The 239,400-nt window shown below is 41.9% G+C and overlaps 4 protein-coding genes across 16 annotated transcripts; 1 reads left to right on the top strand and 3 right to left on the bottom strand.

The window, feature by feature from the left end:
• Positions 1-488: 488 nt before the first annotated feature.
• On the bottom strand, positions 489-197,605 carry LOC139630231 (dedicator of cytokinesis protein 3-like). 7 transcript variants are annotated; one of them, XM_071493464.1, is made up of 55 exons: positions 195,782-197,605; positions 193,076-193,183; positions 120,606-120,689; positions 113,315-113,355; positions 93,387-93,442; positions 88,343-88,439; positions 62,417-62,565; positions 59,323-59,407; positions 56,297-56,338; positions 55,018-55,172; positions 47,384-47,465; positions 45,727-45,787; positions 45,278-45,425; positions 43,889-43,977; positions 42,705-42,830; positions 41,047-41,171; positions 30,509-30,671; positions 30,020-30,126; positions 29,153-29,324; positions 28,376-28,473; positions 27,844-27,927; positions 27,633-27,733; positions 26,571-26,652; positions 25,774-25,944; positions 23,420-23,612; positions 23,116-23,243; positions 22,628-22,774; positions 21,928-22,026; positions 21,517-21,611; positions 21,337-21,412; positions 20,663-20,763; positions 19,398-19,456; positions 19,066-19,214; positions 18,797-18,882; positions 18,625-18,651; positions 18,038-18,133; positions 17,034-17,094; positions 16,843-16,936; positions 16,596-16,744; positions 15,602-15,688; positions 15,179-15,283; positions 14,844-14,985; positions 14,453-14,619; positions 14,191-14,277; positions 13,891-14,070; positions 13,518-13,601; positions 12,443-12,559; positions 12,166-12,296; positions 11,483-11,564; positions 10,949-11,030; positions 10,051-10,169; positions 8,975-9,062; positions 8,504-8,623; positions 7,425-7,510; positions 489-6,110 (listed from the first exon to the last, which is right to left on the bottom strand). In XM_071493464.1, exons 2-55 carry the CDS (start codon positions 193,110-193,112, stop codon positions 5,430-5,432), a joined length of 6,273 nt encoding a protein of 2,090 aa, XP_071349565.1. In that variant the 5' UTR covers positions 193,113-193,183; positions 195,782-197,605; the 3' UTR covers positions 489-5,429. The 7 variants fall into 7 exon arrangements, with proteins under 7 accessions (XP_071349565.1, XP_071349564.1, XP_071349563.1 ...); XM_071493463.1 differs by having other exon boundaries at positions 195,894-197,605; XM_071493462.1 differs by having other exon boundaries at positions 193,076-197,605.
• LOC139630237 (butyrophilin-like protein 10) lies at positions 32,830-38,937 on the top strand. 2 transcript variants are annotated; one of them, XM_071493481.1, is made up of 6 exons: positions 32,830-32,988; positions 33,973-34,305; positions 35,227-35,277; positions 36,202-36,474; positions 36,970-37,119; positions 38,386-38,937. In XM_071493481.1, the coding sequence occupies exons 1-6, from the start codon at positions 32,922-32,924 to the stop codon at positions 38,463-38,465; spliced, it is 954 nt and encodes a 317-aa protein (XP_071349582.1). In that variant the 5' UTR covers positions 32,830-32,921; the 3' UTR covers positions 38,466-38,937. The 2 variants fall into 2 exon arrangements, with proteins under 2 accessions (XP_071349582.1, XP_071349583.1); XM_071493482.1 differs by lacking the exon at positions 35,227-35,277.
• Positions 197,606-206,408: 8,803 nt separating the features above from the next.
• pxk (PX domain containing serine/threonine kinase) lies at positions 206,409-234,221 on the bottom strand. Of its 2 annotated transcripts, XM_071495546.1 has the most exons (19): positions 233,869-234,220; positions 230,559-230,609; positions 229,862-229,909; positions 226,055-226,241; positions 225,062-225,139; positions 224,348-224,421; positions 223,367-223,441; positions 222,592-222,696; positions 222,044-222,145; positions 221,797-221,958; positions 221,032-221,149; positions 220,823-220,901; positions 220,250-220,298; positions 220,061-220,138; positions 218,356-218,442; positions 218,134-218,197; positions 217,877-217,936; positions 216,318-216,346; positions 211,900-211,959 (listed from the first exon to the last, which is right to left on the bottom strand). In XM_071495546.1, the coding sequence occupies exons 1-18, from the start codon at positions 233,968-233,970 to the stop codon at positions 216,330-216,332; spliced, it is 1,536 nt and encodes a 511-aa protein (XP_071351647.1). In that variant the 5' UTR covers positions 233,971-234,220; the 3' UTR covers positions 211,900-211,959; positions 216,318-216,329. The 2 variants fall into 2 exon arrangements, with proteins under 2 accessions (XP_071351646.1, XP_071351647.1); XM_071495545.1 differs by lacking the exon at positions 216,318-216,346 and having other exon boundaries at positions 206,409-211,959; positions 233,869-234,221.
• Positions 234,222-234,826: 605 nt separating this feature from the next.
• rpp14 (ribonuclease P/MRP 14 subunit) lies at positions 234,827-238,955 on the bottom strand. 5 transcript variants are annotated; one of them, XM_071495551.1, is made up of 6 exons: positions 238,804-238,955; positions 237,998-238,157; positions 237,098-237,182; positions 236,592-236,668; positions 236,292-236,370; positions 234,827-236,137 (listed from the first exon to the last, which is right to left on the bottom strand). In XM_071495551.1, the coding sequence occupies exons 2-6, from the start codon at positions 238,087-238,089 to the stop codon at positions 236,081-236,083; spliced, it is 390 nt and encodes a 129-aa protein (XP_071351652.1). In that variant the 5' UTR covers positions 238,090-238,157; positions 238,804-238,955; the 3' UTR covers positions 234,827-236,080. The 5 variants fall into 5 exon arrangements, with proteins under 5 accessions (XP_071351652.1, XP_071351650.1, XP_071351649.1 ...); XM_071495552.1 differs by having other exon boundaries at positions 236,103-236,137; positions 236,268-236,370; XM_071495549.1 differs by lacking the exons at positions 236,292-236,370; positions 238,804-238,955 and having other exon boundaries at positions 236,501-236,668; positions 237,988-238,128.
• Positions 238,956-239,400: the final 445 nt, after the last annotated feature.

Here is a 239,400-nt window from a genome sequence, read left to right as displayed (position 1 = left end):
CGCACTGGAGTTGTGGGTTTCCTAGATGCTTGTTGAACAGGTGTTGTACTTGTTATTGTTCTCTCAGAGACTAAAGTACAGTAACGGGTAGCGTCAACTTGAGTAATACTCAGATTGCACTTGCTAAGACGGAGGAAGTTCTTTTGTCTCTCCCATTGTTTCCTGTCAACCCACCAACATTATTGAAGCCACTGCATAGAAAATAAGCCATTTGCATCATGTTAAAGCTTTTGTATCCAAACTTAAATAAAGCAAATTCTTCTTTGTGTCACTGTCCCGGATGTTTTTGTCTTATAGGAGAAGAAATGGAAGTGATGATACTGTATCGGCCTAATGTAACACCTGTGTTTGACCTGAAGTCAAACACAGACCTGAAGCACGATTTAGGCAAAGGATGTAAATACCTGTTCCAACGCGCCTCGCAGTTACCCTCTGCAGTCTCTGTGTTTGCAGTTGAAACGTGAAATGAAGTGAGGCTGAATCGAAACTGAGTCAATAAAACATTATTGTTTAATGTTTGTCATTAATCATGAATCCACAACACAGCAGTTTGTTTAGTGAGTAGGAAAAGAAACGTGAGTATTTACATCTACTGTCAGACACGTCACAGTTTATACCCATGCTAACACAATAAAGACTTTTATATACAAGAAATACTTATTAGCATCATCGTACAAAGGAATACCGTCATAGTAACTCAACATCTGGATCTGATGCAAAATACACAAAAGAATGATAATAACCCTCCCCTCAGCTGCCCTGAAATAATGGGAATCATTAGACAAAGGAACTTGTGTTTGCTGTCGTCTATGTTTAAAAACAGTTTTACATCAGAAGGTACAAGGCAAGACAATCACAGTCTACATGTATACAAGGTTTGCCCTTTATGATGGGTGTAGATACCCTCTCCTTGTTTATGTACACAGAAACAACCCGTGTCCTCTGTGCCCTGGACACCGGCTCTCCCCCCTCGCTCCTCTGTATCAACTGCAGCGTTTACACCGAACATCAAAACAGAAACTGCTGAGAGGTTTTAATTTCACACCACGCTCGCCGACACAGGCTGCGATTCATTACCACACAGTGCTTTGATCACTTTCATAATGTGCCAACCTTTAGCAAATATCCCTGCTCTCAACCACTAATGTTATATGATTATTTTAAACAAAACAACTCAGTAAAACTTAAAGTACTTAAAGAAACCAAATGATTCAAACTTGACATCATATTAAAAAACATCTGATCCTTTGGGGCTTTGCATAGTTTATCCTCAACTGACAAGCTATGACTCTCAAAAAGATTTAATGTTTGTTTGTGTGAAGCTGTGTTTACTCTGGGCTTGTACATTTAATACACTGAACACTGTCTAACAATGTGTGGAGTGGCTGGAGCTGTACATCACCCCCCCCCGTTAAACCTGATATGATAAAAATCATTAATCAAGTGGACTGAACGGCTTTAACAAGCAGTGGTGGAAGTGACTAAGTACATTTACTCAAGTATTGTACTAACGTTTGCTGGACTGATTCAAAATATACAGTAATATATAAATATATAGTAATCAACAAATAAATTATGTTTTATTATATGTTAAGATTGAACTTTATTGATCAAGGGGATGTTCACAAGCTTCACAGCAGTTTATAAAATTACTTTAAATGATCCTCATCATTAAAGTTAATTACTTTAAGTACTTTATGTGTATTCTGATGCTAAATCATTTGTACTTTTACTTTTTTTTCATGCTGTGGTATTAATGCTGTGGAAGGTCAGAGTCTTTGTTCCATGATACAAACCAAGAGACAGGAAACAGAAGATGTGTTTGCAGCCACAGAGTAAAAGGTGAAGAAAGAAGATGAACCAAACTGTCCTGATAAACATGTTGAATCAAACCTGCCACTCATTTTAAGTGTCTGATGGGATTTGCCCTTCATGAGAACAGGAAACATGCACCAAGTGATTTTTAAACGTCGTTCTCTGTATGAACCGTGTGTCACTGATTTAAAGGCAGCAAACACAAGAAAAGCTTCATTTAGATCCATCAGTGCCGCTTAAAACAGAGGTAAACTAAAATAATCCATCACAGCATCTGCTGTCACCGAGACAAAGGAATTTCCCCTCAGAGAGTTTGTTAAACTACAGTAACAAACACACTGCATTTACATATTGATAAGAATAACCTACATTCAATAAATACAGAATCAGCATCACACTTCACCCCAAAGCCAATGATCACGAGTCCGTCCTGCAAGAACCTTCAAACCACCATAAACTTCACAAAGCTTCACTCAGCACATGGATGGAAAACTGAAGCTGCACCCACACAAACAAGAAGACAAACCTATATATCAGAGTCTGAAAACCACAGATGCAAAGCTTCAGTTTTGCTGATGGAAACTTAAATACAGAATTAACTGTCGAGTTTATCGTGCACTGAATGAATGCAGAATGCAGAAACAGAAAACGCTGCAGATGAAAACAAGGCCACAAAGTGAATGATCTTAAAGCCTCACAGCAGTAACCCCCCCCCCCCCCCCCAGCAGGTTTTACTTCTGCAGAACACAAACTGAGGCAGGAAAATCAAGAGGAAGCGAAATGTCTCTGTGACCAAGTCGATCCACCACCGCCTCATGAACGGACCAGAGTCCAGCAGAGACACTCACCTGCACAAACCACAGGTGGGACTGATGACGCGATAATTATGGCTGCGTCCAGCTCAGCGCCTCAGTGAGTCAGGGGCCTCGGGGGCCTCAGGGGCCAGCACACCATCTTTAATGTCCCCAACCACACCTGCGGGAACCGGAAGTAAAAATAATGTCCGAGTAAACGAACACAGCTAAAGAGGACTACAACAACCAGTACTACCGCAGCACCGCAGGGGCCCCGTCCCGGTGCAGGGGCCGCAGAGGGCTACGGAAGCCGAGTTGAGAATTTTCGCTTTGTTTTTCCCCTTTTTGAACCGAGCCTCGATCGTTTTCAGGCCCTCGGTTTTAACAGGAGCACCTTTAGCCTTTAGCACCTTTACCTGAGCAGAAGCCACAGATTTATTAAGATGGACTCTCTCTGGGTCTGAAAAGTGAAGCCAATGCTGAAGAGCCTTAAACCTTCATTCTATCTAAAGACCATCAGGGGGCGACGCCACTGGCTGAGAGAAGAAGTCGGATCGTATTGAAGTCTATGGGAAAATGGCCGAACTTCTCACTTGATTCATTTCCTCCCAGTGAGTTTATGGCCTAGTTTCAAGTCTTCTTCAATGCAACATGATGTTCATTTTTTAATTATGGTCCCATTTAGAGGAAAATAGACGATAAAGCAGGGTACGCATCAGGGCGGGGCTTCCGTGTGATTGACAGACAACCTGCGTGACAATCAGGAGAGTACAGAGCAAGATGGCGACGGCCAAATGTCGCGGTGGGTTACCACTTCGTCAGGCTCTCTGTGGGTGTTGCGTGCCGCCATGTTATTTTATTTCCAGCGTGCAATGAATGTTGAGATAAGCTGAGCCACGAAGGAGCCCGGGAGAAGAAGGAGCCTTGAAATGGGACTAGTTCTGATCTAGTTAGGCCTCAATGCAGCCTCTGAAGGACGCGGCTCCTGCACTGGGACACAGATTACGTGGGTCTGAGTGCCAACAGGATATTACCAACCTTCTCCTTTAACTTTCCATTAGTTCATACAAATTCAGGATTTTGAGTTTCCTGTAGGTCACAGTCTGCACACTGAGATATGACTCCACTCAAATGCTCTTCTGACAAAGGTTACGGTTCATCGTGTAAAGTCTGGTCCCGTCTTATCTGGTTATAGTGAGAATGTGATCCAGCATCAGGTGAAACTGTGACAGAACCAAGGAGTGGTTAAACCAGACGAGCAACAGCTGATCACAGTTCAGGCAAAAAGGAGAGGAGGTGGATTAAAGCATGACAGTGTGTGTGTGCAGTCTGAGCTGGTGGCTACAAGTACAACGTTTTACATATTTAAAATAAAACAAACAAAGTATTATCTTTCACAGTACTGTTACTTGTATCACAGAGATGAAATCTTGTCGATTTAACATCCTGGGTGATTTAAGTCTCCTAAACTACAAAGACATCAGTGCACAGCATTCCTCCAGTGCTTCCTGTGATCCACCTGTGTGCACCACTCTCAGTCTGTTTCAGGACTCGTTGAATAAACATGCATACAAAACAGGACCCTGATTAAAAATGTACAGTCATTACATTTCATTACTTTCATAAAAAATGGCAAAAAGTGTATATTTATTATAGTTAATATTCTCTATAAATCCATCTGTGTTTCACACAATTTCTTGTTCTTCCCTCAAACATCCTCAGCCAAAAAAAAAACAAAACAAAACCTCAGTCGGTTTCAAAATCTCAACCTTAATAAAATCATTTCTTTAACCCTCACGTTGCTGGATGCAACATTTTCAGCAGCTGCAACGTTAGAAGCTGCTGTTGTTTACGTCGTCACGTCGTCCTTCTCAACAAGTGCACATCATGTCTCATCAGGCAGCTACTGATGGCTCCCGAGCCACCGGACTTGCATATTTCTACATAGGTTTCACCTTCGATCAAAAGTATAAGGATTAAATATAAATTATATTTATACACATCTGTATACTGTATTACATTTATCTACACACTTTGATATAAAGACTTTCCAGCTCTGTCTGACTGTCGTCGGTTGTTAATATGAGGAAAGAGTGAGTGATGACGCGCTGTCACTGTTGTTCAGGTGGAAGAACTGAACGTACGTCTCATTTCTTCATTGTTACGATTTCTTTATGTTTTGGTCTTTTGTTTTCAGTCATTTTACCTTTGTGCATCTTGTAAATAATCCCAAGCCTCAGCTCAGCCCTCAGTACCCGTCTCTGCTTTGATCTCTCTGCATTTATAAAAACTATTACTCTTAATAATTCTGTGCTGCGGTGCCCTGTTGCTTGGTTAAAGTGCTGCTTGTCTTCACATCATCAGAGCGAGGTATCAACAGGACACAACCCCCGTGTTAAACATCTCTTCCCTTCATGAATGATACTGTTTGATTAATGTCATCAATGAAAATAAAATCAATACCTAACATGAGATCTGTGCAATTTCAGTAGAATTTAGAAACATGATGGGTTGACTGATTAATTAGTATTTCTTGATTTAAGCAGGCAGATTGAGCTCATACGCAGCTGACATGAGGTCATGTGGTTAAAGGACACAGAGCTGAGCTGAGATCAGATCATCTGAACCTTTAACTTTACAGCTTTTACCTTTAGTGTTTAGTTTGGTTGTCGGACTAAGACCGCGGGGGAATCTGACGGTTCCTCTCAACATCGCTGCAGGACTCAGTTTTCGTTTGGCTCTTGCTCTCACTTCCTTCTCTTTCTTTCTCTCTCCTCTGGAAAGAGTTTGTTCAAATCCTTCGAGTCGTCGTTCGTGGTCTTACTCCTCGCTGATGCCGTGCTCCCACGCCACTTTAGCTTGCTCATCCTTGGTTGCTGCGATGATGGGCTGGGAGATCTTGCGTGGCATGGGCCGGGGCGCAGGAGGAGGTGCGGGCTGGGGGTTGAGGGGGTCTTCTTCAGGGATACACCCCTCTCTGAGGTAGGGTTTGGGGGGCAGGGCTGGGGGGGGCTCGTGGAAGTGGTAAAGAGGCGGGTGGTGGGGGATGTAGTGTGGGTGGAAATGGTGGTGATAGTAATGGTGTTGAGGGTGCGGCAGCCCGTCCTGCTGCTGAGGTTGTGGAGCTCCGGCGGAGGTTGAACCCTGGGGCTGGATTTGGCCCCCTGTCTGGGCCGGGGTGACACCTCCCGGGGCAGACTGGCTGCGGCAGGGTGGGGGTTTCGCTCCGTCCAGGACTTCAGGCTCAGAGACGCTGTACCTGACGGGCTGGTAAGGCGAGTCGAGGTCTTCTTGGTCGGTGGTCCAGGCCTGGCTGCTGGGGACGGACTCCAGGGTGTCTGTGCGGCTGGCGGGGGGGTCGGAGGAGGAGGCTGGGCCGCCAAAGTTGCTCTCACTGAGGGAGGAGACTCCAGAACTGGCGCTGCCCGACAAGGTGGAGTTACTGCCATCCAGGATGGACTGTGGACTGGTGGGCGAGGCAGGTATAGGGTGCAGGGGAGACTGGGGAGAGAGAGGGGTCGGTGTTGGGTGGGGGGGTCAGCAGATGCAGGATTAGATTTATACACACATACACAGGATGTGATGCAGACACATCACAGGTCAGTTTAAATCACTGAAATAAAGAATAAACTCTGGACAGAATTATTATTATGAATACTTTGCCTATCACTAGTAAGACAGCGTTAACAGGCAAATCTGTTTTTTTTCTTTTTTGAGAAATAAAAAAAAACATGCTCCAGCTACGTCCACACTAAAACACAGGTCTAAAGAGAAAACGATCTCCGTGCAGTCGACCGTTTAAGAATCAGATCATTCATCTACACTGGGCATGTGCGAGCCGGTGTAAACAGGAAGCAGATTGTCTACTCTGCAGCTGATTAGTTGTAGAAAATCCTCTGAAGGAGGAACAGCGGGGTTAAAATACAGAATTGAACTGAACGGCAGCTGCTGCACGTTGCTTTCACCACTGGTAGTCGAGGCTGATGTCATCTCCCTTTCTGCAGACTCCAGAGTTTTCAAACTAAAACAGATCCAGCAGCATTTCTGAAAGTCTCTGTTTTAGACGCTCCACAGTTCTGCAGAGTGAACGTAACGTAGTGTGGATGCAGCCTCAGACGCAGACAAATCAAAGAAAGACTCCGAAATCTCAACACTGTGTTTGTAACAAACCATAAAAACAAACCCTCATTATTTCATGCCATGTTTCTGTAACAGTGTTTATACAAAGGTGAACAGAGAAAGGACAGTAAGAAGTGAACAGGTCAAATACTTTCGCTGTGTTTCGGAATCAAACTGTCCACAGGGAGATCAGGAAAAAGACACGAAGGTCAAACAGAACTGGAGATGGACAGACAGCAGGACAACACACGGAAAAGCAGAGGAGTGTGTCAGTGGACACAACAGAGAGATCTGATTGGCTGATTGTCGATGTATTTATCTTTAATCATTGTGCTGCCTGCTGTTGTTTCACTGACACACGACTCCCTGAAATCTCACAATTTCATCTCAACTGGACCCTGACATTTTAAAACTCAGCTGTGAACTGATAAAAACATCCAAAGTCAGCTGGGGATGAATTTTCAAGTCGTTCTCTGGATGGTTTTTTCTTCCGTCCACTGCTCACTCAGATTTTCATCCAGAGGTGACGACAACCACTGAGCGTGTGCAGTGAAGTGTCAAATAAACAAAAATGTACACAAAGAAATGCACACAGACAGACATGTGCTTTCCTTGGGGGGCGCAGACAGACAGACAGAAAGACAGACAAGCATCCAGACCGACAGCAGGAGTGAGGAAGAGGAGGAGGAAGGGTACCTTTCTTAAGGAGCGCGCGGGGAGAGCTGGAGGGAGGTCGCTGACCTGGTGGTGGAAAGCGTCAAAGTGCATCGACAGGTGTTGCCCTACGGGGGGGACACAGCAGGACTGACTGAGAGAGAGGCACACTCACACACCTCAGACCAGAGAAGAAGAAGATGAAGATGAGGAGGAGGAGGAGGAGGAGGTGGGAGAGGGAGGGTGGGGAGGAAAAAGAGAAAGAGGATGGAGAGAGTGGAGAAGAAAGAGAGAGGAAGGAAAGTAGAAGGATGCAGCAGGAGGACAAAGGCAGAGAGTTGGAGCAGAGAGGAGGAGGAGGAGGAGTGAGGGGGGGTTGAAGAGGTCTCTGAAATCCTTTAAATTCCTGTTCTCAGAGTCTTTTGTTTTGATTCTATACGTACAGTTTTCATCTTATTTGAAAAGAGAGTAGTTTGTACTGAGAAACAGGTTCAATAATCTCACACTCAGAAAACCCCTCTGAACCGTCGGTGGAGTCGAGCTGCACAGACAGTGTGGATTTCATGTGCTGACGTCTGGAGAGAACCTGGTGCAGAGTACATGTGTAGGTGAGATACTCAGAGACGGTGACATGACGGAGGAACCCCTGGCTGTCGGTGGTTCACTGCAGTTCAAGGAGGAAACACTCAGTCATGGTGTCGACTGATTATTTCACTCAGCATCTTCTTCATTATATAAAAACATCAGCATCAACAGAGACTGTCAGTTTTTCAAGACTTCACAAACCCCCCCCCCCTTCAGGGTTTCTGTGTTATACAAGTAACACACATGAATTATCTGTAAACCACAGCTCAGACTGAAGTAAACACCAACAAACATTTCTGAAGATAGACACAACAACAACATCTCGCACCTACAACAACACAACAGAACAAAGCATCACACACTGTAGCAAAAAAACACAAAGACACTTCTGAAGGCAAAGGCTGGGCCACACACATAAACACCATGCACACACACACACACACACAAACAAGAGCACAGCACAATTGGCCCGACAAGAGAAAGACTAACACACAGACACCTGCACAAAAGACACACACTCAGCAGCTGAGTCATACCATGAGGAAGGTTACGTGGGGGAACAGGAGGCGCCATGACGCCGCCAACGTGGGCAGAGAGGAAGGGGAGGGCTTCTCTGGTACCACTGTCCAAGCTCCAACTACTGGGGGTGGTGAGGACTGGAGGAGAGGAGGAGAGGAGGAGAGGAGAGAGAGAGAGATAGGGGAGGAGAGAGAGAGAGGAGGAAGAAAGAAAAGAGAGGAGGGGATGAGTGACTGTATATTGTTACATAATCTGTCACACTGTGTGTTTCTGTGTGTGTCTGTGTGAGTCTGTGTTTCTGTGTGAGTCTGTGTTTCTGTGTGTTTCTGTGTGAGTCTGTGTTTCTGTGTGAGTCTGTGTGTGTCTGTGTTTCTGTGTGTGTCTGTGTGAGTCTGTGTGAGTCTGTGTGTGTCTGTGTGTGTCTGTGTGAGTCTGTGTGTGTCTGTGTGTGTCTGTGTGAGTGTGTGTGAGTGAGGGCGCTCGTCTACCTTTCTCGGCTACAGACAGGTTGGGGTCACTGCTTGGTTTACATGGACCAATCACCTGGTGGAACAGCGCTCGCTGGAAGTTCACCGGCTGAGGAGGAAGAGGAAACGCATCATAATCACAGGTATGAGCCGTGTGATGTCATGAAGCACTAACTCAGACTGGATCCTGCTGAACAGTTAGAGAGAAAAACATTTCCACCTGAACAACCTGCAGCTGACTTTAATCATCAGTGCATCGTGGTCGTTTCCATAGTGAATGAAGCTGATCAGCTCCAGATCGATCAATGGATCAAAGTGTAAACGTTAACCCTGCAACAGAAAGTGTCTTCTCTGTGTAAACTGATGGTTTCAGTCAGAGTCAACAGCACTACAGTTGGATAGTTTTTTTTTTTATCTTCCAGTTTAACCTGGATCACATGAAGTCCTGAGCTACAGACACCTTCAGTTCAAAGGTCAAATCAGAATTTCTGTGATCGCCACAGTCAGCAGAGATACGAACAAATACAAGTCAAAAACCGGAAACTGGACTGACAACACCCACACACCCACACACCCACACACCCACACAACCACAGCTTCTCCACTGCTGACAGGAAGAGACTGAACAATAATTCCAGCTCTGCTCTGCGATGCCACCTTGCCCCAGTGGGGGGTGGGGGGTGGGGTGGGGGTGGGGGGGGTGGGGGGCGGCGACGGGAGGATCGTCCCTATCGGAGAACGTCTCCCACCTCATGCAGGACACTCACAGCACTGAGCAGCTCCGACAGCAGCTCTTTCCTTCCTGCTGCTGTCAGACTGTACAACACACACACACACATACACAGACACACACACACACATCCACACACACACACAACTGACAACTCACCATCAGCAATAATAACACACCATCTGTGCAATATTCCTCATTTGCTGCTATTTATTGTCACATTTTAACATATTTTTAATATCTGTAAATAATTTATTGCTGTACTATATTATTTATAGTAAAATTTTTAGGATTTGATATTTTCACTTTGCATTTCCTTTGTTCTGTTAGGACTAATGAAGGATCATCTGCTCTCATCGCTCTGTACCTGTCCGTTCTCCGTGATGTTGGTGTACATCGCGCTGCTCGGCCTCTCTCTGTGCGGCGGCAGCAGCATCAGCATCTCTCTGTTGTGTCTGTATTTGTCTGGTAGAGAAGGAGAGCCGACTGCAGAGCGACAGAGGGGAGAGAAAAGTTTGCACTTGTTACTTAATCAGCGATGATGTGATGATGATGAAGAAAACTCAGCTGACACCGTCTTGCTTGTATATAAGGTTTATTACAAAGAAGTCCAGCATCAAATCAAGCACCATGGATTGACTGAGAGAGGAGTCGAAGCCAATATGAATCTCCTCTGAATAACTGCTCTAACTCTCCTCCTATATATGTTGGTTGTTTTCATGAACCTAAGACAAAACATATGGTCCATAAATAAAAAAGGCTTCATTACATAAGATGAGGGAGTCACCCATCTCCCAATGACACCTAGACCTTTTTGACCTAGAACCTCTTAGCTAAGGCCCTTAAATCTTTTTGCCCTTGAGCCTTCTGGCTAAGGCTCTTAAATCTTTTTGACCAGGGGACTCCTAACTAAACATACCAAACCCATAAAGTCACATAAAATATAGAACTTCAGATACTACACTGTAAAACACACGTCTGAAAAAAGGTGAATGTCGATTAAAGCGAATCTGAAAAAGAAATTCTCTGCTCTGGGTTCAACCTGTCGGCCTCTGTGGAGTTTACATGTTCTGCCTGCGAGTTTCCTCCCACAGTCCAAGCCTCTAAATTGCCTGTAGGCGTGAATGTGAGTGTGAATGGTTTGTCTGTGTGTCGGCTCTGTGAGAGACTGGAGACCTGCCCAGTAAAGTGCCTCTGCCAGCTGGGATCCTCTCCACAGGTCCATGCATAGCTAGTGGGTGGATGTTGATATCTGATCTGCTCACCTCTGATGGTTGAGGGGGTGGAGTTCATCATCTGAGAGGGCGCAGAGTGGGTGGAGCTAAGGCTGGAGGAGGAGGGGCTTGCCTGCAAAGAGAAAATGTGAATGTGGTGAAAATCAGTCAGAAAATGGATTAAAATAAAGTTGCAGTTGTGAGAGAAAAATCTTCTTTTCAAACAGAGACGTCAGAGAGCAACCTGAAAAACTGAAGCCTCAGCAAGTCCTGATGAGAGCTCATCAACATTTGTCTTTGAGACAGTAATACTTTATAAACTCTGTCCTGTGTGTAACTACTGTCACTGGTGTCACTGTGGATTCTCCTTGTTGCAACCTGTGTGATTTCTGTTCATCTCAGTGCAGATTTACTCTGTTCTTCTTCTTTATTATGTCACAGTAAAAACTAACGTACATCTTTATTGTAATTCCATCCAAACATAATTAATAATTTTTGAGGTGGTTCCTGCAGTAATTTTTTAAGGACTTGGCTCCTGCAGGTTGACTTTCTTCCTCAGGCCTGACAGGGTGGAGATCCACTGACCTGCATGCGGTAGAAGTCCTCGGCGTGCTCCACCAACATGCCGTCAGCCAGGATCAGCAGATTGCCAACATTCCCCATCTCACTGGAGTTGTGAGAGGAGAGAGAGGAGGAAGAGTTTCGCACTGGAGTCAAAACAGCTATGGGACTGGGAGGAGGGAACGATAGTGGGGTAAAAGAAGGGAGGTGTGGAAGAAGAAAGGAAGAAGGGGAAAGTGGAGAGAGAGGGGGGTGGAGGCACGGGGAGAAGAGGAGAGGAGGGAGGGAAAAAAAAAGGGCCAAGCGAGGAGCCATGCAGAGTACATCCCAACATCGGAGGGAGGAATAAAATAAAAACCAAAACATGCATGAAGTGATTTGGTGGGAATGAGAGTGATGCAGGAGTTTACAGCCAGGAGCCAGAGAGAGAGAGAGAGAGAGAGAGAGAGAGAGAGAGAGAGAGAGAATGGTAGAATTTCAGAAGCATGATGTGTGCAGTTGACAGCAGAGGACACAGAGACGCAGCAGGAAATTAGCATCATCAGTGAGAGACACAGCAGACGGAACCAGTGACCAGCAGAGAAGAAGAAGAGGTGGAGAAGTGAGTGTGAGTATGAACTGATGAGTGCGTCGTTCAATGAGGACAGAACATTCTCACTCGGGGTTAAGTCTGTGTGTGTGTGTGTGTGTGTGTGTGTGTTGCTGACCTGTGCCGGTGCATGAGTTTGAAGCTCTCGGGGCTCATGGGGCTGTGAGAGGCCAGGATCCCTCTGGGGGTGTTGGCTCCTGAACCGGTCTTGTCGAGACCAGGCAGACCCTGTAAGGCCACATAGAAACACTGCTCTGAATGTTCACGCTGCCCTCGGACATGTGTGAGTGTTAATGTGCACGAATCGAGAGTCACAGTTTAAAAACCAAGGTGCCCTGCAGTGGAACATGTAACAGAGTGAAGAGCTGTGGGTGCGACAGCTGCTCTGCACTCACGTGGCAGAGGCTGCTCCTCATCATCTGGAACTGATCGATCAGCTTTTTGTGCAGCGGCCGCATTTCTGGGTGCACCAGCTTCTCGTGCACGGCCAGGCCGACTCCCAGGATGTGAACCTGTGGGAAACCAACACAACGTCAGTCAGTGTTTGGAGTGGATGAAGGGAGTGGACGTTACTGAGCTTCCTGGAAAATATCTTTATTTTTTTTCTGTGTCTGTAGGTGAACGTCACTGTAGAGGTTCTTGGTCCTCACAGAATTAGCAGGAAGACGTGTAGAACGGTTTTCCTGAAGCCAGTGTTTTTTTTACTGTTACTTACTGCCAGCAAACCCTGCAGGAGACAGATATCATCTTCACTAAACATAACAGGAACAGAGGTATGTGAACGTTCTACTGATTAAAAGATGATTGTTGCTACGTCCGTCCAGTGAGACTGGATAGAGGGACAAGTCCAGATGACACAGTCCCTCCAGCAGCACAGCTGAGAGCCAGTTTGTTTAGATCTCTGTTTAAGAGAGATATTTATTCTATTGGGATAAAACGTAATTTTACTGACTTTCCTTGAGCAAAACCCTCAGTGTAAAATGTTATAACATGATTTTTCCTTTTAGCTTCAAACCTGGTAAAACTGTAAAATACTTCATTTGTTAGTAGGTTAGTATCACACCAACACAGATGACCAACAACATGATGTAGATGTGAAGAATAGACGACATTACAACAGTGCATCTACAAAAACTACAAAAACTCTGAAAGGCCAAAGAATAAAATCACATATTCAGAGTTTTAAAAGACAAACATGTCTCATCTGATGGTTTAAAGTTATTTCATAATGTAATGTAAAAATATTTTACTTTTAACTGAGACCATCAGTATTACAATAACTCAATAAATGGAATATCAATGAAATCCTTAACAGTTTAAGTAATCTTGTAAATCTCAATAAAGTGAAGTTTTACTTTATATCTTCAGAGAGGTCTTTACAAACACTGACATTTAGAAGTTACCCCTCTGTGAGTCTTCAACTCAAGCTGTACATTAAGTACATGTGCAGTACACAGAGCAAAGTCTCACCTGCTCCTGCATCAGGTCTTTGAGCTGCGTGATCTTCTCTGTGTCCTCGGGGTGGCTGGTGATGTACTCCTTATCAAAGAAAGCCTGTGGCCACACAGAAAAAGACAAACACACATGTTACATGACTCTGTAAGATCATCATCAAATTACCAAGTAACTAATTGTGTTTACAATATTATTAATATTGAGGTAAAACTACTAATGGATATAATTATCATGTTTAATTATTAGACTTGACCAGTTATGACAGCTGAGCTTTAACGAGCTGCAGGTAAACTGAGTCTGTGAGTCTGTGGGTTCGTCTTTAACTGTGACTCAGACTCGTATGAACCTCATTAACATTTAACACTTTCGGTTTCACTTCGTGTTCGACCTCCTGGTATCTGGCGATGCCTCCGTTGACGGCGGCGTCGATGACTCCGTTCAGGGTCATGCTGAGCAGGTTGATGTTGCCGTGCAGCTGCTTGTGTTGGTACTGGCTGATCAGAGTCCGCAGTTCCTGGTTCTTGTTCTCCACCACAGAGATGGCGTTTTCCAGCGGACTCACCTCCACCTGACGGAGAGAGTTAATACTCAGCACACAGGGAAACAAAACTGTGTTCGTCATCTCCTGAACGCTGCAGCTGATCTTTAAGTAAAGATCCAGATAGTTGACATTTTTCATTTCGCTCACCAGCTCTCTCTTCTCCACCTCAAACCAGCGGGAAATCCCAGGCAGAGGGTGAGTGAGGATCAGGGTGGTCCTCTCAATCCACAGACTCTGAAACACACAACAAGCAGTGAGACACACGGTCCTGAATCCACAAGCTGACATGTTTGATATGATATTTACAATATAAGAGTTGATCTTTAATAGAAAAAAAAACATTGATTTTAAAATCTTAAAATGAGCAGAAACTGGTACCAGCTCCAAAGAAGAATCGTTTCCAGCTCACCTTGAACTCATTGTCTCTGTCTTTGGGGCCTTTGTGGAAGGGCCGGTCATAACGGAAACGTCGAACGTTGTTGACGCGGTAGAAGCTCTTGATGCGGTCGGGTACTCGTTCCATCTGCAGCACGCTGACGCTGTCTGGTACCGGCGTCACGGCGTAGATCTGGAGGTCTGAGCCGCGGAGGTCAAAGAGCCGACTTTTAATCATGACACTAAAAACCAATTTAAATCAAAGCTGCTCACAGAGTATAAAACATTTGTTTCTGATTCTTTCTTATAAATGTTTATGATGAATTAATATTCAGATTAATCTGTGAACACACACACACGCACGCACGCGCACGCACGCACGCACGCACGCACGCACGCACGCACACTCTTTTCCTGAAGGATACACTGAGCATCACACTGAAGAATGGCCTCATCTGGCTGATTGGGGTGCTGCATTGCAATGGCTTGTGGGAATTCTCCCAGCATCCTTTGCTGGAAGGCCTCTAACCTTTCGTAGTCGTGGCCACGACAGACAAACTCTTTGTTCTGGAGAAGACAAAGACAAGAGACAAAACAAAGCGGTTTTTTACGGGGACGTTCACACTGTTCACGCACTGATGCTACGTCTCTTTACAGCCTGACACTTCAGCTCTTTAATCACTTCATTACTAACTTTACAGCAGAGACGACTGTGAGCAACTTAAAAGAGCTGATTCAGCTTCAATTCAGTTCAACTCACTCTGAGGAAGAAGGGAAACTTCCTGCCGTAAAACCCGACCCTGAAGAACTCAGGCTCCAGACGCTGCTGCTCCATAATGTTGTCATAATATGCTGCCTCCATTTTCTACACACACACACACACACACACACACACACACACACACACACACACACAGCAGTCATCGGTGATGAGGAGGAGGAAGTCATATACACACTGTCTTTCCTCACTATATTTGTAATCGACAAAATGAATTGAGGTTAACAGTTGTTTCAGTGTCAGAAATAAACAGAACATGAGACTATGCAGTTGTTGCAAGATGGTGCTGTTATATGTTTTTTTTTTAGGTCATGATTTTGATCATATGTGGGGATTTCTTTCATATTCCACTGACATGGAGGCGGGAAAACAAAGAGAAAGTAGAGAGGAATCTGTGCCGCTCACCCGTATCCAGCTCAGGCTCTGGTAGTCATACAGAGACTCATACTGGAAGGCCAGCTCCCTGCAAAGAGGTACACCATACTCCCAACACTGGAGCAGGCCCACACACACACACACACACACACACACACACACACACACACACACACACACACACACACACACACACACACACACACACACACACACACACACTTCCTCAGCATGTTTTTGAGCGGTGGTCACATTGTTCACTTTCCCCTCCTCCATTGTTCCGTCATTTCATTAAGTTGTGAGTCACCAAATCTGAGTTGATATAATCTGTTCCCAGTTGCCTACAGTGAGCACTTATCGCCCTGGAGGGGTGTTTATCTATAACACAGTGAGGAATACAGGAAACCACTCCACATCCGTCCATCTGTGTTTCGATCGACATCATCACAGGATGGAAGGAGTAAATACACCACGAGTTCCACAGAGAACAAACAAGTACAACTTGGACCACAGCTTCTCCTTCTGGATATAGCAGACAATACACACTCATTTCTCATTTACTTAACGAAGATCACTGAGGTTTCCCTCATTTGCAATGATGTCAAGATACATAGAAACACACACAGTTAAGATTTAAAAGAGGAGAATACTCAGGTCAGGTGGTTTGAGATCATCGTCTTAAACTCTCTTGTGTTAGTGTCGACCTTGAGAGTGTGTTGTAGATTTTCCAACTCATCCCACTGGAGTGAGACAGTTAGTAGAGCAAGTTTGGTCGGGTCCTGTGCTCCAGTCCAGCATGGACGTCACATAATAATAATTATAATAATAACTTTATTTATACAGCACTTTTCAAAGCCAGGTTACAAAGTGCTTTACAATAAGAATACAATAAACAAAGAGGGCGTCCCTATGTAGAGAATAATGTGACAGACGTGTTTGGACTCTTCAGCCAACATGTCTTTTACTCATCCTCATCATCATCCTAGTGTTGTGTGTGTGTGTGTGTGTGTGTGTGTGTCCCTACCTTCCCCTTGTTGAAGTAGTGGATGACCTTGCGGCAGAGCCCCTCCTTGCGATGCCACTCGGTCTGAGCAGGATAGTGCAGGAACTCTTTCAGAGGCCGCTCGTCCCAGTGCAGCAGCTCCCAGTACAACAGCAGAGTGAACGCAGCCTCTGTGGACAAACAACACAGGTACACAACAGTCAGGAGCGTTTTATACAACGTGCATGAGTGTGTGAGCGTCCGGTGTGTGTTTCTGTGAGTGTTGTACCGGTGTAGTTCTCCGCCTGTAGATGCATATCACACAGTTTGTGGATGTAGCGGATGTACATCTCCTCCTTGTTGATCTCTGACTTGTAGAAGTTCTGAAAAGACACAACACAGACACACAATGCAGTTTCTGTTCAGACATGAAGTTGATTTCTGAGTCTGAGTCTGACATCGACACAACATAAATCTTACCAGGAGGTTCACGGTGCAGCCGATCTTCTTGTTCTCCGTCTCATCTCCCTTCATACAGTCTCTGAAGAAAAGTTAATAAACAACAACTTTACAAGGAAATACTTTAGCCCTGCCCCCTCTCGCCTCTACTCAGAGTGTTTTTCATTTCTCAACATTTCTCTCAGGTTTTCTGTCCATACTGCAAACTAAACTGGTTTCTGATGCACAACTGGACGATCTGTCGAGTCTGACCCTCGTTCCACCGCTTTGCTTTCCAGTGGCGTGTCGTCAAAGCATCATGTAATTCACTGCTCTCTTGTGGCGGCAGCAGGCTATTGTCTCTGAAAGCTAGTTTGACTTCCAGCTGTTGTACCTACAGTTAAAGTCATTTTTGTGTGTGGGGCCGTGTCCCGTTGACAAAGGCTAGAGTTTGTCAAGCAGAGAGGAGAACATAATTTTTTTTATCTTTGTGCACTGAGGATAATCCTGAGATGTTTAACAGGTAACAAGCTACAGCCAAAGTGTGCTTGTCAAGCTGTCCTTAACTCAGCTTCTACTGTTCTGAGATCAGTTATGATGTTGCAGCATTATACACATTCAGTTCTATGTATAAGTCACCACATGTCACTGCTGTACATCGTACCATGGCCTGAGATGAACAAATACAACTTTGAACTGTTGTTTAGTTGCAGCGTCGCTTATACATTAAACATCAAATACAACAATACAATTTTATTATAAAAAATCCAATGATACTGTATATTGTGATATTTAGGCTGAACTGTGTCGAGATATTAAATGTTAGATATCGTCTCAGCCTATTGGACAGAAGAGTTTTAGTGATATCCCATGAGTCATAGTCTCTGTCGCTCTGTCAGAGCATCATGGGAGCTGTAGTTCTTCAATGTTACCTAGTAACATAATAATTCTTTCAAGTAACAGGTAAACATGTTCATGTTTACACTGTATATGCTGAGTGCGCATGTGTGTGTGTGTGTAAAGAAGGCAGATGTCTTGTGTGTTACCTGTAGTCCAGCAGTCGCTCCATCAGCCGTGTGACCGAGGTAACAAAGGAAATCCCCGTCTCCCTCCACGTTTCCTGCTCAATCTTCTCCAACAGACTTCAGAGGAAACAGAGAGAAATCAGACGTTAGTCCTGTGACTCTGCTGCTGCTGTTGTTGAAGAACAGACCTCCTTACTTCATTAAAACAGATTCACATTTTCACCCCATGACTGTGCAGCCCTACATTTTCATGATCACTTAACTTGGCCTTTAAGAGAAACTGTGTTTTTCTCAGACAGCAGTTCATGTTAAAGCAGCTCCAGAAAAAGCTGGTTAGTAAGTAGCTGGTTAGAGCTCAGCAGGTAGCAAGGTTAAACCTGAAAATACCCTGTTAACTAAAATAAGCAAAAAGGTGTTTTACCAAGACGGAAACTGGTGTATGTGTGTGTGTACGTCTTTTGTGTGCTTGGAAAAAATCTTAGATATTTTATTTAAACACCTGAAAGAATTAAGATATAGAATAAGAATAAGAATAACCCTGAACTGATAAATGATAAACAATGACAGAGGCAAATATTATGTCTCCCTGTGTATTGGTGATGTCATACCTGGGGTAGGGCCCAAACAGCTGGGTTCTAGTCCCGCAGCACAGAGCGAAGCAAACACACAAGAGCAGTGTTAGAGCAGAAGAAGTGAGAGTTAATCTGTCGCCAAAGAGAAGCAGAACAGACGGATTCAGACGCAGAGAGAAGGACTGTGGAGAACAGTCTGTGTTCTTACAGCAGACCGAAGAGCTCTCGGTAGTTCTCGTCTCCTTTCCCTTCAGAAACCAAACTGTCCAGCTTGTCAATCAGCTCGGCCTCCACCTGCACACACACACACACACACACACACACACACACACACACACACACACACACACACACATACACACACACAAAGAAATAAAACACTCTCTTTCTCTGTTGTTGTACACAGGTGATCAGGGCTGCTTTTAAGTTACAGTTGTCTGTAAATGTGTGTGTGTGTGTGTGTGTGTGTGTGTGTACCTGTTTGAAGTTTCCGTTCTTGCGCTGCTCCCAGTCCATCATGTCATGGAAGATGGGGATCATGATGTTTCGCACCTCCACCTGAGGGACCAGCGTCACTCCCAGGAACGGGCCGATCATCCCGGGGATGAAGTGGATCTTATTCTCACCTGCAGCCAGATCACGTGCATCAACTCGTCTTTAATCGATCAACCAATAAATCTAATCTGTTTGCAATTTAACCAAATCAGCAGAGACATGTTATTGATGCACAGGGTGTTAATGTGGAGAGAGACATTAACAATTATAGTTTAGTGAAGTAAACTCTCTGAGAGGTGCACAGAAAGTCTTACCCAGGTTCTGCCACATGCTGAACAGTTCATAGGTCATCATCACCCTCATGTCACCATACCTGCAGAGGGACAAACAGGAAGTAATAAACTACTGATGCTCTGTCAGAAGACCGACTGCAGAGTCCAGACTTCTGGTGTCACCGGTGTGACCGAGGAGTCTTTGGAGGGAAGAGGTTATTACAGGTCAAACTACTGTTTCATTTCATGATAAAGAAAAACTGACCTGGGAGTTTGATATTTAAATGTAGTTCATGTGTCCACTTGGCTAAAACAAGGAAGGAAGAGAGAGACTAGGTGAGCCACCTGGGGGTCGGGACCCCCTGTGGGGTCACGTGATTATTTTCAGGGGTCGCAGGATGGTCTCCAAAATGAATAAATGATTAATAAAGAATAAAGAAATTCATAGATATTTTTGAAAATTATTTTTAAGAATAAAAGTAACGTTAAAAAAAGCTCGGAAAGGTTGAGAACCACTGAGCTAGAAGGTTATTTTTTCCCTCTTTATTTCAATGTGATCACATATTAAAGAAATAATCAGAAAATAATTCACTTCCACACTACTTTAGAAACAGGTGCACTGTCCCGTGTTTCGTGTCCTATTATTGTCTATAATTATTAGTTTTATTGTTATTATTTTACATCTTTATGTGGAACCAGCAGTAAGCTATGTTCTCCCCTCTCTCTCTCTCTCTCTCTCCTTCACACAGTCTGGTTCTCCTCGAGGTTTCTACCTGTAAAAAGGGATTTTTTTCTCACTACTGCCACCACCTGGTGGGGAATGTCCCGTCTGTGAAGTGTGGACCTGCTCTATATGAAAAGTGACCTGAGATAACTTCTGTTAGGATTTAGCTCTGTATACATAAAATTGAGCTGAATAGAAATTAAATTGCTTTTCATTTTTCTTTCCATTCAAACATCACAATCTCTCAACTGAGTGCTGCGTTATTGTAAGTGTGTCTCAGCCCAGGCTGTCACTTAATGATCTGTACTCGTCTTATTTTCCAGATTTTCACAATTCTCAGAAACTCAGTGGAAGCTGTGGGAACTTGTTGCCTGAGGAATTTTGCAGTTTTGTGGAGAAAGTAATAAAGAGGAAAACAAGGTTTGCTGGAGTAAAGTTTGCTGCACTTCAAAGAGGAAAAAAAGACTCTCAGCACTTTAGCTGCAGATGAAACATAACTCTGAGGACAACAGAGCTGGCAGCCAAGTCTGTATGAGTGTGAGTGTGTGTTGCCACATCCTGTATGTGTGTGCGCAGATCTTACTTGTCCAAAACCTTCTTCCTCTTTGCAGGACTCAGGTTCTCCAGCTGTAAACTGGGCTGGTTGATGTACAGTACCGCCAAACTGAAGTAGGAGTTCCACACCTGCTCACACACACACACACACACACACACACACACACACACACACACACACACACACACACACACACAGACATTAGAGCATATCCATATGTAATACTTCATTTTCTTTCTTTACACACTGATCTCCACACATAAATGAACATAAAAGTTAAACTGAACAGAGCCTCCAGCTATCAGACTCCTCTCCTGTGGAACCACTGTGGGTTTGGGATCAGACCCTCTCTACCTTAAAACTGTCCTCTTCGATAAAGCTTATAGTATATAAGCTATAATATATAGGGGTTTGCTCGGGTACGTCCTGAACCATCCCTTAGTTATGCTGCTCTACAGCTAGACTGCTGGGTGTTCCCATGATGCGTTGGTCTGTCTGTCTGTGTCTCTGTGTGTGTCTGTCTTGTTTGTCCTCTCTCTCTCTCTCTCTCTGTGTGTGTCTGTCTGTCTTGTTTTTTGATAACACCATTACCTACCTTTTAGCTGAGCGTTATGTGCTTCAGGTTTTTGTCAGTGAAAGACAAAGACATATTCAGCGTTACATTCATGGATGACCCGTGGATCTCTGTTAAAGACACATACCTTGAAGTCAAATTCTGCCTCTGTGAAGTTCTTGTGCAGAGCAGGAGACAGATACTGAGCCGTGGTCAGGATGATGCTGTTGGTCGGCAAAGTTGTGGGTTATTTCAATCCGGCCTGAGTCAGTGACACATGCAAACACTGTCAGATGTGTGTCCACGCTGTCAGGTTTTAATGTCTTACTTGCTGGTGAGAAGTCTCATGATGTTCCAGTCACGGGGGAAAATACTGAGCTTCATCAGATTTCTAAACACACACAGGATCTTCAACAGGAACTCCTGGAGACGGACAATGCGAGGAGAAGAAGAGGGAGGAGTTTGAGTTTGAATTTCTCTCAAACAATGTTCAAAACAGTCATTAGGACTTTTGACCACAGGGTCTTGAGAACGACAACACTTTACTCTCACTACTGCACCATTAGATCTTTCTTTCTTTCTTTCTTTCAGGACTTGACCATATCTCAGCTCTTTCCTTGAACCACCAAAGTTTACACTTCCATATTTCACTCCTCAGGGATCTAATTAGTCAGGCTGCACAGTGACATGATGGTAATAATGTGTTTCTAGCTGCATGCAGGACGTCAGCTTCCTGTACCTTCAGCTCCTCCTTGCTCTGAAAGTTTTCCATCAGGTGTTGGAAGTGGATATCCGTCATCTGGCGGAGGAGGGACAGGAGGCAGGACACATACTCTCCCTGCCAAACGGAGGAGCGGGACAGACATGTGAGCCAATCACATGGAGGCAGACAGCAGTGCATGAACAGACAGCGGTGAAACAGCAGGATGATCAACCTGATCCCTGTCCTCTGGCCTGTGAGTCTCTAAATTAAGCCATGTAAGTCAAAAACTGCCGAATACACCAAGAGAACCAAGTCTACCTGACTCAGAAATCATACAAGTACTGATAACAATTACAGAATGAAGGAAGAGCAAAATACAACTTTTAATAGTAATTATTAAGTCATGCAAGGCAGCATGCAAAAAGAGAAGAGGATGAGGAGAGGGAGGAGGATGAAGACTGAGTGTGTGTGGAGATCTGCTTTAAAACGCTTTTCTATCGTTTTGCTGGACGTTTGTTTTCATCTACTTTGAATCTCACTGTGACATATTTTATTAAAATCTAATTTTCTGTTGTCGTTAAGAAGTGAGAACAGTAAATGACAATTGTATGATAACGCAAAGGGAAAATTAACAACAACTATATGTGGCTCTGGATGGACACACAGGGAGACAGACACAGGACGGATGAGGGTGGCGGGAGGTGAAGTAGTAGTAGTCGTATTGTTAGTTACTAACAGTGATCTCCGCGGTGCACTGCGGACAGCGTTGACCCCTTACCGCCTCCTGCGATTGGCTCTTGCTCATGATGGACAGCAGGGTCTGCAGGAGGACGTCCAATAGAGACTCCACCATCATCTCCACCTCCTCCTGCACCGATGTGTCCTGGAGGGAGAGACGAGAAGAAAAGGTGAAGGAAAGGTTTGTAGAGACATGGAAAGGAGAAAGCAGAGAGCAGCGACGGGAGGAGGGAGTGAGGAGAAGGAGAAGGAAAAAGAGGAAATGAGAGTCTTTTCTAGAAGTCTTTTTAGTAAGTGTGTCTGTTTACAGCTGGGAGGTTACATGAACATCAGTTTACTGGGAAGTAACAAACGTTCCACTTCTAAATGTCACATTTGATGCTTCTTGAGCTTCTGGGTTAATGACACAATAATGTATCATAGACAAAAAAGAAGGTTTACATCGACTGGTGGTTGATGGTGTGTGTGTGTGTGTGTGTGTGTTACCAGTGAGCTGGTCTTGATAATAGAGAATATGGAGCTGAGTATCCCAGAGCAGATGAGCAGCTCTTTCTGCTGCCTCAGATGGAGATGGATGTGATGCAGGACCACAGGAAGCAGGATCCTGCGAGACTCTGAGAGCACAAACACACAAACACACAAAAACACACAAAAACATTCATTTGCATACATTTTTTGTGGTAGTTCTGCCAGAACAGGCTCTCTGTGGCTGAAAACTCCTCTTTCACATCACTGAGGATGAATCAGAGAAAAACAATAAATGTGTTTGTGTGTTTACTGAAAGCTTCACCTGGGAAAGAGAAGAGCCTGCTGTCCACAGTGCGGGCGATGGACTGCAGTTTGACCACATCCATCGACTGCCCTATGTGCACCGTGGACGGCATGCTGCCCAGAGTGCCCCGCACAAACTCTGCCACTTCTTGCACCGTGAACATCTGCAGCAGCTCATCAAAGATCGCAGGGAACGAGTTCAGAAGAGCGGCCTGAGGAAGAGGAGGGAGAGAGGAGGGTGAGTGACATGGTGGGAGGAAGATTTGCAGAGGGAGGTTTAAGAGAGGAAGAAGAAGAGGGAGGCTAGGTGGTGTTATTAATCAGCTTCACAAATGTGACCTGACTTCACTCTGTAGCACAGCAGAGCCGGGTCACATGACAGTTTCAGCTCATACAGTGGGGTCCGAGCTGGTCTCAGACTTTTGGACCCCACTGTTTAGGTGTGTGCTTCATGGAGGTTTGCTCAGACCCCTGAACAACATCAGCTGGAGCAGTTTATTATGAGGCTTCAGCCAGTCAACTGCTATTAAATGTAGACTTTATGTTTTCAAATTTATTTAACATATATTTTACTGGACAGCTGTTCACCAGTTGAGACATTTGAAAAAGGCACAGGAGGGGGAACGAGGGAAAACTCATTAGTAGATTAGAAAATCACAGCGAGATTAAAAGGGAGCGACTGAGAAAAAGAGAAGAGGGTGAAGAAGACAAAGCATCAAAAGCAGCAGAGAAAAGTGAGAGATATTCATCCACACACATCATTAGAAACACACAGCACGGCTGCAGGTTTTAGTAACAGCACAATAAAGACGCTGCGGCAGAAAAGACTTCAAAATTTTAGTACTTGGACAAAATAGTTTGAGTTTCGTGTCGGTGGGAGGTGCACTCAGGGCTCTGGGCAGAGAGATGATGGTTGTGACTGGACACAGGTGAGTGGTCTGACAGGAAGCCAACACTCAACCCTGCATTCACTGAAAGACAACGTGCTTCTTCTTGCATCATTTCCAGGTTCACGTATCATATTGATCCTGAACTAATTCACTATCAATGACTCGAATCATCGCTTTCACTTCGTCTGTAATGTGAGAAAACAGTTTCCTGCAGCCCAGTGAGAGGTCATGAATTATTTGCTTTGTCCAGATGGAACCAGATAATGTTTGACATTTTTTGATTAAACAATAGCTTCAATGATTGATTGATTATTAAAATAGATTTAGATTATTTCTGTTGATTAATTAATTGACTCATCATTTCAGCTCTGGATTAGGGTAAACTGTTTGGAAATCACAATTCTAAAGACAAATATAAAATAATTATCTGCACGTCAGGTTGACAGAGGCTTTAATCTCTCATCTTCACCTGTGATTGAGCAGCCATTCATTTGTCTGTGAGCTGAAAGGTGTGACTCTGTGCAACCTGATGGAGGTGACAGGGACACTTGCTCCGATTCAGGTGTGTTGCAGTTACAGGACTGTGATATGTGGCAGGTTTGTAGGACAGCGGGGGTGTGGCTTAGCGGTCAGTGCAGGTCATGTGAGGAATGTGTGTCTGTGTGTGTGAAGGGTGTCAGGGCGTGGATGTGCAGGATCACAGGTGTGACTGTGTGTGTGTGTGAGGTTAGGCTCACAAACAGCTGAACAGGTGAATGAGGACTCTGGGCTTCACACAAGGAGCGGGGGGGTGGGGTTTTCATCCAGAGGTCTACTTACTGACAGTGGTGATGGCCGCAGAGCGTTGGAGCTCCAGGCCTGAGTGCAGCTGGCTTGCCCACTGCCAGGAGCCTGTCCTGGGGCAGGGGGCTGGGCTTGGCCCAGGACAGGGGCTAGTGCTAAGGGAGCAGCAGGCCCAATGCCAGGGCCTGGGGCTTGATTTGTGCCTGGACAAGGCTGGGAGCCCTGCGGTGCATGGGCGTGGAGGAAAGGCCCAGGAGGAATAATAGGGACCCGATGGATGGAGCAAAGAAGAGTGGGAGATCGAAAGAGAAGGTGAGGGAAGGAAGGAAGCAAGGAGAAGTCCGAGGTACAAGTAAAAAGAGATAAATTCAGGAGATAAGAGTCAGATTAAAGCAACTAACAGAGGATGGGAAAGAAGCTCAGGAACAACTAAATTATAAACAAATATAATTCAATTTTCATGGGATTAGACTAAAGCTACTGAGAGTCTCACAAACTACAAAGACACAAGTTGTAGTTACATTTCAGCTGTGAAAAAGGTGATAAACAGAGAAGCACAACAAAAATCTGTTCTTTTCTTCTTTTTAAAAAAGAACAATTAAAGAAAACACCTGCTAACAAAACACATTGAAGAATCAGTTGAACTTGTGTTGTTATTGTGTGTGTGTGTGCGTGTGTGTGTGTGTGCATGTTCCCCTACCTGTGTGAAGATGAGGGTCTCTGAGTTGCGGCTGTCCAGGCTGAGGACGAAGCGGATCGACTGAAAGAGTTCCTGGATGCTGGTGCGAAACTGCTCCTCCTCCATGCCACACGTGGCCCGAGAGTAAAGGATCCGAGACTGGACAATAAACTTAAACAGGTACTCCAGGGCCTGCGAGGAAGAAGAAACATTAATACATACATACATACATACATGAGTAATAGTTTGTGCACGAATAAGACAGTTAGTTACAGGCTGAAGCTCAGCACACACACAAACACACACACACACACACACACAGACTTGTTAAAGATAAATTTAAAAAAACTCAGGCGTGAACCTACAGCTGCAGCCTGTGTTAAAACTATGTTCAATAATTCACACCGAATATCTGAGCAGCGTTTGTCTGCTAAATGTGGTTCATTCTTCTCATCTGCTTCAGTCAGTCTGTTCTGAGCTCTGCCTACAATGTGATGCAACGTTGAATATATGCAGTCAGCTTTCTGTCGCATCCAGCCAGAAACAATGTCTTCTTTTCTCTTTACATGTCCCATAAAAACTAAACAAAGATGGAAGCTCCATATCTGCAAAGAAATTATTTATCCTTATAAAACGGAAATGAATAAAAAGTAGGACACAAATATAAAAACATTAGCTCGAAACAGCTCCTGTTGCTCTGCTCAGAGTTAAAATATTTGACTTCTTCTGAGTCATGAAGACAAGTGAAAACAAGTTCATCAGGGAAGAAAAACTCATCAGCTGAACTCATTCAGGAAGCTCCACTCAGCAGCTCTTACCCTCATGGCTTCCTGTATGTGGTCCTGCCTGATGACCTCTGCAGAGCGGTCCATGTACCACTTCAGGCAGCGGATCAGTTCTCTGACACACAACAAACAAAGCATCTGAACATCTCAGACTTAAATCCTGCAGTAACTGATTTTTTCTGGGCAGAGGAACCAAGCTGTGAACACGACATGGACATATCATTGACTGTGAAGCTCAGTGTTTGGTCTCCACCAGCTCCTGAGGGAAATATCTAAATGCTCCACCATGTTCACCTGACCGTGTCTGTCCGCTGCTTGCTGCTGAGCAGGTGGAGGACAGAGGCCTTTTACAGCTGTGCCTCTGAAAACAGAGGCTGAGACGAACCAGGACAGGGAAGTTGTGTCTGAACAGATGAACTCTGAGCTGGAACTCACTGTGAAGCTCTGTAAAGCTTGTGTTGTCTCTGAACACTGCGAGTGGTTGCACTTTCATAGTGTTATTATAAAAATACTGGTTGTAGTTGCTTTAAATAAATAATTCAAACACAGCCAGGACCTGTGATGCTGCGATCAGCTCGGTTACTGACTGGTACTTAGAGAAGCATCTGATCTCATCAAAACTTAAAAAATATTATTATGCAACAGGTGAGCACGACTTTCTGACTCACACTGACGTGGTCATAAATTCATTCACAGTTCAAAGCATAAATAACTTTAATTTCTCTAATATTATTTGTATTTTATCACTGTTTTCTGTTAGTTGGCAGGTATCAAGTTGGGTAAAAGCAAACCATGTCGAGACAATTGAACCTTTGTCTAAATATTATAAAATAACATAAGTTATTTATGTGCATGTAAATGTATTTGAGAGAATGAAGACAACTCTGACGTCAGTGGTGTTGGCAGAATTAGGAAACTCAAACTGAGGGATGATGATGATGGTAAAAACCATTTTGAGAAGAATACTCTGTATATGATCATAAAATTCGGAATAGAAACATGTCTCAACATATGTCTTTTAATCAGAGTGTATTAGAACTTTTCAGTGTATTGATCAGTGATCAGAGTATTAGTTAGTTTGAGGAAAACACTCACTTGTAGGCCAATGCACCAGCAAAGTGTTTCTGGATGTACGTGTCCATCACCGGCCTGAAGTGGTAATATTTACTGTCCCTGAGCAGGTTTATGATGAACACCTGAGAGAGAGATGATGATATTAGAATAAACACTGAAACCGACAGAGAGTCACTTCTGTTATAGAAATCTCTGCTCAGCCTCATCAGTCATTTTCTGCTTTCACTCTTACCAGTGACTGAAACACCAGGGGCCCATATTTGTCTGTGTTGTCATCCAAGATGGAGAATAAGGTGTCCAGAATGTCTTGGAGAAACTGTCACACACACACACACACACACACACACACACACACACACACACACACACAGACAGAGTCAGTTACACTTACATCTGCTCTGTTTTCATGGTAATATGTAGGCCAGTCAAATGAAGGAAATTAACCTGTGACTCACTGTGACCTGTGACCACTCTGTCCCTGCATATCTTAACTGTAACAAATTGCACACTGAAACTCGAAATTTGACAGAATCAGAAACCACAGAGAAAAGCTGCCACACGGGGACATCTTCTTCTCCTGGCAGCACTGAGTGTGTGACGTTATGACATGGTGCCTGTACTACTGAGTGAGTTGTGCTGACACAGCAGTTACACAGTGTCCCTGATTGACCGTGACTGTGACTCTTGTCTTCCTGTCTTTTCAATAAACCATATCGCACCAGGGCAACATGTGGATTAAAGGCTTTTGTCTGACTAGACCTCACCTTCACTATCTCCTCTCCACTGACATGTCGTAGCCGGCCGAGAATGTCCATGACCCGGTCCGGATGGGCCTTCCACTTGAGCAGGGCCAGGAGGTCCACTGAAAGACAATTATCAGAATCAGGAAAGGAAAGCAGTGGTCAGGCCCGCTGTAGTTTATTCACAACACCAGGGTCCAGTATCCACACACCACTAGAATCACTGCCTCCTGGTTATACGCCTCCACCAACGAGCCAAGCTGCAGGAAATATGGTCAAAATCTCTCATTACCAAGTTACAGGATTGAATAATGGCCACAAGTGACCTTGACCTTTGACCTTTTGGATATCAAATGTCATCACTTCATCATTTTATCCTATTAGACTGTTAAATTGTGTTATAATTAGTGTATGAATTTACGAGTCATGGCCAAAAACGTTTTTTGTGAGGTCACAGTGACCTTGACCTTTGACCTTTGTCCACCAAATTCTAATTAGTAATATCCTTAAGTCCAAGTAAAGGCTTGTAACAAATATGAGGAAATTCCTTCCAGGCGTTACTGAGATATTACATTCAGGAAAATGGGATGGACAGACGGACAAGGCATAAAACAGTGGATGAATAAATACATGGAGACACAATCAGAAACTTTTACCAGAGCTAACAGCAAAGCTTTTCATGCACAAACAATCCCAACATATGAGAGGGCTTTCCCCTGTTCTACAGGCAGGTCCCACTCATGAATGACAGGGCTTTAAGATCCCGAACACTTTAAAAACGACGCCGGATCAGCTGAGTACCGTTCTGAGTGAGCTTGGTGGAGGAGAGCTGTGTGGAGATCCAGAAGGTCTCCTTGGTGCTGCGCTGGAAGATGAGGCTGGAGGGGATGCTGGGGCAGCTGTTGAAGTCTTCTTTGCAGCAGGGCAGGCCCAGGTAGAGGGCGTGGTTACTGAAGGTCGTGTTCTCATCACACTGAGGCCAACGGGAGCCGGGAGTGAGACGGAGACACACATCGGTTAATGACTTCAAACACCTGGAACGTCACAAATCTCAAACTAACACAACTGGTAATAATAAAGTAAATTATTGTGTAGAAGCACATTTTGTGGGTTCATATCTTTGGTGGGTTGTTTTCTTCGATACACTGTGGTTGCCAGTAATTTATTTTTTAATGACAGTTCAACAGTATTTACATTGAACTAGATGATTTTTCATTTCACTTCACAACCACCTCCACGCCAGAATAATTCTGACTGGAAACTGATCAAATTACAGCTCTACGATGAAATCAAACACACATTGTTTTTGCAGTGGACTCACACTGTGGTGTGACTTGTGGAGTGTGGGAAGCCCACTGATGAAAAGGCCAATGTTTCATTAATGGATATGGGAAGATTGTAAAGAAACAGTGACTTAGAAAATCTAACCTCACAGTATGTACAAAAACATATGACATATAATAATAGAAACACGGCTGAATACTGCACTAAAACACAAAATAGACATGAGGATTTAGGCTCTTGACATGGCTGACATTTGTGACAAATACCCACTGGATGTCACTCTGGTAGGTCTGTCTCTGCAGGGTCTGTTGTCAGGACAGGAACAAACAGACATAAAGACAGAAGGGCAGATGGCACAGCAGTAACACAACAATTATGTCTGACCTTGTAGACGTAGAGTTCGTGGCTCTCGTCTGAAAGAGTGGTTCCGTCCTCCCTCATCAGAGGAGTGAAAGCGAAACCGAACAGCTTCTTCTCTCCTTTGTCCTTTGCTGTGGAGACGTGAGAGAGACACAATGATATAAAGCAAAGCGAGGCAGAGGGAGTTTAGAGTGAAGCAAATCTTTGCTTTAAATGCTTGATTTGGTAAATAATGTCTGAAATTAGTACAAGAAAATGACATGAACACAGACAGATGATAATCTCCACTCTCACATCAGCTGCTCTGGGCATCGTTTGACTCTTTTACTACAATGCAGTCAACAAATTGTGTCAAACAACTTCAGCAACATATTCTTTCTGTTAATTTCACACTGCCTACCCTCTGTCACTGACTGAATTAATGTAATCTCTACAATTAAAATTAGCATTTGGAGTCATGTCAAAAATATGAAAATGTACCAAAACCTCTTCTAGTGACACTGAGTTACTCACTGGAGCAGTGTCTGAACTCGAAGCGTAGGTGGGACCCTCGGAAACGGTCGATGGGAATCGGCAGTTTAATCACTTCGCTCCATCGAGGGCTGTTGTTGTGGTACAGCACGAAGGAGTGGTGCTCCGGCATGTTGGGCTCCCCTGAACCCAGACTGATGCAGTCCTGCACAGGGAGAGGGACAGACAGATTGATATACAGCCAAACAGAAAACTTTAGGCCTACCCTTATTTAATCGTCTCTCTCTAAGTAAGGTGTACAAGTTAACCCTATGTTTGCCACTGGATCATTTTGCAGACGCTTTTGTCCAAAGTAAAGCTTCAGTGCAGTGGGAAACCTTGGTATAAGTGTTAAGTACTACTTTTATTTAATAAGTGCAAGGAGACTGTATAAAGAAGTGCACCAAAAGTGCATAGTAAGTGCCAGTTTTCCATGTTAGATTTTAGGAAAAGAGGTGCTCCTTGAGAGGGTAGACCCTTTCCTGTTACAATTCTGTGACTTGTTCCACCATCTGGACTGACGATGCATTGTATGGAGAGCTGGCAACGTCAGACCACATTCCCTGGTAATGAAGTGGTAATTTCACCAGTGACTTTTCCCAACATGGCCTTTTTAAAAAATGCTGCTGTAACGTTTCAGAAGACTTATTTCAGTGTTGTAGAAGTGGGTTTGTGTGGGTGCCCTAATAGCTTTAGCAGGCATGTTGCGGGTTCCACTCCCAGCCGGGCCGGCTCTTTCCTGCATGTCATTCCCCCTGTCTCTGTACCTTTCCTGTGATCTGTCTTATCACATACAGTACATCTGGAAAGTATTCACAGTGCTTCACTTTTTCCACATTTTGTTATGTTACAGCCTTATTCCAAAATGGATTAAATTCATTTTTTACCTCAAAATTCTACACACAATACCACATAGTGACAAAGTGAAAAAAGTTTGCTTGAAATTTTTGCAAATATATAAAAAAAATCACATGTACATAAGTATTCACAGCCTTTGCCATGACACTCAAAACTGAGCTCAGGTGCTTCTTGTTTCCACTGAAGCCTTTAAAATCCCTGCAAGCACTCTCTAGATCAGGGGTTTTCAAAGTGTGGGATAGTGAGCCTCCCCTAAGAGAACTCAAAAGCATGCCGCCCCCCCTTCACCCCCCCTAATTATTATTACTATTATTACTGTTATTGTTGTTACTTTGTATGTTCCACACAGGCTTAAAAAAGGTTTTAAACAATAAATGTTATACACATCTTTATTTTTGTAAACATCTTAATCTTAATCATCTTTATCTGTGTATGTGCTTAAATATCTTTTTTTTTTTAAACACAGTATAACATCTGTATGTTTTTAACATCTTTTTTAAACACACATTTTAACATCTGTATGTTTTTAACATCTTTTTTAAACACAGTATAACATCTGTATGTTTTTAACATCTTTTTTAAACACAGTATAACATCTGTATGTTTTTAACATCTTTTTTTCACATTTTAACAGTTTTTTTTTGTTTGTTTGTTTGTTTTGTTTTTTTACATCTTTTTGAATACATTCATTTTAAGGCCTCTGTGCAGTTCCTCTAATCAAATAATAACCAGATCGACCTCAGAGATGTTTAGCATCAACCATGTACAGCTGCCTTTCATGTCGCGGTCTCAACATCATGCTACATCCTCGTGTTGGGGGGTTTCCCGCCTTCGCGATGCGTAACGCGGTCTGACGCTTCGGTTGCCTTGGTGTTCACGGCGCCAAACGACTCCATGACTTTCTCCTGTGACCGCGATTCATTAAGTTTCCGATCAAAACCTCCCGCGGCTTGGTCGTTAAACTCTGGTGCTCGGAGTTTACCTGGTCGCATGCTGTCGTCAGCTGGCGCCTCTTTGCAGATGTCCCCTGGGGGGCGCCAGAGGGCTTCAGGGGGGGCGCGGCAAGAGAAAAACAAACAAACCTGAAAGGAAAGAAGAGTGCACACGTCTGGCGAGGGGCGGATGGGTCGTTTTTAGTGTCTAAAGAGAAAGAGAGAGGGCACAGGGTCTGGGGTGAGCAGAGGACGGAGGAAGTATGACCCTGATTATTTACAGTTTAGCTTTTCGTGTGTTGGTCCTGATGATGCTCCTCCCCAGGGGAGGCGCGCCCCCCAGTTCACACTGTGAAAACCGCTGCTGTAGATAAGACAACTAGTTGCAAATAGTGAATTTACCACAGTGGACTCCAATCGAGTTGTAGAAATCTGAAGGATGATCAGTCTTATAGTACATCCATGGGGTGGCCCAGCAATAAAGTTGTGGGTCGGTCGGTCGGCGGCGGGGCGGCGGGATATATGAAGGTACTACACGGCTTCTGACAGGGAAGCGACACCGGCCGTATGTCGGAGCTCCGGCCTCAGGCGTCCCATCGATAGTTATGTCTGTAGTTTAAGCCATAATGGAGCTCGGACCGATGTTGTTCTTGCTCCTGTTTGTGACTGCGAAGGCGGTTGTTGAAGGACAAGGTGAGAAACATCGGCCGATAACTTGTCTAAATGTTCTAAGTTAAAGCAGCGTTAGCTAACGGCAGCTAACGCTAGCTCGTCAGTCTCTCAGTTTAGCTTTAGGTGCGTTTTAACGATGCTATCGGGAGATTCAGAGCTCAGTGCGGCTGTTATTGATAGTTTATCAGTGACATTATCACCGCAGACATCCGCAGCTGGGAACCACCATTCAGCAGCAACTGTAACTGAGTGAAGATGGTGTCAGGGATAATGAAAAGGGATCGATCTTAGCTTTATCAGCGTTTAATACGGGTCTGTTTTCGGTCATTGAGTTTCTAATATGCAACATTTTCATCCCACATGAGGATGAATCAGTGATCAGTGGTTATCTGTGTGGGTTATTATATTGTCATGATTTAATGTCACAGCTTTCTAAGTGTATTAATTGGATGCTTGATTATTAGACGTATTAGCTGGACAATAAAGAGCTTTTAAATAATACCCAGCAAGTAACACGGACTATGGTAACTACTCCAGTTTAGCTCCATCTTTATTAGTATTATTATTATTTTATGTTGCAGCCTCCTGCCAAAATAAAAACTAAAATCTACACTCAGTAACACATGACCACAAAGCCAAAACTGAAATTCAGAAGTGAAATATCACATTGACTTGACTATTCAGACACTTTGCTATTACACCTGAAATTTAACTCTGGTTCCTCTCGGATCTCTTGATCATATTTGAAGTGTTTCTACACCTTGATCAGAGTCCACCTGTGGTCAGTTCAGCTGACTGGATATGGTTTGGAAAGACACACACCTGAGCAGATTGGTGATGATTTGTTTTTTCAAATTTAGCATAAGGCTGTATTCTAACACAGTGGGGAAAAATCGAAGGAGTCTGAAGACTTTATGTCAACTTGATCTAATTTTCTGCTTCAACTTGATTTTTTTGCACATAAATGTCTTAAATAATATTTATACGTTTCTCTTCCTGGGCCAGGTGTCACCAAAGTGACCGTGGAAGAAGGAAGCGACGCCACTCTGCCCTGTTTCCTCATCACCAAGGAGAACATTGAATCAAAGTTGTTTGACTGGAAGAAGGATGGTCAGAAAGAGGTGTTCCTGTATGATGGAGGCATCAATTACAATAACGGCCGCACAGGTCAAGATGAACAGTTCAAAGGTCGCGTCTCACACTTTGAAGAAGAACTGAAGAATGGCAACGCCTCCATACTGATCACAAATACGAAACTGGCTGACAGTGGAAACTACTCCTGTGGTTTTCCACGTCTTAAGCCACAGGGACAAATATTCTACATTGAACTTGCTGTTGGTGAGTGTGAAAAAATCAATTCACATTAGAATCACAATTTATCTCTGCCGATTCAAATGCGATTCATAAATTCCAAAGTCAGTCGTGCATTGAGTTACGCACAAGAAAACATTCCACCTTAAAGGTTGAAGGTAGCTCCTCAGTGAATTAAATGGTTAATTAGTAAAAACATCCTTTCATTCATCATTTACTCATCAGGCATGTTTGTTTATCTGAAGCACTCACACTGAAACATGATAAAATCAGCCTGTTACACTTGGACAGTTTGTGCTGCATCCACAGAGCTGCAGAATTAAAGTTAGCTTAGCTACGTTTTCATAGCCGAGCCTGTTAACTTAGCTTGACCTCTGCCTGCCTGTATGCATGCAAGCACATCATAGGTGTGCTCTGGTACACCTATTTAAAAAATAAAAAATAAATAAAATAAAAATTTTTTTTATATATATATATATATATATATATATATATATATATATATATATATATATATATATATATATTAAAAAATATAAAACCTGTGTTTTAACCTGTGATTGTTCTGTCTTTTTCTCCTGGGCTTCATCCTGTGCTGAGCTGGCCCTGACTAACTTGTCCTGCTGCAGAGGCGTCTGCTTGGTTTTAATTTTCAGCTTTTATCTGTAAATCAGGTGACTAACAAAACTGCTTCTTCCGCATGCTCTAACCTCTCCCATTACATTATCCATATTTCAGTCGCTGGACGATAACATGAATTTAAGATGAGCTGCCCATGTTAACAAATTACTCGGTTACAAAATCTGGTGTATATCGCCTGCTGGAGTCCATTTTTAACAAACCCATACCTTTGTGAGATGGATTCTTCAGAACCAAAGATGCCCAACTTAATGTTTTACCTCTCGACTTTAGATGAATCAAAATTTAATGCTCTGATATGCCTTTTAGATCGTGACCCACAGCGCCCTACTTTAAAAGACCAATCAGGAGAAATTAGTGGTGAGTGACGGTTATGATACTGATCTCTACATCTGTAGCATGTATGCTATAACTTTGTCTCCCAAGGTTCAGCTGTCTTCAAGCACCTTGATGTAGACTTTTGTTCTCACACAATTATGTGATTATGGAGACCCCTTATTTTTGTATAATACATTTTTGCAAAGAAATGATGAACTTAATGATCTGAAACTCATGCAGTATTTTCCACTATAATACACCTACTATAATAAAAAAATCTGTCAACATTATTTCCTTCAAATCTAACCTCAAATGTTAAACACAATGTCTAATACACTCCCTGTGTCATTAAGACGTAATTATCTTCACTCAAATATTTGTTTAAAATTTCAGGTCTCATTCTGCTCAGATGTCACATTAGGACAGGCACATCACATTATACAAAGAAAAAGATCTAACAGATCATTTTGAGATCAAATATCTATATCTGACCAATATTTGTCAGATCTTCATCACTCCACCTTAAAAGACAGATCTGAAAAAGTAAGAAGTGATGTCTGAAAATACTTCATATTGATTTTTATCTCTGATCTCTTCATCAACACGTGTCCTCAGATGTTTTATTTTAACAATTTTTAAATTTGATATCTAAGTTGATCGAGGCAGAGGATAATAGAACAGACAGCAGAACAATTTGATATATTATCATTGATAAAGTTGATATGACAAAGGTGTCAAACTGTATTTACGCACATGAAGCAGACACAGAAAAATTTGAATGTATTTGAAGTTGTATTTGCTTCCACTTGATATATGTTAAGTTCAAGTTCAGTCATCTAATTATCTACTGTTATTTAATACAGCTACTCTGCTCTGTTTTTCTGTTGTCTGCTGATTTCTGACAGAAATGACAGTTCCAGACAATGCGCTGTCCTTCATCAGCTCCTCTTTGTATTATGTTCACAGGTGCGGCTCCAAAGCCATACATTACGATTATTAATATGACGGAGGACGGGACCCTGCTGATGTGTGAGGTTCTTAGGGCTTTTCCAAGGCCAACACTCGAGTGGCAGGACAGTGATGGAAATGTCCTTCCTGCTGACCAGCAACAGGTCTCAGAAAGCAGAGGCCACTACTGTGTTCCCCTCCTCACCACTGTGACCAAACGCCTCCGCTGCGTTGCCAAGCAAGAGGGCATCGGCCATATGACTGCTGCTGAGATCTATGCACCTTCCTGTGGTGAGATTTCCTCTGAGTGGAGTTTAAGTCTGCAAATCGTTCTAAGATTTTAGGAGCATGCACAGCTTTACAGATAAAGGATTTTTCAAGATTTTAATGTTGAAAAATCCTACATTTGATGTGTAAAGCACGTGAATTTAAAGTGAGATTTATTTGTGTGTTCAACAGTGACAGCATAGTAATGAAAGTTACGCTTATAAAATTACTGAAATTGCTCAGCTGCAATGAATATGGTTTATCTGTTTGTTTTGTTTCCTGTTTTAACTGAAATGCACCAAATATTTCTTTTTTTAAAAAATCTGAAGGTAAAGAACCAGCCAGATGAGATATGAGTCATGAGATCGGCAGGTTGCCATTAATGAGTTAATTAGAGAAATTGTTTTTCAAGCTTAAAAGGTAAAGCCAAGGGAGGAGTAGTACGCCAACCTCAATAAAACCGAGTTTAGTTACAAATTCACAATTGTGAGATTGATGTTATCTTTTTATGTGTTTCAGAGAGGACTGTCGTCGTCAACAAATGGAAGCTTGAACCTTTTGGAGTCGTTATTGGAGTGGTTATTGGAGTGGTTATTGGGGTAGTTCTAACTTTTGTGGCTCTGGCTGTATGTGGTGCTCCAAAATGTATCACAAAACGTCTTATCTCAGGTAGGTTTAATATATGTATCTCAGACAAACCGTTAGGGTCAGTTGTCAGTTTATTAGTCTGGTGTTTCTATTATTAAGACTGATATAAATGGGGACCTGTTGGGAAAATGAAATTCTGCAGAGATGTAAATACAGTGGCTTCAACAAACTATTCAGACCCTTTCACTTGTTGCAAATTTTGTGATGTATATTTCCTTTTAAATTGATGAAACTGACATTTTTCCCACCAGTCTACACTCAGTGGCCCACGATGACAAAGTGAAAACTGATTTTTGGAAATGTATGTATTAAAAATATAAAAATGAAAAGTCTAATTCACAAAAGTATTCAGACTCTTAATTCAGTACTTTGTAGACACTTTGGCAGCAGTTACAGCTTCAAGTCTCCTTGGGTGAGCTTTCCACACCTGGATTCGGGCAGTTTATCACGTTCTTCCTGGCAGATCCTCTCTGGCTCTGTCAGATTGGATGGGAAATGTCTGTGAGCTTCAGGTCCCTCCAGATGCTCTATGGGGTTCAAGTCTTCTTTGGTGGGTCAACTCAAGGAAAGTCAGAAACTTTTCCTGAAGCCAGTCCACTCCTCTTTAAGGACCTCTGTATTTGGCTGCATTCATCCTGCAGGTCTGAAAGGCAATTATTCCCTATTCCATTGCCATCAAAAGCCAGATCTTAAAGGGTCTTATTGGGTTTTTTTGACCAATGAAAAAGGGGCTTTAGAGTGACTGTTGGGTTCTTGGTCACCTTCCTGACCAAGGTCCTTTTTTGCCTGGTTACTCAATCCGGTCGGACAGTCAACTCTAGGAAGAGTCCTTGTTCCAGACTTCTTCTGTTTCAGTCATTGAGGCCACTGTGCTCCTGCTCCTCGCCACAATTGTAGTGTAATAATGCCACAGTATATGTCTCTGTTTCCCGCCTCCACTAGCACCAAGCACAATGACAATGGCGGACGAAGTGTTTTACTTCGATTTCACGCCCATACCAGCTCTGGTTGTTGTTGTTGTTGCTCCTCCTCTTCTTCGGATCAGGCAGACTACTATTTACTAAATTCTAAAAACATCTTTTTATTTCATTATTATGGGTAATTGATTGTAGATTGATGGGTAAAAATGGCAATTTGATCCATTTAAAAATAAATCTATAACACAATAAAGTGAAGGGGTCTGAATGCCTTGTGAAGCCACTGTTTATTATTATCTCACCATTACTTTCATTTAAGGCTGTATTAATTGATTTTTTTTTTTTTTTTTTTTTTTTAAATCACTTGCAGGTTCTGGTCAACAGGAAACTGGCCCCCCCCACGAAAACGGTTCTCCACAAGAGCTACTTCCTCAGCAGACAACTTGCTAGTTCTCTGGTACAATATGAGGCTGTAAATACATTTGTAAATAAAAGAATATATTTTTTATCAATTTCTATTTAAAAAGAGAGTTAAAATGATTTATTAAACTAAGATTAATTTATCAAAAGTGAATTGGAAGTGAATTCATAACAGAAACATTAAAGCCAACCAACCTTTTCAAACAAGCTGCAGATTTGTGGTTTAATAAACACTGAGAGCTTTAGCCGATCATAATAACGTCACATGTTCATATCTGCTTGTTGCAGTTTCCACAAAACCTGGATCTGTAACTGTAGTTTCATACAACTTCAGCATAACAGGACCTCAGACACGTATCTGCCAAACAATACTAATGTTTATGTATAAGGGACAAGAGTCCCTCGACATATGAGACATCTAGAGATGCTTTACACTTCTCCACCTTCTGTTCTCCAGAGGATGTGAAAGCTTCTGTGTACACCGCTTGTATTGCACCATTTATCATTTTGTTGGGATCTCAAGTCATGAGGTCTGAAAAGAACAATAGAGAGGCCTGCATGCTTTTCCTGAAGCCTGACTCGAGCCATGCCTCGTGGGGAGAACAAAGGAGCGAACCACATTTCCCTCCAGGCTGTGGGCCAAAACCACCCCCACAATTCACACCTATGTGTAAAATCGGAGTTTGAAAGAAAACTCCGCAACGGCATTGGCTGAGGCCGGGCATTCCCAGCAGGGATTCCCGGTGAGGTCACTCAGGTGATAAAAGCAGCGCGGTGACTCTCCTCCTCGCTCTTTACCGTGCGTCGAAGTTGCTGCAACAGCTGCAACTCCGATCGCTGAAAGGAAGCACCACACAAACGTTTGGAGATACTTTTCTTTTACCATAGGCCTTTAGTCTTCAACTCGCTGGACGAGTCAACAGACTGCTCACATTCGCTGAATGTACCGGATCCGAAGGAGATAGCCGCATCACGCCCGCTGATCTTTAACTTTGCCTGCAGAAGGACGGAGGATTTTCCCGTCGGAGGAAGCGGACACGTTTTCCCTCCATCGAGTCGACTCTGCTGTTTCTTCCATCGCCCCGTTATTCCTCACGGAACGAGGTAACGGCCCCGCCAGCCTTCAGGACCGCGCTGAAGCCGCAACGGCGGATTTATACACATCCACTCCAAGTAAGAGGCTTGTGTCTGGGCAGATCGTTAGAAGGTGCAAAGTTTATTATCATTGATCGAACTCTCTGATATAAATTGAATCAGGACCGCTGAGTCCCATGCTGTTGCTTTGTAATTAATATTACTTGTTTGTTCTTATGGTTTACTGTTGTTTTATTGTTGATGAACATTAACCACTAGTACCGGAACAGTCCGTGCCGTCCTGCTGAAGTAGGACGTGCTATTGTGCTTTGTTTATCTTGGGTGATCGGAGCGAAGCTGCCGCATCTGTACACTTCGGTGTCGCTGCACAGCCTCGCTACCGCGAGTGAGCCAGTGGACTCCCTCTGAACCGGTTAAAGGACCAGTATCAGGCCAGACGAGTGTTAGCTCGATGCCCTGTTACTGCGTGGTGAAGAAAGAGTTTACTGGACCTCTCGACGACTCACAGAACCCTGAGACACCGGTTCTGTATCTTTCTCTCTCTTCCCCCCCTCTTTTTTTGTCCCCAATTAACACGTACACGTACACACACACACACACACACACACACACACACGCCTACACCCATACAAGTGAAGCCTTTGTGCTCGGATCGCGTGACACCACGCGGAGGAGGTCCACGCCACCTCTCCACTGAAAGCACGTGGGAGGTCACACCTGGACTCTTGTGTTCCTCAGCCTTGGCTTGAATCCGGCGCCATCTTAGACTCCACCCACGTGGTCTTGGCCGCCATCTTCTTACACGCATAGACACTCCCACACACACAGACACTCCCACACACATAGACACACCTATACATGCACACACACACGAACAGACATACAAGCTTCCACATCATATGCCTATTATTTGCCTTGGTTGTTAGATATAGTATTAGTAGTTTAGCGTAACTGTAATGAGAGTTTGTTGATGAAAAGTAGCATTGAGTGCCATTGATGTTGCAATTGTTAATAAACTTCTCTTTACTTTAAGCGGTCGTTGCCTGTGATTATTGGTGCATGTGTACAGTGATAACAGCTGGTTGGGATGGTCAGTGCTCGAAATTCAACCTTCATCGGTTAACTTATAAGTGCTAATATGTCCAATATTGACACTTATCAGTAAGTGCCTTTGAGACTGAAAACCATAGTTTGACTGTCAGTCCCTGGTTACAGGGTGGTGCCCCGATATTATTACATAATAATAATAATTTAATTTAATATTAATAATTACCTCGGTAATTATTAATAATTAACTGACAACCAAACATTTGCTCCTACGATTCCCAACAATTTCTAACAGGACAGACAGTATCGTATGTGCATCATGGCACTCCACCTGTACTCCTTTCCATGTTAGAAGTAAAAAAACTAATGTGACCAAATAATTCCTTTATACTTGAAATCAAAACTCAAAATATATAGTTTCTGGTATAAAGCTGCACTTGCGGGGTGTGTAGCCGGACCACATCCCTACCTTAAGGATCTCTCCATCAGCGTAAAGCACATAGATGGTGACTTCAATGTTCTTCTGGACACTCTTCCCTCCTCTCTCAAAATCCCCTCGCTCCAGGGTCAGGTACAGGTCATTACGGATGTCACCTGGGACCAGATCAGACACGTTAACAGAGAAACATACACACAAAACCTTACAGTACACATTTCACCTGAGAATGGTTATGACATTAAATATTAATACAAGTCTGTGCATCTGTGACTTTTAATTTTTCAACATTCTTCGTGACCTTTCATGTATTTGTCAAACACCATGATTCAAGCTTTTTACACTTAACACAGGCCTGAATATTCAATGTATAAACAGATTGAGGCCCATGTAGTTTCTCACACACTTAAAGATACCTCTGACACACACATGACTAATGACCTGTGTTAACGTGTGTGGATCCATTTCAGCTCGTCCTTACAGAGGAGGTGTCACCCTTAATATATCAAGATGGGAGTTTAATTCTTGCTCACCTGTCTGAGGGGAGGAACGTGCCACATGTATGTTGGTGAGGTTTGAAGGACACTTCTGTATATGTTATGTGTGTAGGTGCGACTGTATGGAAATCTGCTGGGTGACTATTTTCACCCAGGTGGACCCTGAAAAACTGAAAATCTGACAAATTAAAGCACAGCCCTCCTCCTTATTGACCTTTTTCTAAATCTGTTTCTAAAGAAAACACAGAACAGGGAAAACTCCTGTTTGTGTGTAACAGCTCTTTTTTACTGAGCAGCTATTGGAACAGCTGCTCTGCTGAGCTGCTGAAGTGAAAGGAGCTGCATGTGCTCAGTGGACACTGACTCTAACCTGAGTGATGCTCTGCATATAGATCCAGCCAGTGCTTCAGTATGATATATGGTCTCATTCCCCAGACACACACACACACACATACACACACAGACAAGACACACACACTTATATCTGCTTTTATTGTAGAAGAAAATCTTCAGTGTCTTAGTGTGGTTGCAGCTAATGAATGTTAATCTGACTTCGGTTCCAAATAGGAAACAATTTTCTCTCGAACATGAACAAATAATTGTAATAAATGTAACGTGTTGCTGCTCTGGTTAAGTACTGCGTTTAGTGTGTGTACATTCACTGGTGTTTTTATTTTATTTATATTTAGTTCATGGTGAAGCCGAATCGTCTTTAAGGCTTCTCATTATTTGCTTTTTAATCTATAAATATCTTTTATCACCAAATGATAACACTGGAGGGAAAACTGATTTATTGAGCTTTTCCCAGGACGTGTCAAAGGAGGAAGAGCTCATGTCACACTGTCATGTCTGAACTACCCTGAAAACTGCATCAAACCAGAGTCTTTCATTTCTCTTGGAGATTTTAAAGCTTTATTATTTGATGTAGTTTGAAACTATTGTAAATGTTTTTGTTTATTCTTAGTTTCTTAGTTTCTCTTGAAAAAAGAGATTTTAATCTCAATGAGACTGATTAAATAAAGATTCATTAAAATAAAGAAAAACATTAAAGTTATTAGTAACACTTGTCGTTCTATTACTGTCCATACAAAGTCAATAGAAAGATACAAACTGATGCAAACAGACATGGATTCGGTTGCATGTTGCATCTTGTCGTGCCTAGATGGGCTATATGTGGCTGAACATGTGACTCACCTGGCATGATCACATCTGGAAATCCCAGTTTGCGTGTGATGGCCACCCCCCTGCTGAAAATGAGTGGGTTCTCCCTACGGACCTGCTCCATGTCGCCTCTCAGCAGCTGCAGGGAGATGATCAGACCTGCGCAGACGGAGGAGGGAGGAAGAGAAACAGTTATTCTCATACAAACGCCACCGTATCTGTCACTGTATTTATATTAATATGTAACATATAACATAATAAGAAACTTCTGACTTGATACACTGACCCAAACTCTTAAGCTGCCTGAGCTCTGCAGCTGCAAAGCACAGCACAACTTAATTTTTCATTAGCAGAGTCACTTGGCTCTAACAGATTTACATTCATCCCTTCAGCTGAAAACAAAAAATAAAGAAAAACTCCTGCTGCACTCCTTTCAGTACGACCCTGAACTACAGCTACATGTCTAAAAGACTAAGTTCTGGGACCACAGGAGCTCACAGGCTTTAACATGAGGGCACTAGAGGCTGCGAGTCCCCTTCAGTGACACCAATTAAGATGATTTTCCAGCTGATGTCGAGTGCTGACATGCACATGTCAGTCAGATGGCGTGCTGCGCTGCAAACCGGACGAGTCGCTCCTGGATGTGTTTGTTTTGTAACTGACATTATGAGTTCTGTGTTTGTGTGTCTAACTTAACTCATTCGTGTGTGTGTAGGTTTTGTGTGTGTGTGTGTTTGCGCGCGACTGACTCTGTCCTCACTAATTATTAATGCTGCTGGACTCTGTTTCTAAAATCAACAGATCTCTGAGTCGTCTGCTCTGACAGGAGGTGACTTCTACTGCAGCTAAATACAGACGAGACGGAGCAAACACACGGGATCCAGCAGAGGGAAAGGCTGCGTGTGGTACCTGCTAACTGATGTTGTGTTACCAAGCTTTTTATGTCTTGGGTAATTTTACAGTAAGACTAGAGCTGATAGAAATTGGAGGAATTAATTTGGTCATTTAAAAAGAAAAAAAAGATTGAACTGGTTCGTTCTAATTATCTAATAATAATAATTTCTAATAATCATTTTAACATAAACTTATTTGATCGATTTTGAATAACCAGTGTGCTTTAGTTTTTATAAATGCATTTGATCTGCAGACTTACTAATGAATCATATGCTGACACACGCACACACACACACACACACACACACACACTGTTGTCGTACCATAGTTGGTGCTGGGTGCGGTGTATTTGGTGCTGGACTTGCGGATGATGTTCTCATGGATCTGGTACCACTCATTCTCATTGTTGCACCTGCAGAACAACAATCGAGCAGGAAACAACTAAAAAAATTGAACGTGGCACAGATGAACTCATGCATGAGAAAGTTTCAGGTGATCCCACAGTTTGGTTTGATGTGAACCACTAACATAAATGTAACAGTCTCACACACACACACACACACACACACACAGAGTTGCATCATGTTGTGACTGACACTGCAGAGTGCTGATGGCATTATGACCACAGACACTAGCTGTAGCTTGCTCTTTTACATAATACAATATCAGAGAGAAGGTGAAGTGTTACATGAGGTTAAGATTTAAGAAACAAAGAGAAGAAACAAAGGAAAAGGTCAGAGGTTAAGGAGACAAAAGAAGGGAAGTAAAGACATGAGAAGCCTACTTTTTTCCTTCTCTTTTCCTTCTCTGACTTTTTTCTGTCACATTCATTTTTAAAACATCTTGCTCCAAACTTGCCTGAAATATTCAGTTTAAGACGTTAAGCGTAAAAATGTCACCACAGACAGTTTTGTGCATGAACGAGATAAATGAGGGCTCGTTTTTTAGTGAATGGTGAACTGAACATATCTGTTTATGAACATGAACATGTGCGACCTGGTGTAGTGGCTGTATGTAGTAAACTAATTCACCAGTAGAGAACTGCTTGATTTATTCTGGTGCGATGACTCAGTTCAGCTTCAGCCTGAGAGACTGAACCAAACAGGTTCAGAAGTAAAGTTTTCCAGAAGCCAAAAGTTCAGCTACTTTTGTAGCTTGAACAATGAGTTAGTTATTGTCCACGCTGTTAAAGGTCCCATATTGAATAAAGTAAGATTTCCTTGTCTTCTTAATTTATATTGATAAAAGATATATTTGTAGTTTTAAGACCCAAAAACCATCTCAGTGTAGTTTTACATCTCCTCTCTCAGGCTTCTCTCTGGAGCTCTGGTAACAACAGGCCAGTGAGCCAATCAGAAGAGAGGATCTGGTCCTCTCAACACATGGACATCTACCTTTAGACTGAGAGCCCGAAATAATTCTGTAAATCTATGTGAGATGAAAGGAGGTGGTTGTTGTCGGGCTGTCATGAAGTGAAGTGAAATCAGCTGTTAAGTGTTGAATCAAGGATTAATTGAAATGTCTCCACTCTGGTTAATTTGGTAGAACTATAAAGTATGGGACCTCTAATACCCATAAAAAACAAGTAAAACAGTCAAGAAAACAAACAAACATAAATTTTGTTGTTTAGAGGAGGGATTGTGTAATTGTGCTTCTTTCTTGTGTAGCACCACATGTGCCACCATCTGTGTTTGTGCGTCGCAGCTACTCACGTGTAGACTTTAAGCACAAAGTCCTTCTCCTCCTTGAGTTCAGAGATGGTCTGCAGCACGTCGCTCATGGCCAGGACAGCACAGCCGTACGGCCGGCGATACTGAACATGTGGAGGGCCCTTCTTACTGTCATTCAGCAGCATACGACCTGCAGCAGGAAGTGTGTGTGTTTGTTGTCACGTAGAGAGAAACACAGGACATGCACAAGCTTCTCTTGATACAGACATTCAGCTTCAGCAGATCCTGTTTGACTTGACTTCTTCTTTTTGTAAATAATTCATCACAGTCTGATGTAGCAGCTCTAAAAACACCAGCCTCAGAAACAACCAGTGGACTCTGACAGTCCCAACAGAAACTGAACATTATAACCTCTTTTATTACAGATACACTGCACTGGATGGTGTTTCTCCTGCATGTTATACTGTACATGTCAGTGACTACAGTCTCACCTGTTCTGATCACTTGTGAAATGATGTACAGATCTCTCTTCATGTCTTTGTTGCTCAGGTCCTGCAGAGTCCAAGAGAAAGAAAAAACACTCAGTTACTGAAAATGCAAGTTTAAAGACAGAGCTGATGTTTTCCTCTGTTAAACAAACTGAAACCCAGCACAGGAAGAGAAGAAAAGGCAGAGAGAAGATCCACAGCAAGTTTCAAATGTCCAAACCTACAGGAGGACTGGAGATCCCGCTGGATTTCCCTCTGCAGTACTTTTTAAATATTTGCTTCAAACACAGACACAGCAAAGCTTCATTCAAATGAACTGGTTTTCTCATGAGTGTCCCAGCATCCACTGACGCTTTTTTAAAAAAAAGGACTCGTGTTTTATTTGCTTCTTTAAAAATACATTTTGGGTATTTATGCCTCTGTTAAATACAGTAGAGAGATGACAGGGAATGAGAGAGAAATGCAACAAAGGTCCCTGAACTGGCAACACTATGGTTCACAGTTGGTACCTTGGGTGGGGGATTTCCCAACTGACTTGTGTTCAAACTGTGCTTTGCTAGGTTGTGGTCCCTTTAAGTTGCCTCCTGTGTTGCTGTGTCCAGGCTTCTGACTGGTTCCAGAGGGAGGAACCACTTTCACACCTCTTCAGTTGTTTCCCCTTCACTTTTGAATTGATTTGAAGGTTTTCCTGTTTGTTTCTGAAGCCATAAATGAATTACCCCCCCACTCACTCCACCTCCACGTATCTCAGACCTGCTGAGCCTCTGCATCCAGGTCTCACACAGACCTCCGGACTGCCCCTCACTCTCATCTTAAACTCGGGTGTGACGTTTCACTTTCGCAGTCACGGCATCGACACCGTGGAGTAGCCTGAACATGTCAATCAGATCTGCCCCATCTATTCAAGTCTCGGCTCAAACATATTTATTTACGTTAGCGTTCATCACGTCCTGGCCTGACAGGCTGCTTGTAGCCTGGCAGGGGCAGACTGAAACAATAACTCAGGCCAGGAATTTGTCTCCATCCCAGGCCACACTCAGTCAATCTCTCCCTCTAAACGAAAAGGCAAAAATAAAACCACTTGAGTGCTCATCAACAATAGATAATTATTATTATGGATGACCATGACAGGTCGACAGGAAATGACCCAGTGCTCCAGACGGGCTGCCCGCCACTGGTGTCTGGTGTCTAATGTTTCTTTACTGTCTTTGTTGATGTTTGTGATGATTTTATTTATTGATCTTTTCTGTTGCTTCATAAATAAATTTGATTTGTTATCTTTCTACTGAACCTTGTGAATCATCACTGCACATGCTCAGTGTTCGTCTTGTGTTTAAGGTGCTGTGTTCCTTGGACGTGGTTTCCATAACTGCCGATGCATTCAGTAACACTCTGTGAGCAAACTGGAGGAGGCTTTGTCCAAAAAAACTCATCATATGGCAACAAAAATGTTTGTCATGGCCACTCCCTCGTGCTCTTCTGCTGAGGCAGATGATGTGACTGAAGCTGAGTCGTCTCCAGGCTGATTCTCTGACGGAGCGATAGGGGGCAATGCATCCTCACTTTTATAGTCTTCCTCACAAGTGTGTTCCGCTTAAACCAGTTCACCCATCTGCATTTCAAGCATGTGTTTTTCATTTTCTGTGAGAGTGTGTTTTACCGTGAAGAGGGCACACAGCCTGTCCACCTTCTCTGGATTCTTGGGTCCCCCGTTCTTGTTCAGTCTCACCATGAACTTCTCACTGGAAAACACAATCAGAACAAATGTCTTATACTTTAGCACACGGGTTTAAGCCCCCATGTCCTTGAGAAAGACTTTGGATTCCTACCAGGTGCTGCTCTGTAGTTGACCTTTGACCTTTGACCTCTGATTAAAAAAACACAGCACCCAGACCAACTCCAGGGTTTAGAAACTCTGTTATAACCACTTGCAATTTACCACTGGTGCCCTCGCTGAGTCTCCTCGGGGGGATTTCTGGAGGAGATAAAATTCCTTCAGATTCCTCCTCATGCCTGCTCTCTGCTCCCCCCGGGCTCCCGGCTGTGAGCAGCATGTCTCAGACTTTTTCAGTTCAGGGAAAAACAAAGTGTCGGCTGCTGGTGTCAGCGACTGTTCTTTAACCCATATTTATCCAGAGGAATCTAAACCGACTTGCTTTTATTCAACAATGGTAAAGCTTGATATTCAAACAGTATAAAGGTAGATGTCCATGTCTCTTTTGATTACAAAGCAGGTCTAGGTTCTATATTAATACTGTAAAAGTATTAAAGTGCTCAGTCCAGAGAGAAATGCACACAGACCTGAAGATTAGTTATACAGCAATTTACATTTATATTCATCATTTAATGCTTTTATGCAAAGCGACTTACAACTGAGGGACATCTCTAAAGCTTCAGTGCTGTAGGAGACCTTGGTCTGAGTACTAAGCACTACATATATTCAATAAGTGTAAGGAGATCAGGTAAAGAAGTGAACTGAAAGTGCACAGTGAGTGATGGTTAGACATGTTAGGGTGTTAGAGGTGCTCTCAGAAGAGATGAGTCTTCAACAGATTCTTGAAGGTAGAGCTGGACGCCCCTGCTCTGATAGAGGTCATTAGCTTGTTCCACCATCAGGAGACAACAGACGAGTGTGCAGGGATGGCAACGCCAGACGATGGAGGAACACATTGGAAGAGAAGAACCATAAGGCTGTATGATCACCCTGACGGCAGCATTAGTGACTGGAATTTGATTCAGGTGACCGTGGGTAGCCAGAGGTCGATGAGGGGGGCCCGTTTAGACTGATGGACCATGGTCAGAGAAGGAGAGCTGGTCATCAAACAGGACACCAGATTTCTAGTGACCTTGATATTGATATCATAATGGAGAGACTGATTGGCCAATCGTATTGTATACTGTTGCTGTGACAGGGTAGGTGGTGTGCACTTTGTAAAGTGACTTTAGACACATCCATTCCTGGTGCTGCTCTACTGCCCCCCACCCACCTGAATTCCCTCATTCAGGTTTATGCGTCTTCTTGATCACCACTCTGGAGATGATGAAGGACAACTAGTGCAGCCATCACTGCCAGGCAGGACATTTCAATCCCAGCTCCTCCTCCTCCCCCTGTGGAGGAACATGTTGCCAAACTCAGCTCACTCAGCAGGATCCCTGCCTCATCTCCTCTGAGTCCTTACCTGATACGCTCTTTCTCTGAGTGTCACTGTGCTTCACAATTTCTCTCTAAAATTTAACAATAATGATCAATATAATTATGTATCACAGCTGCACAATTCATCAAAATATTTCAGTATGACTGAGTGCAGTATGCAAATCGTGGAAGCTACAATTAAAAAAAATAATTGTATATTGTGATATTTGAGCTGGACTGTACTGAGATATTACATGAATGAATTTTGTATATCGCCAGACGTCATCCAGTCCTCATTGTTCAGTTTCAGTTTATACTCTCAGACAATAAAAACCAACTCTCAGGTTACTGCTAAGGTTTGCACCATCTCCCACAAATCCCCACAACACACAACAAGTCCGAGTCTTTAAACTACTAATCCCCTGGAGACACTGGGACCAAACAAATACAACAATACACAGTAAATATGTATTTCTCCCAAAACAGTAGGAGAGTGTGACTTAGCATGTGTGGGTGGATGGTGGTGTGTGTGTGTGTGTGTGCGTGTGTGCGTGTGTGTGTGTGTGTGTGTGTGTGTGTGTGTGTTGGGGGAGGGGGTTGTGGAGTCTGTGGTCCTGTTTTTGTTGTTGGTTGTTGTTTTCTTGTATTAAAGAGTGATTCAGAGAGAGGGAGAGCACACACATTAACACACAAACACAGACACAAACACACAACACACACGCACACATGCTAACCAAAGTAAGTTGTAACAATCCCTGAGGTGGTAGCAGGCGCAGATGTACAAAACACACACATGCACGCACATCATAATACACACACATGCAGACACAGGAGTGAATCTGTGAAGGGACACACACACACACACACACACACACACACACACACACACACACACACACACACACACACACGCATTAAGAACACTATTATGCCTTCATCAATATGAAAGAGGCAACACAAACAATGCAGATGTAAACAGAAAATGTCCTGCTTGATACTAATGTGTTCAAACACACATGCCTGGTGTACATGAATACACACGTGCACATGTCGGGACAACAATGTTCTGCAGATAGATGTATGCATGGATGCACTCAGTCACATGCACAAACGGGGTACACACACAGATGCACCAACAGACACACACACTTTTATGGAAATGCATAGGAACCAATCATTTCCACTCCATTGCCATTCGTCCTCTCGATGCAGCACATCTGCAGCAGAGCAACGGCTGAGGAGAAACAGCAGTCAGCAGCGTGACCAGGCGCTTCTCAACATTATTTACCCAGAAGGCCCGGTCCAAACACACACATTATATTACAATTTACACATGGGAACTGTCCAGACCTACAACATCTGTCCGCTTTCAGCCACAGAGTCATGGAGCGCTGGCAAAGGAGCAAAGACTCTCCACATCATCAGGGGATTCAAACCAGCAACCTTGCTGCCTACCCTGATGTTGTCTGTCACTAATCATAATGCATGAACCCGAAATGTGCAAAAAACATAAACACACTGACTTTGAAATGGAAATCATTTACATAAAGTATTAACAGAACCCTGAATACTACTACTGTATCATTTCTAAATAACAGCATTTGAGACACAGAATGTGATAACAGATACTCTGACTTGCTTCATGACACAGGTGCATTAAATTCTGTGAGTTCTAAATTCACCAGACTGAAGCCATTTCAATTAAATTGACTTGATTCAACACTTAACAGCTGATTTCTCTTCATTACAGCCAAAGATGCTGAAAAACCACTTCCTTTCATCTGGCATAGATTTACAGTATCATTTTGGGCTTTCAGTCAACTCTCTTAAAGGCCCCTTATAGTCTAAAGGTAGATGTCCATGTGTTTTCTGATTATAAAGCAGGTCTAGGTTCTATATTAATACTGTGAAAGTATCAAAGCCTCAGTCCACAGAGAAATGCACACAGCCTGTATTCAGAAACTGAGCCTTAAAACCAGCCGTCAGGACTTCTGGAACTTTGTGATGTCACAACAAAGCAGTCACCACTCTCAGCAATGCCCCAGACCCCGCCCATCTCGAAACCACCATCCAACTGTGCAGGTTTTAGTTTCTCTAAGTGTTTACCTGAAATCTGCTGAAATCTGTATTTTTATTGGATCACACATACCCCTTTTCCACCAAACTGGTTCCAGGGCTGGTGCTAGTGCTGGTGCTAGAGCTGGTTCGTGGTTGGTTCAACTACGAACCGGTTTGCTTTTCCACAGGCGGGTGCCAGCCAGAGAGCCACGTCATCACGTCAATGTATACGTACACGTCACGTCATTTCACCACAACAAAGATGGAGGACTACGTTGCGGTTCAAGTGTTGCTGTTGGCTTTTCGAGCCTTTCTTGGGGAGCAAAATTTGGCGATCCAGCAAGTACTCCTTCTTTAGCTTCTTTAGCTTGTTCACGATCTGGTCAATGCTGCGCTCGTAGCCTCCTGCCGCCATTTCTCACTGGATCTGTTCAAAGACCGGTTTGGTCCTTGTAGCTCCCTCTAGTTTTCTCTGGATCTCCGAGGAGGACCACACTGCCAGGAGACAGGTTATCTCCTCCACTGACCACTGCTGTTTTGTTTTAACATCCATTGTTTAATTTAAGTTCTTCTTTTTCTGTTGGTCTCGTCTCGTCTTATCCCAAAATTGTCTTTTTAAAAATGGCGCTCTAAACTCTGCTTTGGTTGGTCAATAATCCCGCCCCCACTCGCTGACGTAAGCCCGAAGCCCCCAACGTAACGTGGTTCTTTCTACTGGCCCAGCAAGGAGTTGGTGCTTGCCTAGCACCGGTTTTGAGAGCCAGGAACCGGTGCTTTGTCTGTGGAAAACCAAAGAACTGGTGCTAAGTCTGGCTCTAGCTCCGAACCAGCCTTGGAACCAGTTTGGTGGAAAAGGGGTATCAGAAAACATTCAGCCAATCAGAAGAAAGGATCAGAGGCTCTCTTCTGATTGGCTGACTGACCTGTTGTTACTAGAGCTCCAGAGAGAAGCCTGAGAGAGGAGATGTAAACACTGAGATAGTTTTTGGTTCTTAAAACCACAAATATATCTTTTGATGATATCAAAACTTCAGATAAAACACAGGAAAATGTAAAATATGGGACCTTTAACCAAAGTGAGTCAGAATGAAAATCAGAGAGTTTCCACGACTGCCCTGACATTATTACTGCTGTGATCAGTGTGAAATCATTTAAGAAAGATGCTGCTAGGGAGGAAGAAAAATGAACGCTAAAGAGAAGGTTTGTGTTTCTCTGATGAGAACAAAATCTTGGTGAAAAGAAGATGAGAGGGTGATGATTCAGTGGAACAGGCTCCTGTGAGTCACACCTCGTAGAGATGAGCTTTTAAAGGCAGTGACAGAACAAGGTGAGTCCTCTGCTGTCATGACTGAGGTGGAAAGGTTTGAGAAAAGTGCGTAGGAAAGGGAGTGTCGACTGTATACGTCATGTAAACTCTTACTTGCAATTCTTTCTTATAATGTGTAAAATCTAACTTTGCACTAGTGAGTTTCACTGTTGTGTCCCTCTTGTAGGTTTATTATCACACAGATTCGACTTTGATAATCGACTGCTTGCCTCTGGTTTTAGCCCTGATGATAACATGTGAAAGACGTTCACACAACAAAACAGACAAAACTTCCACTTTTAAAATGAATTCAAACAAGCAACATGCAAACTCTAAATCAAAAAGTCTATCATGGTGTTAAACTACACGACCTAAAGAGAACCCTTTGCTGCCTCCAGTCTGCCTGTGGTGACAGAGCAGAGACCAGAAGTTTCAGCTTCCTCTAAACTTTCCCAGAGACACACTGAGGCCTTTGCTGAGTGAGACCAAAGAAAAGACAGAAATCATCAGAAACATCTCAAAACTCTGCCTCAGCCTCTCACTCCTCAGGGATCACAGCAGTTACTGGACACACGGTGCCGGGGCTCCGTCACAGGGCAGAGCTGCTCCCAGGGCAAAGCATGGACGAGTCAAATCTAAATACCTGGAGGATTATACCCCTCTCCTCTTCTCCTCTTCTCCTCTTCTCCTCTTCTCCTCCTCTCTCCTCTCCTCTCCTCTTTCTCTTCTCCTCCTCTCCTCTCGTCCTCTCTCCTCCTCTCCTCTCCTCTCCTCTAGCAGGTCTTGTCATTAGACTCTAATGCTGAGTCAGATTAGACATTGAAAACAGGCTGCCAAGGTCAAATGTATTTGTGGCCATGTTGTGTGTGTGTTTGTGTGTGTGTGTGTCTGTGCGTGTGTGTTATGCCATGAAGAGTCAGAGTCGAGCCTCTGTTTCCTGTAAGGAGCCATTTCCTCTCTCTGTGACACACACACAAACACACACACACACACACACACACACACACACACACACACACACACACACACACACACACACACACACAGCTTACATAGACAAACTACCTACGTTTTCCTTTCTGCTAAACATCAAGATTTGTGTATAATATACTCATTGATCCCACACAGAACTGCCCTATGCTACATATTAATAACCCCAAAACACACACACACACACACACACACACACACACACACACACACACACACACACACACATACTTGTACTTCTATCTTTGTGAGGACACTCATTGACATAATGCATTCCCTAGCCTTAACCATCACACCTGAGAGCCTAACCATAACCCTAACCTTAACCATCACACCTGAGAGCCTAACCCTAACCCTGACCCTAACCTTAACCTAAACCTAATTCTAACCATAACTCTAAAACCAAGTTCTAACCCTCAACATGTGATTTGAAGGTGTCTCAAAAGGTGAGGACCAGCCAAAATGTCCTCACTTTCCCAAAATGTCCTCACTCTGTTAGTAAAATACTTTTTTGGTCCTTACTATGTAGCAAGCACAAGCACACACACACACACACACACACACACACACCATCATCATCATCATCATCATCATCATGCCATCACAGTGCGCCTACATCAGCCTCATTACTGATATTAGCAATTCCTTAACTGTTAGCATTGTGATCGCTCCACTAATGCATAATTGATGGGCATTCATCATGGTGGGGAGAGGAGGGGGGGGGTCATGTTTTATTCACAGCAGCTCTATGTGGCCACTTGCCAGTATTTGTTCCTCATTATGAAGCTAATATGTCATGTAAGAGAGAGAGAGAGAGAGAGAGAGAGAGAGAGAGAGAGAGAGAGAGAGAGAGAGAGGATCTGTGCTCAGCTATGCTCACGTCAATAAAGCAGATCTGAATTTCAGATTCAGGAGATATTCAAAGAGACTGAAATCTCTTTAACAAACACTGAGTACTTGTTTAAATGCAATACACAAGTTGTCATAGCAACCAAGGGTGTAAAGACATGATGGACTGGTTGTGGGAGTAAACAGTCATAATACTGGAGCCCCTCAGGGTCACACGGCTCACAGGCCCCCCTGGATAGATGCTGTATATAAACTAAACTAAACAGCGCGGTGAACAAGAGCCCACTCTGCCCTCTGACTGACTCAGCAATCGAACTGTACAACAACAAAACGGTTGCAAAAGTCTGATCTTTTTATAAAAACAGCATCGAGCACCGCAGGGTGACGTATTTTTATCGGCCAACCCGGACGCTAGAATCACCCTGGTTCCCTCCACAAACAGCCAGTGGGATTTTCACATTGTCTTTTGGATGATTACAGAAAATCAGAAACAGTTTCTGATGGATTTTATGTCATAGAATTAAAAGGTGTGAATATCTTGAGCTTGTGTTAAACACAGACTTTATTTCAGTCATCAACCAAAAACCCAGAGACATTAGGACGAGGGAACAGGAAGTGCTAAAATACAACTAATTTCCTGGTTTTAGGACTCATTCCTGCGGCGCTCTATTAAATCGAAAGACGAGTAATTAGCTCGACTTCAAATTTTCAGTAAAAGTCATAATTTCACAGTTGGATTTGATTTAGAGTTGATCCGTCTTGATCACAGAGGGGCAGAGCGAGACTCATGATCACTAAACCAGATCTATGACCTGAGATTCATGAGCCTCCAAATGATTTCTGTGTCATTAAAGCAGCTGAGAGAAACCAGCAGGTAAAAACTGATGGACGAGTGTGTCAGCATCACCTGTGTGAGTCTGTGTGTGTGTGTGTGTGTGCGTGTGTGTGTGTCGCCCACCTGATCGTCTTCCCCTCCCTCAGGTCGTACAGAGAGAAGAATATGTCCGTGTCCTCTCCGATGCTGTTGTAGGTGAAGCTCTTCAGGTTGACCAGCAGGTGGTGCGGCACTGGAACTCGACATGGCTCCCCGTGTCGCTGCCGCGTACCGTCGCCCTGGAAACCAACAACAGCAGCGACAGATCTAATGGGAACACTGGTGACTGGTCTCTTTAAACAGTGATTCAAATATTAGTGTTGTTACTGTGATTTTCTGGATTGTTTTCTTTTTAAAATCCTACTTTTTTTCTGGTTATTTAATTCGTTTCTACTTTTTATTTCTGGATTTACTCATCTCCAGACTTCTCTCTTTTATCATTTATCATTTGTCTTCACTATTTTATCTTCATTTTGTCTGGTTTTTAATATCCTACCTTTTTTTTCTGGTTTCACTCACTTCAATACATCAAATTTGTGTGTAAATGGGTGTGTGTGTTTGTGTGTGTGTGTGTATGCTGGGGGGGGGGCCCTATGCAAATAAAGTCTGACTGATTGACTGAAACAAACCTTGGGCAAAACTTCTCCCACTGTGACTAAAATTAATTTATGGGATTGTTTTTATTATTATTATTATTATTTCACTTCTAACAGTCACAGGTTGTTGTTGTCTCAATCATGACATCATCTCTGGACATGAATAATAAATATAAATCATCATGTTAGATTCTAACAGATCCATGAGAGTCTGTGATGTAACAGCTGAGAGAATAAAGCAGATGAACAGTTTGTTCATCACTGACAGGACGTTGAAGCTGAAGTTAAAGCTCACAGTAGCGACACCACTGAGCAAGGCACTCCTGAGTGCTTCATTATCCAACAGGTGAACATTTAATGGAATTGATCATTGATCATTTTGATCACCATTTTTCAGTTTTGTGTTGCTGTGGAGATGACCTCAGTTGTGCAGAGTTTGTAAATATAACATAACCTTTAAATTCTTTTCATGAATTTTTCTATGTGTTCTGAATAGTAAAAAAAAAAGATTTACTGATGTATAAAAGATGGATGGAAAAACTTTTCAAAGATTCTGTTTGTGCTGAATGGCCCAATTTTTTCTGTAAAATATTGTGAGACATACTCAGACTCAGCACAGTAAAAATACAAACTGACTCCTTTAAAGCTGAATGATTGAAGTATTATGTGCTAATCAGTCTCTTTCAGATGACATCACTCCTACAAATACCTGCTGTGTGGTTTTACTGTGTTTCAGTGTCTGATAGGAAGAGTTCACATCTCATTACCTGTGTGGTGCTCTGCTGCACACTGTGTCTGCTGGAGAGATGCTGTGGAGGAGAGAAGGACACAAAACACATCTGGGGTTAATAATCAGGTTCTCTCCTCTATTCACATCTCCTCTCCTTGTTTCCTTTCCTGTCCTCTCCTCTTCTCTCCTTGATCCCTCTCCTTGTTTTCTCTCCTCTCCTTGTTCGCTCTCCTTATTTCCTGTCCTTTCTTCTTTCCACTCTTTGTCTCCTCTCGTCTCCTCTCCTCTCCTCCTCCTCTGTTCTCTTCATGATGAAAATGCTGTAATGCCCCAGAGACTCATTACCCCGACTTGTCTCTCTAAATCTCTTGAGTGGCTGTATGAGAAGAGAGCGAGCGAGTGGTGGAAACCTGTTTGATGAATTGAAGTAATGACTGTCAAATGAAAACCATCTGCAAATATTCCAACCTGAGCAGAAAGTAACACCAGCCTGCAGCTACTTCCTCCTCTTAATTTCTACCAGGTAACCAATCAGAAATGTTTCTCTGCTTCACTGTGAAAGAAGAATTTCCTTCATCAGGAACAACACACATCATTATCTGAGGGATTCTCCAGTTATATGTTAATGGTCATTGAACATTACACTATTTTATTACCTATGCTGATAAAGACACAGAAGCATTTTTACATTTATATTTTGGTTACACTTCTAATAAATAATCTGGGTCTGCAGCTGATAATTATTTTCACTGTTATGGTATAGAATTTTAATGGCCTTTTATCTTAACCGTGCAAACATAAAAAGAAAAACATCATCAACAACAAAAAAGAACAACACAAAAACAAAAGTGTCTCCACGTGTGTCTCCAGTGATCAGATCAGATCAGATTTAAAATAAACAGGTGTGTGTTGTTGTTTCCAGTCAGTCCACAGGTCCATGTGCTTGTCTGTGTTTGTGTGTGTGTGTGTCAGGGTGTGTAATAATAATCATTGTGTTATAAGGTTTTATCAATTTGAAACAGTAAAATGTTTCGGGCTCATTATGAAACTGTGTTGGGACCAATCAGACCGTGTCAGAGGATGTCGGTAGAGGGGGCGTCCCTCAGCGTGGCCCAGGACACATTCACGTTCACTCTGCTAAAAGAATGTGGAATGTGGCCCCGACCACCTCCGAATGTGGTCTGAGTGATGGATCTCCAATGTGTCCTGAATGCATCTTCACACCTGTCCACTTGTGAGCAGATCACCTGAGACAGGTATTAATATCAGGTCAGGACGGGGCCTTAACGTTCACACTGGAGAAACTGGAACCAGCAAGTGTTTGATATTTCTGCTCCAAAAATGAGCAGATGACTAGTTGATTATCAAAACAGTTGCCTCGATATTTTGTGTTGATTGACTCATCAATTAACTAACTAATTGCTGCAGCTCTAAAATGACTCACACTCTGATGATTATCTCTCCCACATACTGTTATGTCGTCAGCAGCTGGTTTATATTCACTGTCAGTGTCTTACTGTTGTGTAAGTTTGAAAAGTTTCTTTGTGTTCACTTTGTATTCTTGCTGTGTTTTTACTCTGAGTCTTATTCTGCTGCTGCTGCTGAAAGGTAAATCCACCAAAGGGATCAATAAAGTTTAATTTTGTCTTACCTCATGTTTTCTTCTTGACCTTTTCTTGGTCAAATTTAACGACTGAGACTTGTACACACACCATCACCATCTCCAGACAGTTTATCAGAATTATAATTTCACATTTGTCTCTCGTCTGTGCAACTTTCTTTTGCTTGGATTTGTTCTTGTTATTTGCATCAGTATCTGGTTCTCTGCTCCCCAACTTCCAACCTACCATCTATAAACTTTACCTCTTTATCCCTCTGTCTCTCTCTTCCTCTTTCTCTGTCTCTAGGCAACAGAACAAAAGGGGGAATCGCCACGACCACAGTGTTTTAACTGGTACAGCTCAGCTATTTAAAGCAGGGCTGATGTAAGACACAGAACATCAAGTATTTCTAAAACACCATGAACAACTGAGAATACTCCTCACATTGCATCAGCTCACACCTACTTCAAGGAGCTCCAGGTTTTTTCTTAAAAAATCAGTGGAAATCTGATGCAAACTGACCCACAGATCATCCATCAGATTAACACATGTAGAACTAAGTATTAATAGAGATTCACCAGGTTTCTGTAGTCAAAAAAATCATATCTCACATGATGTTTACCATCAGACGTGATACATCTCAGGAAGTTATAGACGAAAGAAAAAACTGAACATTTACCATTTTTTAAATCATTCACATGCTCATTGAAATGCAGTGTAACAATTTAAATGTGAGCCACTGTTATGCAGATACACCTGTACACTCAGTTGTCAGTTTATTAGGAACACCTCACTAAAACTAATGCAGTTTAATGCATTATGCAGTCGTTGCAGGGGGTGTAGTGGTGAATGTGAATAGAGTGGCATGCACTCTGTAGTAAAGTGGTATTCTCCATGTACAGTGGCTTCACAAAGTATCAGGACTATTAACCTTTTGTTTTTGTGTTAACTTTTTCTTTACTGTTTTGTGGATTTTCATAAAAATGACATGACATCTAAACCCAATGACCCAAGTGTTTTGAGAAATGCCAATATTTTACACTTTTCCAGTGTTTTATTTGAAGTTTATTTGTGGTTTTAAGAACCATAAACCATCTCGATGTCGTTTTACATCTCCTCTCTCAGGCTTCTCTCTGAGCCAATCAGAAGTGAGGATCTGAGCCTCAGGACGTCAGTGAACATTAGGTCAGATTTTTACTGCACAGTTTAAAATGATGCTACTGTAAAATATCTGAAGAAAGGTGATGAGAATGTGGATGTGTCCCAGCGAACTGAACCAACTGCAATCACAAATCCAGCCCTTTATCACAGAGGAGCGACCAGCAGCTGAGTGTTAGATCCAGAAAACCCAGGATTACTGTGTTTCAGGTTGGTTCACATATTCACACCCCCACACTCCGTCTTTATCTGTGTGTGAAGAGATGAGACTTCCTGGAAATAAACTAATTACTTCATTATTTACCATTTTATAAAGATCTGAGACGCTTATCTGCTCCTCATCCACCATCTCAAACTCTTTTCTTGGCACCAAGTCCAGACCCAGGTGTCTGAGAGAGAGAGAGAGAGAGAGAGAGAGAGAGAGAGAGAGAGAGAGAGAGAGAGAGAGAGAGAGAGAGAGAGAGAGAGAAGTGGAGAGAACAACATCAGTGTCTTTATATAACCTTCACACAAATTATGTTTCTGATATGGATACAGGTATAGAAAACTTTACACCAACCTGTGTATTTACCCCCCCCAACACACACACACACACACACACACACACACACACACATACGCTGAGACACACACAGTGTATCAAAGTCATTTTAGCTGTGGCCTGCAGGGATGTTGTTCCTGAGGATTACTTTCTGTTCAATCTCAGCAAACACATCCTTCACCTTGGTCTTAAAGACACGGTGCAGAATATTCTCAGAAACAGTAAAATGGTCTTAAACTGTGAATGAGACAATAAATGTCTATTATTGTGTTAGTGTGAGCAGGACGGCCGGTAAATTTAGTTTAACCACGGATCCAGAAGCAGAACCTCATTCTCTGGCTGATAAAGTTTACTGAGGGCTCAGGGTTTTATCCATTATGTCTTAGTTGTGCCAACAGAGACTGTCCCCCTGCACAAAACGAGGTCACAGGTCGTCTCTCAGCAGGTTGTTATCACCCACAGTTAGGTTTTGTTGCTAGGCGACACCTAGTGGTCGTAGTAATGATGACAGGAGCAAAGGGAAAAGTGCGGTGACGTAGGTTATAGAGCGACAAAGTCCACGTCAGGAGGAGGTTGGGGTGGATGGATGGGTCATGACTGTTATTATAGTAACCATGACAACCAAGGTCTGGCACACATTGCTGACGTAAGGGTGGTGCTTTAGGAGAAATTCTCGATCAGAGGGTTGAGAAAATCGACCTGTGTGGCTGTTTTACATCAGAATTCTGCTTCTTACTGATGAAAACAAGTGAGGTAACTAACTATTATTGTCATTATTATTATTATTATATTGATTATTTTCTTGATTAATCAATTGATGGTTTTGTCTAAACACTTTTTAAAAAATAATGAAAAATGCCCATCACAATGTCTCAGAACCAAAAGCAGCATATTCAAAATCAACTCTGCAAAACTCAAAGATATAGAAGAGGACATGTTAAAGCAGTAAATCCTCATACTGAAGAAACAGAAACTAATAAATGTTTGATATTTGTGCTTGAAACATTAAACCATGAATGGATTATCATTCATTCACTCCATTAAGTGACTAGTAATGAGCTCTACAGTAATAAGAACTGTTCCCTCTGACCATCAGATGTTTTGTGTATTTCCAGCATCTGGTTCTACTGTTTTTCTCCAGCACCTCTCAGAGGAAGCAGCGGAGCTTGTTTTCCCATCATGCAACCTTTCAGCATGAATTAGCTCTCAGGTAACAGATGCTGCTGCTCAGCCTCCTGCTCTTTTTTTGCCTGACACATCACTTCTCTCACCAGCTGCGTGAACTGAATTAGGAGTCATCGACTAGATAAGATGAGTGTAGCACCTACTTAGCTTGTTTTTGAGACGTATTGTTGCTTAAAATGTTTGTGTTCACTCGGTTAGTTCTCAGTCTGGAAGAGCTTTATTTTACATTAATGCACTAATATCACTGTGAGCAGGTAATTCCCACTCCTGAACTCATTCTTTAATAGCTGCAGAAGCAACAGTCAAGACTAATATACCGGCCTATGTATGTATTGTTATTTCTAGGTCCCACTGAAAACTGGAAGAAACACCCCACAGTACCCCAAATACTACACTACAATAATAATAATAATATCAATAAAAATAACAATAACATCATCATCATCCTCCTCCTCTAGATGACCTCACAGTTTGTTTCACCCCCCCCCGGCCCATGGAGCGGAGCTTTAAATAACCCGTGTTTCGGTCCTTGCCCACCTTTCATTTCTCCAGTATTAATAACTCACTCCCGACTCAGCCGACAATTTCTCACTGTTTCATCTGTTTTCTTTCAGCCTTTCAACAACCTCCCATGAGTCTTTTCAACTACTGGTGTACGGCTTGATTCACCTGCCTCCAATCATGCTTTTATTTGCCCTGTGTAGGTGTCTGGGGAGCACAGTGATCTGCGGTCTGCAGCACTGATTTAGAGGCAACATGCACAAACCAATGTGGAGGATTTCTGTGTTATTTTTCCAGAAGAACAGGCTTCAAGTCAATAAAATGATTCACATACATCAAGCTTTTTAGATCTAAACCCGTCATAAGCTATTTTGAGAAGCATTGTGCTAATACATACAGACTTAGTGAAAGTATTTTTCTTTTAAAGAGTGAATCCAAGTGCAGAAGAAGATTCCTGGAAACCAGTGATTCCCAGCGGTCCTTGTATCCCATGGGACATCTCTGCAGTTGTCAGGGTGAATGTGGACAGATTGTTATGATTTGATCAAAAATACAGTGTGGTGCAAGTAGACTTGGGTGATATCCAAAACTGAATAACTCAATATATGATATTGAGATATTTGGGGGATTTTTCAGGGGGCAGGCGTATTTTTTTAATAATATAATTATATTGTTGAATTTTATGTTTCAGTTGTTTCTTTTTATCAATACATGATTATGTTTTTGTATTTTATGTTCCAGGTATAAATGATGTCATGTGTCAAGGGGCAATGTACAGTAAAGAGTTGAGATGAGGGTCGGACTCTCCAGCAAACTGCAATACCCTTTTTTCAGCCACTGGGATGAATCCTGGATATTAGTTGCATTTTAGCACTTCCTGTTCCCTGGTCCCGAAGTCTCTGGGGTTTATGAAAAGGTTTTTGGTTGATGACTGAAATAAGGTCTGTGGTTAACACAAGCTTAAGACATTTTCATGTTTATACTGTGACATAAAACACATCTACACCAGCCTGCACCAAAGGCTCGGCTCCTCACACGCCCCGCCTCTGGTGGAGTCGGCACGGAGGCTACGTCCATCTTTATTTGTAATCTGTGGAACTGACATTTCTTCATGTCAGTGTGTAACCGTGTGTATAAATACTGTATGTGTGTGAGTGTGTGTGTGACTCACTCATTGCCCCAGTCCAGTCTGACGGTGATGTGTCTTTTGACGTCTCGGCTCTGGTCCTGCGTCAGGTGACCAGACAGGAGCTGCCTTCTCAGGTCGATCAGCTCCATCATCACGTGGCGAACCTTGTAGAAGAGATCCACCTTGTGTTTCTAATGGAGAGACAGAGAGGGGGGGGGGTGGGGGGTTGGTGTTACATTCATCTGTTGTTGAACACCCTCACACCGCAAGGCCGTGGTGTTTCTTCTGTGGCGCTCTGACAACAGCTCTCACTGTAATTCAGCTGAAGGTGAACGAGCTCATTGTTTTGCCAGATTACTCCTATTAAACCTCGCAGACAGAGCTGGAGCCAGCAGCGTGTACTGTCTGAGAGGAAGAGAGACACTGTGAACAGATCACAGTTCATCACAAAGCTTATATCAACAAACACAATCACTGAGTCCAATCCACCTGTTAGTCAGTGAGAACGCCAAGCACAGAGGGTTTGGTCGGGGAATCGAACCGTCAACCCTCTTGCTGCCAGCTACACTGTGTTCTTTGCTGGTGTAAAGACAGACAGGAGGGTCTGGGACAGAGAGGACATGAACATGGAGACGTAATAAAACATAACAAAGAGTGAAGAACTAAATTCTGTAGATTACAGTTTATTTTTAAGCAAAAAGCATCATGGTCAGATTTTAATGAACATAAAAATCAACCGTGTTTGATATAATTGTTATTGGACCAACAGTCGAAAGGTGAGAGTTGAGAGCTGTTTAGTCGACAGGAATTTAATCTGCAACTGTGTGAGTTAAAGAAGCTCCATCTATAGAAGAAGCACTGAATGAATGTGCGTGAAAGGGTGAATGTGACCTGTGGTGGAAAGAGCTTTGAGTGGTTGTCAGGACAAGAGACGCCCAAAATAAATACAGACCATTTACTACAGCAACAACTCCTCCAACCTGAACAACCACACAGCTCATTTTTAAACCCTCTGATACAACCCATAGCAGTGTCTCCTGAAATAGCCCCTGTACAGCGGCAGGTGTACCTGACCTCGGCTGTCATGCTCACAATAATAAACACGCGGACTGTAGTGAGAGCGGTGTACCTACTTCACCATGGTAACTATAATAATGGTCATGGCTTAGTTAGGTTTAGGAAAAGATTGTGATTTAGGTTAAAATAGTACTTCCTCAACTCTGTTGTTATGGTTACAATAATAACAACGTGGTTAACTTTGTTGAACCATCTTGGATAATAGAAACAACATAAACTGCTACTTTCACATGGGAATCGAACACTGACGTGGACTTTGTTGCTCTATAAACTACGTCACAGCACTTTTCCCTTTGCTCCTGTCATCATTACTTCAACCACTAGATGTCGCCTAGCAACAAAACCTATGGGTGATAACAACCTGCTGACAGACGACCTCCTTACAGGAGGACAGTCTTTTGATAATCATTTCCTGTTAAAGCACTGGACACAGACACAGAAATAAAAGCACAGACACTGATCGACCTGTGGATTAATAAGATTATTATTGACCAATAAGGGAAAAGGGCAAGTAAAATCATTCCCTGTCCCAACAACACAGAGTCAAGCTGAACCTTTTTATAGAACAAAGAACAAGGGACAATCAAATGGACACAGATTGGTTGATTATATATCAGCTTATGATTACAACGAATGACGAACATCCACGAGATGTACATACACGTTTCTGCTCCATGTTCATATGAAAACACGTGCAGGTCTTGAACAGGAGGAGAACAGTGGGCTTCTTCATCCAATGACAAGAGCACACTGAAATCTTATAACACAATCAATATCGTAAGAGAAACTCATGACTGAATAAGTGGTCAACCAATAGTTTATGTCCACATCTTGGTATTAAAATGATAAACCAACCATTTAAAGGTCACATATTGTATAAAGGTAGATGTCTGTGTTTGTGATTATAAAGCAGGTCTAGGTTCTATATTAATACTGTGAAAGTATCAAAGCCTCAGTCCACAGAGAAATGCACACAGCCTGTATTCAGAAACTGAGCCTTAAAACCAGCCGTCAGGACTTCTGGAACTTTGTGATGTCACAACAAAGCAGTCACTGCCCTCAGCCATGTCTCAAGCCCCGCCCACCTGGACCCACCATCCAACCTTGCAGGATTTGGTTTCTCTAAGTGTTTACCTGAAATCCGCTGCATTTTTATTGGATCACTCAGAAAACAGTCAGCCAATCAGAAGAGATGTAAAGTGAATATCTTTGGGTCTGAGACTCTTGGTTGGACATAATAAACAATTAGATGATGACATCATGAGCTCTGGGAACTTGTGATGGCATTTGTAGCTTTTTTCTGAGATTAAATTAATTTAACAAAGTAGAAAATTTATCAACACTGAAAATAATCATCAGTTGCAGCCAACAGTTATCAATAGTAATAAACTAATAAATACTGATACTAATATTCAGGATTTTTAACCACAGTTTAATATTCCACTGAATCCTCTCTGGTCTCTAGGTCTGAAAGCTTCTCTAAAACAGAGGCAGCAGATTAGACTCTACAACAGCTCTGTAGCTTGGTGTTTCCACTGAGACAGGAGAGCAACTGCATTAATGCATAAACACATAAACACACACACACACACAGACACACACAGACACACACATGAACCAGAACATACTTCCCGCTATAGCTTGTTCTATTATTAGCGCTCTAATTCACCCCCCAGGCTTTCAACAGCAGGAGCTGGGGTTGAATGTCGACTCAGATCTTGGCAGGACAGCTTCATGGGCAGAAACGACTTCACAAAGAGGCAGGTGCTGCGGACACACACATACACACACACACACATACACACATACACGTACTCTGTCCTCTGAGATTGTAAGTGTGTAAGGTCAACGCCAAAAAATCCACTCCCACACATTCATCCAAACAATACATGTGACTCTATTGAGATATGATTACACTGGTATTAAAACATATTAGCAGACTGCCTACACACACACACACACACACACACATGTATGTGTAACTGCAAACACATGCAGAGGCCTGGGAGCCTGTAAACCTGGCTGAAGAGGAGAGCAGGGAACCATCTCACCGGCTCATTGTGCTGTGTGGAAACTTTCAGCCCGTCTCTGTGTGCTGCGTATCTTTAATATACAGAAGACCCCTTTGCATCAGAACCATTATATAACTCTGGGCTGCAGTGGAGGTGGAGCTGTTTTTGGGAACCTCAGCTCAATAACAGCATCATGAACGTCTGGTGAACATAGTTGCAGCAGCTCTGATATCGACCGGTAACCTGGCCCGCTGTTCTCCCAGTGCACCCTGGGACAGACTTAAGTCCCGACCCAGAGTAAGAGGTACTGAGATTAGATGGATGAACAGATCGTTCCACTGCAGCAGTAGAGACTCTAGCTAAAAGTAGGTAGCATGGACCAGCCTGGGTTTGACTCTGCCTATGAACTTTGTTTTTCCTCATGTTACCTGAGGCTTCACCGTCCACCTCTACTTTCTATCAACTGTCTAATAACGTCTGGCAAAAGATGACTAAACACTTTTAGCACGTCTCTCACAAATCAGTTTTTAGTTGCTTTTGTCCACTTGCTACTGTCCTATCATGTCTACAGGTTGTATCTATTACACTCACACAAGAAGGCTCAGGCTTCTCTCTGGAGCTCTAGTAACAACAGGTCAGTCAGCCAATCAGAAGAGAGGCTCTGAGTCTCTCTTCTGATTGGCTGAAACCGGTGACTGTTTCATTGTGACATCACAAAGTTCCAAAAGTCCTGATGGCAGGCTGTGTGCATTCCTCTGTGGACTGAGGCTTTGATACTTAATATAGAACCTAGACCTGTTTTATAATCTGAAAAAAAGACATGGACACTTCATACAATATAGGACCTTTAAAAGATTGTTCCTTGTTGTAAGAGGTGTTTTATAAATTATAATACAACTTTGAGGCAATGTGACCTCAGGGAAGCTCCTTTTCACAGCACTGGGATCTATATCTCAGTCGCTCCTGTTGGGAACCCTGCTGCACCATCCCGATCGTGCTGACTGTTTAGTGTGTTTTCAGCACGGTGAGTGAACAAGGTTAAAAATACAACTTTTAGCCAAAGAGTGCCAAATGGATTTCCAGTAGTTGCTTAGCAACAACAAGAGTCATGCACAGCAGTTCCCCTCAGCATCTGTTTAGTGTTTGTTTTTAAGGAGATGCCCAGTGGACACAGGAGCTAATGCACTTTGATACACACTCTGCAAGAGTCCACATTAAAATTCAGCTTGAAACGTGTAACTATTAATGATGTAGGAAGATGTTTCAGAGTAAAAGCTCTTACACATTATCTTAATGGGCAAAGTGAAGCACTCTTTCGTTATTTTCATTAATATTACAAACATTGGATCTATTTTGTTACTAATTAAATCTTTCATCTAATAAAAGGTGGAAAACAAAAATATTACTAAGAGTTACTAAGAGTTCATCTGATATAAAACAGAGGAGAGTAAGAAATGCATGAAGTTATACTGGTGATTTCATTGATTAAATTAATGCACATCTGACAAACAAAACCATAATAAATTAATTAGTCTCTAGTACACTTGAAGAGACTACACAAGTGATGATTTCAACTAGACACCAGAAGAGCCTGTGTTAGAATGAATGAATAATTTCTTAAATGAATGAATGAATGAATGCCAAGTAAAATATCAAACAGTAATTTATCAGTGGCCACACAGGAAGGAAAAACACAACTGAGGTCATGATTTAGCAGAGTGGCAGGACTGTAGTGTGTTACAGTCACTGCACACAACACACAACAGTGTTTCCCACAGGGTGGCAACTCATTTGTAGTGGGGTGTGGTGCAGCATGTGAGTGACAGATGCACATACAATTTACATTACTTATGTACCCTAAACACCTCACATGCAGTCTATCAATAGACTCTACAATTTACAGATGTACCCTGAACACCCTGAACAGTTTCAGCAGATGCTACAATTTACCGATGAACCCTGAACTCCTCACATGCAGGCTATCAGCAGACACGAGCTACGTCGCCGCCCACAAGCTGAAACTGAGTGACTTTCTGTACCTGGGCGGGTTTTAATCTACCTCGTAAAGCTGGTAGCTAAATGAGACCATCCCTGTTTGAGCCTGTCCACCAGTGTTCCCTCTCAGCTGCGCGCTTGCGCAATCGCACACTGCTCACACATTCTCAGCACACAAGAAAATCTATACAGATCTAATCTATACAGCGCATAAAATAAAATTCAACATAAACTGTAAATTAATGAGAGCAATAACATTTTTTTCTGTAACTTTTTGCAGTGTAACACAGTGAGTGACAGATGTCCAGCCAATGACACGATACGGTTCACTTCCGCTACGCAGCCAATCACAGCATTGACATTGCTTACGTAGGTGCCCTTCCCATACGCTCAGCAGCACTGTGCAAGTTAGCTAGCTAACAACAGTGCATTTCATTTTCATTTTCTTTTAATAAGCCATGTAACTTGCTGTGATCCCAGGTGTTGATCAGGTGTGATACAGGTGTGTGGCCACAGCGTGCACATCTGATGTTGCTCACCATGGTCCTCAGTGTGCTCAGGGAGCCTGTGTGTGCCCAGACACATGGAACATTAGAGGGAACATTGCTGTCCACTATAATCTATTTCAGTAGTGTGCCACAGTAGGACCACAAATGTTGGTTCATTCATTGAGCTAACATAAGCTCATATATAACCATTTATAGCATAAACGTTTACACTCTTCCTGAAGGTGCTCCTCAATCGAAGCAGCTGACAGGAGTCAGCTGTAAAACCCCCAAGTGCTGTGGAGACCAGAACCAAGCAGACACATCAGTGAGATGCAGGAGACACAACAGACAGACTGTTGTTATTTACAGCAGCAGACTGAGGGAGGAAGAGGAAGGTTCACAAACACATTTATAGCAGAGATCTGCCCAGAACTCTCTGCCTGTTGTCGCTGGGGGAAAACTGAAAAGTGTGTGCTTGGCTCAAGTTCACATCAACAGAAGGAGAGCGCGTGTGTGTTATTCTCCCTCAGTGCTACAGAAACACAAAAGAAAAAGTCTGGTGCACAGGTTTACTTTCTGAGTTTAACAGTCTATTTTTTTTTCTGCAGCAGAACTGGAGACATGAGTTGGAGCAAACTAGCTGCAACCTGTAGCACCGACTTTAGGAAAACCTAATAATCCTTATCACTTACAAACACAAAGAGTAGCTGCACATCCACTAACCTGAGCCTGACCCAGTTGATCCAGTATTACCCATGTTTCATTGAAGTCAGGTAGACACTCTATCAACAGGACCCACCTGTTGGATCCTTTGTTGCCTAGTAGAAGAAGGCCACATTTCTTGGCTGCATTTAAAAAAAGCCTTTGAAATGGGGGAGCCAATCGGTCTTCAAATGCAATCTCTGAAGGATGCCGACCCTGGACTAGGAATAACAGAGCCCCTGTGCAAATATTAAAGATGCCATGTATTCTACAGTGTTCACTGCAATGTTGTTGACTGATGATGGACACTTAAAGACGACAAGGTACATATTTAATGCACAGAGGGTGTGGACAGGTCAGTAAGGACCCAACAATATATATTTATCCCAGGCCGCCCTAACAGGTAATCTGGCCCTGCTGCCACTAATGTAAATTATTAAATACATGTAATTTTAAAAACTTTCCAGGAAATTTGTATGTTTCAGGACATTTGAGAGACTTTTTTTCCAGGTCCTTAAATTTGTCAATTTCTCTCACATCCAATGAGTTGAGTACAAGAACTGTTCATTTACCAACTAATATACTTAATCTGAGAGTGGTCATAATGTTTTGGCTCATTGGTGACCCGTCTTCCACTGTTCAACAGCAAAATACAAAATTGTGATGCAGGATTCAAACTTTTGGAAATGTTTGCTGACGAGCTGAGGAAAGCGAATATTTTTTGTGAGTTGATTCTGGCAGGTCTCCCCGAGGCAGACACACAGCTGTACCAAAGGTCTTTCAGTTTAAAAACAGAACACAATCACAGTGAGCAACATGTTTACCACCATCTTCTCTACATGCATGAAATAAAAACACCAGAGCTGTTTTTGATGCAACCAAACGTCACAGACTTGCCATCTGTACCTCTTTTCTCTTCCACTGGACTAAAAACTGCTTTAAAACCAGAACTGTAGATTTACTCGGGACATCACGCCATCCCAGTCAGTGGGTGGATGTGCTCTGACCTCTGACCTTCTTCTGAGTCAATCATCTAGACTTGGAACAGGTGCACCAGCTGGCACTACAGGAGGGAACCGGGTCTCCTCTCCACCTCTAGCTGGCGCTCAGAATAGGCCCGCCCACACCACAAATACAGAGATGTGGTGCTTTGAAATGAAGCTGCCCAGCCCGTCTGTCTTTAGGAGAAAACACAGTCTCACAGGTACGCCTCAACCCGAAAGTTTGGTTTTTCAGCTGCAGAGTGGAAATCTCTTTTGTGTTTAGACTATTTGTGGATTTACTCTCCCTCCCACCTCCCTCCCTCCCTCCCTCCCTAACTGCCTCCTCTGCCTCTTTCCCCAGCTGCAGTGAGTAATGACACCTTCGCATCCTGCGGGAGCAAGCACACAAACACACACATTAACACCGTTTAACACATCTTTACCACAGAGTGCGAATTACACAATGGCAATCAGGAAGGGGTCAGCTTTTATCTCCAGGGCAAAAGGAAATCCAGTACAGTGCAGGCACATGCATCAGTGAACTGAGGTGTTACAGTCCTCACTGTATCCAGCTCGTTTAACCAAAGCTGTCAAATAAATGTAGTGGAGTAGAAAGTACAATATTTCCCTCTGAAATGCAGTGGAGTCGAAGTTTAAAGTAACATTCACTTGAAATAAAAGTAAAGTACAAGTAAAGTACAGGTACATCAAAATTGTACCTAAGTAAAGTACTTACAGTAAATGTACTTAATTACTTTCCAACACTGCTAATATAACTACTTACACTTCAGCACACATGGATTTTAATATTGTTGAATTATTAAGTGAAAAAAAAAGGGGTGTCTCTTAAAAACGTAATATAAAAAAGGTAAGAGACTAATTAAAACACCACTAACACAAAAGACTGTAAACATTAAATAATAAACTCTATATTGATGTCAAAACATATCTCTACAACAACTCATCCTCCAATCACTGCTCATGACTGAGCACCAGTGTTAGATCATATATGGCATTTTGTATTGGTAATGAAATGACAAGCAAACACTGGAAATGAAAGGGCACGCTACAAGCTAGCTGACATTAGTTAGCTAAACTGTAACTTAAGGCTAAAGTTAGGACCAGCTAACATTAACATTCATCTGAAGATACTTGACACAATAATAATAATTTAGAAAATCTTAAAGTAAGAAAGTAAAGTGTCTTAAACAAGCTAGGTAGTTAGCAACTGCTACTTACATTTACCTACAGTGCCTCAGTGAGCTCGTGGTTGTGAGCCACTGATGAAGTGAGTAAGATGTTCAGTTAACAGAAATGGTACGGTCCACTTAAGGGGTGTCTAAAATCGTATTGCAAGATTCTTCCAGGCATTAACTGGGGAAATATAATATTTACAATTACAGGTAAGTAGGGTAGGGCCCCCGAGCCTCCCCTGTAATTTGAACCCTGCTTTACACCTCAAAGAACTGCTCGTGTTTAGCCTCTCAAGGTAGCGTCCTGCCGGGACGCAGTGCTCACCACTGTCGACTAAATCCAATATTCACTTTCCTCTTTATTGCTGCATTGGCCTTTTGCTTTTTAGAGTTAGGAGGACATAATGTGAAGATCTTAATCACTCTGACAGTCCACAAACCAGGCCCAACACCATTGTCTCCCCTCCATTAACAAACACCCCCACATTTTGAACTGGAGCATAAACCTACATCAGCGGATTTTCAAACTGTGGGTCAGGGACCAAAGGTGGGTCTCCAGAGGGTGAGAGATTGTCACAGCTTGGCATTAATATATAATAGGATTTTATTTGGTCTGACAGCTTTAATGTCTGATGGGACATTTGCAACACCTCTGCTCCATTAGCAACATCCTGCTCCATTTTCACACCTGACAAATGAGAAAAGCAAAAGGCTTGTGGTGAGGGTTCATGGTGGCACGTGCCTGGTTGTGTAACTGACAAGGTTTAAATGTTGCATTAACATATTAAACAACCTGCATCTTTAAGTATAAAAAAAAAAATCCATAAATCTGAGAACATAAAACATTTTACGTATGTATCTCACTATGGCCGTCAGCTTCTCCTGGCTTGGATTCCTTCAGTGTCAATTGTTCAGCAGGTCTCATCCTCTCCATAACAAACAGGCCACAGGATTTAAAAACCAGTAGAAACACTGAATAAAGTGATTCAGATAAACTCCTCGGCGGACACAGGACGATTGGAGTGGCTGGGCTACACCTTGTTGAATCCATGACATGAAGAACTGAGGCTGTTTGAGAGCAAAGGGAGGCACTACCCAGTGTTAGAGTGGTGTTGATGAAGTCTATACCCAGATGCAATGTCACAAGCAAAGAGCACTAACCAAGCACCGATTAATCACCTTACCTGAAGAGTTTCACATACTCTTTACACAAAATCTCTATATTGTGACCCTACAGCAGGACGATACTTAACTGGACTCATCCACACAGCTGTACTACAGTTCTCAGGCTGCTGCCTCCTTATACTGGACAGTAACTCACTCTGACAAGTTGGGTCGGTTAATCTGCAATGTGTAACTGATTACTTTCAGGAAGTTACCATTTTGAAGCCTCCTAATAGGATGTGAGTCTGCCTGGCACCTCCCAAATCAGAGGGGACACTAACAACGGCTCTGATCCATTAACAAACGTCCTGTTTCATTTCCACGCCTGTCAAACCGGCTGCTACGATACCGAAAACAAAAGAGCCAGGGCAAATCAACGGGGACCACACACAAAGAGCCTCTGAGCTCCTTTTTGGTCTCCGCTACTCAACTGTTATTCCAACATACTGCCACTGCGAGAAGTTTACTGTAGGCGAAATGCATTTTTCAGTCATAAATGTAGAACGGAGAGAAGAGTTGCTTCTGTGTCTGAATGAAACCCTGAACTTCAGACGACTGGCAGAAGAAGAGAACTAAAAGCATGATAAACAAGCACAGTGTTCTTCAGGAAATGAATAAATAAGAGTTCTTTAGTTATTCACCAATGTCAAACACTCTAATACATCTTCATCTTTTTCAGCCTTGTACCACTGAGGCCGTTAGGGTGAAGGTTTTTATTCTGAGGAGGTTCAGTTTGTCCACAAGTTCTCAGACTTTCAGACTGTTTTTTATAAGTAAGCATGAAAATAAATTTTAGATCCAGAAATTAATTAAATAAATAAAATAATAATAAAAAACAAACAAAAAAAAAAATGGACCATTTTCTAACTGACTATGCAACCAGTCCTCCAACGTGAACAACCATACAACTGTTTCTTTCAGCCCTCTGATACGATCGATAGGAATGTCTCCTGAATTAGCGCTTCGTCGCCATGGTTACTGTAATCATGGCTTGGTTAGGTTCAGATGCTATGATGTGATGGTGATTTGGGTTAAAAAAAGTACTTCCTCAACATTACACAATCTTTTTTGTCATGGTTACAATAACAACAACGAAAGGTCATGGATAATAGAAACAACGTAAACTGCTACTGTCACATGGGAATCGAACACCGCTCTCCTGGGTCATATTCATCCATCCACCCCAACCTCCTCCTGACGTGGACTTTGTCGCTCTATAAACTACGTCACCGCACTTTTCCCTTTGCTCCTGTCATCATTACTACGACCACTAGATGTCGCCTCGCAACAAAATGTAATAACCTGCTGACAGATGACCTATGGGCTTGTATAAATTCTTTGATTGTATAAACCTGTATGTTCACAAATGCAAAATGTATTAAATATATAATCTACCAAATACATAAAGGTCCTTTATTTTATAAAGTGCAATTTCCATGTCTGAGCTGTCTGATGCTCTGACCTCTGACCTTTAAGTATTGTTCATAATTGTATTGGACTTATTCTAATGTTAATACACAGGCTTTTCACAGTTAAAGTTAAATTAGGCACTTCTGTCTTTTTTCTGGGAATGTGTAAGAATGTTGTAAAGGCGGGACACCGTCAGTGTAAGTAAATATTTCGTGAAAGACTCAGAAGACTGAAAAGTACAGCTGCTGTTAACTAAAGAACAGTACAGGGCAACATTAACAACCAAATTAAATGTCCTTCACTGAAATTTAAATCCACTCTGTTTGTGTGCTGAGCTGCCAGCGAGTCCAAGCTGTCACCGAGTTTGGGAAAGGCAACTGCTTCTAGCAGGAGTTTGACACCATGCAGCGTGTTGTGTGTGTGTGTCTGTGTGGGCATGTGTGTGCATATGGTTGTGTGTGTGTATGGGTGTTGTGTTTTTTCATGTGCTTGTTAGTGTGGTGCAAACTCCATCCTAAATCCTCACATAACCTGGTGTGAACTCTGCCTGGTGACATACAGACACACACAAACACATGCACGCACGCACGCACGCACACACACATCCTTTTGTCACTATATTTGTGGGGACCTGTCAGGAGGTGGACATCATCATCTCTGGCTGTCAGATACATTTACAGCACCTGGTACAGGTGACCACAGTCAGATATGGCAGGTAAAAAAATACACTCAATTGTTAGTTTATTAGGAACACCTAGTTAAAACTAATACAAACAGATGTGTCTCTTTAATGGGCTGGAAAAAAAACAACAGGAACCCCTGTCGATGTAACACCATCCGGTTCAACAGCACCACAGACCACGGACTCTTACATGATGACAAGAGCTGAATCAACACCTCTTTAACACAGTTACACAAACTGAACAACACAGCCTTCATGAAGGAGGAGTTACTGCAGGACTGTGTTAGACTGTATTAGCTCTAGCTGGGCGTACTTAATGAAGTATCTGACATTTTAATCTAGATCTTGGTGGTCAGGTGGATATAATCTTCTTGCATTGTATAATTTTTAACTGTCTGGTGAGACCCATCAAACAGAGAAGGAGAGAAGTGTTTGTGGCATCCCTGCAGACCCAGGCCCCCCTCCCTCACACCAGCTCCAGTTCATCCTCCAGCTGCAAATGGTGATCTGGCTGTTGTTACTCATGTTTTGACTGTGAACATAAGAATCAGATATAATTCACTTTCCAAAGTACAGTAGAGATGACCAAATAGAGAGAGATTTAAACAGAGATTTCCATGTGATGTTAACATAGACTGAAGTAGATTTCAGCTGGAATGGAGCGGAGGAGGCTCAGATTTTGGAAGGACACCTCACCAAGGTACTGAATGACAAAAAACTCCATGAACACACATTTTGGAAGGACAACCCTCAGGTACAGCTTAACAGTGCAGAAATAGACACTGGAAGGACAAGTTTCCTTTCCCTTTTGGAAGGAGACCCCCCCTCTCAGAGAGGTCAAAGGTGATGATGTCCAGGAGGTAAATTATACTTCCTCATACCGAGGTACTGAAAAACAAAACAAACTCACAGTCTGAAGCTGTGCAGGACCAGAGAGGATAATGAGGTTGTGAATAAGGGAGAATTCAGAGGCTACAGACCATAAAGTACAAAAAGCATCATGATCATTAACTGTGATATAAAAAACAGTTGAACAGACCTCTTCCTTTATGTTTTTCAGTCATTGGGAAAGTGTGAAACTGTTGAGTTGAGAACTTTAAAACGTCAACACAAACTCTGAACAAACTGACCTTTTTTGGCGAGTAGAAACAAATAAATTCTGTGTGGAAGATCAGCATTAACAACATTTTTTATTTTTGCCAGTCTACCACCTACAAACCCTGTCGCCTGTAGTGCATCAGCAAATTACTGATGTTTAAAGTGAAACTGCTTTATTCTGTGTTTATTGGTTTTAATCCCAGTGTCTGTTGGTTATGGAGAGGAGGAGACCTCTGTGAATAATTCAGCTCCAGGTAAAAACCTCCTGAATGTTTGGTTCAGAAGTTATGAGAGAAGCAGTCAAAACAAAGGTTACCAGCGGTCTCAACCCTTCTCTGACGTCCTGTGTCAGGGAAACACTGACTTTGGGTGTTCAAGTTCAAAATTTCTCCAAAGGAGAAAGCTTTTTAACATGACATAATGTATACTGGCAACTACCTAAATGTAAGTGAAAACTAGCCAGGTTTCCATTACAGTTTTGTGCAAAATACAAAACAGTACAGTAAAGCTGCACTTCACTCCAATTAAACAGGACGATGGATTTCCAGCAGTCTGCCTCTTGGTTGGAACTGGCTCCCTGGGGGACGATACGCCAGGCTCCACGATTTGAATGAGAAAAGAAGTGTTCCCATTTCACTTTTGTGAATATTGCTTTATCGAATAATATGAAAAACCACCTCATGTGAGCATATCAACTCTTTTGGGACATGTGTGAGTTGTGCATTAAGCAGGTTCATGGAAAAGCAGCTAATGACAACATCTCTATCCCATAAAGATACATAAGATACGTAGGATGATAAAGGCACAGCTGGAATCACAGAAAAGTGGATAAAACTCGATTTACTTACATGTGATATGGTCACAAGTTCATACAACTGAGGTAAAATAATACAAACATCAATAGATATGTAGCTTTTCATGGGCTGATGTAAAATAAGACACTACAGCTACTACAGTGTATGCCAACAATAGTGTCACCGTGGCAACGATGGATGAGTCACCATGGCAAATATATGACACTGCACTTATTGAAGCCTATAGATCAGGCAAACGCCATAACACAGCTGAAATACACAAGTGAGGACAAAAACGCACTTTCACTCTCTATGGACAACTCTCTCTCTCTCTCTCTCTCTCTCTCTCTCACACACACACACCTGTATGATAGAAGCTCTCTTTCGAGGCAGACACACAGAAGCAGGAGATGACTGCAGCTACTTACAGGTGGGATAGAATGATTAATCCACTCGTTTCTCTCCTCGTCTTTCTCCTCTTTGTCTGTTTCTCTGATTCTAGCACTGGCGAACCGCTAAACACAAATCCAAACTGGCAGACGAGAGGAAAATCACAGCCTGTCAAACGACTTGAGATCTACTCACAATGTACTGTATCACCACTAGCTCTCTTGCTCTCTCTCTCTCTCTCGCTGCTTGTGTGTGACTACTGTGTGCACCTATGCCTTATTCTGCCTCTCTCTCCTCCTCTGACCTGCTCCCAGTTTCCATCTTTCTCATCTTTCTTTATCTCTCTTCTCACCTCTCTCTCTCTCTCTCTCTCTCTCCCCCCATCTCTCAGCCACCCACCCACGGGCCAGTCTGCAGCAGAGAGCTTCTCTCCACCTTTGCGATGTAAGCTGAGAACGGACATAGTGAGGTGTGTGCTCTGAAGATAGTGATATACAGCCTACTTGATAATAAAGACGTCTGACAGCAGGGTTTATATTTGGAGTCCGTTGCCCACGGAGAGCCTTGAAATCAAATGTGTGGCGTTTGTGTGTACGTGAAAGATTGAAAAAGAGGGAGAGACCGGACAGAAGAAGAGAGATGGAGAGAGAGCAAACAGTTTGTCTTCCTCTGCGTCAACACCTTGATAATTGTAGCTACACCACACTTGTGCTGACCAGTGTTGAGCATCAAACTACTGAACTGCTCAAAATCTGATCATTTGTATCTGGGATACAGACTTTTACAGATGGATGAAGACCAGTGTTTGGTTTCTGATTTTCAAACTGAAAGTGGTGAAAGTACACAGTAGGTGTTTTTATTCAAAGCTTTCTGAGAAGTTATGACAAGAGGAATCATCAAGCTTATGAAGAAACACAATGGGCCAAAGGCTTAAAGGATCTGTTCTCTAAAACAATATTCACACGTCCATATATACAATGAAGCAGTTGTTGTTTGCTGTAATCAATGCTCCTGTACAAATCATTAACACGCCAACCCCTAAGTTGCTTTAAAGCTCCCATATGTTACTCTTCTCCTGTGTTCTATCTGAAGTGTTGATTCCATCAGAAGATATATTTGTGGTCTTAACCATCTCAGTGTAGTCTTACATCTCCTCTCTCAGGCTTCTCTCTGGAGCTCTAGTAACAACAGGTCAGTCAGCCAATCAGAAGAGAGGATCTGAGCCTCTCTTCTGATTGGCTGACTGTTTTCTGAATGATCCAATAAAAATATAGCAGATTTCAGGTAAACACTCAACACTCAAACACTCAAACTAAATCCTGCGAGGTTGGATGGTGGGTCCAGGTGGGCGGGGTTTGGGCCATGGCTGAGAACAGTGACTGCTTTGTTGTGACATCACAAAGTTACAGAAGTCCTGACTGCTCATATTGAGGCTCAGTTTCTGAATACAGGCTGTGTGCATTTCTCTGTGGACTGAGGCTTTGATACTTTCACAGTATTAATATAGAACCTAGACCTGCTTTATAATCAAAAACATGTGGACAAAATTCCCAGTTGTCCGTCTCTGTGTGTGAGGTGAATGAAGCTTCAGCAGTGTGTACTTCACTATTGTTTTAACACACTCTTGAACATTGTGAACATGTCCTCTAAATATGGAAACCCTGTTAGTGTAACAGTGGGTAATAGCAGCCATTCTGCTGCTCACTGCTGGAACCAGCTCCCAGTGGATGTCAGACCTGCCCTGACTGTGACCGTTACAACTGCTCTATTCCCCACTGCCTTCATTTCATCTTTTAGTCTTACACTTTAATTAGATATTTCCTGTTTTATAATCTGATTATACTGTTTTTTAATACTATACAAACACATTTGCCTTACCTTTGTGCAGCCAACATACAACAACAGCAGAGAAACACACACAGGAAGTCTTAGTTACTTCCAGTTAGTGTGTTACTTGTGTTTTATTACATATCTTTCTGATCATATGTATATCTTACAGATGCACAAATCTTTTCTCTTTTCTTTATCTAAAGTTCACGTGAGGCTGTCAAACACCCTCTGACATCTCTGACTTTGAGAACATATTTCAGTCAAAAGGTAGGTAGGTTCATGCTGCTTCACAACAACACACTTTTATATAGAGCAGGTCAATAGTCTACTTTGCTTCTTTGTGAACAACAGACGCAGTGCACAACTTGCACAACACACTGGTGAGATGATGAAAAATATGCTTTAATAGCTGCTGGTACTCTGGCAATGAACAGGGGACCTGCTGAAGAGCTGGCAGGCTGGTCGACTGTGAAAAGAACCAGCAGGTTTATAGGAAATCTTCCAGTTTCACAAATGTTAATACAGAAAAGTGTCATTTGGGAGTTTGATGGTGTATTTTTTTTATTTCCACAGGTACTTTCCATCATAGATAGTGGGTCAAAAAAAGAAAACATGATGCACATTTCAACTGTACTGTAAAGGGAACAGTCTGTATGTTAAGTCTGCAGCATCATCAGTAACTCGAAATCACAGTGCAGGGGTCTCTGCAGCTGCCAGTTCAGGCTCAGATACAGGAAGAGATCAGCAGCTGCATCAATAAACCAGAATACAAACCAGTGACAAAGTTTATGACACTGACGTTCAGGCGGATAATCTTCACTAATGACTTCACTCCATGATGTTTGAAGCCTAAATACAAGGTAAAAAACTGACGTCACCATCACTAAACTCGTCGTTTGATTCAGCTCTGACCTCTGACAAAGTTAGTAACAGTTTGTAAAAGCAGTATAACCACAACAAGCTTCTGTAGTCTCCTTTAGACGCTTGTTAGCAACCGTCCTTTTTTTAAGAGACGTAAAAGCTTAAAGAAATCAGGATTTACTGACGTGTGTTAACCACAGACCTTATTTCAGCCATTTAACCAAAAACTCATTCAGAAAACCCAGAGACTTTGGGACAAGGAAACAGGAAGTGCTAAAATGCTGACTACTTTCTGGGTTTTAGGGCTCATTCCTGCGGCGCTCTGTTGCAGTGCTCCTGTAGACTGTCAGACAAAAAGTGAGAAAACTTCTCTTTAAGTACAGCAGCAGTTTATTAGTTTATTTTCCCCTCTGGTCACTTTGATCAACACTCGTTCACACTTTTCTTTCTCTAAAGGCACCTGTCACTCTGACAACATGCCAACTGCAATTAACCGCCTCATGATAGATGACAGTTTTGATGAGCCATGTGATTGGTTGTCTGCTTCAGCACCAGCTCTATAATTAGGGCGATGGTAGGAGGATGTGGGCTTTCTTATGCGCCACAGTTTTCAGCCTGGTAGTTTGTGTGTGTTTAACAAAGACCGATCAGCTTCTAGGATAAGACGTCTGCAGTGTGGCACCACTGCTTCACACACACCCACCCTGTCCACCATCACCTCTCCTCACCATCTATCACACTCAGAAATACAGTGTGAGAGACAGACACAGAGAGAAGCAAGTCAAAGGTCAAAACCAGAGGTGCTGTTTTAACACTGTGCTGTTAGCTTTGCTACACAGAACTGTCAGTCAAACTACACAGTAAATGGCAGCACAGGCCTGCGGGAGAGAGACAGATCAGATAGCTTCACCGTCATATACTGCATATATACACTAACACTGACAGACTCTTGGATTTGAAGCACTGTCACAAACAAACTTCAAGTCCTTCACAGGCTTTCTTTTCATCTGGACAGTAACAGTGGATTAAACCATAGAAGCTATTCAAATATTAATATCCTGGTGCTCTGGAGATGAAACATGATCGACTTGATGATTCAATTAGAGATTTTTTTGGGGGGGGGGGTCTATAACGCTTACAGAGGTTGAAATTGTTTTAGGTAATTTAAAGATCTTCAACTTTATTGAACTCGTACTGTATATTCTCACCGGGTCAAACTGATTCTGCTGCCGGAATAAAAACATTGTGCATCAAACTCCCATGAAGCATGTGTGTCTCTCTGGTAGAAGTCATTTGTAGGTGACGTCTAGTTTGCCCTTCATGTCTCCTCCTCCACTCCTCCCTCTTTTCTTTGTCTCTCCCACCTCTGCTCCTGTCCTCCCTCGTTCCTACCCACTGTGTTGACTGAAGTATCTGCTCTGAGCTCCAGATTTTTCATGTGAACTACACCAGGATGACATCAGTGTGGAAACTTTTGCTTCTTTCTAAATATGAAGCTATAAATGTCTCACTACTTTGAATGAAACTCACTACTTCTTTGACAATTTTCACATTACACATTACACATTAGCCTTCCTTTCAAAAACAAGTACAACTTTTCCTAGTGCCACTTTTCTGCCCTCCAGCTTTCATTAGATTTACATCTGTTACTCTCTCTTTCGCTCCCTCCTCCTCCTCTGAGCTGTACACTGTAAAGAGTTTCAGAGCTGTTTGGTCAGTAATATTTCTAAAGTAATTATTGAAAACACCCTCCACTTTGTTTTAGCATCATCATCATCATCATTAGGTCTGGACACACTCGGCCTTCACTACTTACTATTTTTACAATAATAAATAGTTAATGAGCCTATTTTAGCAGTGATGGCTGTGTCTGCTTAAATAAAGGACAAACTAATGTGAATAAAAGTAAAGAAAGACAGAGACAGTCTTTAAGACAAGACAGGCTGTGACAGAGATTCCCTGAGAAATTCAGGAGACACCAAACGGCTTTTCAACCGATTTCACTGTCACAGACAAATTTCCAATACCAAAATAAAATTATGGGAGTTTTTCAAGAGTTGTGGTGCTCTCCTATCATCTAAATCGTTTGGTGTAAGGTGATCATCCGAGCTGTCTTAACATGTTTAATATTATTATATGTTTTAAGTCTTGCTTATGTAGATAGTTACGTTCAATGACATTTTCTACAGCACCAAAGAGGAAGCAGCAAACCAGATTGATAGTGAGCATAGAGGCGGCCGGAGGAGCAAGACTGAGTCGTTTGGTGAGAGGCCGGCATTGAATATATAAGGGAGGCAAGGGTACCTGGACATTGGAAAATAACTGCAAAATAAAACAGGAAACTATAAATGTAAAGTCCAAACACAGTCATGATCCTGATCATGACACTAACTTCATGTAATAAAAATAAGAGCCCACGTCCACCAGGAGCATGATGGGAAATAATCTCAATGGAATCTAGTCGTGTAAATAGTGACCCAGCAGGATCCCCAGTCTTCTCATAGTGTGAGACTAAAAACAACATATGGTCTTTAGATGTGAGCAGGGGTCAGACTTTAGTCTTCCAGTGTATGGTAGGCATTATTTGTTAAACCGTTTGCAACAGCATCAGCAGGATTCAATTTCACTCAAAACATATTTGCTGTTGTAAATCAATATAAAAATTTCTCTGCTAACGCGACCACATACGACTGCAACAGAGTCACAGTCTCTGAAAGTCCTCACTGGAAACAAACTGGATCTCAAAAGGAAAAGTTTTAACATACTTTCTGCCCAGTTACAACACACACACACACACACATGAGACAGAAACCAACATAAAGACAGACTTATTTTGAAGTCACTGCTACGACATATTGCAAAGCTTATCCTGAAACATCCCCACCGACCACACAGCAATTATCTCCAGACGCTGGTGTCTGGACTGCGGCGGTCAAAACAAGAATCCACATTAAACCACTGGACAAGCAATCAACTAAAAGCATCTTTCATTTCTCCCAATCATCAATATTTGAGTGTGGGTTTGAGGCGGGGTGTTTTATTTTTATTTATTTTATTTTTTTTGATGCCACATTGCAAAGAGCATAGCAGAGTATCTTCAGATATGTTCTGTGGACTGATTTCCACTCATGTTTTATGGATTCAGTAACATTTGGTTTCAGCCTTTCTTCTTCTTAGTTCTTCAAATTACCAGAATTAAACTTGAATTTGGTCTTTCTGCCTCTCTCTATTAATTTTATCTAAATGTTATTAAATTACTCTTGGAGGAAATTTGGTTCAACATTAGTCTCTTTTAATTTATGTCTGCCTTTCTAAGTCAGTTTACCCCCCCCCCCCCCTTTAATTTATCTCTGAGTGTCCGTTTCTCTGAACCACTCAGTCTCTCACCATCTGCCTCCCACTGCAGCGATTTCAGTCAGATTACAGGATCACATTTCCTTCTTACTTAACTCTAAAACTCTGCCCTGGTTGCAATGCATATCTATTTTTGTGAACAGCACAAAAGCAACTTTCATTCCTTAAATGTTCACCAGCATCTCAGACCAAAACAAACTCTTCATCAGTCACAACTCTGGCCTCAGTTAGGCCACAACTCCCCTCCCTTCATGTTCTTGGTCAGAAAGGTGTCACAAAGCCCGGGAAAGTGACCAGTAAACACACAGCAGGAGGCTCCACTAAATAAAGTTACTCTGTGGACACAAGAACCAACAAAAAATAATCTAACCACAACCATTAGCCCACGCTAGCATGGCTGTTAATATGCTTCACAGCAATACTGACAGTTAGCCAGCTAGCGATAGCAACATTTGTCAAACACATTCATAATAAGGGTAACAGCAGGTAAGCTAACGTTATCGTACGACTGTAGACATCACCAATGAAAACAGACAAGTAACATTATTTAGCATTAAGTTACTGAAACATGGAGGAGAAGAAAACCAGTTCCAGGTCCAGCTGGAGCCTTTAGCAGCTCGTAGGGTTCTCCACCTCAGTAAAGACAGACCAGGACTGGATCAACAGTCAGCCCGGGAGAGACGCACGAGAGACGCTGACAGAACCCTGATGGAGACACTGATGGAGCTGGTAACTTTCTGGATGCCGACCACCATTTAAGCTGGTAGTCCTCATGTCCAATCCTCCTGTGCTCTGGTCTCATCTCTTTCTTTGTTGGAGCCTTTTTAGACAAAAACGTGGTTTCGTTCTTCAGTGGAAAAAATTCTTGCAGGTCACTTTTACCTGAAAGCTGCATACTGCACTGTGTCATCTCATGTGTGGACGGTGCCTGTGTGTTTATACACGTGGAGAGGACCAACACTGTAACAGGAGGTACTCACATGCACCAACATGCACGCTCTACCAGACGGGCTTCCAAGAACAGAGAAACTCAGATTACAACACACTTTGTCCTCTGCTCAGGAAACCATGACTCCACTACACATTTACATAGAAAATAATTGTTTGCTGCTGTATTATTGAGTAAAGTCTCATTTACACAACCTTTAATAAGCACAGTGTGATCAGGCTCCATATTTACAGTACATTATGTACATTATTCCCAGTGCAAAATCATTTAATTACATGTCTGTGTGTCATCAGGGCCTTTCCTGTTTTCTTTAAGAATGTGTGCATGTAAATGTGAGCCTGTGTATCTGTGCAACAGAGTCAGGACCATGTTCCATCATGCCCTGCTGCCTTTTCTACAACGTCCTACACTAAGTGCTTCATGTTGGGTTTAACACTGACCCTTAGTTTATCTAGGAGCTTAAGCCTGGACTACATTATAATGAAGTGTAAAGGCCTGAAACATGAATACATACTGTGTATTTCAGCTGTGATGTGTGTTTGTGTTTGCATTCACTTGGCTTCTTCTGCACAGCCACACAAAATGTCACTGCATCATGAAGCTAAAAGAGCTGGATGAGGACAAATTCCCCGCCCCCTGCCTCCTCCTACTGCATGTCTGTCCTGTCCCCTCCTTTTTTTTTAACTTTCTCTCCTTCTGGTTTCACACACACAAGCAAACAGACACAAACACACACACAAACAGACACGCACACACTTGTCTGCAAATTTCACAGCAAAGAAATGTCTCCCTCTGTGTTTATCCCTGTCTTCACATCCCTCCATCATTGTTTGGTTGTCACCGCTCCCTCTCCTTCTGCCTCCCCCCTCACACATTCATTCCCCTCCATGTGCGCACACACACACACACACACACACACACACACAGTATTATATGCTTTGACATCAGAATGTAAGAGACAGCAGGGGGGGAGAAAATTAGACAATGAGAAAACAAAGGAATGAAGAGGCAGAAGCAGAAAACGAAAGAGGGTACTGAGATAGAGGGAGAGCCAGAGCAAGAGAGATGGAGCAGCGAAGACACAGAGAAACAGAGAGAGAGAAAAGATCAGAATACCAGAAACACTAATAATCATGACAAGGACAGGACAGAGTGGTAGCTTGGAGGAAACATAGAGGAGGTCCGTGTAATGTGTTTCTGTCTCTGAATTCTTTTCCATTTCTTGATCTTATTCTTGCAAATTCAGCTTTTTGTGTTTTGTCATTTCTTATACATGTTTTATCTTCCTCTGTATTTCTGCCTCTTCTGGCCTCTTTCTTTCCCTCAGTCCTTCCACTTTATATTCACTCTGATTATATGATCACATAGAGTAGAGTACTGCCAGAGAAGGTTGACAATGTAAGTGCAATGACTCAGAATGAAAGAAAATACACTACACAACGATTATACTGCAGAGTGTCGTGTAAGAGCGGCAGCCGTGCTAACAGCTCTGTGACGCTGTACTTTGGTACAACGGTTCTTTGACTACATGCTAATGAATGGCAGCATGCTAACATGCATCATGCTGGGGTTGGGCTGGATGGATGGGTCAACAACACACAGGAATATTACATTGTTTCTATTATCCATGAGCGCTCGATGTTATTATTGTAACCATGACAACAAAGATCGTCTAATGTTGAGGAAGATCTTATTTTAACCCAAATCACCATCTTCTCCCAAACCTAACCAAGTCATCACTGTTATTATAGTAACCATGGCAAAGAAGGTAGGTACGCCGCCCTCCATGTGTTTATTATTGTAACCATGACAACCAGGGTCTGGTACGACTGCTGCTGTAAGGGCGTTATTTCAGGAGACACACCTGTGGGTCGTAACAGAGGGTGGTTGGTTGTCCAGGTTGGGGGAGCTGGATGTTTTAAAGCCAACACATCAGGATCTCTGTTTACCAGCAGCTAACAGTTTCCTTCAGTCTTTCTTTCTCTGTCTTTTACTCCACTGCTCCCTCTATCAGTTTTCTCCTCTCCCTCTCTCTCTCACCACTGCCCCCTCATGGTCAACCTCCGTCTCAGTTTCTCAGTCGTTCTCTTTACCTAACACGTACATCTTAGACACTATCTTTGGGTTGCTCTTTCTTTATTTGCCTCTCTCTCTCTCTCTCTCTCTATCTATCTATCTATCTATCTTTGTGTGTATGTCTCTTTCACGCACACTCTCACATCCAGCAATGTGTAAATTCCCTGTGGCAGTGAGCAAAGAGCATGTACACAATACACTGGGGAGAGAGAGAGAGAGAGAGAGAGAGAGAGAGAGAGAGAGAGAGAGAGAGAGAGAGAGAGAGAGGGCACAGAGAGGGTGTGTGTGTTGACCAAGGAAGGACACTGAGAGACAGAGATGTAAGGTTACATATGTATTGCACGTTAAGTGTTTTTCTTTCGTGTATCTGTGTATCTGTGTGTGTGTGTGTGTGTGTGTGTATGTGTGTGTGTGTGTGTGTGTGAGTAAGAGAGAGAGAGAATAAATGTGGGTGTCACTCGGCCTTTCTGCTCCGCTGCATTTGTCACCTCTGCAGGCTTTGGTGCCACCGAACATCCATTACTGAGAATTCAGCATGTCAACATGTGTCTGTCCTCCAGGGTTCATCCGTGTGTCACACATGATGTACACACTATAGATGGCCATGTGCAACCTTTATCATTTATACCATCCATCCCTCTATCAGTTCATCCAAGCACACAAAGCAGGAGCATTTCTTGTTGCTAGATTTACAGCAGCTTTACGAGGACATTTGCTTTTTCAGTGAAAAAACTGAGTCACTAATGGGACGTCTTTCAGGATGGAAATGGAAAATCTGTCATGCAGAACCTGACAAAGACAGTTTTGTCTTTCATCTATTCAACTCTGGCAGGGAGCAAAGACAAAAGTCTGCTAGCTCTGAATAAAGGCCCAGAGTGACAGGACTGGCGGGACATGAGGAAGATGAGTGATGAAAATAACCGTCAGAGCAGAGACAGTGCAAAGAAGATAGTGATGGATTTAGATTTCAACCAGGTTTAAATCACAAAATCCCCACCCCTCTATACAGTCATATACAGAAGGATATCTAATAAAACCATATACTGTGACAGAGAAGGTAAGCAGACAGATAGCATTAAAGGAAGATAAGAAATGATGGATGGAGAGAGGAGGTAGAGAGAATGATGAAAGTCCTTAAAAGAGAAACTAACATCAACACCACAGATCTGAAAGACAGGTGAGAATAACAATCTCCAACAATCTGACTGTGTCACAAACACCTTTACAATGTTCATATAATGAATGTTACTGCTGTAACATTTTCAGCTCAAGTCCTAAAGTCAGCAAATATAATCTCCTCCTGAGGGTCTGAACTCATGAAAACAACATATATTCGAACGAATGACCGAGTGCAAACAAGCTCAACATCCATGTGGTGTTTCCTCCACTGCTCCTGGCCACAGGATACAGTACAGAGTAGTAATGTGTATTTATAGAATTAAAAAAAGACCCTTAATTGTTAGTTTGTCATTGGATCATTGGGTGAGTCCTTATTACTCAAACTCTCTGCAACTTTGTTTCTATAAAAGAAAAACGTGTGTAAAAAAGGAAATGAAAAGAAAAGGAAAATTTTAAATTTCAGTGAGCATGTAGTCCAATATTGTTCATGTAAATAAACCCAACTCTAATGGTCATAAAGGAAACTAAAGTCTCTCATCTTTTTCTTTTTCTCTGTCGACAGGATCAACTCAGCACTGAAAACCCTGAAAAGAGCAGAAGGTCCAGATAAAACCTGGATACAAAGAGAGGAAGACACAACCCGTGGCACATCCTGAGCTCTCTCTCTCTCTCTCTCTCTCTCACACACTCACACACACACACACACACACACACACACACACACACACACACACACATTTTTAGATATTAAATTTTCCTTGAATTCATTTCCTGTGGACTCAGCCCAACCTTAACCACTTACCCAAAAATCTGCTTTTTCACAACTGGGGACTCGGCTTCTGTCCCCAGCTGACTGGTCTAGTCTCACATTTACAGACGAGAATAACAAAATCTCGATTATAAAAGTAAATGGCATCATATGATGTGTGGAGCGAGGACATTACACAGTGGATTCTCAGCATGAACATCAGAAATGCTTCCAGCAAATGTGAGATGCTTTAAAAACGGGAAACAAAGGAATTAGAGTTTGTGTCTGTTTCTGCAAAATGTTTCACTTCAACTGTCTCTGCGTCTGAATCTGAGCATGTGAGCTCTGAGTGTGTGAAAATGTCACAGTTGTCATCCCTGCAAACATAACTAAACATCTTTAAGATGCAGCAACCTGCTGCTGAGGATCTCTCCAATCTGAACTGAATCAAACATTAAAGGAGAAACGACACCTGCAAGAACCAATAAAAAGCTGAAGTCATGAAGTTCCAGCTTGTCTGTGAATGTTAATAACACCAGTACCTGCAGTAAATGGTGGCAGGGCTCATGATTTTACAGAAAACAACCAGACTGAACAACTGTCCTGACGTGTTCATCACATTTCAGGTTTTTGGAAAAAGATTTTGTGTCAGTGGCTCGTGAGCTGAAGGTTGGAGGAGAACATCAGAACTTCAGCTTTACTGTGATTTAACTGAAGAAAAATCCAGCTCCTAATCTCAGCCAGTTAAATTTGATAATTTAAAACACACAGTGAAACTGTCACATCAAGTGTCCTAATGGGAAAATATAATAATGAAAAGAATTAATAAAATGAAAACAAAATGGGTCCAAGAATTGACCCCTGAGAGACACCGCAGGTCCAAGGAGCACAGGTTGAAGCCTTGTCTTTAAGTTTTGAGACTATAACAGGACATAACACAGCTCAGAGTGTTTGGCTGCTGTGTGTTTGTCTGTGACCAAAGTGTAGTGAACAATTTAAAAGTCTGCAGTGAAACACACAGTGTCTCATTCTGTGGTGCTTACCACATAGAGCTGCTTCCACAGTAAGGCCCATTCCTGCAGTGTTGATGTCACCTCAGTGACGATGGGATCCTCCAGAGGCACCACAGTCTCATGTGGCCTGTACAAAGACACAACAGAGAAATACACATGTGCTTTATTCTACCACAGATACATTTAACAGTAAGCCATACACCCCAGCCTGCTGTGTTGCATTACACATTGTTAGGCTTCAACAATTGAGTGACAGTCAGATGCACCACAGAGGCAGAACGGCCGGTTCACTGTCTCCAGCACTAATCTAGGTGGGCAAACGATTTAATCTGTAACAGCAGAGGCAAAAACACACACTGATGTTGCAAACATTTCATAAGAGTGTGTCTCCTCTTATTATAACTGATGATTCTGTAAAGTCAGATATTAACAGTTGTGGACTGCAGTTTTTTTTTGGGCTTGTTTCTAAGGTGTAGCTGTGAAAATACCTTGTTTTTCCTGTGGCAGGATCTGTCCAGAACCCTGTTCCCTTCCCGATTTGCACATTGTCTTAGATCCATTTTCCACTGTTCAACAACCTGCTAACATCCACTCACATCAGGCTTTTGTAGGTAGTGTAGAAGGGAACAATCAGCACTCACGCTCAGACCAAATGACTCTGCAGTGGATGCAAGTTTTTATTCCATCAGTCATTTGCCTTTTAAGCAGGTTCCCCTGCATTTAAGGTCACTTCTTTACAAAGTAAAAGTAGAGAATTTTGAATGTAGTACTTTTACTTTGAACAGAATAAATCCAAACTCTGGTACTGATTTGAGCAGGAATCAAAATACTTCTTCCACCACTTTCATATTCAGACTTCGCTATATTCCCAAACTCAAGCGACTGCGGAAGTGGTCTCAGACTTTTGAACCCCACTGTATAATATATGAGAAAGAAAAGTGCTGCAATGATAATGTTCACCTGCAGAATAACTGACCTAATGACTTCCTGTGTCGCGAGTGAACTCCTGCACCAGCTGAGGAGCAGGGCCTCAGTTCACCTCACTGGGTTGAAAAATCATTGTGCGCTGACTCTTTCCTTCCGCTCTTTTCTACCTTCTTCGTACATAATTTTGACCATGGGGGAGATGTTCGCTAAAACTGAAAGCTGAGTCACTGTCTCAGCCCTGGAGTCATGAATATTAGAGCAACTCTCTGTCTCACACACACTGTCTTTATCCTACCCCCCCCCCCCCCCCCCCCAACTCTCTGTCTCATAACTGATTAATTAATAAAAGCCTGTGTGCTAGATTAGCTGATCTCCCAGCTGAGCCGTAGCTGGCGGCCGCCTGCTGATTTCACCCACATTAGTTACACTTGTATCTCAGACGCTTCTCCTCCTCTTTTCTTCTGTTCTATTTTTCACTCAGTATAATCTCTCCCTCCTTTTTCCCTCCCTGATTCTTTCCCTCTTTCGCTTCTCAGGCTTGAATTGTTTTTTCCTTGTTGTGGCACATCTCCATCAGTTTCCTCTTCGTGTCTCCAGGGCGAATCTCCTTCTCTCCTCTTCTATGATTTCACCTCTGCTTCCTCTTTTCTTTCCCTTTTTCTCCTAAACTTCTTCTCTACCCCCCCCCTTCCTCCACCTCTCCCCTCATCCTCCACCTGCTCTCTCCCCCCACCTGCACGCGTATATCTCCAGCTCTCCTTCTTCTTTTTCACCTTACCTGACCTCTCTCTCATCTAGTCTCTCTTCCTTTTGTGCACAGATGTGTTTCCAATCATACACCAAGCCTCTTCTCTCTCACCACTCTCTGAACATTTCTGTCCTCCGTCAGTCTAACGCCACTTTTTCTCCATCCTAACATTATATATCCTAATGTTTCTCCTGTACCTCTAGTATGTCCCTCTGTTATTCTTTATGCAAGTGTTTAAACACACTGTCTGTCTCTCTGAAGAAGGATTTCTGGGGACTTCTTTCTCTGTGCTTGTTTCACAAAATATTTAAAGGTATTTTATCTAAAGTGTTGATCTCCATCAGAAGATATGTTTGTGGTTTTAAGAACCAAAAACCATCTCAGTGTAGTTTTACATCTCCTCTCTCAGGCTTCTCTCTGGAGCTCTAGTAACAACAGGTCAGTCAGCCGACGCCATCTTTTGCTATTGTTCTGACTGACAGACCCCTGGGCAGAGGTTACATACTGTGTTTAAATAAAGTACAAGTACCTCGATACTACTCCTACTTTCTATTTGAGTATTTTTAATTCATGCTACTTTATACTTCTACTCCACTACAGATTGAAGTATTACTTAGAAATAGTACTTTTTGCTTGGCAGCTTTAGCTACTAATTATAATACATGATGCAGTGATTTACTATGAAACTAAGCTGTATGTGTCAGGTACCTAAACTCGGACAAATTACAAAACTAGTATCCAAAAGTACAATGTACTATCTATCATACAAAAACTCTGAGAGTTTTTCTGTATAATGAGTAAAAATGATACTAGAAGTACATTTTGCTGATAATAATTTGGTGCTTTAACTTCAGTAACATTTTGAATGAATAAATACTAACATGGCTGTAGATAAGATGCATGTTTCTGATACCCACACACACACACACACACACACACACACACTCGGACTCTCTCTTTCTGAAACACAAACATGGTGTCAGAGTTGAGAACCATCAAACTCCATATGCTGACATTAACCTGAGGGTCAAACACAGGACAGAGGTCATTTGACCACATTGATCTTAATGGGAACTGACGGTCACAGCACTGCACTGTGTCAACACACACATTTATACACACGGTGATTCTAAAATTATTTTTCCTTCGGACTACACTCCTGCAGCTCTTTAAGAGGAGGTGGGGACCGGGAGGTCACACATTCTCCAGCTTTAATTCACATTTTCAGACAGAATAAACTGAACATTTCCTGAACATTTCCTCTGCTTTCACATGTTCCCTTTCTGCATGTCATGGTTACACAGTCTTCCATCAATATCTGAAAAGCATATTTATGTTATTTCACATTTTATATTTTGGATCTGGACAGAAATCTGATTTCCTTTTCTCATAACTCACACGTGTTTTTAAAAACACCTTTCATATGCACGTGTTGTACAGTATGTAACTGCATCCTGCTCTCTGAGTGTGTGTGTGTCTTACTGTTAGCTTGAATGCAGAGTGTGTATGTGTTTGCAGGTTTATTTGTCTCTCTGGGTGTGATCCTGAAGTGCGGGGGTTGTTGTTCTCTGATATTTGTAAATGTCAGCTCTTACAGAACATCTATCCTGCAGAAAAGCAGACAGCTGACAAATTGTTCCTCATGACGTCTTGACAACTTGACGCAGAGTTGAAACTAGAGGCTGCAGCACGTCAGTGTTTCAGTGATGGCTGAGCTGACACAATGAAAACATTTTCAAACCAATGAATATAAATATCCATATGTCACTGTGATGACTTAAAGCTCCCATCCAATCTAAAGGTAGATGTCCATGTGTTTGTGATTATAAAGCAGGTCTAGGTTCTATATTAATACTGTGAAAGTATCAAAGCCTCAGTCCACAGAGAAATGCACCCAGCCTGTATTCAGAAACTGAGCCTTAAAACCAGCCATCAGGACTTCTGGAACTTTGTGATGTCACAACAAAGCAGTCACCGCTCCCAACCATTCTCAAAGTCTAGTCAACCTAGATCTACCTTTGACATTTGACCTTTAGCCACCAAAACCTAATCATTTTGTCCACAGGTGAATGTTTTACCAAATTTGAAGAAATTCCCTCAAGACATTATGGAGATGTTGCGCTCTCAAAGCCAAAAAAGAGATACCGTGCCTACGAGAATGGGACAGACAGACAACCCAGAAACAATATACTTCTGGTCCTGGCTGTCTCTGGAGCAGAGGAATAATAAAACACTGGTAATGTGTAAAATATGGGAGCTATGTAGATCATTCATTTGTTAAATCACTACCTGTGATTCAGTTCAGTTTCCAGTCTGATAGGACACACAGACACACACACAGACACACACACACAGACACACACACAGACACACACACACAGACACGCACACACACAGCCTCCTTTCAGACTCATTGTTATTTGTCATCATGCACCAGCCTCCTTGACTCAGTAAAACACACTTTAAGTGTCTCCACCCAGAGCTCTGTCTCTCTTTGCCCCGGAGGTCTACTTAAAACAGTAGATTCACTAATTCCAATTAACTTACTCTCTGCCTTTAATTAAAAAACTCTTACGCAAATCGAGACACGCTATGTTACTCTGATTAATCAGAAGTTAAGAAAAAAAAGCTTTCCCAATCATTATGCAAATGTATTAAAATATGTACTCTTGAACTTGGAAGGGAATCAGGAACACAGAGGTTCATACCTTATTTAGAGAGAATGGGACTCAAAAAAAAAAAAGATCTCAACACAAAATTAGATTTCATTAAAATTACCCCTTAAATGGCTTTAAATACAAGAAGAAGAACAGGCCCTCGGCTCTGTGAGCAGCGTCGTCCCAGACAGACGATAACAACTTCAGCTTGTGTTGTCTTATCAGATCAGCGCCGCAATGACTTAAAGATACTGATGAACAATTCTCACCCAGTGTACTAGACACAGGTCTTTTTCACAGCTTGACATCGGTGAGAGTAGACTGGAGAAATAGACCAAAAACATCTTGTGTTTGGCGGCTGCAGAGGCCTGCGACATGAAACTGATTTGGATTCTTTCAGTTTCAAGCACGAGGCAAAACAAAAGGAGGGAAGTGATTGATAACATGATAAAAGGATCAGGCTGAAGGGACACATTTATCTTGGAAATCAGAACTGGCAGTCAAATTATATCTGTGTGTGGAGGACACTTTGTCACAGTAACTTATTTTTCCTCTCAGTACAATTAGCTGTGGCTGCTTTTAGCTTTAGTCCCTTGTCCCAGTGTTACTCAACAACATGACGGTGTTGGTGCCTGTAACACGTTAACTATCATGTTGTCCATCAGGGTTTGGTTAAACAAAATTCAATTTGAGGTTATGTAGACAGCAGCTTAGTAAAGTGTTAAAAGGTTTGTAAACTCACCCTCGGTTGGTGACAATGGCTTTCTTTAAGTGAATGTAGTTGGCTGGAAAAACTCCCTGGAGAGACAGAGACAGAAACGGTTCAGACAGAATCAAACCATCCTTTCTATCATTATGAGGACATGCACCACAAACATTTCATTAACATAAGGCAGCCAGCACACCGTCAGGAGCACAGGTTGGCAGAGGCAGCTGGTTTTTCATAGATAAAGAAAAGTCTCAATTTGTCTTTTAATTTACACAAAATGGCATTTTAGTATTATATTTGCATTTTATGTTTCATAGCACTGAAAATCCTGCAGTTCATTCTCACATACAGTGGGTCTGAAACACTTCCCATCATGCATTGTACTTTAAAAACTGGTGACCAAACCATCCTTTCTGCTTTTTCTCCTGACGACGGCACAACATGAACCTGCATAAGTGGCAGAAAAGGATAGATAACCAAACCCGGTAATGCTACAAGCTTTTTGCCTCATGATAGGATGCTGAAGGAAAAGTCACCAAAATCTGTAGGATTCACCCTCAGCCTATTTCAAAATGTTATGTCACTTCATCCAACATCTGTCGAGATATTTCAGTCGAATGACCTAATGACCCCGTCATCCCGAGAGTCATTCTGCTAAGGAGGCTAAACAGGAAGTAAAGCTTATTTCATTCAATGTAAAGTAACTGTAAACTGGGTTCACACACACACACACACACACACACACACACCACCTCTCCCCAGCCCGTAGCACAGACAGACAGAACAAGCATGTATGAGTAGGAAGACTGCTGCCCTGTGCAGCACTGCTACAAAACGCGCTGCGTCTCAGAGGTGCACTGTTCAATAATTCATGTGAGATACAGTGAAGGTTATAATGTGTTAGACAGGTCTCTTCACTTGCTTTAATATCACTGGATCCTATAACTATAACCACTCACTGCAGTAGATATTCAGATACACAGTCTGTTGTTGAAGGTGTGAACAGACACGTCCTGACAACTTTAATTAAAACACTGTAAAACTTGTTTCTTTTATCTTGATTTCGTGTCACACATGAGATTAAGTACATTTTCTATAAACGTATTTTTAACACCTCTCTTCTGATTGGCTGACTGTTGCCTGAATGATCTACTAAAAATAGAAACCATATCCTGAAAGGTTGGATGGTGGGTCCAGGTGGGTGGTGCTTGGAGCGTGGCTGAGAGCAGTGACTGCTTTGTTGTGACATCACAAAGTTCCAGAAGTCCTGACGGCTGGTTTTAAGGCTCAGTTTCTGAATACAGGCTGTGTGCATTTCTCTGTGGACTGAGGCTTTGATACTTTCACAGTATTAATATAGAACCTAGACCTGCTTTATAATCACAAACATGTGGACATCTACTTTTAGACTGTGTGGGATCTTTAAGTTGCAACACAACAGGTCTCTGACATGACAGTCGATGCCTCTGCAGCATGTGTGGCCCCCGGTGCGTGGACCCACCAACAGCCTGTGCAGCTCTGTGACTGTCTTTACTGTTCAAGTGTAGAAGCGAGAATCACTTTTTGCAGTGGTGGTTATCTCTATTTGAAATGAAACTATTTGCTCTAGGCTCTTCTTCTTTGTCTTTACACACTATAAATGTTAAACACATTTGAGTTCTCTCTCAAATGTAGAAGTGATTAAGTAGAATCTCTGTATCTGAAACGACTGGGAGAAAAAATGATGGAAACTGTGACTGCAGGAAAAAAAGTGTTGCTGGTGCTGCAGAGGTCTGCTGAGGGAAACCTTCATACTGGAGGGATTTCATTCATATTCATACTCTACAACATGTTTCAGTGAGGAGAGGAAGAGCAGAGTCAGAGAGGAGGAAACCTATTTTAGATCTGGATGTGTGTGTCTGTGTGTATTTTTGCTTGGTTGTTTGTTTGGGTATGAAAACATCCTTGTGTACACTACTGTACATGAATTTGTGTGTGTGTGGGTTTTCTATTTATAAGTTTCCTCAGCCAGCTTGCACACCAACGCAGAAACTGTACATACAGTATCTGCTTAGGTGCCGTTATTTCTGCCCCTGTGTGTGTGTGCGCACACAGATGTATGTCCTATCTGTACTCTGAAAGCGCAGCCTCCGGCGTTTTTGAGAGGAAGCCACCCTGTGCCATCATGCATAATAACGCTGCTGTTTTTAAGGCAGCGTTTCAGCTGCTGCGCCTGTCGACAGAGATGTACTCTGCTGCTCTCTGCCTGTCAGAAGACCTCTGAGGCTCCAACACTGCATGATGGAACACAGGGGAGGACCTTCCTCTGATGCTCAAATATCAATGTGTTTCTGAATGAGACATAGATAGAGACCTATTAAGCAGAAAGAAATGAGAACAATGGTGTGGAGGAGAAATAGAATAACTGTGGTCAGCCATGCATTTGGCAGGAGTGGTCCAGAGGTGCTGACATGTCTGCCCAGAGTCACGACATGAAATGTTCTCTTCATTGTCAGACTGGCCTCACAACCCTGCTCTGAGAACTCCGTGCTTTTCTGTGGTAAATGCATTTAACCTTTATTTGAGACCAGAGAACATTGGTATGTTACATGTTAATGTTCTGGTTTCCTGTCATTTTCCTCAGGTTCTGTATTTTATGCAACTCTTAACTTCTACATTTCAGAGGAAAATATTGCACCAGATTCATTTGGCAGCTGCAAATTACAATTTTAATGGTTTCTGCATCACTACAGATTAAACTACCCAACAGTATGTAAAGCAGCTCCACATTATATTATTACACAACAACAATATAACGCACTGAGGAGCTGTTTTTCTGCATAATACATAAGGAGGAGTATTTCCACTCTGTTGTACTGAGAGCGTTACTTTAATTTACATACTTCCTCCTGCAGTTGGTTTGAATGTGAGACTCTAAATGGCTCCTGTCTAAGAAGGCAGCCTTTACACAGTGGAAAAGTTTCCCGCTCTCCAACTTTGGTTTTAATTTAAACCAGGTCATTAAAGGTCATTAAACCAGGTCATGTCATCAAAGTCAGTGGAATTTACCTAATGTGCAACAGCTCACTGTTTAATGCTGGGTTTATTAAGAAAGAGAGAGTTTATCAGGCTAAAAGACCCCTGCTGACCCTAAACTGATAAATGTGCTTCATAGAAAACAAAAAAATAATTTGACTTTTTGTAAAAGCAGGAAAGGCACAGGTGGCATTAACAACATGGATAATGGCTACTTTCCATTTCGGTGAGCTACTTCCAGGGCTCTGGAGTTGTGCAGGCTGACTCACTACCACGACTTACTGGCACAATAATGGATGCAGCCATGGCTGATGTTATTGTTTACACCTGCTTCAACAAGTCGAAGTGCCCAGACTCTTCCACAGCACAACCGTCTGTTAACTGTCCTGGGTGTTTGCAGGTCTGGTTGAAATTTGACAACAACTATATAATAAAGCACAAAACAATTAAACTTTTTATAATCCAGTGAAAATAGACATTATCACATGTTCCTGGGCTCCTGGACAGCGTCATACCTGGCTTCTGTCTACCTGTCTCGATTTATAGAAGCCTGGACAATAAACACAGCTCATGGTCATATGACTCATCCCAGTATACTAGATTTTTATATAAATGGATCCCAGTCTATAATAAACTTTTAAAACGTGTGTGCAATCACAGAAACACAGGAGGAGCCCGAGATAAACACACTCATACAAAAATGAACAGACCTGAACTGGTTCTTTCTCATTTTTCTCATCCAAAAATATATAAAAGAGCAGAGTTGCTGACATAGTGGAGACATCAGATGTAGACCAGGTAGTATGAAACAAACACACACACACACACACACACACACACACACACACAGAGTACATCATGTGCCTGCCTCGTTAGCTGTCGATGTTTGTTAACAGGTCAGTGCATTCAGAAAACCTCAGGCACTTCTGTGACGCTACCTGGTTCAAACTGCGTGCGTGTGTGTGTGTGTGATGGGCAGGAGGTTGTTATAGTGTTGCCTTGTTCCTAATTCAGCTGATGTTGATGAGGCACTGGTTCACTTAAACAGGTCGTCTTGTTACAGAAATAAAAATAAACTGATGACAAAGACAATGGGAGAGGAAGCAAAAAGCATAATAAATGATACAGAGGCATGAATATGAGCGAACAAGAAAGAAACAGGGAGAAAACAAAAGAGGCAGCAGGAAAACTGTCATCCACCCACAAATAACACGCTCTCCCTCTGCACCAGTCAGCTGCAAACACTGTATGCTACCTTGTTCTGACCTGTGTTTTAAAGACCTTCAGATGCCAATCACTGCGACACACAAGATGTGATGCATCTCAGCAAAGACTCAAAGGAAAAACAGGAAACAAGGCAACAGAAGAACCTGAGCTGTTCTTAGAGAAAGAGAAAAGTACAGCAGAGAATCAGACTCAGAAAAAACAGATAGAGAGGGAGACTGAGGAAGATGATTATAATAGAGTGACACATAATTACACACCCCTCTCCCTTCCTCTCTAGCCTCTAACTCCCAACAGATGTTTACTGTTTACCAAAGATTCACAACAGCCAATTGTTTGCTCCCCACAATTGTCCAGGAGACAAATCCAAGCAAATACAAATAATGGTTTATTATCCACCTAAATACCCCAACCACTGCTGTGTGATGGGCTCTATTGTTCATACAGTACGTGTGTGTCTGTGATTATGTGTAAATGTGCATCGGTTTATTCAGTCAGTATTGGCTCTGGTGGGTTTCTGAGGGATGCAATGAAAATTCAGCAGATTTCAGGTAAACACTGAGAGAAACCAAATCCTGCAAGGTTGGATGGTGGGTCCAGGTGGGCGGGGCTTGGAGCATGGCTGAGGGTGGTGACTGCTTTGTTGTGACATCACAAAGTTCCAGAAGTCCTGACGGCTGGTTTTAAGGCTCAGTTTCTGAATACAGGCTGTGTGCATTTCTCTGTGGACTGAAGCTTTGATACTTTCACAGTATTGATATAGAACCTAGACCTGCTTTATAATCACAAACACATGGACATCTACGTTTAGACTGGATGGGACCTTTAAATTAAGGATTCTAGTGTGTTAACATCAGCGATTAAATCATTCAAACATGTCAACATGTTTGCACTGAGGCTCATAAGAACCATTTGTATGAAGGTTTGCTCTGAACTGTACAGTGGCCGTGAGAGCTCAATAGACTGCAGCTTCAGAAAACACATGCAAATAGATGAAACACAAGCAAATTCAGAAAACATCTTCATCAATTTGACAACATATGTGTTGTTTTTGCTGTTGTTAATAGTTTACTCTACTTTCCTAACTGTAGTGTGTTGTGGTTTTATGATAACGGAAACTGACTTACATGTAAAAAGAGGTAAAAGAGTTAAAAATTAGCAATAGATATAAACTGTCTGTGGAACACATCAGTTTCATGCTTTGTACTGGAACTGTGTTAAATTGCATCATCCCTATTAAACAAATAAATCAATTAAAACTAAAATTCATCAAGATGAAAACGCAGTTTACAGGAAAGTTTGAGTAGTTAAAAGAGTTTGGCGAATTGGATTTGAAACACTAATGTGCATCTCCAGACTTGCAGTATATATAATGAGAGACGTTCTCATATGAACTCCAGCTAAAGTGAATTACAGCAGTGAGCACAGACAGGTCCATTATGTTTAAATGAAGCAGACAACAGTCGTCTCTCTGCAGTTTGATGTGAGTGTCCCTTTTCACTGCAGCTGTAAATTATTCAACATGTCTCCGTCTACAACCCTCAGTCCATCTGTCTGACTCCTCTAACCTTCATGACACGACAGTCTGGACCACTGCTCGTCCCTCCACATCGCCAGCTTTTCTGCCCATAAAACTTTGACTTTCATGTCCTTCAGACTTCTAGTGTTCAGGATTTGACGCCTCAAGGCAAAATAAAGTTATGAAAATCCAGTTAAACCATAATAAAACAAAAAAATTGTTGTAATTTGTTGTAAATTGTAAAACAGTTAAAAATCACAATGAACTTCTTAACTCAAGGTGACCAACTGCAGGGAAACTCTTTAAATGTTGGGAATTTAAAAAAGTGAAATTAATTTAATGAAGAAAATGAAAAAGATAAAATAAAACAATAATGGCTGTAAACTTAACAGACTGGAACTGTGGTCACACATCGTATCAGCTAATGTTTGCTTTTAATAAAATACCAGCATTTCCCTGCTTCATCGCTCCACCTTCTCACCTCCTTTTCTTTCTCTTTGCTAGACCATTAAATAATTAATGGTCTTTGTAACCCAACTGCTGACCAGTGGTTTAAATGCTCCCAGTTAAAAATGATTTAACTTTGCATTTTTGGACACAGACAAACCAGTGGTAAAGAAGCTGATTCTGCATATCCACACCCCCAGCTGTGAGAAAATTTGTGAGAAATTTTCTGATGCCAGTTTTGACCTGAAAATTTGAGGTAATCAAGACTTAGGCTACAATACTAACCAATGAATAAATGTTCTTGGAAAATTAGCTGAACAGTGATTATTTGCAAATACTTATAATCACATAAGATACCAATGAGCTGTTAGAAGTAAAGGTTCCTCAGGTTCAGATTATTTGTGCAGGCTGAGAGGAACTTTAAGAGACGGTCCACTCGCTGTGGTGCAGTAAATATTCTGCTGTGAGATCAGGTTAGCATGAAGATTGGAAACAGCTCTGGCCAAAGACAACAAAACCCACCTGCCACCACCTCTGAAGCTCAATAATTAACATGTTATATCTACTCTGTTGTGTATAAAACCAACGTGTAAAACCAGCTGTTTGACTTTAGCCGGGTCTGGTGCACTGTTTTGGTACATCTATAACAAACAAGACATAATTATAGTGTTTTAGAGGTTCTACCTTTTGTTGCCTTTGGCCAGAGCCAAGCTAACTGTTTCCCCTTATTTTCCAGTCTTTATGCTAAGCTAATATAACTGGCTGCTGTTTATAGCCTCATTTTTAACAATCAGAGTGGCATTAATCTTCTCATCTAAAGCTTTGCCAGAATGTTAATATCTGTTTTTCCCAAAATGTCAAACCATTCCACTAGAGCTGCACTTTGGTTATTTTGGTCAGCACATAATGGCTTTGCTGTTGTCTCTGAAGTGTGTAAATATGTTGAACTGAAGGCAGCACAGAAAAACACATATGTATGGTCAGCTTTGACCACAGGACGAAAAATGATACCTAGAGCTAGAGTGTTACTGTACATGTGTAACAGTCCAGTCAGCCTAATATAAAGAGTGCAGGTCATTTCATCATGCAGTGGAACCACATTAAATCTCCACAAGGTTATCTGTCTAAAAAAAGATGGTTTTAGTTCAGCTCAGGGACAGATGCCTTGAACTGACGAGGGGGCTTCAGTAAACACAACTCAAATATTCCAGATTAGAAGCAGGTTCAAGAACACAGACACACACACACAGTTTGTGTGGTAGCATCACATTATGTCTCCACATAATCCTAAAGTGAAGGCAGGACTGAAACCTCTATTTCAGTCCAGTAACAGGACTTTGGTCGTCAAAGGAACCAAAAGTTAAAGAGCAGCATGAAGTGAGAGAGAGTCCTCACTGATCCACACTTATAAAGACAGTGGGTGGTGACCACTTAGAGAATTAAGGCCATGTGATATTAAAAAACACTTTCAAACCATTTTGAGTTTGAAGCACTTATGAACTCATATTAAAGTCGGCAGAGCACAAAGCTATCAAACTCTGCACAAAAGTTCACGTCGAAGTTGAAAACATTAGCAGACTGCGTCGAGCTTAATGTGCTGGTTTCACCTTGTTTTAGCTCATTTAGCAGCAGTGGGTGAGATGGATCTGAGCTCATCAGAGGTCAGCCAGTAAAGTGCCACACAGGAAATGTTTTCACATGACTAAAATATTATTTTCTGTTCTCGCCACCTTTTTCAGATCTGTTTGTTCCACTCAGGTCATAAAGGTCAAAGATCATCTACCCCTTTAAGCCCATTCTCCTTCCTCGTCTTCCTCATTTTTATTCAGGGCCCGGAGGCATCATGTTTTCAGGTTGTCCATCTGTCCGTCCCCTTGACTGAACTTCTTCAAATTTAGCACAAACACTCACTTGGACTCAAAGATGAAGTGGTTAGATTTTGGGTGGTCAAAGGTCAAAGGTTAAGGTAACAGTGAGCTCATGCTCTTGTGGGTACAATATATCGAGAACACCAGAGGGAAGTTCATTACATCTGGCACAAACATTCACTCGGACCAAAGAATGAACTGATTCGATTTTTGTGCTCAAAGGTCAAAGGTCAAGATCACAGTAACCTCACAAAAGACTCACAAATTCACAGATCCTACTTATGACACAATTTAACTCAAAAATCTATAGAATAAAATGAAGCAATTAAATTTTTATATGCAAATGGTCAAAGGTCAACTTCACTGTGACATCATAATGTTCTGCAAAAACACCTCTGCCCATTACTCAGTGCTGTAACTCAGGCAGGGCAGAGTGATTGTGACCATGTTTCCTGTAACTCGGCTGGTTGGTGGAGGCGTAAAACCACGAGGCAGTGATTCTAGTTTTTATGACAATCATACTTATAGTAGGTTCTCTCTCGTTCATTGATTCACCTTCACTGGTCTCCTGCTGTGCAGTAATTACACCCTCTTTTATCTCATTCTCATCACACCTGCCGATGAGCTTGTGATAAACTGTCATTCATTGTGTTCAGATGTGTCACCAGCTGAAAACAGGAAAAGACACTGCAGTTTCGTTTTCTTCTCGTTTACTGTGCTTTCTTCTTCTACTGTCCTCCAGGAGTTTGTCTCCTAACCCTAACCCCATCACTCCGTCTATTCTCTTCTCTTCTATTCTCAGCTCGTCCATTGTGTTCAGCTCCGTTCATTGTCCTTGCTGGAAGGAAGAAAAGGGATTGTGTAATTCCTACATACAGCTCCATGCAGGATCATAATGTGCGCCGCTCTATAATTTCACACAGTTGTTCTGAATCGGCCTGGATGATAAAATAACAGTGATTACATCACAACTGTAGAACCGTACAACTTCATCTTTTCTTGTTGTTTGATTTTTTAACAATGAGGGTCTTTGTAAAACCTCTGCGAAGGAGACGTTTCCCCTGCGACCAGGCTGTGCTGTTCGCCTCATGCAGGGAGGAGTCGAGATGACAGGGCACACGTCCTGTTCTGTTTTAGATTTCACACCTTTTTCTCTCTGTCTTTATGTAAGGCTGGTTTCACCCTGCAGACAATCCTGCCGAATATATTTCACATCTAGTCATAAATCACAGTGATATGAACTGACAGCAGTGTGCAACAGACGCACAAGGTCTGTGTAACAAACAAATACATCAGTTTTTCTGCATCTTGGTTCGGTAACAATTTTGACTGAGATGTCTCTAAATACCAAAACACTGTTTCAGTTCCACTGTTGTTACTCGTTTTCCTCCATGTCAACATGTTTGTGTATGTTTTTGTGTTTTTGTATCATCTCAGTACCTTGTTTATCTCTTTAGATTCCTGTTAGATATTTATTCAGGGCCAGAGGTGTCATGTTTTTGAGTTTTTTCTGTTTGTCCGGCACAAACATTCACTTGGATTCAAGGACGAACTGATTAATGTTGGTGCTAAAAGGTCAAATGTCAAAGGTCAAGTGACCTGACAAAACACTTTTTAGCCATAGAGGCCAAAAAGACGTCAAATAAGTGTAAACACCTCTGAGTTTGAATAGATGTCCCTTACTAAATTACAAACACACACACACAGATGCACAGAGGTAGTAACAGTCTAAACCTCGTTTGTATTGGGCCAGGTGTGATCTCCACGCACTGTTACCTGCAGAGAGAAGCCTCTTATACCCACTGTTACCGGCTGTGCCAAGGAGCTCGACTTCCCTGTGTGATAAAAACCCGGCGTGAGACACCAACACACGCTCATATTGATTTCCCTTTTATCTTCATCTTTTTTCTTTTCAATATTTTGCTTTCAAACTGTGACACTCCAGGATTTTCAGGGATTCAGAACTGACCTTCACCTGCTTTGTATTTAGTGCTTGTAATACTCTTCCTTAAAAGGACATTTATGATACAGATGCATCAGCTAAATGCACATCATGCAAATGACCACACGCTAACAGAAACAGACAGAAAACACACACAAACTCACACCTGTTACATGCTACACAGTGTAGTATAATAAGAAGCTTTTTTCAGTGAGCTTTGTATTTGTCTCTGTGATGTTTTATGTATTTGACAGGTTGTATTTATCCATGCTGGACATGAACAGAGGGACGAGTTCGGGGTCAATGGATGAAACAACAACACATTGTCCTTCAACCAAGTACACTGCTGTTCATTTCATGTTTCCTTCCAAAAGTCAACATTGTTTCAACCATGATCACCATGGCTCCTTAACCTAGTGTCTTTTTTATTTATTGTAACCATGGTGATGAAGGTGCCCATAACCATAATAAATTCATTTTAATCCAAACCATGATCTTTCCCTGGTGCCTGTGCAGCATTTCTGCATGACACTACTTTTATCTGTTAATAAAAACACAAAGAAATGTGGAAACAAGTCAACCTGCAATAATTGATATTATTAAAAATATCTATCTATCTATCTATCTATCTATCTATCTATCTATCTATCCATCCCTCCCTCTATCTAAGGCTTAAAAAGGAAACTACTGGGCCTTGTTTGTGTGCATGTATATGTGTGTTTGTGTTCATTGTTTCTGACACTCAGCCCTGATTGGTTTAATCTCTGCTGGAGGGTGAGTGAACAGGAAGTCGCTTTCACTGCACTGAGCCAAGCACGCGTTCACACACATGGCATTTAGGCTGGATGTCAGAGGGACAGATAGATTGTGCTCACTTCTTGCTGTACGTGCACACGTGTATGTGAGTGTGTGTTTGTTTACACCTGGTTCAGAGCAGTTGGCACACAGGTGTGTATTCAGTTTGGCAGAGTTGATCAGCAGTCACCTCACACACAAACGTAATGTCCTTCACTGTCCTGCAGTGGGAGGTGCATCAGTGACATCAGAGAGCCACACACACAGACACACAGACACACACACACAGACACACAGACACACACACACGCACATTTCTGTTTGTGTCTTTTCTAAAAAAAGATACAGACATACAAACATACAGAAACATATTTTAGACTTATTCCCCAATTCATGATGATTTCCAACAAAACTCATGTCAACAGTGTCTCTTCCTACATGTCACACAAAGTCACACACAAACACAAACACAACACGTTTCATACAACATCTTCAGGGAACCGACTGTATCTGGGCAGCTGGCCCTGCTGCTGCTTTTCATCTAAAGAGAAATTGTGAACTACATTTAAAGGTCAGGATGGAGGGAGAGCAAACATCTGTGAAGACCTTTGTTAGCTCAACATTAGCAGTTTACAGTGGGACTGATGAGAAATGTCAGGCTTTGGGCCCGTGTTACTCTACATGGCAGCAGTGTTATTCTGAGAGAAATTACATGGAGGGCAGTGTGCTGAGTATCACCACAAAGTCTGACAAAAAGCCCAAACCTCTGCTGAGAGAGAGCAGGTAAACACAGCCAGCCCAGATCAGCCAGTGCAGTTAACACAGACACGCAGAAAAACTAAACTTGATTTGAATACTTATGTCAGCAGTTACTATATCAAGCAACTGTGATTTTCCACATTTCCAACAAAATACAGGCTCTTGGGCCGAACTATATGCTACACATCTCCTGATTAGATACTACTACAATACTTGGATGCTGATAAACTGCAATTATTAAGTACTGCAGTTTTTGTTTCCTGTTTAATATTAGACCATGGTAAGAACTTGAATCAGACAATTACAGAGAATATGTTTTATCATGAGTCATATTTCCAAAAACATGCAGATGTGAGTCAGCCTCTGGTTTTATCAGCAGCATCACTGCTATGAACCACTTGGCTCTGTCTTAACAACAAATCTGTCATGAGGAATATCACTGAAGAGGTCAGTCTACTTAGCTAGTTAAATAAAGTAACGTTGTAATCAAGTTAAATAAACTGCTCACATTATAGTTTAATAAAGTACTGTTGAAATGAAATGCTTTTATTCTGAAGCACCTAGCTTTTCTCAGTTGGAAGTGTTGATGTAGCTACTTGAAGCTTCAGATCAACAGACAGTTGGACAACAACAGTTAGCAGTTAGCTGTTAGCAGTTAGCAGAAAGTTCAACTGTTTCCTGGTGGTGGTGGTGGTGCTAAACATCAGGATAAATTAACTGTGAACAGGTCTCCGGTTTACCTGCCGATAACCAGCTAGCACCTGGGCTAACTGTTAGCTGCTAGCTGATATTACACTAGCCCAGGGTAAATAATAGTGTAAAAAATTTGAGCGAATCAATTTTTTCGCAATAGTTAACACAATCTAATATTTAACATTTTTTCTTTTTTTTTCTTTTGTTCTGACGAAAAGCAAAAAAACGAAACATCAAATCCGCTACAAATTCAAGAAAGAGAGGTTGCACTTTGGAAAAAGATTGGACACATCAGTTGCATTTCAATTAACCCCAAACACAGAAGCTTTTTCTGTAGGATGGAGTCTTGTGGTTTCCGTCCATCCATTGTCTTCATTTGATACTAATGCAATCCAGTATAATCCAATTCAGTCCGCAGAGCAGCTGTGTGATAAATCCGACCTTTATGAAGTCTTTCATATTTAGTTTTTGTTGAAACTGTGTCAGATGTTAATTCATCTCTGTGCAGTTATTAAGCTGTAATCAGTGTTGTTGCTGTTGCACTGGGTGGATTCCTGCGACTCTCACAGCTGTACAGAACTGGCTGATTGGAGCACACTGCTCTGATTGACTGCGAGTTGCCCTCTCTGTGGCTCTGATGGTGGCGGTTATGTGAATGCTGATGAACAATGTGTGTAGTTCTCTATAGTGCTGCTGCTGCTGCTGCTGCTGCTGCTGCTGCTGCTGCTGCTGCTGCTGCTGCTGCTGCATTAGTGACGAGTCGGAGCAGGAAGGCTTTTCCTGAGGGAGACGTAATGATTCGTTTCAACTGGTGGAGCCAGTTGTAGAGAAACCAGGTGATTAGGGTGGAACTAACAGGATTGGGCTGATGCCTCGCTGCTGGGAAAGAGAGGTGAAGGAGGAAACACGGCACGCACACACACACACACATTTAGACAAACAAACACACAACATGGCAAGACAAAAACATGAATGCATATTGAGTACTGTATATACTGTAGCACACAACTGGGCCTAATGAAATGATGGTTGTCTGACACGACTCACACACACACACACACACACGTTTGCACCGGTCTCTCTTCACACTGTACTGAACACACACTCACAGACAGCTACAGAAAGGTCCTGGAATCATTTCAAAATAAAGTTCTATGAATGTTGTGATTTGTCACAACATTTTATATTTTGTATAAAACATGATTCAGGTTTCTCCACAGTAATGACTACGTAACAGATCATATTTGCAGGTGTTGCACATCAAACACTGCAGCAGCTGCTCTCACAGCACAGCTCTGTGGAGTTTCCACAGTGACGTTTATTGCATCCTGCTGCACTTCTGAGCCAGAAGAGGAGGGTGACGGGGCTTTATGGCCTTTGATCCTTCAAAGATTAATAAATAATGTCTTGACATGTCTGTTTGAGTCTGTCATGTTCGTCTGGGCGTCAGTGTAAGAGAGCGGCTGAGCGGCTGAGCTCTCTTTGTTAAACAGAGTTCTCTCCTGCAGTGCTCTCAAGTTCCCTCATGTTTGAGTTGCACGAGGAAACCTGAACTTCAACTACTTCTTTCCTATTATCCCTGCTTTGTTGCATCCCATTGCCCTCGCTGTAACCTACAGTAATGAATGGCAGTGTGCCGCCCACAGCCAAGCTGTTGTGTTAGTCCACTATATGTCGAGGTTTTCTCTGGAGGCGCAGTCTTGGAAGCTCTCGGCAAGATCTAATTTCCACTCGCAAGGAAGCTTTTCTTCACAGTGTCAACCTTCACCCTGTCTGTCTACCTGTCTTAGATAACAACCACTTTTTATTCTGTGTATCCCACTGTGACAGAGTCTGAGAAATATTTTCACAAACATTATGCACATTGGTACCATCTGAAAATGATTGTACAGTTGGATTTTCCATTTCATATAGGTAGTAGTCTGAGATGTTTTTATTTCTGTTAGATCTTGGTCGTTTTTGACGAGGGATTTTAGTTATGAGACGTCTGGATCTTTAGTTATCAGAGAAACAACCTCCAAAGCTCCAAAGCATCTGAGAAACCCTGAACTTTAACAAGAAACTGCTTTATTCAGTGTTTTCTAAGCAGTTGTTGTGAGGAGGAGATCTCTGCAGATAATTCAACTGCTAAAACTGCAAAAAATTACATGTCGTGTGAGTCTTTACAGGACAATGAGGAATAGTCCTATTTCTACATTATCTGGTGCTGGGAGCTTCCAGGAACTGTGTAGCTATTATGGAGACACAGTACAGCTCATATATCAGGCAGCAGCACCACACATTGCAGGAGGACCATATGGATACAATCCTCTTATTTTATGATAGCAATACATCTCATGTCATTAAAAAACATGGAGTTGTAGTTGTTGTATATAATATATGAAATACCTACATGAGCATCACAGTTTTTGCTTGACCAGCAAAATTATTATTATTATGAAGATTTCTTCTGCAACAGAGATGAGACAACAAAGTATTGTCACAATAAGCACATACAGGTGACAATTATATTGATATTATTTCATTTTTATAGCCTGATAAAAGGATTGATATTAAGATGCTAATACCTGGGAAGAATTACTTTCCAGATAAAATGCTTTTGAGAGTGTAAAAATAAAAAAATATCAAATATTCAAATATTTTACAAGGCTTAGTTTTTGGTACCAAAAGATTCTACCGACAAACTCTGGAGCAACACTTTCCTGGATCCGGTCTGATTTGACAGAGCTGCAGCTGAGAAGCTGAACGTCACAGTAGGATGAGCTGTGACTGAGAGCAGGACAGAAAAGCTGCAGCTGATGCTCATGAAATGCAGCGAAACCACACATCACCGCTCGCCTCTCAACATGGCAGCAGGTGACAACAGAGAGTTTCTGCACAACTATCTACAAGTTATTGATCAAAGATGGATGACACATGGTCTGTGAGAAAAAAAGACATGAGGGTTTTTGGTTTGTTGTACATGTTTCTGGGTCGTTGACACTGACAGTTAAAGGTCCCATGTTGTATAAAGGCAGATGTCCATGTGTTTGTGATTATAAAGCAGGTCTAGGTTCTACATTAATACTGTGAAAGTATCAAAGCCTCAGTCCACAGAGAAATGCACACAGCCTGTATTCAGAAACTGAGCCTTAAAACCAGCCGTCAGGACTTCTGGAACTTTGTGATGTCACTGCTCTCAGCCATGCTCCAAGCTCCGCCCACCTGGACCCACTATCCAACCTTAGAGGATTTGGTGTTTCTGACATTTTACCTGAAATTTGATATATTTTTATTTAATCACTCAGAAAACAGTCAGCCAATCAGAAGAGAGGCTCAGACTCTCTTTTCTGATTGGCTCACTGACCCGTTGTTACCAGAGCTCCAGAAAGAAGTCTGAGAGAGGAGATGTAAAACCATATTTTGACAATTTTTGGTTCTTCAAACCACAAATATATCTTCTTATGGAAATCAACACTGGAAAAGTGTAAAATATGGGACCTTTAATTCCTGATATATTTGACACAATCTCCAATGAAAGCAGAGGCGCTTGTGATTTTTTTTAGCATCACCTCTTACCTTCTCGGCCTAAGACGAAATACAAAATACCAAACCCAGCAGCTGATCTCTCTTGGTTAAAGCCTCTCCTATCTAGAACACAGGACACCCAGCTGGAAACCAAACAACAGATCAAGGAAACGCTGCTGTCTAGATATAGTAAAGCTAGACAGTAAAGCCTCTTATAGAGCCGCAGAGCAGCAAAGTAAAATAAAACAGAAGGCTGGTGCACGAGGAGAAGGAGACCGAGCAGGACAAAACACAAAAGAGCTTCTTTTTTTAAAGGCTAAAAACCCAGAAGCTTGTTAGCGCATGATGCAGGCATGGTGCTTTAAAGAGAGATGATATAAAGCTGTTAGCATGAGTCATAACCAGCACAGGGTCAGAGAGTCTGCGTCAATAAAATCTGTTAAGAGACTGATGCACTGCATCCATCAGACAAAATACTTCCCCACTGCAGGACTTAAAGTCACACATGAGGTCTGATAAGTTTTAACTTTTGGGTTTTTCTCTTCCTCTGCTAAACACATCTGGACTGGATTCTTTTCCAGTAAACAGACTGAACTAAAATCTCAGTTAGTCAGTCTGTTATCTTATGAATGCAACTCAATAAACTCTTCACAAACGTTTTCCAGTCCCTCATTATGACGAAGTTTCATAAGATGAACAACCAATTTGTTTAATAGGGCAAATACTGTAGGTCCGACTGTACATGATAATAATGAGCCGGTCGACATTAAAATTTATAAACCTGGAAAGGCTGGAGGTTCATTTCCCAGTAAGATGATCTGTGCAACATCCCAAACACAGACAGAGCTGTGAAAGTATAATATGGTGGAAAGTGTTGAAGCTGCAGCTCTGAATATGAAACTTAGAAAAGCAGCAGGAAGAACAGATTATATTTTATAGATTTTATCAGACTATTGTGTTGTTAGTTTTTATGAAGAGTAACATTAGACATAATAATACCTGCATGTTACCCTAAAGCAGCTCTTCTCAAAGTGTGGTCTGCGACCCCTGGTGGTATTTGTTATATATCATGTTTTAAATTCAGTGTTTCTCAAACTGTCAGAGTGAACACAAAGCAGACAACTGGGAACTGTATATGTGTTGTTTTCAATATTAAACAACTAATTTCAAACATTATTATTTGATGTTTTACAGTTTTGTTGGACTTATAGCAATGTAACCGACCGTTTTGTGACCAGTTTACAGTTTATGTTTTACAAATGAGCTGATGCTCTTAGCAGGCGAGACGCCGGTTCGACTCCTGACCGACCCGACTCTTTCCTGCATATCATTCCCTCTCACTGCCCCCTTCCTGTCACTCTGTACTGTTCTATTGAATAAAGGCAAAAATGCAGAAAAACTATAAAAAAGATCAGCCATTTGAAAGGAAATGTGGATGAAGCTAACTGTTAGCCTCTCCTGGGATTGTGCTAAATTTCACCAGTTATCAGCAGCCTATCAACTATCAAACATGGACAATGGACAGGATCATGGACCAGTGGCTTAAGACTTGGTCAATTAAACAAAAATCTAAAGAAGCCTCCAACATGACGGACACAACAGGTGAGAGTTAAGTGTTAAGTTTTGCTAGTGATGTAGTCACCACGACTGAGACTCATATGCGTGAGATAATTCTGATGCTACATAAACAGCCCCGGCTGTCGCTGCGCCGTGTGAGGCTCAGGGGTTGTTGATGATTAAATCTCTGCCTCAGGTGACAGTGCTCTGCACAAGCTCGCCACAGTTCTAATGAAGGAGTGGGCCCTGCTGGTTTTGGGAATGTTTGGGGAGTTAGGTGGTTTGTTTGAGAAACACTTCTCTGAAGACATGGGTATGCGTGAAGAGAACTGCTGGTGGTTTGTTCAACTTGTTGAGCAGGAGGTAAAAATGTTTACAGCTGTTCTGTGCAGCCACAGTGGAGGGCGGGGTGAACATCTGGCCGTCACAGAGAGGGGCAGGTTGTGATAATTATAATAATATGACAGTGAAGCCACACACTTTCAAACAGTTTCTCCTGTAAGGCATCTATAGTGTTGCACTCAGTTGGACACATCAAACATGACAGAAATAGTTGTGTAAAGTAAAAGTGTCCTGTACATATTTGTCGTGCTGTCGGCCTGAATTCATGTTTGTCCCACTTAGAATCAGAATCAGTTTTATTGCCAAGTAGGTTTTCACATACAAGGAATTTGTTCTGGTGTTTGGTGCAAAACAGTAACACAGGAAGAAGGAAAAGAGTATAAACAAGAGTGAGAACAAGACACTTAAAGATAAATAGTAGAATAAAATTCGAATAAAATGAAAGGGAAAAATTTAGAGTAAATGCTGCTAAACTTTGTAACTTTGATCAGAATCATGAGTGTTTGTGTTTTCATCATTAAAAACAAACAGAGATCTGTACTGAGGGTGTTTGACAGCAATTATATAAAAACTCTTTAAAGACCTCGTGTTCGGTTTCAAAGATGCTTGTTGGGGTTTTAGAAATTATTTTTCTCTCCTTCGATCTTGACAGAATTGTTTCCAGGTGAGAGGGTTTCATCCAGCAGCAGAGGGATATCATCACCTGGAGCTGCAGGGCACGTTTCTAACAAACCAGAGTTTCTGGTTTGCAGTTTGCAGTGATCGTCACATCACATTGTTGTCATAGTTACTGCGATGCACAGAGCATCTAAAAAACATGCCAGCAGCTTAAGGCTGTTTTGCACTGAAGAATCTAACCTTGCGCCGGGTTCCATCAGACAACAGACCATGTTACTTTCTGCTGTGAATCAGAAGCCACAGGTCGTCTGCTATCGACGCTACCATGAGCAAATACACGTTTACAGTCAGAGGGCTCTAAAGACCTAGTCAGTCATCAGTTACTATAGTGGTAACAGTTGTGGGGGCGCCGGGGGGACCTGGGAGTCAAGGTGCCAAAGTGCAACGTCCCCATGTTCATGTGACACCAGAGACTTTTGTTGCATGTCATTCCCCGTCTCTCTCTGCCCTCATTTCCTGTCATCAGTCTGGAGCCCAGCATCACCCTAAACAACAATACAACAGTGTGGGGGACATAGTTTTTTAGCAATTGTAGTTTTTCGTTAAGCAGTGGAACCGACATTAAAATACAGATAACAGGAAAACGTTGTTACTCTTCTCATCTTTCAACCATGTCAGAAACATGTGGCTGTAAAAGACAAAATAAACTGCAGGACCAGAGAGAAACTTCATGTTACCAATTATCATAACAGAGACTCTCCCTTTCAGGGCCTCAGTGGTTGACAACTGGTGGCCTGCAGGCTACAAAATAAAAGTGTGAGAAAGTGTGTGTGTTTTTTTTTTTGCAGCAACTCAAATCATTTTGAGCTATTGCGAGCTTTTATTCTGAAAAGTTGTGACAGGAAGTTCCAACGGTTCTGTTGCTTGCTTAACAGAGGTATGAAATAGCGGACAAACAACGTGCGATAGGAAAGAAACAAGTTCAGTTCAGTAAATCAGTCAAACGTATAATATGTGACACATGTGAACAGTAACAAAGCAAATTCCAGTTGCAATTTTATTAAGAAACTTCTTAAATTAGTATTTGATCGTGTTCTAGCTGATTTTCTACAAAACCTGCTCGAGGCCAAACTTATTTGCAGACCCTGCTGTATATATTCTGGGCAGCGTTTCCCACCCAGACTGCATCCAAACTTCAAAATGGCCACAACAGGAATGTTATCAAATATCACATTTTAATCAGTGCTTGGACTTTCATTTCCTTCATGATTTGCTCTTTAAAACCAATCACAACACAAACAGTCATATAACTTGATAGTTGAGTTACAATTAATTTTACGCTTTGTTCTTACAAAATTCAAGCAGGAATCTTAACTTGTTGACTTTATGTGATTCTATCATCTGTCTCCCACTGAGTGAAGTGCAAAGACAAACAGATGGAGAGAAAAGCAGAAATGAGGAAGGCAGGAAGCGTGAGGATACAGAGGAAACGTCTCCTTCACATTAGACATGCAGTCAGAGATGCTGGCTGTATAAATAAACCATTTCACCACAACAGACAAGACAAAAGAGAATTGAAGACGTGGAGAGAAAGAGAAGGAAGTGTGAGAGGAAGAAAGTGTCATTAGTGAAACAGTCTGAGAGGAGAGGAGCAGAAGCCGTCAGTCTCTCTTACCTTGACATTCGGCTTCCTTGTCGAAAATCCTCTGTACCACCCTGAAAGAAAACACAAACATCAGTGACGAAGACGGGCGAGCAAACACACAGACTCACAGAAGAGTTAAAAGTGGATATGAGTCAGCGGTTTGACTGAATATGCGAGGAGACTTCAGCTTGAGCATTTTCCAACAAGGATATCTTTGTTGACAGAAAAAAAAACTCCATCTTAAAAGCACCACATCACTGAGAGGAGCCCAGCGGCTGCTTCACGACGAGGAAAATAATGCAGATCATGAAATTCCACCATACTTGTTCAGCAATACAAGAGTAAAACAGTGAATCATGATTTGGGACTAAAACTTACAAAAACACTGGTCCGGATCTATCACACAGAATAATATAACTGGTGTCATAAATCCTGGACTGTCGGGGTTAATTTAGCCTTTTCAGAACAATAATCTCACAACAAAAAGCTCACAGGTTTATTTCAAAATATAGTAGGATTGGGTCAATATTTGATAATATTGTCAATATTTCTCATGATATTGAGAATTTTTTTTTTCCGTCTGCCCTGCTGTCCAGCCCTGATTTCACTGCTTTGCTCATTGAGTCTTGTTTTGTAGCAGCATCGTTTACACCTGAAACTTAAAATACAATAATATAATTACATTATAACCACCCCCTCATCTTTGTGATAATATTGTATGTTGGGATATTTGGGCTGAACTCTATCGAGATATTTTTGGACATCGGCCAGGCGTATGTGCTACACTACACTTTCTATTCACTTCATGTAAATCTCAGTTATGAATCATCATCATTTCATCTGAGGATGTGTTTGGTAACAACCAGCGATAAGGCAATCAATATTTATTATCAATATTAACTAGCCATGGACATTTAGTCAGTAGAAGTTAGGCTAGATCCCTGACTGAGGTTCACTGATGGGTGTGAGTGTGTGTGTGTGTGTGTGTGTGTGTGTGTGTGTGTGTGTGTGTGTGTGTGTGTGTGCGTGTTGTAGCTCTATCTTTGGGAGAACCAATAAGAGAACTTGAGAGTAAGGACAACATTAGGGCAATAACTGTAAACAAAAATATTTGTATACTATCAGTATTATTTAACTGGCTCATATCTGTCTCTGTCTCCAGTGAAGAATATCTGATGAGGACCAATGAGAAAGTCAGGCAGCCTCAACTTCTGATTGATTGATATTAAAAACAACCTAATTCGGTATTTATTAGTCAATTTAGAGACTTTTCCCGCCTTTGACCATGTTCACCATGTTTATCTTCAAAAGGACTGAAATTGAAGGATTAAAATTCAGTTTTTGTGTTAAAGTTAGAATTAAGTTTAGTCTCAGGCTGATCCCTGGATTCCTCGTCAAAAAATCGAGACAGCTTTGCCTCTCCAGCAGCTGTGGACTGCAACTTGAGCCCTGTCTTTTTAGCCTGAGACACCCGTCACAGGATCACTGATACTGAAGGACACTTAACAAACGTGGTGACTCTCAGCCAAGTTCTGCAGTTGAAGGAGAATCTTTCTTTGTGCTTTCAAAGCAGATTTAGAGACACTTATTCCTGACAGAACCAGGGACAGTGGTGTCCTCAGAAAGTGTAAGTCACAGGGAAACTGATGAAAAGGATGGTTTAGTCTGTTTCAGATCTGTTAGATTGTTGATGCAAATTTCTGACTGGTGACCGTGTTGATAAGTGGGACGCCCGCGAGCACCCGTCCCTCTCATGTCTCTCCCTCTTTGCCCCTCCTGCAACTTTCCTCCTGGGGGCCTCACAGTTTAAAACTCCTCTGGTTTAAGGCTGGAATCAGGTGTGTGTGTGTGTGTGTGTGTGTGTGTGTGTGTGTGTGTGTGTGTGTGTTGGTGTGTAACTCTCAGAGAGCACAGCGGTTCTTTCCACATGAAAGCACATTCATCAGATGCCTCTGTGGAGTCCAAAGCTGTCACGAAAGTTGACTCAACTTGAAGTAAAAACCTTGACAGCTGTATACGACTTGTATCCAGGGACTAAATATGTACAGGGAAGCACCCGACGCGCTCTCAGACTGTGTGGATGTCATTCGTCTCCATTCAAGTGGAAATAAAAATGATTGTGTCTCTGGCTCGTGGAACTGTGATGCTCGGCTGACCGCTTCCTGTCAGGGACAGAGTGAAGTGAAAGTGACTTTCATATCAAAATGATGCTTATTATTACTCTGACCCTGTTAGACTACCACAGTGTTCACTGCTAGAGAGACGGTTTATTATACTTTTATCAGAGCTGACAAAACTGTGACATTATCTGAATCACTGTGACGTTTTTTGACTTTTTTTTTTTTTGACGTTTCTGAAAAGGAAAAGTTGAGAAATTGCAAAATAGAGTGAGAGATAGAGACTGTAAAACATCCCAATGTCCAGCCTTACAGACTCACTTCAAGACACTTTCCTGTCCAAGTCCTCGTGTAAAAGCTGCAGTTCCTCTAATGACCACTAGAGTCTGGCTCTGACAGTGAGTCAGTCCCATAGACTCCCATGTTAAAATGTCCAACTTTACAGCAGAAATAAACATGTTTACAGCCTGGTACAGAAACTGTTCTGGTCTCTGGAGCTAATTTCCTCCTTCATGACAACTTTACGGCTGAATTTTATATAACTCACCTGTTTACATTTTATTAAGGACTAAAGTTATGGAGAATTGAGGGTGCGGCTACTTTGAGTGACAGGTGGGTGAGTATATGCTTGACCACAAAACAGCATGTACTGACATCTCTGCTCCACACAGGCCCCACCTCTTTGACCACTTCTGGATGAGCTGAGAGTTAGGCGGAGTCAGGCACTGCCAAGATATCAATGCTTTTCAGAAACCTGTGAGTGACGCCACAGAGGCTACGTCCATCTTTATTTACAATCTATGGTAAAACCATCAAGGGCAGGAGTGCGCTCTAACAGACATTGTCTGAGGGAATTCACAGTGTTGCGACATTAAACCACAGGTTTACCATGGTTACCAGGGGATGCCCCGAAGTGTAAAAAAACAGTTAATAAACAAGAATGATAGTAATGAACCCAAATGTTAACGTGACACAAAAAAAGGACGTTTAGCTGTAAATATAAAAACAGATTCACTGGTGATTCAGAGTTAGAACAGGGTGAAGTTCTCTGTCCTATGATGCCATGATGATAAATCCCAAATCTGCTTTCATCAGATCTGATCCAACATCACCACTTTGTTTACAAACAGGAAGTTGTTTTGAAGATGTTTTGGTATCTTCGAGGGAACGTGATATGTCACAAAGTGCTGTACTGTTACCAGGTGACTTCAGGTTAAGTCTGTGAGGGTTCAGGGCTTAGGCTTTAGGGGGGGCATTGAGATTGGGCCCAATGCTGAATAAGCCAGGACGCTTCATATTTATTTTCATCTTCTTGCAAGATCATGAGATCCATTTCCTCAGCACTTCTCTGTAATCTGATATGAATATGGAGATGGATGTTTAATTGGCTGGTTAATTAATAACCAATCCAGATTCATTTATCACCCTCATTACGATGGCTGTGTTTACTCCCCAGCCTCTCATCTATATGATAATCAGACTGGTGCTGGACCAGCAGTGTCTGAGTCTATTTGCATGGGTTGAAGTGAGGACGGGTGTGGGTGTGTGTGTGTGTGTGTGTGTGTGTGTGTGTGTGTGTGTGTGTGTGTGTTTCTGTAGCTGAGTGTGTTTACTGGAAAAACACAAAAGGGGACGACTGAAAGATGGGGATAAAACATTAATTTGTCTGTGGGAGTGTGTATATGGTGATTATATATTCGTGAAAGCAGAGATGACAGAGCAGGTGTTTGTGTGCGCTGCCTCCATGTGAACGCAGGTGCATGTGTGAGCCTAATTTGTCCACTGTCACACAGCCGTTCTCTCCTGTATCCGATCAGCTCACCAAGCAGTTATTAGAATAATCATTTTCCATCCATTTCAAAATAATTCACAGTAATAATCAATGTAAATCATTTCTAAGTGGAAGGCAGAACTCGAGGAGCCACTTTGGTCGAGTTAATGCAGGTTCAGACTGAGCCCATTATGAATACAGCATTATACAATAAATGCAGGTTTCCATCTGGCTATCAAATCAGTTCAATATGAGTCTTAAATGATGCTTCATCTCCCTGTAGAACACACCTCCAGCTAGTTTATGAAAGAAGCAATTGTTGTTGATGCAGTAATAGCACCCATGAGGGCATTTTCATTGCAATTACAGTTATGACAGTGATTCAATAGAGGTGTGAGCTGCAGCTGAGGCACCAGGCTGCTCACTGGGAACAGAGTTTCCTCAGTTTACACAGCAACACCAGTGCTCAGGTATTGATTGATCAGGGTCAAATTAATATACTGTGCAAACATTAATAACTAGAATTACCACCTCGTGGTTGTATAATGTTGAATAATGGCCAGAAGCGTTTTTGCAGAACATTATGATGTCACAGTGAAGTTGATCTTTGACCTTTTGGATATAAAATGTCATCACACCATCATTTTATCCTGTTAGTCATTTGTGTTAAATTGCATCATAGTTTGCGTATGAATTTGTGAGTTTTGTGAAGTCACAGTGACTCTGACCTTTTTATTTTATTTATACTTAACCATGAGATTTAATTTACAAGTGAGACAGAAAATAACACAAATAACAAAAACAAATATTAATATCAGAGATACAGGAGAGTAACAAATACGCATTCAAATACACAGCCAGGTGGACAATAAGGTGACAAATTAAGTTCACTCTGTAATAGTGGTTACAGAGTCTGGGTCTGTCACCATTTAAACTACTGCTGTGCACTGACTATATGGAGGTGCAGCAGCCTCCATATCTGGTTTTTGCTGAGGTGCTGAATTTGGTATCAAGAGTAGTGGAATTTCTATGGTATCAGTACCAACTACAGAAATTCTGGTATCGTGACACATCGTGACATCCATAGTCCAGCTTACTCTCAGTTTTGACCTCGTCTTGTTTAAAATTTACCAGCAGCCATCTCTCTCCCGGACATCCACTATAACAGCAGCTTGTCAGGGAAGATTTGTCACAGCAGGAAGCCTCTCAAAAAAAAAAAAAGGCTGTTCTTACTGTGACTGCAGGTACTTCAGTAAAGCTGATACTGCTAAGAGTCAGAATCTCCTACTTTAAAACGCTGCTATGCCCTTAATTGAACTCTAATGGTTTTTTCAAATGCTATGCCTGTAATCTATATTATAAGAATGGAAAGTGGGGATTGCAGTCCTGCAGCCTGGCTGACATCTCCATATCACTGACATTGTAGTCATTAAGTCTCTGTCTGGGGAGGATAAGTTTGCATTAGTGCGAGCTGTTGTGCAAGAAGGCAGGGACGGGCAATTTTAAGAAAGATCCTCGTTGCAGCTTGAACACTGAGTGTAGTTTCTGGATAAAAGCTCTGCAGTGTTTCTGCAGCAGCTGGACTGGCAAGGATGACACATCCTCTCTCTCTCTCTCACACACACACACACACACACACACACACACACACACACACACACACACACACACACACACACACACACACACACACACACACACAGTTCATCCAGAATTGTGAGTGCAGTAAAATCTAGGGACAAAATGATCATTGATGACATCTGACATTAGTCAGCGTGACTGGGTTTTTGTAATAGGATATTTTAGAAAACATGTTTAATATAAATATCTAACAATTACATGAACAAACATTCTCTCATAAATGTTCTTTCACTGTTGGAGGCTATTTTCTAAAATGAATTTGCATGTTCAGATAATAACAGGAGCTGGGGGAATCTTGAAATTGCCACAGGGGTCTTGGACAAAAGCTAGCCCTGGTTTGCCCACATAATCACTGTGTACTGAGAGGAAAACTGTGGGCTCAGATAATCGCCCGTGTCCCTTGGCATAGGGGTTGCATTTTATGACTGGGGCAAAGTAGATGCTGATTGGATTTGAGTCCAAATAGAAGGAAGACCAGTCAGAGGAGGAGAGAAAGATGTGGAGGAGAGGAACCAGGGAAGTGGAAGCCAGAAGAGAAGCAACCCACGTCGTCCTGTCTTTTCCATCGACCTCTCTCTCTCTCTCTCTCTCTCATGGGCATTTCTCCCCTCAGGTTAAGAAAGGCCCCCATCAGCCTCTGGCACAGGATCGATGGGAGCAGCCTGCCCAGCTGTGGCTAATGGAGCACATACTCACTCATTATCTGCAAAAGACAACATTTCCTGGCTTCACACACATCCTGGTTTGAGCTGCTAATTTCCACCAGTCGAACTGGGAATAACAATGGAAGTAACATTGTCTAATAAGTTGGGCTCTCGTCCAGGCCTGCTCTGGGCTATTACAGGCTATTTGCACTAATTGTTTGAGAGAACTATGAATACAGCAATGAGTGTCACTTTGTTTCTACTGTGTGCATTTGTGGTAACGCAGACACAGCAGCATGAATCTGTAGCCCACATGAAAATCTGGGAGAACGGACGGTGATTCACTGAGGCGAAGAGGAACTGCAGTTTTTGGCACTTTATTTTCAGCCCCGGAGGTCGACACGTGCTGGTCATAAACTCCCCAAGCTGCTTTTAAAGTAAAAGAAAATTCTCTCAAAACTAACAGGATCCATCTTTAATCCATTAGTCTTTAGTCATCCATTAGCAGGCCTCGGATATATATACAGTTATTGTAGGGGGTGTGACTCAACCAGAAGAAAGGATAAATATCAAACACCACGACTTCATTCTTGCTCCAGTGAACACAAAAGTCTAATGGGAAATTCATCCTGCCCACTTGAAATGACCTCAGCAGTGATGAGGTTTAAATGAACCCTGGAAAATCGGAGAGGCCACATCAGAACCACAAGAGCTGCTCTCTGACATTAATTAATGTTACTCACATTCACACTATTATCATTTGAAAATCCGATAACACGTCCTCAGGAGCAGATTTCTTAATGGGTCTTTGGTCTAACAATCAACAGCTTACAACTCTGGAAACCCGGTTATTTTCTACAATTCAAAGTAGTTTTAACTTAGTTTTTAACATTTTTCTTCTTTTCTCATTTGTAATATGGTTTTACCATTTTGTTGCATGACACAGTTTCAAGCTGATGAAATTTTGTGTACGCAAACGTCTTTAGAGAAAACCTTAAAGATGCAACAGTCATTTCTAACTGTTGAGAATGTTAACAGTGGTCGCGGCTGCTTCAATGCTGCTGCAGTTCTGTTCTAACACTGATCAGGACATTATTTATGTAGGAAAAATATTCCCCCGCAGAATTATCATCAGGTAGATGTCTTACCTTCACATTTCTCCAGAATCTGAACTGTCTCTCCCACCTCCAGAGCCAAACCCTGAGTCACTGAGCCCCGGAAGCTGCAGATCACTGTGAGAAACGGAGAGAGAGGAAAAGATGAAATTGAAAGAGGAAGGTGAATATGTTAACGCTCCACACAATCTAAAGGCAGATGTCCATGTGTTTGTGATTATAAAGCAGGTCTAGGTTCTATATTAATACTGTGAAAGTATCAAAGCCTCAGTCCACAGAGAAATGCACACAGCCTGTATTCAGAAACTGAGCCTTAAAACCAGCCGTCAGGACTTCTGGAACTTTGTGACGTCACAACAAAAGTCACCACCTTCAGCCGTGCCCCAAGCCCCGCCCACCTGGACCCACCATTCAACCTTGCAGGATTTGGTGTCTCTGAGTGTTTACCTGAAATCTGCCAATCAGTCAAGAGAAGCTCAGATCCTCTCTTCTGATTGGCTGACTGACCTGTTGTTCCTAGAGCTCCAGAGAGAAGCCTGAGAGAGGAGATGTAAAACTACACTGAGATGGTTTTTGGTTCTTAAAACCACAAATATATCTTCTGATGGAGATCAGCACTTCAAATAAAACACAGGAAAAGTGTAAAATCTCAGCTGTCTGTATAAGCATTTGTGGAAAACAGTGGCAAAAAGAAACAGTCACAACATGAGAGATTGAGGTCTGAATTTTAGGGCAGCGACTTCTTTCATCATTAATCCAACAATATTTTTTTAATTCTTCCAAAAAATTTATTTAAGGCATAGTTCCACATCCTCATCTGCTTTCATCCCTTCCACCGTCACTGTCTGCCTGTCCCATGACAGCAGCTGACATCAGCATCGGAGAACATCTGTACTGCTGTACCAGTGCTGATGTTAATATTCCTCATGACTGCACCAGAGCTCTGAGCCTCTTCCACTGCTGCACTCACTGTGTCACTCTGTACAGGACAAAAATATAAAATATTGAAACGTCACATGAACCAGACAAGACACTACTCTCATTCTTCGCTGGTTCTCTCCCTGTGCATTTCTACACACTCTTTCCTTACAGCTGCCTAATATGAAGATGCTACATTCAAATCATGTTGATACTGGTTGTGTTAAATATGGTGTGGCACAAACATTAATACACATTGTTGAAGTAATGAGGAGTAGAATACAATATTTCTTCCAAGAATCTCCACTATGGCACTCTGGTGTGTGTGAGTGTGTGTGTGTGTAATTATAGGAAATGTGAAGGATGAAAATTACATAAAAACTTACAAATACATGCAAAAATTATGTCATATGCGAAGGTTTAATTGAATGTTCCAAGGATAAAATTCAGAGCAGGTGTGTACCAGAGAACAGGGGTAATATTTAATAATATTGAAAGCTGAGGTAGGAGTTCCATAATCACAGGAGATAATTACTTTCCAGTTGTCCCAACAAAATATTAACCTGCATATTCCACTTTTTCTAAAATAATGTTTTCAAGGTCTAAGTCTCCAGTATCTTTAAACACGTTGTAAGGATATAATGGTAATATATAAGGAAAAAATATAAGGATAACAGTGTAACTTACATGTAAAATATGAATGTAAATTGCTTGGCAGTCAGTGAGATAAAACTCTGGCCCAAAGACAAACCAGCATTTTTCTCTTGTCCTTTTTTGGAAACAGAAATCTGTGGAGAGGTGAGCTCGGGCCACGGCTGCAGTCTGTTCTGAATGTAGAGCACGGAATGAGACGGGTGGAGATCTTGACTCTCGATCTGCTCTGTCTTTGTCTGTTTAACTGGCTGTTTCCATAAAGTCTCTTTGTGCTTAAAGACCGCACATCTTGAGGTCACAGCGTTTTATTTCAGCAGTTACTTTCTCATTCAGTCTGTGGTAAATCAACTGCAGAGACAAAGCCAACTTTACGGCCAGGACATGGTCACACTCCTCAAGGCCTCCTGACAGTCACTCTTTCTACCATCAGTGCCACTCTCTGTTTGTCACTGTGTATTTATCGAGCTGAGATGTTATTGCATCTGTTGCTTTATTAGTCTGCAAATCAAGACAAACCCCCAGTGTTATCAGAATATGTCACTGTAGGTGTTCATTTGTCTTGTTTGTTGACACTTTGTCAATCTGATGTGTTGTATTTCATCTTATGACACACTTATGACTCAAAGGAAGGAGGCAAACGGACCAAAGCAGATGCAACAAGAGTTCAAGAAGTGAAGAGGAATCCACCTCACACACCTGCGATGACCCTGAAGTACTCTGATACTTTTATGTGGTATTTTTCTCCACTTTACTGAAGACAGCTGGTACTAAACTGGTTCACCTTAAAATGAAGCATCTCTGCTTCCTTAAAAATGGGAGTGACTGAACTTGAATAATAGGTTCAAAGTCTTGTGAGATTTGAAAATGTAAAACCAACCAACTAATCTAGAGATAAGTAGAATAAAGTTAAGGCTTTAAGTTGAATCAGCTGCTTTGTCATACTAACAAAGATGACAGTCAGATCTTCATTTACATTTACTCTGCTTGAAAACTAAGACATTTTTTGATGAGTAAAACAAAGAATCTGTTAAACTACATGCAGTGGTAGTGATAACTGAAAGTGACTGATAACAGCATCATCAACGCCTGAAATCAAACCATCAAATGTAAACACTGCTGGTTCTAATCAGAAAGAATCAAGCAAACGATCCCATCATCATCTGATCTCAGGATCAGACTCTGAAAGGAACCAATCAGGAACTGCAGCTGATGCCATGACAACAGCTGAGAAAAGAAATGAAGATCAGTGTAAACAAAGCAAACAACAGGAGATTTTTGATGAGATGCATTTCTATTTACAGTATCTCCTCATCAGAGATGTACTACCTGATCACAGTGAGTGAATCAAAGGCTTTCCAGCTTAAAGATGAAAATTATAATTCATGAGACATCGATGAAAATGTTCTACATTTATGCTGCATCTTCCAGATTAAGTTTAATCCTAGCATAAAAAGCAGAATATAGATCTGGACCAGCAGCTAATCCCTGAAAGATCTGATTTTAAATCAGAGCTTTTAGAAATATGATTCTCACATCTAAATTAAAACCTGTTTTCACAACAGATTCACTCTCACAAACTTTTGGATTTGTTGGCTCAACTTGTGGTAAGACACAAGTTTTCTCCCTCTAGCCAGACTGTCACAGAGCTGAGAGCTTTCCAGAGACAAGAAGAGACGGAGGAGGGAAGTGTTGGAGGGAGACACACACACACACACACACACACACACACACACACACACACACACACACACACACACACACACTGAACACATGGGGATTAGCATTGCTCTATCCGGCTGGTATTGGCATTTAGTTTATCCAGTGGATTGGGTCAATAGTCTGACAAATGACTCACATCTGTTAGGCCACTCACACCACTTAGCCTGTGGCCTTTATGTGTGTATTTGTGTATGAATGTGGCTGCGAGAGAGAGAGAGAGAGAGAGAGGGAACACAAGAGAGAGAAATAATGGACGTGTCGTTGTGTGCAAGAATCTGTGTGTGTGTGTGTGTGTTTGTGTGTGTGAGTATTTTCAATGAGTCATTTTCCCTGACAGGATAATTAAATTTAGGGTGCGACTTCAAAAGCTTTGTTTCAATATTTATTTGCCGCTGCACAGTTCCAGATTGAAGAGGACGTTTGACACAAATTTAATGGCTGTGAATTATTCAGAGAAGCGACTTCAGGTAGAACAAAGGTTGTACATTTGGGAGAATTGATGTCTTTAGATGCTTTTAACCAACGCACCTAACAGAGCTGGTTAGTGCATACTGTACTTTAACATAGGATTCCTCCATTTTGTGAACGTGCCACAGGGCAATTACAACACATTAACACACGTGTGTCATGTATTCTGTGTGCAAACCAAAAAAAACAAAAAAAGACAACACATTTCTCCCTTAAAGACTGGATGAAACGTATGCATGGTTTATGATTATGTCATTTTTTAGGCATGTGACCGATGAAAGGTGTTGTGATTGTGTGAACCTGTGTGAACCTGTGTGGTTTGAGCCCGAAAAAAGTTTTAAAGTCGCGGTTCAGACAATGGCTAACGACCTGAGCGAGGGAGCGATACTGAAGCAGATTACAGCAGTTACCTGGATGTAAATGGCAAAGACAATGACTTAGAAGATTCAGACACTGACTCCAACCTGATAAGCTGCTAACCAGCTAGTCAAGGCTCAGGGTGGGACATGTCGCAGAAGGAGGAGCCAATATCACTGCTAACTAAAGGTAAAGATTCACCTGATGCAACATGTAAGACCATGTGAGACCTTAAACCTTTGGCTTCCATTGTAAATCATTGTCTTTACCCAAATGTTCACCAATATTTAAAAGAAAACCAATAAATGTTTAAAAAAAAAAAAATTGAACTGAACTGACAATGTTGACAAATGTGCTTGTTTTTCCAGTCAAATATTTAAACTCTCAGATGATTTTAAATTGATGTTCATATCTGCTTCAGGGGCTGAGTAATAAAGGTTTTAGTGAAGTCAAGTCTTACAGAAATCCCTCAGATTTTAGGAAGTTGTTTTCAAACAGTGCTCAGGTTTTAGAGGGAGCCTCAGGTTTTAATGGGTGACACTATGTTGTCAACTCCAAACAGCAGTAGAGAAAAACTAATTTGAAAATATTGAATTTCCATGCCCTGAAGAATACTAAAAATCTGTGTATACTGGAGATGTAAGTTCCACTTCAGCAATTAAAGTAAATCCACAGGGTCTCAATTAGGGGAATGAGATGAAGTTCTCTTTCACAGACCCACGGTGAGATTTCAAAGTGGAAAGCTGTAATGATTGTACTAATGATAATCATTATTACAGCCATCTGTATAATGGAGTGTGGTCACCCACTGAACTTCTTCACATGTTTATGGAGAACTTTTGATCATGTTTTTCAGGTGCACATAGTAACTTCATTATGACATTAACGTTCAGCTCACATGATGACGACACTCGGCACAGGAAGCTGAAACAGCTGCAGACATGCGACACTAAATGTTAAATCATTTTTGCAGATATATATATGACCCACAGCAGTGTCTCCTGAAATAGCTCCCCCACGGTCGCAAGCATACCAGACCTTGGTTGTCATGGTTACAAAAATAAACACTCGGACTGTACCGCGAGTGCCGCATCTACCTTCATCGCCATGGTCACAACAGTCATGTCCTGGTTAGGTTTAGGAAAAGATGGTGATTTGGGTTAAAATAAGTACTTCCTCAACATTAGACGATCTTTGTTGTCATGGTTACAATAATAACAATGAACGGTCATGGATAACAGAAACAACATAAACTGCTACTGTCACATGGGAATCGAACACCGCTCTCCTGCGTCATATTCATCCATCCACCCCAACCTCCTCCTGACGTGGACTTTGTCGCTCTATAAACTACGTCACCGCACTTTTCCATTTGCTCCTGTCAACATCACTACGACCACTAGATGTCGCTTAGCAACAAATCCTAACTATGGGTCATAGTAACCTGCTGCACAGACGGCTTATTGGGTCTTTTTTACAGGAGGACCCTCAGCTATAGTTAACTTGGAAAAAAAAGTTAATTGTTGCATTTAATGAAAGAACGTTTTGGGTTTTCTGGCTATATTCTAAGTTAAACTGATATATGTATGTTGGACGTCTAACTAAGAAAACTCTTTAGTTGTTGGAAAATATGATGCTCATGTTTTTCTAACAGGTACAGTCGTACATATCCACTGACTGTGGAATATGAACTGCTGCAGCATCATGTCAACACTTTTCAGAAATGAGGAAAAACACGTGATGTGAGGCCGAGGCCAGTGGCTGGTTTGGTAAAGTGTGAGGTGTCTGCTCTCTTTATGAGTAGTATCTTATTAAATTTGGAAATGCATAAGTACTCTGCATAAGTCATCATCTGTGGAGCCATGAACCACATTAACACCAGTTTAAAGTTTAAACAAAACCATAATATGAGACATGCAAGAAAATACAGCGAGTAAAAACCATAATTCCCTCTTAAGAGCCTCTTAATGGATTTCCCTCTCCCTGTAAACAGGACTAATGCGTATCATGCTGCATCTTGTGGAACTTGTGCTCATGTATTATGTATAATCTGCCCGGTGCTGCAAAATGCGGCTGACTGAGAAACATATTACACACACATTTATTTGTGTGTCCCATCACTGAGCATATGACAGGGAATGCATGGGAATCCCTCAGGTGTGAGCAGCACAACACAATCTGAGGAGTGGATGTGTAGATCTTCAGATCAAGGACAATTTTGCAAAGTAAAAGAGAAAAAGGTCAGAAAAGGAAAGATGTGCTGACAAGTGTGTGTGTGTGTGTGTGTGTGTGTGTGTGTGTGTCTTCTTGTGTGCAGTATGTGTGATAGAGAGGAGAAAATGGAGAGTTGAAACACTCAGAGAGGGAGAGCGTGAACAGAAGATTAATGTTTATTTCTTATAAATGAGTTTCTATGTACATGATAGCGTGTGTGTGTGTATGTGTGTGTGTGTGTGTGTGTGTCATTATGCCCCATGAACAGATCTCATCCTAATTAAGACATGGAGCTTGTCATTTTAACATCCTACTCAATGCCCACAGGCACAAAGTCTCAAGTGCACTCAGCGCTCCAGCAGATGGACTGTGTGTAAGTGTGTGGGGCTGCGTTTCTATCTGTGTGTGTGTGTGTGTGTGTGTGTGTGTGTGTGTGTGCCAGAGATTTTCCCCATACCCTGTAGTTACTGCTGCGCCACAGCTGATGGGGAGGATGAGGTTTTCTAAGTGTGATGAGGTGAAAAAAATCAGAGGGAACACAGAGCAGGAAAGACAGGAAAAGAGATTCAGATGGTGATTACAGAGATATGCAGCTTTTTTTTCTTTTCTGCATGTTCCTTTATTTATTCATATGCATGTGCAGTGATTGTATGCCAGCGTACGTGCATGTGAGGCAGATTTCCTTTAAGCTTTTAAGCTGCATAACAACATACTGTAAGATGAGATGTAAGACAGACACATTGAACACAGAGGAAGGGGATGAAATTGAAAAAGAGAGAGCGGGGAAGTCTTTCTCGGCGTCAGGCAGCAAGCAGAACTAGGCCACCTCCATGAGCCCACAGTGGTGACTGGGACAGCACAGACGGCACACAACAACCCACATACAGCCGCCATCAACTGTACCGCACAGATGGGACGCAGATCTCAGTATGTCACGTCGAGCTTGGAGATCTGCTCCCTGCTATTAATAGGCTAAACAGGAAAACTACTCACTTGAACTTTACCCCCCAATTGCTCGACCAGAGACGTCTCAGTATAACCAACAGTTAGGGTGGCAAATACTGGGCAGCTCCCAGGAGAGGACTGCTGTGAATTTGAATCAGTGGAGCATGCATGCTGACGGGCAAGAGTCTGAAGACCATCTGAAGACTCTGAGTCATCCAGCTCCGTGATATACAGAGGCAAAAGGGATTTCAGGTTCCTGAAGACATCTCAAGAACCTCAAGAAAGTACAGAGGCCTTCTCGACATGGGTCTGATAATGATTTCTGATAATATCAAAGATAGGAGAGGAGTGTTCAAGAGATTGTTGAAGATAGAGAGGGACGCCCCTGCTCTGATAGACTTCACCATCAGGGAACCACAGACGAGAACAGTCTGGACTCAGACTGTCTGTGTGCAGGAACGATGTTGCCAGACCACATCCTTAGAATGATAAATGGTAAATACACTACAGTTATATATCAACCGCTCAAAGCTCTTTACAGCGTTATGTCCCACTCATTCCCATTCCCACACACATTCATGCTGATGATACAGCACCAGGGGCTGTTCGGGGTTTATTGTCTAGCTTAAGGACACTTTGACACGCTCTCCAGATGACTGCTCTGCCTCCTGAGCCTCACTGCCTCCAGAGAGAGTTTTAGTCAAGTGGAAACCACCACAATTGAATTTGAAACCAGTTTTGTAGAGAAGTTGTTTCTGGCTGACAGGAGTTCGCTCCAGGAAAAGGGAGCTTTTATATAAACTTAATTTGTTGCTTAGTGATAATCTTAGCTGTTACTTGAAGGAAAATTCAGTAGGTTTGGAGGCGTTTGTTTTGGATTTGTGTTTTGTTGTGTTTGACTGACAGATGTACCAGCCTATCACAATCCAGCATGGACACCCTGGTGTCTGCTCGGCTACGTCCAGTTTCAAGCTGGATCTCAGTTCCATAGTACATACCAGGAATGCATGGTTGAAGATGTTGGAACTTTAATGTGATTATCTTGTGAGTCTGAGCTGTAACAAAAATCACCAGCTGAACACCACTGACGTCCATTAACAGAGGCCCATTTCAAATGTAAAATGTCAGCATATCATTCTAATTATCTCTCTGGAGATAAAGGCAAAGGTCTGGCTGAATGAAGCTGCTGGCAGAGCTCACACACCTACTCACATTTATCTCATAACAGAAGTCACCATCACACACACATCAATCAAGCTAATGGCTTATAGGAAACAGCATTTGAACAGTTGTCAGGTAGTTTAAGGTCGGTTTATCAGTGCTTTCAAAAACCTAAAGTATTAACAAGAGTGTGACTTTTGTGTGAACCATCGTTCAGTAAAGGTTTACTGGCCAGTGTCTGGGTCCAACAGTGAGTCTCTCCTGCTTGGAAGCTCTCATATGTACGACTGTCCTGTAATCTAATAGTCTGGATGGTTCACTACTGCAGTGGGAAACAGCAGCTCATCAACTTCTTAATGTTGTAGACTGTTGTCTCAGGACAGAACACAGGTCTTTAGATGTGTTTTTATTGTTGTTTTGTTGGGTTATATAGTTAAAGGTCCCATATTTTACATTTTTATTTGAAGATGATCTCCATCAGAAGATATATTTGTGGTTTTAAGAACCAAAAAACATCTCAGTGTAGTTTTACATCTCCTCTCTCAGGCTTCTCTCTGGAGCTCTAGTAACAACAGGTCAGTCAGCCAATCAGAACAGAGCATCTGAGCCTCGCTTCTGATTGGCTGACTGTTTTCTGAGTGAGCCAATAACAATATAGCATATTTCAGGTAAACACTCAAAGAAACCAAATCCTGAAAGGTTGGATGGTGGGTCCAGGTGGGCGGGGCTTGTAGCATGGCTGAGGATAGTGACTGCTTTGTTGTGACATCACAAAGTTCCAGAAGTCCTGACGGCTGGTTTTAAGGCTCAGTTTCTGAATACAGGCTGTGTGCATTTCTCTGTGGACTGAGGCTTTGATACTTTCACAGTATTAATATAGAACCTAGACCTGCTTTATAATCACAAACACATGGACATCTACCTTTAGACTCTATGGGACCTTTAAAGTGAATAATCATGTACCAGGTAAGCTAGTCAACCACATTACAACCTTACATAGGGCATTTCACTGAGCATGTGCACCATGAAACAAACCTAAACATCCATCATCCTCATCAGAGTTAGTATAGGTCTTTTTAACACTCAGCGACATTAAGTTTATATTTTATTCTAAAATCTGGAGACTAACACTCATATCTAGGAGATGTGACAGCAACCAGCCTCAGCTAATGTCCACTGAGTGGCTCTACTGGAGCAGATGATGCGGCATCGCTTTCGATTTCCCTGCCCTGGTTTTTCCAGGCAGTCAGGGAAGCGTAACACGCTTTATGGCCTTCTGGTCACATGGCCACTTCTCTCACTTCCTGGTTACTGCAAAGTCATATTCTGTAAAATGGCAGTAAAGGCTAAATGCTCTTTGAGGTCATGGTCTGCACACATTAAGCCATAGACAGACACTTCTCTCCACGATGCCACTGTCATTTCACATCAATACCAATAGTTTATTTATACATGTAGTCGATACTGGCAGTATGTGACAGCTCTTAGTGCAGTGTGAAGCCAGGACATGCAAACTCCCTCCTGCAGTGAAATCAGCACAACAGCCATGGCCTGTTATTGTGATGATAATAACACCTTCATTCACTTCCCAGCCGGGTGTATTAGGGTGTAGGTGATGTCAAGATGAGGGGAGATTACACAGATACCTGCAGAACCAGCCCAAACGTTCAAGTGATGCACCACCAAAAATCTTTAACGTTTCAAAAATGTGGAGAAGTACTGCACATTTCAAACAGGGTTCAAATTACAGGGGTGGGGGTGTAATTGTAAATAATACAATACATTTCCCCTTTTTTGTGCCTGGAAAAATTGTGTAATATGATTTCAGACACCCCTAATGTGGACCATACCATTTCTTAACCTTGACACCTTCACAGTCCAGGGTTCCCTTTTACCCCAGAGAAAAAAACTGACCCCCTGACTGTCACATTATAATTCAGACTCTGCCATCAAGGATGTCAGATCCATTCTGGTTCTCAAACCAGCGTTTATGAAACCTATAGTCTGAAGGGTGAAGGGTGATTTGTGATTCATGGACAAAGACAACACAACATCTATCTCCCATTGTCCTCTGAGCCAAATACTTTAACACAGGATGGCTGGACTGAGGCCAATCACGATTATTAAAATTCAGTCTAGGAGATTTGTATTGTTTTATTATATATTTCCGAAAAATGTTCATTTATGGTTTTTTTGGACAAACACAACTTTCCATTGACAAGATTACCGCTGTAACCAGATTTTTAAAACACACTGTTGTTGCTTTCCTTTGACAAGATTAGTGTTGCAACAGGTTCAATACACAAGAAGTATTTTAAAGGCTGGACATGCTGCAGGTCTGATTACATAAATCAAATGCTCAAGAATTAATTAAATGAACATAATGGCAGACAACAGTAGAAAGATAAGGAAAACAAATATAACAAATATAAATGCATTTAAATATGCATTCAAATACACAATCAGGTAGACAATAAAATGACAAATTAAAATGTAAATTATTACTGTAATAGCTATAACTGTAATAGTAGTTAAAAAGAGTCGAAGTTAAAAAAAAAGAGTAGTTAAAAAAGAGATTACATAAAACAGTGAGGCTACACCCCAAGTCAGCAAGACTTCCAACCAAGTTTTTGAATTGGCCTGTTTCAGTCTGCGTAAATAATGGTCTAAAAAGCGACTGCAGAGGTGAATCATTTATTGACCTCGTAACATCCATGACGTCCTCTACTGTACAGATGTTGATGTCTGCTCGGCCCTGATTCACAGCAGACGGCAGCTTTGTAAAAAACTGCTGTAGGTGCTGACACACACACACACACACACACACACACACACACAACGCTTGGCTAAAGGCTCTAAAATAATTTGTGTACAGTGAGGAAAATATTGGTCTGTGTTGATGTCACCTCCTGTTCTCAGCGCTGCCCCCAGATGTTAACTGAATATTCAAAAGACCTGATGTCTCAAGTTTTCCTCTTCTTCCCTCGTAACTGAAAACTGAATTGATCTCTCATGCAAAAGGCTTCGTGTTTGCCTTCTGGCTGAAAAGCACTGAGCAGAGCACAAACCTCTGCCCACACTCAACGATCTCCAGCATGGTTTGTTGTTTGTTTGTTGTTGTTGCTGTGTTGTGAGTTTGTTAAACTAGCACACGGAGCTTGGTGCTGCTCAGCAGCTCTGCTCATCAGACCTTTTGCTCCAGTGGAATAAAAACAACATGGAGTAATGGCAGAACATGCACAAATGCATTGATTATCTAATGAAAAACAAGTAAACAAATCTTTTGTCCAACAATCTGTCAACCTAACTTTTTTGTAAGTGAACAGTTGGTTCTATGGTCATCATGTTGGAAGCAGCAGAACTGGGCAGGTGTGACGACCTGAGTGACTGTGACAGGGGTCAGAGCCAGGCTGAAAAGACAGGGCTCATGTGGTGATCTCAGTCCAGCCAGTCCTCCAATCAGAACAACCCTACAGGTTGTTTTTGTCAACCCTCTGATACGACCCTGTCTCCTGAAATAGCGCCAGTGCATACCGGACCTTGGCTGGTTACGATAATAAACATATGGACTGTACCACGAGCAGCGTACCTACCCTCATCGCCATGGTTACTATACAAACAGTCATGGCTTGGTTAGGTTTAGGAAAAGATGGTGACTTTGTTGTCATGGTTACAATAATAACAACAAACAGTCATGGATAATAGAAACAACATAAACTGCTACTGTCACATGGGAATCGAACACCGCTCTTATTATCTGACTTCCTGTTGAGCGACAGAAGCTTTTTTTTTTAACAACCTGCTGTTGTTACTGCTGCTTCCCCAAAGTGTCCCTATGATAATAAAGATTATATGAACATCACCGATGCTTATTACTCTGACGATGCAGCAACTGTATTATGGGTCTGAGCCAAAGCTTTTACTGAATATCACAATATGAAAGAATTAGATATGAATGTGTCATTAGTTTTTAATGTGGAATAATTTACAGCAGGAAATTCAGGCTCTCGGGGCTTCAGCTCACATGTGGATGATCATTACAACCATCAGCTTTCATTATACACAACTCATTTGTGCACACAAAAAGCTCTCACACGCCAACACTATGCCTGCTGCAGTGCTATGAGGACCGACGCTGATGTGGCCACACACAAGCACACACACAGACACACACCCTGGTCTCTGGCCCGTCTCCATCTTTGCAGCAGTCAGTCCAGTGGGCATGATGTTTGCAGCAGCATGTTGTGTGTCTGTGTGTGTCTCTGTGCTGACAAAGGAAAAAGGCTGAAACACACACGCAACACGTTCTATCCTAATTTTTACTCCCTGCGTGCGTTTCTGTCTGTATTCATCCTGGATGTTGTCTCATTCCCGTCTTCTGCATAAAAGATAAGATAGAGTGTGTGTGTGTGTGTGTGTGTGTGTGTGTGTGTGTGTGTGTGTGTGTGTGTTTGTTGATTTTCGTCTCTCTGTGTTTGTTTTGTAACTGTCTTTGTGCATCTACATCTGATTTTGTCTTTTTCTGAATTTGTGCATATTTTGTGTAACTAAAACACACACACACACACACACACACACACACACACACACACACACACACACACACACACAGAATCCATTTCCCCCAAAGACCTAAGTCACAGAGAAAAGGGGACAAAACAATGAAAGAGATAAACAGTAAACTGGGCTGTTTGCTGTCCTGGGGGGTCACTATGGTCCACTCACATCACTCTCAAATAAAAACACCCAAATCCAGTTGTGACAGACAGATTTTCTGGTGGATTCAAATGCTCCCTCCTGTCTGCACTAAAACACACACTGCACTGTGATGCATGATGCACAATTACAGCCCAGACATCAGAGTTTACACACAACGGCTCAAAATTGTTCACACTTGTTGCTGATGGTGATGAAATCAATATAAACCAGTTGAAGTTGATGAGGTTGCAGCAGGAAGGAAACAATGAGAGGCAGAGGAGGAAGAGGATGAGGAAGACCAAGACCAAGACCAAGAGCAGTAATTTCAGATGAAATTCAAGCAACTGACATAGACCATGTTCTTATGTTCTTGTTCATGGAATGACAATGAGGAAAGCAGGACAAAGAGTAAAACCCTAATTGAAATATATGTGGCCAGTATGTCCAAGTTCAATAACCAAAGCACTGTAAGTGTTGTGGTGCTAGACCCATAAATCTTGTTCTCCAGACATAAAGGAACGTGCTTGTTTGGTACAAGCCCCAACAAAAATCACATCATCATCATTTAAAAAAATGTCAGAAATGAAAATGGAAGGCAAAAATGATATTTCCAACTGAATTCGTGACTCATATCTCCCAAAATATCGCAATATGACTTTTTTGCACATTGTTCAGCCCGAATACAGAAACATTTCTGGAGCTACATGCCCTGAACACTGCGTTTTCCTTTTTTCATGTAGTATGTAATGAATGCTCAGTAGTGTTTTTATTTTGACTGGCTTTGTGTTTGATCTGAAAACTAAAACAGTTTTGAGGTGATGGTTTGAGTTTTGAGAAAAGCACAGAAGGTGTCAAGAAATGTGTTTTAGCAATTGTGAAAAACTGTTAACAACATCAGACACAGGAGACAAGAGAACAAATTAATAATATCGGCTCATATACACGACACAGAGAGAGAATGGAAAGAAACTAAACGAGGGGGGGGAGAGAGAGTTTTCAGTCTTGAGAAATGAGTTGTTTTTTTTGGTACAGTGAGAAATGAGACGTCATACAGGAGGTGAAAAAACAAGGGGGAAAGAGATGGAGGGCCAAGGTGTGAAAAACAGAAAAGGGCATGTACTGAGCTAATAACTGAGAGGTATACAACAGAAATAAAGAGGAAGTACAAGGGGGCGAGCAGGGAGCTGAGGAGAGAAAACCTTTCCTGGGCTTGACAATGAGCTGATAGATGTTAAGGCTTGAATACCAGGAATTTAGATGTTCCAGGAGAGGGGAAAAAGGAGAGGATAGAGGGATCGGGTAATGAAATGATGGAGGACTTCAGGGTGAAAAGAGGGCAGGGATAAACTTATGTGTGGGCCTGAGCAGTAAGCCCATGAAACTTGATATACAGTGACAATATCGCTGGGGAATTAGATGCCAACAGGACGAGAGAGTGAGCGATGGAGGGGAATGGGAGAGAGGGGAAGAGAGGGGGAATATATCAGGAATGATGTGCCATGAGATGGGAAGAGGGGGGCAAATGAGAGGAATGGAGGGATATCGGATAAGGTGAAGCTCAAACACAGTGACTCAACACAAAAGACAACAAATGTAGCAAAGACAGGATGGTGGTTACAACACAGGGACACTAAACACTAAGAGGTTCTGTGAACAGTCATCACTGCCACTGGATGTTGCACTAGACCGCCAGCATCCCAGACCTAAACAAATGCTTTGCTAGCCCCACCTCTGGCTGCCGTCGCCGCCGCCTTCTTGGATGTTTTGACGGTCTGTTGGGTGACCAGGATTTGAGCTGGTAGTCCCAAAGGCCAGTCTACCTGTGCTCTGTTTTTAACTCTTTCTTTGTCGGAGCCTTTTTAGATGAAAAATGTGATTCCTTTAGTGGAGGAAATTCTGGAAGGTCGCTTTCACCTTAACGCTACTGCACTGTACCATCGCACCTGTCGGCGGTACCTATGTAGGGAGGACCAACAGTTTAACAGGAGGGACTCACATGCACGAACATGCACACACTACCAGACTGGTTACCAGAACAAAGAACAGCGTCCTGTTCTCTGCTCAGGACGCCATGACTTGTTTACAGAGCCTTTAAATGTATAAAAATGAGTGGAAGTATAAGTAACGGAAGAAAGAACTGCAGAGACAGAAGTATTTTGTGATGGAGAGGATTAAGCTCTGCCTCTGCTGCCATCATCTGGGAAATTTATCCTCTGACTGTCTCGAACAAGGTCGTCCATGTTTTTCTCTTCTCTCCTCTCTCGCTCGTCCCTGGTCTCCCTGTCAAAAGTCACTCAGGATGCAGAATACAGCTGCTCTCGGGCACAAAGCTGTAGCTCAGCAAGGACGTATGGAAGGAGAGCGGTGACACTATCATTTGGCATTGAAAACAAATGGTACTGAAACCCTTGCATTGGAACAAGTTTGTACTGGCAGTGAAAAATGTTCCACTAAAAAATAAAACTACAATCTTATTATTTTATTTTGATATGTTTTTCATTATGATGTCAATCTTCAAGTCCATCTTTTTTCAGTGACTTTATTTTTCAAAATTTTATGTCACTGTTCTAGCCCCATAAGGACGGAGGAGAGAGAGAGCAGAAAGATGTTTAGAGGGATTTAAGGAGAGAAGGATGGAGAGAAGGGGCAGCGGCTGATTGGTGAAACTAGGAGGCCAGAGGACATGTGTACATTGTTTGAAGTAATTGAGCTAATTGAACGTCACAGATATCAAAATAGAAAACTCAATACATCATAACAGTGAAAGAGTAGAGATGAAAAACGAACATTAGGCCGAAAGGTCATCGATATGGAGGGATGAGCAGATGGAGGTAAATAGTAGGAAGAGAAAATAAATAAAATGTAGGAAGCAACATAAACCCAGAGAGAGAGAGAAAGAGAGAGAGAGAGAGAGAGAGAGAGTTTGAATTCAGGGCTGCTGAGATGGAGTGAAACATGTGACAGATGAGAGAATGAGATTAAAGGATGTGAAACAAGCTGCTCCAAACAGCTGCTGTTCAGGAACTGCTAATGTCAAAATGTTTTTACTCCACATTTTCCAAAGAAAAACTATCATTACTGCCTCATGGTCCTTTGCTGTTGCCTATAGTGCAGCTTTGGAACTTCAAGTTATGCATATTTGAGGATGTGTTGCTTTGAGTGACAGGTGGGTGAGCATACACCTGCCACAAACCGGCATGCACTGAACTCCCAGCTCCACACACGCTCCACCTCTTTGCCCATTGTTGGATTAGTTAGGCGGAGTGAGGCACTGCCAAAATGGCAACAGTGGAGCAGCTCCCTCTGAGCTTCTAAACCACTCTTTTCTCACAGAGGCTTTATTACAGCCTATGGTGTGGTTGTGTGTTCTGGGTTCACATCTGCCCCAATGAATTGTACCAAGGACAAAAACCAACCAGAGTCTGATTCAACCAGAACACGTTTTCTGAAGCTGTTAAAGTTCTACATCACTTATGTATAAGTCAAACTCTTCAGTTCTATGTGTGAATATTGTTGTAAACACATACAGTCAAAACTACCAGTGAAAACAGGCTTGAAAACATTGATTGGTTAAACCCTATTTACACACAGGCACGCAGTGCAGCCTGTTTCCTGTGTTGCACTAATGTGTCGCTCTAAATGATTTAGATTTACTTACAACACAATCCCACTCACTACAAACAAAGAACATCAAGTCAATTGGAAAAAGCAATGCCACAGACACAAGTAACCACAATAGCACTAACGACTATGACTGCCCCCTGCTGTGATGTGCCCCCTCCCTCTTACAGCAGCCAGGGTAAAATGGCCCATGCGTTAATCCTCTCAACAGTAAGCGACAGCTAGCCAACACAGCTTCCCACCAAAATGCCAAGCCTCGCCCGGGGGTGAAAACATTTTGTTTGAGCAATAACAGAGCTGGACTGAGCCCACAGCTCCCAACAGAAAGCTCCTACTATACACCACAATTTAGTGACATTTTCATGATGGTGACGTTTCACTGTGAAACAGTCTGCAAAACGGTGATTTGTAAACACCAAACTGAACGACTGGATTGTTTATAAGAAAGGAAAAGTCCCTGGCTGTGAGCAGATAAGGTCAAACTATCACAGAAAATAAGACTGTTCTCAGAGTAGAATTAAGTATAATCTCTTTTGCTATTGGCAGAGACGGGGTCTTCAGGAGGAGAATAACCCAGATTTTAGGGGAGAAGAGCTTCATATGGGAATTAAAATTTCTCCACAACCAGTAATATTCAGCTACAGTCTGTAGGTTTGCATGTTTTTGCATTTTCTTTTTCTGACTTTCTGCAGATTTGGTTAAAACTTGTGCTAAATTTGGACAGAAACCTGGCAAGTTAGAGCAAGTTAAGAACAGAATTAACATTGTTTTATCTTCTTTCTTTTGAACAAATCACTAACAGCTACATTTAATAATTAACCCATGTACGTATAGGTTAGTTAACTGTGTGTGGGCTCCAGGCTGCTAGCATATATAACATACGTGGGGCAATGACAGATGAAGTGCGAGCTGGGCCTTGAGTGGCCCAACCACCCTGACTTGAACCCAATCTAACATCTCTGGAGAGAAAGTTGTGTCCACTGACGGTCCCCAACCTGACAGAGCCTGAGAGGATCTGTAGAAAATGTCAAAAATCCAGGTGTGCAAGGCTTGTTGTGTCATATCCAAGAGGACTCGAGGCTGGAAACTCTGCCAAAGGTCCGTCAACTAAGTCCTTAGTAAAGTGTCTGAATAGTTAATGTGATATTTCAGTAACAAAATGAAGTGAAGGGGTCTGAAGACTTTCTGAACACACTCTAAATCAAACAAGTGAGCCAAGGCAGACTGACTGGTTCTGACTGGTCGTGCTCTCTTTTCATGTTTATTGTACATTTTCATCTATGTAATGCAGTGCTCGCCTTTTTTGAAGTCTGCTGAGCAAGCATGCATCTCTCCAGCATTGATATTCATACAGGGACACACGTTTCCTGCTGGGAGACAGATGCTGAGCACAAGCACAACCTCAGACCATCAGTCACTGAGCAGTGACAGCCTGGCCCTGTACTAAAGGGACTTTAATGATCTGTGACTGTGTCGTTTTCTGGTCCTGACTATTTAAAAAAAAAAATAGATTTTACCAACTCCACATATTCACATTTCTGGAGGCTAATGATAGAAGGCTGGTGTTACACCATGATACTACTCCCTCAGTACATGTTCATGAGCAGTGGACTCATTGTGTGCAGCACCATAAGATTAATTGATGTGTTGTAATTCCTACTTGTTAACAACAAAAGTTGTAAATTATCTTAAACAACTCCTCCAACCTGAACAACCACCCCCTGATACGACCCATAGCAGTGTCCCTGAAATAGCGCCCCTTTGGTGGCAGGCGTGCCAGACCTTAGTTGTCATAGTTGCAATAATAAACGCTCGGACTGTACAGCAAGCAGTGTACCAATCTTCATCACCATGGTTACCATAGTAATAGTGATGGCTTGGTTAGGTTTAGGAAGTTATGGTGATTTGGGTTCAAATAAGTACTTCCACAATATCAGACGATCTTTGTTGTCATGGTTACAATAATAACAATGAACAGTCATGGATAATAGAAACAATATAAACTGCCACTGTCACATCGATCCACCCCAACCTCCTCCTGGCTCTATAAACAAAACCTAACTATGGGTCATAATAACCTACTGACAGACAACCTGTGGGCTCGTTTTTTACAGGAAGACCGTCTCAAATTATTTTGTGCCTTTTTGCCAGTTTGACCAGAAACATAAATACAATATTTTCAGTTGACTATTGACTATAAAACCTGACAGACCATAAACCCTGCTGTGTAAAGTAAGAAGGAGCTGGGATTAAGGAAAGGTCAAAGAGGTTCGGAGTCATGCGTAGGTCAGTGGAGGGGTTTGCATGAGGATTAGGACAGTCAGTGGTTATAGATAGATTGGTAGAGAGATTAAAAAATAAACTGCAGAACACTGTTTATGTTGGAGTGATAATTACTGTAAATACTGTAAAACTGAGGCTGGGGTTGAAAACAGCATCAAGGGTTGAGGGAGAACGAGTTCAACTGTTAACTGAAGCGACCGATGAGGAGGGGAGGGGGACAGGTGAGAAGATTAAACAGTTGGTGGATTCAAACACAATTTTTTTTTATCCCTACCAGTTTCTTATGCTGAATGTTTTTATGCTCAAGCATCCTCTGTTCCATCAGCGAAAACCCAGTCTCCTGCGCACCAACGAGGGATTCGTAGTAAAGTAACATCCATGTATAATATGACAGGCAGGACAATGAAACAGTGGGACGGCTGCTGTAGTGTAAATCTGTCTCGAGTCATTTCTTCATCCTGTGCTGTCTCCAACTGTAATTGAATTTTCCCACAGATTTCTCCCCCCCTCTCTCCCTCCCTCCCATATCAGTAGCCACTATTTCTAAAGCCCAGAAACATGTTAATCTGTGAGTGCATGATTGTGTGTGTGTGTGTGTGTGTGTGTGTGTGTGTGTGTGTGTGTTGAAAGTGGGTTAGGGGCCATAAGGCTGTGAAACCTATAAGCCCTCAGCAGTGTCCCAGTCAAACTGTCTGATGTGCTCATTCACACCACACTATAGAGTGTGATCTCTACAACCTGCCCATGTAAGAAGGCTTAAAGCAGCTCGACCCACCCCCCCCCACCCCCCACTTCACCAGGGACAGTAGGAGGATGAACATGGCCACACATGTAGGTCAGGTGGTTTACTCTACTCCTTCACAGTCATAATTCCTGGAACAGTGAGAGTGAAAATCATTGATATAAATGAATCATGGCCTCGAACACAGAACCACAAATGATGACATTCTCTTGGTTTAGCTAAGAGAAGTGGGCTAAAAGGTAGGGGCATTAAAAAAATCGATGACTTTCTTCGAACACTGCAGAAAGCGAGGGGAGGGGGCAGCGAGGATTTATTTCATATCAGACGTCGGGAAAAGTCAGTGAAAGCAGAAACCTCAACACTTGGTGAAATAATCGTTGCACTGCAGGACTGAAGCCAAAAAATCTTCTTGTACTTTTGATGCATTGAGAACTTCATGGCTCTAACAACAGAGGGTTGTCTAACAGCTGCATTGATCCGTTGCTGATTTAATGTTCTGTGTCTGTGTCGGTGGATTTTGGGGGATTTGTTTTTTTCCACACAAGTCAATGCTGGATCCATGATGCTGTGTTTCCCACAAAATAAATTTGGGTGTTGGAGGGGGGGGTGGAGTGGGGGGCGGAGGAGTCAGGGGTGGGTGCTCACCCCAGCTGACAGGTACAGAGAGGCTTGGTGTTGTGTTGACTTCTGCCAACCTGCCAGCGACGGTAGACACTTTAAGGATTTGTAACTCCAGTTATTTTAATTATAAATTTACCAGATTAATTTGTGTTGTTTAAGTGGTGCTATATTATTTGAGTCTACAATATTATTGATTAATATGACTTCATTTAGTATATTATATAATTTCATTATCATTTTTTAAATCACTTTATTACTTTATACATAATATATATTTTGATATACTTTGCATTTTAGCTGCTTATCTACAGCCCCCTGTACTGTGGATGTGACAGTCTTTGGGAGGCATATGTTCAGCTACCAGGGCAGAATGTGTCATGTGTCAACTGTTCTGTGTGTTGGAGGTGATCATAGAAGACAGCAAAAAGAAAACTGTAGCCTGCTTGTTGCCCACAGTCCAGAGGACCTGGAGGACAAAGAGATCCAAGAGATCAGGGTTACAGATTTTTAAAAGGTCCAATGATGCGGCAGGATTTCTCCCAGTGCTCCCATTGGCCAGTCCGACAGACAGCGACAGAGAGAGCGGGGCAAGGACAGGCGGAGCAACCGATGTGCTGTGAGGCAAAAGTGCAAAACACTATGTTAGAGAGCTTTACTTTTATTATTAGAAGTGAAAAGTTTTTCTGTCCATTATGAAACTGTGTAATTAATAGGCAACATTGGCTAAATGCTAAAAAAAAAAATAAATCAATTCTACTGTATGTGTATGTTTTTGCTTAAAAAAAAACAAAACAATATGATGATGCTTTAACTTATTGCGGATCTGATCCTTTGGATTAGGCAAAAACAAACACTCCCATCTGGTTATTTTATCTCTAAACAGTTCCTGAAAGCTGAAAAAATATATTGGAAAAAAACAGGGGAAAAAAAACAGCCGCTCTCCTGCAGCTCTCCCCTCATGCACACACTTCACGCACACAACGCAGCTGCAGCCGTGAGCCTCTCGCCACAGTTAGCAGGAGGCTAAACTATTAGCAACATTCAACACAGCCACTGATCAGCTGCTTTCATGATAAATCCACCTACACAAACAACCACTGCAACACATTTAGATGTCACAGGAAGTTAGCAGCCTGTTACCTGTCCAGGTGAAGAACAGCAACTTCTCTGTCTCAGAAACAGAGACGTCACTGATATTGACACTCGTCCATCTGAAGAGACGCGCGCGCGCGCACACACACACACACACACACACACACACACACACACACACACACACACACACACACACACACACACACACACACACACACACACACACACACACACACACACCTGCATTTGTAGAAGAAGCCAATAGGAACATTCTCTCTCTGAAAAGACCTGTGATTGGCCAAAGTCTTCTGAAACCGGGCTACAACAGAGATTTTTGCCCATTAATGCCAAAAGCTTACTGTCTACCACAGCTTTACCTGAATTACCACTAAATTCCACACTATATATCCTTATAACGCAACATAAACTTATACAATGAAGATTTTCTCAATACCCCATTGTCTCTGTTCATGTACTTGTGCCAATTTGAATTAAAAAAAAACACATATTTAAATTCAGTAATTCACTAAATAAATGTCTGACGGATTTTAGGAGGGAAACACTGAGGCACACACGGCTTTGTCCCTGCAAGAACATGTGTCAGTCTGATCGTGACACTGTGACCACGACACTGCAGCTTCATGGACCTCAGGAGCTGCAGTGTGTGTGTGTGTGTGTGTGTGTGTGTGTGTGTGTGTGTGTGTGTGTGTGTGAGAGAGAGAGACGGAGAGCTTCATCCAACTGAGAGCAGAGGATTTGATGAGTGAAATTGAAATATGAAATGGCTTCATAATCTCTCTGCCAGACAAAGACGGGAGAGCTCGAGGTCAATCCCAATTCACACACACTTTGTTGGCGAGAGCGACTCTAATGAAATTTGGTCAGTTAAAAATATCGTTACACAAAGACCACTTTGGGAAATAAAAGTTTCACGATTGAATTCTTTTGTTCTGCTCCAGCTCTGGAGAACCCATCTATCCCAATCAAGATGGATGGAGAGAGAGAGAGAGAGAGAGAGACTAAGAGAGGGAGAGAGAGAGAATTAATAAAGCAGTGCCCACAGACAGAAACGAGTTAGGGATGAGAGAGAAAGTGAGTGAACAGGAGGATGGAAAATCCAAACTCCTGAAAGAGAGGAAGAGAAAGAGAAGTATGAAATGCAAAGCAACTGAAACAAGTAGAAATCAAACAGATACAGATGTTTATATAAAATGGTGTAAAGATTAAGTGATGGGTATCTAGAAAAATATATAGGACTCAGTGATCCAGGTCAACACAAAGTCTGGATTAAATACAGGAGAAAAACCTATATGACCGTTAAAAACCAAACCTAACTCTCTGTCTGCACCTCTGTGTGTGTGTGTGTGTGTGTGTGTGTGTGTTGGGGTGTGAGTCTCAGTCACACACCTGCTTCAAGCCATCATCAACATGTACACTCAGAAAGTGACGGAGCAGCATGTACAGGCGTCAAAATGAGCATCGGTATCAGAGAGAAGGTCAGAGATCTCAGCGCTTGTTCAAGCAGGAGAGGAGGTGTGTGTCACAGAGAGGAGGGGTCAACGCGGGGTATGAATGACGGGGAGAATGTCCAATCAAAATTCATCCTCTTCGGATACAGGGTGACGTTAAATCTGAAGAACACCAGCACATCTCTTTAGTAAGGCAGGTACATAGGAGCAGGATGGATGGATCTGTATATTGTATCTGTATGTAAGTTATAGTTTTAAGAATCCTACACACTGTCCGTCTTATCTGCAACGTTTCGGTGCCAGAGCTTCATTTGGCAAATGGTTTTTAACAATGAGGAGCCATCTTGGTGATGAAAATAACAATTCACAGACCCAAATTCTTTATATAACAGTTCACGATCTAATATATAAAAGGGTAAAAGATTAGAAACTCTAGTGACAAGTCAGTATAGCCTTAAAATTTCCACATTGAATAAGTAAATTAATAAAAAATGAATGCTTCAGGTGAAGAAACTACATATTTTATAAATATTGATCCATTCCCAAATGTTACAGGTTACATACAGCAACTAGTCAATAATCAAATACCCTGGAAGTTTTTTGGTGAACCTAATATGGCGTATAGAAAAAACACCAGTCATAAAGGTAGTCCAAATCCTAACTGTGGATTTTAATTGCATTATATTGTATTGTTATATCATCAGAAGAAATGCACACTCCCAATGGACAGAGTGAGTGAGAAAAAGAAACTCCAAAGACTCCACTGTAACACACACACACACACACACACACACACACACTTTCCGACCATCCCTAATATTACTCCAGCAGAGTGACTGTTAGAGAAAAGCCACAGTGTAATCACCTGGTTGTGTCGGGGAGGACGGCTGCCTCAGGAGAGAGACAGAGAGAGGAGAGGAGAGAATGACAAGGATGAAGAGGATGAGGAGGTCGACTGCAGGATTAAATAAGAAGAAGAACAGACAGAGTTGGGGAAATGAAATGATTGAGTGATGGTCAAAAAGACAAGTGTTGAGCAGCAAAGAAATGTGGGAGAAGACAAGAAAAATCGATCCACCTTGTATTGTGAGCGTGAGGTTTTCAGATAACGACCTCCATATCCTAACGCATTAAGAACTTAGAGGAAGTAGTTTACATAAAACTTTCTTCTTATTAATATTTAAATTTATGCAGCAAGGTGCAACAAAATCTAATTAGATTTTCAACTCCGTGGAGGACAGTGTGAGTATGAGGTTTCTATTATGGATGCCGTTTAAGTTATTATGTTTACAAGAACGTGGCAATGCACAGACAGACAGACAGAGTCATAAAATCATAATCAACTAAATCACCTCAAATTAAGCAGAGGAAGAAACACCTTAAAATGACTCCACTCAAATTGAGCTAAAAGCTACAAAGGTTAAAGATTTAAACCCTTTTTTTTATTCTTGAGTCTTTAAGGAGAGAGGTCACAGCAGCAGAGTCCCATGTTGCTCAACAGGGAAACATATTGCGTGCTAATGTGCTGTTTACAGTGCATTCTCTTCTCTGCATGCGCTGATTCGTGCATCGGAGAGACGCAAGGTCGCTGTCTGTAAAAATCTGCATCTTCTGATTGGACACTGTTGTTTTCCTACTGATGCACATATGCTGCTGTTTTTCAGCATAGCTTTTTCCAATGCTGAAGATTATTCTAATTTAGCTCCAGAGCAGCCTAGATTCTTCCCCAGCCCGGAGTTTATCATTTACACCACATGCATAAACGCCTGCTGTGAGTACTGCACTGCCAGCGCTGGTTCAGTATTTAGCATACATTCACACATTTAATTAAAAAATACAATGTCAATGGGGTATTTAGCATATGTAAATGCATTCATAAATAAATGAGAAAGCAATGTGGCCATTTTTAGATAGAAGATCACAGAGGGAGAGAAATATCCATACTCTCTCACAGCTCCATGACTGCTCACATTAGACATCCTACCCTTTTGTGGAAGCTGTCCAAAAACCCTGCGACAGGTTCACTCTTATCACACCATCAGATTGACACTGTTCCGCTCTCACAACATCAAACTGAAGTGGCTTGTTTGTAGGACCGACATTGGGAGGATTAACCTGAAGGAGAAAAGGAGCTGCATTTCCGAGGGTGATGTCCCAGAAAAATGTATTAAAGGGTAAAAATAATAAATTAAATATATTTATTTTATATTTAAATTAAAGGTCCATACTTTACATTGTCCTGTGTTTTATCTGAAGTGTTGATATCCATCAGAAGATATATTTGTGGTTTTAAGAAGTGAGGCTCTGAGCCTCTCTTCTGATTGGCTGACTGTTTTCTGAGTGATCAGATAAAAATATATCAAATTTCAGGTAAACACTCAGAGAAGCCAAATCCTGCAAGGTTGGATGATGGGTTGAGATGGGCGGGGTTTTGGGCGTGGCTGAGAGCAGTGACTGCTTTGTTGTGACATCACAAAGTTCCAGAAGTCCTGACGGCTCATTCTAAGGCTCGGTTTCTGAATACAGGCTGTGTGCATTTCTCTGTGGACTGAGGCTTTGATACTTAATTAATATTAATATAGAACCTAGACCTGCTTTATAATCAAAAACACATGGACATCTACCTTTATACTATATGGGACCTTTAAACTTCCATTTTCCTGGTCATATTTGTCATTTTGTGGTTCTGTTTGCTCAGCTCACAGTTACGGAGGCTCTCACTAATCCTTTAATTACATTTGTGGCTCAACTGGATGGGAAAAATAATCACAAACAGCATTTATGCAACATATTATTAAGTGTCCGAGATGTGATTGAGCAGTTAAACAACATCATTCTGTTGATCACTATTTTCCCCAGGAGAGCATTACGAGTGAGATTCAACAATAAAGTTACCAATAATTAAAATTTATGCAGCAGCTTAAAGTTTTAATACCATTATCTCAAATTTTAGCTCCGGACTTTTTTCAGAGAGTTTTATGCTGGCGAGACCTGGTGTCATTTAAAATAACAATGAATTATTTTGTGGACTCTAATCAAAATTTTGCAATGATGTCTATGTTACAGACTTTCTATAAAACAATCAGTTTAAGCAATGACACTAATTTTAAGGAGCCTGATGATGCACAAAGTAACAATGAACTTTATACAGTCCCGACATGTTCAGGAATACTGAAGTCTGTCATTGAAATGCATGAGACTTCACTGTGATGACCTCTGGACCAGTGATGGTAGTGTTTGACTATTGGGTGACCGCGTCAGCACTTTGAATAAAACATGTGATGTGGGGATCGGACGAGCCTCGGAAGGACACTGTGACATGGATGACTGTTTCACCTAACCCCCCACCCCTCGCACTGACTAACACACAAGAAAACATTCCACCTTAAAAGTTACCAGTAGCTGCTGTTAGCCGCGGAGCTGCACAGTGAGTGAAATGTTAATTAGTAAAGATGAAAAAGCAGGAAAACAGCTTTCATTCATTATTTACTCTTCTGCCACAACTTTTCCTCTGAGTGGATGTTTCCAGTGCAGCTTCATTTTCTCAAGTGAGTAATACTCGTGTTCATTTACCTGCTGCTTAACACCACGCTGATTACAACCTGTTACATTCACTGTGTCCTCTAACATCACTGAGCTGGATGTTTGTCTGATGGCTGCATCATATTCTCGACATGATCAAAGTCAGTCTAACATTTGATCATATGATCATAGTTGACTGATGCACGTGCACGTCATATCTGAGCTGCAGTACTCACACTGATAGCGCTGCATCTCTGCACATTCACCCTACAACCCTTCAAATGGATGATCAGGGTTACTGAGGGAGCAGAAGTTAGTTTCCTCCTCATCTTTCCAGCCTTTGTCAAACTGGAATCTAAGAGTACCTGTGCTTACTGCTCTGGGGGTGGGGTGGGGTGGGGTGGGGTGGGGGTGGGTTGAATTTATGTGGACCCAGACCTCTGACCTGCATGTGGAAGGAGGCCAGCTGAAAGACAATTCCTCTTTACTGGGATCAATAGGGTTTCACATTATCATTAAAGCAAGCATCTACAGAGCCATTTTCTTCTAATGGCTGCACGATGTGATGTTTTATAAACACCTTGGCTCACAGAGCTGAGGATAGTGCTTCGTATTAAGGGGCTGGAATCTCAAGATCCCTGAGATAAATGATGCTGGATAAATGAGAGCAGCGTTATCATCAGTGAAGAGTGAGAAAGATGGGGTCAGATGCTAATGTCCATCATGGCTTACTGAAGCACTTCTGAATAGGTTTTCTTCCTGATGATCCTTTTTTGATTTTAATCTTCCTCAGAGTTGTTGTGTCATTAATGGGATGGGAGTGGACAGTGATGATCCACATCAACAAGCAGAGTGAGTGTTATGCTGCATTAAGATGTCATGTGGTTCCCAGGAGAAGCTAAAGCCCTGTGAGCCCCTCTCTAACCTGTGGGCTTCAAGATTTCCTGTGAAACACAATTAAATTGAACACATGCAGATTTTATTTTTTTTGTAAGTTTAAGTGTTTTACCAAAACTCAGGAAGACCATAATCACCCATCTCAACTGTTTAGCTCAGCTGGTAGCCTCTGGTGTTGTATTGAATCATTCATGAGCTTCTAAATTTGCTGGCTACTGTAACCCATGGCACTGCAGGCTTTGTCTTTTCCATTTGGGTCAGAGTAAAACCCTCTCTTACGTAACCCCAGCCACTTCCTACACTGGTGAAACAACCCAGGGCATCATAAGGCAACACAGTTCAGATTTAGTATTGAGTGCTTTCACTAGAGTGGAAACTCCACTTCTCTCAGGTCATTAAAGTACTTTTCTAAAGCTTTTAGCATCTAATTATCCACAGTATCCAGGTATCGGTATGAAGAAAAGCAGGTAAAGAGTCGAGCAGCAGCATGAATCAAACCCCTACAGTTGCGTAAGTGCATTAGCAGACTGAGGCCTCGGGATGCCTCGAAGAAAACACCGAGCTGCATTGTGGTCGTTAAAAGGCTGACTCTGTTCTGACCCTAGTGGAATTTAGAGAAGACTTGCATACTCACTGTCTTTTCTGCCACATTCCTTGACAACAGAGAAGACTAAAAAATGCCACATAATGAGTCTGACTTGCAGCTTCTCTTGTGGAGTTGCCTTTTTAAACCAATACAACCTGCTTATCAGTTCTCCAGCTCTGGATACTGTTGGTGACGAGTCGAGTTATTGAGAACAGTATTCACTTAAACTACTTCCTGAAACTGAGCACACAGCAAATAAACATAATGTTTTTTGGACTACATTGCAAACGTTTGTGTATTGTGATCATTTTGACTGTTTTCATAATAAAAAAGTGAATTAACTTATCATTTTATCAGACTGCCATTGAAACCTGAATATATTTTGTTGCATTTATTTGCCATTATTTATTTTTCTGATGATGAGTTTTGACATCAGGTGACTTTATTTGAGCCTTTCAGTCATGCGTGGTACCACTTCATCAAAAAACTAAAGTTAGCAAGTCTCACATTTATCTGTTCCCCTCCTGTACAAACAGCTGGTGGGACTGGAGGGTTGTAAAATGTTAGCCAGTGTCACACTGTGACAGGCTGACATTTGTTATCCTCCATCATCAAAACACGTTAGCTTATCTGGCTAACATCACTGGAGCTTCTACATACTGTAACAACACACAGCATCTTAAGATAAATAGATAAATCACATTCTGTCTTCCAGGATTTTGCTCCAACAAATTTTAAGACAGGCAATTGTGAAACTTGCATCAGTCAGTGTTGTTGTGGCAAAATGAAAACCAAAGAATTTTACCACACAAAGTTTGGAGGTTCCTCCTCACCACAGAGCATTGACCAATCTGATGAAGTTTGTGCACGGACACAGAAACCAGATGGTCCGACAAGAACAAGAACACCAGCTCAGCTCATTAATTATTTGTCATTAACAAATGGTACAACAGCTGAAGAGGACCAGGATTACTAGTCCTTCCTGAGCAGAGTAAAAATTAAAAAAATAAAAGCAACAGACAGATGCCATTTTGTTGTGTTGTGGATGGAGCTGGCTTTGATAAATCTCCCTCTGAGGGGCTTAGACGCTTCACTAAATGACTGTGGGGAAATTATTTGCGTTAACACATCAAATGAAGCTTCACTGTGGGCACATATGGGCCGAGATGGGAAACTGACAGTGACAGCAGCATTTCAGCTGTTAGAGACTGCTGCTTTGTTTGTGACTACATACGTGTGTGTGTGTAAATGTCTCAACATTAAACATTAGTGACTTTGTCTTTCAAGCATGATTAATTCTCATTTCCTAATCCCCCTCCTCATGCCTGTTTGTTCACCGCAGGAGCAGCAGTGACCGTCCGTCGATGTACGGCCGACTCGTCCTGCAGTAATTGATTCGTTTGAAGTCCGACAGGAGGAGACTGAGCCTCGCTGGTGATGTGTCTTCGGACAAAAGAAGCATTAGTCAGGATTAATTGGGATTAACGTGGAAAAATTCTGATGGACAGGACCCCTCCTCCCCCTTAAAAAAGCCCCCCCTTCACCCCACAGGCTCACTGTACCCCTCCTACCTCAGTCTAACCAGATTTCACTGGTAAGAACTGGCAGGTGGAGACAACAGCAGAAAGGCTTGTGTATATGTCTGTTAGTGTGTGTCTGCATGTGTGGTCCTGTCTGCAGATGTGTGTCTGTGTGTTTGTGTTAATGAATTAGTGTGTATATGTGTGTGTTAATGAGAGTGAGAGAAACAGTGCATTTCCAGAGAAAAGGCCTCCACCCACTCCACCGTCCAAATGTTGAGTCATTCAGGCCAATAAACTCAACTTCTATTGCCACACTTCTGTCTCTAATACGTTTCAATAATCTTGATGAAATCAGTTTGAAGTTTATCTCTGGAGTTGCCTCTTTCTGAGCATAAACACCAAGATGTAACTGCAGTATCTGTGGTTTCCCAAATGTGAATATTTGCTGGTTTTCTTTGTCTTCTGTTACAGGAAACTGAATATCTGTGGGTGTATTGAATTATCTCCAATGAAGCTCTGGAAAATTATGATGGGCATTTTCATTATTATCTGATATTCTATGAACCAAACAGTATAACAGCTACAGTGATGATTACAAAAGATGGTTGGCTTTAACAAATGGGTCTGTACCAGCCTGTGACACTTTTCACTTTGTTCTAATGCTCATAAATCTATAAGCTTATTCACATTTACTGCATGAAGTTGTTTGTCTTAATTACAACTGAGTCGGTGACAGTTTACAAAATATCACCACCTTAGTTAAAACCAGCACGCTCCTCACATGGACCTGGTTTATTCATTAACTGTGGCGACTTCAATCCTGAGCCATTTGGAGAAACTTGGTCTAAATCATCTTTGTATAGAATTAATAGGAAAACTAGATTTGCCTGTGAAAATCTACCTGAGCAACCACAGAGTGTGTTTATTCCAACCCTGTGACTCAACCCATTGGAGTCACAGGGTGTGCTGGACTTCTGTTGTCATGGTTACAATAATAATAATAATAATGATGACAACAATACGACAGAGGAGGGAAGGAAGGATTAAAAGAAGTTAAAGGAAAAGGAAGAAAGAAATCAATGGATGTGGTCAGATAGATGTAAGATGGTAACAGAGTAAGGACAGAAGGAAGAAGGTGGAGGCGATGAAGCAACAGGATGGAGAGAAAGACATCAGGTGAAGGAGCAAAGAACAGAAACAAAGAACAACTACAGACGGACATTTCAACATTTGAATGCAGCTACCAGTGAGTTTTCCTTTTAGATAAAAGCTGCATTAGTACAAAGACTGAGGCAACTGACTGATACAAACTGATGAGCAAAACTCCAGTCAGAGAGTCCTAATCTCACTGTGACATTCATCTCAATCCCACCATTACTGGAATTAATAAAGCTCTGCCAGACCTCCGACAGAGAGAGAGAGAGAGAGAGAGCGCGAGAGAGAGAGAGAGAGCGAGAGAGAGAGAGAGCGAGAGAGAGAGAGCGAGAGAGCGAGAGAGCGAGAGAGAGAGAGAGAGAGAGAGAGAGAGATTTTAAATGAGGAAAAAAAAGGGGAGAGAGTGACTGATTGAGACAGAGGAAAGAAGGAGAGAATGGGGGATAAGTCCAAAAATGAAGAGGGGGAAAAAAGGGAGAAAGATTGAGGTGAGAGGCGAGAGAGAGAGAGCAAGAGGGGAGAGAGAGAGAGAGAGAGAGAGAGAGACCCTCAGGCGACTGTTAAACTGACTTAATCAGATCAACTTACTGACCTGGATAAACTCTGCTTGACTGGAAAACACAACTACTCACATAACAAACCACCCCTTGAGAACCCACATACTGTGTGTGTGTGTGTGTGTGTGTGTGTGTGTGTGTGCTGTTGAAATTAGGGGAGAAAGTAAGGAAACATGTAGAACGACAGAAGCCCACACTTAGCTTTCGATGGTGAGTTACAGAAGAGAAGAACATGAGAAGTGAACATAAAAGAATAAAAAACAGAACAGAGGTACAGAGAGAATGAGTGACACAGGATCGATTAGATTAAGATTCTGTTCTCATTAACTTGAACTTTCAAGTTCTTCAGTTTCAAACAAGACTCGGAGTCTTCAGTCCTGACAGAGGCTCCATGAGCTTCAACACAGCAGAGCTTTAAGAGGAATGCTAACTTTAGCATGCTAACAATCTCTGAGCAAGTGACAACCTCTGAGGCTGAAACATGAAGCCAACACCGAGGCTGCAGTTCCTCTATGACTAGAGTCTGGCTCCAGCAGTGAGTCAGTCCCCATAGACTCCCATGTTCAAATGTCCAACTTTACAGCAGAAATAAATATGTTTACAGCCTGGTACAAAAACTGTTCTGGTCTCTGGAGCTAATTTCCTCCTTCATGACAACTGTACGGCTGAATTTTATATAACTCACTTGAATAAATTTTATTAAGGCTTAAAGTTCTGTATAACTGAGGGCGTGGCTGCTTTGAACGACAGGTGAGTGAGTGTATCATTGCCACAAACTGGCATGCCCCAAAGTCTCACCTCCACACACGCTCCACCTCTTTGCCCACATTTGGATTATTTGGATTAGCCAGGACTTGGGTGGAGTCAGGCACTGCCAGGATGGTGACGGTGGAGCAGCTCACTCTGAGTTTCAAAACCGACAGAGGCTACGTCCATCCTTATTTGCAATCTCTGAGTGACAGTGCTAACATGCTAATTAGCACTTAACACAAAAGGGTGTGTCCCAATTACCGGCTGCATCCTTTGGATGCGGTCTACAAAGGCATGGCCTCCGAGGACCACATCAGACCTCAATGGCTGAAACAAAATAAAAGGGTCTGGTCTAAGGAGGATTTCCTATTTGTCTTTGGCATCTGTTTAATTTGCAGACTCAAATTCATTACTAGCAGGCAATGAATCTTGGGATAGGTTGGGCTGCAAAGGATCCACCTGTTGTAACCTTTGTTGCCTCGGAAATGAAGGGCACATTTCAAGGAGCCTTCGAAATGGGGCAGCCTTGTCTCACTGCTGTGACACATGCAGCCTCTGAAGGACACAGCCCCTGAATTGAGACGCAGCTAAAGTACAGCTGAAAGTCAGTAGATTTGCAGGTACAAAATAATGTACAAATAAAAATGTTGTCCTGGTGATGGCGTCTGATGACAAGTCAGAGGAACAAGTGACCAAAATCACTGGGATCCATGAACATCTGGATGAAGCCAGTCAATCAAGTAGATCTTGAGATATGTCATTTGTTAAGTGAAATCTTTGACTTGCTGTTGACGCCAGAACAAGTTAGAGGATCAACAGTTATTATGGTTCATCCTCTGGGGATCATGGTGCGAAACTTTAATCACAGCCCATTCCAGGTATTTTTAGTCTGGACCAAACATTGCCATCCAAACATTCAAAGTTTTTGTTTATTTTTCTTATAAATTCACAAACTTTCATAAATTTCCAGGTCCAGGGGAATCCAGGAGGGGGGTAAAAAGAATGAAATACAAGGTAAGGTAAAGAAATCAGCCTTGAAAAAGAAGGAGAGCATATCTGACAGTGCAGATATGCCGTGCCCCAGCAGAAGCTTATTGACGGTAAAATTTGCTGACCCGAGACATCCTCTGAACCCTGAGCTCGCTGGTAAAATCAAATGGAGTTTGGAGGGAAGCTTTCCTCTGATGCAAACCCACTTTAATTTGCCCATCAGAGCAGATGCAGCACTGATGTTTCCCTCCAAACTGTCAATGACTTCAGGCCAAACCGTGATATTGTGCCTTCAGGCTGAAAAAAAAGGAGAGGAAAGGAGAGGAGGGGAGGGGAGAGGAGAGGAGGCTATACTAAGGTAGAACGAGGAAAGACGGGGGGGAGGAGATTGGGAGTGAAAGGAGGACTTTTCCTCAGATGAGCTTGTGAGCAGGAAGAGTTCACTGGGTTCTTGCTTGCTCTGTGTGTCTCTCTCTTTTCCTGCTCGTCCTTTGCAGCTTACATACATGATCATGAGCTTTCATGGATCAATGCGCAATTGTGTGTAGGTGTCAGATTTTTTTGTGTGTCTGTGAACACATGGGGGGACGGGGGGAATGTGCCTGTTAAGCATTCCTCACTCTGTGCAGGCCCGTTGTGCTGCTGCATTGTTGCAGGACTTTCCTTTGTCCCAGACAAGACAAACAAGACAAAGACAAACAGACCTATTTATGCAATAACACAACAACACAGACTCTCTGGCACAGTGTTACATCACATGGAGTCATCAGACCGCAACATGATGAGGACTGGTCTGTGCTCTGAACCGGGCCAATAACAGTTTGCTCATACCCTATTTCAAGCTGCGGCAGCAGGATTTTTGTGCAGGACAATACAACAATGACATGAGTTTAAAGCACAAACTCTCCTGCTGAGCCTTCAATTCAAACTGTCTCTTAGAGAACAAATGAGCAGCACTCCACCCAGAGAAAGCTGGACTTACTAATATCCAAGCAGCAGCGTCCGGGGCTGAAAAATGAAGCCAACACCACTCTGAGCTTTAAGACGGCTGTTCAGAAACCTGCGGGTGACGGCACAGAGGCTCCATCCAGGGTTACATGGTGAGGTGTGGAAAGAGTCCGAGAGTTGGTGAGATTTTATAAATGGAAGTTAAAAAGAAACCCGCATCAAGATGGAAACTAGTGCAGGTTATTTTGGGTCCACAAATGGACACACAGAGTCATCTCTCAGACAGCAGAACAAAAACAAATACATTTGTCACTAAATGAGTCACAGCTCTCAGTTTCTCTAACAGTTTTCAGCTTTGAGAGAAAACTAATATCATGTACATTGGCCTCAGGCTGTGAGGTAACACAATATGACGTGACTGAAGCCAGAGGCCACGTGTGTGTCTTTCATGTGCATGTCTCTTCCATATATCTGAACCTCTCTTCCCTGAACATGGATCTGTCCTGTGTCTTGATAAATCATACTAACGGCGTGTGTTGGGTTGTGTGTGTGTGTTTAATTCACTTACAGACCAAAACACACAGACTTGTGCTGCAGCTCCTCCTGCGGTGAACATGCAGATGTGAATCTGGTCTTTGCAGCAGTGGGTTTGTCTCTTTGACTCATTGAAGGAAATTTGTCCTGACTGGTATCACAGCTGCTGCTGGTGTCAACCACAGACCAGCCACAGATAGAAAAAGTCACTTTAATGAGCTGCTGCCGATGTCTCACCTGTGCCATGGCGCCCACATCACATCATCTTCATGACTCATGACACATTTGCCACTTCATCATAGATCTGCCAGTATAATTATTGGTTCCAGATGTGCTCATACTTGTGATACCCAAAGTCTTCTCTGATGACTGACTGTAACCAGTGAGCAGCTTCTCCTGTTTCAGGTGGGACTGAAATAAGCTTTTTCTTTTTTTATTTTAACTTTGAATTGACTGGGTTTTGATTGTATGTGCACAGGTGAAAGTTAAGTTTTTTTATATCTTATTATAAATCCTTAGTACTGTAACTCTCCAGTAGCACACTGCTGCAGCGCTGACTGTGAAGTCACAGCTGCCATTTTATTGTACTTTACTTTAAAAGAATTGCAACTCATGCAGGGTTTTTCCTGCATAGAGAAATCAAATTCTGGAAAACACAATTTTCTAACAAGTGACGCACTGTGGATTTGCTGCGATTGCAGGATAATGCTGACGTGGTGGCGCTGTATCATAATCAGCACAGTGGCTCAGGAGAGGTGCTGCCAAAATTGCCCAAGAAGGAGAAAAGAACTTTAATTTTCCTTTAAAGAATGTCATTTTTTTCCTACAGCAGGAGCGTGTCAGACGGCAGTGACGTGACATTTCACAGCTGTTCAAACTGTTCCATCATCAGTGTTCTGTTTTCAGCATTGCACATACAGCTCAATCAATCAGCGACTACTTCAGAGGAGAAGAATCATAAGGGCAGGTGAAACAGACGTCATCCATAGTTGGACCAGTGGTCACCGTGGACATGCACGTATGTGCATGTGATCAGGACAGTAAAACCTCTGCCTTTTTTCAGGAAAACCTTGTCATAGCACTAATTCACAATCACTTTACTCTTTATGACACTTCACTATCATTCTCATTAAAAAGTGGTCAACAGACTGAGTGTGTGCAGTGTTGTCAGTCAGCTGAGCAGAGGTTGATGACGGGAGGAAGGAAGTTGCTTCACATGCTGTTGGCTTGAATCTTAACAGTATTAAATGTTTTTTATGGGATTTCAGAAAACTTTGCACAGCAAAGCGCATATGTACAGAACTGGTCTATATTAGTACGATTACTACTACCACTACTACTACTACTACTACTACTACTACTACTACTACTACTACTACTACCACTACCACTATATACTGTAATACTAAAGGAAATTTTAAAAGATGTGATATTAGCATAGTCTGGAAATAAAGATGGATGTAGCCTCTATGATGTCACTCAGTTTTCTGAAGAGCAGTTTTGAAGCTCAGAATGAGCTGCTCTGCCGTCGCCATCTTGGCAGTGCCGGACTCCGCCCCTAACCCCCAGCTAATCCAAAAATGCTCAAAGACATGGGGTTGTGTTGTTTGGAGCTGAGAGTTCGGTGCACACCGATTTGTGGCAAGCTTACACTCACCCACCTGTCACTCAAGGTTAGGCAGAACTTTAAGTCTTGAGGTGAGGTGAGAAATTAGCTAGACCAAAACAGTTTTTTGTACCAGGCTGTAAAAGTGTTTATTTCTGCTGTAAAGTTGGACATTTATGTGAGCCAGCCTCAAGTGGTCCTTGGAGGAACTGCAGTTTTTGGCAGTTCTGTATTAGCTTCACTTTTCAGCCCCGGAGGTTGCTGCTTGGGTACAACTAGTCAGGCGAAGAGATGTGGTAACAATCATCCATCCTGCATCTTTCTCCTTGAAAGAATATTTGAGTCAGACATGGAACCAGATTTGAATGTTCTAGCTTATGCAGGTGGGAGAGAAAGGAACAGAAGAGGTGAGTATTTAAAGAGAAAGAAAGTAGAAGTGAACTGGTTGAATGATTTCTTCATGTCTAAAGTAAAGAGCAGTCTTCATGGGAACTTTAATGTTATCATGTAACATAGGAGAGAATCACAATGGTATTGTCTTTATGCAGCTCTCATGCATCTTCTGCTTCTCTCCCACCTTCCTCCTGTGTGTGGGCATCGCTCTGTCTCTCTAACTTTCCAACACACCCCCTCCCTCTCTCTCTCTGTCTCTCTCTCTCACACAGACGTAGGCTTGGTAATGCAGAAGTAATGTAGTAAACTCAAGGGGACTCCCCTAATGAGATCTGCTCTCAAGAATATCCGAGAAGTAAATTCATAATAAAAAAATCTGACTACAGCGCCAAGAACATGCACAAATGCACATGCATGGGTGTGTGTGCACACATGCCTTGGAAAAGAAAATAAAACCAAACAAAAGAGAAGAAATCTGAAGCAAAGAGAAACTAATCTCATCCAGAAAATGAGGAGTATCATGGGGATGGAGAGCAGAGGGCCCACCCGGGCTACAGAGAAATGTAATTGGCACCAAAACAGCAGCAAACTACGGGGGGGGTGGGGGGTTACAGCTGCACGTGCCTACAGGCGGAAAAAAAAAAAAAACAGGACGTTACCAGTGTAAAACCAGACACTGAGTGCTCCCACAAGTACAAAGAATTGTAAAATGGATTTGGATCAGTCTTATTTCTGAGTGAATCTAACACGACACGATCACTGTGCATCTCACAGCAAGAGCAGCGATGAACACAGAATTACGAGAGGCTGAGCAGCAGGACGCCACATTACATTAGAAAATATGAAGAAAGTATGAAGCAATCAAGTTTACAATGTGGAGAGGAAGAAGAGGGGATGAAGGAAGATGAGAGGTGCAGGGGAGGAGATCATCAGTCATCACAACATTATCTGATTTCTTTAGTGCTGCAGTGGGACCTCGCCCTGTCACTTCACTCTGTAATAACATTCAATATAACCAGAATCCTTGCGTGTAATGTCTGACAGCTTCAAATAGAACATAATTTTAGATTTGATTAATTTTTTTTTTTTTTTCACACCAGGGGACGGTTGCACAGAACAGTTTTCTACTTAAGTATGACACTTAAGGTTTTATTTCTCCATAGCTGAGGGATTTACCTATGGGTGTCGCACAGAATCTCTTAAAGGGTTCCTTAGATAAGGAAAAAGTTGAGGAATTTGCAGCAGTAACAGAGTTTTTACAGCGGTATGTGTGTATAAGTGTTCATGAGGAACAGCAGCAGACTGGGAGATAAAGAAACAGGTAAAGTAAAATAACCAGATGCATGATGGGAGTTTCCACAGTGGCAAACCAGCTCAGATATCCGAATGGTGCTGTTATGGAAGTGAGCAATCGAGAGCGCGGTCGGGGTTGCATCCGCGACATCTGCCAGCGTCTGAAACAAACAGCAGGAAGAACAAACAGAGTTTCCTGCTGAAGGTTATCTGAGCTGCTGGGAGGCTGCGCTGGGTTTTACACTGTGCACAAACAAAGATGGTGTTTCTTATATTGAGACTTTTGAACACTCCCTCTGCAGTGGTTAAATTTTAGCCTCGACAGAGAAAAAAAATGAGACTTTGTTGAGAAGGTCAGGTGCTGCTGCCTTTAGTTCTCTGGATGAACTCTGATGTCACAGCCTTCACAGGGATCCTTTACTTGTTACCTATATGGGCATCAAAACTTTTAACAGGTCACAATACAGGTGTTGCTAATAATCTGTATTTATGTTTACATTGTCCGACAACTATGTAAACAGCATAAAATATCAGTGTGATCAGTGGCAGGAGTTACTGTCACATCAGATCAGGTTTGACACTCACACAGTCATCTAGCAACAAGAGCTGGAAAATATTATGTGTCTGGTTATAGTGAAACTAGTTTATCATGAAGAGCAAGAGGTGATGAGATCAACTGATGATGCTGTAATGCACAATTTAGTTGTTTCCCAAAGGAAAAAAACAGGAAGGCGAAGGTTTGGCCAGAAAAGAGTGATTTTTTGCACAGGATGAACACTGTGTGCTTGTGTTATTAGTTAGCAAGCTGAAGAACAAGCATGTTGTCCTTCCATAGCTGAATGTCTCTGTAGCTGCCCAAAAGGCTAACATGCAAGGTCAGGACAGCTTGTTATTGTATTCAGTTTATGCACCTTTTATATTCAGGTTTCGGCTGCTAAAAACGCTGGCAGTGGAAGGATCAGGATGAAAAAACCCAACGTGTCTGTCTGAACTAACGCTTTCACGTTATCCTGCATTTTTCTACCAACTCTTGATCGACGGTAATTAAAGCTTCAAAATATTACACACAAATGAAAGGAGAGACACAAACTCGACAGAAAACAGCTACACAAATTTCAGGTTTATTTTTATGCCTCTGCACCAGCGAGCCACGATGTTTTCAGGTTGTCTGTCCGTCTGTCCGTCTGTCTGTACGTACGTCTGTCCCATTCTCGTGAACAGCTCAGGAACACCTTGAGGGAGTTTCTTCAAATTTGGTACAGACTAGGGCTAAACAATATACAAAAAAAAATCTATCTAATTTTGGTAGATTTTGCGATATGAGTCACGATTTCAGTGCAATGGTCATTTTTGCATTTCATTTTCACAGAAACAAAAAAAGAAAACGATTATACTGTTTTTGCTGGTTTTGCATGTCTCTTATGATTGTAAAAAATATGATTGTGATTTGGATATTGCACTTGGCCATATTTCAATTCTGATAATATCTGAATCAGCAGTACTACAAACATTCATTTTGATGCAAAGATGAACTGATTAGATTTTGGTGGTCAAAGTTCAAAGGTTACCGTGACACAAAACATGTTATTGGATATAACTGAAATGTATGTCAATATAGTGATAGGCAGTGGTGACTGTTGAGTCCAGTGGGGCCCTAGGCAAAATTGCCAGGAGGCCCCTCCAATCAGATGTGTGTTCAGGTTAACAGGATTTTCAAAATATAGATATAAAGAATGTTGAATTTTTAAAAAAAATACATATCATAAAGAACAATAAAAACCTAAATAAATAACTAGTTTCAGTGTTATCACATTGTAAATAACCCACATTGGGACGAGGTTTCCTGCTGAGCAGTGTTGGCAATATTGTGATTATTTAGCTCGATTTGGTGACATTTAACTACTTTTATTTCATATTTCAGGTGGTGACTTATCTAGAGACTTTATGGACAGACTTTATCTCCTTCTCAGTGAAGAAGCTTTAATGTGACCGACGGTGTCCAGTGGTTGGGACAGAGCAGTAGCGCGTTCAGTCGACCAATCAGTTAGAGTCAGTTTAATTTAATTATCTTTAGATTAAAAATATTGTCTGGCTTGAAAATAGTTGGTAACACTGCCTCTGAGATGTCCTTTCAAATCATCCAGGGAATGACATGGGGCCCCTTTTGGGAGGGTTCCTACTGAGATGTCATTGCAAATAGTCCATTGGTTGTTTCAGGGGTAGTAGGGAGCTGCATTTTGAGACATTGCTGTGGAGTAAAGTTTATCGGCCCTCAGGGGCCCCCTAACAGCCTGGGTCCCCAAGAAGTTGCCTGCCTTGCTTGTTCAACAGTTGTGCCTCTGGTGATAAGCTCCAATTTGCCAAAAAAGACACTTGCAGCACATGCAGCAGGGTCCAAAGGTCTGAGACCAGTTTCCTGAAAGGTTATAGGTCTGAACAAACATGTAAACTACAACTGGACCAGTTGGCGGAGGCATATGACCACTATTTATTTTATAGTTCACTGCCTTAAATTTCCAGTAAATTCCACACCACAACACTGAGTAATGAGATATAACAAGTGACAGTTTTCAGGGAGAGAATAAAAGAAAACTGCACCAAAACTACCAAAGAGCCTTCAGTCAAAAAATCCTCAAACTGTGACAAAGTGAGCTGCCTTCACTCCTCCCTCCTCTCTTCGATGCTGTGCTATCCTGTTCCCTGTTAGCATCTCCTCTTTCATCTCCTCCCATCATTTTACTCCACAATCTGTCAGCTCGATCAGCCGCGCAACAAGACGAAGGGAAGGAGGGAAAGAAAGGAGAAGGGGAGGAGGGGGGAAGAGTAATGAGGTCAGTGGCACTTATCTGCAGAGGCTGAATGAGGGATGAAGAGGATGCTCTGGGCTTCTTCGCTCTCTCACACAAACTCCCTGTTTTGAATTCACCCTGTACTTCCCTCTGGTCTCTTTCTGTCACCTCATGTTATGTGTCCGTTGCCACCTTTTTTTTCTCCAACACTTTGGAAACCACTTCTATCCAGTCTTTCCTCCATATTTTATCTTTAATAACTGCTCAGCTCTCTTTGTGTTCCTCCTTTGTTGTCATTAATTTGTCATTTCTTCATACCACTCTTTTTTCTAACACCTTGTAAACCTCCTTTAGTCCCCCTCTCCATCCTCCTCATGGCGCCTGCTCTTCTTATGTTACATGTCCCTGCTGCCTTTTCCCCTTCATCTTTATTCTGCTGATTCTTCATGTTAAGCCTCTTGCACCATCTTCATCCTCTTTCCTCACTCAGGTGCTTCCTCCTCTCTTTTCCTATTGTTTCTGGCTCAACTCCTCCTTCTCCATTGTCTCTCTTTTAACCTCTGTCGTGTTATCCCTTTATCTTCAGTCCCGCTCTGCTCACTTGCCAGTCTTAGTCTGTTCCTCCTGCAGCTGTCCCGTCCTCCAAGGTCGCGGCATATTGATTTTCAATTGACTCAATGTGAAATGTAAATTGAAGCTGTGATTCACGAGCAGGCAGAAGTTAGGGGCTTTTTTTAATCAACCTCCTGAATATGTTGCATTTAAAGTAAAGTGAAAACTGCGACTGCTGAACAAACTGCTGCACTGTCCTCCCTCTCCAGCTCCTCCCTCCCTTTATCAGCCAGACATCCATCCATCCATCCATGCCAAGCAGATTTTACGCAAACTTTTAAAATGTCACAAAATATGAAACGTGAATTAGATGTGTTTCCACCAGCTGGGTTGAATCGAATAAGTCAAGCTCTGCTAAATGTCAAAAAGCCCATTCAGGAGACAAATGGTGCCGATCTCTCCAGAGTTCATTAGGCAGATTGTTGAGCTTCTTTGGAGTCAGATAATTTTGGCATATTTCATGCTTTCACGCTGAAGGAGAAAATAAATGTGTTCTAACGCACCAGACGGTGCCTTGCAACCATGTCAGACAGCTGCTGTGTTATGACACTGGACTATTTGTTGCTCATACTAACTTTAAATCCTCTCATCTGCATCTGCTGCTGGGGGTCTCTCAATCAAAACAAAAAAGACAGCTTTGGATGAAGTTGTGAAATAGCGTGGGATCATGGGAGTTGTTGTCTTTACCGCCATTGCCGTCAGCTTCTCCTGGTCTGGATCCTTCAGTACCGGTCGTTCAGGAGGTTTTTACCTGGAGCTGAATTCTCCACAGAGGTCTCCTCCTCTCAAAAACAAACTGAAACTGAAGCTGTACTACAGACACAAGATGATAGGGGAGGGCTGGGAGCTCAGACTGTTGCTAACCTCTGTTTGTTTGATTGTTTCTCTGATAACTTATGAACCAGAGGTTCAGGAGGTTTTTACTGGCTGCTGAGCAGCTGGGAGCTGAACTGTCTAATATTTGCTTGTCTTTTTTCTCTAATAACTCAAGATCTGCTTAAACTCCATTTGGTTTACCAAGCTGTAAAAAGTGTATCTTAAAAATGTGACTTGGATAAAATTTGATTTTGAGCTTCTGGCAGACAAACACATTTGGGATAATGTGAGAACACAACTGAACCACATATATTACATGGGTATAGTAGTTTTTAGACATTTGAACGTGGAAAAGTAACATATTAGTAACAACTAGTATAACTATTAGTGACAAATAATATTCACATGAGCTCATCTTACTTGCTCATCAACTAGTAGGAAACTCAGAAACATGTCTAGCATTTCACACCTGATGCTCAGATGTGAAATGTTTTACACTTTGTCATTTTATAATTGGATCTATGAGTGAACATTAACAGCAGAGGAGACCAGATCCCTTCTTCCCTTTATCTTTCTCAACAAAATTCTTCCTCGACTACCTGTCTCCTAACACACAGACACACACACACACACACACACACACACACACACACACACACAAGCAGCAGCTGCAGCAGATGTGAGTTGACAAGATGAGGACCTTAGAAACACCTCCAAGGTCAGAGTTTGCAAGTGTGTGTGTGTGTGTGTGTGTGTGTGTGTGTGTGTGTGTGTGTGTGTGTGTGTGTGTGTGTGTGTGTGTGTGTGTGTCTACTTTCATCAGCAAATACCTAGTGAAGTGCTACAGACTTACGGGACTGAGTGTGTGCATAAGTGTGTGTCCACAAAAACTAAGACAGTGTTACATGTTGGCACAATGGTCCTAATGTCTCATGACACGTGGACACACACACACACACACACGCACATTTAGCTCATCCCCCTCCCTCTGGCACTCATCCACACAGTCTGATAATAATAATGTGGGGCAGGCAGATCAGCCAGATGTTTGTCAGTACATCTTGGTGTGTGTGTGTGTGTGTGTGTGTGTGTGTGTGTGTGTGTGTGTGTGTGTGTCGAGGAGCAGGTGCATCTACTGTATGATGTCCACCCATGAATAAGTAATTGCATGTCTATCCTGCTGTGAGAGAAAGAGCATGTGCCTGATGTACAGTACAGGCTGTGCTGCACTGAAACCCTCCACAGTTAAGTGCTTGTTATGTGTGTGTCTCTGTATGAGTGTTTCACGAGGGTTTTTATTTTCAAAAATCTGTATCACGATGAGAAAATGGATGTAAAACATTCTCACACTCAAGTTCTAAGTTTAAAACGTGTGTGTCTGTGCACTAAGCGCTTCTTTCCCTTGTTTTGTACTATTTACGATAAGATAGCCTTTATTAGTCTCACAGTGGGGAAATTCCCAAGCAACGGTAGCCCCGACATGTCTGTCGGTGTCACTTTGTGTTCCTGGTTACTTTGGTGTAACCAGGCCGGTGGTTCTGCAGCATGGCCTCACAGCCCTCCGTGTACCAGCATTAGAGTGAACCAGTGTCCAGATGGCCAGGCTTGCGGCTTGCTGTTCCTGCCCTGAAAGTGGAGCACTGGGCTAAGCTTCCATTATACAGGCTTAAAAACACACTAATCACCCAACAGCACTCTGCACTACTGCTGCTTTTAGAGGACGCCAACAGGATGTGAGTGTGTGTGTGTGTGTGTGTGTGTGTGTGTGTGTGTGTGTGTGTGTGTGTGTGTCTACTCTTAGCACTACTCTCTGTCTCTAGGGAGACAATCACTGACTGTTATCATGACTAGTAGAGCACTGTGGATGTCCCATTGCTCTACATCTATTCATTAAAGGTCACATATTGTATAAAGGTAGATGTCCATGTGTTTGTGATTATAAAGCAGGTCTAGGTTCTATATTAATACTGTGAAAGTATCAAAGCCTCAGTCCACAGAGAAATGCACACAGCCTGTATTCAGAAACTGAGCCTTAAAACCAGCCGTCAGGACTTCTGGAACTTTGTGATGTCACAACAAAGCAGTCACTGCTCTCAGCCATGCCCAAAGCCCCGCCCACCTGGACCCACCATCCAACCTTGCGGGATTTGGTTTCTCCGAGTGTTATACACATTTTATGCTTCATCTTCTTTTAGATTTTCGTAATTAAATTTTTCTTCGACTGGATATAAATATTGTCCCTGAAACTCTGTGCCAAATTTCTGTTTTCTGGTAAACAATGATTAATTAGCATTTGACCTTTTGGTGAAAACTGTATTTGTCTCCTGGCAGGAGTGATCTGCTGAGTCTGTCAAGAAACAGGAAGCAGCTCTTTAGTGAAGGAACACTCCTGCCCATTGACTCCAGTCCAACACTTTAGTTTTAATGTTATTAAGTAACTGTCTGAAGCCATCTACTCTTGGCAGCGTGTCTGCAATAGCACACATCAATTAACACATTCATGAGCATAGCTGCAGGTCAGAGTGGAGAAACGCTGCCATGGGGAAACACCCCCCTGCACTGCGGGCACTGTTGGCAGAGTGAGGAGCTGCTGGCACGGCCAACCTTCATCTGCAATCCAATTCAATGTGTGTGTGTGTGTGTGTGTGTGTAACAGTGTGTTAGCATGTGTGCATATGTGTAGAACATCCCCAGGTGCCAAGACTGATCTGACATCTTGGTCTGGCAGGACGCAGTGGCTCCACCACACCAGTTAGCCAACACCCCTCAGCTCCAAGCTCAGACAGGTCACCAGCTACATTTGTTATGAAGGAGGAAATAAATTATTTTCTAAGTACCTAATTAAGGAATTGATCTAAAAGTTAAAAATGTTTTTTTTTTTGTTTTTTTAAATTTTTATTTTATTTTTTATTTTACATCAAATAAAATGATTAAAGATAAAAATGTGCATCAATTTTCAGGATAACATCAACAGTAAAGGACCATAGCAGTACTGGCGGCTTTGTGCTACTTTCATTACTGCTCACTATTTCAAAAGTAACACACCACCCAAACTTCACCTCTGCAGATAAGAAAGGCTGCAAAAAGTTTTAAAAAATGTTTTAGGGAGAGATGTCAGAGAGAGAAATGTTTCTGAAGAAGACATTTGGCACATGTTGCTTTGTCGTGGCTGACAGGGGGCAGACAGTTGCAATAAGGTGTTGTAACTGTCCTCACGCTAAACTGCACAATAGTATTTTTCAACATTTTTTGCAGCTAATTTTGTGACATTGTACAACAGATGCAACAATGTACAACAACGTATTTTCAATATGTTGCAACCGCCAATGATCTGTGTTGCAACTGTCCCCAGGGTTGGTCAAATCAATACTGTGAATGACATGTTGTATGTAATCATCTTTTAATGGTATGGGTGTGTAGCAGACAGATGTAAATTTAATGTATACAAGTTTGGTTGGTCTAGTCCAATTGTTCTCCAAGAGAAAGTCCCCAGCTCCCTTTACATCTGCTCTTTCTTCTATTTTTGTTAATTTTCACCGTATCTCTGTTGTCACTCTGCTGATTCAGCAGCTATGGACCTCCCTGGGTGCTGATACACACCACTGTACATCAGTCACACACTCACAGAAAAACAAAAAAGCTGCCATGACACATTAACAAAGACAGATCACTGTTCTCCTTCACACACACACACACACACACACACACACACACACACATATATAAACATGATTCACACTGTGTGCCACCTGTCTTTGCCTCCAGCTGCCTCATGGGCTTCTACTGTTCTCTGCTCTTTGTGTTTGTTCATCTGTTGACTTTAAGCAGCTCTCATACATGAACCCATCTACTTCTCTCCCTCTCACTTTATAGACGCTCTCATCAATAGTTTTCATGGAGAATGGATTAAAATGATAATGCTTAATGTCAAAGGTACTTATAGAGACTCTGCGGTTCACCTCAGCTCTACAGCCTCTTTTAGCCTCCTTCAGCTCAATGTTTTGGTCTTATAGCCACTGCCCGCTCAGCAGCAACAGCAGACAGACACAGTTAAGCCCCTTCACCACTGGTCAAAAAAACTGCTACAACCTATGGACATTAGGCTTTTGTCAGCATAGGAAAAGGGCACAATCGGCATTCAGGCCAGGTCAAATGACACAGCAGATGTGGGTATTTATCAGGTCCGGCTCTGGTCGGCATTGATGTTGTGACCTCTTTCAGAGCACAGACACTGTAAACAGACCTGTCGCCTGCCCAACACGGTGCTGTTACACCAGAAATTTCATGGCTGCTCTGCTCAAGGATTTAAGAGTGAGCTGCATCCCTGAAAAAAGTTCCAAAAACACACAATCACCGACACTTAAGGAGCACCGACCCAGGGATGAGGCGCAACGGATCCTTTTTACCAGTTTGCACAGAGGCTGGCAGCTCACTGTTTCTCCCCTGCATCTGTGTGTGTGCTCTGTAACTGCATGTGGTGACATTGCTCCCTGCAGTTGTGTGTGTCCTCTCAGGCAATTCTGTAGGCAGTGTAAAAAGAGTTAATCACAAGTTCAACTGCATTTAAAAAACCTTATACCTGTGTAAGAGACCTGCTGGTAAACACAGTGGAGCGTTTAGCAGCTAAGGAGTCAGGTATTTCCCTCAGGAGCTGGTGGAGAGTAAAATAGGATCAACAACAATCAACAACATCAACACTGAGTTACAACAGAACACAGGGACACGTTTAACTCTTTACACACCACTGATCGCTGATCAGGATAGCCACTGATCAGTCAAGAAAGGAGGTTCGTTCCTCCCACTGGTGTGTCATGTCAAGCACACAATCTGCACACCTGAAAAGACAGCCAAACTCCTACACACAGTTCATTCCTCCTGTAGTTCAGTCTAAATTTTCTAATCTCAGTTAGAGATGATGATGATTCCTGTTACAGATCCACTAATGATTTAGATGAGAGGATGGTTGCGTTTTTACTTAAAAGATGTATGACTTAAGTTTTGCTGTTATTCTCCCTCAACTTGTGAGTGACTGAGTCAGTGAATCTTTTTCTCTAAAGTTGACACTGTATTAGAATAAGCACTCCTTCTCTGCGACATTCGTCTTTGTCTAACATCAATACCACTGTGCAAATGTGTGTCTGACTGTTCTACTTTCCTGAGCTGTCATTGTTAATTTGCGTCTTTGTGACCCAGTGGGAAGTTAAACCTTTCATCTCCACATTGTGTAGCAGGTTGTTGCATATTACAGGTTTAATAGTCTGCTGTCTCACCAAGCTGTCTCACCCTAGAAAAAAAAAAAAAAAAAGCTTAGTCAGCTCAGTGATGTCACCTTTCATTTGTTCTTCTTCCCACAAGGCACCACAGCTGCTGTGTGCTTCTTAGGGGAATGAATGGGTGTCAGGTTACACATCTCATTGATTGTGAGCAGCTAGCTTAGCGGTCACAGATGAGTCAGCTAACGGTTTCAGGATCAGCGACTCATCATTCATCCAGGAACACGGCTCCTCAAAATAAAGGCCAAGGTTTTAAAACTGAGACCCTGGACATGAATTATTTACTATCCTGTTTTATGTGCATGTTTTAAATTGTCCTTTTATGAGCACAAGAGCCTCTTCCACCTGCCCTCAGAGCTATTGATGATAGAGTGATGTGCTTCTAACTGAACTTTAAAAACCACGACCTCTCTGGCCTGATGGAAGTCTGACTGGCTGTTGCAGTTTTGTACAAAATAAAAATGATTTCTTTAGAATAGTTGACAAAGAACAGTTGTTTGTTTCCACTGAGCAATGATATGTGAATTAAACTGGGGTTTCTCCTCTCACAACATCACAGATTTCCAGCATCTGCTAAGTGTTGGAATGGTGATTTTGACTGAATCCACTGATATAGTCGTTGTTGTATTCAATTGAAGGCGACAACAGCAGCTGGTGCATGTAATGACAGACAGGCAAACCCTGTATATAAGTCAGCGGCCACGTATCATTTTTGGGAGATAATAGTATGCTCCCTCTAAGTAGGATGTGTGGATCCTGCTTCGTGATTGGCTGCAGCTATGGGAGGCGTCACCACCATTGTAACAGCACCTGTTCCAGCCACCAACCAAGCTGAAGCCACTTCTGAATGAGTAGATTGCACTAAACTTTGGTGGAAGTTAAAAGTGAGGTAATAGTTGTGTCTAAAGGGGACTGGCCAGGCTGAGGTAAAACTTCAGTTATCGTCCACTGGGAACAGGGATGGTGTTTGCCTGCTTCATTTGTTTTTAGTGCAGAGAAGATAGAAAAGTTTTCTTCCCATTTTATTTTTGCTTTAGAAAGTCAGTTTGAAAATAACTTTTGTTTCGCTAGAGTTCTATTTTTTGTCATATTTGGTTCTTTGAGTTAGCAGCATCTGTATTTATGTTGCTTTCATTTTCCCCAAAAACTAGCTGGGTTTTAACAAATGCAGAAAAAGTGTTTCCATTTAACTTTTGCAAAATATTGCTTTCATGCAAGCGCAACATTTTAGAGTTTTTGGGAAATTCGTATGTTTCCATTATTTGTTTTTTGAGTTCACAGTAATGGAAAAATGGCTACTGAAGGCCTGGCATCATTTGGGCTCCTGCTTCTTGTTAACAGAACCGACCTGACAATCCAATCACACTTTCTCAACAGCACAGTATTGTCAGAATCTCCAACTACAGTAAATGTTGTGTTGTTTCACTATAGCTATCTTTAAAAGAGGATATCACAACAATGTATTAATAATTCTTGATTTCAGATTTTTTCTTCTTAATGTCTCTTTAACCACTGGTAACATATGGTAGGGAAATCAAACATTCAAAGCCACAGCACTTGTGTTTGTTTCGATGAGTGTTTTCCTCTTTGATGGATCTGACTGAACGCAACCTTTTCCTCTTTAGTGGACTGTGCGTCTGCTCGGCTCATAAAGACTACAGTCAAAAATAACCTGCTGCCCATTTAGTTTGACAGTAAAAAAAGGAGGGTAATGGCTGTGGCATAAAATATTACCACTTTCATAAACTTGTAGTATTTTATGTTTGGATCTGACTTTTGCTGTCACTGCTGTTTCTCTTCTTCTCTCAAAGTTCATTAGGATACAGTGAATTTTGTTGCCGTCAGAAATTTCTGCAATTCTTGATTTTGTTGCATAATTTCCAAATATTTACTTCAAGTCCTCTGACAGCGACTACGTCTGAAGAGTTATTGCAAACACACTGCCAACACTAGAAAACTCTAAATCAAGGGGTTCCAACACGTGGCTCGTGAGCTACCAGTAACTCACCCAAAGATTCTGAGAATATAACCTGTACAAACCATGGATGCATAGTAAAAACTGTAAGTAACACAACTTCACTCAGTAAATCTACTCCAAATGCAACTAAAGCCAAAACAATGACAGACTCATTCTATTTTAGCACCAAATTATTTGTCAGTTATCAGTCAAATGAGTTACGCTGTCAAGTTTGTTTACATCAGATATGATGAATGCAGCAACAGAACAGATATTGACTAAACTTTTATGTTGCCATGGATTAAGTGAGTTAAACTGTGGGCCTCAACTTGAGCCCAGTCTTATTTTTAAGCCCATGTTTATTTACATTTTGGAAAATTAACTGCACTGAATGAACTATTTTAAGTTCCTGTTTGTTATGTACCATTGGACGTACTGACAACTATCACTGGATCACTGACTGAGGAGCTGCTTTTTTCAATGATTTCCAAGCAGATTTATGGATGTTTATTTGCAGTCAGGTCTCTGTGTTCACGTTTGACTGAATCATGACATGACACTGGTACAAAATGTGAGTTTTGGATATTGACATTTGATGACTTTTTCAACTATCTTATTTATCTGATTTGGTTTAGAGATCAGTTTAAGTGTTTTGATACAATGCGTTAGTACAATGTAACCTCTCTCTGTCTCTCTCTCTCTCTCTCTACATACATATATATGTGTTTTGTTTTGTGGGTTTTTTTTCAGAAATGGAAGGATAACAATCCTGTGTGTGTGAATGCAGCTTCAGGACATCCTCCAAATTTCGTCCTACAGTCCCTTCTCCTTTCGTTTGGATATTTGTAATAATTAAATTTTGCCAAAACACAAACCAAAATAAAAAAAGCTACAAGCTAGAAACTAATCTCACTGATGATGTTTATCTCTTAAGAAGTTACAGAGACGATTGAGTCATCTCTGCAGCAGCCATCTGCTCTAAACTGCTGTCAGAGCCACTCGCACAGAATCTCCAAATACACAAGCATAAGTACTTCAGTGCTGCATATTATTGTAGGGTGATATGAAGAAATGTAGCATGAAACTATATTAACCTTTACATTACATTACATTATTAAACTTCTGTCACAGAGTTTCCATACTGTGGTCTCCTAAAAATCTCTAGCTGTTTTAGGCCTTGTAGGTAATGTAGTGAAATAATGAACAGAACAGTTTTATAATAATATTGTATTGTCGTATGATTTTAGTATCAATATGACGATATTTCATTGCTGTCTGATTTTCTTAATCGATCAACAGCTTCTCATTAGATTTTCCAGAAGATTTAGTCACAATGCAGCTCATTGTTGTTTGCACAAACGCACTACACATCAACATTAAGACAAACACACACATGCATAATAATGTCTCTCACACACACACAAACACACACACAGGATAAAAAGTAGAGCTGGGGCCAATCCAGCCTGCAGCCTGCAGTGAGGCAGCAGACACAGGGTGCGTCGCCTGTCGACTGAATGAACACAAATAGGTTGTGCACACTTCACACTGTCACGCAATCCTCAGAAAGCTCACAGTTACTATTCATGTGTGTCTGTCTGTAAAACAGAGAAACTGTGTGCGAGTTAGAGACAGAGGGACATCTGTGTATACAGTCAGGGGCTGTGTGTCAATGTGTGATAACACATCAGCATGAATGAGATTTCTTCATTCATCCCCATGAGGTGAGCATCTGTTAATCTCACGACACGTCCAAAACACAGGACAGAGAACATCTAATTCAGGTTTATATAAATTCAGCTTCAAGGCTTACGTACAGAGACAACCTGATCCCAGGTCTGTCTTCCTGTGTTATTATTATTGTTTTCCACAGCAGGCAGACTTGGGACAAGCAGAGGATTCATCAGCAAAAAACCCTGGTGAGAATGTGCTCTGAAGTTATTAACACAATCAGCACAGGGCTGTTTACTATGAGAACAGAGGCAGAGGCACAGCTGACTCACTTCAACATGTTAGATATCTGTAATGGCTCTCCAGGCTCCGAGCAACTCTCTCTGTTAACATGCACAAAGCAACCAAGCAACAAAAACTTCCCTCTAACTGCAGAGGCTGAAACATGGGCTAATAAAACTCCACAATAAAATCCCATTAAATCTAATCATGGAGTTTAGCTGGCACTGCAAATTATTATAGTACTGGAACTTTGATACACTAGAGATACAACATTTCCACACAACATTGTAGAAACATGAAAACTAGTTTCAACACTTGCCAGTTTGGTGGTTATTGGATGAAGCAACTTTTCAAACTTGTCTGATGAATTTAATGTTGATGTTAATCTTAATGTAACAACCTGGAAACAGTCGATACTGAGTTGTACTAGATATCTAATGATGTTTGGTGATTACAGCACTTCACAGACTAGCACTCATGCACACTCACACAGGGGAGTGTAGCTTGAAACACTTGGCAAACTTACCAGTAATGTTGGATTAGTGCCCTGTTTTTCCATTTAAAGGTCCCATATTTTGATTATACAGCAGGTCTATGTTCTATATGAAAGCAGAGATGACAGTCGAGGAGCCTGAGAGAGGAGATGTAAAACTACACTGAGATGATTTTTGGTTCTTACAAACACAAATAAAACTTCTAATAGATATCGACACCTGACATAATGCTTTTAATTGATATTTTTATATTAACATTGGCTCCAGCCCCCCCCATGACCCTATAAGGATGAATGGTATAGCTAATGGATGAATGGATATTAACACTGAGTCTGCACAAATTACAAGACAAAAAATTAACTCTGCAGCTAGAAAAGGACCTGCAGACCTTATTTTAAGCCTCTTCAAACTCATTACATTGGTTCTACTTTACAACGTTTACATTACTGAAGAAAATGATTGGCTGAAGAAAATCGATCATCTTGAAGCAACAAACTCAGATATTGTTTTCAGGGATTGGTAGAGACCAAACACAGCTAAAAGGAAACAGTCATCTTTATCAGCTGGCCATAAACACAATGTGTCAGTGGGCAATTGTTTATCATAACTACTTAATGAGTCAATAATATTTTAGGACTATGCTTCAGTGAGTTCATTTTCCCTTTCTGTGCTCTACACATCAAAAAGAATTTTAAGCTCAGACACCAAATGAACCTGCGACAAATCATCTACACCGTGTAAAATAAATCTTCCATACAGGCACATATGTGTTGCTGCTTTATTTATAGTTCCTGCTGTCATAGTGGTTCACTGCTAAGATCTATGAACTCTACATGACCTGTTGTTTTGACATCTGTCAGTTTTACTACAGCATATATAAATAATAATTGAAATGGAATAACACTGAAACAATGGAAACACTCTGGGTTCTCTCTCCAGAAGAGGAACCTGACTATTTTCTGGTGTTTTCTTTTACATGAATCAAATTGCCAGTTAATGTTTTTTGACCAAAGAAAATGATGGCATTTGTTATTTAAAATCAGGCTGTTGTGATACCCGAGGTGTACCTGCTTGAACTCGTCAGGAGGTATCAAGTTTTTTATTTTTTCCAAGTGAGTTTTATATATATATATATATATATATATATATATATATATATATATATATATATATATATATATATATATATATATATATATATATATATGTATGTGTGTGTGTGTGTATGTGTGTGTGTGTGTGTGTGTGTGTGTGTGAGTGTGAGTGTGAGTGTGAGTGTGAGTGTGAGTGTCTTCCATAACAACTTAAACCAAAATAAATTCATTTCATAACATTCACCCTCACTAACTGAGATACCAAAGATCAAAAACATAAAAAGTCTGGTTGCAGGTTATGGGGAGCTTTAAAGCTCCCCTTCAGACATGTTTTAAACTCTCTAAAGATCCTCTGCTATGATTAATATTTTGATTAACATGGTTTTCCCACATAAAAAGTGAAAAAATGGAAAACTGGGGGTGGAAGCACATCTACACTTTCTGGATCAGGTCTTGTGCCCCACCCACCACCAGTGCTTGTGCTCGGTCTCCCAGTGAAAGAGCAGAGAATCAAGACAGTTAGAGGAGGAAATGTTAGTCAATAGTTTATGTTGTTTGTTAGCTTGTAACTGGCAGTGGTTGACACAGTGTTAGTGGTTTTGCTAATGCAAACTCTCACTCTGATGTCTGAATCCCTGGCTGTCTGAATCTGTATTATGAGACTGTCATTGGTTCACTACAGTTCCGAGGCGGAAATACTCAGTCATGGTGTTTACTGATTATTTTGCTAATGAAATGTCTTGTATTATATAAAAAACATTACTGACATGTTAACAAGGCTAAAAACTTGATTTTCTGATGGGGTCTTTAAGATTCATGAAGCCCCTTGTGGCTCCAACGCTGCATGAAAACTGCCTCAGTTGTTGCCACTTAAAACAATGTCAGGTGGGTTGAAGACAACAAATCTGAATTGAAAGAAATCTGGGTGTGTGGAGTTAGACAGGGACAGAAACAGGCTCAGTGTCCATCATGAGCCTGACAAGTTATGGAGTTAAATGCTAAATCAGTGGAGTTCACTTCACTGTCTCACTCCCCCTCTTTTCTTCTTTATTAAGAATCTAGCACGACAGATGAGGTTACCTCGCAGGAGGGTTTTAAAATGTTGTGTGGATTTGCCTCAGAAACGATGTGTGTGTTAATCTGTAGAGAAGTAGCTGGCAGTAATAAGATGCATAAACACAACTGAAACATTTACACACAGACCTACGCCACATAATCTAAACATAAAAACACTCACAGAATCACTCATGGTAAGATATGCTAACACACAAAGAGTGTGCGCATACACTCTCAACCAACTTTTTCTCTCTCTCACACACACACACACACACACACACATAAACAGACACACACATTCCTTTATAGCCATTACTGCCAGATAGGCCGGGCCTAATCAGGTCAATGGAAACGTCCATCAGTCCATCAACTGGAATTAGACAGGAAGAGGGAGGGAGTGATGGTGGGAGGTGGGTGAAGGGGTAGGGGTGTGATGGGGTCAAAGAGTGAGAGAGAGAAGAGAAGCGATAGGAAGAGAGATGGTCGGAGGAGAGAGAGAAAGAGAGAGGGAGAATTAAGATGGAGTGAGAGAGTGAAGTTATGCATGACGTGAAGGATGAAGAACACGCTGATAAAAGATTTAAATAGAGGTCTATAATTTATGTTAATTGATGTTAATTCTGACCCTGTCTTGCAGGCTGCTCTCCTACACACTCATCCTCACTCTACTTAACACGCATGCTGCTGCAGTAACTGGGAGTGATACACATGTCAACTTTAATGGATATAAAGAATACTGATGCTGTCCACCTCTAACTGGACAATGTTACTGACCCAGCGCATTATTTTGTATGTTTTTAGTATTCAGTTTTTTGTTGATTTTTCCAATAGTTCATTTTGGGTTAAAAACGAGGTGTAAAAAAACACCTGACTGAAATCATCATCATCTTTTTTGATTATAAAGCAGGTCTAGGTTCTATATTAATACTGTGAAAGTATCAAAGCCTCAGTCCACAGAGAAATGCACACAGCCTGTATTCAGAAACTGAGCCTTAAAACCAGCCGTCAGGACTTCTGGAACTTTGTGATGTCACTACAAAGCAGTCACTGCTTTCAGCCATGCTCCTAGCCCCGCCCACCTGCACCCACCATCCAAGAACACCTATGGGAGATTTTGGAGTAATGTTTGAGGCAGCACTCTCCACCACTATCATCATCAAACCACCAATATCTATAGAGACTTTATGTTGGTTTTTCCATTAATTTGTTTGTTACTCGTCTGTATACTCACTGTTTTTTTTAATGGTACATGTAGATTTTTTGTCCACTTTCCAAACACATGAATCTCATATTATGCACCTTCATATCTGAATATGAATGTGTGGAAGGCTGTGTGTTCGTGTGTATATGTGTGTGTGTGGGTAGCTGCAGGCTACCATGCAGACAACATCTCATTGAATTACTATAATGGGCTGGTAATGGGCCTCACTGAGTGGCTCAGGCTGATGAGGGACCAGCAACAAGCCAGAGGTCAATGTGCTGCTCTGGAGCCCACAGGTTTCACAATCTGTGGGTGAGATGGGTTTTACAGTACCATCGAGGCTGATGGTAAAAGCTTTATCTGAAATAGCTGTTCTGCTTAGTGGACTGGGACTCCTGGAAATAGGATATGTTGGTGAAAAATGGATAGCTGGATGTTTGAGGGAGACATTTGTGTGTGTCAGCAGGTCCAGTGGAGAGAAAGGACAGCCTGCGTGGTCAAGGTCTGTCCCAGGTTGAACCTGTACTATCAGTCATGGCACAGTGTTTAGATAAAAAATGAAAAATATATGCCTTAAAGTTTTTTATGACTCCTTAGGCTGTGATCACACATTGCTCTTCACTTCATCTTTTCACTGTTTTTTTCAATGCACCTGAAGTCCAAATAAGCAGCATTTTGGCCCTTGTGCATGTTTAGGAGCTCTGTGCTCCTAAACTCCAGTTAAATGTGAAACATCCTCAGTTTCTAATAAGGCTGTTGTCATTAGAAACCATCTCGCCCCTTAACTTAACACCTCAACCTCAATGGTCCCATATTTTACACTTTTCGTGTGTTTCATCTGAAGTGTTGATTTCATTAGAAGATATATTTGTGATTTTATGAACTAAAAAACAGTTTTACATCTCTCTCAGGCTTCCCTCTGGAGCTCTAGTCACAGAAGGTTGGTGGTTGGCTAACTGTTTTCACAGAGGCTCTGAGCCTCTCTTCTGATTGGCTGATTGGTTTTCTGAGTGAGCAAATAAAATATAGCAGATTTCAGGTAAACACTTCAGGTAAATCCTGCAAGGTTCGACGGTGGGTCCAGGTGGGCGGGGCTTGGGGCATGGCTGAGAGCAGTGACTGCTTTGTTGTGACATCTCTGTGGACTGAGGCTTTGATACTTTCACAGTGTTAATATAGAACCTAGACTTCATTTATAATCAAAATACACATCAAAATTTCACTTTATACAAGTGACAAGTGGGACCTTTAAACTTTTCAATGAGCCCTTGTTCCCTGTGTGGAGACATCTGCATTTGTTATGACTGCACTAATTCTCTTAGGTCTTTCCTTCTACTTGTCGCCCATCTGTTCATGTAAAACTCCTCACACACAAAACCCACAGTCTGCAGAGTCCAGACAAAATCTATAGACTCTGCCAAATCCTCTCTACATACAGTACATCCAGACACTGAGACAATAAATGAGTCAACAACTATGGCGACAAAAAACACACTAAAAGAACAAACAACAAGACTACGAGAAACCCTAATGGAGAACAAGCTGTTTAACTCCCATCTGCTGCCATTATAACTTCAACTAACTGTCAAGTTTTACCGACATTATGAGCCAGTTTGTACTGGTTGATTGAAAAACAGTTAGATGTTGAAGATGAAATCACTTATATTTATTAAGTAGTGGCTAATGGACGCCACATATCAACTGTAAAAATATAGTCTTTCCCACCTCCTCCAACCCAGTGTGAACAGGAAGTTTTTGCATTTCATTTTTTATATCCTACAGAGCAGGTCCCAGCACTATTATAACGACGCATCATTATAATACACTAATTTACATTAAAAGCTACATTATTTGCATTAGTTAGATGTTTACATTAGCCTGGGAAACAGTCTGAAAAGCCCATTTTCAAAATGTGAGGAATAAATTAAAAAGCACCACAGAGCTGCAATGTTTCCCCACAAAATTAAAGCCAATTTTTATCATTTCTTCCGAAATATGCTGCTGTTTCTTTTGATTTCATCAGCGATGTCTCCAAGATCCAGTTTTGTCTTTGTTACTGCCAAACAAATGCATGCACACACACATACACACACACTTATATGTGCTTAAACACACATGAAAACTTGCAAATGCTCATTCACTCACACATGCATGCCTAACACACTTGCTTGTCTTGTGCATGTACACACACACATACGCAAACACACACAGAGTGAAGCATAGATTCAGCCTAACAAAACCCACGGTCAAGCATGCATTCGACACTGCCATCCAATTTATGTGGCTGAATGAGCAGGCATTGGGGTGAATAGGCTCTAATAGGTTAAGGGAAGGGGGGTGTAAAGAGCTCAGATCAGAGCCTGGGAGGTTTACAGCATTACACATCCTGACTGCTTACAGTGTCCTCCTGCTCTCACAGAGGAGGCGGCTCTTCATGCAAAGTCTCATTCAAAAATCTTATTTAAAGAAAAAAGAATAAACCAATGTGATGTCAGTTTGGCAAAGAAAAGGCAGTTTCATCTGAATCATCCTTTAGACATACACTATTGAATAATAAATGGTTGGTGTGCCAGGCAGCGCTACAGTATTAAAGTGGGAAAAAAAAGCTTATTTTTCATTTCACTCTGACATTAAAGTACAGCCTGCAGGTTGACAAAATGAAAAGGTCTTACAAACTGGTTTTAAGAGACACGTTTTTCAGAAAATTAACACCTTGTTAGAGCAGTGCCTAAAATGCAGACACCATTGTACTGTAATACAGAACATGGTCATAAAAATTTGTTACAATAGAGTGCTGCAGGGATGACGCATTTTCATAGGTTTTAGCTTCACCCTGGTTCCTTCAACAAAAACCTGTGGGATTTTTACACTACTTTTGGATTACTGCAGAAAATAAACACTTATGATGTTGACACTGCAAAAGTGTAAGTACAAACACAACGAGGCTGAACTTGTTAACCACAGACATTATTTCAGCCATCTAACCAAAAACCCATTCATAACTTGAGGACAAGGGAACCATACGTGTTAAAACACAAACTAATTTCCAGGTTTTAGGACTCATTCCTGTGGTGCTCTGTAACACAAACTGTCAATTAGACCATTTACTTTTTCTTAAGGGATGGGCCAAAGCTACAGAATTAAATGGCCTCAAGCACAGATGGTAAACTTGCTGGATTTCATACTGTTTGTATGGAAAACAGTTCCAGGCAGCTCTTCTACTAAAAACTATACTGTATGGAGAAGAGAAGTCAGCACAGTAAAGGAAGCATCCTTAGGGATAAGAAACTTTCACAGGAAAGTGCTGCATTGAAAATCACATCAGATCACATCAGCGGGTGAATTTCTCTTCTATGACAAAAGCGTTAATAAAAGTTGATCTGTGATAATACAAATTAGAGTGAACCTTCTATCCTGATTGAAAGACAAATGGCTTCATTCTAAGAATTGATGATAATTGAAAGTGACATGAAACTCAACCTCGGTCTGATAACGACTGAGTAAAACGTGCAGATGAGAAAGCTGAGCTTGATGGCTTGATGGATGGACCGGAGGAACGATATCACATCTATAAATAGAATTTCTATCTGAAATATTCATTAGACTAAGTGAGAGATGGATGGATGGGAGGGAAGGATGGAGGAAGGGGGCATGCGGGAATAAAAGAAAAGAAAAATACATATTTAGTTGGGAAATGCAAAAGAGAGAGTGAGAGAGAAATACAGATGGGAGGTAAGAACACAGAGGTAGATTTGGCAGAAACAGGAAAGAGAAAGAGTAAAAAGAGGCTAAGAAATGAGGGAAAACAAGACAGATAATTGGGCCACGGTGTCTGCCCCCCAGCCTCTGGTGTCACCCGCCATTTGTCTCCTCTCCTATGTAAATAGAGGGACCCAGACTCAGGGAAAAACACAGTAAAAAAAAAAAAAAAAAAGACAAAAACACACAGGTAATCCTCCCTCTGCAACACAGCAGTAAATATACAAACAGAATAAATGAGGAGGCGGTAAACTTTCTTCACCCGACTGCCTGAATAAGTAATTGTGTTTTCTCACCTTGGGTCTGGGCTCATTAAAACACGGCCCTGGCTTCGTATGTGGAGACTCTGTCAAGCATGAGTCATTGTGGAGAAAGCCAGAGAAAACATGGTGGGCAGCGAAGCAAAAAGTAAGGTACAGTAGGCGGTGGGTCATGGATCATGTGTCTGACAGGGGTATTTCATGAACTTAATAGAAAACAATTGCACATTTGTCTTGACATTTAGATTTTTTTTTCCTTTTAATGTGATTTATGTCATATTTTAAAGATGAACAGCATCTCTGTGAAACTGTGCATCCTCTGTTTTATTTTTCCTTTACCTTCCCTGAAATGAGAATTAAAAACTTTATCAGGTATTTTATAATGGAACAGATATCTGCTGCCACGCTAAAAAACATCTGTAAAAACAATTACAACACTAAAATGGCAACTTTTATTTCAGTTCCTGAATGTAAGAGTAAGAATGTAAAGTCCCAATCAAATAAAGAAAAAAAAAATTCCTTTCCACGCTTGCTCTCTAACTGCTTTACATTTTTGAGTGATCTCTTCCCAACATGAATAATTAACAATTAGATTACAGGACAAGATTCCCTTTAAATATTATATTTAATATTAGACATTTATATTACTGTTACTAACTTAGCTTCTCCTGTAGGAGTCCTGTCTGAAGATGTCATCAGTGCATTGGACAAGGAATTTTTTGACATTTTGAAAAGTGCAGGACTCTTGAATGTACTTTGGACCAGCTTCAGGGCTTCTGTGCTGGCAGAAGACCTTTCTTAAGCACTAATCAATAAGTATGGAGACAGACAGGCTGGTATTGCATTTCAGGAAACTCAGAGATGTCTAGAACAGCTGACGACTCCTTTCTATTCTGATCACAGGACAGAAAGAGAGTGAAAGGTAGGAAAGTTAGAATAAGAAGAAAGAGGAGAGGAAGTCACAGTCGTAGACAAAGCTGATTTAAAGCAGGAGATGTAAAACTACACTGAGATGGTTTTTGGTTCTTAAAACCACAAATATAACTTCTTATGGATAACAACACTTCAGATAAAATACAGGAAAAGTGTAAAATATGGGACCTTTAAATACTGAAGTTGCATAACAATCATCATACAAAATCATGCAAAAGCAAGAGTAATTTGACTAATTTCATTAGAAAGGTTCTGATAAAGTCAAAAATTCATGAAAGGGCAACTGAAAGGAGGTTCTTGTGCTGAGCCTTTATGAAATTTCAGAAAAACAAAGCCTAGTCAGCTGCTTACTGAGTCCACCTCCATGATCCTTCATAAAGACTTTAATAACTCCATGGGACACCAGCTTGTTCAGTTTGAAATTACAGATCCCATAAAGAGGGTACACACAGGCACACACACACACACACAAACTCACTGCTGCCAAATCCAGTTGTTCAGTTGCGAAGAGATAAGCAAAAACAACTTCTGTGACTCCAAACAGTAATTTCCACTAAGTGTTTGGAAACTACCCAATCAGAGGCAGCAACAGCCTGAGGGAAGCAGTATACTAGCTGGGAGATTAGTTTAATTGCAGACTAGCTGGGAAAAAATGAATAAGAAACTTTCTCCTCTCTCATGTAAAACATTTCAGACTTTAACACACTGGATCGCTGCTCGTTTCCATTTCCAGCCAACAGTCACAGAAATGTATTTCTTAATCAGCTGTTTTATTATTGTGACAATGACAATGAGTCTCCCCTAATCTTAGTAAAGTCATTTCAACTCAAATCATAATGTTTCCATAATTTCTTACTGTAACCCAAACCTAACGAAGTTGTTTTTGTGCTTAAACCTACCATAGCAATGTCACATCATTAAATGGATTTAAGTTTCCAACAGGCTACTTCAGCTCTTCCACTCACAGATACTGAACAGATTTATTATGTAGAGCTGGTCTCTACATAATAAATCTGTTCAGTATCTGTATCTCTCTTTCTTAGATCCCAATGCCAATTGAAACTGGGAAAAGTTACAAATTCATTTGAAGATGATTCACTTCCTATATGCAGCTGGATAACTCTGTATGACTGACAAAGTTATACTGTTGGTTGTATCTCTGGGACCATGTTCTCTCGTGGAGTCACTGGTTGTATCTGTATTTTTGTGTCTGCAGTTCGCAGGTTAATATGTTTGTGTTGTCAGTTCGAGGCGTCTATCAGGGCAGTTTGTGATCCTCCTCCCTCCTCTGAAGGGAAGCTGAGGAGTTGGACTGTTGTTATGGCGATAGTGGAACCAGTCTTGCCAGGGTGTCCGCGGAAACTGAGTGTAACCATAACAACGACGGAACTCTCCTCCAGAATGCTGTTGTGTTTAAGCCCCTTGAGACACACAAACACACACACACACACGCATACGCCCACTGGCTGACTGCCAGCTAGAGATGCAGCCCACATCCAAACCAGAACTCAGCACACTGAAAGAAACAAGGGAAAAGTTTTCCCTGACCCATGCTACTCAAATTAAAACTCTTTTATTCTCTTTCAAACTAAACTGACTCTCCTGGTTCAAAAGATAACCCATACTGCATATAAACTAGATGACAAGTCTCTGCTTAGACACAAGCTCAATTCACTCTCACTCCCAAAAACCACAACCACAGGGGGTAAAAGGAGGGAAGCAGAATAGAGAGAAGAGCAGTCAGCAAGAGAGAAAGATCGTTATCCAGCAACTTTCAAAGCCATTTCCCACTTGCAGTATTTTCAGGATGGAAAAAGTGTGTCACAAAATGTGTGTTAACCTGTCGCAGTTACAGCTTTGGGTCTAAATTTGACACACATCATAATGACAGAGCTGGTGTTTCTGTGACTGATGTTATTTTAAATGAAGGCCATTGGAATAAGATGTAAAAGGACATTTCTGTTTCAGACAGGCATGGAAACTGTGGGATGAGAGTGCAGAGATACATGCATCAGGAGACTGTGAGTTTTCAGATAAAGGCATGTAAAGACAGGAGGAGATACAGATGGAAGCAGCAGACTGAGCTACAGAGGGAAGAGGCAGAGAGAGGCAGCATGACAGTGACAGGGACAGAGATTAAAGTCTTGAGTCTAAAGAGAATCTGAGAGTTAAAAAAAAAAATCCTCCCAGAGTCCACGGGGGTTCCCGATGTCAAAGCTTTGTACACAGCGTGCACGGTTTGGGTCGAGTCAACACCTACAAGCGCTGGGTGTCAGAATAGAGGGGGCATTTATCTTAACTGAAATAATGACATGAAAGTGACAAACACACTCACAAATAGTGCAGAGAAAAAAAACAAGCACACCACATACACAAAAGCAAGAATGCACATGTACAAAAGCCTGCATGCAAATACACATAAAAGTACACAAAACTAATACACACTTAGATGAGTAGGGACTATTTAGATCAACAAGATAATTTGTTATTTTAAGTGATGCGTGTAAATAATGTGCTGCTGCTCATCATGGAGAACTGCAATTTAGGGACGCTGTCATGCATTGCTAAAGGGCAGCACACGCTTCCTCTGCACATAATCCTTCTCTGCGCTGTTTGCTTTTGGTTGCCTTCCCTATTTGCCTGCCGTTCAATATGCAGCTGAATTTTCTGCAGCAGTGCTGCCTGGGGGATAATTTCAGTTCTGGTGCCAGTTATGGATATGATGCATGATTCAACATCACTGAATGAGTGCAGAGGTAAGGAAACACATGACGCACAAATAGTGCAGCGTAGATCAGCTTGTTACTGCCCGAGATGAACTTCCCACCTACATTTGAAAAGCTCTGAGACACCATCGTGACTTAATGTGAGCTTCACCAGAGGACAAAGAAAATAAAGAGGCGAGGATCAAATAAAGAATTCTCTCCTCTCCACCTAAAGCTTGGCTGGGTGTGTTTCAGCACCACGGACAGCAGCCAGCAGCTCTCAGGCTTCATCGTACTTTAATCTTTAAGCCTCCTCACATTGCGTGCTTGCAAATACAACTTGAGGGAATGATGGAAAAATACAGTGTTCGGCCTTTTTTTTACAGTATTTCTCCCTCCTTCCTTGAGAGCAACACTTGTTATTGTTTGTGTTAACGAGATGTCTCACCCTCCCACTGGCACCTACTTGCACTGAGCGTGGCAATATTTAGACCTAAGCACAGCACCTCTCAGTGTTTACCAAGGTTAGACAAGCAGCACAATTTTCACCAACACAGAAAATTGTATCTTAGCAAATCAAGCCATCTGCTTTTCACCATGGCAATTACTTTTATTCAGCTATTGCCATTTCATCCCTTAAAGAAGAAATACTTCCTTCAATGGTCTGACACTGTTAGAAAACCTTCAGTCTGTTGATTCATGATGTTGGAACGTAATTCCTCCATTCACTGTGTTTTGTGTACAACTTCCTCTCATGGTGAACCATAATTTGTGGCCTTTACGTGCAAATTTTACTGGATAAATAATTCATATCAAAGTGTATTTTGTTTGCGTGTGGTCTGGCCATGTTTGCATACATGTGCTCTAAATGCAGCTCCTCCAGTGCTGCCCATGGTGAAAATTGCCTACACAGAGAATAATACATGAACAAGCTCAGTCAGGCATGGTTAACCTGAGCCTTCACGTTACTGCTTGATTATAGCTTCTAAATGTGGTGGGATGATCTCAGAGGCTTTCTTGAACTCTTGGTTCTTTATTCCCTTTTTCCTTTTTTTTTTTTTTTTTTTTAAACAAACGAGATTATTTCTTAATGTGAATTTTTATCTCAATAACCCAGTTTGCCCCCATAAAGACCAATTAATGAACTGCTTCTGCAGAATTATGAAACCGGAATTAATGACACAGTGGTGCTCCATTATGAAGGCATTACCCACAGGGTTGGGTGCCGGACTCAGTACTTTTAAGAGTATTGACTGAGTTACAGTGAAACTACAGAATAGAAATTTATGTTAGCACAAACAATGCCAAATTTCTGTCAGTATAGAGACAAAAAAACAGAGCAAGACCTACTTCACTGAATCTCCCCTCACTCACAATCACAGTCACAGTGAGTCAGGGCCATGGAGAGCCGAAAGCGGTCTCAAGTGTGGTTACACTTCTAAAAGTTGATGCAGACGAAGCTTGCTGCAATAACGTAAAAAGCAAGGCTCCCTGCAGCAGCTAATGTTAGCGAGCCTGCAGCCAGTGCTGAAGAAGTTGAAAACATGGACAATAAAAACATGAAGGGAGGCAACAACTTCAATGACAACTTCAGGTAATTAGTTAGCTGGCTGGATTAAGCTGTTGGTGGGGATAACTAGGCTTTTTTCGCTTTCTTGGTTGACATTAGCTTAGCATTTGTACTAGTGTTAGCCAACACTCAGCCACTGGCTGCATCCAAAATTGATGCAATGGTGACTGTGATAGGCTGGAGGTTGTAAATAAGTAACAATGTTGAAATTGAGAAGTTTGGACTTATTGTTTACGACTGATATAACATTTTTGTTTTTACAGACAGAGCTGAATACTCAAAAATGTGCCCTTGGGTACCGGTACCGAATTCCAGGTACCGCTTCCGTTATCAGTTCAAATATGAACGGTACCCAACTCTAGCTACCAGCTAAAGTGTGAAACTTGTGCAAAAGACTGGATCAAGATAAATGAGTGCAGGCTAAAGTTCAGTTTAGTTGTTAGCAATCATTTGGTCAGAAACACAAGTTGGTGATGTTTATTCACATGTAGTGCCCTTTGTTGTATCAGTGTTCTTATTTCCTGAGTTTGAGTCTTACAAGCACATTCACACATGAATGAATACACTTCACTGAGGCCTGCTGCCATACTGAGTGTGAGCACTGGGTGTGTGTCTGTTGGGCACGGTGATGATGACTTCACCCACTGTTTAGTAGCGTAATCCTCAGCTGGAAACACAACAACATCACATTACCAGCTCAGCATCTCTCTCTCAGGCTGTTTACCTCATATCTCCACTCTGTCGCACTTTCTTTCTTGAGTCTGCTCTTTCTCCACTTCTTCATAACCAATGTTGTTTGTCCCAACACTTGGATACAACAAATAGGAACCTTATGGCAGCAGGACAGCCGGACGTTCATAATGGTCACAATAATAAACATGGTTAAGGTCACGAAAGGTCAAGGTGTGATTAGGTTTAGGAAAAGATTATGGTATGGGTTAAAAATAATATTTCCCTAAGGTTAGAGGACATTAGTTGTCATGGTTACAATAATAAAAAAGAAGCTCAGGTTATGAAACAGTCATGGGTAAAAAAACAACAACATTAACTCACTTTCACCTCCTGTGTGAAATTTAACTGTCTGTGTTACTACGTCACCTGACATCCTCCTTCGCTTCTGTCACAATGACTACACCTCAGGATAAAATGAAACGCTGCTGATACAGCGGACGACAGTCTATTGATATGATCAACTTGCCATCTCTGGTGGAATTGAAAAGCACTGCACTGGTTTTCTATGGGGATCCATTAACATAATGCAAAAAAGTATTTAATAACATTTGTCTGTATTTTTATTATCATTAAGTAATAATTTTATTTGCATTACTTTTGTCATGTTTATCTTCTTCTCTTAAGAGACACATTATTGGGTAAATGCAAAAATCATTCAGTCCCCATTCAAGAGAAATGGACAAATAAATACATTTGGAACAAAATTCTAAAATTCGGTTTTTTCTTTGTCACTATGAGGTATTGAGTGTTGACTAATGAGGGGAAATTTCTTTTTTTTTTTTTTTTTTTTTTAATAATTTTAACATTAAATGACAAAAATTGAAGGGGTCTGAAAACTTTCTGAATGCTCTATAAACGCACCAGTTGCACAGTGACCTAAATCCTTTCATCATGGGTTGGTTTTATATTTTGCATTAAAGGTGCATTTTACTGTAACATATTATAACTGTCAGTAGTTTCCACTGCAGAAGACTGACCTGGTTAGATTCTCGTGTGCTTGGATCTCTTCACAATTAGATGTTTCTCTCCTCTGAGAATAAGCTTTTATTTTAAAGAAGCTGTATAATTAAAGCTACAAATCTGGGTCAGTAGAGATTCATTGCACTCTCACAGGAATGATCACAGTATGTTGTTAAATGCTGCACAGTGACTGTTTTACATTTTCAGGCTCAAAGCCAGTACAGCTTACAGTAGCCACACAGGTAGGGCTTCAGGTTCCTGGTCAGGGATGCTTCAGCTGAACAACTGGCTGTACACCGACAAGCAAAACATACATCTCATTCAAAATAGATCAACTACAACTATTTCCAAGGTCTCTAGACCTAGATCTCTAGAGTATTTGCATGTTCATCCTTTGGGTGTCTTCCTGCTTTCACAGTCCAAAAACATGCAGGTTATGTGATCTGGAGATGAAAGCATAAATATGTTTCTACACTAGTCTGGTGCTTATTATGCCCACTGTTTCATTTTATCCAGGTTGTCACCCTCTTGAGTAATGCTGTGATAGGCTTCAACCCCCCCTTCAGAGCTTTATAACGTTGGATGGATTGATCAGTTTGAATAGAAAGAGTGGATTGGACTGGTTGATAAATTCTAATTACTGTAATTTCATTTCAATGGCTACCTTACAGCACAGGATCACAACAGTCGTGTCTGAACAGCTTTGCTGAAGCTTTTTACAGAGAGGATTGAGGGGGCTGTTTCCCATGTCACCAAGGGACAACACACAAACCTCTAAAAAAAAAAAAAAAAGGGACAAAATTAGCAAAGAGAATCTGTGTGATCTGTGCTTGTTAACTCGTTGCTTTGAGATGTGATTAAAAGGCCAAGCTAGCACCCTGAGGAAAAGAGGGGAGGGGAGGGGAAGAGGAGGGGAGGGGAGAGGAGAGATGGAGCGAAGGAGTGATGGGGTGGGAGCAGAAGCAATCAACTTGATTTGCTGTCAGTTTCCATAGGCGATGGGGATATTTCTGCTTGTAGGACTTGAAAATTCTTCTCGCCTTAATCATTTGCCAGTGGGAGAGTCATGGGTGAATCTGGAGAGAATATAATTCCTCAGAGACATATCTTCTAGTATGTAAAACTTTAGGCTGGAGCAGCAGTGGTTTTAGGCAGGAACACTTAAATATGTCTCTGCTGTATTTTAGGAAAAATCAGGTCAAAAACACAAAGATCTTATCCTTTCATCACCCACAGGCCAATTAGGCGAACTACTGAAATAATGAAATACAGCATAAAGATTCATCATCCATAGGAAATTTTGTTAAAGGTCCCATACTGTATAAAGAGATATTTTTTGATTATAAAGCAGATCTAGGTTCTATATTAATACTGTGAAAGTATCAAAGCCTCAGTTCACAGAGAAAGGTACACAGCCTGTATTTAGAAACTGAGCCTTAAAACGAACCATCAGGACTTCTGTATCTTTGTGATCTCACAACAAAATAGTCACCACCCTCAGCCACACCCCAAGCCCTTCCCACATGGACCCACCATCCAACCTTGCAGGATATGGTTTATCTGAGTGTTTGCCTGAAATCTGCTATATTTTTGTTCAATCACTCATAAAACACTCAGCCAATCAGAGAAGAGGCTCAGAGCCTTATGGATATCATCACATCAAATAAAACACAGGAAAAATGTAAAACATGGGACCTTTAAGATAAGAGCAAGAGTTTTCAAGATTCAGATGATATATGACTGACCCAAAGACAGAAGAAATAAATGACAGGCCCAGAAAGGTCATTAAAGAGTGTTTAAAGATGTCTGGCAGGTTGTTCCATAATCTGGGAGGAGCTGTGATCAAGTGGCAACCCAGAGCATCTGTCTCCAAATGCAAGGGCACAGCAGTGACAGATGAGCACGAGCTACAGAAGCAAAATGAAAAGCCGGTTCAGGATAAATAGGTCAGAACAAAAAAAAAATTTGAAAACTGACAAAGGAATAAAAACAAGTAACAAAGAAAACAAAAGGTGCAGCACTGGGCATGAGGAGAACATCCTTTACACATCTGTCATTTTCACTGTGACCTAGTTTTATCACTGTACACTGGTGTATGCCTGGTGTGGGTGTGAGAAATACAGTATGGCATGTGTCCTGCACATAAAGTCGCCCTGACCACTGTTGTGTCTGTATTGCGTGTGTCAATTTGAGTGTGTTTCTCCTGACAATGACCTTGACAATGGCAATTTTGTGTATTTACAAATTTACATATTTAAATGACTGCTGAAGAAGAATATAAATGTTGTGTTGCTAATAAAAATTCAAGCCCCTTTAGCAGGTGCAATTCATAAAGAGTGTGTTTGAGACATGTTCATTTGTCCATCTGTCTTCCTCTCTGTCTGTCTGTCTGTCTGTCTGTCTGCCTGTGTGTGTGTGTGTGTGTGTGTCCTGTATCATCTGTGAGTGTGAGAACTGAGTGCTGTGCTGTGCAGCCCTGGGGGAGGTGAAGCAGCTTTCAGGAGCCTCTATGGGTGCCACAAAGCTGCATTCATTCAACTGAATAGCTGTTTTCTACAACCAGGCACTAGTCATCCCAACTCCATTGGAAGGCCTCCATGAGTTACCACTCTCCCTGCCTTGGTATGCAAAGCCTTATCCAACAAAAACACAAATGGTCAGATTAACAAAAAAGACACAAAACACACTTACATGAAAACACAGAAGGGATACGTGACTCTCCAGCTTCTCGTTCCTTGTTTTTTTTTAACGGAAGATTAAGGATTTCCTCTTTTCTTTCATCTTTTGTGTTCACTTTCTCAGTCATTACTTGACTTTGATAATACTAAGGATAATTTACTGTCATTGTGAAGACAAAGTATACAGGGAGCTTTTTTTTTTCCAAACCTCAACAATTTGTATTCAAAGTGAAGCAGGATGGATGAGACATGTTAAAGTCACAGTGCTGGTCACACAGACAGATGTTTTTCAATGAGCCCCCTCTACATCATTTCAGAGTAGTAAATATCACACATTTGTGAGGTTTAATAAAAAAAAAAACTAACTGTTTTGTGTTCTTTTTCATTGAGCCCACTTTAAACCTGATTCGAACACTCTTCCTCTGCCATCTCCCTCCTAAACTCTGGGATGTTGTTTTAACTAAATGTCTACTAACGTACTGTTTTTGATGTTTCCTTGTCCTTTATCTTTTGGTCTTAGTGTTGTATTCATGTGCCCTGTGTTTTTATGTGTGCTCAATGTATATATCCTACTGCAGCGTACCCAATTGCCCCACTGGGCACAAATAAAGTGACTGGTTGATTGATTGATTGATTGATTGATTCTCTCCTCCTACTAAGGTATTGGGGTTCTACATTTCCCACCTCCGTTAGAATGGCAGTAGTTCACAAATATGCTGTGAACATGTGGGTGTCTGTGATTGCAACTGAGCTCCTTAAAGTGAGGTGTGTGAGGTACTTATCTATATTCAGCGATGTACTGCTGTGGACGGGAGCATCCACAAAAATGGATTTCGGCCACTTTAAAAACACGACCACAGAAATAATGTAATATAAGTTTAAGTGTACGCCATATTTTCAGTATTTTCACTGCTTTATTTTGTCGTCAAACAGCCCTTTCCTTTGGAACTAGCATTTGTGAACCGTTGAATTACCATATTACTACCTCTAAGTGCAACTATGGTGCGCACTGTATTACTCTGCAGATCTGCTGTTTGAGTCCCACGGAGTTAAGTGTAGGTGCACTTGTGCGCAAGAATACATAGTTCAATGGATGAAAAAATGTTAATTCCAAAGAAAAGTGCTGTTGCTGACGGCAAGATAAAGTGGTGAAAATATTCTAAATAAAGCATATACTTAAACTGATATTAGCTTTTATCTTTTTAAAGTGGCAAAAACACATTTTTGCTGATGACCCCATCCACAGCAGCACATCACTCAGCTTCTGTGCCAGTGCTCCTGCTGCTCCTCCAAACTGGGGGCGCGCTGATCAGAATCTACTGCAAGTAATACCTCACATCACCTGCAGGTTGGCTGTAACCAAAACTATCACTTTAAGGGATGATCTTACATGGCTGCTAGCTCTTGACAGAATCAAAGTTTGAGAGTGGATTTCTTCTTCACAGTGGGACAAACCACCATCCCACAGAGGGAAGAGAAGTGAGGTGCATCGTGTTGTGTCTGTGCACCTGCTGTTTAGTGTGATAGAGACTATAAAGGGCAATATTCAGAGTTCCTTCCCACACCATTGCACTGATCATGATGTTGTTGTCCTCGTATCATGTCTGCCAGCATGCAGAGAGAAACCTTGTAAGCTGTGATGCGATTCTGATTCTGATGTTAAAAGGAAAAGAAAAAAAAAATCAACAAGCCGCAGCATGGAGTCACAGCAGGAGTCTACTGAAGGTATCAAGCAACAACAAAAAAACACAGCCTCTCATTCAAATTCAGACGATGTTTCTTTCCAATTAACAGAGTGCCGGAGTCATGATTCCCGTCATTGACTTCCTGTCAGCAGAGGCCGTGCTCCCTCCCACTGCATTTATCGGTGTAGAATTTTGTCTGATCGGTCACTCGGAAAAGCCCGGACAGCTGTCAATCGATACCACTGACTCTTCAGGGGCGGGAAGGTCTGACACCACATTTAAAAACCTAATGCTAATTTTGTTGGACTGTGCAGCTTTGTATTGTTTTTCACGCTATGTTTCTGCTACATAGGTGGTCTCAGAAGCCTCTTAATCTGTTGGATAGATTGTGTTCATTAAGAACTCAAAATATCACAGTTTCATAAAAGCAGCAAAGATTAGATGGTATCATGAAAGGATCTTCACAGGCTGTTAACTCAATAAAGGAGTCTACAAACTATTACTGGGGGAATAATTTTGTAAATCACCTCTGATGACCAAGGAGGCAGAGACCGAGATCACCATCTGACCGCTGACATTGAATGGGATTTCCTGAAGAGCTCACTGGAGACGACCAGGAGCTGTATCACACTCTGAGGGCTAGATGCAATGAACACAGTGCTACAACCAAGAGAGAACTGAAATCTGGAGGTGATGGTGAAATCTGGTAACAGCAAGATTATTGGTTGAGAGGTGGATTGTTTGTCTAGCTGCCAAAGCTGATTCTCCCAGTTTGGGATCAATAAAGAAAAATTCTATATCTATCTATCCATGATAGTATGGTTCCCTCATAAGAATATTTCCCAATCAGGTATTGGCCCTGGTGTCAAGGTTGGGGTGCCAGACATCAGCAATCATTACATTAAATTCAGCGTCTTTGTCAGCATCATTCAAAATTTCAGTGTCTCTGCAATCAGTTACATTAAAGAAGCTGCAGCAGTCCCTGACATCCTGTTACCAAACATACACTGATTAAGAGTTGGGGAAAATGAGAGTACTGGCATTGGAGTCAGGATCAGCAAAGACAATGAGATGAGTTATTAGAAGTGTCAGGAGTGTGCACAACAAAGTTTTAAAGACTGAACTTTTACAAAGCTTCGATAACAGGATCACAAAACATCTTGAAAAAACCCATTACTGGAGCAACAAAGTGGCATTTCAGAAAATGTACCAACTCAGCAGAGCTAGAGCAAAATAAAAGAAGATAGAAAATGGCAGAAAGCGGCTGGCAGGGTTACACAATAGGCCTGTGAGTGTGTGGCAGGGACTTCTTAAAAGACTGTGCAGTATTATATACAAGGGAGGTGGGGAGAGAGAGAGAGAAAGGGAAAGAGAGAGAGAGAGAGAGAAAGGGAAAGAGAGAGAGAGAGAGAGAGAGAGAGAGAGAGAGAGAGAGAGAGAGAGAGAGAGAGAGAGAGAGAGAATAACTGAACTGTGGATCACTGGCTAATGGCCCCTAAACCACCATCTCTCTTGAAAACATTCCTACTTATTATACAGCCATATAACACACGTTGATAAATTACTGCTGCCCTGCTGGAGAGTCTCAGTTACCTTCATTCCCATCACCACATCTACTCCACTGTTTCCAGTTCTATATTCATGTCACACAAACACATCCTGTGCTACTGCACAATTTCAAATGGCCTTTCCCCTGCCTCTGCACCTCTTACATTTCTGAAGGATAAGCCAACTGTAACACTGTATAACACTGAGATACTAAACCATAAGAGACACCAAGTATCACTGATCATTTTATAAACACAGAGCCAGACCTGAAGTTTTTGATATAATACATACCATAAACTACCACAAGGTCATAAAAAGCCCACTCTCTAGTGCCTGAAGTACCACACACACATCTCAAGGGGATACTAAAATATTTGATGGGAATATTGTGGACACAGTATGAAGGACAGTTGTATAGTGCTGTAAACTCCCTATAGAGCTCCACAGACCCAGAGACGTGCCTTTACAAGTCCTACAGAGGGTTTCTGTTCACCTCACCATTCACCATGGAGTAGCTGTGGCGTAGCAGCAGCTGAGTGAATCTCACTGACAACATTTATTATTTTGATACGCTAAAACTTTGCAAACATTAAATATTGCGTGTCATATATACCTGTGTCATATCAGCTCAAGTTCTGTATACAGGACACCTACAGTCTTTAGAATAAATACACATAAAGCAAGACACAAACATCACTGTTGTACTCACCCACTCCTATCTTCTCGTCCTCCGTCGGCGTCCACATGATGTCCCGGTGTACAAAGAGCAAAATCCCCCACAAAGTATAATCACCCGCTGCGTCGCGTCATGGAGACCCTGCGGATGTATCAGCAGAGAGGGAGAGAGGAGGCAGAGGAGGACCGGGGAGCAAAAGTTATTTCAGGTGTTCGGGATGATGGGGAGAGCACAACTGTCTTCAGGTGTCGGAGCTGAGAGGGGTTAAGGTTGTTTTTTTTTTAAAGGCTGAGCGAAGCGTGTGTGTCACATCCCGCCAGGCTGTCGCGGTGCGCAGTGCGTGTCCATCACCGCCGGTGGAAGCCCTCACGCAGGAGCCCACCACTGGTTGTTGAGTAAAGATGCTGCGCAGGCACGTCACCAAATACAAGGCCTGGATATTACAAAGTGCAGTGAGGTCAAATTCACTTTTCCACAAACGCTGCAAATCCCTGAACCACAGCGGGAGCGAAAGACCCTTGAAACGCCCGTTCCGGTGGAATGACAACAGGAGACAAACTACACGAGTTGAGATGTCAGTTGGATGTGATCACAGAGCGCAGACACCCTCGGTCCATACTGGAAAATGATAAAAATCATGATCGTGCCTCCCTCCCCCTGCAGGAAACCCCCCTCTCAATCAGTGCAGCATCTCTCGGTCTCAGGCTCCCGTTATTCTCCGGTTTATATGTGCGCAAGCTTTTCCCGTCGGGTCCAGAGTAGCAGAAGTTGTGGAGTGAGGATGAAGGAAACGACACCGTCTCCTCTGTGCTCGTCCTCGTTGCGACCGAGCGGGAGAGTCGTGCGCAGCAGCGGCAGCAGGGAGTCCTGCATCCGTGTAAGAGGATCAGGAAGCCCGCAGGGAGAGTTACCGTGGTCAGGAGAGGGAGAGGGAGACGGTGAGGGGGTGGGGGGTGTGTTGGTCCGCTGCGCCACCGGATCATTAAAGGTCATCAGTGGAACTAAATTGGCACAAGATACATAAATGGGGGGGGGGGGGGGGGTGCAGGAAACACAAACGCACCGTGGATACAGTGTGTATGCGGTGGACCCTTTCTGCAAACTCATAAAACTCATTCAACATGTAAACTGAAGCATTTACACAACTTTCCGTGCAAAGCCACATAATCCAGCCCCGACAGGCTCACGACCATTCACGACTCCCGGAGCCATGTCATCGCTCCGCAACCTGACACCGCCCCGACACGGCCCCTGTCACAGTGGGGGGGGGGGAGTGATCGTGGCCCGGAGACGTCCCTGTGCGCAAATGCATGTATGCGTTCAGCACAAGCAATGTTTGTCGTGTCCACTGTGCCACCGTGTGTGTGTTCCTGGGAAACACACACCGCGTTACCGGGCCTGTTATCAACTGTGGGCAGGCGGCCCTGCTCACGGCTCAGCCGGGCTCAGGAGGTCACCATGGTGCTCCCCGGGGGCCTCACGAAGTCTGGTCATTAGAAAAGATAAAAACACTTTGAGATGAAAGTACTGCCTTGCTCTCCTTGTTTACTCTCCCTCTGGGGAAGAGCCAGCAGCAGGGGTGGAGGCAGAGCGACAGTTACCAACAGCCACATGAACACCAGAGCTCAACTCCTTCCAGTTGCTCGCTTCTCATATACAGCAATGTAAAGTTTTAGTGGGGGGGGGGGGCACTTTGTACGAGGTTAAATGAAAAGTGAGATGCACTCATGGCGTTATCTTTGACGGCTTCCTCACTCTGCCTTCACTGCCCCTAACGTCTGCACAGACTTCCAACAATTATCAATCAGTGGCTTAATTAATGAGCTGATCGGCAGAAAATGAATCCGCAGCTATTCCCAAACTTTGATGGTTGTAGCTTCTCCAACGTGAAGCTGTGACATCTATTAAACATGACATCATGGTAAAATTCATACCGTTTTAACTGTTGGTCAAAGAAAACCAGCTTTCTGAAGACATCACTTGAGATGTTGTGACGTCAACAACTAATTGATTACTTAATTATGTAATCGGCAGATTAAACCACGAGCACGGTGCAGGATAAAAACAGTTGAATTAGAGATGAAACATTAATCAAACTGCACAAAGACCAATGTAATAATAAATCTGTCATCTTAAAGCATTTACTGGTTTCAGATATGAACACATTTTGAATATATAACACAAGATGATTAATGAGAGAATAATGACCAGATTAAGTGATAATGGAGTCATCTGAGTTTTGCAGGGTAGTGTAATAAAGAACACTGACGGGTTTTTGGCGGGTTGGACTGTCAACGTTTGTTCCGCAGGTGAATGTCATTCCGTTAAACAACTTATGTTCAGTTAAGTGAGAGACCAGACCTGCGAAGCTTGGGAAATGATTTTGATAAACATAACAGTGTAATGCTTGATCAACATGCTTCCACACGGTCGTTTGCCTTCTCCCCAACATAGCATTAAGTTATTCAACACAAGAACCGACTTTAAAGAAAACCAAACAATCATAGATCAGTTGGGAGGTTTTTATTTTGTACGTTGACCTCAAGTTTTGGAACTTTGAAAATAGTTTTCAAAAATATTACTTACACTGCACAGGACTAAAAAAAAACAGAATTTCTTTTAAATGTTGACAAGTATTGCGGCGCATTACAATAACGGTTCATAACGGTTTAACGTTAGCTCACCGGTTTACATGCCTGCTAGCTAGCTAGCTAGCAAATTATGTAACGGTCGGCTAACCTGTCAAACTCGACAGCTCCGACAGGTGGGACAGGTTCCACAGGTTCCACAGGTGTGCGTTAACTTCATCCGGTTCACAACGTCAACCTCCCACATTCTCCGCAGTGTTTACCTGTGAGGAGCAGTCAAAGCTCGGCCTTCACCTGAGGATCCGCCACACGGACCGGGCACCGGTAGGAGCCGCTTCTGAACATGATTGACACTTGTCAGTTACCTCCGCTTGACTAGGGGAAGGGAGGGGGGGACTAAACCCAGCGCTATGATTGGTCGAACTCTTCTTCTTCGCTTACGTCAGCAGAAACGCACTGCTGCCCCCGCATGTGTATTTCAAATCACCGCAGCTAGCTTGGATTACATTTTTGCAACCTCAGAAATGTTCAATCTGCACTTTTCAAGAATTTACAAAAAGAAAGTTGAAGAAAATTCAGTTCCGTTTTTGTCCTTTTCTTCTCATAACACACAGCTTTAGGTACTGAATCACATGAGGATGGTAAACACTCGACAGATTTTGAAAGTTCTACTTCTCCTGGAAAAAGGGTGTAAATTATTTACACAGAGGGCATTTTTTGACACAACTATTGACAAAAATAGACAAAAAGACCAGGCGTTTTAATAAATATAGCTGTTATTATGGTGCTGTATTGCTAAGTGTTATGTCATCACACACTCACCCACCTGTCACTCAAAGAAGCCACTCCCTTAATTGTGCATATTAAGGCTTAACTGGGCTTAACACAAGTTCTAACGAGTGAGTTATATACAGCTTCACCACCTGTACAGTTAGTGCATAGTAGCTACTGGGATCAAAACCGTCCTGGTTGTTTATTTCTGCAGTGAAGTTTTTTTTAGCGTGGGAGTCTGTGGGATTGACTCGCTTTTGGATCCAGCCTCAAATCACTTGAGGAACTGCAGTTTTTGGCATTTCCATGTTAGTATTTTTACTGCATTCTTCATGCAGTAATACTGTCTTACTATTTTTGAGCAGTCAGAAATTATTTATTATGACCAAAAAAATTAAAAATTGCAGATAAAAACAAATGTTTAATTCTAAGTGTTTTCTGGGGCCCCAGGCTGCGCTTTGATAAAATGTTATACTTGTAAATATCAAACACATATTGAACATTTACTCTTACAGAACCTTATGAGGAACACCTGGACACGTACTTATTCACTCAGCAAATCACGTGGCAGCATTACAGTGCCTAAAATCCTGCAGATGCAGATCAGGAGCATCAGTTAAAGATCACATTAAACATCAGATTGGACAATTAAAACCAATCAATAATGGTTTGAATGTCACAGCTTATCTGAGTTTTGTTGCTGACCATGTGTATCCCTTTATAGCCAAAGTTTAACATCTTCCAGTACTTCAGTGTCAGAACAGGAGATAAGCTGATTGAATGTGTAGCTGAGGAGGCTGCAGAAATCATATCAACATGGAGCAGAATCTTGAATGTAGTTTCCAACATCTTTTGGACGGAGAGCTGAGAGAAAAGGGAGGTATAAACCAGCAACAGACCACTAAAGTGCTCTCTGGTTCACTATCATGGTTTACTGGGGTTATCCTGAAAGGAACTGACAGAGAGAGAGAACTTAGCAGGACAAAGCTGGATTCAAAGCAGCTCGCCAGCAGCTGAACTCACTGACTGAAACAGCTTTACACACAGTATTTTTTGTCTGTGTATCTTTGGGAGTAAGTATGTTTTACAGGGTGCAAAACTGATATTTGGTTTATTGATCATGTTGGATTAATTACGTTCTGAAAAACTGGTAAAGGTTCAATCAGTAGCCTTTACTGCTGCTGTCTCTGTCTCCAGTCTTGTCATGACAAGACTGGAGACAGTTGTGAAAGCCAGCTGGCTGTGAAAAGAAGAATAAAAAGCAGTGAGGAGGACAGACAGGAAGAACAAATGAAACAGAAAAGTGGAGGAAATAACAGGAGGGAGAGCAGAGGAGATTGAGTGTTGCTCCTGAAGGACCTTTTCCAAAGAGCAATAATTCAGACATTTTGACATTTCTGCCAAAGTCACAGGTAAACTTCAAGGTAATTCATCATACAGAAAAGAAACAAGTTATCTGAGAACTTTTTAATAACTTCATAGGACACCATCATCATCGTCTGCACACAAAGATAATAAATAAGATAATTTCATGCACTGAGCTCAAGATTTAATTTCAAACTTCACAGATTGTCCTAGTCTCTAAAAATTAAAAATACAACAACATGTTTAACGAGTTAAAAAACAATCCACAATTTGGTGTCCATTTTTTTGATTAAATGTGATGTGAAATCCCCAAGTCTGTATTTGTAAAAGTAAGTAAAGTAGCAAACATATAAGATATCTATTATCTTTATATAGCACTGTTGTTTGATGTACTTAACATCTAAGATTATGTTTGAGGCCTTGTGCTGACTTTTTGTGCCTTCCTGTGTGGTTCTTCAATGATAGACCCTGGCTCCTGTGATGATTTAATGTGTGATCTTTTAATTATAGATCTGTTATGGCTCAGTGATAATGACAATTAATAACTACACTATTTTTTTTACCATAATTGTGAAAATACAAAGGCAGCTGTGTTTCCTTTTATTTCAGCTTGAACAGAGAATGTATTAAATAAAGTTAAGCCTGTTTACACTGGAAAAACAACTGAATTGGAAACACAATTTCAAAATTTTCACTATCCCACTGTAACACAGGCCTTGAACCATACTGTCTTGTATCACAATATTGATGTCATATTGACAAATTGAGCAAAACCCGAGAATAATGAGTTATATATTTAGAGCGACATTTTATGTTCAGGGGGAAAAAGGTGCTAGGAAAGAGTGACCTTGACGAGTATCCTTTCCTTGTCTTTTTCTCACACATATTCCAATTAAATAAATACAGTAAATGCACAAGAAGATACACAGGAATATAAGATGGTAGTTAATGTATCACACTCTTCTAAGCCTCTGTACCCTGTCAGTATGACATTGTTTCAGGTCAGTGTAGTCACAAGATTCATTTTCAACCAAATTTATCACACTGTAATACTGACCTCTAGTGACTGATTGAAGTAACAACATACTTACCTAGAAAATACATTTTCTGAAGAAATCGCAGTGGGATCTAGTTAAGAAGGGTGACCACTGGCTCAAGAGACCTTTTGGGACATTCGAGTGTATGCAAACCACTTGTAATCACTGCTCCAACATCGAACAACAGAAGGAATTTACAGATTTTAGGACAAGCGAGACACATAAAAATGAAGATTTTATTAATTGCAGTTCCACATGTTGTTCCTCTTCACTTGTCCTTGTAGCAGCTTTTACATTGGGTGCTCTAAGGAGCGCTTGAAAGAGAGTAACAGAACACAAATATGCCATAAAGAATAATAATGCTGATCACCTTACAGTACACCACTTTCATATTTGTCATAAGAAAGTTGAGGGTATTGAGTTTGTTGAACAGTCCATCAGAGGAGGTGATCGTCTCAATAAATGATTACATTTGATGCTTTGGTGTCTCCAGGTCTCACTGAGGAAACAGATTTCAGACCTTTCCTGTAAACTGGCTTACCCCTTTCTTTATTGGTTAAAAATGGTTGGTATACTTTTAATTCTAATTTCTATTGATTTTTATTATTATGATGGAAACTGATATCATCTTGTCCACATGGCCTACCTGTAATATATTATGATATGCAGGAGAGATCTGTCAATATCAATTCAATTCAATTCAATTCAATTTTATTTGTATAGCGCCAAATCATAATATACATTATCTCAAGGCACTTTACAGGGTCAGGTCGAGCCCTTACTCAAATCATAACACGCCACTCGACTTTACTTCTCTTTCCAACTACACCCTGAGGAAAACCCTGTGGTGGTTGAAACTGGTCTGCATTTTCTTTGCCTTTCTGGGATTGTTTTGTCACATATTTTACTCTGATATACCCTAACATAATATAAAACTATATCTAGGCTATGTGTGAGTGTCCCTGAAGTAAGCCCAGGAGCTTCCCTTTGTCTAGGGTATAAGTTATGTTATATATATATATGTTTCTTTAATGTCTAATAAAGAACATATTATTTCTGGTGTTATCTAATTTGATGCAAAATGCAGCTTGATATGTCTTGTACAATAAAATAAAGTGTGAATGAGGCGACAGCCTGAACCTCAATCAGTGGGTTAAAGCTAATGCTAATTTTAATGCTAATGCTAAAGCTATGCTAACTTATGCTGCTAGCTAAACCCTTTTGTTTCCTTCTTTTCATCCCTCCGCGCCAGCGACAGCCGGAGTCTCAGTCAGTGGGTTCTCCAATCAAGCCAACCGCCCTAATGCTAATGGTAATGCTAATGCTAACGCAAATGCTAATGCTAAAGCTATGCTAACTTATGCTGCTAGCTAAACCCTTTTGTTTCCTTCTTTTCATCCCTCCGCGCCAGCGACAGCCAGAGTCTCAGTCAGTGGGTTCTCCAATCAAGCCAGCCGCCCTAATGCTAATGCTAATGCTAACGCTAATGCTAACGCTAACGCTAATGCTAACGCTAATGCTAACGCAAATGCTAACGCTAATGCTAACGCAAATGCTAATGCTAACGCAAATGCTAATGCTAACGCAAATGCTAATGCTAATGCTAATGATATGCTAACTTATGCTGCTAGCTAAACCCTTTTGTTTCCTTCTTTTCATCCCTCCGCGCCAGCGACAGCCGGAGTCTCAGTCAGTGGGTTCTCCAATCAAGCCACCCGCCCTAATGCTAATGCTAATGCTAACGCAAATGCTAATGCTAACGCAAATGCTAATGCAAATGCTAATGCTAAAGCTATGCTAACTTATGCTGCTAGCGCTCAAGATGGCGCCACGGTAGGCCGGCCTGTTACCACAGCTCCCTATTCGTTTCTTTGTTTTACTAATTTATTTCGTTTTTTTAAGCTCTTTTTCCCGACTCTCGTGGTCGTGTTCAATTGATTTCTCAACCCAGCATGGACCTGCGAAGTTTAGCGAGAGTAGTAGCCTTCTTTCTACTCTTGTTGGGACTTTTCACCACCACATCTGGCGATCCCGTGAGCCACTCCATTGTTTACAGTCGGGATCAGCATGTTGGCGCTGCGCAACAGCGGGGTACTCCCGGGAGAGCGACCCGGGATTCCGAAGGAATTACGGCGTCGGAGGAGAGGATGCAGAGCTGGAGCGAAGTACCGGGAGAGGAGGAGATGGTACAAACCGAGCATTCTATCTGTTCTCATGGGTAACGTAAGATCTTTACCCAACAAGATGGAAGAGCTGACGGCGCTAACCAGGCTGCAGTGGGAGTACAAGCAGAGCAGCCTCCTGCTGCTTACGGAGACCTGGCTCACGGACAACACACCGGACTCCGTCGTAACTTTGGACGGCTTTCAACTGGTGAGAGCGGACCGAAACGCGAGGGAGAGCGGCAAGAGGAGAGGAGGGGGGCTGGCTATGTACGTGAATGAGAGATGGTGTAACCCAGGACACATCACTGTGAAGGAGCAGCGCTGTACCAAAGACATTGAACTGTTAGCGGTTAGCGTCCGGCCATATCACCTGGCCCAGGAGTTCTCACACGTTATCGTGTTAACTGTTTACATCCCGCCATCGGCCGATGCTACGGCAGCCTGCGAGGATATTCACACCACCGTCTCTCAGTTACAGACGGCACATCCACAGTCCCTTATTATCATCTCTGGGGACTTTAACCATGCCTCACTCTCCACCACTCTCCCTAACTTCACCCAGTATGTTGACTGCCATACAAGGGACAATAAAACTCTGGACTTGCTGTTTGCTAACACAAAGGAGGTTTACAGCTCATCACCCCTCCCCCCACTTGGCTATTCAGACCACAACCTGGTTATCCTCCACCCCACCTACACCCCCTTGGTGAAGAAGACCCCTCCCACCAAGAAGGTGATCAGGCTGTGGTCTGAGGACTGCAGTGAGGCCCTGAGAGACTGTTTTGAATGTACAGACTGGCAGGAACTCTGCAGGCCACATGGTGAGGACATCAACGCCCTCACCCACTGCATCACAGACTACATTAACTTCTGTGTGGAGAACACTGTGCCAACCAAGAAGGTACGGTGCTTCTCCAACAATAAACCATGGGTGACCCCAGAGCTGAAGGCCCTGCTGAATGAGAAGAAGAGGGCCTTCAGGTCTGGAGACAAAGAGGAATTGAAGAGAGTGCAGAGGGACCTTAAATATAAGATCCGGAGTGGCAAGGTGAGCTTCAGGAGGAAGATGGAGGAGCAGCTCCAACAAAACAATGTCCGAGAGGTCTGGAGAAACTCGAACCTCAGGGACAATGGAGGAGCCACAGTGTCCACTGATCGGGGGTGGGCAAATGAATTGAATCTGTTCTTCAATAGATTCGACGCTGGGCCAACCACCACCCCCACCCCCCAGCTTCCACCAACCTCCCTCCAAATGCTGCCCCCCCCCTCTCCTGGCGCGGTGCTGTCACTACCTGCACCCTCCTCGAACCATTCCACCCCACCCCCATCACACCTACCCACAACAAAGCCAGCACCACCCCCCACCCCGGACCAGCTGCAGATCTGCCTCACAGTTGATCAGGTGAGAAGTCAGCTAAAGAAGACAAAGATCAGGAAGGCAGCAGGTCCAGACGGAATCAGCTCCAGACTCCTCAGGGACTGTGCAGACCAGCTCTGTCAGGTGGTCCTGCATATCTTCAACCTGAGCCTGAGCCTGGAGAGGGTTCCTGAACTGTGGAAGACTTCCTGCGTGGTTCCAGTGCCAAAGATCGCACGGCCCAGGGAGCCCAACCACTACAGACCTGTAGCCCTGACCTCCCACCTGATGAAGACCATGGAGAGGCTCATCCTGCACCACCTTCGCTCACTGGTGAGCTCAGCGCTGGACCCACTGCAGTTCGGCATCGGAGTGGATGACGCCGTCATCTATCTGCTGCACCGATCTCTTTCTCACCTGGAGCAAGCGGGGAGCACGGTGAGGGTCATGTTTTTTGACTTCTCCAGTGCTTTCAACACCATCCAGCCTGCACTGCTGAGAGGGAAGCTGGAGGGAGCCGGAGTGGACGAGCAGCTGACTGCGTGGACCATCAACTACCTCACCAACAGACCACAGTATGTGAGGCTTCATGACTGTGTGTCAGACGTGGTAGTCTGCAGCACGGGGGCGCCGCAGGGCACAGTTCTCTCACCCTTTCTGTTTAGTCTGTACACTTCAGACTTCAGGTACAACTCGGACCACTGCCACCTACAGAAGTTCTCAGATGATATGGCCATCATCGGATGCGTATCAGATGGGAACGACCAGGAATACAGGGGGGTCATCAACGACTTTGTCGGCTGGTGTGAGACCAACGCTCTCCTGATCAACGCCAGCAAGACAAAGGAGATGGTCGTGGATTTCAGGAGGAAGCAACCCCCCACCGCACCGGTGAGCATCCAGGGAAAAGACATTGAGACAGTGGACTCTTACAAGTACCTGGGTGTTCACTTAAACAATAAACTGGACTGGACTACAAACACAGACGTCCTCTACAAGAAGGGCCAGAGTCGATTCCATCTGTTGAGGAGACTGAGGTCCTTCGGAGTTTGCAGGACCCTGTTAAAGACCTTCTATGACTCTGTCGTAGCATCTGCCCTTTTCTACGCAGTGGTCTGCTGGGAGGGTGGATGCACAGACAGGGACAGAAAAAGGATCGACAAACTGGTGCGGAGGTCTAGCTCTGTACTGGGATGTCCTCTGGAGTCTGTGGTGGTGGTGGGTGAGAGGAGGATGTTGGCAAAGCTGACATCCATCATGGACAACCCCCACCACCCTCTGCATGAGGCCGTGGGTGCGCTAAGCAGCTCCTTCAGTCAGAGACTGAAACACCCTCGCTGCAAGAAGGAGCGCTTCCGCAGATCATTCATCCCGACAGCAATTAGACTGTATAACGCATCATGACTCACTAAGTCACTTTACCTCCACTTCGCCACTTTATGCACACACCTTGCACCTTAAGTATGCATGTGTATATGCACGTGTACGGGTTTATGTATATATATGCAGATATGTATATATATGTGCGGATGTGTATGTATGTATGTATGTATATACGCATTGCTCATGGATACTTGTTTTGCTTATTTATCAGCACATTCCACAATACATCCATAATGCATACTGTGTATGCTGTACAGAGAACTCAATGAATGTATATAGTATTCCCTTGTTGATAGTGTTTTGTACTTTTTGCTGCTCTTATTTCGGTGCTCTTTACCCCTGTGTTTTGGCTGCTGTAACGCACAAATTTCCCCGTGGTGGGATCAATAAAGTCCTATCTTATCTTATCTTATCTTATCTTAAACCCTCTTGTTTCCTTCTTTTCATCCCTCCGTGCCAGCGACAGCCGGAGTCTCAGTCAGTGGGTTCTCCAATCAAGCCAGCCACCCTAATGCTAATGCTAATGCTAACGCAAATGCTAAAGCTATGCTAACTTATGCTGCTAGCTAAACCCTTTTGTTTCCTTCTTTTCATCCCTCCGCGCCAGCGACGGCCGGAGTCTCAGTCAGTGGGTTCTCCAATCAAACCAGCCGCCCTAATGCTAATGCTAATGCTAACGCAAATGCTAATGGTAATGCTAACGCTAACGCTAATGCTAATGCTATGCTAACTTATGCTGCTAGCTAAACCCTTTTGTTTCCTTCTTTTCATCCCTCCGTGCCAGCGACAGCCGGAGTCTCAGTCAGTGGGTTCTCCAATCAAGCCAGCCACCCTAATGCTAATGCTAATGCTAACGCAAATGCTAAAGCTATGCTAACTTATGCTGCTAGCTAAACCCTTTTGTTTCCTTCTTTTCATCCCTCCGCGCCAGCGACGGCCGGAGTCTCAGTCAGTAGTGGGTTCTCCAATCAAGCCAGCCGCCCTAATGCTAATGCTAACGCAAACGCTAATGCTAACGCAAACGCTAATGCTAATGCTAAAGCTATGCTAACTTATGCTGCTAGCTAAACCCTCTTGTTTCCTTCTTTTCATCCCTCCGCGCCAGCGACAGCCGGAGTCTCAGTCAGTGGGTTCTCCAATCAAGCCAGTCGCCCTAATGCTAATGCTAATGCTAATGTTAATGCTAAAGCTATGCTAACTTGTGCTGCTAGCTAACCCCGTTGGTTTCCATTTTTTGGGGGGGGTTTGGTCTCATTTGTTTAATTTGGTTTCCTTTCTCTTGTTGTAGAAAATCTGATGAAATGTCAGAAAGAGAGAAAACTCTGGTTTCACGAACTTTCAGGAACCAGTGTTTGTCAGCGAGCTCCTGCTCTGCACCACCCCACCACCTTAACGCATTAATCAGCCAATCAGCCAATCAGAGCGCTCTCATGGTCAAAGGGAAACCTAGGTCAGACTCAGGTGAGTCACCAGGTGAGTCATTTCATTCTTTCTGGCAGTTTGCTCTGGGTTTGTCGGTGATGGACATTTAATTGCGGTCAATCAGCATAACTGTCGGTGGGGGGGGGCATGCGGTTCTTCATGTCTGCTCTTTAGCATAGCTAGCTAGAGCTGTGAGGGAGAAGCTGATTGGACGGAGCGGGAGAACACTGTGACATAACGAGGCAGCGTCAGACTGCTCATCACGGAGGTCACCGCCTCAAACATCAGGCTTTTTAATAAATCTGACCTCTTAACTACACGACCCAAGTTTTCAAAGCGAAACAAAGGCTTTTCAGCTTTTGTTTTCGAATCGGTCGTTTTGCTCCGTGATACGTTTTCAAAAGTTTGTTCAGCATTAGAATATTCTGTGTATTTTTCATATTTTCGGTGCATTTACTCCGCTGAGGTTCCTCAGAGAAACAACACTATTCTCTCCTCCCTGTGGTATCTGGTCATTTTAATGAGAGCTCAGAAATACAGTTGGAAAGTGAAGTTTGAAAAAGTAGCAGGCCTAGTAGTAGTAGTAGTAGTAGTAGTAGTAGTAGTAGTAGTAGTGGTAGTAGTATACGTATAGAACATTGTGTCGTGGTATGGAAACCTGTCGGTCAAAAAAGAAAAATCTGGCAGAAATTGTCAATCAAGCCAAAACAGCATCAACTCCCGGACCTACATTCCCAGGTTCTCATGAACAAGGCCAGTCCAGGTCCCCCAGGACCCCACTGCCCCCTCCACTCGGCTTCCAGCTGACTTACTGTCCCAGTGGCCTGGAAGGATGGTTCCCAGAGGTCCTTCAATCCAGCAGCTCTGACCATTATTAATACAGGACTGTGTAAATGATTCCAATAGCACTTTTAAGTTCATCGTTTTATTCCTTTAAAGTTGGACCCGCCTGACTTTACAGCATATTTTATATTTTATAAACTTATTGGACTGGATTTTGTAATGTTGTCTGTCTTGTGTGTTCTACGCCACTGCTAAAGACAAATTTCCATTCTGTGTAAGTTTAATGGACAATAAAGTCTGAGTCTGGCAGGAATGAGTAATACTGGTGACGTTGCTGCGGGACGAGTCACTGACAGCGCAGGATGGACAGAGACCTTTATTCAGACCATCAGGGAATGTGAGATTTATATAATCTTATCCCGTGCTACTTCTCTCACCTAGGGTTGACAGGTGTGTGAGTGTGTTACCATGGTTACCGATTCACTGGTTTTTAGGTTAATTTGCCTTTCCAAACATAAAGGATTGTAACTGTGCCTCAATACTGAAATCTAGTGACATACTTTCCATCCTTTGTGAACATAGTTGAAGAAGATGAAGCCTCAGAGCCCCCTTCATGAAGAAATATAATTCTATATGTTAAACAGCAGGTGGAGGAGCAGTGAGAACAGCTGACGCTTGAACCTGTGAGTAAAATAAACATTTATTATTATTTCATTCATCCAGAGTGTTTGTACCTTGTTACTAATAATCACTTCCTGTCCAGATGCCCCACTTATAAACTGTTGATGGTGCATTCTTACTAACACCTCAGTCTAACAACTAATCTAGACCAGCTCTGGGTGCTGTTTCTTGACTTGATCCAGGAAATCTGTTTAATTTGCTTTTGGATAACCATAGTAAATTAATTCTTTATTTGTGTTGTGATGTTGCACTTTAATATGGGTCACAATGAAGGAATCCTTCACATTTTTTGTTTTTTGATTGATCAATATGAGGGGTGAAAGTAACACAATTGATTGATGAAAACAGGGATAATTGAAATGCTTTTGAATTGGAAAATTGGCTTTATAATGAAGGGATTGAAACTGTCATGTGCTCAGGGCCAAGCTACTAACCAGCTGAGCAGATTTTACTTTCAATTTATCCGTTCCCTTATTATTGTGGCTCATGCTATTACTGGTTCTGACTTTGTTGTTATTGCTCGCTATTGATAAATTCTGCATTTTAATGCTACAGCTGCTTTTGCTGTTCCTTGTTTGTGGTATTTTCAGCAACTCATCAAGTGCTGAGTATGTAATCTGACCTCATCCGTACACTTTTTTTTCCTCCAAGTCATCCAAGGCGAAATTGTGTCATGTGATGGATTTAGGCAGCCACAGTGGACAAAGACCAGTGCCCCTCATCATCCACTGACCATGAGGTCCTGCTCCCTGAGAAAGTGGAACCTTCAAAGTCAGACTCGTCTAAAGAGAAGGAGTTGTTCAGCCACAGTGGATCTGACAAAGACCACCACCCCTCATCAACACCATCATCCAGTGAAGATGAGATGCTCCAAAAGGGGTCTGTGTCATCCAGCCACAGTGTATCAGAGAAAGACCACTGCCACTCATCATCCAGCGAACATGAGTTCCTGGATGCTGAGAACCAAGAAACCAAACGCAAGTCAAGTCAGCCCGCTGAGCTGTTGTAAGGGAGAAAGAAAAAGAAGTTGCAAGTTACAATTAAAACAAGTAGAGAAAGGATGGTGGGCCTGGGACACAGCCCATTACTGTTTATATTGTAAACAGGCCAATTTGAAGACAGCAAGACATTTACAAAGAAAACACAGTGATGACACTGATGTTGGCCACGCCTTCAGTTTCCCACCTGGCTCCAAACAAAGGAAGATACTGTTGGAATCCCTTCACAATAAGGCGACTAGCAACATAATCTTAAAGTCTTAGAAGATGGAAATGGGGAGATAGTGACATGGAGACAGCCAGCTAAGGGTGCATCTGCAAAGGACCAGCTACCATGCCAACACTGTTATGTAATGTTCAAGAGGACTGAACTCTGGAGACATGAGAAGTCATGTAGAGATAAGGAAAAAGGAAAGGGAGCAAGGGAAGAAAGGAAGAGTACAAAAAGCATCTTCACAATTCATTCCTATCATGGAATCAGAGGGAGTTCAGAAAGTCATTCTTAGTATGATACAGGATCACGTAACCTCTCACACCAGAGGTGAGGAGATGATATGTACATGTGGAAATGCACTGTTTGCAAAAAAAGGGCTGTGAATAATTGTAATTGTAATTTCAATTTCCTTGTGTTTCAACCATTTGAGATACCCTACCTTCTGCTTTCCCACCACGATATCAGATCCTTTTGTCTTTTAATCATTTGTGAACTGTGATGTCTAGACCTCTTAATTTCCCTCCTAGATACAAAATCCTGCAGGATACCCCAAGTGTGAAACATCACCCCAGGGGGGGTACCGGTCCCTGCAGCAGACAGGAAAGGTGCCAAACGGCAACAAGATCAAAGGCCCTTTTGATACACTCTTGAGGGGCGTTCCTCACATATAAATGTTTAGGTCTCCCCATACTCGGGGTCTTTCTTCATTCTGACCACTCGCATGTTGATTGACCTTTTCTTTGCAAAGAAAATAAAAACCTTGTTGGCCGGCAGAAGTCTCTATTTCATTCTTCACCAACAGCAGAGAGTTTCCACCACAATAATCTCAACATAGATACATTGCACAGAAGAAGAGAGAACTGGGACGGTTTGTGTTGGCAGCTCAGGAGACTGACAGGAGTGTCAAAGGTCTTAAAAATACATGTGATCCAACAAAATTTGAACTGGAAATTAAAAGTAGCTCAAACCACAGCATAGTCAGAACTGAATATGGAAAGTCTTCTGTTTCTGTCGAAAGTGGATTTTCTCTCAAAGGGGCAACAGAAACCCGGACTGGACTTGTTTGATGATGTCAGATGTTTTAAATGAGAAGAAGAAAAAAAGTTTAAGGAGTTGCTCGACCCTTCCTGGTCCAGTTATGTGTCAACTAATGCTCATAGTAGAATGGAAAAATAATTTTCTTATTGGTTTATTGGTATTTTTTGTCCTGTTTTGTTTTGTTCCCTTTGTACTTTAAAAAGTGCTTTATTATTAAATTATTAATAATATTTGTAAAGAAAAATTACCAAACAAGCGTTCCAGCTTTTCCAAAAAGAGTTTTTTCTGGTTTTCTCAGTTTTATACCATTGTATATATATATGTGATAGACATTTTCACATTTTATAGACTAAATTATTAAAAAAAAAAAAATTGGGACGTGGCTCCGATCTGCCTAAACTCTAAAGCTAGTAACCTCATGATAACAGCTTGTGTGCAAAAGTGTTAATCTGCTCACCAGACAGAGCCTCATACACACAGATGATCTGGTGATAAATCATCTCTATGTATGATATTGTCACATGCAAAAAAAAAAAAAAAAAGGAAAAGACATTCAAATTTCCATAGGCACAAAGATCCATATGGCACAGTAAAATAAAAGAATCTCAGCTGTGTGACGACAACAAACATTAAAATACAACAGAATAAAAACAGAAGAAAAACACTTAAAATATCAGGAATCACCACAGTAAGGGTCTGAAATTAACCCTGAAAGGAAAATAAACTGAGCTGTGTGGAGGGTAAAAATGTAAAATAACTATTAGTATCTCTATGTCTGCACGTTTGACTTTAGCAGTGAAGGGCAGACATCACTTCTCTGGTCACAGGTAATTTCGATGAAAATTGTGAAACTTGCTTCAGAGAGATCAATCTATTTGCTGACATTGTTTATGTTATTTTACATAGAGTTACTTTATTGTCACATGATAACGGGCTTGTGAGCAGGGACTGTTTCAAATTAATTTTTATTCCATCATGAGCTAAATACTCAACGTTATCTTACCAAGAATGATGATACAAGACTATTCACGGCCTCAACCCAGTTGCATCAGATTTCCACACAGTCAAAGCGTCCTGGTCTTCGTTCAGTTATAAAACACCCTATGGAGCTCAAATCTCTGATGTCGGAGCATCTCTGTACACTCCAGTCCTTGCACACCTTGTGACACAACTACAGATTAATGTTGACAAAATCAGTTGTTTGATTGTGATGGTTTTCTCTCTGTAGCCCGTTCATTTTCATAGAAGTTAACTGAAACCAACAGCTGCCTGATTAGCACTGATTTCAAGTCTATGTGATTTGACATATTATTAACAGTGTTGTAGGTTTTTTAACGTCCTACCACAGTAGCTGGTGGGAAAAAAAAGTAATTTCAGATTAATTTCAGACCCTGAGTACAATCAGAGCTGGAACACCAGAAGTGTAAGCCTGACATCACGTAGAGCAACAGCATTATTTCCAATGAAGAAGGTGGCTGTTTGAGCAGCAGCGTTACGCTCTACTCTGCCACTGCCTCGTGTTGGCGGCACTAATTCTCCAGCACGGTGCCATTAAACTGTAGCAGAAGAGGAGGGTGCCGGTCCAACCTCAAGCGAAATACATTTATTGTAGATGGTAGCATCGTGATTCACTGGTTGTGTGCTGCTCTTGCGAACTGATGCCTCGTTTGGTCTGAAAAAAGCTGTTTAGTTCAATCAGGATGAACAGGCTGAACAACACACGGTGGCGTCTGGGCTGAAGAACTCTCTCGTTTCTTTATATTTGTTTGAGATGAAAACCACAGGTAGAGAAGAGGTCATGATTTTAACTGCTGTCTCTCACTGCCACGATCGAACTGATGGATTCAATGCACAAAAAGCAGCAAAGTCAAATTAATGTTCCTCTAGTTGAGTTTGTGTAGTTTCAAACACACTGCAACAAACATCCTTCATATTAAGTCTCTGTCTGTAATTCGAGTCTTGTTCTCTTATAAACAAGTGAAAATAAATCTGCAAGATTTTTCAACTTGTAACAAGTATTTTCAAAGATCAAGTTTATTTTTTCTTGGTTCTAATGCAGTGATCTGTCTTATTTTTTGTTTCAAGATGCACACACACATTTCAGAAAAAATCTTTTAAAATATGCAGTGCACTGGATGATTTCTTCACTTGTTTTAAGAGATTGTGTTTGTGGGTTTAATTACAGACAGAAATGACTTGATGATGATTCTTTAATGTGATGCTGCTCTGTTTATTTTCTGGAGGCGTTCTCCACCTGATGTAGTGACAGAGCAGCAGAGTCTGGACGCTACATGTCAGAGGAGATGATTTCAAACAGGGAAAGCAGGATTTTGGGCCAGTTCACTCCGCTGGTCCGGGATCAGGACCGTACAGCGCCGTCATAGTATCAGAGTACTGACATTAGTTTTGGATCCATGAAATTGAAGTGTGTCATCCAGCGGGATCAAGCATCTCCAGAGTTTCAAATTCCAAACGTCAAACTGCTGCTTTTATAAGCCCAAAGAACAGAGGTGAAGCTGTTAACCACCTGCTGGAGCCGCAGGTCCACCAGGCCCAGTTTGAGTTTACCACCTTTTCATCTGGAGCCTGGTGTAAGCAGTCAGAAAAGACGAACCTTCAGGCGTCCAGGATTGTCACCAGTTTTTGAAGGAGCAGACTGAGGCGGCCGCTGGTCTTCTCCTCTCTCTAACCACAGCAGCCAATTAAAAATCTTAAAAGCAGGAGAAAGCAGAAATATGGATAAAAACTAAAATGGTACTTGGATTTTTTTTGTTTTGTTCGTGATTTGTTTTCACATCTCAAGGTGCAATGACATGAACCGGTGCAGACCACAGTGCAGAACCAGCGCGCCGTCATGTCGCTGTAGTGACGGCTTCCAGGTCGAGGACGGGTTGCGGTGCTGGGCGGGGTCAGATGATGGGTTTGCTGCGGTCAGTGGTCTTGGCCTTCTTCAGTTTGCCCTTACTGAAGTTCTGGATGGAGCTCAGCAGGGCGGTGCGACCTTCCCCTGCTCCATCAGAGGAGGACAGAGGAGGAGGGGGCGGACAGGATGAGGAGTCCAGCATCGGAGGGGGGGGAGGAGGAGGAGGAGGAGGGGGAGGAGCAGTCTGGGCTCCTGGATTAAGGAGAGAAGAATGAAAAGAAGAAATGAGAGAACAGCAGGAACAGTGTCCAGTAACTTTCAGTTTCCCCAGCGGTTGGTTGCACAAAGATACGTCGACTGATTCACACGAGTCAGTTGAACTTTTAGATGAATCTGATGAGAGTTAAGTCGTGGTCACATTTTGCTCTCATGCTTCCTGTTTACGGCTCTTAGCTTTACACCAGAGTTCAAGCTTGATGAACCTGAACTGACCCTGAAATAAAGACACTCAACCGGTGGAGGCGTTGAACACAGGAGAGGCAGTTATGTTACTATACAGATTATAAAACTGTTCACCGTCAGTAGTTTTGTTACATACACTGAGGCTGTTACATTGGTGGAAGCATTTTCTAATAAGACACCTTTTATAAAGGGTTTTAACTAATAGCTTCATTAATTAATGGTTAATAGATCATTTACTTATCCTTTATAGATCAGTTATGAGCCATTATAAGAAGTTATGGGTTGCCACGTTGTCAAATAAAATCAAAGCCAGCAGCAGGACTTAATTAGTCATCTACAGTTGTAAATGTTAAGTTGTGAATGAATGTTTTTGGTCCAAATGTTCTGCAGCTCTGTTCAAGAAGGGAACTGATCCCGAGGTCCACTGGAGGAGGCTTCCTGTGAACTAACGAGCTGAAAAGACAGTTACGTCTGATGCTGGAGGAGGACAACCAGGGGATTTTTGAAAACCTGGCAACCCAAATTTTACCCTGTATTTGTATATGCTGATTTATGGACATAGATTTGCATTGTATTTGCAAAGATTTGACTGAGTCATGACTCAGAATAATGTCTGACTGAAATTCCCCTCACACAGTATCTTTGCGTGAAAACCTCTGGTGCAGTTAACAGCTTAAGACTGATTGATAAGGCTTTAGTAAATTGTTTATTAACCACTACTAAAGCTATTAGTTACAACCTATGAGACCTTTATATAAAATGTGACTTATTATTGTGTGTTCTGTGGATTTTCCAGAGCAACAGGGACCCTGTTTATCTTTGTGAAACCAGCACCTCACCTGCAGATCAGTGTCCAGGCTGAGCTCAATCCACCATCAGTTCAACACAACCTTCACTTTAGGGACTTAAAAGGTTTTAATACTACAACACCAAAAAAATGTGCCTTTTGTCATTTTGAGTTTTGTGATTTACAATACTGTGCAAAACTTTGAGGCACTTTAGGTGTTTTGATTCTTTTCCATCACATAATACCATCAGCGAGGCGTCTGATTGGTCCTAAACTGACTGTGCAGCGGGACAATGAGCCAAACATCCAGCCAGAGTCACTCAGAACCATCTTGAGAGACAAGAAGAACAAGGAGTCCTGCAGCAGATGATCTGGACCCACAGAGTCCTGATCTTAACATCATGGAGTCAGTCTGGGATCACATGAAGAGACAGAGACACTGAGACAGAATAAACCCACAGAAGAACTGTGGCAGGTTCTCCAAGATACAGGGAGAACCTCAAACTGTGAGCAGGTGCACTGAGGAGAACTGCTGCTGATTTAAAGACAAATACTGATCTGATTTATTTTCTGTTGACTGGATTTTGTATGAAGTTAACTGATCAAAACGATTTGTGGCTTTATGTTTGAAAACATCACTTTACTTTCAGCGCCTCAGCACAGCACTGCAGTCAGAGTGAGAAATGATTCTTCTGTGTGTCTGTGTAATAGCTCTAAATACTACAGTACCCATGAGCCTCAGTAGCAGTTGCTGTGGAGACGGAATTAAACCAGAGATCTAAAATGTTCAGATCAAACTGATCCAAAAACTAAACATGAAATTATCCAACAAGTTCATCAAAGATCAACTTCTGACTTGACCTCAACATCAGCTGCACAACAACAGGATCTAAAGCTCTGATTGGATGATTCTTACAGCAATGCCCCCTGGAACTTGTAGTTGACTCCCTCCTAAAGCTGTTGTCCTGTCCTGTGCTGTGTTTTACAAAGGGCAGTCTATTTGTGCTGGTATTGTCAGAATCACGTTGACGAGCAGAGTGAACTGATGGTGAGTTGAACATAAACCTGGAACATCTCTTTCCGTTGTGCCATTTTGCATCCCAAACTGAATGAAACCCAGGGATCACAGGCAGAAAAGCAAAAGGTTGGGGGGCTTCAACATGTAGCTAAAGCAGAGGCCAAAAGCTGCGACCTGAGTCCACGCAGTCCGCCTGCTGCGTGACTTCACAGCGAGTTATCTGCTACGTAATGAAAGGACATCCATCAGTCTCACAGATGGTTCCCAGACCTGGAGAAACTCGCCACTACAGGAGACAATCAGCATGTCTGAGGAGGATATCTTCAGTGATCTAACCTGGTTTTGATAAACACATGAGAAATTTAACCAGAGGAAAAATGTGAGAAATTAGATTTTAATAATTTAATAACTGCAGGACCGCTGATGTCTGCAGTGGTGACGGTTTTTCTCCAGGTGCAAACTGGCTTTCATTACATTTAGCAGCCGCAGTGACCTTTAGTGTAACTATCAGACGATGCTTCAGTCACGTCCACAGTTAGACTTTCAGTGAAACTAGTTCTCTGATCAGATCTCACAATGCTGACTATGTAGCTACAGAAAAACTTACAAATAGCTCCTTTAATATCAGCAGAAATAGGTTCATTTCCTTGGTTAAGTTGATGGAAATACTTCTACTTCTAGGCCTGGAAATAGGTCCAGTAATCTGTCACACTGAGAATTTTTGTCCATTTAGGATTGATTTCCTACTCTGAGACAGTCGATAAATACAGGCCCAGATCTAATTCAATCAAACTGTTTGCTGTGAGTATTAAAAAAAACAAACAAAAAAACCCAAAAAACAACAGAACACCAGTATACAGAAACCAAAACAAGTAAAATTGTTTCTAATAGTCCTGTTAATATTTCTGCAGGCAAATAATTATCTGAATATTAGATTAAACAAAACAAAAAAACTCTTACTCTACAAGACTGGGAGGAAAACAACATAGAGGTACAAAGAAAAGACATTCCACAGCTAACTGGATATGATAAGAGTTATTCTCAGTTCAATAAGTTTCTGATAAAAACCAAACATTCAAAGATCTGACACGTCTCCACTGTGACGCACCCTCCGGAACATGTGAACATCAGCAGACAGAACAAACGAAACCAGAAAACAAAGACGGAAACAGACAGACAGACGTGCGAACTGAATGACCAAGCAGACAGACCGAACCCACAGATCACAATCTCCAATGAGAACAGGAGGTCTGAACCAGGACTGACTGAGGTTTGGAAATCATTGTAGATTGTGAGGTTTTTGTAAAGTTGTGCGTACACCCTGTTTCAGGCAAGAGACAGAGAAGACACTTGTTCAGATATCACCTTCTACCTTCAGTCTATCACCGCTCTATTGGAAATTCACCTTAATCACCTTCAGTCTCGGGTTAAATGAGGAGCTACATTTGAAGCTACTTTAATATATATAATGTGATATGGTTTTAAGTTAAGAGGAATGTAATGTAGATTCACTAAGAAATAAGGTCCCAAAAAAAATGTTTTTGTAAAAAAAAAAAAAAACAAAATCACACACAACACTAATCTGTTATTATGTCCTGAAAAATAGAGACTGAAGAAATGTTTGCTATGTTTTCTTGTTTATTTTGTATTTATTGTATATTTTTGTAATGAATTTCCTTTTTTAAAGTTGTGTGACCGACAAAGACGTTGTATGTGAAGAAACCGGGAACACGCTGATACATCAAGATACAGACTTTGAAAAATACAGTGCGGTTTATTGGAGTCGAGTAGTGTGACTTGAAATTTAATTCTGGTTGGAATTGAACCCACAGCATTGTGATGTTCATTACTGATTAGAACAAACAAACAAAAAAAGAAATCCAGGAATCTGAAACAAAGTTTTTATATGTTAAAAAAATTACTAATTTGTCAATATCAGATTTTTCAAACTTGCAAATCTCCAGAAACTATCTGCTTCAAAAATCCACTATCAGGGTATGAATGTGTTGTGTCCATTTTTTGTCGACCTCCATAAGTTTTAACCCTTTCCTAACTCAAAGTGAGACACTTCTCCACACACAAAGAACCACAGGTTATAAATGGGTCCAGGTTCCAGCCTTTGTGTGTTAGTTCAGAGAGAGCTGTGCTGCTGTCGGCATCAGCTCCAAACATTTTTAACCTATTTTCATTTTTACATCTATTTCTTTATTACTCGAGTTCATAACCTTGAGGCAGGTGTTTGTGACCAGGAGCTCGCAGGGAAGCCAGGGTGTACGACAGCTTTAAAAACCATCAGAGACCATCATCATCATCGTTACCGACATTAGAAATCTTTTACTTTACCCAATGACACGGTCAGAATGGAGCATGCTCTATGGTGGAGACGGCACAGGAAGAAGAGAGAGAGGCAGATGATAGTTATCTGTTCATTGGACCAATCAGCATTTACACAGTATCAACAGGACCAGGAGGAGAGGAGACAAGAAGAGGAGAGGAGGGAAGAGAAGGAGAGAGGAGAGGAAACAAGGAGAGGAGAGGAGACAATTACACCAGGGCAGGAAACTGATGGTAAGGAAACTTCAAAGGTTACATCTGATGATGTTCTATATTCTCCTGATTAATCCCATGAAAAGACCAAAAATCTGATCTACTAACAAGTTTTGTGCACATTCCCAAAGCCTGATATATCTTTTTTTAAATCATCTTACAGATATTTCATTTTTTAAAATCATATTATTATTATCATTATTATTATTTTATCTCATCAAACCTTCATTATTGCAGCAGTATTTTTTTTAACCTGATTTACCAGAACCTTCTGAACGGAGCTCAGCTGCCAGGAACCAGGAGCTCACATCACTCCTGTTTCAGCCTCTTTACACTGACTCCCAGTACGTTTTAGAACTGATTTAAAGAGCTTTCTCTCTCTTATTGGCCTCACTCTGCTCTATATTTTTTTCTAATTCTGATTTTTATTCTTTGAACTTCTTTTTTTCCTTCTTTTCCTTTAGAAAATCTCTTGTTTAATCTGTTTTTAAAATCTAATTTTTTATTATTTGTCTGATTTAATTTGCTGCACTATGTGAAGCACTATATAACCTGGGTCTTGAAAAGTGCTTTATAAATAAAGATTATATTATAATCCTCATCAGTATTGTTATAGTTATCTTACTCCTCTGTGCCATATTGTCAAAAACCTTTAAAACTTATCAGTGAGACACATGGTTAGACTGGGTGACATGTTCCTTCATTACCATAAACAAACACTGTAGTTTATTTAGATTCTGACAGATTCATCTGTTTATGAAAAGGCATTATTTAACATTTTCTAAAAACTAATTATAGAAAATTACTTTCTGAATTATTTTTTTATTAAGTGAACCTACATAAGTGTGAGCTTACGTCCTCAGTAGAAAACAATGGGCTTGGAGGTCAGGAGTATTGAGAGACATTATTTGCACATGGGATTTTTTCAGTAAGAAAAATATAGAATATTGTCAGACTTAAACTTTAAATATAAAATCAAATGTTTCCCACCCTGCGTCCAGCTACTTACAGACACGACAAAGTCAATAAGACACAGTGTTACAGCAGAGACAGATACCTGTCTGAAAACCAGGTAATCACACGATGAGAGAACAGGTGAAGAGACAGAGGCAGATTCAGTCAATGATTAGTTTCATAATCACACATGCACATTTCAGATGAACATTAACAGGACAAAAATCCAGAGTTTATAATACAGATGCTGTTATTGATCTGACAAACGTGCTGTGACAGACCACGGAGCCAGTCGGTTTCTCACCACAGAGGGCGCTACACAGCCTGTCTGGTATGCTCCCAGACAGACAGACAGACAGATGGGAGGACACACATGTATACATACATACAGACAGGCATACCTGTGGTGGATGGTGGGGTGGGGGAGGAAGGGCAGGTGGGAGGAGAACTGGCTCCTGAACCTGGAGATGCAAATTAAAACAGACCAATTAATCACCATCAATAAAAACCATGTAATTAAATCTGGTTAAAGAGAAACAACCTGAGCTGATTATTTAAAAGCACCGGGCCACTGTGGGCAGGACGCAGCCACTAACTAACTGACTGACTGACTGACTGACTGACGTATTCTCTGAGGGCAGTAACAGCAGCGACCTACCAGAGTTATTGTTGTTTCTGACAGAGACGTCCTCTTCATTTTCATAAGCTGACTGTCTGGACTTCTGCAAAGACACAAACCAAACGTTGTTTTAGACTCTGTAATGTTGCTTCATTCATGCTTTCAGAAGCTTTCAGAAGCAAGCAGCCAACATGTATGTTCATGTTGGCGTTCAGATGTCGTGAGGTTTTCTTTGTATTGTTGTGAGACTCAGGTGCCTACCTTCCTCGCCAGGATCTTCCTCCTCTTCCTCTCTTCCTCTGAGCCGTGGTGAGACTGAGCTCTGGTGAGCCTCCTGTGCTGGTGGAGCTTCAATCAGACATTCATACACAACATTATCCTCCTTACAAACATTATCCTCCTTACAAACAGAAAACATATTCACAAGCTGGAAGCAACAAGCTTCATGATTCCACCTTTTCATAAAACCTGGACTGAAAAGTGTTAAAGAGCAGAACCAAGACGCTTTCACTCAATTCAAGATGTAAAAAAAAAACCTCATGTAGAAAAGGAGAAATCTGCTCACTGCTTTCGAACTGGAGACGTTTGTGTCAGAACATCAAACATTTTCCCTCATGAAACTTTAATTAGAATCTGAGCACAAATTCATTCAATAAATGGCTTCATCTCAGGAGCAGTGTGCAACAGTCTTTGTTTCTGTAAGATACTGAGCTCCGCTCCACTTCCTGTATAGGAAATACTAAAGGTGCATCTTTTCCTAAAGGACCTTGTTATTTCCACTTCGGCTCATCAGATGAGACGTGATCTGCCTCCTTCAGTTCATGCAGAGTTCACTCAGGTAACACTGTCTGTTCTGTTCTTGTTTCATCACTGCAGGTGAAATAATCCCAGCAGCTCAGACAGAGAGACTGCTTTGCTGCAGTGAGTGTAAAGACAGTGACGGGGGTGAATTAAAACTACAGCTTGTGGTCTGCTGCTGTTAGCCTGCTAGCCGTGCTAACACCTGTGGTTCATGTCTACGACCTGGTCTTTCTGTTATGACCCTGAGTCCTCATTTGTGGGCCAATTCGTATGTGAGTGTGCGTTTGTTTTAGTTGTTCTAGCTCCCTGCCTGAGGGTGGTGCTGTTCACCTGTCCTGTGTTCTTTTTTAACTTGTTGCTTGAGTTTAGGTGGCAGTTGCTGATTGGACCGGAGACTGACGGCGCCCGTGCCATGGCGCTCTGCCAAGTCTTTACCGATTTAGTGTTAATGTGCGTAGTTGATCTGTGTTGTAAATGGTGTAAATATCTTCCAATTGTGTGAACACTTTTTCTCCTATTTGTTAGGGAGGGAAGTAAGGTGCCTGTATTTTATTTATTTTTATTGTTTTTATATTTTTGCTAAGTTACTGGTCTCGATTACAGATTGTTTTGTTTGTTATTTTGACTGTGCTCACTCTGACACCTATTCCTGCCTCATCTAAATAAATCAGCTCTGTTGGGCTGCAAATTGCTCTGGCACTGGACATCCTCAGCGGTTGGGAAAGGGGGAAGTATTTTTTTAGGCAATGCTCAGGTCTCACCTGGGCATCACCTGCACCTTAAGAGGCCTGATAGGCTGAGACACTGCCAATCGAGAATTCATGTCCCCAAATGCACCATCTCACTGGTGAAACAGTCATTTTACAAATTACTATCTAGACATTAGAAGATATGAAATTAGCTGATGGGAGTCAAATTTAGAGTTTCACTGCCGCATACAGTGACCACTACAGGAAGAGCAGCTTAAAATAATTCCACAGTGATGTCAGCACTGAGTTTTTGTTGTTGCACCAAGAAAAGGTTGTGGGAAAACTATGCTGCAAGGTTTTCCACATCAAGTTTGTCATAAGACGGTTACAGTCAATGTGAAAGTTCATGACTCAAATGTCTCCAGTGGAGCTGCTCAGTGGTGTGAAACAGAGAGGGTAAGAGGCGAGTGACGCACCACTCTCTGCTCCTCCTGCAGCCTCTTTTCCAGACTCTCCTTTGCCGTCTTCAGTGCCTCCTTTAGCCTGCTGGGAACCTGGAGAAATGGAGGAAGGTTCAGACATTTGCTATTTTTTTAATATTTACTCTGACAACAACAAGAAACATGGGCATTCTCTCAGAAGTAATCCCTGACAGAGCCTCTCACCTTGATCTGGAGTTTTTCAGAGTGCTGGAGCTGGACGTCACTGAACAGCCTGTAAAACACAAACTGTGACTCAGCAGCGACAACAAAAGATGATGTTCTGGTTCCTGCAGATTTCCAGACAGAGAATCTTTTTCTTATAAACACAAACCTGCCAACTGTTTCTTCTTGTATTGATGCATGATACTGATGTCACTAAACTACTTTATTTATTTATTTATGTTATTTTTTCAACCATTTTTATTGTGATAGCTGCAGTAAGAGAGAGACCTTTGCTCACTCTTTTGAGTTACACAATTTATGCACAGTCACTCAAACATACCATCAAGGTCCCAGTCTATAGGGCTCACTGCAACATGAGCACATAACAAAATTTGTGCAAATACAAAAAGTATAATTTGAGCTTCAGTGTGGATGAACGCCACAGAAACTTAAACTTTCAGATTTAGGTGGTTCAGTGTGGGCGTGGTCTTGAGTCCAGCTGCTGGAGAACACAGACAACCTAACAAATCATGTGCCGCTGTCTGATTGTGCGCAGACCAGATGTGTTCTGCTTCATTTAAATAAGAGACTCACGGTGTCTGGATGAGCGAGGACACTGTCGGCATCCCGCTCTTACAGGCTTCTGTCGACAGAATGGACTGCAGCACTGACACTGAACACACACACAAACGTAAATGAGAATCAACAGAGCACGCTGCTGTACAGATACTTCAGGTCCACATGTCAGAACCTCTGGAGGCACACAGGGGGACACCTGACAGGATCTGTGTGCACATACGCACCCACAGCTGTGTAGGGGACGGTGGGGTACTGATCAACGGGGACGCTGTCTGGCGGTCGTCCGTACGTCATCTCGTACAGTAAGTGTCCGAAGCAGAAGACATCGATGCTCTCTGTGGTCTGCAGACACACACACACGTTTTGTCTCATAAACCTTCAATTACAAAAGTATGTTTTGTATTTATGCATCACTCTGCACACATAGAATCTGAAGGAATTAAATTTTTTTTTTTTCCCTCAGCAACATGAGCTAATTCATCCAAAAATATTTCTTTCTACTGAGTAACTCTAGTTACTTCAGCCTCTCTTGTGCAGGTGTTGCATATTGTTTGGCTTATGATAAAAATTACTGTATCAATACTAATGTCTTTGTGACATGTTGACATATTTATATTGTGACCACGTAAAGAGTTACCTTCAAAAACAGAACAACTCCAATCATGTAAAACTGGTTTTACAAGATGAAGATTGTAAACTTGTGAGAGTATTGTAAACATGTATGTGGTAATTCAATTCATTTTTATCATTTAGTTATTGAAAATAACTGATAAAAATATAAAATAAAGAAACAATTGAAATTAAATTATATATTTAAAAAAAAATCCAAGACATAACAAACCTGTGTATCTTTTTTAATGTGGATGATTTTGAAGGAAATTATTTTATATGAAGTTTTCCAAAACAAAAGTAAACCCTTATTATCCAATCAAACCGGGGCTTAACTAATCCTAACTAGGTTAAATTAACCCAGGTCAGTGTTTACGTACATTGATCTTCCTGAGCTGGGTGAAGCTTGGTCGTAGCAGAGAGGGAACTCCCAGCATGCCATTCTCCACGTCCATCAGTCGACACACGCCATCGTCCACAATGACGTTGGACGCATGCAAGTGACCGTAAAATAGGCAGCCATCATGGAGGAGCTTCAGGCCCTGCACAGAAACATACACAGGTTGTTTTCCTTTCTGTGTGTGTGTGTGTGTGTGTGTGTGTGTGTGTGTGTGTGTGTGTGTGTACCTCCAGGATCTGACGGCCGTACAGTTTGATCTGCGGCAGTTCAAGGCCCTGGCTCTTCTTCGGGTTGCAGTACTTCTTCAGGTAACTCTCTCTGGGCTTCACCTGAGGAGAGGGAGCAGAGGGGTGAGAGAGAGTCAGCAGGTCTTACTGGAACTACTTCCTGCTGAAAAAATAGTCCCAGTGGAAACGGTCTCCAGTGTCTTCTGTGGATTACAGAATTACAGAGACACTGTTTTTGAAGAGATGTAATATTTACAATCTATCTTACTATCCTGAGTGGAGTGATTCTGCTCGAGGGAAGAGCACAAATTGGATTTATGGATCAGATCACAGGTTGTTTTGTGTCATTACTGAATGTCCCTAAATACAGAAACTAAACTCTGATCTTATTCCTATCTTAAACTATTATTCCTGCAGTCGTCTGTTTTAGTTGCAGCTCAGCCTAATATCCAGCATTGTAAAGTGTGTGTGGGGGTGGCTGGGCATCCAACACACACTCCACATCTGTATCCACACCCAAGCAAACATACACACACTCAGATGTGTACCTTACAGATGTGGTCTCTCAGAGAGCCTCTCTCACTGAACGGCCGGATGAGCAGAGCTGAAGACTCACTGGTGCTGGAGAACAACAGCGGACAGAGATATGGAGTCTGCCGAGGAAGAGGAGGAGGAGGAGGTCACTTATTTACAGTCCACAGTTAATTGAAATTAAATGTCAGTCCGTCTATCCACTATTAATATTTATATTGAAATCATTATAATTAACTAACTTCTGGTGGAATAGATGAATGTGTGATTTAAATGTATCTGATTCACAGAAACCACACAAACACTAGCTCCTGCTGTGCTGCTCTGCTCGTTAGCTTTAGCAGGAGTTTAGCTGGGTTTTATTTGCATCACGACTGGATTTAGCTACTGCCTCATTTAGTAAAGCTGGATAACCAACTGAATGACTAGGATCTTTTCTTTTAGCTGTTTCCCCACCTAGCTTCCAGCCTCCAGTTGATATACCTGTGCAGCCACAATTTAAAGGTGAGTTCTACAGAGTGTGGTTACTGTGGTTGGGCTTGTTAATTAAATTTCATATGGTGTTTTCACAGAAACTACACATTTTAATGTAATAATAAAATTTCAAGTCTTAACCCTCAGAAAGAGGAAACCTCTCTCTCCCTGTGGGAACCTCAATCGTATCTTTGTCCCCACCAAGACCCCATGGGTTAAATGTGCAGTCAGGTTTAAGTCCCCACTTGGATATAAAGAGAAGCACACACACACACACAGACACACACACACACAGACAGACACACACAGTGTACATACAGAGAGACTGGTTAGCAGTTTCATGGCTGACTGCAGGTCTTTGTCGGACAGGAACTTATCAGGACCCAGATCCACCTACAACACACACAGAAGGGAAATGTTTCTCTAAAATGTTTAAAGAGGAACTAATTAGTTTGACTCTGTCATTCATAAAAAACCTGAGCTACAAACATGTGACTCATGTACTTTCAGAAATCTCCTTCAACAGATCAGGTTTAATCCAGAAATCCATCTCTAGGCTCTAAACGAATCTTTTCAAATCTGTTTTCAATTCAACAAACATCCTCAAACAAACAAACACTCTACGTCCCGTCAGAGTCAGCTGATCAGAAACTGTAGTTTCAATGTTTACACACTTTATCTGACTGGGTGATATTTTCGCAACAGTTATTAACATTTGATTGAATTTCAGTCAACTTAAATTATATCTTTTCTGGACTGTGGGAAATCCCTCAGCGGGGGAAATGTCCCTGGAAACAACTGACTGCTGTCAGAGAGAAGTAAAACAGGAAAGAAGAAGAAGAATCCTGAATTTAATGAGACACATTTTAAACTTCACTTGTAAAGATTCCTGCAGATTCTCCCGACATTTTACCATGTGCTGTTCATTGAACTCTGCCACATAAAGGAAAATCCTCCCTGCTGTAACTGTGAGGATCCGCTGCAGATCGTATCTGCAAAACGCTGCGTTTTAATTAACATTCAAACAAACATTCACTGATTTCTATCACAAGTCTTCAGGCTGCGAAGGACTGAAACATGAAGGAGTTGGAAATATTGCAGTTATTTAGAAATGATTTTGATCAAATACATTAAAGATGATCAACATAAAGAAAACCTACTTAAACACATGAACATATATGTTTAATGTATTTTCCTCAGCCTGTTGTTTTTATTTGATCAGCTGTATTCTGTACTGAAAACATGTTTGACGTCATTAAGCAGAACTGTGCCACATGTACGGTCTTTGTATTGACTCACCCAGCTCAGCAGATACCTCTCCTTGGGCTGCTCTTTGTTTTTGATTAAAAAATATTTCTTCCTGATCCTCCAGCCTGAAAAAAAAACAGAGTGTGTCACTTCTGCCCATAAGGATTGAACATCAGAGTGTGTAACGTTCATTAAAGCATAAAAACCTCTACTGCGTCAGAGGTCAACTTCATGCGTCTCCGTGAGGTTCATTCAGGTTTTATTTGCTCAAATACAAAAGGGAGAAATTTTCTTTTCTTTTTTTATTTTGGAGGTTGAATTACAGAAAGCTGATAATTCTATTGGCTCAACGATAATAAAAGACCACAGGAAGTTCGACAGAGTAGCTGCAGGTTTCACAACAACACAGTCTCCAGTCTTAAACAGAGAGGCAGGAGCAGTGGTTGTCAGTCAGTGTGTTTACATGCACTCTGATCATTTCACAGTAAATCAGCAGGCAGATCCAGTTGGCATGTCAACACTGCTCCAGGTTGATATCACACTGACTGAAACGCTTATCAGTCTTTTTAATTGACTCCCTGCATGTAGAGACTGATTCACTGACTGTAAACTGTGTTTAGAAAAAATCATAGAAATGATGGATATGATGAATATGTGAATACAACAAAGTCAAAGTAAGCATGAGCATGTTCACAGTAATGGTGGCGTTTAGCATTAGCACTGCCTACAGGTCCCACAGCTCAGGCTCAGGTCCCTGAGTCTTACCCATGTCTCTGAGAGGCTCCAGGACCTCCCACTTCAGGTCCGACCTGAAGAACATGGAGACCTGCTGCAGGGCGATCTCTGAGAGAGAGAGAGAGAGAGAGAGAGAGAGAGAGAGAGAGAGAGAGAGAGAGAGAGAGAGAGAGAGAGAGAGAGAGAGAGAGAGAGAGAGAGAGAGAGAGAAGCTTAACATACAGATATCATAAGCAGCGTATTAGCACGCAAGAGATCATCCAACTCTGAAGCTGCTCAATTAAAGATGTTTTTATTAAAGTGAAATCTTTGTCCTCTGGTGAAAGGACGTCACATTGTTCTGAATTATCTGACACAAATAAAATCAGATCCTCCATCACTTTGTTTTTCTGTGGCTGCTGAGCATGAAAACTGTCACCAATCTAAAATCATCGACAGCGAGAGCCACGCCAATTAAACACTTCACTTCATGAACCATTCTGTTTTCGACTATAGAGGCAGCATCACTGACAGTTTGACGTTTACTTTTATATATTATATTATGTTAACATACTAATTAAAATGTACGGCATTATTTCAATATGTAAATTTGTAAGTAACCAAAAAAAGTTAATTGTATGTGACAGTGAAAAAGTGGGGACAACACAAACAAAAACACGCAGCTTTCATGGTAAAAACTAACATTTTAAATGCTACACATATTTAACTTTTTAAAGCTTTTGTTCATGGGTCTTTAAAACACACTGAATCCAAGGGACAATATCTTTAAGTGAGAAAACATATTTCCACTGTGGCATCTTTAAATCCTGCTGGTGAACAATGCGTCACATTTTATAAGCTGATCATATCTTTTGTACGTAATATCTGAATCTACAAAGAAAATAATAACACGAAGAAATTCAGGTGAATGTGGTAAAAAGTGTTGTATAAAATACTGTGGAGCCTCACAGCTGTTCCTGACGTTTCCTCACCTCTGAATAAAACAGAACTAAATGACGTCTCAGTGAAAGTGAGGGAACAAACCTGTGTAGTTGGCACAGTAGTTGTTGGGGTCCAGGAACTTCTTGACAGACAGGGAGCTGGAAAGCAGGGGGTGCTGGGTAATGGAGTCCAGATAGGTCTGTAGCCCTCTCTGCCTCTCTGCTATAAACTCCCTGTCCATGTTTCCGATCAGCTTCTTAGGAGGAAGAGGGAGACTGATACCGCACACCTGGGGAGAGAGAGAGAAACTGGTCGTTCTTTTATGAACAGTTTGTTTCTTATCACAACTATTGCTGCATTTTCCTCGGTCAACTCTCATTCTTTTTTATATGTTTCAACTATGTATTTACAAAGACGTAAAAAAACTGTTGACAGGCAGACTCTCGGCAGGTTTCCAACAGTTGTGCTGCGAACTGACTGAGGATCAGGGGGTGACGGGAGGTCGGGGTCAGTGTTTGTGAGACCTGCACAGGAAATGAGCAGACAAAACCTCAGCAGAAAAACTGCTAACTTCCTGTTATCCAGGAATGATGCGACCTGACCGTAAGATACGTCTCAACCAGAACGATCTGACATTCAACCCAAACTCAGACCAGCAACAAAACAGCTCCACTGATCACAGATTTACTGACAATCAATACGACACTGCAACCTGAACTGATTATAATTCCAAAAATTTATGTTATAGGACCAAACCACTGATTTGAATGTTTTAGACAAACCTTTTTGACATGTGACCCTTTGAAATAAAGCAGTGTCTATTTACAACCTCTGCTCACAAGTTTCACATGTTTACACGCTGTGAGCAGTTTCATGTCTAAGTCACTGTGACATTTGATGAGAGATAAGATAATCCTTTATCAGTCCCACAGTGGGGACATTTTCAGTATCAAAGCAGCAAAATTGACAGTGCAAGAGAAATGTCAGTATCAAATACTAAAAAAAGATCAATAATAAATAATAATAATATAATTTGTACAATTAGATATTTACAAAATATACAACAGCAGCAGCAGCAGCAGCAGCAGCAGCAGCAGCAGATAAGGGATATTGCACGGTGTGTGTGAAGTTATTGCACATGGTGAGTTGTCAGTATTTGGTCTGTGTGTGTTTGTGTGTTTGTGTGTGTGTGTGTGTGTGTGGTCTACTGAGTGTAGTGTTTGTTGTACAGTCTGACAGCAGCTGTGGTATCTCTCCTTCACACACTGTGGGTCACTGACGGATGTCCTGCATGGACCATCTTTCTGCTGTCGCCCACTGGGTCAAAGGGGGCATCCCAGACCAGAGCTGGCCTCCCTGATCAGCCTGTTCAGATTTACCTTGTGACCCACTGCAGAGATCCCCTTCTTTCAGTTGTAGTATTTTAAGCAGTAACTGATGGTTCACTTGTAAACAGGAATTTAGTAAACTACCTTGAATACAGCAGATTCATACAGAATATTAATCAATGAAACTTGCTCAGCAGGACCTGTTCAGAGCTTTGAAATAGTCTGAAATCATTAATTCACCCAGAGATGAGAAGGCAGGTTTTACCAGCTCCAACTGTGGACCCATATCACGAGCTCTCTGTGCTGCGTGTGATAAGTGAGAGGTTCATTTTTCTTTTGTTTTATCAAATTTTAGATTATTTTAGTTGAAACTAAAACTAAACAAAATCACAGCAGGATTATGGACAACTGCTCTCTACGAACACTGCATCAGTGCACATGACTGATCAATGGTTAACAACTACCAGGGGCTGCAGCATGACACTGACCATAGTATTCTTACTGCTGAAAGATTAGGGTTTTTAACCTCAGTGATTATTTTTCAATGGAAGCTTCTCTGACAGCAAAAACTGCCTTTGGAGTTCCACAAGAAACTGGCCCTTTATTTTTAATTTTTAGCTTTTGGGAGGCAGTGGGGGTCTAAACTAAAAATAACTTCAAAATACTAATTGAAGATGATTTTATTTCCTTGCCCTCGTGTCGTAAACTGATACATGTCCATAGGCTTTTTCTGCTCTGTAAGCTGGTTGTGGTGGTCGTATACACTGTGTAATGGTATTTCACAACACATAAATGTGCACATTGGAGCTAAATGAGACCACAGCCACAGTGGCAGCTATATGAAGCTGTACTTTGGCCCAGTGGTGCTTGAGCTAAATGCAACTGTCAGCAGGCGTTCATGTTCACGATGACATGATGATGTGAAGCTGATATAATGTTTACCATGTTCTCCATCTTAGTTTAGCATGCTAACTTTGCTAATTAGCACAAAACACAAAGTGAAGCTGAATGGGAAGTATTGCAGGTATTTGGTCACAAACCAAGTACTTGATAAATTGAACTTTTGACCTCGTCAAAGATGGGCAATAATCAAAGTCTTTAGGATTCATCATCTGAGGACCATGAATGCCTGAACCAAATGTTGTGTCAAACCATCAAGTAGATGTTTAGATATTTCACAGGATAAGTGACAAATCAATCTGCTAGTGGTGCTAAATAAAAACTCCAGAGATCACCATCCATCCGATATTTGCTGAGATATAAAGTGGTGGACTGACTGACTGACACTGTCCTCCCAGGGGCCACGCAGCTAGCATGCAGCTAGCACGGCTAATAATGACATACAGGATGAGGTAGCTCTCATCAGTCAGAGCTCAGCAGCTGTTTGAACAGATTCAGTACTTTGAGACTGTGCAGCACAACCTTCAAATCTATTCCAAAACTAACAGCTACCCAGAACAGAGATGATCATTGCCCTCTCACAGCACCAGCCGAGGCTTCTGGGAAACTGATGACACAACAGCAAAACCCTGAACGTGTCGTAACATCTCATCATTTCCCAAACAGAAAGGAAATTGGGCAAGATGAACTGGTATGAGTGTCAGTGAGCGTGTAAATGTATTTTTATACATTTATATTTAGACTTGTTACCAGGCTGTTTTTATATATTGATGCCAATTATCTACAATTTACTTTTTACAGAATTTACTTTTTACAGCTTGTTCATCCTCCAAAGCCTCTTAGTGAGTCGTGTCTCCCACGCTCATGAGAGGAGTGTGAACACGCCACTGTGTTCTGATTTGCTGATTTCACAGATCTTTAAGCGTGTCAGAACTCATGGAAGCTAGTTACTCGCGTCATCTATAAAGCTGAGTGTCATCTGAAACGTTCCTGTACTCGGGCCGTTATGTTACGTCTGTTCACTTTTTTAACACCTTACTTTGAGAGACATTAACATGTTTTTTCTACAGAAACTTTCCCCATTGAACAGAGGAGGACATATGTCAAACACACAAAGCCACACAAGAACTGTGTCTGAATAAAACAGTCTTAACAGTGTAACTTTTGATAGTTGCTGCTGTGACACACCTGAGCTGGCGGCCGGACAGTATTGGTGTTCAGTGCCCAGCCCTAGTCCTCTCCTCTTTCATTATTCCTCAGCATTGATTTGAAAACACAAAACACACAACCATTCACCAGGAGGGAACAAAGTGATGTGCTTTTTTCTTCTAAGTTGCCCAGCAACTGTGTTCGCACAACTCCACCATAAACCTCTCTGGCGGACTAGAAAGGGCTGTTAGGGCTGCACCATACCGGAAATATTTTGTTTTCTGCAATATGTATTGCAATATGAACCAATGTTTTTAGTCAATATCATCCTTTCTGTAGCTGAAATAATTCAATACAACTGAAGTTACTTTTCTTTTTGCTACTAAATCTTTTCTTCCTGTTTCTGGCTCATTTTCAGGTTGAGGTCAAAGACTAGCGGGGGCGGGGCCTGAATGAATTAATAAACACTGCATGCATGGCCTGAATGTCCACAGAAACTTCTCAAAGCCCTGCTGAAACTTGTGAAACTCACCATCAGGCTGCTGTTGAGGACGTCGAAGTCACTGTAGCGACGAATCACCTGCAACACACACAAACCTGTGAGTGACTGATGGAAGAGCTGTGACTCATCAGTTCATCCTTGTTGGTCCAATGATTTTCTTTATTTAAATTCTCTTTTCATTGACTCTAATGAGAGAACGAAGATCAGCTGAAGAGAACAAAATCAACACTGTGTGAATGAAGACCTTTTAAAAAGGAGGGGAAATCATGGAAGTAATTATGAATGAATGAATAAAATTAACATACATACAAAAACAATATGAGGCTAAAACTTAAACTCATATCTATGATACACAAAGTCTGGTCTGAAGGATGAAACATCAATAATTAATTTTTTCCAGTTCTCAACAAATGTACCTGTTCTCAAGTTGAAATTATTTATCTCCATAAATATTGTACCACAGGTTAGTTCATTCATCAACACTAAATATCCTTTCTCAGACGTTTCTTTGTTAGGTATTTCTCTATGAGCCACCTGTCGCATTCACAACGGATATCTCTCCTTCCTCCTACATTCAAGTTCCCTAAACTCACTCAGGCACATCAGCTCAACACTAAACATAATTTCAGTTTGAACGACAGTTTCCGGGATGAGACAAACGACCTATGTGACCGTTCAGGTTGGAGGACTCGTGGCTGACATCTGATGCTGTGATTGATTGATTTACCTGCCAGCTGTTGTCTGAAGCCACGCCCCTTTGGACACGGATGATGTACTCCTGAGAGACAGAGAGAACAAGGCCATCAAACCACTTATATTCAAAATAAATGAAATGTTAAAATGAGAAATAGAAATAGTTTCAACAATGAGAGGCTACAGGGGGAAGATCTGTTAAGTAAGAATATTATAAGAAACACCTGTATGTTATGAAAATAAAGACCGAAAAAGGGCTAGTAATTAATTAATTTTAGAATTTAAAAAAATGTTATTTACAAAAATAAGTCATAATTATATCAAAATAAATTCACAATTCTACAAGGAATAACATATAATTAGAAGAAATTGTAATTTCACATATATTAAGTCACAGTATTACACAAAATCATGTAATCTGATGAGAAAACTTCATATAAAGTCACAATTTCATGAGAATACAGCCAGACTAAGTTTATGAGTTTAAAAAATGTCATGGCATGAAACTCAAGTTTTACTTTTACGAGACATAAAGTGATATCACTAAATGAAGTTGTCCTTTCAAAAGATACAGTCGTACCTTCTTTGAGAGAAAGTTCTAACATTATTAGAATGAAATAGTAATTTTAGAAAAAATCTAAGTCATAGTAATCCAGGGAAAAAAAGTAGTAATATTATGAATATACATTTTTATTTTTACAAAATATGTGTTATGATAAGAGGGGCAGAGTTTTATTATAAGAAAAGTGTTTATGATGTATTGTTGGACATAAGGTCTCAACTAGGAAGAAAGGAAAACAGTGACAGTGTGATAACGTGAATCAGTCGAACCAATCTGATCACATTTTGATGCTATTTTGCTGTAAATTATTAATCTCCAATAATGATGATTTTTTTTCTCATAAAAAGCAACTTTGCAACATAATGTTATGACTTTACTCCTGACTTCATTTTTTTATAACATTAAAATTTCTTTCTCAAACTGCTACTTTTCAGAGGGGTTTATACAAAACAGTTCAAATTTACAAAATCTCAGAATTTCCTCAACGTCACTGAGCAAACTGAGCCCAGTTTAGTCAGAATCACTGGGAATCCCACACTGAAGTGTTTTACCAGCAGCTGTAAGTTTCAATGTTCACTTCATTTCACAAAACAAAGAAAAACCTAAATCAAAGGGGTTTTCATGTTATTTTTCACTTTCCCTTTCATTTCCAAGTAACTGGCTCTGACGATCCAGCTCAGCCGAGGATCTGTCTGATCATGTCACTGTGTTCACTGATCTCTGGAACGGAGCTGCTCGGCAAAATATTCTTATAACCAACAGGAGAGGAACAATGTAAATGTGGAATTTTCTTTAATCTAATCCTCTCAGTCGTCTAATTCCTGAGGACAGACTGATTTCTGCTCTAATCCTGCGTTCATTCAAGTGAGCTGAGCAGCTTCACAAACAGCTCATGACTCATGACTGTAAACAGCTGAGGTCCTGACATCACTTCCCATCTAGTTTCTGCAGCCTCTCGTTGGAAAATCCTTTCATTTCAGTCTTTCTGAAACCAGCGACAGTTAGAAACAGAAATGCTACACGACAGACAGACAGACACCGGACCGGCACCAGCACTGACCTTATTCAGTACATCGGGTATCAGACAGTGACCGACCCACAGTTTTCTTAGTCAGTATCATATAATTCAGTGTTTCTGCTACATTCATGGCAAACTGCTGACTCAGTTTTTAGTGCCACAGTAATCACCGGCCTCGTGTTACTTAACAGAATGCAGTGATCTGTACAGATTTAGAGTTTGGGAAAATAAGAGCGACGGTATCAGCAGATATCCGGAGCTGAGGTGCTGAAGTTGGAATCAGGAGGAAAAACACAAATCAGTGTGTCCCTATTAAATAAACACAAATTTTCTTTTTTTTCAATAGACAAATGGAGTGGATCCCACAACACACTGCTGAAGAAGGTTATCATCTAGATCTGGATTTTTAGGAAATTACAAATGTCAGAAATCACTCTGACATCGAATTGTTTCAGTTTTTTCCCGTGTCTAGAATTAGCACTACATAAGTTATAATTTTGCCTTTGCCTGTGTCAACACTGCATCAATGCCAGTTCATGTCATCATAAAAGGAGGACGTGGAGCCCATTAAACCTGTAACAGGCAACTAGAGGGAGAAGACTGGTAGTCATTGAAGGTGGAAGAAGAAGTCGACTTGGTGCTGCTCAGCATGCAGAGGCCTGTCCCCACAGTGTATGTCCCCTCATATGTTCTGATCCGGCATCAAGCAAATCTGCAGTAATTCTTTTCTGAATTACAAAAAGAGAGTATTACAATAAGAACCATGTGACCCATTTCTATTCACCCACACAAGTGTAAACAGTGTTTCATCTGTATGAATCAGTGTCTCTTGTGTTGCTGGCTGTAAAGCTAACTGGCTAGCTCAGCTGATTCCAGCCGGACTGTAAACAACCCCACAGCACATGCGCCCATTATCGGACAGGCTTCATTCTCCCTGAAACAAGACCAGGTTTATTACTGCGCACACGAGTTCAAAGTACACACTGTGGCTCAAAGTAACACGGACCATAAACCCGACTATTTATTCATTTATTGTATTACAGCAGAGGCTGTAAGTCAGTAACAGGCCTGTTAGAACCACATATACAGATCCATTCCTCTGTTCAGTCCAGATAATGAACACAGTGCAGCACTTGTTTCAGTGAAACTTCAACATTTCTAACTCACGGGCCTCGATGTTTGCAGGAAGCCAAATAATGACTACACACTCTGTTGAGCGCGTTTAGTTTAAGGGACATAGGCCGAATGTTGGAGCACACTTTTACTAAATCAAAATGGAAATATAACTTATGTTAAAACGCGTATTTATTTGTCAGTATAGAAAACAATAGAAAGCAATAGAACAATGAATGGCACTGGCTGATTCGGCCATCGTACAGCAGATGTTACGGGAATAGTTTTGGCTCCTGGGCTCTCGGTCGCCGGGGCCAGAGCTCCAGTCCGAGCCCTGAGCGGTTTGCTGGCTGCAGACCAGCGGCCAGGACGCGCCGCAGAGTCCGGTACTGGAGACACAGCGAGGCAGGAGGCTGTGCGCGGACCCACAGGACGGTGGCTCTGCGCGGAGGTCACTGTCATTACTCTGTGTCCGATAATGGAACTGGTGACGCAGCCACAGACTTAAACGCCCCCTTCAGAAATATTTGGCCGTATTTTCAACACACCAGCGGCGTGGCAGCTGTCCGCCCACATGGAAGCACCGACCAAAGTTTAAAAACACACACACTGTTAATGGCCGCCTGGCGTTAATTTCCAGGAAACACTCACCGTGTGTGACTGCAGGTTCTGGCTGGCTTCGATCACCGCCGTCAGGGGCACGGTGTCATCCAGCAGCAGCCTGCCGGGGGCCGGCTTCTCCAGGAAAGACATCCCGGAGGGTTAACGTAGAAAGTCCGACCTGCGCGTCGGTCTGTCACTGACTGAAGCCGCCGGGAAGCCGCTGAGGCGGAGCCCGCTGAGCGGAGGAGGAACGACAACAACCCGGGAGAGCTAGCTGTTAGCTTAGCTTGGCCGTAACCAGGAAGCGCTGCTTCGATTAGACGTCATCAGACGGCTTTGTCGTCATAATTGGAAGTCGGAGAGGACGCAGAGGAGCGTCGCCGCGGATTGGCTGCGGGGTTTCTGGACAATAAGCTCTTTAAGGTTTTCACTATCCGATGTTAAGGAGTCGTTTTTATTCCCAAGGATTTATATCAACGTTAGGAGAACATGAAGTTAATTAGTTGTGGTGGAAATGAAATGTAAAAACTCACGTTTGTCAAGCATGGATTTCCTTAGACACCCCTTTACAATATCATTTATGATATGAAATGTGCTTTAAATTGTTATTGTGACATCGTCCACATTATCTTTTTCTTGTGCTTCAGGTCAGAACACAGCTCATTCACTGTGAAGGACTGAAAGAAAAAGAAAACAGCGTTTGAAGAACACAATAAATAAAAAGGAAATACATTCACTCACTGACTGTTTGCAGCTTCTTCAAGTCTTTCAGTTAGATTGTACTCGAGCTCTACAGCGCAGTGCTGTCACTGTCCTGATGATAATCTCAGGAAACCAATCCACAGAAACCTGTTGAACTATTGTCTGGATGAGTAATTAAACATGTTGCAGTAGAGATCTCCAAATATGTGGCATGAGGAGAAAGACTCAACTTGCTGATTAACATCCATTAACATCATTGGAGCTCAAACAATCAGTCAATTAATCAATCAAGAGAAAATTCATCTGCAAGTATTTCAACCATGGATTTATTGTTGAAGTGATTATTCAAGCAAAAATACCAAACAATTCCAATTCCATAAATTTGAGGATTTTTTCTATGTGATGGTAAATTAATTAAATTGTTTAAATGGACCAAATAAGCTTTTTGGAGACATGGACAGGAAATTCTAATAGGTATTCTTCACAATTTTCTGACACTTCAGACAAAACAGTGAACCTAGAAAATAACAGACAGATTAATCTATCATGAAAATAATAATAATTATTAGTAGAAACAACCTGCTGAGGTGACTGGTTGGCCCTCTGCACCACAGCAGGGTGGCAGGGGAGGAAAGATGGGGAACTGAAAGTGAATTGAACTGAAAATCTCTGGTGGATTTACACTGTGATAAGACGTGAATGGAGTTAAGAAATTCAAAAATAACTTAGCTTTTTTATTCCAAACAAAAATGTCACATGTTAAATGAAACACGGAGCAGAGCCAACAAAGTACACAAAGTCAATGATAAATCATGAACTGACTGACGTGTCTCTCTGGTAAAGGTCCATAAGCCCTTCCTCTTATCACGGCTCAAGTACATGATTAAAAAGCAGCAAAAATAAGAGCAAAGAATCAACATGGAACAAGCTGCTGCAGACTAACAGCAAATGAATTCTGCCTGAATTCACTGAAACCCTGACTTCATCTGATCTGGCTACTGTCAGGGTGCTGTGACCTCTGACCTCTTTCCTCCTCCCCCTCCTCTCACCCCCTCTTCTGCTGATCCTCCGGCATCATCACCATCACCTCCCCCGCCATCACCACCTTGTCCTTGACCGAGCATGTCACAGTGATCAAGGCGAAGGACATCTTGATCTTGAGGACCTCAGCTTCGGCCAGCACCTCCTCGCCGACATACAGTGGTGCCGGGAAGCGGATCTCCTGGTGCAGAAAGACGCAGCCATGACCAGGCATCTTTGTGCCGAGCACAGCAGAGATCAGACCATTAATGAGGACGCCGTGGACGATGGGCGCCTCAAAGGAGGTGGTACTGGCGTAGTCCGGGTCCAGGTGGAGGGGGTTGTTGTCGCCCGTCAGCTCGGCGAACAGCTCCACATCACGGGAGGAGAAGGCTTTGGTGAGGGACGCCCTCTGGCCGACGTGAAGGAGCCTGCAGGGGGGAGGAGCTGCTGCGATGGAAGAGAGGCAGAGCCGCGATTTGTTAAAGACACTCCTCCAAATGAAACTCATCCTGAAGACAACGATGCTCCGCCTCCTTCAGTCCAGCTGCAGCTCTCGGCTGTTTCCTGTCAGCGCCAGCAGGAAGGGAGACACCTGAGGACGACACGAGAGAAACCTGTCAATCTGAAAGAAGTGTTATCTTACTCTTTAATCACTCGTAGCGTTCGTGCCACTAAAGAATGAATCTCCTCATATGAGCACGAAGGTTTTTCACAAGGCTCACTTAGTGGAAATGAAGTCTGCTGACCTGGAGAACTCTGAAGGCACAGGCCTGGTTCTGGTAGGAGCCCAGCAGAGTCAGGGAGCTCCACAGCTTCACCAAACCCCTGAAACACACACACACACACACACACACACACACACACACACACACACACACACACACACACACACACACACACACACACACACAAACAAACACACATTAAAAAAAAACATCTAGTCTTGTTCAATCACCTGAAGCAGGTGGTTTCAACCAGGAAGTGAGACACGAGTGGAAACCTGTTCCCGTCCTGCTGATGCTGACCTCAGTGTGACTGAAGCTCACCTGCTGTAAACACGCAGCAGAGCAGTCAGGGTGTCTTCATTGTACTTCAACAGGTCAAAAGTCAGAGCTGCTCCCACCTGAGGAACATATAAAACATTTGAATGATATGTAAACATTTAAAAACAAAATCGCCCTCAACATCTCAACTGGGCTGTTGTTCTGTCACCGCAGCTGTTTGCTGAGCTACGTCTGACTGTTGTTTCATAACAAGCACAGATTCAGTTGAACTGCAGCTGAACTGCAGCTGAACCAGCTCTCTGAGCCGCTCAGCACAGGTGTGTCAGAGAACATCGTCATCAGGTAGCACACTGGGAATAGGCCTGTCTGAAGGCTTCCCACAATGCACTGCAGCAAAAGAACTATCAAGAGTAGAAACTCCGAAGACTTAAAAGATGACTTCACTATCAAAACTGCTTTTATATGTTTTCTGTCGATGATACTGATCACACTGTGTCCAGCTGTGGGGGGAATCGAACCAGTGACCCCGGTTGTGTTAGTGATCTCACCTCTCCATACAGGTTCTTCAGGCCTGTGATGATGAACTGCTTCAGTTCAACTGCACTCAGTCTGGTAGACTCATCCTCCAGGACACTGAACACACACAGAAATATCATCTGTGGTGAATGTACTGGTGTCACACAGACATGTAGAGAAATTATGGATAAATACACTTTATCTTAAATATATAAAAGAGAGAGCGAGAGAGAGAGAGAGAGAGACAGAGAGAGAGAGAGAGAGAGAGAGAGAGGTTGAGCAAGTCAATGCACTATGCACAGCTCTGCAGTTAAATAAGCAAAATATTTCAGTTCATTACGAAACTGTTGGGACTGATTAGACAGCGTCAGAGGACGTCAGTAGAGTGGGTGGTCCTTCGATGTGGTCAGGACACGTGTACGTTCACGCTGCTAAAAGAATGACCACCTCCAAATGTGGTCTGAGTGATCGGATCTCAAATATGTCCTCAATGCATCTTGGGTGCGTTCACACCTGAACTTAGAGCTGTCCACTTGTGATCGGACCATGTTAAGACCAGATGACGGATGTTAAGACCAGGTGTGAGCAGGGCCTACGACACTGAGATCAGGGCTCTGTGGGGGGGTGGGGGGGGGGGGGGGGAATCATCTGCTGCAGGACTCCTTGTTCCTCTAGTCACTGAACACAGTTCTTTATGACTTTGGCTGGATGTTTGGGCATCCAGCCAAAGTCATAAATATCAGACGCCTCCCTGATGGTCATGTGTGATGGATACGAATCTAAACGCCTAAAGTGCCTACAATGTTTGCACAGAGTCATACATTTTATGGAGAGACAATAAAAAAAAACAAAACATTGAATTATCACCCAACCCATCTGCAGAATGAATTTTAAAGAAAACACAAACACAAAAACATCTTACAGTGACCTACAGGCAGACTTTCATGTAGTGGTATGGCGAGGCGTTCTTTAACACGACCCGTTGGTAAACAGCAGATTGGTCCTTCTTGTCGACAGGTCTCATGATATTAAAGCATCAGGGACTCGGCCTCCTTCAGGTGATGAGCAGCAGGTCAATCAGCTGACTTCAGACTACAACACAAACCATCACAGCTTAGACAGATCTTATATGGGAACAAGAAGATTTCATACCATCCAAGCCTGTTTGTCAGGTCTGTATTTGCACACAAATCCTCCCACTGAAAAACTGTTTCAACAAGTCAAACATGAAGTTGTGTCTGTTGTTATGAGGCTGATGCATATTAAATAAAGCTTGTAAACAACATAATGTAATTATTGCACTGCCTGAAAAGGTTGTTTGTGTATGGTTGTGTCCGGAATCCGCCAGTGGCAGTTTTCAAAAGGAATCGACATATGACGCTGTCTGTTTTGTGAGTGGTGCTTCAGTTTTACTGGTGTGTGGCACCTGTGTGTATATTGTCTCATGTTCAACCGTCATATATCATCAGGTCTTACTCACTCTTGTCATCATATGCTACTGCTGTGTGCAGATACAGTTCTAAGAAGAAGCTTGGGCACTTACACGGTTAAAGTCAGACACATGTTTGTACCACCAGAAGCTAAACTAGCTAACATGAGGTCAAACAGGAGCTTGGTGAACCAACTATCGACACTAGCTCGTAGCTGCTGCGCTATTAGCTGAAAACAACTAACAGTCAACTCGCTCCTGGTTCTTACTGTTGTGATGTGCTGTAAAAAGTCGCAGTATTTTACTCACCAGAGGCACCGATCCGGAGAAATTACAGCGAAACTTCAGCTACCAGTCTGCGTCCTGGTAAACTTTGAACCTGCGCATGCGCGAGTAGTGTGGTGCGTTCATGACTTTAATTCTGAGTCGGAGAGATCGGGAATTTCTGAAAACGTCGGCGACCTGTTGGCAGAATGGCTGCAATGCAAATGCATCACCTTCAGGTACACCCAGAGAAGATCAAATATTAGCACTAACGCAATCCACTCAGCTCATTTGAAAAGAGAGACACATTTTTCCAGAATTGTTCAATCGGGGACAAAGAAATCTTTCCCCCTCAGCAGCTAAAACTTTTCAGACAAAAAATGACTCTGGGCCACAACTAACAATTACTTTTGTCTGTAAAATGTCAGAAAATAGTGAATACTGAATCAAATAATCAAATTCCAAGACACTGTATGTGCACATTCATTTTCTGTCAACTAAGGTAATCAATTAATCATTTCAGCTCCAACTTATATACACAATGTATGACCTCTCATTAAACAGCAACCTGTTCCACTTATGGTTGAATGAAATTACTGTTTATTATTACTGCCTTTTTTTTTTTTTTTTTTTTTAAATCGT

This window comes from Trachinotus anak, unplaced genomic scaffold, assembly GCF_046630095.1.
Source record: "Trachinotus anak isolate AG129_WGS33_773 ecotype Australia unplaced genomic scaffold, CSIRO_AGI_Tana_v1 ptg000013l, whole genome shotgun sequence".
Classification (NCBI taxonomy): domain Eukaryota; kingdom Metazoa; phylum Chordata; class Actinopteri; order Carangiformes; family Carangidae; genus Trachinotus; species Trachinotus anak.
The sequence above is the reverse complement of the archived record's forward strand: the minus strand, read 5'-3'. Positions and strand labels throughout refer to the sequence as shown.

Excerpts from the sequence above, each read along its gene's own strand:
- LOC139630237 (XM_071493481.1), top strand. The coding sequence starts at position 32,922 with ATGGAGCTCGGACCGATGTTGTTCTTGCTCCTGTTTGTGACTGCGAAG. Across the intron at positions 32,989-33,972 it reads GGCGGTTGTTGAAGGACAAG|GTGTCACCAAAGTGACCGTG; the intron begins GTGAGAAACATC and ends TTCCTGGGCCAG. Across the intron at positions 34,306-35,226 it reads CTACATTGAACTTGCTGTTG|ATCGTGACCCACAGCGCCCT; the intron begins GTGAGTGTGAAA and ends TATGCCTTTTAG.
- LOC139630231 (XM_071493462.1), bottom strand. The coding sequence starts at position 193,112 with ATGTGGACGCCGACGGAGGACGAGAAGATAGGAGTGG. Across the intron at positions 21,413-21,516 it reads ATGAGACTTCTCACCAGCAA|CATCATCCTGACCACGGCTC; the intron begins GTAAGACATTAA and ends GCCGACCAACAG. Across the intron at positions 6,111-7,424 it reads CCGCGCGCTCCTTAAGAAAG|TCTCCCCTGCACCCTATACC; the intron begins GTACCCTTCCTC and ends CTCTCTCCCCAG.
- pxk (XM_071495545.1), bottom strand. The coding sequence starts at position 233,970 with ATGTCTTTCCTGGAGAAGCCGGCCCCCGGCAGGCTGCTGCTGGATGAC. Across the intron at positions 220,299-220,822 it reads TCCTCGCTCATCCAGACACC|GCTGTTCAGTGACGTCCAGC; the intron begins GTGAGTCTCTTA and ends TGTGTTTTACAG. Across the intron at positions 218,198-218,355 it reads GGAAGATCCTGGCGAGGAAG|AAGTCCAGACAGTCAGCTTA; the intron begins GTAGGCACCTGA and ends GTGTCTTTGCAG.
- rpp14 (XM_071495549.1), bottom strand. The coding sequence starts at position 236,053 with ATGAGTTTCATTTGGAGGAGTGTCTTTAACAAATCGCGGCTCTGCCTC.